The sequence below is a fragment of the Falco rusticolus genome, chromosome 7 (assembly GCF_015220075.1).
Source record: "Falco rusticolus isolate bFalRus1 chromosome 7, bFalRus1.pri, whole genome shotgun sequence".
In the NCBI taxonomy this organism is placed as follows: domain Eukaryota; kingdom Metazoa; phylum Chordata; class Aves; order Falconiformes; family Falconidae; genus Falco; species Falco rusticolus.
This window is the reverse complement of record NC_051193.1, coordinates 65,278,575-65,565,066: the sequence shown is the minus strand read 5'-3', so window position 1 is coordinate 65,565,066 and position 286,492 is coordinate 65,278,575. Positions and strand designations below refer to the sequence as shown.

At 45.5% G+C, this 286,492-nt stretch overlaps 6 protein-coding genes and 1 long non-coding RNA gene across 11 annotated transcripts; 4 read left to right on the top strand and 3 right to left on the bottom strand.

Moving 5' to 3' along the window:
- Window positions 1-34,628: 34,628 nt before the first annotated feature.
- Window positions 34,629-112,886, bottom strand: ADCK1 (aarF domain containing kinase 1). Of its 2 annotated transcripts, XM_037395183.1 has the most exons (11): window positions 112,825-112,886; window positions 109,785-109,922; window positions 105,337-105,420; window positions 81,825-82,028; window positions 59,036-59,194; window positions 55,158-55,316; window positions 51,819-51,935; window positions 41,982-42,131; window positions 41,534-41,731; window positions 37,066-37,259; window positions 34,635-35,660 (listed from the first exon to the last, which is right to left on the bottom strand). In XM_037395183.1, the coding sequence occupies exons 2-11, from the start codon at window positions 109,908-109,910 to the stop codon at window positions 35,489-35,491; spliced, it is 1,563 nt and encodes a 520-aa protein (XP_037251080.1). In that variant the 5' UTR covers window positions 109,911-109,922; window positions 112,825-112,886; the 3' UTR covers window positions 34,635-35,488. The 2 variants fall into 2 exon arrangements, with proteins under 2 accessions (XP_037251078.1, XP_037251080.1); XM_037395181.1 differs by lacking the exon at window positions 81,825-82,028 and having other exon boundaries at window positions 34,629-35,660; window positions 112,825-112,883.
- A 9,360-nt stretch (window positions 112,887-122,246) lies between these two features.
- Window positions 122,247-140,081, top strand: SNW1 (SNW domain containing 1). The gene is made up of 14 exons (XM_037393259.1): window positions 122,247-122,341; window positions 123,325-123,478; window positions 125,911-126,072; window positions 131,315-131,410; window positions 131,502-131,608; window positions 132,456-132,560; window positions 132,653-132,722; window positions 133,394-133,459; window positions 134,702-134,818; window positions 135,170-135,311; window positions 137,041-137,137; window positions 137,946-138,063; window positions 139,068-139,231; window positions 139,310-140,081. Exons 1-14 carry the CDS (start codon window positions 122,328-122,330, stop codon window positions 139,512-139,514), a joined length of 1,617 nt encoding a protein of 538 aa, XP_037249156.1. The 5' UTR covers window positions 122,247-122,327; the 3' UTR covers window positions 139,515-140,081.
- On the bottom strand, window positions 140,014-144,133 carry LOC119150648 (SRA stem-loop interacting RNA binding protein). Its single transcript, XM_037393263.1, has 4 exons — window positions 143,998-144,133; window positions 143,804-143,862; window positions 141,917-142,024; window positions 140,014-140,138 (listed from the first exon to the last, which is right to left on the bottom strand). The coding sequence occupies exons 1-4, from the start codon at window positions 144,086-144,088 to the stop codon at window positions 140,079-140,081; spliced, it is 318 nt and encodes a 105-aa protein (XP_037249160.1). The 5' UTR covers window positions 144,089-144,133; the 3' UTR covers window positions 140,014-140,078.
- Window positions 144,134-144,141: 8 nt separating this feature from the next.
- ALKBH1 (alkB homolog 1, histone H2A dioxygenase) lies at window positions 144,142-157,678 on the top strand. 3 transcript variants are annotated; one of them, XM_037393261.1, is made up of 7 exons: window positions 144,215-144,295; window positions 146,141-146,416; window positions 146,838-146,946; window positions 151,368-151,530; window positions 154,980-155,070; window positions 156,206-156,399; window positions 156,941-157,678. In XM_037393261.1, exons 2-7 carry the CDS (start codon window positions 146,399-146,401, stop codon window positions 157,362-157,364), a joined length of 999 nt encoding a protein of 332 aa, XP_037249158.1. In that variant the 5' UTR covers window positions 144,215-144,295; window positions 146,141-146,398; the 3' UTR covers window positions 157,365-157,678. The 3 variants fall into 3 exon arrangements, with proteins under 3 accessions (XP_037249159.1, XP_037249158.1, XP_037249157.1); XM_037393260.1 differs by lacking the exon at window positions 144,215-144,295 and adding an exon at window positions 145,076-145,868; XM_037393262.1 differs by lacking the exon at window positions 146,141-146,416 and having other exon boundaries at window positions 144,142-144,295.
- LOC119150649 lies at window positions 144,996-175,998 on the bottom strand. Of its 2 annotated transcripts, XR_005105168.1 has the most exons (5): window positions 175,913-175,998; window positions 173,906-173,996; window positions 165,320-165,436; window positions 150,797-150,884; window positions 144,996-145,079 (listed from the first exon to the last, which is right to left on the bottom strand). It is a non-coding gene; the product is annotated as an uncharacterized LOC119150649 (long non-coding RNA). The 2 variants fall into 2 exon arrangements; XR_005105169.1 differs by lacking the exons at window positions 144,996-145,079; window positions 150,797-150,884 and adding an exon at window positions 158,069-160,515.
- A 1,952-nt stretch (window positions 175,999-177,950) lies between these two features.
- SPTLC2 (serine palmitoyltransferase long chain base subunit 2) lies at window positions 177,951-256,770 on the top strand. The gene is made up of 12 exons (XM_037394398.1): window positions 177,951-178,125; window positions 190,177-190,371; window positions 198,522-198,676; window positions 199,720-199,868; window positions 200,205-200,329; window positions 205,078-205,171; window positions 207,863-207,968; window positions 208,807-209,026; window positions 210,839-210,965; window positions 242,821-242,956; window positions 244,877-245,006; window positions 250,573-256,770. The coding sequence occupies exons 1-12, from the start codon at window positions 178,000-178,002 to the stop codon at window positions 250,690-250,692; spliced, it is 1,683 nt and encodes a 560-aa protein (XP_037250295.1). The 5' UTR covers window positions 177,951-177,999; the 3' UTR covers window positions 250,693-256,770.
- Window positions 256,771-258,863: 2,093 nt separating this feature from the next.
- Window positions 258,864-280,823, top strand: ISM2 (isthmin 2). Its single transcript, XM_037396096.1, has 6 exons — window positions 258,864-259,002; window positions 273,330-273,590; window positions 274,077-274,461; window positions 275,309-275,449; window positions 275,889-275,966; window positions 276,578-280,823. The coding sequence occupies exons 1-6, from the start codon at window positions 258,865-258,867 to the stop codon at window positions 277,093-277,095; spliced, it is 1,521 nt and encodes a 506-aa protein (XP_037251993.1). The 5' UTR covers window position 258,864; the 3' UTR covers window positions 277,096-280,823.
- Window positions 280,824-286,492: the final 5,669 nt, after the last annotated feature.

Here is a 286,492-nt window from a genome sequence, read left to right as displayed (position 1 = left end):
AACACCAGGGCATTTCCACATCAGGAAGTCCCCTCTCAAGCTGCTGCTATTTTCAGAGCCTGAGTGGAATACCTTAAAGACTTTGCCTCAGAGATAGGTGTAAGCCCAGGAGAGCTTCCACTGGAAGCAGAGCCTTGCAGAATCGAAGCCTGTTTTCAGAACTTGGGCACATTGGGCTAGTCCACTTCCTTTGTTTTCAATTCCATTGCAACGTCACAAATTCATTTCTGCCACACTGATGATGTAAAATCGTGGTATTAGTAGCACAATGCCAAAACTCTGAGGCCAGACCATTGTAGCATCTCTCAAATCTGTGTGGAAAACCATGTCTTCAAAACTCAACAGTGACCTCATGCCAGCAAGCAGACATCCAGCTGGCCAAGGGCCTGAGGTGACAGCCTCTTCCAGTTCACATTACTGCTTTTCTCACGAGTACTATCCCAACTTTTCAAAGCGCCACGTATTGCAAAAGCCAACATTTGCTCTAAGTGCTGCCTCTGTTTCCCTGGCAGGGACTGGGTGGGAAAGAGCCAACACACTGCTGGTACCTCCAGCTCCACCTGGAAGTGGCAGCACCAGCAGTCCTGCCATGGAGTGTCAGGCTTGGCAGAGAGCAGGAAAGCAGTGTTGGGCTCTAACCACCCATGGCAGGAGACACAGAAGAAGCTAAGCCAGGAAGGCCAGTACTGAAACAGCAGCAGGGGGCTGAAGGAAAGCACCAAAGCCCAGCTTTTTTCCAACATAATGTGCAGCAAGCACTGAAAAAAACAGGACCCAGCTGAACCTGAGCTCTGCCATTCCTCTGCTGGAGAGCCTGTCTGCAGTACAGCTCGCTCCACATACACTGGGAAAGAAAGACAGAAATTGCACATGGTCTCTTGTGTGAGGTTTAGAGATCTTTTGTCTCATCACTTGTCACGTGATGTATCCCCATACATGGAGATGCAAAGTCACTTGCTAAAAAAGGAATTCTTAACTCCACAACTTCCCCAAGCTTCATCTACGTCTGGCAGCAGGGAGGGGAAGGAGGCAGGCATGCCAGTTCATGTTTTGATCAAAGATTTGAATTTGTTATTGCTTCATCCAAGCCCATTTACGTCCTCCTACCCCTGAACTCTTCCCAGCATCACTGACTGTCTCCAGTAGTTAAAACATCAAGCTAAAGAAATTCCTCCTCAAAACTCTGTGCTGTGAGAAAGCAAAAGCAATGTATCACTCTGAGAAGCTCCATCTTTTCCATCACACACTGGCCTTCTGCCTTCAGGCTCAGCTTGCAGCAGAGAACAACTTTGTCATCACTTGTAAACGAAGTGCTTTAATGTAGATATCACCGAGGGAGAATAAACACAAACCACAGTGCTGTTTCACAGTTACATCTCTGATGTTCCCAACAGAATGTAGCACTTACGTGGTGCTTTGTCTCCTAAGATCTCAAGGCAGCAGACTTGCTGTCAACTTGATGGTAAAAAGGGCTTCTCCCCACACCTCAGTCCCAGAATGAGATTAACAGCTTAGAATGGGCTTCGGAAAAGAGCAATCAGTGATGATGGGACTAAAGCAGCTGATTTCTAAGTTGAAATAAAATGAGCTTGAAATAGCTATAAAGCTCATTTGGTGTACCCATGCTACAAGATATTTGTGATAGCAGTTAATAATATTACCATTAGCTAACCATACATTATAACCATATGATAGAAGAATGGAAAGACAATCTTCTTCAAATCTTGGCAGACTCTCTGAAGAGATAAGTTGTTATAAGAGGGTAAATCTAAATGGAAAATAACAAAAAGGTCATAAAATAAACCTAGGATGAATATTACCATATATTTATTAGAAATTAATCTAGTCCAGTAATCAGAACTGGAGCACTTATTTCCTTTATCTGCTACAAATTCTTGTAGTTTCTGAAGCTAAATCCAGAGGAAGATGCCCATGGTGAAACAACTGCCCATGCTGGAGGGGACTGTATGCTTCACCTATTAATGGGGTGACCAAGCTGCATCGGTCTTCTAGAGAAACCAAGCATAATTCTTCATGGACATTTGGAAGTGATCTCATACTCAATATCACATCAAGTTTAGAGAAAAAAATCCAAATTGATTGCTATTCATATATCAGATGGGCAAACAGACACCAGCTGCAGTGTCGCCCACTTACTCTGAATTAGCAACGACTGTATTGCAATTCAGCCTTTGAGCTTTTCTAAAATATAAGCAGGGAGAGACCATCATAATGTCTGTGATAATGACTGGGTGTGTGGATCATGGAGCTGAAAATTATTTCTCCTAAACTCCTTTCTTAGAAGAGGACATGTGTTCAGATTTGGCTGGTTGGTCTGAAACCGTGCGTGTGTTCATTCATCTCTGCTACATATCCAGTTTGTTCACTGGGACATATCACAATGCTGATTTCAGTTTGACAATATCGCATCAAAGAGATAAAAATCACACCATAACCTTAAACTAACCTTCCACTGCTACATTATTTAATAATTATTATAATCTTGAAGTTACAATTATACCACATAGAAGCCTGGATAAGAATGCCAATATGATTGCACACTCAAAATATCTCCGCTTTTCAGGAACAGAAGTTTCTACTATGGATTAACGTTATAGGCCAGATCCTCACCTAGCATAAACTGGCAGCACCACTGTGCTGCACCAGTTGATATCTGCTGCAGAAGTTGTAGCCCAGTGACTTTAAAATAATCAGATCAGCAATCCCATCCACAGTGCTTAGCAGAACCATACACAGGTATATATTACACATGCCCGCTCACTGTGGGTTATATATTTATAGAGCAAGCTAACTGAAAGGAGTTAAGACTGTGCACTGTGATGCATTCAGCCCTTTGATGTGAGCAACAGGGGTTATGGCATTGTTATATTGGAATTGAATACGAAGGCATGAACACGCAGACGTGGGTAAGCATGACAGCTGTGCTAATACTCTGTGATCTGCGTAGTGCAGGATGTATGAGAATTTGTAGGTTTCTTGCACTGAGAAGACTTTCATCAGTCTCAGCTGAAGGCTATAGGGGTCTGAGGGTAAGGTGGAACATATGCCTGTTCATATAACACCCTTCTTTGCAGACTGCACCTGGATTTAGTATAAAGGCTGGTATGTCCCCTATGGGCCAAAGCAGCAGTTTTAATGGATGCTGAGTCAGATGAAAAGGAGTACCCTGGTCTTCCACATTCAGGATCAACATCCTAGCCTCATGGGAAAAAGCTACAGACACAGCAGGAACTAGATTTTTCCTTGTGCAGTTAAACAAGCTGAACAAGAGAAGACCAAGCCTGCATCAGCAGACCACACATCGGCTCCAGCTCTTAGCCAGCCTCCCACTCTCCCTTCCCATCCCACACAAGCAGTCTAGCACCTACAAATAACTACACGAGGCAAAACCACAGCTTGTAGCATTTGTGCAAGCTGCCCAATCCAGTCAAACACTCAGCTGCTCCAAGAGTATGAGCAGGTACAATCGGGAGCGCTGAGCATTGAGAGTATAGCTTTGCCTTCACATCTGATTAGCAATGCAAAGTTGCACCCACAGCAGAGTCTGCCTAACATACAAAAAAAAAAAAAAAAAAAAGTGGCTTATTTTTTAATGCTCTTATTAGCACTGAATGCCTTCCCTCCCTACCCAGACACATAGCTGGGAGAGCAAAAGACAAGGGCTCTAGCCTTTGTGCATAATCAGGCCGGGCAAGCTATCTGACCCACGTGTGCCTCTGCCTCCCCCCTTCCAGTTAGTGCTTTCGTCATGCTGAGCTCCTGTGCTGTGGTTTCCAGGCGAATTTCTACTCGGTGCTCAGAGAGCTGAAACCTTTAGATTAATCCCAGATCTGTCAGCCTCCATCATTTTCAAGCAGGGCTGTGAGCTCCAGGGCACTCTGTTACTTTCTCTAGCACTGAGGAGCCTTAAGCTTCTTGCTCTCACTCTCCTGGAGAGTGGGCAGCCCCATTCCTCTCCCTCACCAACCTGAGATGACCCTGAGTCTGTGCCCAGTCTGGTTGCAGCAGGATTCTCCGTGAATCAGGTGATTAGTTGGTTTCCTTTCCCTTAATGAATGTCAACTTGATCTGCAAAGTTCAAGCCAAGTAGGAGCCAGATGCTGCCAGCCATCCCCTTTCTCCCTTACACATGGCTGCCCCAGCCCCTGAGCTGCAGCCACTCTGGCTGGTACCGTAATCCTGCTTGTTTGCTGCAGGTGTGGAAATGAGCCCCAGTACCCCACACAGAAACTCTTCAGCCATTTCAGTGACAGCTCAGCACTACTCCTAGGCTAAACTTGAGATTTTGTTCAGCTCTGGCTTTGGTTAGACTGAACCTCTCTGATTTGTCTGCTGGTGATCAACTGCTGGGGAAATTTCTTTCCCCTGCTCTAGCAGACCATCATTGCCAGTTATCTGGCCCCCATCTCTAAAACAGTGTTCCCCAGTCATGCAGGGACTTTGCATCCTTCTCTCCTGCTTACCTGTCTTGTTCATTTTGCTCTGCTGCAGGCAGCAGCAGCGATTGCTGACCTGAGGCTGCAGTGTCCATGACTGATGCCTAAGACCATATAGCATTGTCCTCAAGATCTTTGTGCTCACAAATCATGTATGAACCATGGGGACCATGGAGAACACCTCCACCAAGCTCTTACCCTGCTGGAGATGCTGTATAGTTAATCCAGCACCAGCAGGACCCTTGTTAAGTGGCAGGCATGGCCATCTGGAGCAAGCAGAAAGGAAAGAAGATTTGTAAAATTACTCACTAATAACTACATTCTGGGCTTGTTGCTGTACAAAGCACAGGCCAGGAACTGGTCTTTACCCCACTGACCTATAATCTACCACATTTCTTTTCAGCCTGGCCCAGTCTATGGAAGTGGGCTATGCTTACTCAACCTGCAGCTGGCTCTGCTGGATTTCCTCCCTTACTCTCGAGTGCGGCATGGGGATGGAAACATTCTGCAAGAGGCCGAGCCCTGCAGAAGTCACCACTGGTAGAGTGAAACTGTCCTGGTCCTAGCTGCTAGGTGTTCGCTGTGACCCACCATCATTCTGGGAGCTGGGAGGCCAGTGTGAGGAGCTGACTTGAACCAGAGTACGTGCACCCCCATATGAGCTTCCCAAAAGTGTCTCAGTCCCAAGGGCCAAGGCCTCCCATATCTGTGATACACCTGTGCTTTGACCCTGCAATGATAGGGAAGTGCTGGGCAAAGAGAAGAGCACGATGCTGAAGCCCATTGAGGAGGCAGGAAATGAAGCAGAAATAAAACACAGTGAAGAGCTGAAAAGTCTGTCCCTAAGAAAAATTCTTGCAGATGCTAAGAAAGCATGAGCATAGTGTGAGCAGAGCAGTGCTGGTAGCCACTGCCCAGGACTCCAGGACTTTTAGTGAACTCCTTCCCTCCACACAGGTGCTCTGAGATGGGCTAAGGAAAGCTGGGAGAGGCCCCATGTGCTGGACCAGGCCATGTCCCCGCCATCCAGCACCCCTAGGAAGAAGAGCAATCCCAGCCAAGGGCTTTGACAGGGAATATTTGAAGCTCCAGGTACAATGCAGGAAGCAAAGCCCCATGCATGCTATCTGGATGCTGCCAGTCTGCAGCCCTTACAAGCCAGCCATGGGCAGCTGTGATCCTGCCCTCCGCAGTACTGCCAAGCAGGGACAGGAGAGCTCCTTGAGGTACCAGGCTCACTGCTTAAGCAATTATCCTTCCTGTGAATACCTCTTTGTGTGTGGAAAGGGGAGATACTTGGTGCTGGGTGCTATGAAAAGAGTTTAACTCTTCACCACGTAACAAATAAATCCCATTGTTCCAGCTCCCTGGCTAGCACTCCCTCCAGGCTGTGCTCCCCGAATCCCTTCCAAGAGCAGCTGAATCAATGTTTGACTTGTACAAACAGCCGCCTGCCTGCAATTTGGAAGGGATTCAGATGGGGATTACGGCAAGGCAGTGGATAAAAATCTATTACATGGCAGTATTTATTCTAGATCCCTGTGGCACTCAGTGTGAACTCTGGCAGCATCTCCTGTTCCTTATTCAGTGGCACATGTGCAGGGGATTGAGAAGAACCACTATCAGGAGAGCGTGCTACAGAGCAGTCAGAGGAGAGGACCAGAATCTGGACTGAGTACACATTTTCAAGTCAGACTGACTTGGCTCTGTAGTGCAACCCCCCAGGGGGTGGGAACATCTTTAGTTTTGAGGAGAATTTGATATTGCTGAAATTGTATTGTTTTGATAGCCGTAAGGACCTGCTTCAGCTCCGGTTTACCAAAGACCAATGGTTCTGGCTCAGTGCAGCTGTACCTGAGATCAAAATCCAATCCTGCCTTCTCCCTTTGGGCACAGAAAAGCTCCAAGCCCTGAGCCAGCAGCAGGAGCTCCTTGGGTGCCGGGAGGCTGCCTGATGTCAAACTACAAGAGTGATGTTGCAACAAGCCCCACACTGCTGCTCCCCACTAGTAGGCTAGCAATCAGGGGAGCAGTTCAAGCAAGGGTTGAGGGGGGGCTATAGGTGGCAGTCTCTGAGATGAGGGGACCCAGGAACAGGACTGCAAACAGCCTGCTCATTGCCCCCAGGGCTCACCACCAAACCACTGCTGCTGGCCCAGACTGGCCAAGCTAGACAGGGATAGTCTCCCAGGACGGGCATCTGGCCTGAGTACCCTCAGTCCTTTTCCAGCACACACACACACATATTCCGCCGGCATGAGGGAGCACGAGGAGCACCAGGGCATTACTGCGAGATGCTGCTGACTTAACAGGCTTTGACAGGGCTGTCCAGCAGCAAAGGGAGGCAGAGAAGCCACCACTCTCAAAAAAGAGAGCTAGGGGAAGGGTCCGAAGGGACTGAATTACCCATCCCCAGCTTCGCCTTTTCTTGTGTTGAAAGTACCAAATTTTCATCTGCCGGAAGCACATCACATGTCGAGGGAGACAGACCTCTCTACATCAGCGCAGCAATATTTTCTTTGCCAAGTGATAGCGCTAAGAGCAAAATAAGCGCTGGCCAAGGCCCCCTTGCCTTGCTGCCACCGACAAGACAGTGTGTGCAAGCACCCCACTCCCTGGCAGCAGCGTTTCTGGGCTGAGCAACGCGGAGATGACAGGAACAAATGGACTGGAGAAGGGCTGGAGGAGCCAGAGCCAGTTCGGGCAGCCCCAGCTATGAGGGACCAGCCCTAAGCACAGCCACAGACTTCAAAGCCCAAATTGGCCATGTCCTAAACACTTAACAGCTCCCTCTGGGGACTGCTCACGTGGCTGGATCTGCACTGGAGTCAGCCCCATGCCAGTGAATGAAGCTCTCCCACAAGGTGCTGACACAAATACAAGGTAGGGGCGCTTGCTAGCAGGGAGCACCACGAGCCTCCTCTTCCACAGCTCTTCCCTGGGCTCTGAACAAGTCACTGTCCCTCCTGTACAGCGGTACGGGTGACTACCTCGATGGACAGGCTTCAAGTTAACCAGCATTGCTGTGGCCTGAAATAACGGGTCATTTCCTCAGCTTCGCCATTTGCATTTTTAGTTGAAATTTTGCTATATGTAAACCAGAGATAAGCCTGACCTACAGAGGTGCTGGGAAATTTAATGAATGGAAAGCTTGCAATGTGCTTTAAGATCGCCAGGGAGAAGATACAAGAGACATGCAAAATGTTGCAGTACATGTAACATTTTATCAGATTAGAACAAATTTTAAGGTACTTCATGCACCAATCTCATATGAAGATGTGCTTTATCATACATAACTTCTTACAGGACCCACACTGCATCCAAAAGATCTAAACTTCTGGAGGGAAACTAGGAAGAGGTCATAACTCGCAGATTTCTGTCCCCCTGACTTACCCTGTCCACATGGTCGTCTTTTTCCCCTCACTTCCTCTTTCACTACAATACACACTTTTGTTATCCCCCATTTCACCCTGTCTTCCTCTGTCTGCCGTTGTGAAGTTATTGCTCACTGGGTTTTGTTTTCATGCAGAAGACAAAAAGCATCAGAAGTAACATGGAGCCCCAGAGGCAAACACACCGGGGCCGCAGCATTCACATCTCCTCCTATGGCCGCCCCGCCTGCCCCCAGCAGTTGCACCAGGGCTGTGGATCTGAGACTTTCCCACCTTTGTGTGTTATTTCTGCGGCCACGTAGGTTTTCTGCAGGGACCAGGCTGAAGCCCCCCTCAAGAAGAGCTTCGCTTTCATGCCGCAGGAGAGCCTCCTTCCTCGTGAGTGTAATTTGGTTCATCCCACTCCCCAGAGACCCTGGCTTACCTGAACAAGCCCAGGTCATCTGCCCAAAGGGATACACGCAGGCATTATGTTATATATTACTGTTAATGAAGTTGCTTTGTTTGTTCTGTCGCTTAGGGGAGTAAGTTAATGTCTCAGAATGCCCTTTAACAGTATTTGGCTTTGTTTATCAAATATTTATTTTGCAAGATAAATGTGGATAAGCGGCTCCTATCAGGATTCCTTCTGGGAGGAGAGAGCGTCAAGAGTCTTAGAGGATAAAACGGTTATAAAGAACCAGGTTGGGTTCTTATTCAGAACAGCATACATACAGCACCCACCCTTTCTAACAGTATAGAAGATAAACTGTTTTGTCTTCCGAATTCTCAGAGTTTATCCCCAGCAGCCAAAAGAAAGTGGATCTGACATGCTTAGGGGTCTTGTGCTCTTCTCTGCCTGGGGCCTGACACTCCTTCCCGCCTACGGGTGTAAAATGACTACGCTTCCCAAAACAGTGAGAGGGAATCCTACCGGTTGCCATATAGTTGCTGCTGCTACAGGAAGGGTTTGGCGGGACAGGAGGGGAAAGCAGGTATAGGAAGCCTTCAGCAGCAGTACAGGGAGAAGGGGAGAGGGGAAAATCGCACGGATGGAGCACAGCTAGGATTAGCCTGTTCACTGGTGAGCCTGTGGGCTGCATACACACCTGCTGAGCCTTTCTTTGAGTAAGCAAATGGCAGAGGAAATACAAATAAATGCAACATGTTAAGCAGTTATGACAAGAAGTGAGCACTGTGAGCTATCCTGAAACTTTGCAAGACAGCCTCAAAACTCTTCCCTAGCAATGCCAGCAGAGTTTGGCGGGTCCCTGTAGTCACAGTCTCACAGGATCTGACTGAAAGGGGTTTTAGAAGAGACCTCTCGATGCATCCCAATTCCCCCTTTCTGCCCCTAACACCCAGAGAAGAGTAGGCAGGTGGGAAGTGGTGCTGCTCTCTTGCACAGCCGTGAAGATGCCATCCTCCCTCTGCCCATGCACATGGCTGGCATTTGAATCTGGCCTTTCTGGTCAGATCCCACTGTGGCTGTTTGCAGAGAGATTCACCCCCGTGGCATCCTTCTGCTGGGAGAGTGACTCCCCTGGCTTCTCTCAGCTGGAAAAGAGGAATAGCCATCTCTTCCTGATGTGCACGGGAGTAGGGCTGAGAGGGAATGGTGTGGATTCAGCCTCCAGCCACCTGCTGTACAGAACGGGCAGATCATTACCCAGAGAGCTCTGTAATTTTGCTTTGCAAATGCTTGCCCGCTGGCGCAGAGCCTGAGGAGGCTGCTTGCAGCTCTGCATGCCAAAAAGGCACTTTACCACACATGAGGCCACCAATGCTTCTGCAGCCAGCGACCTTGCAGACTTAACCCTCTCTGCTGCTTCCCAAGCCAGCTTTTTGTGACAGGGGAAGGAGTGGCAAGAGGGGGTAGAGAGGGAAAGGGGCTATTGGAAGGAAAGAAATAAAGAGCAGTGCAGGGAAGGGAAGAAGCCATAATAGCTAGGGAAAGAGGGGTGTGGAGGCCATGGAGGTATGTTGAGACAGGAGTCCCTGTAAGAAGTGACAGCACAAAAGGGAGAAGACTCCATTCCCAAGGTCTCCCAAGCAGGCAAACTGCGAGTACCCTCTGGGAACCAACAGCGAGAGTGAGGAAGAGCCTGCTTGGGACTTTCTGCTAAGCACAGGAAAGCTTTGCAAAGCCTGCTGCCTGGGGAAGCCTGGCTCATGTGCATATACTGCTTGCAACTGCAGCAGCCTGCCATTCCTCCTGCTTCCCCCACCTCCCCACAGCTTTTAAATTTGTGGGCAAATTTCAGCTAAATCTTTGACACGGCTACATCTCCATCTGGTACTGTATTTTCACAAGTTTCATGAAAACAGGCAAATGGATAGCAGAGAGAAGCCAAGTTTCTAGGAAGGGCCATGTGAAATGTGAATTCAACAGTATTATCACTCAGCAGAGAACCAAAACAGGTCAGGGCTTCAATGAGTAAGTATCACAACAAAGTTCAAACTCCAACTCTCTAAGAACTATTTTTCAGCCAGCAACTGTGCAAAACCATCACGATTTGAGTAAGCTGAACGCCCAGGCTCTGTTCCACACTGAAACCTTCTCTTCTGATTTGGCTTGAGCCCATTCCCCAGTGACGTCCCCCCTGACATGCACATCAGAGATGGCAGCAAGCTGAACCCGCTGAGAACAAGCATGAACCCAAGTGCTCAGCGATCACCCCTTTGAAGAAGCTCTCCCTGCTCTGCAACCACTGAGCCCTCCCCCCCCCCAGCCGCCCAGAACCAGAGGATGGCTGCATCCTGTGGAGGATCTCTGCAGAGATCTGTGCGGTTTCCCAGGCAGCAGGGCCTTTACTGCCTTGCATCGCACCAAGGATCTGCTGCAGCTTTGACAGAGGTGCAGCCCAAGAGGTCATGTGCGGTGCTGCACAGACAGGGACTCTACTGCTTCCCACATGCCCCAGTTAATCTTCTGTTTTCTGCTTCTAGGCCTATGCCCAACTGGGAAGAGGGTTTCAGTACAGAAGGGAAATAAGGCTCGATTGCTCACACGCGCATCCAGCTCCCACTTTCCTAGTGATCTGAGAAAGCCTGTCCTGCTAAAGCACCTCTAGATGTTCCTTCTACGTTCAGGTAGGTCCAAAAAGGGCAACCTTTGTGCTTTTCAAATGCCATTCCCCAGCCTTGCCTTAAAGGCTCTGCTAAACTAAGCAATGCACCAACATCAGAAACATCTAAGAAAAAAATTGTACGTCACAAACAAGCAGGCATTTGGAATCCATGGCCAGATGCTCTCCTTTTTATAGCAGAACACCTGTTCTCTACTTCAGAAATACTCTCATTTTCTAATAATACAAGCCACAAGAAAACTAGACCCGCTATGCCCACCTGATCTATTGTAGCAGCAAACACAAATCCCAGTTCTGCCGGCACTATTACATGCTCCAGTAGCACCCATGGCTTGCAGGATATTTACTTGGCTTAAAGTTACTTTAAGAAACAATAGGATAACATTTTTAATGTAATTTCATGACATTTTGATGACTCACACCATTTTATGACAACTTTGCATCAGCCCTTATTTTTCTAATTATTCCTAAAAGTGTGCTAGGAATTTTTCAAGCATCTAATTAGGGAATCATTGCCCTGAAAAGCTCCAATCTGACCCCTTGATCCTACACGTATACATGGAGGTTTGCCTTCAGCATCAGGGCTTCAGATGTGAAAATGGACAAGGGACAGGCAGGAAGAGGAAAAAAAGTGAGGATGACTAAAAGAGCATTCTACATGTTGGTCATTCTGATTTTTCTCTTTTCCTCCCTTTCTCCTGATTTTCCAGCCAGCTCTCACCCACTTTCAACATGGTGCAGTGACAGATGAGTCTTTTCTTGGCAGAACTGAGAAACTAAAAACCTGAACTTTAGAAAGAGTCCCTTCAGTCACACTAATGCTATCCTGTATGATGCTGGAATACAGCTGGGAATTAATGGGTCAGAACAAAAAATTTTCCCCAAACTGGACAAAATTATATATTGCTGTTGATTGCTTCATTTCTTTCCTAAGTACATGAGGCAGAGTTCTCGTCAATAAGATTTCAAGAAAAGAAAAGGATAAGAAAAACCCTGAGACTTTCTATATTTAGTAGCTTCTGCATTTTGGCAGATTTGCTTGCTAAAAATACTTAAATGCATTTATTGGTGGGGTGGGGGAATCAGTACTTTCTGCCTTTTACCATCCAATTATCCCAGCAACAAGAGAGGTAGACAACTGCAATTTGAGATTTCCTAACAGCTGCCTGCTGAATGTATAGCACTTAAATGCCCGCGTTTGCAGAAGACAGCGAGGAACCCAATCAAGCAGGCTGCCATTGGGGTTAGCATGTAGCTGAAGCGCTCAGCAGCACACCCAGGTGTGCCGATGCCCAGCCCAGAGAGCCAGCACTCTGGAAATAAGTACCACTCCTCACCTGAGGGAGAGGGATGGTGCCCACATCCCCCTCGGGCAAGGCAGAGTGGATGGGGCCATAGGCCACCAAAGCCAGCAGCAGGGATGCACAGGGCAGGAGGGCATGGCTGGAGCAATGTGCCTGCCCAAACCTCGGCCCAGGACACCCCTGAGCAACCAGGATGTACAACCTGATCCTCATTCCTGGATTAGGATGTAAGTTAATTCTTTGGGGAATGTGGGGCTATGCTTACTCTGTTTCTTTTAAGCACTGCCCCTACATGGTGTCTGTTTGGTAGCCCAGGGTCCGGCACAGTTGGCTGAAGAGCCGAGAACCCAAGCCGTGAGCCTTTTCAGCCTGAGGAGGTTTGGTTGTCACAACCAGACCCATTTGGTGGCTGCATGTCTGAAGAAAGCTACTGATGCTGCCGACATGCATTAGGGCTTGTAACCTGTCTCACTCAAGCTAGTTACATTTTTGAACCAGGACCTAAAGACAAGTTTCCTTAGGTCTGTTCTTAGGTTTTACCTTCTTTGTGTGTGACTGATCAGCAGGGTTTCCTTGGACTCAGTCTTCCCTTCAGTATAAATAAAATTATTAGTAAGTAACTACTTCCAAGCATGAAGTGGATTTTATGAGCAAACATGAAGCTGCTGAAAGCTATTGGTTTGAAGTCTTTTCAATGGGAGAGCCCTGAATCTAAAGTAGAAAATATTCTTAAAGAAAAACATAACAAACAATATGGATTTGCAGCTCTAGTCACAGTGATCTAGTTTCCTTTTCCAACAATTACTCCAACAGAGTAACAGGTCTTGGGAGGCAGCAGGTGCCATGTCTCGACTCTAGTGAAGCTTTTGACACTTTGACATGTGACTCACGATATTCAAGGAAAGATTGTCTAGGTGAACCTACTGTGGGATAATAATATTTGGTTAGAAAAACATTTCTTGAAAATAGTTATTATTATTTCATTGCCAGATGAAAGATGTATTGAGTGGTGTTCATTGGAGGGTCCAGCACTAGTCAATGTTTCCATTAATGATTTGGATAATGGAATAAAGAATATACTTATTAAATCTGCAGATGACATCAAGCTGGGAGGGACTGAATATGCTGGAGGACAGAAATAGAATACAAGACAATCAGAGCAAATTGGACAAATGATCTGAGAACACAAGGTGAAATTCAACCAGGACATATTCGTGTAATTAGACTTAAGCAGGAATAATCAACTTCATAAATACAGAAAAAGGAACAGCTGTCTAGGTGGCAATTCTACAAAAAGGACTCTGGAAGTTACTGTATAGCACAAGCTGAAAACCAGTAAAAACCACCACAGAACAAGCAACTATCAGACTGGGACACTGAGGTTAGTCTGAGAGACCTGTGATGGAGGTTTTTCCCTAGAAGATTGTGTCCAGTGTTGTGTCCCCCACTCTGAGACAGAGACCCATTGGGGAGAGCTGAGGAGACAAGAAGGGGAAGAGTCAAAGGTTTAGGATCCACGGCCCACAAGAGCAGACAGAACACACAGAGGATGTCTAGATAAAGAGAAGATGACTGGGGTAGGACACAGTAACAGTTTTCAAATATCTGAGCAGCTGCTACAAGGAAAAGAATAATCTGTTTTCCATGCCCATGGTGAATAAGAGGCAATAAATTCAACTTCAGCATGGAAGATTTGGGTTAATCTCTTAAGAATAGGGAAGCACTGGAAAAGATTGCCCACAACTCAGTCAAAATATTGTCAAGGGTAAGGGAGGTGCAGCTGAATATGCCTGGGGCAAGGCGATGGACTAGATGATTTCTCAAAGACCTTCCAATCCTATTTCCTATAGCTTTTTTGATCAGTAGTAGCAAGTTTAAACAGAAACTGTTCACAGAACTCTGCATTCCCCCTCCTTCTTATCAAAATATATTCCACAATGAAAGGGGAGAATTTTGAAGCTTTTACAGTACAGCAAAACACACCCACCCCAGTCCCCACCCGGCTTCAGCAAATCTATTTCCTAAATACGCCAGGCACATATTTAGGTGTTCTCAACCCTATGTGGAACAGAGCTTGACACATTAATCTTTCAGCAACAAAACCACAGTCCTTTTCTAACAAGCCTGTGTAACTATTCCTAGGGGTGACTACAGAACCTCAGAACCCTGCGGCTCACTGCACACGCCTTCGTCATCAGTAGCCACAGCTAAGAAAAGTGTTTACATCCCAGGCTTACTGGTCTGTGCAGTCACAAAAATAAAGGGTTTTCGGGATTTATTTTGATTTTTTAATATTTTCCTGTGGAAACTTCTCAGATGTTAAATCTTATGCACCCACTCAACAAACTGAGGTCAAGTCTAAAAAAGATTAGAAAACCCTAAAACCAGTGTCAGTCTCAGACTCTGAGCACAAGACCGATGGCAACTAATGTTTGCAGGACCTGTATTTGAAATCAGCCACCCTTCTCTTTACGGTAAGAGGAGAAGCCCTTCTGCCAAGAGCTAGAGCTGTTGCGGACCCGTTGCGCAGGCAGCTGCCGCACTGTTGTGCTGAGGGCAGATGCAAATGGTCAGGGAGCGTGTGCAGGGAACGCTGCGTCCTGCGGCGCTCCTGCATGAACATGATGCGGGCTACAGACGTGTGTATTACCCAGAGGAGGAAAAGTGACCACAGGACTGTAACTAGCAGAATGAAGGCAGAAAAAGATGTATCGATTCCATCTTAAGTGATCGTAAAACTTTTCTGGTATGAAGACGACCGGGAGTGCATGAAACACTCCCTCACAACCCATAGATGTGCGTCTGTATGGACCCATGGCAACTCCAAATCGAGGTGGTCATGCTCCCTATTCAGTCTGCCAGCGATGAGGATAATTAATACCATTTCTCAGATCAACCATAAAGTTGCAGACCAGCAGCTAGCAAAGTCAACGAGTGACGTATTTTGACACTAAAGAGCTTCTGAGAGAAGCTGTTGGCTGGCCCCAGTTGTCCCAGCTCCTCCTGCGAGGCCTCAGCTGCTGCAGGGTTTCCCCCCCTGCACTGGCACTCTGACTGCCCAGCAAGGGGCTAGTGCTGCCACATGTCAGGTGCCCCCCACTCCCAGGGATTTACGGGAAACGAGAGCTTGGGGAGACCCCTTAGGGGCTGCCCAAACACAGCGTGGAGTAATTTTGATGCGAGACAAAACTCCTGCTGCACCTCATGTGGGGAGATGCTTTCCTTGTCGATGCACTCAGGCAGGGAACAGGGACCCGTGGGGCCGAGGATGATCTCCCAGGCTGGCCATCCTTCCTCTCCCATCTCTCGCCCCCAGCATCTCTGAGCGATGCTCCCAAGGCTGGCTGTGCCCCTGCTGCTCGAGTTAATTACAGTAATTATACCTGCACTCCTCAGCTCCAGCTCCCTTTTGTTGTCACTTGCCTGCCCATTCATTTGCAAATCTAATGGCTCAGTGGGGTTTTTTAAAGAAAAAAGGGATAGGGAGGGCAAAGATACAAATGAAGAAAGAAAGTATGATTCCTGCAACAACAACACGAGGGGGAACTGAGGACCCATTGAGCAGCACCAGGTGTTTTATGTAGTGCCCCTGCAAGGGTTGCGTGATGCTCCCGGCTGACAGGCCAGCCTTGCCTTGGCTACAGCACTAAACCAGAGTGAGGAAAAAAGAAAGCATTGCATCAGCCTCCCCCACTGCCTGCCAAATTACCTCAATCAAGGTTCATAGCAGAGCTCAAGATGCTGCCCGGTGGGTCAGAGCTCGCTGGCCCAAGGGCAGGAGAGCTTCCTGGGCACCCAGCATTCCCAGCACGGCACGATGCCCACGCTGCCACCGTCAACCTCCAGCAACTGCTCTTCTCAGCGCTTGGTCCTACCCATTTCTCCAGCAGGTTTCCCGTGGGCAAGGGGTGCTGCAGCATCAGCTGTGGAAATCCAAGTCTCTTTTCATGCCTGGGAGCAGGGGCTCTCCAGCGGTGACCCCACAAGAGCCATTGCGAGAGGTGAGTGCGCAGTTCAGGTCACCAGTCTGGTAAGGATAGATTTGAGGTGAATCCTTAGAACAACGAGGGGAAAACAGCATAACCAGGAAAAAAATGGGCAGAACTGGCTTCCTAACTGTTTTCAGGTGCTCTGAAGAGGAAGCCTGTGATGTCCTCTGCCAGCTAACACTGGGACCGGTGTTATATCACTGCCGCAGCAGCAAAGTAGAGCAGTGGGTTTTGTTCACCCAGTACTGTATACAGTTTCCAAGAGAAAAGTACAAAACTGGTTGGGTTTTTTTTTGTCTTTTACTGCCAGTAAGATAGAGGCAGTGAAAGAGAGCAAGGGGCAAAGAGATAGCCTGGTTCCTTTGCACTAAACGCAGCAGTTTAATTACACTGAACTGAAACACTTCCACACCAGCCATTAGACCAGTTCATCAGTGTAGCCACACACTTTTGAGCTCATTCCCAGTATCATCCCAGACACCAGGATTTCCCACTGTGTGATGTTGCACCACTTCAGCGCTAAGGCCGATTTCTCTCATTGCCCATGCTGGAAAGGCAGCCCAGCTGGCTGCAGAAGTCCAGGAGTCTGAGAAGGTGAGGGTTAAACTAACTCCTCTGATAAAGTATTAGAAGAACAGACTTTTTTTTTTTTTTTTGTAAGGCAGCTGAAAATAAGTGATGTTTCTCATAATCGAAGTAGATGTTTCTTGCCATCGTATGCACTGTACAGAAAACATTTATAGTCTTGCATATCTGCATAGGCAAAAAAACCACTTCTAGAGAGCGGACAGGAGCAGGAGGTAGAGAGCCTTCTGAATCATGGGCAGGCAGAGAGGTAGTCAGGGAAACAGGTCAGAACTGCACAGCATTTGTATTTGCAGGTAATATCCAACTGGAAATTTTTAACTGAAGTGAAAGCAACAAATTCATTTTAGTATAACGGGAAAAAATGCAGACCCACTAAAGTAACGCCCTGTTTCCAGGCAAGAAAAATGAAACACAAGCACTGCACAGATCTGAGCAACATGTAACCGCAGCATGGCAAACCAGAGAGTCTCCAAGTCCTGCGGATGACATGCTCAAAAGGGTTTTCCATCTCCCAGGAGGCTGATTGCTGGGGGAGGAGAGAAAGGACCTGCAATTAGGTTGATTAAAATAGTGGTCCCAGTATGGTCTTTTCTTCACCGTTGCCAGGAGACTAGAAGGCTGGGATGAACTGTTCAAACTTTTTGTAACAAAAATAGGTGTTTACTTCCCCACCGTATGATCTTGGCCCTCTCCAAGGCTGCGCATTCTCCATTAGTTCTCCAGAAAAAAATCCCAACCCAACCTCACTTTCGTAGACTTGAGTTAAGATGGATTTACCACATCCAGACCCACATGGATTCTTCTCTGCCTCTGTCTTCCCGACCCAGTGCCCAACTCCAGGCTCTCTGCCAACCATTTGGTGGGTTTCTTTCACATTTTATAATACTAATCCTGTCTTTCCTTCTTGATCCAGAGCCTAGGCCCACACAGGCAGGTCAATGCCAGGTTACTCGCCCCCATCACAGGATATACATCTGGAGCAAAGGCTGCCTGCGTAGCTCAGCTGGCAGGAGAGGACACCAAGATGAGCAGACACTCACAGGTTATTAAGTGGACACGCACTACCCGCAGTCAGTAACCTACAGAGGATCTTGATACAGAAACCAAGCCAGGCTATCTTAACAACTCACTCCATTTTTTCCCCTCCCTCTTCCCAGCTGATATGGAAGTAAATGATGGTTATAGTCCAAAGTGAAACCCTACTTTTTCCTTCCAGTCCCTTTTGGGGACCATCAAAAGCATACTGAAAAACAAACCAAACCTAAAGTCAGCAGAAGTAGCTATTCTAAAGTTAAAAGCCTGAAGATCTCCATGCATTTGAAGTGCCTCTATAGCCTGATTTAGGCCATTTGCTTCAAGATAAGTTTCATCTTTCCTAAAGCCAAGTGTATTAATGAAACTGAGCCAATGTGCCTTTTCTGTGACTTTCTCTTGTATCTGCTGCTACAAAGACTGTGCGTGCCAAGCAGCGTGCTTTTTTTTTAATGCCCCAATGCCAACATCCTGAGCCGGAGACAAGGGGCTGCAATAGATGGATGGATAGCAGGCACGTTTTGGAAACGAAGGATAGAGATGACAGTGAAGATAGAAGATTGCAAAAATTGCAGCAAAATTAGCTCAAAGCTTAAGTCTCTGCTACAAATCTGGTAGCATGCATGTGGGGGAAGGGCGCTTGAATTCCAAGAGAGAGGATCCTTGCTCCTGTTAACACAGCAGTAATCAGGCAATAGCTGGAAAGAGCCATTTAAACCTCCCTGTGTCGCTGTGTTGTAACACACCACACAATTACTCATCACGCTCCTTTCCACAGCCTGCGCAGGCTGCCTGCTGGAAAAGCCATACTGTGCATCCATCTCAGCACGGCTCGGCCGCATGACTCCTTGGGTACCCTCCGGATTAGGCAGAGGGGAATTCACATGAGTACCTGAAAGTTTCCCAGCTAAATCCCATAACATGCACGAGGCTTCCATAGTCACCACACCCAGCTCTCTGCCTCCTCGCATCTGGGTGGAGAAATGGCACCGTTCACGTGGAGAGGTACCTTGACCATAAGGGCAAAGCACAGGAGCGCTACCAGAAAGCCTGGTTCTGTCCTTAAGTCTTCAGAAACTTCCCCAGACTCAGGCTGGACACCAGCCCTGTTAGTAGTGGCCCTTCCCTGCGTTTGCTCCAGCGCACGCATTGCTAACAAGGGTCTCTGAAGAGGGCAGCAGGCGCATCCAGAGATGGGGAACAGGCTCGGGTGGGAGCATGAAGGCACAGCTACATTAGCGGAGGATACAGGGAGCCTCAGGTTTCTCACCGGCATTTTAATAGAAGCGTTTCTGCTTCAAAACCACCTTGACTGGATGTCAAGGACACATTATAAAGGCAGGTCAATCTAGGTGTGAAGCAATGTAGCATAGCCATAGCAGCTGGAAGACTGCCAGAAGCAAAAAAATTTAAGAACGCACCCAAGAAGCCTAAACCCAGCAAGCTCACTGTGTAATTACTAAATGAATTGCTTCCTGCAACCTCAGATGCTAATTACTTGTGTGTTTTAATTTTTGTACTTAACATTCTTCTGTCCAAATTGAAGTAAATCTAATTTAATGCCCCAACACAAGCAGACTCCAAGTGTCTTTTCCCTTGAAGGCTTTTGCTGCTAGCCGGTACCTAGACACCATATCAGGAATAGCATTATTTTAACTTCTAAGTGGCTTTTGTCTTGGGTGTTGTGAACTGGGAAGACAGAAAAATTGTGCAAGAGGTAGAGAAGGTGCCTTCACTCCTGTCTGTCTACTAGCTGTAGCTATCCAGCCTTCAACAAAGGCTACTGGGAGGGTAACACAGCCCAGAGAGACACACAGCTGTATGTTCACAGCATCCAACAGACGCTTCCCAGGTTCATTTCCTGGTTCTGCTGGAAGGGAGAGCCAGCCACAGAGCCCAAGGCTGCTTTCCTAGCCTATCTTCCACAATTCCTTTCTATTTACAATCCTTCTTGGATAGCAGTCTCCTAGCCTTGCTTAAACTCCTTCCGTCTTGGATATCACCCCTCTGACATTGTTCGCTCCTCAAGCTTCTAGAGAGGGTCCTTGCCGCTAAGAGAAACACCCATCCCCTTTGTTGCAGCATCCCCAGCCCCAGCAGCCACACCAGCCGCACGGCGTCAGGCACGGAGGAACCCAGGGAGGGTGCAGAATGGGTTTTCTACAGAACCTGAAAAAAGTCAGAGACTGCTTTGAAAGGTCTGCACAAGCAAAAGCTGTTACTTAGCTTCTTGACAGCAAAGCAGGTGGTGAATTTACAGAACGCCATCTCCCTCCCAAACAGTTTTGCCACAAATTTCTGGCACTTCACGAAAGCTCTTCCCTTCCAACTTGATGATGACCTTTGCCGCTGATGGTAGGAGAGGAACCTGTTTGTCTCAGCAGAGAGCTGGCTTTGCAGCCCCAGAGGAATCAGTGAGGCTAGTGAGTAGCTGATGAGGTGGAGGGCGGATAGCTTAACAAGAGCATGGGTTATCTTCATAAAAAATACAGCCTGCCACAGATCTCCATATTTAAGAACATCCTCTCAGAGTCATTAGGCCTGGTAGCTTTGGTCACAACCTAGTATTAGCCCCAACAAAAGTGTCAATTCCTGCTTAATAAAACACGGTTTGTGTTTTGAGTCTCCCAGAGACTTTTCTACCTCAAGCTTCTCCGCACATGGCCAAAGCCTTTCAAAGCCCAGGGAGCAAAACAGAGGTGCTGGTGAGCCAACGGGCAGCAACGTTTTGAGCTTGTGTGTGCCACATGTTGGTGCACAAAGTCAAAATTCCCCTCAGTGACATGGGTTGAGGAGGAAAACAGGCAGATAGGGGCCTCCACAGAACACAGCAGCCCCCAAAAGCCTCAGCACTGCTTTTCTTTTCTCATACCTTCTCCCACCTGTCCTCAGCTGCCATCACACACCGTCCCAGGCCCACAACCTACATAAAAGACATGATGAAAGAGGACCTCTTACGTACTCATTGTCAGGCTTCCAAAGAAGTCCGAGGAGATAGACACTGTCATGCATTCAAAAGACACCACCATCTCCAGGAATGGGACTTTCCCCAGCCACCCTTCCCTCAACTTTTTCCGCAGACAGAGAAGCAGGGAAATACTTGCCTTCTCCAGATCACCAGGCAAAACAACCCTGCTCCCTGGGACAGCCTCACTGCTCCTGGCTCTGTCCCCTTCTCCCCTTCCTTCTCCACATCACCCACACGTCACACCCAATGAGCTACCAAAGCCTTCAGCAGGTGCACTCGTTACCTCCAGCAAGAGAAAAAAGTAGCCATGACCCAGAGTTGCAACCTCGTTAGAGTTTGTAATGAGCTAACGGGAAAACATTTCTCCCTGATTAGAATCCTTAACAAGCTCCTGATTATTATGAGTGGAAGTTGGCTGGCTTCCTGCTTTGTCCCATCTGTAATGGCAGGATGGCTTCTAGCATCCCCCATGGATGTCTTCCCCTCAGCCCAGCAGGAAGAAATACAGTCACTCTTTACCGATCTGTACCACACCCTGACAACAGCAAAAGAGAAATACTGCCAGTACTAACATGTCAGCCCTTGCTGTAAAACAAGGGTTAAGCTTTCTGCTGCTTGGGAAAAACCTTTAGTCACCAGTGATGTCACCGAAGAAGCCAGCCAAAGGCACTGAGTCATGTTGCACCCCAGAGAGTGCTGTGGTTGGGGGCTCTAAGACCCTTTAACAAGTGCTTGGAACCAGGATGCTCTTTATCCATTGCATTTTATCTATTTAAAAAATTTCCACACACACCCCCCCTCGAGCAATGAGTACTGCCAGGTGATCTGCTAGTGGCAGGAAAACTGCAAAAGATGTATTTCCAAAAGAGGATGCGGTCAGTACTGCACAGTGAGCGCAGGGCTGGGGTCTCCCAAGGCAGACGCGTACAGCAGGTGCTGCCACGCTTCCTCCAGACCTCCTCCCTGCTGGCAGCCTCGGGATGCCAGGACAGGGAATGTCCTGTCGGCCCAGGGGGATCCCTGCAGGGTGGGCTTGTGGTGCATCTGCAAGGCTGCTCTCTGAATCACATTGAGAGTTTTCTTGTCTTCTTTCTGCTTGGGACCATGGACATCCCCAGGAGACCCTGCCCCCTGGCAGCCTCCACGTTACCCCAGCCCTGCAGGCCCACCAGGCAGTGGTGATCAATACAAGGAGCCAGCTCCTCTCCACCCCACATACAAAGCCTGGTACATGATACTATGGGAAGATCCTCCACCTTCATATCCCATCCATTTGTCTCTGTCTCATGGCCCTCCCTGCTTGCCTCCTCCAAATTCTTCTGCCAAAACCCCTGCAGCCCTCATTCTTGACTCCTTCTCCAAAAGCCACGGCAGCCAGCAGGTCCATCAAGCTACTCCTTTTTCCACAGTGACAGCAATGTCCTTTCTGTAGCTTCCCAACAGTCCTTTCTGCAGCCCAAAAAGCAGGCCAACAAGTAGTAGGGGACAGGAGAGGTGCTCCAAGCCCAGCTTACCTTATAACACAACCGATACAATGGTCACAGGCAGCATCAGTTTGAGTGGAAGAAAACAAACCCAAACACTAATTGTTCTGATTAAATACAAAAGATGGAGTCTTTACTGTATTTTTTTAAGACTGTCTTTGGAGTTTACTGGAGCAACAGAACTGGGATGCCTCATGTGTTCTTGGTGATTCAACTCCAGCCCACATAAGTACCCAGGATGATCTGGTGATGTGGTGGAGCCAGGGGATCCACGTGACTGGGAGGGCTTGCAGAGGACACTCCGGTGACCACTGTGACTCAGTCTTTGCCACTTGTGTCACAAAGAATGGTTGGGCTCAGATAGACATAGCCAACTGGCCAGCCACCGTGCCTTGCACTGGTTACAAAGGTTTCAAGGTACTAATTACTGGAAACAGGCACAGCTGCATTATATGTAAATACATACATACATGTTTATAAATGTTAGGAGGTATAAACTTCCTTGTTAGAAGTTTAGACCTGCTATAAACAGAAGTACGGAGTAGGAAGAAACTTTTCCAGTTGGCAAGTCTTAAGTGTTGTCCCTTTGTGTGGCTTTTCCACCCCCCTCTGGGCCAGCCAGGATGAACTGCTCTTGGAGGCTGCAGACTGGGCTAGATGGAGCATTGGTCTAACGCGGCCTTTAAGGTTCCAGTTTCATGTTGGAAATGGTGGCTTTTAATTGTGACTAGTGTTAATATTTTAATGACTTCTTTCTATTCAGACATCACCGTTGCCCTTCAGCCTGTACAATGCTAGATGTTCGGATCTTTTTCCCTGATTCTCCTCCCCATCACACTGGGAGCAGGGGAGGAAGAGTGAGCGAGCGGTTGCGTGGTAATTAGTCGCTGGTTGGGGTTAAACCGTGACATGGGGCATGTGGTTTGCCCTTCCAGCAAAGCAGAACTAGAAGATTTGTGCCTGGGAATGTTCTACGTGTTTTCTTTCTACACGCAGCCCTAGAACAGAGATGGTGAAGAGCCTGCAAGGGCTCTCTTGGGGACCTCAGCCCAGGACTGGCATGGGTTTCCCCTTGAGCTGACATTAATAAAAGACCAAAGCAGAGGAGTGGTGCTTACAAGGCTCTCTCTTTAGGGCCCCTGGCTCTGCCCCAAACCTTGCAAAACCCCTGTGCCATACCACATCCAATTCCATGGCCAAGCATAAGAAAAACAACTTGGAAGACTGTGTGTGGTGGGAGCATCCATTGGCACATGCCTTAACGATATAAACATATCGTGTCTCCTGACACTGGTTATACATTTTTTAACTGGGGCATTAACACTCAGCACTTGTAACACTTTTAATCCATACATATCAAAGCCCTTCTGTGGCAAGAGAGATGCTGCACAGGCTGTTGGGAGCCTAGAGATAACCCATTAAGATTTGGTAATAGTGGCTAATATACTCATTGACCCAGTTGAAGATGTACAGAAAAGTAACAAAACCCTCCGCCCAACATGCAGCTGGTTTGGTGTGAAGCCCAGAATGGCTTCCCTGGAGTAATATAGTGCGGAGTTCAAAAACATCTTTATGTGAATCCTGTAGTAACACAGAGCTGCCTTTTTAAGCTAAATTCTCCCACTTCAAAGTATGGTCTCAAGCAGAATCTGTTGGTCGAATCCATAAGGCATAGAATACCTTGCCTGGGCACTTCCTATCCCCGGCCCAATACAGGCAATGGAGACAGAGATTAAAGGGCGCTCTCTCTGCTCTCCCCACTTCTCCCATTTGTAACCACGTGGCATGTGTTTCTGGGCAGAGCCTGCAGTGTCCCACTGTGGAGAGATCCTGGGCAGCTGTTTTCCATCAAACACATGAGAAACCAATGACAAAATGAGGGTGCTGCTGGAGGCTGAGTCCCACCCTGCTGCAACACAACTCAGTCCTCTTCTGTCCCTCCCAGCCAGGCGAGAGCCCTTGACTTTTTGCTCTATGCTGTTATTTTCCCTTTTGCTTCTTCTTCCCCTCCAAACCACGCTGTTTGCTCTTAGAGTTGCCCACCCTCTCCCTCTCCAACCACTGCCCATGCTCAAAGCAATTAACTCTGCCACTTTCTCTGCGTCTGCTCCTCTGAAGTTTACTGTCTCATGTTCGGAGGGGATAATCCATCGGCCACATGGCCAGGGGTCTGACGCAGTCCTTTGGCACTCGTGCTGGGAGGTCTCTCCGGATGTATGGTTGTGGAGCATGGAGACGGCGGTGCGCTGGGAGCAAAACCAGCATGGCCTGGAGTTTAGTGTTCCAGCCAGCATGTGCACACATAAGCATAACCACATGTAAGCACGCTCATATGAGCAGCTCCACAGCCTGAAATCTCAGGAAACAGCTGGAAAAAGAGCCTGAGAATCTATTAGCTGTCAGGAGACAACTCGCCTGCTCTCACACTGCAGAGGCCTCCCTTTAAATCAGAAAGGAGAACCCTCCTTGCCAAGAGCTGCGAAGGGTTTCCAGATGACTTATGGAACCTGCGTAGCGTTATTATCTGAAGGAAACGTGAACGTGAACAGGAGCTGAACACCGTGCCCGTGCTGAGCCCACAGCCGGTGAGCACACAGGGTGCCTTGGGCCCAGGCTGAGCTGAGGTCTGAGTTACACCACTAGGACCAAACCGCTGATCTTTGGAGCGATCTAAAACACACCCAACTTCCCCGCACAACAAGGGCCATTGATAAGCAACATCAGCATCTTCACAATATGGCCTACACCACAGCCAGGCCTCCTTCAGCCTGCCAAGACACCCTGGAGAGGCAAACCAAGAGTGAGAGAAACATCACTGCGGAGGGGGCTCAGAAGGCAGGGTCCAGCCAGCAAAGCGAGAGGAAAATGCCTCGGCACACGGGTGCACCACGCCGTCTGCTCTGGGCAGCTGGGCACGGCCCCAACAGCTTCATGCAGCTGAGATGGGGCAGCATCTGCCTTGCGGCTAAAGCACAGACCCCCAGGAAGCTGCGTGCCCCGTGCCAGCCGGCGGTCCCCCCCTGCGCCCCCTTCGCCGTGCCTGCAGCAGCAGCCAGCCGTGCTGCCGGGTGATGGCACGTGGGCTGTCAGCGCCGCAGAAACTGGGGAGGCACCAGGCTGAGAAAACCGGTCGCAAGTGGGACAAATACGCGAGAAGAGAGGCTGAACAGCTAGATGGAAGCTCCTTGCTGGGAGCGGGGCTAAGCTGGCCAGGCTGCTGGCAGAGTGAACGGACAGCTGGCTGGTGTGACAAGCCATTTAGGAAGTCCCGTTTCCTCTGCTTTTCACTATCTTTTCTTCCCCCTCTTTCCTTTATGTTTCTGATGTTGGTCATTTTTTTAAGGGCAGACGGCTCATCCCATCAAGCTGCCCTGAGAGGAGGGACCAGGCTGTCCGACCCTCTACCAGTTCCCTGCTGATCAAGCATTTATTCAAATCCTTCTCCAGTTCCAACCAAGAGAGAGGCACAGTGATCCCACAGATAATGAAAGTCTCTTAGATCTAATGAAAATAGGTAGGCGGATAGAGGAAAGAGGACTGCCTGACTGTCCCCGCTGTGGCAGAGATTGCAGTATGAGCTAAAATACCAAGCACCAGGAAACCTTCATGGGAGAAACCATGCAAATATCCCAGGCTGCACGAAACACATTTAATCCGCCTCTGTGCTCAGAAGGGCACTTGCAGCTGGGCACGGCGCAGGGAGTCAGCAGGCGATGGAGGCAGGCACAGCCTGTCACGGCTGGATCAGCAGCAGGTCTCCGTTCCGTGGCCTCTGCGCAGAGGGCACGGCTGTCTGGGAGCAGATGCATCCATGGCACCCCGTCTGCTATCGTGCGGGGTGTGGGTTCCCCTCCCAGCACCATTGGCCAGTGCTATGCATTAATGTCCGAGACTACCAAGAGTGTTTAAAAGTCCTCTCCATCTCTCACAAAGGGATGAGCATCCTTATCCCTCTTTACACCGGTCCCAAGGAGACTGTATCCTCTATGCTAACAACGCTGGGCCAGCTCTTTAATGAAGCCACATTGTGCCGCTAATGCTCCTGCATCCTCTAGGCAGAGCGAGGCCAACGAGCCTGCTCTCCGTGCAAGTCTTCCCACACCCTCTCCGCAAATAAGTTCATGCCAGGTCATAGCCTGACTCCACCGCTGACTCGGCTGGCATGTGAGTGCCCGCCAGTTCCTTCAGAAGCTGCTGAACAATGTGAACCAGGCTTAATGATGGATGTGACTCTTGCCTGCTCCCTGCAGATTTTCTGTACTCTGCTTGGGAGCTCCCATTTCCCCGCTGAAGGCACAAGGCAGCAAATGGAAGGGCATTATCCCTCCTATTTGCACTGAAACATTGGTGGTGCCAGCACATAAAAAGTGGAAGGAACCACACACCTTCCCCTTTCAAAAACCAAAGGGCCAGGATGCTTTCCAAGCCTAGAAACGAACTTAAGGCCAAGGCTGACATTTCAGGGATCATTGCCGATTAACTTAATGAATAAAATTCTCCTCTTCAGCCATGCTTTGTGCATGCAGGAGAGGAGCTGGATTGTTTTCCTGCCCCAGTTCTGGATAATAATTTTCGCTGCATTCACTCGGAGACATCTGTCTGTTTTCATGCCTGCAGTGTAAGCTGGTGTTGAAGTTGCATCTGCTAAGGAGCCTCTCTGCTCCCTATCCTGGGGGCTATTTCAGGGCAAAAATATCCATTAACCGCTCAGACTGAAGCACACACTCAACAAAAGCATGAGCAAATAACATAATGATGCATCAAGCTCCGTACATAACCCATCAGCTGTGGCCGTGCCTGGAGAGATGAGGGAGCGGTGGCCCCGAGCAGGGTGGCTGCCCAGGCCCCCCGGCACTCGCCGGAACCCAGCCCGGCTGCCACGGCTCGCTCCCGGGGCATCGTGGTGCGACTGAAGCCCCCAGCAGCTGCCGGGGTGGCTGGGCTGGCGAGGTGGCTCTCCCCGCCTGGGCCGGCGGCGGGCAGGGGGACACGCACCACTGCCAGCCCCGTGGTCCCACTCCTTCCCAGCGGACCCGAAGCCACGTCACCTCCACGCTCCTCCCGCCACCGCCGAGGCCCTTCCCAGCCTCGCAAGCGGCTCCTTCACCCACCGCAGCTCAGAGACGCTGGGCAAACCAGCGGCGGCTTCCCAAACCCACCATGAAAAGCGAAAAGGAGCTAGACACGCGGCCGGGTGCGGTGTGTGTTTCAGGGTGTACGAGTGACTGGAAACCAACCCCAAATCCCTGAAAACTCAAGAGAAAACAGGAACAAAAGGTGGGAGAAAACCACACAAGCAAGGGGGAGGCGGTGAGGAGAGGGGTATTGATGTTTGAAACGGGCTCTTTAAAATGGGAGATAATGACACTGAAAATTATTCTGAGCTTTTCAAAGGCATAAATGACCAAACTGCCTCCTGACTCCTGACTTACATTATCCAGAAAGAACTTAATAGCATGTTATTATCGCTTCTCCTCGCTGACAGGATTTCGGCACTGAAAAGACAAACAAGCAGCGCATTCATAATTGCAGCCACGTTCACCCCTGCGATGCGCTGGCCGCAGCTCATTTCAGGTAAGTGTCTCAGCGGCCGGCCAGGGGAGCCTGGCGGGGCTCCGTCACCTCTGTCACTGCCCGAGGGGGACCGGCTGGGTGTCCCCAGGGATGGCCAGTGCCCAAAAGCTGCTGTCTAGGGGAGAAAGGCATGGCCTGAGCTGGCTGGTGGCAGCTGATGGGGACTGAACCCAGTGGGTCACGGTGCCCCCCTGTCCCCACAGGTGCCTGCGAGGGGTGGGGGGCTGTGCGGTGGGTCCCCATGTCTGCTGCCACCACGGCTCTGCGGGCCGGCTGGGGGCTTACAGGAATGGGAGCAAGACAGGAGGACACAGGGATGCACACAAGACAGGAGGACATGTGCGAGGGCTGGGGAGTGTGAGCAAACAACCCAGCCCGAGGTGTGCAGTGACAGCCCCAGCCTTTGGCAGTTGCCACGTACGATGACTTTTTGTGACCGGCAGCCCCAGAAGTAGCAGTGCCGCTGATCCCCACAGCTGGGCGGCCTGGCAAGCCCCTTCCCACTGCCCCTGCCACCCCGTCGCCACGTCCTGGTTCGGGGGTTGGAAGGCAGCTCAGCCACACTGTGCTCCTGCCCGAGCCCTGGCCATGCCCTGGGACAGGCACCGTCTCAGCGTAAGCTGGGCACAACCCTGGCGTCACGCAGCACCACTGTGCCACCGCGCCACCACCTGAGGGGCACCACAACGCAGCAGCTGGCTTTGCACCCATTCCTGAGGCACCTTTCTTTACATTTCCCTTGTGTTGTATCAACATGTGCCACTGCTGTCAAAACACCTCTCTCACAGCAGGTGCCCCATCTCCTCCTGAACCCCCCAGCGCTCCGAGACGGGGCCAGCTGCAGCCCCAGCAGGGTGGCACAGGAGCTCAGCCTGGAGGGAAAGGGACGGGGAAGGGAAAGATGCAGAGAGCCGTTTCGTGGGCTCTGCTTGGCTGCCACTGCCTCGGGATGCATCTGCACAGGCCCACCCGGGATGCAGAGCGTGACCCAGCCCCACGGGCTCCCCGGGCAGAAGACCATCACTACTACCATGCCGGCGTGATGAGGCTGAGCTAAACCCCAGGGGCAGCCTCGGCACAGCGCTCTGTGGCCTGCCCATGATTTACGACCCAGGTTTAACAACATTTCGTTTTAGCAGCCATGCGCTGATGTCCAACGTGTAGTCGTGATTTTTTTCCCCCAGTAGCACAATATGGCAAATAAATAATCCTTCTCCACTCCACTACAGAGGACAGGCTGTAGAGAGAGCTTAGGCAGCGTGCCCAGAGCCATCCACATCACCAGGGTGGGACCCCCCAGCCTCAGCCTGAGTGGGAGGCTCTGGGAGAGGGGCCATAGAGGAGCACCCACTCCCTTAGGAAAACTCAGGTGCTGCCAGGGAAGGGCACATGGCACAGGAGCACCCAAGCAGCTTTGCTGCCCTGTATCCTCCTGCAGAGGCTCCTCCAAGGTCTGTCTCTTGCCTGGACACTGCTTGGCAGAAAGCGCAAATGCAGCAACCAAAGAAAACCATGGGGAGAAGACCTGGGACAAAACTCCCGAGAGTGAGGTAAGACCATGGAGCAGTTTCCAAAATAAAGGAGTTGCAAGAACCGCGTAACCTGGGCAGGGTGAGGACTGAGGGACAGACTGCTGGGAACAGCCCCTTGGCCAGCGAGGGCTGCGAGGACAACCTTGCACAGCCTGCACAGCTCTCCGTCCTGCTCCCTGGCTTCAGTCTCCCATTCTCGGGGTGCACAATTGAACAGGCAAGTATAATCGCTCCAGGCCGAGACTCTTCTCCCATAAAACTGACTGCTCGGCCTGCCCTGCAAAGTCAGCAGCGGTACCACGATTTTAGCCGCCGGCCCACACCCCATCAATCTGCATTCTTCCCTCTGACATCCTCTGGGGCTCTGTCCAGCTCACGCCAACGGGATTTAGGTGCGCTGATACCCTAAAGTAAATCCCCAGCCCACATCACCTCATTGCTCAGGTCTCCACGCTGGCTGTTGCAGAACAGCTGTTTCCTCGCTGACCTCCCGCTCCCGGTGGCTACGCTGGTGGGGTCACCCTGCTCCGGTTTATCCGATAGTCCCACGACGCAGAGGAGCAGCCGCAGTCCCAGCGCAGACTGGGCGCAGCACAGGCGGCCGAGGGACTGGCTGCCCTGTGATATATGCATCTTATATTGCCGAGTTTTCCTTTCAGCCTTATCAGCATGATGGATAGTTTAGCCATGGTGAAGTACAAGACAGTAATAACAACGGCCACGATTACTATTTTTCACGGGTTTTTTTAAGAGCGATATGATATTCCCAGGTTTTGTGCATGTCTCTGTTTATTAGCTACCATTTGGTTATCTCTTCCATCTAAATCTTTGCTTTATTGAAGTTAGAGGCACCGTTGGGCTGAGGGGAGAGCAGGGGCTCCCGGGGCAGCCACCCTGGGGGGACGCTCGCTGACATCCCCACTGAGCCCAGAGCTGCAGCCTGCAAGCCACCAGCAGCCAACGGGCATTTCACATGCAGACACATCCTGCTGGGTCAGACCGAAGTCTTGTTCCTTTCTTTGCAGCGCTCCAGTTATAGGAAGAGGCTTTATGGGTGTTATTTATGCTTATACATATCAGAGCAAGGAAAAGTAGCCTCAGCAAAAAGAATCCGAATCAAATGAAAATAACAATGAAGTAAAATAAAATATAGTAGACTACCAGAGCTCCTCTCTACTCCACACTGCTTGTGTGGTCTGGGCAAGCAGTTTTTACCAGACCACAAGAAATCAAAGCACCTGGGCTGCAGCGAGCAGCTCACGAGAAGCTGTGCAAGGTGCAGCCAGTGAGCAGAGCCTGTGGCCCACCTGGACTGCCGCGGAGGATGGCAAGCACAGCGGTGCTCTCTGGGTCACACAAGCCATCCCAGAAAGGCCGTTACCCTTTGACAAGGTCACCCTGAGCTGCACAGGCTCTGCGGGATGCAGGCGGGTAAGTGTGTGAGGAGAGCAGGATTCTCAGGGGCAGCAGGTCTCCTGCAGCAATGGAACCTTCAGAGCTGGAACGGAAGCTGCAGAGATGGCTGCTGGATGCGGAGCAGAGCACAGCCCTTCTGCTGCTGTGCTGCTGACATTAAGAAGGTGAAGAGCAAACTCAGGCTCCGGTTGCTCCTTCCCTACACCCCCTGCTCCACCTTAGGCACCTCTATTCGAGTGGTCAGAGGATCAGCAGCCTCAAGCAGACCCAGATCTGCCCTGAGGGCTGGCATTCCGCCTCCCAGCACAGGGCAGGGCACCAGCCTGCACCCCCTTATCTCGGTGCCGCTGTTTGCTCCATGCCATTTGAAAGCCGTCATGCAGACTTGTCACCATCGCCCAAGACAAGCACGTCCCCTGGCTGAGATGGGGATGGCCAGAGCTTGGGCTGCAGGGGCAGGAGCCAGCCACAGCCTCCTGCTTCTAGAGAGGAGCCAAGGAGGAAGAAATGTCTGTTCCCTGCTTCCTAGCCATCCAGGTGTCGCGGGATGAAGGGGGAAGGCACTGGCTACCCTGAGGGCTGCACCCCTCCAGGCACCCCCCTCTCTGCTCCTGCCTGCATCCCGGGTGTCCTGGCACAGCCCGCCGCGTGTGACAGCTCCTTGCACGCTCCAGGACCCCGCAGCCTGCCCACACGCCTTTGGACTCAGGGTACAGGGTGGGAGAACGGTGCCGGGGGCACAGAGATACACAGGGGTGGGGGTGGGGGGAAGAGCCGGGCCAAGTGATGCATTGGAACGTAGCCCCAGTGACCCACCGGGAGTCGTTTGTGAGGGGAATGACTTTGGCGCTGGCCAGGCTGCGTGCCGGTCACGGTTCATTTGCTCTGGGAAGCAGGGAGTGATTCATTTGGAAAGCTTCTTTGCCGTGACTGCACGAGGTTCATCCGCCCCTGCGAGATGGCAGAGGGCACCATGCAGCCTTGATCTGCAAATCTATATGCCACCCACTTATCATCGTTAAAGTTCACTGGATGTGCTACGTAAAGGCTGTGATGTTTAGCCTGGACTCACGCTCTCTCTGGCTCTTTCTTCAGCTGGATGTAAATAAGCCTGTTTACTTCATACCCTGAATTCTCGCAGTTTTGCATGGCAACATCATTTACCCCAACTGCCCCATTTTCTACCTCCAGCCAACCTAAAGATGGCACATTTAGATGCTAGATGAGATGACTGCTGGCTCCCCAACACTTCCAAGAGCACTGAGAACCTTTAGGATGGGAGATGCTCCGAGGCCGCAATGTATTCATATTACAGGAGCTGAAAGTTGCCTACCGGTTTTGCACCCCTGGCCCCAGCTCTTATCCCCTACTTGTCAGCCCTGAGAAAGTCGGGGGGTTCAGCAGCCTGCTGGGCGGCCAGCGTTTACTGCCTGCGCCAAACTTCGGTTCACTCACAGCCAAAGCTGGGCAGACAGCAGCCCCGGTGCTGCCGGCAAGGAGAGCAGCAGAGGCTGTGTTTGCTGGTGATGAAAATACCAATAAATGCAGGTTGGAAGGAGAGGCCAAGTGCACAGAGCTGATCCAGGTTACCCATGTTTGACAACCACAAATTGGGATGAGAAAGTGTCTTTTCAAAACCCTTTTAACACATTCACCTTCGAGAGCTTTCAGCAAAAAGACAAGGCAGGAATGTTAAAGGGTCAAACTCCGGGTGTTTGCTCGTTCTTTCCTCAGGCAAACCCTCATCGATTGGCTGTGGGAAGGGTGAAAGCTGAGCACAGCTGACGGAGGAGTCCCACTGCTTTACACCGAAGCACGCAGCCTGCCAGCAGAGACTAATGACAACAGACAAAGCTCTTCTAAATACACCTCACTCTCTGCCTGCTGCACGCCGCCAAAAAATGACAGTCTGAGAGGCTGCTGGTTCCCTACCACTTCTGGAGCCAGAACCTTCCCCAGGCAGCGGGACTAGCAGTCACAGGGGGGGATTTTGGAGGGTGAAAGACCAGGCAAGGCTGAGAGTGGGCTGGGGGCTCACCAGTCAATGCAAACACCTGCTGCAGGGAGCCTCTCTGTAAGACAGAAGCCTCTGGAAATAAGGGATAGGTCCAGCGTCTCACTGCGGGATGAGCTTTCATGCACAGATGTTCGTGAGACCCAGGCAGTGCTCTGGCCAGTATATCCAGACATGAATGGGCAAAGGCATTTGCAGGGGCAGCTACAAGATGAGGGATGTGCAGCCAGGGACCATTACTAGAGGGTCTCCTGGACTTTACTGGGTACACCAGGCCAATTCCGTGAGTGAAGCTCTACTTGTGAGGCAACCAAGAGAAGCCCACCCACACTGGCCAGCCTACGAGCCGTGTCTCAAGACAGGCACTGATTCAGCCAGACTGCTCACGTGAGCAACGATTACTCATGCAGAGGCTGCAGGACAATACTCCAGGGCCCCTACAATTCCTTGCCAGCTCAGGAGTCTCGTCACTGCAATTACCATTATTCTGTTCTCTGACGCCACCACACAACCCAGAAGTCAGAGGAATCTCTCTGACGTGTCATTGCACAGGTTGGGGACAAGCTTTGCAAGGACAGTCAGTCTTACTGGGGTTGTTTTTTTTTTTTGCTCTTAGCAAGTATGGGAGACCACAGGACTCCTGCGCTGCTGCCCCCATAGCAGGAAGGGCTCAGAGATCGAACACCAGGGTCAGGCGATTGACTGCACCAGAGACCAAACCCCACATTCAGTAACTCCCCACCTACAACTCTGTCGCTCACCACTTCTTGACAGCCCTGAGCCAGCCAGCCGTGCCTACACTCTTGCACGTGTACGCAGTCGCTGTTAAAAGCCACGCATCCGCAGTCACCAACCCATCACGCTCAAGCACACCTGCACTCCGGTACCTTTTCTGGATTACATCCCTTCCCTCTCCCACACAGCCAGCAGGAGGATCAGTTCCTCAGGGACTCACACACACTCACACTCTGCTCCCTGCTTCCCTTGCCATGCAAAGGGACTCACTGCGAGGTGGAGTCTCGCACTCGTACAAGCTGGGAAACTGCACACAAACTGAGAGAGCACACGGTCTTCTTCTGGCTTACTCTCAGGCACAGGCTGGTGCCCGAGTAACGACCCTCAGCTTAGCAAGCTTGCTGGCAGTAGAGGGATGTTCCCATCCTGTCCTTCGTGTTCCCTTTCACCAAGACCGTTTATGAGAAAGCTGAAATGATCTTAGCAGTCACCTCCATCCATCCACCCTTCCCAGCTGCAGGAATCCTCACAAGCAAGCAGGGATGTCTCCCAGGATCCCAAAGACGTCTCACATAAAGGAGGCCTCTGGGTGAGGCTTCCTGGTAACTATCCCACAGCTGCAGAATCAGAGCCATCAGACCTGTCACTTGCAGCACCGAGCAAGTGGCAGGTTTTCGTCTGAGGCAAGAGCAGCAAAACCCCACAGGCAGTGACAAGGTGAAACGCTCAGTGTGTGGCACGGGGATGGTGACATCTCACAGATGAGCTGCAGCGCGCAGCCACTGGCAGGGAGGAGGCAGGCTCAGCATGGATCTGGGTGGCAAGGAGTGGTGCGTCCTCCGAGCAGAACGACGCCCACTCCTCCATCCCACCCCAACACGCATCTGATGCAGCAGCACCAGAGGACTCAGATGTGGAACAAACCTCCTGGGAAGAGGAAAGACCAAACGGCCATTTCATTTGGCTTGCAAGGAGTTAACAGTGCTGCCTGGCATCACTCCGTGGAGAAACGGAAACAGGACTGAGGTTAGAGGCCCCAGCATCACCCTGAGCAACGCAGCCAGGCATCCCTCCCCTGAAGGTCTTTGATACAACACATTTATTTTGCTGTGTGGCAGTACTGTACAGTATACATACATTACCAGCAGTTTCAGAGCCCTGAGTTGTCATTCCGCCTGCCTTCCCTGAATTTCAGAAAAGAGACAGGACCATTGTCCCTTTCCCCTATTTCACTTGCAAGGGAACAGGCCAGGAAAAGTCCAAAAACAGAGGCACTTGCTGACAGGACTGGAGACAAACCTCAGAAAGCCACACTCCCAGTCCACCACTCTCACCGTTACGGTCCCCTCTCTGCACCAGGTGCCAGCTAGTTTATGAGCCAGCCCTAGTGCCAGCTCTCCACGAGATCCCACTCCTCTGAGAAACTCTCTACACAGCTGAACAGAAATCAGACTAAGGAGACTGCAAAAACTAACATAAACCTCATTGGATTTTAAAGGGACTTTACCACCTCCCTCTGAGGGTCTGAGAAACGTTTTGGGCAGGGTTGGGATTCTCTTAAATTCTCTATGATTGTTTAAGAAAAAGCCAAGGAGAGGCTTTTGCTTCCAGTGCAGTCCCACTGGAATTTGAGTGGAATTTCCTCTGCTCAGATGGGGAAAGAAAGTACCCTGCCCTTCCAGACGCACGGTATCCCACACCTCCTTTTCCTCACCCCTGAAACGGCAGAGCTCCCGTGCAGACTCCACCTCTCCGTGCCACAGAGAAAGCTAATGCTGTAACAGGCAAGGACAGTGCAGCACGTAACGTGGAACAAGACCCAAAAATAGCCCACAGAATAGACAGAAATAGTCAGAAAGGCAAATGTGCCATGGAGAGTGGAAGGGAGGGAGCGACGGAGGGAGGGAGCACCCGGGCCTCTCCCACTAGTTCATGTCAGTACGTGGAATGGTGCGTCCGGCTCAGGAGAGCAATGACCCAGCTCCCCAGCTGCGACCCCTTCAGCCACAGGAAGAGTTCATACAAGTTGATCTGCCACAGGCTCAGGGCTTCTGTGAATGAGATCTGGACTTTCCTGTAAAACGAGTGACTCTTGCTCCTCTGGTACCTAGAATGAGAGAAACAGCTGCATTAGATCCAGCAGGATGCAGCCTGGTGGGAAGGAGCTCTGTCCTATGTCTTCAGTACAAGTGACCCTCCCCAGCAGAGGGGAACATCCCACATGTGGATAAACACCAGCAGTGCAGACCCCTGGGAGCAAAGTTCCTGAGGAGCTGGGAACTGCCTTCCTCGCATGAATCCAGACAGCCTGCTCCCCTGTGAGCCCTGTTCTCTCCCCACTGCATGTAGTAACCCTGGGCCACGGCATCCTCTGCTTCTATGCCCAGCTTCCCTTCAGCTAACAGGGACAGATGAATACCCCTATAGCCTTTCCTGGTAGCCCATTCGTAAGAGTCTAGCAATCCTGACGCACTGATTCCAGGAAAAGTAATTCTCTACCTTTCTTTAGAAGCAAAGGTTAACTGCGCTTCATAGGTCCCTCATCAGCCAGAGAAATAACTGTTATTTCTTCTGCAAGGAGAAGGAAAAGGAGTGCAGAAGAATGCAGACGTACATTGACTCATAAGACTCACAGATGGAAATCACTTGCGTGACTCCTGTTCCTGGCTTTTAAACATCAGCCCGATCTTCACAGTCAGCCCTAACCCCTCTATCAGGCTACAGAAACTGGCAACAGTGAACTTTCAGATCTTTCCTACCCACAAATACTTCCTAGAGGTGATGCCTATAATGGGCAGGAAGCCCCTTGCCCTCCTCTGGAGGGGCCAGACCCTAAACCCTTACCCTAAGGCTTCCAACTCCATCCCTGTCCCCACCCCCAGGGTGACAGACCTGTCCTCTGAAGAGGCTGATGGGCATGAGAACAGGACAGACAGTGGCTTAGACATGTAACTGAGCAGGGGTAGGACCACAGCAGATGTGCTAATCAGGGGGAGAGGTCCACAGCTAAGAGTAAGAGGTCAAGCTATGCCTTGTCAGGGCCCTGAGTGGGGGGCTCTAATAAGCTTTAATGGCCCTGACTAACCTGGGACTTCCCCCAGTGCTCTGCTCATAGGCCCAGGAGCTCTGGTTAATCTTAGGCCTGCACTTTGAGTCCCTGCCTGAGCTACGCTGGAGGAGTAATGGTCCCCAGCTCATGTCCTGCTGTGAAAGCCCTTGACCTGGACCTCAACTCATGTACTGACCTCTTGGCTTGACCTCAGCCCTGTCTTGTCACCATGGACCTGCTGACAACCACTGGACCTGATCTACAGATTGACTTTCTGGTTTGACCTTGGACCTGCCCTGCCACCACGATGTTACGTTATGATACAGACTTTTGACTGGGTCTGTCCTGCCCGCCTTGCTTAGCTACTGTGGGACTGGGTCCTGGCTGGCCAGTTGGCCCTGGGATTCCCACCTGCCCCTCTGCTGCTCCATGCCTGCCTCTGGTGCGTGGAGAAGAGACTCACGTGGAAACAGCTCTGATGCAGCAGCGAGACATGTTGAGAAAGGAGCTGGCACTGGCCCGTGTGTGCAGGGCTGACTCAATCCCCCTTAACAGGTCATTGGTCTTCAGCAGCAGCAGCATCTGGCGGGGGACATTGTTGAGGAGCTGGGTGATCTGGGGTAGGTAAGCAGCAGCGTTGGACCGGATCTCCACGTCCTGCGGCCAGCCGGGTCATGTCAGGGAGAAAAGAGAGAGAAGATGAGGGTGTGTGGGAAACCCAGGTGCAGATGCCGTTGAGCTTTGGCAGGAGGAGACAGTTCTTCCAGATCGTGACTCTAGCCCAGAAGCTAAAGAGCTCTTTGTCCTGCTTTCCTGAAGACCCCTGGCTGCCCCAAGCCCTCACAACCCAGTCACAGATCACTCTTGCCATATCCCACCTGCCCCTCCGTGGGATAAGGCCCTGTCCGCTCACTGGCAGGACCAGCAGCCTCTCAGGAGCGCAGGGCACCCGCTGCTATCTCAGTTCTTGGCCCCAGGCAGCCCACAGCAATCATGTCTCATTACTGCCCCTGCAGCCTTCCGAGCCTCACCTCAGCACCCCCAAGGCTGGCAGAGCTGCAGGGAGCACAGGGCTGCTCAGAAGGTGGAGGCATGCCGCAGGGACAACCGGGCTGCTCCTTGGTTTGCTGTCCCGTGCAACTGCTGGCTTTATGTTACACCGAAGAAGCTGTTTTCAAGGCCTGGTTTAGTCCTCTGTTCTCAACACAACCCAGCAGCGGAGGGAAAGCATTATGCAGTGAAGCATCATGATAACCCAAAAGATCAAAAACTGTCATCTGCCAGATTAAGGGACTGTTTAGACCCATATCCCGTCTGGCAACCGCCAGTAGCAAACACTTGAGGAACGAGTATAAGACCAAGGCAGGCTGTCGTGGTTTAACCCCAGCCGGTGGCCAAGCACCACGCAGCCGCTTGCTCACTGCCCCCAACCCAGAGGGGTAGGGAGGAGAATTGGAAAGGAATGTAAAACCCAAGGGCTGCGATAAGAATAATTTAATAATTTAAATAGAATTAAAAAAGATAAGAACAACAACAATAATAATAGTAATAATAATAGCAGTTACAATGAAAAGGTGGGGGAAAGGATAAAATCCAAAGGAAAATGGAGAAAGGAAACCAAGTGATGCACAGTACAACTGCTCACCACCCGCTGACCGATGCCCAGCCAGTCCCCGAGCAGTGATCCCACCCCGCCAGCTAACCCTCCAAGTTTATACACCAAGCATATCGTCCCGTGGTATGGAATACCTCTTTGGCTGGTTGAGGTCACCTGTCCTGGCTGTGTCCCTTCCCAGCCCCTTGTGCCCCTCCAGCATTCTGGCTGGCAAGGCCCAAGAAACCAAAAAATCCTTGACTTAGCATAAATATTACCCAGCAACAACTAAAACCATCGGTGCGTTATCAATGTTGTTCTCACATCAGAGCCAAAACACAGCACTGTACTAGCTACTTTCTTCAAGTTAACTCCATCCCAGCCAAAACCAGGACACAGGCACAGGGTGATCCTTCATGTTCCTTGGTTCCCCAGCTTCCAACAAATACACAGGCCATGGTAAGATCCCAGTGGCAACTGATGGGCTACAGCCTGAGCCACTTCAGATGGGCTCCCCTACAACATGAGCACCATGCAAGACAGCCAGCTCCCACTCTTCTGCCTCTTCTTAGACCTGAGTGTGGTGTGGAGCCGATTCCACACGCATACCGTGTCCCTACCTCTTCCTGCAGAGGACATGACACGAATCAGCCCCTGGAACATTTGAAATCTCCAGAATCCAGCGGAACAGATGCGGAGGGCAGCAAATGACTCCTGACAGGAAGGAGGCTCCTCTGTGGGAAAGGACAGTTCTAAAACCTCTCCTCTGGAATGAGGGCTGGCTGGCCTGTATTTCATGATCTCACACTCACTGTGAATTTCAGTCTTATTATAAAGGAACAGACCTGCACAAATCAAGTGTGCAGGCCATGATGGTCAGAGATGTAGACAGCTCACCCACCACCATGGTTGCTTTGCTGCTGACAAATAAATCTTTGTGTCCTGCCTCTGTCACTGACAAAATACACAAAGCTTCAGCAAGAAGACGCTTAGCTCTCCTAAATGTTAAATGTTTTGTTCCATTATTTGGTGGCAGAAAATTCCTCCCTGATTATCTCTTATCGCAGGCAGCATCACTGCACAGCCTACTTTATTTTCCACACATAGGTTTTCTTTTCTATTTCTTTTCTTTTTATTTTTAGCTCCAGCTGCTTGTCCACATCACAAAACAACCACATGATCTGTCATCAGAACTGTCATTTTCTGTCAAGGGCAAAGCCTGTGTGCAGGGAAAGAAATGAGCTATGCCACAGGACCTGAGAAAAGCCCCTTGGCTGCCGCTGCTGAGGCTGCTGCAGGATGCAGCAAAACACAGTCATAAAATCAGATGAGATGAGGCTAGCAGCCGCCCTAAGCGGTCAGCTGCCTGGCCCTTGGCTTAAGGCAGGAACAACTACACCTATGGCAATCCTCAAAATTTGCATAGCCTGCTCCTAAAACTCTACAGTGATGTGACTCAAAGTTTCCCCAGACCATCCACACCAGCATTTTACTGGTCTTACCATTAGATCTGGCTTTCCTTATGTTTAAGCCCAATCTCCTTAGCTGAATTTAAACCCGGTTACTTCTTGTCCTGTTGGCAGCACTTTAACAGATTCGAAAATCACTACCGTAAGACTTCTTGACCTGTGCTTTATTCTGGACTTTTTCTGCCCTAACTTGCTCAGACTTACCTCATGGGCTGCATCTGCTTGACCGCTAGTCCTTGTAGCTTCCTACTGGACTTGCCCCATCAAACCCCAGTCTTGAGATGCAGTGCCCCAGGCTGGACACAGCACTACAGGTAAGATTTTGGTCCAGGAGCGTGCTGCCTTGTCTCACAAGCCACCCTCACGTCAATACATCCTCAAGCACACTCTCTGGAGCTCTGTGCTGATGGTACCTGCCTACACAGCGCTTGGCTCTTGCTGCTGATACAATCTTTCAAATTCACCTCTAAACAAGGGCAGGCAGCAGCTCATTTCCTAATGCCATAGCAAATCTGCTCAGCTCCCCATTATCTGCAGCAGGATTATCCAGTTTCAGCATTAATTGTGTCATGTAGGCAAAGACAACAGAGCTAGTTCCACACACGCAATTCAACCCAATGACAAAGTTCATTAGCCCACACAAGGCACCATGCGGCTGCAGCTACACCTCTGGCATAACCTTTGCAAGCCAGCTGAGGATGAGCAGTGCTTATTAGCTCAGATTCAACACTGGTCTTGTAGTATTGGAGCCAGCTCTGTGTCGATTTGTCTCGGTGCCTCTGAATTCTTTTATGGAGCTATGAGCTCCAGAACTCACCAGATCAAGCCTCTCTCTGCTAGACAGCCACTATATGTTATTTCCAATATGCAGAAAATTAACTGACATAGGAAGCAATCAAATTACTGGGCAATGGGATCTGTTACCCAAGGTATCTGACCTGCTCATTGCCATGGGTGATGGCAATCCAGTGCAGCAAATTCTGCCACTTCCATCAAAATGAAACACCAACCCAAAAGAATTTCCAGAAGAGAATTTCACAGGACAATGCCATAACACTACCTAAATGAGTTTCATCCTCTCTACTACAAATGCGTGCAGAAAAAAACAAACCATAGGATACCACACGTTCCTACCTACAGGCACTAGTCCGTTGGCTGAAATCACATCACTATATGCTCACCTCTACAAACACGACAGTTGTAGGGGCTGCTGCTATTCTCAAGGTGGTGTGTGCACGTCAGGAGTGCAAGGAGGCACAAGAAGGATCCCAGCATGTGTGGACAGGAAAGGGTGGAAAACGTAAGTGACAATTTCCTAGATTTGCAGTGATTGAGTTGACAGGATCTGCAGTTAAGCAACCTTGACTCCAAGTTAATAGGGTTTCTGATTGGGAGGTAATTTCCAAGGGTTTTTAGGAGTTTGTATCAGTGCTGATAGTCATTTACATGCATAGTGATAATGCATTATCCTTCTCGTGTCTTCCCACCAAGCCTTTATGTCTCCTCTACCTTAACCTATCCTCCTTGATGGTTCCCTGCACAGCTGCATTCAACACTTTTTTAAGAAAAGGCTGATCTACAAATGTTTCCCCTGCCAGAACTGGTGAACACTTAGCCATTAAAATATTATACAAAATTTAAGCAGCCCATGACAAGTGAAACTGGGAAATTAAGTTCAGCCACTATAAAACGCGTTGCAGAAGGAGTCCTGGCTTTTTCTAGCTCAGCTGTTAATGCAGAATTTGCTACAGAGCTGCTAGGGGTTGCCCAGCATTGTTGCAGTATCAGTGGTGCAAGTGATTACGAAAAAAGAGAGGTGCCCCAGGAGAAGGAAGGGCCTGTGATAGGGAAGGGCACGCAGGACCTACCTCGCTGGCTGAGACTGGCGACCGGTCAATGCCCCTGTTGACAGACTCCCAGGATCTGGCCGTCAGCATGCAGGCAAAGAGGGGGTACAAATTCCCTGCCCCAAGCCGCTGGCTGTACTTCTGCACCCTTTTCATATCGGCCTTGATGAGGGCCTGCCAAAGGCGGCAGTAGTCCATGCGGAATGACTCGCTCAGCACCTGGGGAGGGAGACATGGTCCTCAGAAGTCCACAGAAGACAGGGAACCGGGGGAAAAGCTTTGTGCCCCCAAGCTGTGCCCTATCCCCCATTTCAGAGCCAGGAAACATCCTTGGAGAGTTATGGGAGTAATAGGAAAAATGTATCCATATGGGTTTAGGAGGGTGAAAGGCTGCAGCTGGCTGTACTCCTTCAGCCTGACGCCCACAGGCAGCCTCACAAGGCCCTGGAAGCCCCCCATAGCTACGTACCTGGTAGAGCCCGTGGTCCAGGAGGATAATGTGGGCCTTGCCAGAGGCTGGGCACTTCTTCACGAGCACGTTGCCCGGGTGCGGGTCACAGTGCACAAAGCCGTTCACAAAGATCATTTCGCTGTAGAGCTTCCCCAGGTTGCGAGAGATCTGTGAGAAGACAGGAGACAGTCACACACTGTGACCCACAGCAGGGCGCCTGCCAGGGAGGGGACACAGCCCCCGCACACCAGCACTGCAGGGAGCAAGGGCCTGGCACGTGCCCATGTCCCCGTGCAGAGCTCTTGCAGCTCCCCGCACTAACAAACGCACAGCGTGGCTGCTGGCATCTGCCATGGGGTGATCCGGGGCATTCCGGGAAGGATCCATACAGGAGGCACTATGAAGCTGTTTGAGGAGTCAGGGGTTATTTAATGACACTTCCCTGGCACAAAAAAGAGAAAAGACCTGTGGGTAGGAATGGGGTTTCTGGTAATGAGGATGAAAGCAAGGCAGCAGATAGGGGCAGGCAGGCATTCACAGGGAAGGCACGGGAAGAGCTGCTGGGGTGGGTGAGGGGCTGCTCAGAGGAAGACTCGGGTATTTCCATTCGTGGATGGCAGCAGAACCCAGTGAAGGAGGGGGGGAGGTGACTGAGCCTGTCCATCTGCTTACCAGAATGAACACGGGTTCCCTCTCCTCTCCAACACATTGTCCCCCACTCTCCCTCTTTCTTCCTTCAGACCCACTCTAATCTGATCTGTGATGTCTATGAAGATGAAGCAGAACAGAAAGGCTCTTTAAATCATCCCGTCACTGCTGTGTCCCTCCATGCCGCTGCTCCTTATCATCAAGAGATGTTATTAAAGTTAAAAACCTCCTAGGAGCAAGCACACATCTGCAGGGCCCGGGATCAATCCCTTGCCATGCACTAACACCGCACCCTCGCCCTGACATCCCACCGCCAGCCCTCCCCACCATCCGAGAGCAGCATGGTGCTCCACAGTTGACTGCTGAATAAGCAACTCCAAGACAACAGTTATGCATGATTCCAAGCATGTCCCCAGGACAGAGTGTAAGCAGCAAACAGGCAGCTGTTCCCATAAGCAGAGGTGGCAGAAGAGGTAACAGGAATACCAACAACAGCTCATCCTGCAGAAAACCCAACAGCCAGGGAAGGGTTTGCCTTACCCCCCTCTGAAATGCAGCCACCTCTGAGAACAGTCTTCATTACAAAAAGTGCCCAAGTAACTACAAATAAGGAGTTAGGATGGGAACTCTGCAGCACACCAACAGGCACAGCTTTAGGACCAGGTGGGACAACCCTCCATCCCTCAAGTGGGACTTGGAGCCACTCCTGAATCACAGAAAATGCTGCCCCCATGCCAAACCACCCACACAGGTGGCACAGCCCAGCCCTGTGGTCTCCTGTAGTGCAGTTCCCCTAATGCTACACTGATGCTACTGGAAGTACTGGCCGAGAGGAATGATGTTTCCCTTCTGAATCACCAGCAGACATCCCTGGAGCAATGAAGTGACTCTTACAGGTCTCCTAGATTAACAAGCTCTAGAATTGAATAGGACCAAAGTACCAGGTGCGGTGACCTAGAACAGCTGAGCAGCACTTGCTGACAGTCCAAGGACGTGCCAGCTAGTCCCTCATTCACACAGCCTTCCACGCACCTGCACACCAGGGGGAATGGACTTGGACATCATGACTGACCACAGCATCAACCACAACACCCATGCACACACACTGAGCGAACTGCATTTTGCCCTCTCTGCCCCTGCTGTTTGTCCTCCAGGGACCTGGAAGAGCACAGAATTGAAGGTGAGGACTTGGGGACAACCTGGGGTGGCAATATAATGCTTCACACCCGTTAAACACAAGTCCAGACAAAGAGCTGGCAGTTCTGTGAACCTGTTGGTTGGTCGTGGCTAAAGCCTGGAAAGCTGTTCATTTGGGGCACGGGAGTATGGGCTGCTTCAAAGAGCCCGGATTCTCCTTCTGTGCTACGGTAATAGCACAGGCTAGGAAAATCAGGCAGTGGAGCAAGTTGCCCAGAGAGGTTGTGCAACCTCCATCCTTGGAAGTTTTAAAGACCTGACTGGGTAACACCCTGAGTAAACTGGTCTGACCTCACAGCTGGCCCTGCCTTAGCAGGAGGTTTGATAGCAGACCTCCTAAAGCCCCTTCCGATTTCAATATATCCTAGGATCCTACAAAAACACCTCTCACCAAGTTATCCATGCCACCCTCATTACAGGTTCTTATGGTATGGCTGTAGGCTCCTCCAGGTATGGGGAAGGTCTCCCCTCTTGAGTCACCATCAGCAGACAGGTCACTGAACAGATCTGTGGTCATAGCCTTTCGCAGCCCACAATGCAACACAAAAAAACCAGCTCAGGATTCATCTTCCCATGAAAACAGAGGGCTTCACAGCCCTGTTCGGACCCACAGGCTGGGCCATGGGTATAAGATAATCCTCACTGCAAGATCCCCATCCTCTCTCCCTTCCCTGCTGTACTTACATTTACCTCTTCCTCAGAAGAAGAACCTTCACTCCTTAATTCACCGAGACTAGACTTTATCGCTTTTTTAAGAAAGAGGAACACATTCTGTATAATTTAGTTAGCATACAGAAGACATGTTACAGGGATTTATGATATAAGCATATAAACAGTCTTTACTTTTGGGAAAAAAAATTACCCAGTGTTAAGAGATGGAGCTGTGCTGCACATTAAAGTAGTTTCGCATATTTTTGTCTGTTGACATGCCTCTAAAATAGGGTAAAAAGCACCAATATTGTTGAATTCTAAACAAAAAAGGAAGGTTATGTTTCTAGGGCTTGGAGTGTAATATGTGAATAGTGACCTAGCATTATAATTTAGACAAAAGGAGTTCATGTTTCTAGAGAAAAAGTTTAGGAAAAAACCATGAAACCTTTATATACATTAACTGTCCGGTACTGTGCCCCATCACTATGGTCCTTTATTCCACCCTTATTGAGAAGGCCACTGGATAAATAACATATACAGAAATCACTTTGGAAGAATGCAGTTAGGTGAAACGAGAAAACAAATGCGTGAAAACCTCCACCCAGGAGAAGGGAGGAATTCAGCGTGCATTTCAGCTGTGGAAGACCTCGGGGTGAAGGTGCACCACAAATTAGACAAAAGGTTGCAATTGTTTACGGAAGCAAAGACAAAAGTAAACACACAGGCATTTTGTCATGACACGGAGAGGTCATCATTCCTTTCCCTGTTTATCATCCAACACAACAAAGCCCTTATCATTACCAGGGTTCCCCAGCATCGTTCTGCGGCACACCATAAAAAAATAATAATCACCCTTGGAATCCTGCACTCACTTCCAGACATCTCATTAACCGACAGTAGCAGACTACACAGAGTGAGTCCAGAGAAAGCAAATAAATGAGCAGGATGCAGGAGGAATTTACTTGGGAAAAAGATAAAAAGAGCTGAAGATTCCAAAGTTGACTAGGGAATGGCAGAGGAGAGGCAGTCTGCCAATGTTAGGAGGTTTGAATATCAAGAATGCAGAAGCACCTTCTGCATTTCTGTCACATAATTCAGAGGATCCCAAGCTGCAGTATAGGTAGCACCAGTGATATTTTTCTTCTTGTATAAGTACACAGCTGCAAACTGTTGCTGCCATCAATTTTGAAAGCCTGGACAACCTGTTACCCTCGTATGATCTACTAGGAGCTACTTTTGATGAACCCGTATTATACCCCCTTGTACACAGTACCACAGCTGCAAACTCCTGGGCACACACCAGCCCTAGTACACAACTCTCCTCTTAACAAATCAGCACACCCAGCTGACAGAGCAACCCGACTGGGAAGTCCATCACAAATGAGTATCTTTACAAACACCAATACACAACAGTTAGCAAGAATCCTCTCAGAAAGGAAAGAATGCATGTAAATTTGAGCCTATGAATACTGCCACAGTAAAAGATGGCACGTATGTTCATGAATAGCTGCACTGTAACAAACCAGCCTGGGTTATCCAGGGAAAGTCCCTGATACTTTCCTGGCCTTGTGAGCAAGCTGGAGTAGTCCTGGCTCCGTGCCTCCAACTGCCATGAAGAAAAAAGGCAAAGAAAAAAAATCCTGTGACACGGTCCTGCAGAGCTGATCTCACAGCCTGCCCCTGATAAGTCCCAGATGAAACTGCCTGATAGGGCATCATCCCTTCCTGTCCCACCTCCATCTGTGACTGTCTCTTTAGATCAGGAGCAGATACGAGTCTCTGGCCTTAATTTGGCTGTAATATTTGCCAATTATTTTAAGAGATGGCGACACTAACTTCTATTGATCTTATTAAAAGTAAAGGTCGTTGTGCAGCTCATTTCTCAGGACTCAATATTACCTCCTCAGGCCAAAATAATAGCATTGATTTTGGAATCTTAATCGAAGGTTAATTGGATTGAAGAGTGCATTGGGTTTTTGCTTTCTTTCGTCGTTGTTATTACAGCCACCATCTAAGGGTTTGCTTAATCCTGCTAGGGCAATCCTGCCCAATTAAACTGGTGTCAAATTAGCAAAAGGTGCAGATGGAGAATAGCCACAATTTGGAGCCTGCTCTGTCTGTGCTCTGAAATGGCTCTTCTTCATAGCAGATTAGGATGGTCACGCCCAAGAGATGGGATTTCACGCTCTGTCCTCTGTGATACAGTTGTGAGGATCAAAACACAGAGCTCTGTAAAGCTGTACTATCACTATGCACTGATCTAGCATCACAGCAAGGTGATGTCTGGACACACATGGTGTCATTAAGATACAGGAATAGTTTTTAGGACTCCTGGAGTGTAGTCCTAGCATGCCCCATACTCTCTGTTGGGGACTGAGGAAATTATTTTCCTGCTCAATGCCCCATCTTCCACAGCATTTAAGTGGGGAGAAATATTCTGACTCATCCACCCAGGGAACTTGAGGGACTAACTTGATAAGTTTCTACAGATTCTCAAAAGGACACAGGTAGAGAATACCAGCCATTGTTTATTTAATTGTTTCTTGCATCTCTGTCAGACCCAAAATGGCCATGGGGATCATTTTCCCTCGGCTTTAAATGTAGTCATATTTCCTTGGATTTAATGTAAAGCATCTTGATGAGACTTAAGCAATTGATTGACACCGATGTTTAAGACTGACTTTCAGTAAGAAAGGGGTTAGTGTGTAATTTAACTCTTTTACCTGGTGTCTTTGCACAGTTCAGAAGCTGGAAATGCTGGAGGTCACTATTCTTGCTTACCAGTGCCTTGTGAATTTTCATCAAGCTTCAGACAAGAGGAAATGTATGGGAATCTGCAAGGAAACCTCTCCCCGGACCAAACTGGCAGGTGCAAAGAGCAAGAATAGCCTTTTTCCTCAGAAAGAGTGTTCTTCTCCATGCTCAATTTCATCGAGCACTTGAGTGTTATAAGCACAAATACTTGAGACGTGAAAGGTTTCCACACTTGTGCTGACAAAGGGATCCCATCCTGGGAAATCCCACTTAAATTTTAGCAGTTACAAGGCAGCAGCTACCAACCCTTGGCAGAAGGGTAAATCCCATACTGAAAGCATATTTCAAGTTGCAAAGCTGTCAACCATGAGAAGGTAGCCAGGTTCTTTATTGAGCTAAGAGATACCATTCCAGTGCAGAACCCATTTAGTAACAGAAGGAAGCAAAAAGCCACAGTAGGCTGGAGTGACAGATGGCAATAATTGCGCACAGTAGCTCATCTTAAGTACCTTAGCAGTTTGCTTTCACTTCTCAGCTGGACAAAACACTTTCCTGACTTCTGAATCATCCATGGCTCATGACCAGCCTTTTAGTGAGCTGAAGTACACGGCATCATTTTCTTTCCCTGACTCAAGTCCAAGTCAGGGCGATCATGGGGGACTCTCCACTTGGCTACCCGAGCTGGCTGGTTAGCTGGAGGTGATACAGCAAATGCCACAAGTGCATCTGTAAACTCCACAGCTCCCACAGCCTGCTGATCCAGCAGCCTCTGTGGAGACAGGCAGAGCATCCACAAGGAGGGACAGGGAGGACCCATGCAGCAGATCAGAGATAATGTTAGGATTTGTATACAGACACGGTCTCTCTAAATGAAACAGGTAAAATCAGGATGGGCGCAAAAGGAACATTTGTGCCATTTGAGATCTTCTTTTAAAAGTCCATGCTCTAGGTAGCCTTCCTATCCTTTCTTCCCTCCTGCATACAAACGTCTTGAGAACTCCTCAGTCTGTTTTTCCTCCCTTCCCTGCTCTACCCACCTCTTCCAAATGTATCTTCCCAATCAAGCTCTTGTGTCTGGAAACAGGCACAGCCCAGTTTCCAGGTGCTCCCCCCTTCTTAACCCTGCCATGGCCTGGTCTTCCCTCAGAATTCACGCCAGCTCATTTCTCGGTAACTCCCCTCTCCAGGCTTCCCTCCCACCATCAATATCCTAGCTGCATGCTCATCCTCAGCTACACTTGCACATGAATAAGTAACTGTTCCACAGCCAGATATTTCAGCGTTTGCACTTGTCTTTAGAAATCAAAGCCTTCTCTGATTAAATGCCATTACAATCCAGCACTTGGACGGATCCAGAGAGATTAATGTGCTTTTGGGCAGCTTTAATGATAATCCTGCTACAGACGGTATTAAGTAAATGTCAGTAACCTGGTTTGAAGGGAGCTTTCACCTCAGGGATCCTCTCCATTTAGAGAGGAGAGGCTCAGCTTGCTTTTCAAGGCTGCATTGTCACACAAGAGAAATCCTGCTTAGTGAAGACTCCTCTTCCTCCACCCAGTAAAACAAACTGGAATAAGATGATAGAGGGGTTGATAGATAAATAGATTGGGACGACTTATAGGGAGCTAATGCATCTCTTGAAAGCCAGAACTGGTGTATATAATAAGTCATGCCATGGCTTTGAAACCTGGCTGGCCACCCCCTCCTCGTGCTCCTTTCAGTATCCGCTGCCTTTTGCTCACCTCACCATCACAATACGCAGCTCTTTACCCAGGGCAGCAGCAGCAGCAGCTAATAAGGGACCTTGGTCATATCTGTCCCCATCTGCTGCACCTTGCCAGGGAGAAGTCTGCTCCTACCTCATCTTACTGTGGCCATAGTAACAGTCCTTATTCCCCATCACATGATTCTGACAGGCTCAGTATTCCTTCCGTTCTGTTGTTGCTTTATGGGCAACAAGTAAAAGTTAATAATTTCAGAAGGTGGGGAGAGAAAAGGAAGAAAGAATAGCTTATCACAGGCACTGAGAGAGTTTGCAGAAATTCAGTCCTACTATGGAGCTGACAGATTGCCAGAACCCTCTGAGACTTATATACAACTTTTTTAAAACTACGTCTTCGCCATCATTCAGAGACCAGCTCAGAATCAGCAAAATGCATGGTCGCATTGCTGCGTGGAACCTATTTTGCCAAGACGTCACAAAATGACCTTCCCAAAGGCATGCATGATCAAAAAAAGTGAGCTAAATTTTCATCCTAAATCTCTCCTATCACAAGCAAAAGCCTTTGCAAGTTAGGAAAATGGAAATTAGCTGCTTCTGTACTTTATTTTGGCACACACTGGCAGCAAAATATCCCACTGAAAGGCTAAAGTCATTGAATTTTCCACTCTGGAAAATTGCAAACAGTGTTTTTGCCTGGGCTTCTCCAGACAACTTTGCTATGTCCAGCCGTTTGAGAAAATTCAAAGCAGCAACCAAAGTCCCGGGTGAACTACACTATGCTAGCTACCTCAATCTCGGAATGGATCTGTTTTCCAAGAACTGCGAGGAAGCCCTGCTCCGCATCTGAATGTACATATTGCTCAAGAGTCCTCCTGCTAATGCATCCAAACAAGCCTTTCTGACTATTTCAAGACTTGAGGAATATTTACCGTTGTATCTGAGCACTGTGGGCTAGACTTGAACTTTGCCTTTATAGCAGAAAAGAAGGATAGAATAAACTCACTCAAAGAAACTACTCTTGCTTTTGACCAGCTGATTTGTCCAGGTGAATGGAGCTGTGTGTTCTGCCACAGACAAGGCTTTTAAAATCTCTCTTGATAGCAAAGTCCATGAGCTACCATGTTCTCAAGAGTCACACTGTGGTGCTCTTTGCAGACCAGATGCATCATTGAGGCACTTACCTTGGTAAACACAAAGAAAGATCATTGGCATAAAATAAACACAGAGAAGGAATTGTGTCTACCTCTGACAATGACCTCTGTGATGCCCTGATGAGAGGGAGGAGGAGGAGAAGTAGTATTCCCAAATGCTCCAAATTCTTCCTGATAGGAGACATGAAAGCAGAGAGTCTGCACTATCTGTGGGTGAGGTTGTATTCATTTAAGAAGTCACTTGAATGAAAATGGACCAGGCATCTTGCAGGGAAGAGAGAGCATTGTTCGCTGTTACCAATTGACTTTGGCTTGTTTGTCACAATTACAATAGAAAGACAGTCTCAAAATCTACTTCAACCTTAGACCTTCCTTTCCTGTATTTCAGTGGAGAAACATGAAAAGGTGCCCACCTTTCTGCCTGCAGGGGTTACTAGAAAATATCTCGTTGACTTCTGTGGGGTGCAAGAGCAGAGGAAGGGGCAAAGAGAAACAGGCGGAGAAACAGACAGGTTACTCAGTCCTCCTGTAATTTGGCTGAGCTCTTTAGGCAGAGCTGCATGCTGACGTAGGGAGGCAGCTGAGAAGATACACTTAACGTTCTCTCCTTGTGTGGCATACCAAACTCACATTTCCCCTCCCTTGAGAGGTCTTTGACATGTCTCTAATTGATGCCACACGAACTTTGCCATGGATAGAAAGGGAGCAGAGAGGAGGAAGAGCAGAGAGAGGACACGTTCAGATTTCAAAGGTAAGTGGATGGACAGATTAAGTACAATGGATTTTATGCCATAGCTCTCTGATAGCCAGTCAACCAAATGCAGCTTCCAGGCCCATCAACAGGGCATAAGGCGAAAGGCAAGCAGAGGTACCTCAGTCAGCACTCACTGTCTGGGAGGGCTAGCTTGACACACTGTCCAATGGCTCAAAACCCTTTCCCCAGCATCTTCTCAGCCCTTCCGGGAAGTAATACCTTCTTTCCCTCAAGAATCTCTTGGCCACCGAGAATCCAAATCTCCCAACTTCATGCCACGTATACAAACTGCTTCGCTCCTCAGGGAAATGTAGCCTCTCCGTAGGGATGAAATCTGGCAGCCGTTTAATGAAGGACTGCAAAACTACACAGTAATGTAGGGCCAGGAAGCAAAGAAGAAAACTGTTGCATCCAGAAGAAAAAGGGAGATTTTGGAAAGCAGAAGAAAACAACCCATGTCAGAATATTACACAGAGCACCATGGCTGAGGCTCCAGCACTCTAGTAACTGTGATCATATAAGATCTATGATTTATATCTCCTGGGTAAGGTGGTAGCTGTTGGGATATAAAAGCTACATCCAATGCATTTATCCAGGAGAAAGTCAATGCGGGAGAAAAAGAGGGAAAGAACAGAAACAGAAAGAGTCAGAAGCTGAAGTTGTTCATTTAGGGTAACAGGATTGCCTTCTTGGCACAAACCACGGGTGTATGTAATATAAAAGCATGGTCATCTTTCACTACCTGTCTGCGTGAAGATCCCTCCAGCTGTGCAGCCTACAGGAGTGTTCCTCACAAGGTGTTATGTACTTTTCCCAGAAGCACAAGAACTGAGATCTCTCAGACTGATTGCTCTGTTCACACCTGCATGTACTCCCTTTTCTGCCGCATCCTGTCCGTTTTGCATCAACATCAGTTGATGTCAACATCAGTTTTGCATTGCCCACCATGCCCAATTCAGAGACGACTGAGAAACTACCTCATTGACATTGATGCCATTCCTCTCCATGTAGGCCCTGTCGTTCACCTGTCCCCCTTCCATAAACTCCATGAGAAGGACACGCCTTGTTGAGAGCTCCCAGTAGATCCTGGGGACCTGAAACAGGAACAGATGGGTAGGGTCAAACAACAGGCTGGGAAAGCAAGGAGAATATATCACACACAACCCAGAAAAGGAGCAAAAATGGAAGAGGCTGAAGCAAGGGCTTGTTTTTTTCTGGAGCACAAGGGAGGCAAATCCATCTACCAGCCTCTTCCGCAGGACAGCAGTGATGTGTGCAAGGACAACACACCAATTCAACGGCAGCAGGATCTGTACTCATGCGGCATTTCTGGCCATGTTCTACACGACTTTGACCATCCCACTCCCACTGATGTCTGAGAGCTTTCTTATCTGCTCTGCAGCTCCTGTAGCTGGACTGTTTAACTAGCACCTATTGCAAGTTTCTGAATCACCTACTAAGCTCCTTTAGACAGGAACAGCACCTCGTTCGCTACGCACAGGGCCCACTTATGCAGCTCTAAAAATGATAAGCCATCATCATAAATTGTTTCTCCGCAGCACCCCTTGGAACACAAACACCTTTAGGCTGACAAAACCTGCGTACTTAGGCCATCTGCAATTGAACTGGGAGAAAAATCAAGTGTCACAAATAAGGGGCTTGTCACAGAAACTGTGGGAGACCCTAACTATCTTGTTTTCAATGTGACACAGTAACAAGCGTAAAATGTCAAAGCACTTTTCATTCAATCTGCAGTAAATCAAGCTGAGTGAGGTACCAGTAAGAGACCCTGTGTCACCCGGGGAGGCAGTGACGCAGGCATTGCTCAGGCTGGCTCCCGCTTTCCAGCCTCTCTCTCCAGCCAAATTCTTTTCATGATGAAGTCCCTACTGTCAAGAATCCTTTTGAAGTTCCCTTTGGATATTCCTCACATCACTGTGCTGACCAATCTCCCAAGCTGTCCAGATTTGCCTTTGCGCATGGGTGCAGCCACACAGGTACATTTTACCAAAGATACAAGGGAGCTCCACCATTCCCATTACTACGCCCCAGTACAGAGACACACATTTTGGACCCTGTAAAGAGAAAGCCGGTTGTGCAGCCTCCTCTCCTCACCTGCCTGACTCAGCTGCGGACTGCAAGGTTCCAGGACCTCGGGGCAGGCAGGAAGAGGTGGGAGGTGAAGTCCATCTAGTGCCACCAAAGCCAGGGGAAGCAGTCAGGACACCATAGCTCACCTGAACCACTGAACAAGCAGCATTTGTTTCATACTTTGCTTGTAACTACTGACAGTGTCTCAGTTCCACGCAAACTATCTGCTCCCCCCCACTCCTGTCCTAGAGAGACCATTTTCCCAATGTCACCCACTTCTACCTTACCGTGTGTGTGACTCCTTCGCTGAGCAATTCCAATGTCCCTCAGCCCCACCGTTCAACACTCCTGCCATACTTTGCATGTTAACCTTGCCCAGGCTTTGACACCGGAGACCCACTGTGGGCACAGGGGATTCAGTTACTCGCAGCCTTCCCTGCTTACCTGGACGTCCATTCTTTGCAGTTAGATTGGTGAGAAAGCCAACCACCTCCAAAACTACGGTTCCCCAGCTCAATTAGCTCACCGATCCCTGCTGCCTTAGATCATTTCAGATGACACTCACTCTTGTCTCAATATTTACAGAGGTAAGTCAGTGGGCTTTAAAGCACTATCCGTGTTGTCAGAGATGCCCCTCTCACTCACAGCCAAATTCTTCAGTGATTTTTTTTAAATACTCACAGATATTAGGCTGCAATGCTACTGCATGGAAACAATTTATCTCCGGCTTTAAAAGCTCAAACAAGTTCGCAGCACAAAATCTACTTCTCAGCTTTCTAGCTTGTTTAGGAAAATTAATGATACAGGAGCCCAATTCTTCCGTTGCCTCTGGGTGATGAACGTGTCTCTGAATTGGCAGGTCAGACAAGAGGATCCATTATTTAGCCATCTCAAGCCATTTGTTATTGTTACACATATTGATATCATGATAGCTCCTTAACCCAGCCAGGAGGTGATTGGCCGTCTCCATGGGGATTTACTTCACAGTATCCTAGTTACAGCTGCAACGGATACAGCTCTCCAAGGTGCATCACTTCTGATAAGCGCCCACTCAGCAAAATCATTGGCCTTTGGCCTTCTGTAGCCCTGGTTGCTTTTAGCTATCTGTGTCTGAGGAAAGGCCACTGCTGCCACGGGGCTCCAAAAGGACTTCCTCAAACCTGGAGTCGGGTGACAAGGAATTATAGCCCTTGCATGGAGGAAGCAAGGAAAAAATGGATGCATCAGCCTGTAAAGCCTAACAAAACTCACCTCGTTTCAGACATCTGTCACTTTCATCTTGGGACTTCTGCATAAACGGGAAGTGAAAACCTCATTTTGATGTGTGTATGCAGGAGGGTTCAAAGGGTGCATTTTTTGCTGCCTTTGTGTACGTGCAAATGCAGTTATGTCAGTGACTGCGTCACAGCACCATGTGTGCTTGACCATGCTTGTGTATTTCCAGAACGCACACAGTGGAGGCTTGCACCTCTTGTATGTCAGCAAAAGATTTGTGGGTGTGCGAGTCTGAAGATGTGAGCTTATGTCTTTCCAAGAATGCGATGTGTACATGTCTGATCGTACTTAAGACATTTGTCAGTGACCTTAGTTGGTTTGTAGCAGTGGAGGTGGGGTAGGAGTGCTGGTGAGGAACAGCACAATATGGGTGCAGTTGAGCTTGTGTATGATGGTAACACAAATGCACTAGCCATGGATATGTATGAAGGATGTGTGCTCAACTCCAGAGTGAGAATGTGCTTTTTTGCAGGAGGAAGGATTCATACAAACATGCTTCCTCCTGAGATACAGTGTCCCCAGTCTACTTGACATCATCAGCTTCAGTCTAGCTTCTCTGGTTTATGTCCATTTCTTGGCCTCAGTTGTGAAAAAGCCCAGGAAAAGGTACCATCAGATGGCTCAGCAAAGAGTGGCAAATTCACAGGTCTCTGGACAAGTTCAGAAACAGTGTTCAGGAAAATGAGTAACAGGCTCCAGAGACTGCTGGCCCCAAGCCACCACTCCTCATCCACTATATGATGCCTACAGTAGGAAACGGACAAGGAGGAAGCATGTCTCAAAGCAGTTTCTGGTCCATATCATTAGAGCAGTCTATGATGAACAACACGGAGGGACCGAACTTCATTCTCCCTCTGTACGGGTTCCTCCAGGTGGTGAATGAGGTGCACAAAACACATAAAGTGAGACTATCGATGCACATACATACACAGAAACATGTGTTCCCTCACCTTCAGGAAGTCAAAGTTCTTGAGCATATGAGCAACCTTCTCAGCATTCCTGCCTTCATTGAGGAAATCCAGCTCCAAGGGCAGATTCTTCTTAGCTTCTTCCACCAGCCACATGAACTCAAAATCTGGAAAGATCTGCTTCACAACCAAGAGGAGGACCTGAGAACAAAGAATCAAAGAATCAGCTGTACCCTGGCTCCAAAGCCACACAGCTACACACAGTGCTGTATTGATAGGATTGTTCCAAGTAACTTACAGATAAAAAACCCCAACCTGCATCCCAAGCGCTCAAAGGGTTCCTGCAGTATCATAACACAACACATGGTGTTATGTCTTGGTTCTGCAACACAACTTTTGGCTTGCCCTTCCACACAAGCACATCTAGGAGTTACATGATGGCACAGAAACCAAAGGGAGACTATCTGCCTGCTGCCTAGAAGTAAGAGAACAAAGCCCTGGAAAAAGAGACCACATGGCCAGATCTCACCAAGGGCATGGCCCAGGACTCTCTTCTGAGTCCTATAATTGTACAAGTCACTGTTCGGCTTCACTCGAACAGCCCTCAGATAATGCAGAAGAAAAAGATCTAAAGACTTGTCACCTCTATGTTACTTCTTCCACTGCTGAGCAAGAATTTTGCTAGCACAGAAAATGGACTGAGCAGTTCAAAGAAGACAGTGGATTTTGGATACAGCGAGTAGGCTAGAGATCTTTAAAGGACACTTCTGGTGGGGCTCAGAGGACAAGGTGCTCCCCAATGTCAGTCACAGCTTCCTCGCCAATGCTGAGGTGGTGTTTTCTAAATATCATCTATCCACCACCTGGCATCCCCTTCTTCTTAAAGGGATTACGTATTCAGCTGCACAGGGCCTTGCAAAGGCCAACCGAAAAGTTCCTGGAAATGTTCGCTTGAAGCAACATTAAAGGGGCAAGAGACGGGCAGTCATTCCTGAAGAAAATCAAGATTATGTGATTGGATAGTATAATCAAAACTGCACAGTAGCCAAGCATGCCTTCTGTTCAAATGAAAGGCCAGTTTCTCAACCAATGCCACAAATTTACACAAGCTGACAATCTGGACCACATCTTAAGGAAAATAATTCGTTTGGCTTTTTTTAACTACTTGAGTCACAGAACAAAAATAAAGCATAAAAATGCAATCCACTTTGCTGTCTTTATCCGATGATGTTCTGTACATCCATCTGAAAATGAAAACAGACTTGTCAGTGTGTGTTCCTGGACAGTTTCCCTTTCTAGATCTCCACCACTTAGGTGGGAATTCCTGCACTGCAGGAGGAACATTTAAAGCACACACCAGAAAGCTGCTATCACTGAAATGTATGACAAAAAAATAAGTTTATGAACCATCACTACTCCTGTTCAGCTGTGTAAAAACGTTTCTTCTCCACCCCTGTCTCTACTTCTCTTATCTACGTGTCAGTTCCAAACTCAATGTTCCTTTAAAAATGTAATCACCAGGTTCCAGACACTATTGAATGATTTTTCTACTGTTATATCTAAAGGCATAAATCCTTTCAAATTTATGTCACCCAAATGAAATGTAACCAGCGATCTTCCTGAATGTGTACATAAACTTTATAGGGGCTGCAGGATTACTTCGTTGGTGCCTGATGTGAGAAAATTCATGCATTGTTTTTTCCTTGCTTTAAATACTCTTTTGAATCAATTTGCCAACTTGACGATCAGCAGGGACATACTTAACAAGTATTTGGCCTGTCCCTTTTCTGACATCTGTCTAACATATTGTCTGGAAATAAGTATTGATAAGAGAAGAGCAGTGAGGTATCTCTCTCTGGATTTATCAGATGCTGTACTGATTTTTAAAGAGTCAGCACTGATGCTATGAAACCTCAAGTGAATTTAGGAATTTTCCATCTAGCTTTTCCCATTCAGATTCCTTCCCATCAGTCTCTAAATAAGCCATCAATATTTAAATCAACCTCCTATTTAGCTGCAACGCCTGTCTGATTCTTAAAGGACCAGAACTTCAGTGCACATAGACCAGCCTTCAGTGCAGCTTACACAAAATCAGTCCCACACAAGGATGTGATGATGCATGTAAGACAGCACTCCGCAAGAGACCCTTGAAAACCAAGACGGCATGTGTCCTGTTGTGAGCTGCTTTCCCCTGGCTGTGTGTACACAACAGATCTCGGGGATGCAAACTAGACTGTCTGTAGAAGATGGACAATACTAAATTGCCAAAAGGAAAAGCACTGGTTTAGTTTCAAGTTTCCCAGGAAAGTTAGTCTAAAAACTGAAGACAGTGATCATTCTAAAATTGTCTTTTACCAGTATAACCAGCAATCATGCCAACACAGTATGAGGGGAGATATTTTTGGCAACAGCCACTGTTAAAAGGGAAAATGTCCCAAGGTGGATCTAACCTTGTTCATACACCATCCTCTTATGGCCCTGGTCTCACCGCCTTTCATTACCTGCTCAGACTTCTTCCTTGATTACTTAGTTTCTGCCATCCTGCCCTGGGCAGGAGTGAAGGATGCCATAAGCCCCCTAAGAACTGCTGTGCATGTGATGACTCGCAAAAGCAAACTCATCAAGCAGACCACTGCAGGCAGTCCTGGAGAGGACCCAAACCAAATCCAAATCTACAGATGGACCCAAAGCCAATTCAAACAGTTCTGTGTTCTCAAACCAGCACTGAACCAGACATATCCCATCTTCCTGGGATATCTTTATTGAACCCAAAAATTTCTTTCACTACGAGTTCAAAATAAATATTCAGCTGCAAGCTAATGTGCTTCAGCTAGAACCAGCTGTGCTTCTTTGCAGACTAGCCAGGATTGCTCAAAGCAGGGTGTTTTAGCTGCCTAAAGGAGCTTTAGTTATGTGCTTCTCTGAGAGGGTGCTGGCAGGATCTTTGATTCCTGATCTCCTTTAATGGCTAACTGTGTGTCATTGCATCAGCAGCACCCTCTAAACACTTATCAAACCTCCTCAGCTTAATCTCCCCCTCTTTAGTCCCATGGACATGCCTGTCTGCCAATGGATGTGCACATTACTGTACTGTACATAGATATATGCTTATTAGAAGAGCTAAAAGCTTTACTGCTACCATTTACAGACCTAATCCTTCCCCTCTCCTCCACCTCAGCCCTGTCTCCATCTCCTGTTCCCCACTACACCACTGGCACCTTTGACTATTGCAACGCAGTGCAGTGCCACAGCTTTTCTCCCTTCAATGGGCTAGACTGAACTTTGGGAGATGTTACAGCATTGCACTGGGAACACAAGTGGTACCCACCATTCAGGAGAGGAACAGGAGACAGGCACTGAAACTTTTTTCCTAACTGAATCCCTCATTTGTGCAACTGCCCCTGTTAGGTGACCCTCTCCATATTTCACTGTTTTTGTTTCCAGCATGAATCAGTTCAGTATTAAGGAACTGATCAAGAAACACAACTGAATTACAGCAACCTCAGCCACTGTTGAATCCACATTGGAATTTAACTGAAAAAACACACACTTATGATGGAGAATGATTTTTTTTCTTGGTTACACAGACCTGACTGCCAGGTGAACTGAGAACAGTTTAATCAACCAGTTAATGGGCACACAAGTTGAAGAGAGACATCAGGACTCTACTTCTTAAATCTCACGTGGACTTACTCTGATGTCATTTACATTTACTTGTCTTCTCCTTCTGCCCTCCTTCACTGCTACCCTCTTTTCAGTCTCTCTGTTCACACAATCACCCGCACTGCAACCTTCACCAACCCTGTATTATTCCTGGTTTCAAAGCTACAGGATGGTGGTGTTATACCTGCTTACACCATGGGTCCCCACTCATTTCAATGGCAATCACTCTGTAAGTCAAAGTCAACGAGTATTTTTACCTCCATAAGCAAAATATCCTTGGAGCTCTGAGCTTGAACCTTTGGGTGCTGGACTTTCACTGCCACTGTTCTTCCATCCTGCAGCACTGCCTTGTGCACCTGGGCTAGCGATGCTGCTCCCAAGGGAGTGTCCTCAAAACTCAGGAAGAGCTCTTTTATCTGCCGGGAGAAGAGAAAGAGGTATCAGCTTGGGATGCCAGAAACTATCCCACAGGCCAGAGATAGCATATGCCAAAGATGGACAGCCTTTCATCCTTCCTCTGTCGCTTGCCTGAGCCTTTTCACTGCTTGGCCTCCCAGTGAAGGAGAATATCAGCACAGTTAATTAGCTCAGAGCCAGTGCCAACATGGTTATGTGGCTTCAGGCACAGAGCTAGTTCATGTAATGCTAGCAGAGGGGGTTTGTCCTGCTCTGTAGAGTAAGGTGCAGACAAGCTCTGAGGTATCCAGAAGTCAGCAAAGGGAACCTGTCCCACTCCTCCCGCAGGCTGAGCTGATTTCGGGTGAACAGTTGAGAAGCCGTTAATTTATGCAGTAACAAAAAAGAAAGAATGTCACTGCATTTTTATAACCTGCTTTTTAAAAAGTAATTAAAGATGGGAGCTGCAGTGAGCTAGTAATTAAATATGAATAAAGACCTTCTAAGCAAAGTCTTCATGCAAAGTGTTAAACGAATATTCTTTTTGCTGACAAGGAAGAAAAATACTACACAAGGAGCAGCCTGTTCCCTCCTGCAGCTGCCAGGGAATGAGCCCCCTCCCACACCACCCTACCCTTTCTCTCTCAGCCCCTTCCACGGAAAACTATTGCTAGCAACAAACCCGAGCATTTGCTGCAATTAGATCCAACAGAGACTCAGCTGCCTCCAGTAATTCACAAGGAACGTGCATTTTATTTATTTAATTAATTCCCTTTGGTCCTAGCAGCAAAATCAATTAAGTAGAACAACTGCATTTAAAAACAAGTAGTTATGTGTTTTTTAATTACAGCAAGTCCATAATTCAAACCTATTGACATTCACGTCTCAAGAGAAAAAAAGTTTTTTCCCCTCTTTCCCCTCCATCCTTTCTTTTCTCTCTCACTTTTAGATTTTGAGATTCTCATTTCAGATTAATATATAGACAAAAGCACCTACAGGATGACAGATGGCTCAGGGGACATGCATTCAAGACACAGACTTCTATCTATATGTGAAGTTTGTCTATCAGCTGAAGAGAAGACCTGTTAAAGGGAAGACACTTCAGCCGGCCAGGAGCATGCTGGGCTACGAGACCCCATAAGGAAGGAAAAAATGCAAACAGAGAATTTGCCACATGAAGTTGAGCTGCGGCTTTCTTCAACTCTCTGACTACCCTATACACATCCTCATATTAAAAGGATGTACCCTTTACAGAGCAGCAGCCGATATTACTAGTCTAACTCTCATAAAGGTGGTAACATCCTCCAAAAGTTAAAGCACGGGAGTTCACTGGCCTGAATCCAGTAAGGTACATTTATAGTAAGACCATATATAAAATGAAATTCCATCTGCTTCGGATTTCTAAAGCTCTTAATTGCCTACACTGTCAATCCAACTATTTTCACTGGTATTGAATGCATGCAGGGGAAAAAAAAAGCTGCACACATTGCCTGTGGCAGGAATAATATATACAATATCCTTGTGTGACTAAGTTTTCTACAGCAACACCATTTGAAGAAAGCTGTGTCTAGGAGTTCTTTTGGGCAGAAGGATTTCATTAAAAAAACCTGTTACTTAGAACATGAAAGCCAGGTTAGCGGTCATGTCCATAAGAGCCAGCCGAGTGGCCCTGCTGCAATTCAAGGGGGAATTTGTGTGCACCCACAGGCTGCAGGCAAGGGCAGCAAGGTGAGGGACTGCAACGGGGCCAGAGAATTGATGGCTTCTCCCGGAGCAGAAGGGGAGAGCATGCACATGGGGGAGGGAGCATATCACAGCCAGGCCATTACATGAGCAGGTGTGAGGCTGAGATAAAGAAGTAGCAGCACAATTACAGCTGGGCTCCAGGACCCCCCACTTAACAAATCACCCTCATTCATTATGAAATTGTCCTTTCGCAGCTTGATGGAGGCAGCTAGCACCTCTGATGCAGGCTGTGTGTCCCAGGCAGGCAATAGCAAGAGAGAGGCTGCATGACATGAAAGCAGAGAAGAGGTGAGCCAGGGAGCGGGGTACTTCCCAAGGGAAGGTGGCTGCACCCATTTCCTGCAGGCAGGGAGCTCTTGGAGCAGGCTGCAGGCTCTTATTGTTCACAAGCACCCAGCTAATAAGTACCCTTAACAAAACCCCTAACCATCATTTCCAGGATGGATAATTAGCAAGCAAAGGTCTAGTACAGTCTTAGAGCCCACCTGACATGGTATTTAAGGAACCTTCAAGCTTCTTTCAGGCCACAGCTAGCCTCAAAGGGCCTTCTCAAGCTGGCTGTTGCCATCCATAATCCTGGCATGAGATGAAACATACATAGTTTCCAGACAGGTTTAATAAAGGTTTAAAAGAGAGAAAAGGAACTTTAGGGCTGCTCTTTCAAAGGACAGCCAGCTGCAGGTTTACAGCTGTACAGGTGAGCGGTGTCCCTGCAGGCAGCAGTTTGCCTCACTAGCCTTCCGCACACCCATCGGGCATGTGCTCAACAGCAAATGAACTTATGGATCACTGTACTTCACCTGCTGGAAACACAGTCCTGACTGTTTAATTCTAAAGAATGAAGCTCATTTGATTTTAAATATGCACAATCTTTTCATGACTGTTGTTATTAGTATTCACACCTCAGGGAGCCGATATAAAAGCTTTTACAGGATCTACCTACTTAGACACTTCTTATGTATTTGTGCTGAGGTTGCACCTAGAGACCACCATTAAGCCCAGAGTGCCACCGCACAAGGTGCACAGCCACTCTGGGCCCTGCACAAACTCCTGCTTTCCAGGAGTCCCCAGTTGTCACCTACGCGACTCCTCATGCTGAAGCGCCCTCCCAAAGCACATACAGCTCTGCCAGAGGTGCATGGCACACGCCGCGATGCTGAGCATCAGCATGCCTCAGTACTTGCTGTGAATCCTGTCCTTAAACACTTAGGAAGTTACTGGAAGTCAATTGGATTTAAGGTCCCAAATCCTGAGTCCTTTCTGAAAGTATTACCTTACACGACCTACCCAGCATGTTCTGAGAAGTCTTTGACAGAGCTGGGATTTAACCCAGACATCCCAAGTTCCAGCCTGATGTCTTAATCTCCAAACCATAAACGTTTAACATGCATGTCTCGCTAGCTAATTTCTTTTGAAATATACTGCCTCTTAATCCCAACCTTTTTATATCCATGTGCTGCATAAAATGATCAAATATTACCGCCTGGTTTCAATCTGCCCTCTCCACAGAGAGGTATGTTCCCTTCCCTCTCCGGAAAAGCCGCTAACAAGGTGCCCTTGGAGCAGGAGGCCAAGTCAGGGAGCCCCTTCCTGGCCCAGCACTACATAACATCATCCCGAGTGGGATGTGGTGGCTCTGCTCTGTCACAGTGACCAAGCAGATCAATGGTGGCCATGTGTCAGCAGTGTGCTCAGGACAAAATTAGAGTGTAGTGGGATGCAGGATCACTAATGGAAAGTGTCTCAACAGCCCAGCCCTGTACAGCTGGCAGGCTGAACCCCTTTCAGCATGGTGCTCCAGTGTGTGTGGTGTGGCCAGAATGGGGCCACTATGGGGGTCTCAGTAAGAATATTTCGCATTACAAGTCCTATCCAGGCACTTTCCAGCAGAGTCCAGGACAGTTTGGAAAATTCTGGTTTTCCACAACCACTTACAAAGAACTTTTTCTCAACTCTGCCCGAGCTGCACCAGTCCAGTACAGGTGTCAGTGAGGAGACTTTCAAATGCTCAGCATTTCCCAGGGGAAGAGTCCTTCACCAAAGCATTTCAAAACTGCCTTCAAAAATTTCCCAAGACTTCAAAGGACTCTTCAGCCTGGAAAGAGAGACAATGGGGAGGGAATGTCACAGAACTCTATAAAATCACTTTTGTCACAGAGAACAGGATTGGGAATGCTCGTCTCGTTCACTCCACAGAAGAACTCAAGAGCAGCAAATTGTGGATTAGCACACAAGATTACCAGACAGCAGGATTAAAACAAGCAAAAAGAAATATTTTTTCCCCACACCAATTAAGCTGCGGAACTCATGGCCACAGGACATTATGAATATCAGAAGTCCAGGTGGGTAGATAGATCGATGAAGAAAATCCATCACCAGGTGGTGTTATTAAACACCAAGATCCAATCTCTGGCCCAGGAAACCTCCAATATTCAGATTATTGGAATTGGGAAGATCATAGAAAGTAAAGCTTAACTGTACGCCTGCCACGCCTTCATAGCCTTTGCCTCTCAGCCAACATTGGCTACAGCTGGAGGCAGAGTGGCGGGCTTCAGCTTTTGGTCTGATCTGTGCAGTCACCCCCTATGTTCTTCAGAAGCTCTTCCTACCAGGCTGAGCGGTCTCAATGCCAGCAGGATGGACAATGCAGGAATTGTTTCACCTGCTGCCAGCCTGGGACTCGGTCGCTGTTTCACAGCCTAGAAAGTTACTGATAGACCCTGTAAGTTTCTGAGTGCAAAAGGTATGGGGGAACCGCAGCTGGAAGTGACCCCGTCTCCAGGGTAAGCCCTGAGCTCTGGTAACAATGCATCTTCATGAAATGTCTGTCATGTAACATTCAGACAATACAGTTGTTTCTGTTACCAAAAGTATGGTAAATATGCCAGAACCAAGTGTAAATATGTCCACGTCAAGAGACTCTGGCACATCTGGGGAACATGCAGCAGGAGCTAAGACCACCTCAGACAGAGGCCATCTCCAGACATTTCACTGTGCTTTGATTTGACAATCACAGCCTCTCAAAAATTATTCACAAAAAGGGGCCCAACAAGTATGATGCTATTCTATTACCACCAAAAAAGCAATGCAAACTGAAAGATTCAAAACCTCAACCACAATTTCACAGCAGATCTCCTCTTCTGATCACAGTATCCTATAATTGTTCCTGAGTCTTGTATTTTGTATTTGGAGATAGCAATCTATGAGGTGACCTGCTATTTCGGAAGGGGCTGACTAGGCAACACAGGTTTAACTTGAACTTCTTGCCTCCAAGATCCTCATCACAGGCCATGATACAACCAAGCTCCATTAACAACAGTATTGTGCCGCGATGGCTGGGAGCAGCTTGCAGTCTCCTAGCATTTTGATGCCATGCAGCAGCACAGGAAGATGCACATGGGGAAGCTGGAATCAATCCATTCAAGACAAAGCAAATCGCTCAGTTGGGAGACACATCCATGGAGGAAGCCGACAGCCAGAAAGTGATTAAGGGAGGTAAATTTTGCACATCTCCTTGTGCTATGATTCTCCAAGCCGGAATTCCCTTGACAAGGTGACTCAATTCATCTGTTTTTTCCATTCCTGATAGAGACAGCACCAAACAGCCCCTTCTTAATCATGGCTCTATGGATGGCAATTTGCTAAGGTGAGCTCCGTCTGCAGGAGCTTTCAGAGATTTACACAGGGATCATGCTGTCTGGAGCCTCCCAGCCAAGACTGCGTGACACTGTGATAATGGGATTTGTGAGTGTGCTGGAAAACAGACCAACACAACACCACTCTGGAAAGAGAGCAGGTTTCCCAGGGAAGTTTTGGGGGCTGCAGTGGCCATCTTAACACTGCCAAGTACAATGTCCCCTCTATTTCATGTGGCAGAATGGCTGAAGAGTTACACAGTTCTATGTCTGATACAGCATTTCTAAGGCTTGTGGCTCACAGAACTTCTAGAATTCACTTTATTGACACTAGGACCATATTGCTCTCAATTCTGAATGCCTTTCCTGGACTAGGTTTAAGGGATGTGAACCTCATCCTAGGCTGGTTATCTTTTCAAGAACATACACATAACTGTCCGTGGCACCAAGGACTCACTGATCCCCGCAAGTCTGCAAGACCAGAGTTCTAGGTGTGAGAAAATATTACCTCGGAGTAGAGCGACCTACTTCCCAGACAGCAAATGGAGGGTTTTTTCCATTGTCTCAGCCCTTCTATCCCCTCTACGAAAACAAAATGTCACAGTGTTGCTCCAAGAATTATTAAGACAGCAAAAACTGAAAGATTAGATTTATCGCAGCAGACAGTGGATTATGAAGAATAATTCATCAAACGTCAGAACAAACAGCCTACAATTTATAGGCGGCTTTGTTGAGTCAGTGAAATCTGATTGGACTTCTCCCCACCTAATGAATGCCAAGCCTAATTGATGGTTCCTAAATGTATCTGTCAAGAACATGTATTTATTAACTCAATATTTTTAATAATATTGTAGATATACACAGAATAGTGGTTTTCTTCTAAAAGGATTCCGTGGTGTTCATATTACATATACATGTAAGTGTGCATGTACACAGAGGTATCTACGGCATCCAAATTAATACAGGTAAAAGGTACGTGTGTATTCTGATGCACTGAAACAATTACGTATGGCTTATTGCACAAAATCCCTGCATCTTTCAGTGCACAGGATGGCAAAGCAATGAGGTCCATTTCAAGGGGAGATGTGTGCTAAGATGCCTGCCGAGAAATTGGAAGAGCTGAGCTCTAACATTGTCTCTACCTGATATCCCATGCAATGTTGGGCCACACCATGTCACAGCTCATGCATGGAGGAGCAGAATTAGGACTGTCCAGTCAGCTATAAACCCGCCCCTATTTCATTTTTCAGGACCAAATATGTAACTTTAATATCTTTTGAAAAATCTATCTGTATAATACATACAGAGCAGTTATTACATCCACAGCCACACAACTTCATCTGCCAATGGTACCCATTTGCTTGGGGCATGCAAATCACTGCTAACTTGGTTAATCACTGCTAACATTGCACCGCAATAGCGCAAACCAGAGCTGTCCATCAACCACCAGCCTTTCTTCTGGGAAAAGGCTGTGAGCCAGCTGGGGTATGAAGGCTATCTTTTCCTGTTATTTCTACCTGGTATCACCTTGGTACTCTGCAGCCCACTACCAGCTTCTCTGGGATCCTTCCAACAGCATTTCCCAGTCACAAAGCTATGAATGTTACAGAAAATGAACTCTGCTAAAGGAAAAGTCTTTGATACCATCATCTGGGCACCAAAGCTGGCTCCCTCATTCACTGTCTGATACCTAGGGTCCTGGCTATTCCCTGTTCTGCTCACTTACCAACTTCTGTAGTCTCTTCTGACTAGAAAAGCAGTGGGAAAGCCTACATGAAGCCACCATTGCTGTCATCTCATCCATCCAATAAGCAGTACAACAACTGTATCAGGCTACTTGATATAGTACCTTTAATTGTTACAGAGCCATACTTTTGAGAAAAGGTGCCTTTTGTTCCATCCCTGATGACTCCTGCTTAATAGTCTGCGCTCAGACACACATGGTAGCTTCATTTATTTTCCTGAGTAAAGTCAGATCCTTAAGACAAGGCAAAACTATCTGAGAATATCACTCATCCTGGATCGAAACCAATCTCAATGGTGACAGCTACAACAAGCATTAACAGCAAGGAGCAGACAGAGCTGACGTACATCTCCTGAGACCCTACCTGTGAGGCAGATCTCATCTCCCACCTCTCCAAAAGGTGTGCCACTTACCTATGGCTCCCACAAACAAACAATATTCAGTCCAATAAAAGCGAGGATTGTTGTGGACAGACGGGAGCCTAACTGGCTCAGGAACATCCTCCTGATTGGCACAAGGAGATAAATGTTTTTCATCAATTAAGTTATTGGGTGTCCTACTACCTTTCCAGAGGCACAGGGTGCCAAGATTAACAGACTGGCTCAGTACCCCAAGACTCAATGCTTTCAACAGTTAAGAGTTCTGCAAGTTTTCATCATCACAGCCTCTTCCATGCTTAGCTTCATTCAGCTGTTTCTCTGTCCAGGTGCTGGCTTCACTAAGCACTCTGAAAGCAGACAGACTGCACATCAGGCTTCTGACATAAGGCAGGTATCAAGCTGGATAGTAGGAAAGCAGAGTGCAGTCATTACCTGCAGGGCTAGCACAACGCCTTCGGTATACTGCAAGCACACAGGACAAACCAAAGAGAGGAAACAGCAAAGCTGGGATCTCTCAAAATGAACCTCTAACCCATCCATTCAGTGTACTGAATGTACAGTGTACACTCGTATCAAGTGCTCCAGACAACGCAGATAGCTTTTCCCCCTTGCCTGTAATCCCATGCTCAGAATTAAATTCCAGGCTATTTCCTTCCAAATTGTCCATTACCAAAGGAAAGATTTTGCTGTTCAAAGCTACATGCCCAGTTCACTTCCCTGTAGAGAAGCTGGAAGGTGGAAGAATGTTGCACCACTGAAATCGATGATTTCCTCAGGATCTCCCTGAGTGATAACAAAGTACCAGTCCCTCTAACCCTGATGTGACCATTGGGAAAATGCTCATTTCCTGTTTCCAGATGCAGTTAATCAGCACAGTGACTTGGCTTGTTCAGTATCCCATTTCTTTCTACCTCAGAATAAACATCTTGTACAGATCACCGCCTTCCCACAGTCCCGAACCACTTCCACAGCCCAGTCTGTCTGTGACTGGCCTCCAACAGCAGCCAGTCACAGACTGATCCAGAGAGTCAAGCCAGAGTCCGCACCAGCAATGGTGCTTGTGTGGAGATAAATGTCTCAAAGCACACACTAAACAGTGTCACTGTGCACTCTATTTTGCATGATATAAACATCTTATAGTCTATGCAAAATGCACAGACCAAAACAATAAAGCTGAGGCATGTATATACATATATATTCCTGTTCCCTTCTTCCCATTCCATCATGCTGAAAAAGAAAGTAGTGACTTATTCCCCCCAGTAGTGCAGGCTATGGAGGAGATGCTCCAACCTGCCACATGTTCCCTTGCCCTCCCCTTGCACATACCAATGTTTCCCTTTATTTGCTCTTTCACCTTGAGCTGTCCCCCACTTGAAAAATGCTCATTAAATTCACTCTTTTCTCTCTGTCTTTTTAGAGAGATATTACTTCACCTGCATCTCTCTTGTCTGTGAGGATGGAGCCACACTTGTCAGTCGTTCAGACTGGAATCACAGTCCTTCAAGACCACACAACTTCTCCACTCCCAGCCATTTTTTGTGTTTTAATTGAAAGCACACTTTCTCTTTCTTTCTTCCCCTGCTAATAAACAAGGCTTTCACTTGTTTCACAGTGTGCAGCGAGAGCAGCGCAGAAGACAACTCTTTGCTGTCAGTAAAATTCTTTCTACACCCCGTCTGTCCAAAGGGACTCCTATTCCATTGTTCAGTAGGAGCAGTGGCTGCTTCTACTGAGATCTTTGAAACTTACCGTGCTCTCTGCAGCTCTTCAGCTCCCAAGCAATAGAGCTGAAAATGCTAACATAGCAGGAACACCCCTGTAGTTCCTAGGGAAGGGAGCCATTTCCTCAGCCTTCTGCTCTTCTAATGGTTCTGTTAGCATGTCTGAGCAGCTTCCTTACCCCATTCCCAGCTTTCTGAAGATGTTCCACAAAGCTCTGCTCACAGCCCCTACCCCCACCACTGCACTTGGATAATTGCTCACATAAAATTTCCACCCTCTTTCTGGTGGCTCCTAGTTCTACCTCTCTACTCTAGTTCAGCCTGCCTCTAGCCAAACTAAAATTTCAGCCTGTCTTTCAGGTAGTCACCTCTCTGTTCACATTCAACAAATCTAAAGCATGGTTTCTAGTCTTCTCACTCAAACCATCCCTCCTGTCTCCTTTCTCCTCACAACTGACAATGTCACCACCCTTCTGTCACACGTGCCTGCAGCCTTGGCTGCCTCATCAACATTGACCTCCTCGAGATATCATTTCCAGGCCAGGTCTGAATCTAGTAGTAGACATGGAGTACTAATGCTCACAAGTGACAGGTGACAAAAAGCCAGCTGTTGTCGTCGTCCCCCCCCCCAGGTTCTCATTTCTCTTGAGCTACACACAAACTAAGACACATGGGAGTCCCTGAACATACTCAGAACCCCTGGGTCAATTCCTGCAGGCATATTCCTAAATAACATATCACGCCTACAGATGCCAGCAGCCTGCTGCAAAGACAGCACACTTGGAAAGAATCACCAAATCATACAACAGCTCAGACTGAAGAGACCTCAAACGATAATCTGGTCCAACTTTTCATGGGAAAGGGAACCTAGATGAGATTATCATGTCCTGAAAACCTACAGAGGTGAGGACTCTACCACATCCCTGAGGAAAGTTGTTCCCATTATTGACAGTTATCTACATAAAAAATTTCATTCTTATATCAAGATAAAACCTATCCCAAAATGCCACAGAGACTGGGCCAGTTGGCACATTTAGGAAGAAGGTAAGACTTAAGGAAGTACCCCACGCAAATGAATTTTCAAGACAATTTTGGCTTCAGGCATAAACACATCCCTGCCACGCACTGGCTGAAACCCAAGTAGGAAAGGGTCAACAAACCCACAACAAACAGGCTCCACATTAGTCACAGCCAGGCAGAGGGAGGCTCTGTTGAGGACTGCAGAGATGCCCCAAGGGCCCTGTCAGCAGCAAGCCTGCACAACAGCAGCAGCCCTGTGAGAAATAACCAGCTACCAGAGCCTGAGGATATATAGGGACCTTCGGGAACACACATCACCTGTGCCTCATCTCAAATGCTTCTGATTCAGCTTTGAAAAGTGTATGAGAGAAGGGGTAGTGGTGGAGAAATGTCTATGGGCAGGTTTATGTGACTATATGGAGTGTAGTGGGGAGATGTCTGGGGGTATGTGTTTAGAAGAGGTGGGCTACAAGCATCTGCTTGACAAGCAAAGCTGTGCTAGGGCTTGCACAGTAAGTTATGGAGGGGGAACGGGGCTGTGCATTTGTGTGTACAGCTTGTGTGGAGAATGATAGGCAAAATCCTCCATCCACAGAGAGGCAGGAGAAGAACAGGGTCAGGACAGGTGTTTGCATGTGAGTGTAGAGGCAGCATGTAGATATATATCGAGCAGGACAGCACTGCATACACATAAGTATATGCTACATTGACAGACCCTTCTACTTCAGCTCCTAAAATGGAGAGAGAGGCATACTCCCATGAGTATTATGTGGAATGCTTTGATGTGTCTCCTCTGAAAGGGATCAGGACCTAGGACAAAGAACAGGAACAATCTAGCAGTCTGTCACCAAGGTGGACAGAGGCACAGTACAATGAAAACATGCAGAGGGCAAACCCCAGTCCCAGACAGATTCTGCCCAGTTACGTTCCTTCCTCAGGCTTCAGTCATAATTACATTGATGTAAGCGTGATAAAGTTCTATTGAAGCATAGCATTGTCCCAGGGAAGCAGGAGTGAGGATCTGAGGTAGACATGGAAGTACATGTAGCCTAGCAGATGTGGGCAGCTCTGCCTGAATTGAATTCGTATCAAGAAAGGGATATAATGAAGTCACTACATTAGAAGAAAGATGCTAAAAAGGTAGGAAAAGCCCTGCTGAAGATGTAAAGCTCATAAGCCAGTTACTGGTGATGACTGTACCATGATGAGATCTTGAAACATCAGCACACCTAGCAGGCCAGTCGATGCAAAGAGGTGCAGCTGTACAGCAGTCCACACCACAGAGAACAAGATGCAGGGACTGAAGAGAAGTCAAGGGAGAATAACTTACAAAAACATCTGGACGGGACCCTGGAGTTCCCACTGTTTGCAGCCTGCTCTCAGAAAAAATGTGTAGAGATCCAGAGAAGTCATTTGAGGGAGACAACTGCATGGCAAATTAAATCCACAACCAACTGCCAACAGCATCATTGGCACCATGCTGGGGAAGGGGTTCTGTATACTCCCTAACAACCAGTCCTATAAGCCCTGGAGCCCAGAGCTCTCTGCATCAATCCAGAGAGGAAAGTCCCGTGCTAGGCCAGCCACATCATTACCTGCTTCTTTCTTGTTAATCTCTCCTCTGAGTATCAACCTCTCCTTTCTCCTCCTGCCCATATTTCCTTTATTTTTCATGTCTCTGTTCTGATCCATCTGCTCCTTCTATGGTTTATTATTTATTTATTTTTAATTATTATTATGGTTATTTATTATCTGTCTCTTCGTCCTCTGCCTCCCATGTTTTTTTTTTCCTTGCCCCCAGATCTTCTTGGTGGGCTGCCAGGTCCCTGGTTCAGTGGTGTAACTCAGCTGATTTACTCTCCTTAGAGCAGTATCTGCTCTCATGTAAATCACACTCCAAATCCAGCCTGTGAAATGGGCTTGTTCACTAAACTCTATGAATAGGAAAGTAGGCACAGCTGGCCTATTCATAATCAACATAAAAAATAGATTAGCACTTTACAGATTAAACATTATCGTTTCAACAGTTAACATAAATCAACTACACTTACAGGCCCAGCGTTGCTGCTGCCACTGCAGGGTGACAAGCGTTGCAAAAGGAAGGGCTGCCAGTCCGAGCTGCAGTGGGAAACAGCTTGTTTGAACGTAAGTTACCCTCTGGCACCCCCAGGGTGTGCCGCTAGAGGTTGTTACAAGGAGAAAAGTGAGCTAAGGAAACAAAGGTAGGGGGTTAATTTTGATTAATTCACATGCATTTCCATGCAATACAGCAACCTACTATTCTAAAGCCAGAATCCAATTGCCCTGCTTCCCTCCCTATGGCTGATGCAGCTCAAAAACAGATGGAGCAACAGAGTCAGTCTCTGGAATAGGAACAGGACAGGGAGCCTCTAAACACTCACTGGTATTTAGCTCTGTCTCCTACAGTTTAAAATCACTGGGCTCCTGTGGATGAGGTAAAGCAGTTTGGTGGATTCTATCAAATGTAAGCAGGGGCACCTATCCCAAAAAGCATCTCATCATAATCCAGGGAGCCACCTTACCAAAGAAGGGCTGAGGACTGGGATCCACTCCAGACATACCCCACAGAGAGCAAAGTCAGGAGAGAGTAGCCCAGAGCCTGCTACTGGTCAGCCTGCACCTCCTTTTTCATTGGGTACAGGACACTAAGACACCGCAGAAGCTCAACCCAACACACTGTCATCAGTGTGCTACAGTTGTGTAGTCAACAGAGAGGTAAGACCCACAGAACCAGCACAGTCCATACCCTTCCCTTCCTTCCTGCTCACTCACTGAGAACCATCCAGTGTCTCAAATGTTTAGCTTGGAGCAGCCGATTTATAATTCCTGAGCTGGTCCTTATAACTGCAAGGGAATGGCAAAGGCCTTTGACAGGATATCCCATTAAAAACCAGCCTCACAGCTCTTTCAAACAAAAAGAAGAAAAAAAAAAAAAAAAGAGGAAGAGGCTAGGTTACAGTCCAAAGGACAAAAGACAGCCTGGGACAGGAGGAGTGGGTTTAGGGGTTTTCTTGGCAGCCAGGGCAAAGATACTAGCAGTTGACAAAGGAAAAGGCAACAGAAGTTACATGAAGAGACTTCTTTAGTATAACCCCTCTTAACAAGCCCTGGTAATTTTAATTGCTCTAGCCTCCTTCTAGCCTTTCTTGATAAATGGGAATAAAAGTCAATAGACCTGAACCAATAAGTTACATCCAATAAGGTGTTTGGCAAAATTAGCTTTGCTCCCCGCTCACAACTGATACCACCTCAGTTTCATTCATTATCTCAGATGAGCCAACTAATGTATATATTCTACTAATCATTTGAAGTTTGGAAGGGTTGGTGCTGAACAGACTCTTCCAAGAACTTGCCAATTTCAGATGGAGTGGTTATGGGAGCTTTGTAAGGGAGAAACTCACGGGTTTGCTTCAGCTGAGCTCTCCTGGCACAAGCAATATATCACGTGAGTTTATTGCTTCAGTTGTCACAGACAGCTTCACAGGTTTGGCTCTGAACCATGCATCCTGTAAAACCAAAGCACTGCAAAGCTTACAGAAGATAAGTGCAAAATGCGCTTAATGTTCACAAACATAACTTGATTTCCAAAGGGAACATGAGAAAACTTCCTCTCTCTCAGACTGGCCTGCCTACTAGGGACTGATGCCCTTTCTTTACTAATGGTGGAAAGACCTTTGAGACCTCTTAGGTCCCAATTTTTGCTTCAGTTCTCAAAACATAAAAGCATGTTGAGTGTGAGGCTTCCCATGAGGAGAATTTCCAATGTTCTCACCCACAGCAGCTTTTTCACAGGGAAGAAAGCCTAGATTTTTTCCTCTAGGAAACCTAGGCAGGGTTGAAGTGCTTTCTATGGTTCAGCAACCGTACATGGAACCAGGAGTTGTCTCAGACAGATCCCAGAAGTGCCATAAAGCAGAGCTTATTAGATCACTGTATATCTTAAAAATCCATAAAAACACTGTGTCTATTCTGCATGTTAGGAAAATGCAGATATATCAAGGTCAGACCCTATAACTCATTTCACCTTATGTCATCTGTTTCATCTACAAATAACATTCTGCCATGCCGAAAGTCGCCAGACTCACTGCATCATGTGTTCATGTTCCTGATGGGTCAAGAGCCAACTGGGTAGATGTAAAATTCTGAAAGCAAACAGGAGATGCTAACCAGGCAGGATCAAGTAGGATATTAAAAGATCAGTGAGCAAGCAGATGACAGGATTCCCTGCTCTCTCAGAGAAAAATCGGGCATACTAAACTCAGCCTGAGTCTAGATCAGAGCATCAAGTGAGAGTATTCCTGAGTGTATCAGCAGCAGGCTTTGAAACAGAAGCCAGTCCCGCTACATGGCAGCTCAGTGTTTCTGCCCCTGCCCAGATCCTGCTGTGTCATAAACACACAGACACTGCTGAACAAACGAGACACACACTATGTTTGAAAAAAAAAAAGTCTCCATATGCAAGAAGGCTACATAAGGACTATTAATCCCAGTTACAGATAGTGATTTCCAGTGATTTGTTTGGAACTGGAAGGGTTACCCATGCGCTGAGAGGTGGTTCCTGCCGATGGCTAGAGCACTGTTACGCAGCACATCCACCACCTCTGCAAAACGTGGACACTGAACACAGCCTGACACAGCTGAGGTGTGCATTGCCAGCCAAGATTTATTTGCATCAGAGCAACACTTCAGGTGTCATCAAAACTCTGAGATAAACCATACCGAAGAGAGCGTACCATCTGCACACAAGACCCTGTGAGCCAACGAATTCCATGCAGGTATGTCATACACTAACCCTCAGGCACCTAAAGAATTTGTAAATTAAAGAAAAAAATGTCACTAAGCATGCAGATGGGAACTACTCACTAGGCCATTCCCCATCGCATCTTCTGATCTCAAATCTTCCACTTCCTTGCAGAAGGCCCTCCAAGAAATCCTTCAGAAAATCCACCATCCAACCTCCTGTATCGTAAATCTTATTAACTTGAAGGAAGCCAAAGGAGATTATCCCCTAATCTAGCCACAAAACCTTCCCTCTCTTAGGCAACGGGGCTTTGAGCACCCAGGAAGAGGCTGCCATGAGCAGGGCTCAGCCAGATTCTCTCCCAGCAGCTGTGAGCGCAGAGAAAACACATGGAACGAGGGAACAGCCTGTCCCAAAGCTCCCGGGGCAATAAAGACACCAGCTTGTCCTTGGCATGACTCTAAGGGTCAGTAACACCAGAGCTTGCAAATGGAGCGAGCAAGAGGACACAAGGAACCAAGCAAGGTGGACCACCCAAGCCACACAAAGCTCCCCACTTTCCCCACCTGCCCTTGACAGTGGAGCAGCGGTGCTGGGCAGCTACTGCCCGCACACGGGCTGGGTGTGGGGGCAGCCACGCTGTGGTCTGTCAGCAGCTGGGGCCTTTCACCCGAGGCAGGGTAAGGCAGAGCACGGCGGAGGCTGTAGCAGCAGCGGGACCCGCACAGGCAGCTGCTCTTGCCTTTCAGTTGAGTAATGCAGGCCCATTTGTTCTGGGTGACATTAATGCTATTCACCATCCATCTCAGACTCTTTAAATTACCTTTTTATGGCCAAAATCCTTTTCGTAATTGATAAAAATCTCTTTTTTATATCCCGAGTTATTGAAAAAAAATGTGAACTTTTTTTATTCCTCATTATAGTTTTAATACAAATGTGTTTTTTATTGACGGCTGCTTGGAAGCCCTGACGGGCCTACTGAGAGAGGCTTAGGGGGCGGGAGAAGGGCCAAATCCTGCTGTCCCACTTCCCAGCCCCTCACACTGTCAGACTAACGGCCACCATAGCCCAGCCTCCCCTCTGGTGGGTAATGTCATGCAGGAAGAGATTTCCTGTGATGGCCATACCACCCACAGCAGGCAGAAGAAGCTCTTGCTGACCTAAATCTACTTTCCCCATGTCTGTTAACGATGTATGAGAGATCCAACTTCACAGAGCACCCCAGCACAGCATTGCTGGAGTGGACAAGCTACATGAGACCCTCGTGTTCAGCAGAGCCATGTAGCATCAGTCCCACAGCCCCCCAAGCAACCACGAGAGCAGCCGTGCACTGACTGTGCCACACATCAGTGCTTTTGGGAAGAACACTTGACCACAAGTTTGTGCAACACTGGAGGGAGTAGGCACATGTCCTGGCATCCTGCATGGGTTAAGACAACACTGCCAGCTTGGGAAGAGGCCTTCTGGGGCCATAACAGGATCTGCAGCATCGTGACCTGAAGACCTTGTGATCTAGCCGGGTAAATGAATCTTCTATAGGGCAACATATGGAGCCAGCTACAGAAAGTGGCTCCTACTCCCTTGGGAACAACTTGGATGCTGTAGGACATGCACTGTAATACCCAACAGCCTACTGAAGGCCTAGCTGCTTTCCCACAGGGCTCAGCGCTGCTTCAATAGTTCTGCAAATCAGAAGTAAGCATATGTCTTGCCAGAGCTTAAAATGCTAATTAACAGTTCCAGAAGGAAAGAAATCAGTCCGTCCTTCTCCCGTCTCTGACACAGCAGAGGCTGCCATGCTGTACCAAGAATGCATACAGAAATAGGAGTAAAAAGGGGAGCCTTTTCTATTCCGTCTGTCTTTTCCCATACTCCAACAGTTCCAGGGCAGGGAAGTCTCTTGCTGTGGGGATTAGCACCTTGCTGCGGTCTCATTCTAAATCTTTCCCATGGCAGGTTCACATGGGCATGTGATTTTTGTCCCTCCCTGTCAAACGACCGCATGGCATTGCTGCACATCACTGCAGTGACCATGCTCCCAGGTGTACCATCAACAGTGGATGAATAATGTGTACCCGACCTAGAAGACACTTTGGGAAACTTGGGAGCAATTTAAAATAGAGGGACAAAGGGCAGTAACCTTATTAGCCACAGTTTTGCTGCAGGGACAATGGCTTCTCAGACAAGGAGTATCTGTTTCTTACTGCATAGCACTGGTGCCATGCCAGGTACAATGGTAGGAATCCAAGGAGAGCAAAGCCCTTTAACCTAAGGCTGAGTCCTCCAAACATCTCTGTGAAAATGCATCTTGCCTCACAAACCTCAGCACAGGAGGTTCCTCTACCACACGTGCTTTGCTTACAAATCACAGTCAAACCGTTGACATACCCTGCCCTGCTCAATCAGCAAGCTCCATTACTGTATGGCTGCAGGAGGTTTCTTGCAAATGGCAAAATAGTCCTTGAAAAACAGGTAAAAGCTGCAATTAAATGTGGATGAAAAGGATGGTCTCCTTGGAGGTGCTGGCTAATAAAGCAATTAGACACTACTTCCCATTACCTGCACTCCCACAAAGCAGAGCTAGACTGACATCCTTCCAAATGACTGTCTTTCCAACTATTTAAGCCCTTTATACAATTTGGCTTCAGCAAAGACAAGCCTTGACCTCTGGGGTCTCCCCAGCCCTTTCTCCCAGCTTTGAACACAGCAAGCACTGGAACCAACACACTCAATCACTGCTGGATTCTCCCTACGGGACCCTGTTTTGCCTCTCAGCCTTCCTGAAGCACAGCAGACTGGTGGTATAAGTATGTATGCAGATGTGGATACCTGAGGTCAGCATTTCTTGGGGTCCCTCAACAGCATCTGAGACTACTCAGCTTCAGCAGTTTCCATTCATCTCTGTGACAGCTTCAACAACTGTTAGCAAGAGGCCAGAGATGTGAGGATAAATCAAGGGGCAAGGAGGAAGGAGAGACCCTCACTCCCATGGCAGGCGAGACAGGCCCAATGCCCTGTACCAGCCCCTCGCCCCCCAGGCAAAGACACAACCTGGACACAGAGCACCTGGGCAGCCGTGCCACACAGGTGCCCTACCAGCATGGGAAAGACCCTACCTGGGACCACACTGGCCTCAAGGAGATGCTAATTTTATCCTGGTCCTAATCCCCAGCTGCACAACCTCAGACCAGACACAGGAGCAGAAACCCAAGAACCAGCCTGATGGGAACCAGCCAGAAAGGAGCACAGGTGGGGGAACTGAGGTATTTCTAAAAGGACAGTGCTGAGAGATGTGTAGGGAAGGAGTGTCTCCCCTCAGGAAAAATTACCTTCAACGTGAGTTAAAGCCTGGGTAGAGTATGGAGTACACAAACACACCAAGAGGGACAATAAGGAGTCTTGGGGGGGAAAAGTCATAAAGTTGATTACAAGATGCCAATGTGTGAGGATGGGCTGGAAGGTGATGAGCAATGGGCTCTGGAAAATGATGTCTTGCTGTATACAACAGAGGGATTACAGTGGTGATGAGGGGGTAGAGCTATGCTGTAGCCTACTGGGATGTGCAATATGACTGCAAACAAGGAGGTATTTTAGGACTAGAAAGAGGTAAAAGAGCATGTTGGCATAGATAGGAGTATACAATGAAGTGAGGAGATGTCACAGTATCTAAACTCATTATCATTGCATAGCAGCAGAGAAGCAAGACCCACAGAGCCATATGAGGGACTGCACTGGACAGTACCAGAGCCAGACAACAGAAAGGCACCAACAATATTTAGAAAACCAGGGCTGTAAAAGCTGCCAAGTCATTCTGCAGCTATTCAGTCCTATGAGGAGGGATGCTCTGGAATAGCCTTGATCAGAGCAGAGAGAAGCAGATTTACTTTTGAAAGGGGAGAGTTTCACAACAGTCTGACCAGTCTTTAGCAATGAGCAATTAGCTCCTCTGGGCACCCTGTCCATGGAAATTACATACAGAAAGACCTACAGGAAGCCTTTCTGACAGACACCAAAGGGCTGTCAGCTGGAACTGGCTTGGCCAAACTCAGAGATGCCCTGGGTTCTGCATCTCTGCTCTGGGACTGAACTGGCATCGCCTCCCCAGTATCCCTGTATCCCATAGCCACAAACCAGTCCCTTCCAACAGACCTGCCAGAGGGAGGAAATGCCCTTAATCCCAGTGCTGGTAAAACATTACTTCCATCATTTCTAGTTTCTAAACACAATGATTTTGTGCTTGTAAGGTGCAGCCACTCTGAAAGATTTATCTTCCAGAGCCCCTCATCAGTCTTTCTCCCTGAATGTCTGGTGTCCACATTTCACCAGAAGTTGCCTGGCTCTGCTCGCAATGCACTTTGTTGAGTTAGAGAGCTCAGCTGAGCCAGCCATCTTTATCTGTGTCATTAATAGCTCTGCAGAGAAAAATACAGTTGTGGGGTAGGGAACATACACATTTCACTTTCATTTTCCACACTTGACACCTTTTCATTTTCAGAACCTTGTTCAAGCAAGGAAGATGAAAATAGAGTAGGAAAGACTCTTTTATTCATATCTCATCACCCATTTTATGCACCCATATGCTTTTCCCAATTGCTTCAAGGAATCCAGAACGAGCCCAACCTGCGGTATCTCCACTGTCTCCCCAGAAGATTCTTACTCTATGATCTTGCTAGTGATCCAGAAGTCATTGTAAAAATTTCTTTCTGCAGCCTCTCCCACTGCTGCTACTCATGTTGCCCTCAGAATCCCACCCTCCATCTCAACCTCTTGCATACAACACTCAAGAGAATGATCACTGCCCATCACCACTTAGCCAAACCACTGTGGCCAAGATCAGAAAGACAGCATCTGCTCACTACTGATTATTTTTATCCCAATGATCCCTGATAGCTACACGGATTCCCCCTAGACTTAAAACAGGGTTTGACAGGTTGCCCTAGTCAGCATATATGATGCACCTTCTACGTCAGATCAGCACACCTGCCATTTGCCTTTAAATCAGTCCATTAGCTCATATGGCAGAGCTCCACACTGCAGCTCCCAGTCTCCAGCCATGATGCTGGCCAAGAATGGGAGATCCACGATCACTAGGGTGTCACGCAAGTCTGTAGGGTGACAACAACTGCATTGAACTGCTGTAAATCTACCTCACAAGCCCTCTGTCTTTGCTCAAAGATCAGTCCCATTGGCATGATCTCCAGTTATGCCAGTTTTCCCACAAAACCGCTTCATTTGTCAAATATCCAAGCCTCTGATAAGATTCTCCGGCATAGGTCACATCAGAAGACAGACTGCTCCTAATTGACTGAAGACACAATGCTTCTACACATAAAATTGGCTTTTTTTGATCTTCAAGCCCTTTTGGAAGCTCTTGCCTAATTTGTCGGCTTGTCACATTCCTCCCTAGGTATCTCTGTATTTCCAGTTGCAATTTCTTCCATTTGTTCTGCATGGATCCAAACCGTATGTAATTACTTCTTGCCTACACTTGAGATTCATGTGAGGAGCCAGCTCTTGCACCTGATGGGGGAACTGGAAGTCTTACCACTGAATTTGAGAGCAGCAGGGTTAGGCCTAAGTGCCCTGGGAAGCTTCCCTCACTGTTATTTTCTCTTCTATTTTAATTCATCTGCAAGCTCCCAGGTGAGATGCTGGCCCCAAGGGGGAAGATTTCAGGATCCATCTTTCCACTCTCCTCTACCCTGACACTCCACCTTGCCCTTCTGCCATTTATATTTCAGCTAAGTACATCATATTTAAAATGTACTGAGGATGTAGCTACGTGGGAATTAAATTTGTTCCTGAAGTCACCCTATTAAATCCTCTGGGCTCCAGCAAAGACAACTTTGGTGCATTAGGTTCCCCCAATCCTTTTTGTTTTTTAAATACCTTGCAACTGATGAACATGGGCATTTACCTCAGCTTTTAATACTGCCCAGTTTCAACAGCTCCTTTATGTCTATACATGTCATTCTCTTCATTTGTGTCTTTTATCATCACTCTCTCTCTCTCATTAGCGTTTCCCCTCTATCTCCTTCTTCCCATTTCTACCTTTTTTTCTCCCCCTCTTTGTCTCTTCAAAATTAAATATTGCCCAGCACTGCCCATGTGGGTGAAATGAATGCTAAGAGGGAAGGCTGCTGTGGAGACTGATTTCGAGCTGCCTCGCTGGGAATCAATGAGGCATGGAGGGTTCATCTAGCTCCCAAAAAGCTGAAAGAAACCAGGGCGTATCAGTGGCAGCTGAACACGCACTTCAGAGAAAAGAAAAGGGCCCGTCTCCGAGCACCTGCCTCAGCCTCTGAGAGATGCCACACAAACTGAGCCATAGGTGGCTGCTCTGGTAATTTAATGGGGTCTAATCCTGGGGTGGCTTTCCACAGCTCCTGCAGAGGAGAGGCTGCCGGATGGAGGCTCACAGAGCAGCAGGGAGCCTGCAGGGAGCAGCTAGCCTGCCCTGCTCCATCTATCCACTGAGCTATGAAACACAGCTGGTACCGGCCAGGCTACAAGGCTGCAGTGCAGAGGGAGGGAGCATCTTGCAGGTCAGGGGCTGACATTAACCCTGCCGTTAAACTTCAGGGGAATATTAATTGTCATTGCTGACTGGACAATACCTAGACCCTTAAACTACACATGGGCAGACCCACCCCATCCAAATCTGCCCATAATATACCCACTAGGTGCAAATACTTCAGTTACCCCCTCACATTCCCCACATACCTCCTTACCACACAGTCAGACAGACCAGAACAACCCAAAACAGCCCCACAAACCTCTACATATGAGCAATAACAGATGTACACACTGCTTGCCTTCTTCAGCCCCCTGTCTTCCTCCCACTCACACGCACCTTCTCTACCATTGCCTTCACACACTGTTGCCTCCTGCCTCTCTCTTACCATGTCAGTTGTGATCCTTGAAATATCTCTCCTCAACATGGGCTGGAGTGAGGGGATATCTTCTTGTAAAGGGCAAGATGCAAAATATCGGAACATCCTCTCTACTGCAGTTACTTCCCTTACATCTAATGAACACAGGCACCTACATCTGATATCAGTGCTATGGGTTGCTGAGGGTTAATGGTGACATAGACTTCTGGGCTACTGTGTTACCTGACTGTAAGCACCAAAAGTGATTTATGCTATTATTTTCTTTGGGGGTTAATTAGGGGCTTGAGAAAGTAAAGGGCTGTCACTGTTAGATGGAATTGGTCCAGTGCAGCCAGAGGAGAGCAGTCCCTCACAGAGCTCTGCTAACATATCTTCGCCCTGAACACGAATACCTCCAGCTCCCACCCCTCAGTGTGGCAGATGGCCCTCCACCCTGAACTCCAGCAGCCCTGTGAGTCTCGGCATAACCTCGGGGTACGCTGCTCTGCTGAGTCCCGCCATTTCCACCTGCAGCTTTCACATCCTTAATCCACTCTTACCTTCTCCTTTCCTAAACTTGCTAATAATGCCCAGCAATGGACAAGGAAAATTCACATGGCCTTCTCCCAGGGGCAAGGAAGAGATACCTCCTGCTTGGTACCTCTTGCCACTGAGAACTACCAGGGACTTCCTTGCTCCTGTTTTCCTTCCTCTAGCTGCCCAGGGCTCGCTGAGGCCTGAGAGCCAACACAGGCTGTGGCTGCCCCTACCTCTTTGCCCAGATCCTCACGAATAACTTGCTCAATCTCCTGCCTGGTGCTCTGCGGGGCCTGGCTGTGCAGCACTTTGAGGGTGCGAGTGTACTCCTCAGGTAGCAGGTAATCAAGTGCTCCCAGGTGCTGTCCCACTTTGATGAAGGTGCCTCTGTTGGTGCAGCACAGGTCCCGGAGGCGCTCAGCAGAGCGCAGATGCACCTGCGGAGAGACCAGAACATCAGCTAAGCCCTTTTACTGTCTGTTACATGCACACATCCATATATATATACCTTTATATGTCCAGTATTCACACAGCCCAGGAATTTCCTTTCTTGATTTTGGGCATCATCATCTAATGTGTCAGCTAAATATTAGGACTCTGGCTTGATTTAGAGGGGCTGAACCAGACCAGGACAAGATGCTCCAGAGTATAAGGGGCTTCAACACTTGTTTGCACAGGCACCACGATCAGTGACAGCACATTACTTTCTGGCTCTGTCCACACTACCTCCTTACACAGAATAAGATGTCTAACCATGGGACAGCATTGGTTTGTCACTGTGCTCCACCGCTATGATGCACAGATTGGGAACCCTTGTCAACAGGCAAAAGTCAGGACCAAAACCATGTATGTTAGACTCTTAGTATGAGTGCCGTGAATTAAAGCAAGAAAATGAGATACCACTCCAGAAACTTCCAGGAACTTGGAAGCAGAATCTGTTAAAAATCAAAACTACAGGTGTCTATTTGGCAGTGAGGACGACAGCACGCAGGCAGTCCTTCATCCTTCTCAGCTCACTGACACACCACAAGGGGAAATCACATCCCTTCAGTCCACCCAGGTCTTGGTCTTACTGTTTACATTGCCAGCAAAGTCTGCAGTGACAGTGGTTTTAGAAACTAAGAATTAGAAGACTTCCCAGCTTTGCTCACATTGGCCAAAATGCAGCCATCAAATTACAAAACCTATCACCAACCATTTGCCTGGCCTGGATTTCAGCTCCTGAGGTTCATTCCGCCTTTCAAGAACAGGCCAGCCACCACATCCTTCAGTGACAATGATTTATTCTGCCTTTATTACTCTCACTAGACAAACCTCCTGCCAAGGACACAGCTACACTCAATATTCTTTAATAAACTTCAGATAAGTTTACTCTGATACATTAATAAAATCTAAGCACATCAATGATGAAAAATAACTCCGCACCCATCTCCCATTAATGCCTGACACCTATCTGCATGGAGGCTCCTAAGTCCTCTCGCTTCTGTGTCAGAAGTCATTGAAGGTCAAATCCTGTATCTGCAGACCTCATCTGCCCAAGACCCTGTGGTGTGGGACTCCACCAAAAGCCTCAAAATATACGGCAGAAAGGAACACCACCACAAAGGTGGGAACACCACACACACCCCATTCCGTGGCTATCTTTGACTTCTGTGCAAAGCAGTGCTGTGTCACATCATGGACAGGGCGAGTGTCTTGCACTGGGGAACATATCAGGGGAAAGACTGGGTGCTGAGCTGCAAGTGCATGAAACACAGGCCTAGGGGAGTGTGAGGAGAAAGCCTAATGTGCAAGTCTCACACTTAGCATGTGAGACTTGACAGCTTGATGCACACATACGCACGCGTGCACACACACTTTCCTAGGTGGGCACGCACGGGCAAGCATAACTTGTGCTAGGTGCGTGAGTTTCCCCCAGTGTATTGCCTGCTCAAAAGCACTCACGAATACATAGGCAGAAAATAACATCCACGAGCATACCTGAAGTCTCCCACATTATTGTGCTGCATTTTACACACCAACTCTAAAGCTCCTGCTGTAACAAGCAAGCCTCTGACCCGGCTGTTTCCCTGCTCCCCTCCCCTGTTGTGTGGCAGAGGCAAAAGCAGGCCAGAAGGGGACATGGAAAGGAAGCTGTGAAAGAGGATGAGAGAGCAACAAAAGCAGGGAGGGAGTATTGGGATGAAAGAGAAAGGCAGCAGGAAGGAGGGAGCCAGAGCAGCTGGGTATTTTGTCACAGCATCAGGAGTGCAGCCCATTACAGGGAAACAGCTTTTATGCAGCTTCAGTACTCACACTCTGCCCGCTGCCTCCAGCCATGGGGGAACTCCTCCAGCAGCAGCAATGGGGAAGGGGAGCAGTGGCCGGCCGCGCTCCCCCAGGATAGCCCGGGATACTGGCAGGACACAGTGGCAAGGCTCCTTGCAGATTCGTTCCAAAAACCCCAGCACTGAGCATGAGCCAGCACAGCACCCTGCAATCTCCTGCAGGCACAGCAGGAGCCCCTCAAATGACTCCAGGCTGCAGCACGGCCCAGGGCAGAGCGACAGCAACCCTGAGGCTGCAGCGCAGTGCTGGGCATGAGGCTGGGCAGCCAGCTCGGCATAGAGGTGCTGCCTCCAATGTACCTACCCATCCCACACAGATTGCCAAGGGAGATGGAAGAAACAGGATGGAAAACTCATAGCTGACAATGCAACTGGTTGTAGACACACTTGGATGCAGGGTACATCTCCATGTCGGTCACTGCTGAGAAGGAGGGAGAAATAGTCTCTCCTCTAGCACCAAGCGAGAGGAAATTTTGGCTCTTCCAAACATATCTACCCTGCAGAGAACCTGGTTGGCCTCATAGACACAGCAGTCCCAGCCAGGAGAGACAAGAGCATCCTTACAGAGAGTTCCAGGAACAAAACAGGACAAAACTCCCATGCACAGCATAGGGGGTCTCATGTTCTCACAACTGGCTTGGCTAAAACTCCCAAGAGACAGCTGCCCTGGCTGGCTGTCCAGACCAGGGAATGCCAGCTCCTGCCCCTGCTAGACAGACAGAAGATGACCAGACAACTTGTCTCAGAAGAAGGAAATCTGTCTGTAGCCCTACATTTTACAAAACTCCAGTCCACGTTAGAGGCAGAAGTACAGTGAGAATGAGGCAGGACTGTGAATGCAGCTACCAAGGTCTCTTTTCTTACCAACCAGGTCAGGATTTTTAGCAGAAACATCTATAATTAATATCTATTAATTGCCTGGATCTCCCCAAGCTAGGTCATGGTCCAGATGCAGCACTTGTTTCTCTGATAGATGACCTCTCCTAATCATAGGCAAAGCAAGAGTGTCACTTTCCTACAACTGTGTCCAATACTGCTGACAGGTTTCTGTCCTACCTTGGAGAAACTGCAGGGTAAATGGAAACCCATAGAATGGCTCAGAGCTTTTCTCTGAGGAATCTCACAAGATATTGCTCTTCGTTGCACAAGCAATACCTTGAAGACTCTTCTTATCAGGAAAAAGAGCTGGGAACAACAGCTGGTTAGACATGGACCTGCTTGTATCCATCATGCCTAGAAGCACACTGCAGAGAAAGGAAGCATTTCACGTACCAAGGATTACCAAGAATAAGCCTCCCTTGGGAAACACTTCAGATCACAAATGCTGTCTGAGTGTGTATATGGTTCTTCCCTCAGTCCACCTGGGCATCTCCTTCTGTCTCAAATCCCCTCCCCAAATTTCAGCAGGACAAATTCTCCGTTGTCCCACAGGATGGCCAACAGACTCCTGTAGTCTACCTAAGCCCTGCGTAGACTGGGATTAACATAGATTATTAAAATTGTTCCATACGGGCCACAGTGAAAGTTTAACAACTGTCAGGTATGGAGAGGAGGCACCTCTGGAATGAAGCACACACTCAGCAAGCAGAGCTTTAATTTTTCCTTGATGTACAAGCAGAGCTGGCTTCTCAAGACATATTGATGCTTTTGAAGGAGCCTTTATTCACAAAGACCTTGGCAAAGAACTGCTCTTCAGAGCACCAGACATGCAGGTGTCACAAATTGGCAGATACTAATCTCGTCTTAAAAACAAAGGAATTAATTTAGAAGAAAATAAATACCAAAGTTAAAATAGTCTCGTGAAAGCTTGAGTATCTGCTGTCTGGTGACAGACCTGGTGACAAAAGGGCTCAGAAGAAAGGCCACTAAAGACAGTAAGGTATGTGGTGGAAGCCACTCGTATCAAAAATCCTTCAGAAAAGTCATTCCAGCCCTGAAGGGCATACTCATAGCTGGCAAAATGTGAAATGAGGATTAGGAATGCAGAGAGAAAATTTGAAATTCAATTAGTCAAAGACATAACAAACAAGTCACCACAAATTCCTGGTGATGAGTGCTGCCTCCAGGAACACTGCAAACATAGACATCTCACAAAGGACATCAGGCTGGATTTCACCCAGAGGACAGGGCTAGAAGGGCTGCTCCTCTTCCCACCTCCATACTGGACAGCACTCTTGTACAGGGGAGCAGGAACAGCTCCACACCACGTGGTGCCTGCTCGCATCCCACCTACTTCCAAACTGAGCAAGGGAAAGGAGGCGCATTCTCCTTCTGCAAGCAATTCCCTGAACAGAGCAGGATGCTGAAAAGAAGCCTGGCCATCACTGCTTACAATGGAGTTACACTCTCCTAGACAGTATTTCAAGGAAGATGTCTTCAGAAAATACCTTGAAAACTTCAATCATATAACAATTACAGATTAATTCAAAAAGTAGCTGAGATGCTAATAATCATAATAAAATGGTCGCACATTAAAACCATTAGCTTCCAGAGGACTGAAGGGGAACAAAAGTTACCCTGTTTTTAAGAAAAATCCAGAGTAATCTGGGGAATTATAGTCCTGCAAGCTTTTATTCTGTATCAATTAAATTAGTTGAGATAATAATTATAGAGTCCTAAAAATCATCTAGCGAAATGTGATATGACTGAAAACAGCCAACAGGAATTTTAAGAGGAAAAAAATCATTCTTCACCAGTCCGCTAAAATACTCTAAGCATGTTAATGCAATGGTCAATAGAAGAGAAAAGGGGGATATCTACTGGGACTTTCAAGTGGCTTTCAACAAACTCCCACACAAAGAGTGGAAAGAAAACTGAGTAATTATCAGAGAAGATGTGACATCGCTTGCTCATTTTATCCCATTCCCAGCTCAGCATTCCCTCTCTGCAACACCAAGCCCAGCTCTACAGACGTCAGCAGTGGGGGACTCTAGTTAGGACAAGGCTGCAACATTTAGTGATGTTTTTACCACAGCTTGATTTCAACCTGCTCTGAGCTCTTTTAGACAAGGTGATACTGTGGAAGCCTTGCCTACCTTAGCACTTGCAATGTTGTTACATCCAGTGAGGCTGAACCAGCACTGGAAACACTGAGAAATGTGATGGAAAGGCAAACAGGTCTGGGTAGCACCCACAAGGCAGAAGGGTGCTAAATGAGGTGATACTGCAGAAGCCCTGTCCATGTTAGCACCTGCAATGTTGTTACTTCCAGGGAGGCTGGACTAGCGCTGGAAATACTGAGAAATGCGATGAGAAGGCAAACAGGTCCAGGTAGCACCCACAAGGCAGCAGGGGCTCTCTACTACAAATAGACTGACCCACATCACTGTCAAGAATAAAGAGCAGTGTCCCATTAAAACCTTTCTTACACCAAGATTTAATTTCCCTGCTAGTGATCTGGCAAAGGAGACAGTGGTGCAGTGACAAAAATTCCATGAGATGCAACAGAAATTATTCACCGCTATGGAAAAATAAGCCCTGCCAAGTCCCTACCAAAGATAAGTGAACAATCAATAGACTGGCAGCTCACCCTCAGCATAGATGGCTGCAAGGTTACACATATTGGAAGGTGCGATTTATCCTCCCTGCACACACTGATGGGCGCTCTAAATTAACTGTAGCCACCCAACACTTGCATCACATTGTTGTGGATGGCTCAGTGAAGGTACATGCTCAATGCACAGTGGGGGTCAGGAAAACCACGACAAGCTGTTTGACTGTGTAAAGAAAGGAAAAGAGAAAAACATTAAAAATATTAAAATGTCATTATTTAAACTGAAAGCACAACCTCACCTTGGATTCTGGACATCCCATCACAAAAAGAGGTACAGAAGAAAAAGAAGAGGGCAGAGAAGAACAAGGAAAAAATTAGCATGAACTTGAAAAGAGTCTATGAAAAAAAGAGATCTGAAATGCTAGAGGACTGTTTAGATTAAAGGGAGCTGATGCATAGGAAAGAAGAGTTCTATGAAATAATAAAATATCCCATTCCTATTTCCAGCTCTCACAAAATGGCCAATAGTCGGGCATTCCACAAAGCAACAACCTTTTCAAAGTTTTTTTTACATGCCATTTTACACAGTACAGCATTAACCAGTGGCACTCACTGTCAGAGGACAAAGAAGCCAAGAGCTTAATGGACTTCAGAAAGACTTTAGACATTTATGATAAAACAACCATACCTGACTTTATATGGAGCGCTTTTCATCTCTACAAGTGCTTTTACAAAGCTCTTTACAAAACTCAGGATTGCTATCCCCCATTTTACAGACCCGTAAGAACATTACATGTAATAAAATGTCTAAAGGGCTTTAAACACTCTTGCTCAAGGCATCAAGAAAAAAAATTACCCTATTGATTGGCCACAGCGAGAGGCAGAATGCAAACAGGGTGCACCATCAAAATCTTTAAAGAACTTATTTGGTGTATCCAGCTCCTACATTGCAGTTAAATTGGCCACCCCTGCTGCTGCAGTTCAACCTGCTTCCAGGGGTCTTCTGTATTTACTGAATTACCTGCCATTGCAAGGACTTGGGACATTGGTGATGGACTCTTGCCTTCTTTCCATGGCACTGCAGAACTGCTGCTTATGGTCTTTCATATTAAGCCTTTGCGATGCTGGGAAGTATCTTGTGGCACACAGTCTGTGAGAGCGTCCCAGGCCTATATGCTGTCAGCCATCCTGGATGAGACAGCTCTTCCAGGAATACCTGCAGCCACAAGAGACTGGACTGGAAAAGCATGGCTGTCCCTCGGACTCCATACAGAAGGAAGAGAGGATGTCATTATACCTCTGTAGCGGGTATCCCCAAAACACAGTAAGTCAGGGAGGGAGAAAAGACATGTCAGAGAAGATAGGAAAGGAATCTGGTCCTTTTCCATCCCAAATCATGACAGGGCCATATGCACACGACTGGTAAAACTACAGAACAGTTTTAGATGACCCAGGACAGCACAAACCAGAGAGGAACAAAAGGATGCCCATCTCATTTTAACACAGTGAGAGCCTGAAATCGAGTGTCAAGCCAAAAAATCTGTGAAGATGTTTAGGGAGGATGCAGGCTGGTGAAGTGACTAGGGTACTCGGGTGCTTTAAGAACAGCAATAGAAAACCTAGAACCTGTTACAATGACAGTGTACTTGTGTCTAAGGGGCCGTTATCTCCTCTTTCAACAAATTTGAATAAGCATACAGTTAATATAAACTACTATAGCCTTCATTACCACTATCAGCCTGGTAATCAAACTGACTGACAGCAGGGATGCTGCAGGGAGACACACAAATCTATGGAATTGTTATTGCCTCCTTTTTGTATTATCCTTCCTGCCTACCTTTTACAACAGCTCGTTCCTAGGCACACCAGGTATTTCCCATTCAAATGCTTCCTTATACCAATACCATGGGATCATACTGCCGATCATGGACAGATCCCTGTCTTTGGAACTGGGATAACTCCTGGTGCAATGTACCCCACTAGGTAATAATTAATTATTTGTGTAAGTTATATATAACATTCCTAAAGATCTTCCTACGGGTCTCTGCCTGCCCACATGAGAGTAGGGCATTCCATATGTTCCCACATTATCTTTTCAGATCTTTTTAGTTAGTTCCCCTTGGTGTAAATGCTGTCAAAAAGGCATCTCCCTAATTCTGTTGACTTCCGTAGCTCAAAATAGTCCAAGCAGAGATTGATATTCTTCAGAAATTCTGGCACAACAGTTGGTTGCCAGTGGGACAGGCAGACGTGAGAAAAACAGCTTTACAGCTTGCAAAGGATAAAAGACAGAGATGATCCCCTAGACTAAAGCAATGTTTCTTAGCTTCAAAGTTTCACAAACATGGCAACAAGGAGTCACACAACTAGCAAGATAGCCAGTGAACCCTGGATAAATGGAAGGATATACATAAGGACCCTGCATAAGGCAGCTGAAATCTGGTGTTGGTGCTGTGGCATTGTATCACCAGTGCTAAAGGCAGCTGAAATTAAAGCAAACACATTTCACGATTTGTGCAAAATTTCCCTGGAGATCACAAGGGACTTTTCCAAACCTAGGTCAGCCCATTTCACACCAAACAGACACACAAGCTTCCACCCTCCAAGCCATCAGGACTCTGAATTTCAACACACAAGCACACACAGATATTGACCTCCCCCCCATGATCTTCCCACTAATACCCTGATTCACAACATGGTTCCTCACAATCCGTACAGGTGACTAAGGGGTAGCCTAGCAACAAACCCTTAGCTTGAGATGTCACTTGGTTCAGGAAATATTTACGCTGGGCTGAGGTCCATCTCTTCAGCCAGTCACTTCCCAAGCTGCTCTGAAAAGCAGGGAGCAGCATTGCTCAACCACAGCACAGAGCACCAGCAGTCACCTTGCTGAACCCTGCACTTGCTGGCTGGTGTATGCACAACCAGCACCGATTGCCTGCTCCGTGTTCCATCTTCATTTTGCTCCAAGCTCGGTCATTTGTGCTCTGATTATCTCTCATTACTGACGACCTTGCTGTAATGAGTTTTAATCTGCCTCGTATTAATTAGAAACATTTTCATTAGCCAGCTCAATTTTAGGTAAATAGCTAATAGAACCAACTGAGCTGCAATTAGTTATCTGTGGGGCAGTTCAGGAGAAAAATCAGAAGGGAGCAGCTGTTTCCCCTCTAGACACCTCTGTGATATAATGCACTATTCTGTCTAAGTCTCCTGAGTACAGAGACGAAGGAGCACAGCGAAGGGATGGTCGGAGACAAGGGGAAAATAACATGCTAAAATAACTGGGGTGTAGCACTTCTATAGCTACAGCATTACCTGTCTATTCTCCCCATTAACAGTTCCACATCCAACTGTTGAATATAGGAATTTGAGAGTCAAGCTGAGAGCTTTACACTTACAGACAGCACCTCCAGTGAACAAGGTTCTGCTCTTGAAGCTGCTTTGCCCTGTTACTCTACAACAGGTCCTTGACAGGCTCTAATTTGGGGTGTGTACACTTACATGAATGGTACTTACACGTGAGGATAAGATCAGACCAGAATCAGACCAGATTTGCATGAGAAGGAAGGACCAGACCTATGTATACACAGATGTATAACACCTGCAAAGTCAGCAGGTTCTCAAAAGTGCCCTCAGTGTCTTGTTGTCCTGATAGGGCTACTATACAAAGAGATCTGTCCTGCGCTTCATTGCAGAGCACCCACAGAGGACAGGATTCAACAGCATGGCTGCAGAAGGCACAGGGTTACAGAAGCTGCAGTGAAATTAGGCACGTGTCTCGATCCATTGATCACAGTGCCTGCAGCTCCTGTTCAGAGGCAGGTGAAATGATAATAAATTTGACACGACATCTCTCAAAATCTTGCTAACAAAATTAATTCAGCTCAGCTTGGATCAGACTATGTGGGATGACAATGAAAAAAAAACCTGAGGGCTGAAAGACACCATCTTATATGGCCTTGTCTTTAGCTGTAGTGGGGGACTCCCAACCATCAGTCCTATTAAGCCCTATTTTATTTGCTATTTCCAGTAGCTATAAAGAATAAGATCACCCAAGATGTGTGTTACATTCAGCAGCGTTCCCTAAACAGAAGCTGCTGACAGACCCTACAGAAACTGCACAGGCGATGATGCTGTGCAGTAAAAATGACCTTAAGGGAGAACACCCCCCCAGACAGCTATGTCTAGGTAAGGAGAGCCTGGGAAGACAGTAGCATGTGAGGGAATAGCATCAGTAGGAAATGAGGGCTGGTCCTGGGCCATGAGGAGGGTGGGGGGAAGAGCTCAAACAAGGCCACATTAGGAATTAGCTCTCACTGAAGCTCATGCAGTTATGGCTATGCATAGGGAGGCTTCACACTAGGGAGAGAGGTGTAGGGATGACCTCTTCACTTAAAGAAAGGTCTGAAGTTCCAGATAGAGAAAGCAAAACAAACAAGGAAGAGTACATCAGGAGCCACTGCAAGACAGATGAACTGGTATGGTATGAAAGAGAAAAATTTTTGTGGTGTGTCCTCAATAATAAAATGTGATTCTGCCAAGAAGGCTGACCTGGTAACATTTTCTAATTAAACAAGAGGTCAGACACTGTAAACAGGAAAGGAAACATACAGGGTGTTACTAGGGTTAGTGAAGAGGTGGAAGACGAGATGAAACGAGTACCAAAGGAATCTGTTCAATACTGAATATTCTTGGACTTCAAAGCAAAGTGAAGGATCCTAGCAGCACAGGTGAGGATGGACATCTGACAGCCTGATCCCTTAGTCCCCACACCCCACCCTGCAATAAAATGGAGCTGGAAAAGTCACGGACCCCACAGGAAACACCGACAGACAGAAGATACACTGAAAGACATACTGAAAGATGAAGTTTATCAGGATCGATGGCCCAAGAACTGAAGGAAAGATGGAGAAAGCTCAGCTAAGTCTCATCTACTTCAACAGCTGAGGGTCAAGACAGGGTAGCTTCACACAGTCTGTTCTCCTAGTGTGGGTGTGCAGGGAAGAAGGAAGCACAAAGGCAGCCGTTGCAGCTGGAGGGGAGAAATCATCACATCCACTTTGTCAACGCCGAAGAATTTGGGCTGACATTTTTCTCTTCCCCAACAGTCAAATCCCACCCTACCAGCTGCACGTCACAGCTGACCTCCAGTCAGGACCTATCTGAGTCAACGTCAGACTATTAAACCATGCAACAGCAGCTTCTCCCTCCTTGTACATATGCAACTTCTCCCCTGGCAGGTTACTCCAATGGCCAGGGAAGCAGAGTAAGTGGGCTCCCTCTCTTACAGCCACACAGACAAGCACCAGCATTGAGCTTGGTTACAGAATCCAGAAGGAAGGGTTTCCATTGCAATCTCTCTAGAGATCTCAATACAGCCCCTTACCAAACTGAGAGGCAGATTCCTTTCCCCTTCTTTAATCTGAGAAGCTCTGACCTTTAAAGAACTGACCCTTCCCACAGGGACAGGATGCCTGAAGAGGAGAGACACAGTAACACATGAAATACCTAGAAGTGATTAAATTAGATCGACAAAGAAGTCAGGAAAGATAACAACCATGGATTATGCTGTCAATTCCAAAAACCTGCAGTGACTGTCATAGCCCCATATCCAACAGATAGAGAGAGGCTGTGGTGCCAGTAAGTCACCATCAATGGCAAAGTGCAGTTCTACTTCTAAAAGTGCCTATGTTGAAAAAGAACCCAAAACTCAAGAAATGTCCCCTTGTCACTCAGCAGGTCTGTTCCCTTCTAAGTACCAGAGTTGCTGACCTCAGTGAAAAAAATATATATATAAATTACTGCAGCTTTTTCATCCAGTTAACATCACACAGCTCCACACCAAGAAAGGCAGCCAGTGTCTATTAGCATCCCAGCAATGTCACCACTGTGGGAGAGTGAGCTGGTGTCTCTTTTGATTCATACACAATCAATAGACTTGTTAAACTGCAATTAGAAGGTCAGATCCTTCCTTGCAGCCACTCTTGTGCTTCCTCATTGAAAACAGTAGTTTTATGCAGGTGCCAATGGAAGCATAAGCAATGGGCTTATGGGGGTGTCCGTGAAGGTAGCATTTGGCCTACTGAATCCTTACAGGTGCTAGGAACACAAGCAACAGATATAACCTATATTAGCTTTGGGTGTGTCACTTTAAAATAGCATGAGATAGCAGTTTAATAAAGAAAAACGTGAATATTTGACATGGCACTAAACTGAGATGAACAAAAGGAGAGCCCAGGTGAAGCCATGTGTTGGTTATTCATTATCCAGAGTAGATTACTTTTGTTCCCACAATAAGCAGAAAGAATTACCCCCAGCAGTACCAGAGGCAATTTTCATTATTGCAGCTGGTATCACAATGAACAATATTGTATATGTCTCTCCTGCACTTGGCTGTGGCTCACCAAGGTTGTGAAGGGAATAAAACTGAGATCATCTTTATATACAATTACGTGTTCAACATTTTGCCCTTTCCATTGCCAGTTGTTGAGTCTTCCCTCTCATCTAAGAGATGAATGAGCATCCACGAGGCAGGGGTGCTGCATTTGTAAATGTCAAACATATTGTAAGAACCTAGAGTAAAACAGTCAGTTAAGCTGTTGGATGTCTGGTCTCATTCTAATTTTAAGAAAACGGAGTGTCCCTCCACCTACAGACTCACTGTCAGCCATTACTTTATTTACGAAGAAGTGGGTGCAACAGGAAACATTATCAATGTATGGAGAGCTGGGCACACAGCCAAGAAGAAAAGGAGCAGAAAGCCTCCACCGCCAGGTTACCTGTTCCATCCAGGATCAACGTAGCTAGTCAATATTTAAGAGTGGTTCAGCCTAGGACATTATAAAATAGATTTCTGTACAATTGCCTGTGAAGGAATATCCCTACCCTTATCCCCCATCCTTCCAAAGAAGCAATTACAAATAGCAGGAAATGGGCTTTATCAAGCAGAAATCTGGGGTGGATTTTATCTTCATTTAAAAGACACTGATTACCATAAATCACCTATGCACATATCTCAAGGGGCAGGGTAAGGGAAGCCTGGTCCATCATTACCCAGTTACAACCTCCCTGTGGAGAAAACTGCAAATCAGGCAGCACTTGCCACAATTTGAAAAAGAATGTACCATATAGGAGGCCAGGTTTCAGTCTGAAACTCTCATAAACAAAAGTCCAGGCTCCTTTGTCAAAAGGGGAAGAATCTGGTATAAGAGGCTAACATGGGACAAGAAAAAACGAAGATGACGCTGCACTGGAGATAATAGGCAAGAGGCAATCTCCATCAACAGGCTAGTCAAAGATAAATGATTTCTAACCTTGGCTAGAAGGTAAATAGTAAACTCAAGACAAAAGGCTTATCACAAAGGCAATCAGCACAAAACCTGACAGAAAAAATCATACTGACAAAGATCCTCCAAACAATCAGACCTTGCTGGCAAAATACAGTCACTGCGGATAGTCCCAAAGACAAAATTTGCATGCCAAAAAGGCCCATAGAGAATCAACACTACACAAGATGGACATGAAGCAAAGCAATGAAATCAGATGCTATTAATTCAAAAGTAATGCTATCTGTGACTTCTAGCCTCAAATATTTAATATTAAAGCACTTACACACTCCATACAGAGATACAGAGATCCCATGAAGAAGGATGAAGTCACAGTGAAACTGGGAGTTGACATTAGCAGGCAGGAGAAGATGGAAAATGGGATAAATGTGGTCTTGATTCAGTTTCGCTTCACTGTTCTCCCATTATGGAGATCAAGGCACGAAGCGGGGTTGTGCGTTGATCACCACTGAAGATTTGTTCCTTTCCTGGGCAGGGACAGAGTGCTGCATGTACAAGCACTTGGCTGGAGGTGGTAAGACGGGACTCCAGTCCCAACTAAACAGATCCTTTACCAAGACTCTACTGCCTGACGACTTGAGTGAGACAGCAAAGAAGGCAAAGCAGAGAATGTGAACAGGTCTCCTCCAGGAGCTTCTTTAAATCTAGGCCTTCTCCAGGAATTTCTTTAAATCTGTATTATGCCTATTCTGAAGACTAAAATAGGCTCCTTTTTAACCATGTGCTCATCAGCACCTGGGATGCATAGCATCCAATAGTAGCCAGTCAACTATGAGATAGACATCTAACTGCCTCTTTAGGAGCACAATTGCCAAGACTACATGAATTGCTGTCCTGACAACACATAAATTGGGTGAGCTTCTAAACACAGCCATAAGTAATCCAGATATTTCAAACTCCTCCTCCCCTGGACTTTGACAGAACACTTCAGGCACAGGGAGGCAGGGTGCCTTAATCACCTCCACAACAGGAAGGCAGTCATCTATGGGCCAAATCACAACAGTCCCCAGAGAGCACTCCACAAGAATAATTTTGGGCAGGTAGTCTGCAAATTCCAGGGGGACAGAGAGAGAGAGAACATCATTGGCCACTTAAAACTCCACCAGCACATCAGATCTGACCTCCCTGACACAGGGAATCCTTAGTGGCAATAAAGTAGTCCAGATAATGATTTTGTGTCTTGTTCTAAAATCCATCAAAGCCACAAGTCCAGCATTCCTCACTTCCAAGCCTTCATGATGCTGCTCAACCATGACACAAACAGAAGACATTGGTCCAACACCAACCATGAAGACCTCCCCTCCATATGGCAATGCCCAGATTCAAGCTCATTTTGGCATATGGTACTGGGAAACCAAAAGCTCAGGAAAAGCAAGCTTGGAAACCCACTCTATACTCTAGTTCTGGTTTTGCAAATCCCCCATCTCCAACTAAATATGTGTTGGCTTACAGAGAAGCACATGTTTCTAGCAGTTATACGGAGCTGTTAGATTTTACTATTCAGTTGCCTGGAAGAAGAAAAAGAAATCTCCTCTGTTGCCCTATTAATCTGTCATAACAGGATTCTTCATAATTAATTTGTCCCTAACAGTTGCTTTGTAATGGTAGCGAGAGAATATTTCAGGAATGGCAATTACCTCTGGTGTCAAAATGATGAGGAAAACAAATGTTCAACCATCAACAAAATGCAGTGCCTTTTCCACTCCCACCCGATGGTGGGTGACAGCACTGCACATCAGAATTACAGTGCAGTTAATTACTAGGCATGTTGCAATTGAGAATTCATTTCCCCTCTTGAGATTAAATTTGTTGAGCAACGCAGGTGGAAGGAGAGGCACCTGCCATTGGGACAGGGGTTGTGTGGGGAAGTGGTCTTACCTACACATTGCTGCTGCTTTAATTTACTACACTTATCTCCAAAAATTATAAGCAATGAACACTGTTTAAAGGAACTTTTCTTCATTAGCTACACACACATCCCACCATTTCAAAGACGTTGCAAAGGGACAGAGCTTGACTTCTTTGTTGTTGCTTTATTTAAATTTAGTATCCTTCAAATAAAAATCACATTTTTCAATACTAATATGAAATATAATGGGCTTCTAGGCTGTTTGTAAATGGAAGAGTTCCCTGGGCTGTGAGCTCATTTGATTTCAGCCTGCTACAGAATCTAACATCTCACTGTTTCTGGAGTGAGATTTCCAGGAATGAAGCTAAGATACACACAGCGTGGAGCTCATCTTTCCAGATGAGGACCAAGCTCTGCCAAAGCTGGGAATCATACTCCAGAAAGGAACTGGGAAGGGCAAACCTGCTGGCTTGGCTGCTATCAACACAGGTGTGCAAAGCCGCAGGCTGGGAGAGCTGTCCTGTCTGGGGCTGGCAATGAATCCACCCAGCACTTGCTACCCTAGAATCAAAACCATGGTTTAAAAGAATCAAACATCACCCTCACTCCTGGTACAAACTCGGCCCCTAACCTGTGGCTTTTGGGGCCAGTGGAGGTTGAGGAAAGTTGCGGTGGGTCTATCCCTGCTGGTCAGGGAGGCAGGAGGTGGTATAGCTCTTGGCAACCCTTCACATGCATCAGGTTGCAGAAACCCCTTGTCTTCAAGCACACAACCTAGTACAAGCACCAGCTCAGAGTGAGGAAAGCACAGTTCCAGCTAACAGCCTTGCTGTTTCTCACCTTCCATCACTCAGGAGCCATCATTTCATTATAAAAATGTTCCCCAGTCAAGGATCACCATCCCATATATTGGCAGCAAGTAACTCCCAATTCAGACTGCCACACCAAAACCTCAGCTTACTGCAAAAAATAGAAGCAGGGAAGCTGTCCAGGAGAGAAAGAGGAGAGACAGAACAGGTGATACCAGGGCATTGCAGACATCAAACATCTCCTGCTGGGCTCTGGAAATGCCCAACTGTGCTGCCTGACTATGAATACAAAGGAAAGGGCCCAAGAAAGGAAAGGGTATCTTCCCTACTTCTCTTCACACAACAGTTCTACGATAACCAAATGGAAGCGCAAAGCCTGCTGCCCTTCAGCAACCCTACAAAAACCAACTTGTGTTCAGAGTAACCCTACAATAACAAACAGGCTGTACCATTACAGAGTTCACAGGCAACTGAAAACAAGTACATTTTCAAACAGAGACTGCAGGGGCAGTAAAGACATTTTAGGAGCTAGCTGTTTTCAAAAAGCAACTCTGCTAGTGACCTTTTCAGTGAATTTACCTCTAAACTCAGCAAAACTGGCAAGACAGTAAAGGGATCCAGGCTTAGCAAGAGGCATTTCACAAAGCACTGTGCATGTGTGTATATGTGCAGGCTCACACGCAAATTCATCATTAAAGTGGAGCTAGGAACAGAATGGAGGCTGTATAAAGATGACCCTTGTCACTATGTTTATCTGCTCCCTGTGGGCCCCTTCCAAGTCACATCAGCTCAGTACACTGACAAAAACAAGTTGTTACTGGTGTCAGACCTGCCAAGATGATGCTGCTGCAGAGAAAGGAACAGCAAGCTGCTCTGAATGGTGCACCATCAGCAGAATTTGCAGCTACTGACACGGGACTCTCAAGTCAAAAAAGAAACAAGAAAAAAAAAAAGGAGGGGAAAAAAAAAAAGCAATCCCAAACCAGTTCTATGGGACCAAAAGCAGGCTTAACTAGGTTAGCAGTGAATGGGATTACCATCTTGGATTCACTCCTCCAAAGCCATCTTTGAACTTCTGACTCTGTCTTGGAAGTGGTTACTTCAACAGAAGCACTCATATCTGAACACACAGGCACAGGTCTGCAGGCAGACAGATGTGCCTGTCCAGATGTGCAAAAATGCAGAATATGCTCACATCAGCAGATTCCTAGTCAGGGCACCTGAACACCCTAGTACATAAAGGGGTAGCTTCCAAACTTGGCATTGAACTTCACATTTTGTTTTGTTCCTAGACTAAATCAGCAACTGCTCCAACTGAAGAGAAACAGCTTCCTTTCTTCCTAATTCCCAGGGCTTCCTCAGCCTGGCTGAGTCCTGCCTTATCCTGGGGCACCAGATGGAGCAAGACAGACACCTTTCCCTCAAGTATGCAAACGACCCCCCCCCACATAAGTAAAAGGGTTTGCCTGGAACCCACTAAGATGCCTTCAACATTGCCAAGAATTCCAGAAAAGGGTTTGCAAGACACCACTCACCACAGCAATTCCCTCAACGCTGCCTTAACAGACTAAATGAAGACACTGGCTTGACAGGTAAGATAATTGTGTGCTACCCTCCAGCACATTCTTTTATCAGTTACACTTTGGGGAGAATGTGATAAGGTCACTGGTTTAGCAGAGCAAATCTACAGTATTCAGTCCTACTCTGAAATTCCAGCTCGGCCTGATACATGAAATACTCTCTGCACGCCATGCTAGTCTTCTCACTCCTGTTTTTACATCTCTGTACTCCTAATTTGGGGTCCTTCACTTTTGTGTTTTGGTGTTTCACTGCAAGCTGACTATAACAAACTTAGGAAGGGGAACAGAATCCACACTATGGGTCTTGTTAAGGACTCAAAGGACAAACAAAACATTTGAGCAGCCCAGTTTGCCATAACAAGTACTGATATGTCCCTATCCCCAAATGAATATTATTTTCCTAGTGTCAGATAAGATTATTTCAATTCTCAAGCCAGTTGTCTTCCTATTCTTAAAACAGGGAAAGCATCAGCTACCTGTCAGCTCTATTGATTTTACAGGTGGCCTCCAACAACCAAGCCATATAAACTGGCCAGTAGTTCAAGGCTACATAGTCCTTCATTAAGAAAATATCCTTGATTAGAGCCTGATCCAAAGTCAATTGGACCAGGCTTAAGTTACTTACAGAGGTATCATAAGCAATTCCCACTTTTTGTTTCCCCTTCTCTCTTTACAGAGACATTCAACCCTCTAAGAAATCCTACGTTCGTATCTATTTCCACCGCTCGCATCCAGGGTGAAAATTCAGGCAAATAAATAAATCTCAACCATGAGCTCTGCAGAGAAGATACCATCTCTTGCCATATGTCTTGACTTTGCACTGCTGAGTGTTCATTTCACACTGAGACTCAAGGCGTAGTCCAAACACTAAATAAAAGATTATTTCTTCACTTTCCATTTGCTCTTTTTATAGTGCTCCTCATGGTGCAGGCTCCTTGTAGCCTACATCCTTCAAGGGCTTCCTAATGGTTTCCTCACTGTACCGGTTGAGATGTTCTTCAGATACTCCTCTGGCTATTATACCTCCTCCGCAGCTCTAAAGAAGCAAAGTAATGAGGTCTTCAGGGATTCAAATTAAAAGGGATAGCCCCACCTGGAGGAGAGAAGGCTGAACGTTCCCAAGGCACACGGTTTCACTTCTGCTGGAGAGGTGCAAGAAAGATGCAGCACTCCATCAGAGTGCTGTGCCTGGCACCTCACGCCCTTGCTCCTGGAGTGAAGCACTTCAGGGACAAAGGTGCACAGTCAGGGAAGAAGGCGCAATAAATGAGACGCTGCCTCTCTCCCCTCACTTCTCTCCTTCTTCCTCTTCAAAAAATGCCACAGTGAGATGGCTTGTTTCTCTGAATATATCACTGCAGAGGACTGAAGAACATCTTGTTTTATAGGCACACATTCCCAAAAAAATGGACCTTCCTGATGCTCCAAAATTAAAACCTAGAGATGCTATGGCCACAACGTTCAGCTGACACCACTCTAGAAAGCAGGAGGAAAAGGAAGTGTCTTATAATTATAAGATTTATTTTACAGCTTGTTACGTGTTTTCAGTGCAAAGCTTTCATGCTTTATGTGTTGGCAGGAAGTTTGCTAGACAGCAGCGCTCAAATGTAGAGTCATCAAGCCACCAGCTGGCCCTGCTAGTAGCTTTTTTAGACTGCATTAGTGTCGACCATGCCTTTTAGATGAAGAGATATCCTGGGGAGTACATAATAGGGCAACCAAACATGATCAGCTCAGGGACTGTAGATGGGCTGTGAAGCTCTTCACCTCTGTATTACTGGTTCCCATTTAGCTTGGTGACAGAAAGTCACTGCCACCTAATGGCTATTCCATGTCTCATAGACAAGTTAATTTGCTTCTCTAGTTCACCACAGGCTGAAGCACAAGCAAAAAGAGCCACCACCACACGCACTGGCTGTGGTGCAGAACAGCCTACCATTCCCCATATACAGGTACCTTTTTGAAGGAACTCAATGGAGAGCCCCTAGGGATTTCTCTCTGCAGCTGCAGTCCATTTCCATCATGAAAAAGCTGGTTTAGGACATCACTTCCTATTATTTAAGGCACATAGTGTTACTGAATCATGAGAAAAGTCCAAAGACATGGGCTATTTCGTTGGTCTGAACTATCCAGAAACTGTGGGTTATTTTTTAAAAACACACGTACACATACACCCGCTCATTTTCTTTCCAGGATCCTTCAGCTGGGCAACTTCACTGTGAGATGCAGCTCATTTTGAAAACACCCACCCCACCATGAGAAGCAAACACAACAACCGCCAGGAAAAGCCTCCAAGGACCAAGAAACCATATCTGTGTAATGATGGCACAAGGTTACACCTTCCAAATATTTGCCCAGATACTGACAGCCCAATAACCAGGAGTTTGAATGAGGAGAACATCCTCATTCTGCTCTCAAAAGGAGGAAAGTTAATTAACCTCCCCAAATGGCTTCTCCCTGACAAAGCAATTCTGTAGCCAACAAAGTTAATTCAAGAATGGATTCCCACTGTCTCCGGAGACACCTTGAGCACAGATCCCTTCTCTCCTTGCTGTCTCCTATCCATTAAAAAACCAAACCTGTATCCACATTCACAGCAGTAACCTTTTGTCTTACAGAGGAAAATGACAAAAAAATGCCCTGCTCAGGATTTTCAAGAGTGGCCACTTGTGTGGAAATCTGCAAGATGACCAACCCATTGCAATCTTCTTACTACACTGACAACAACTCAGAAACCCATTGATGCCAGCCCTTAAACAAATTGCATGTTGTGCAATACCTCCTGACTGACAGCAGGATCAACAGAATGCCAGCAATAAGGAAGTGTCAACCAAAACATCCAGGTGCTACCATGAGAGGCACACGGGAAATGTCACAGGGTAGGCTGACTGGAGACTGAGCAGACAAATACTCAAGGAGGCAGAAGAATGTCAGAGAAATGCAACTCTCTACAGAATAAAATGGTTTGCTGAGAAAGCAATAGATAAGGAAATGGCACTGAGCAGGCTGCCTGCCTTCCTCCTCTGACCCAGTACAAGCAGGGGCAGAAATGGGAAGAAATACCCAAGTTTACATGTGCAAAGATGGCCAGAATAATCGAATGCAACAGACGTGAAATGAAGAAAGCTATCTCCCCTAACGTGCCTGACACCAGCCCTACAGACATCTGATGTCTTGGGGCTAACCATGACTACCACTAGCCTTGACATCAGTACACTGGCATTATCATCACAGGCAGAAAAAGGGCAGACATCCCAGGAAAGGGTCCTTCACTCAGGAGAAAGATCAAGTTACCCACCTGGTCCAGCCACCAGTGGTGAGATGAAGCAACCACTGGGATGGACATAAAGCCTGACCATAAGCAGTTTTATCCCCGTTACAGGCAGGGGCAGGAATGGAAAACTTAAGACATTTCTTTCTCGTGCCTGTTGCTGAGGAAGTTGTGTGTTGCTGTGAGTGCCATCAGGAAGGTGGGATTTTCATATCTCCTGGCTGAGGCGAGAATCAGAGAGAAGCAAACCGAATTCCCAGCTACTGCTTCCGGCCTCATGGGAAGTAGTAAAACACCCCCAATCTTCTGGCCATAAAAAGGTGCTGAGAAGTGAGGGACTGAGAGCATTAGCATCAAAAGTGGTCCATGAGGGACAGAAAAACAGAGTAAGATTGAAGAGAATTCCTTGGAGCTAAGCAGGAACCTGGCTAAAAGCCCCTGGGAACCCATTTCCTTCTCAATCTGCTTTGCATTTAATTGTTTCCTAATGACTATGTTCCTGTTTGGCCCCAACAGGCTCAGTGACTGGCGCTGCCACTGAGACTTCCCATCTCTCATCTGAGGCCATGAGTAATTTAGAGGCTCCAGTTTAATGGCTAATTGTGACTCCATGGAGAGCGAGTTAAGCATTATTTGCACTGGAGTAGCACCCACCAGTATGCTGAGTACAAGGAGGAGATGAACAGAAAAAGTGTTTTTCCACTCCCAGCTGCAAGTCTGTCCCAGACACACATGCAGTTACACCTCCCCACCAGGGACAGAGGCACAGCAGCTGCACCCAGACCCGCTGGCACTGACTGCAGTCCCAGGGTCACCAAATCCCTGCCTCACAAAATCTCTCCTCTAGGCACAGTACCAAAAGTGAGGCTGGAAATCAGTAACAAACTCATATACATGCTTAAAAGAAAATTCCAGACTCTCAGCATACAAAGAGGAGGTTAAGCTGGCCTCACTAGAAGGACAGAAAGCAAAGAAAGCACAATGCATGGCTAAGAGCACCAGAGATCTCTCCAGGACCGAGGCTAGCAGAAGCAACATCTGGTTAAGTATCCTTCACACACAACACTTACTTGGAAGGAGCATTCACATCCTCTTGGCCCCATCCAGTGACTAATCTTTAGTAACAACTCCAATGGGGCAACTTTTTACAGGTCATTCTGAGTTAGTTCAAGACCAGCAAAATGAGCTCCCACAGTGTTAAAAGACCTGCAAGATGGTAAAGACTTGGTTGCCATCCACTTAGAGCTGCACCAAGATAAAGAGTATATGGCATCTAACTGCCCAGGCCCAAAAAATTGCCCCATGCCAAACTGACGCTTTGCTAGCACAAGCTCCACAGGGATATTGCTGAGGAAGCCACAAGTGCTGTCCCAGGCTCACTGGTGGCCCTCCATAACACCTTCCAACAGCAGGACTGGTCTCCAGAGGCCAACAAGTTTTACAGACTCATGCTATACCCATACCTACTTCCTCCTGTCTCCCAGTCTCCCAGTTCATTCCCCTTCATACAGCCAAAGGCTTGTGCTGGCCATGCCACAGAGTCCTTGTGTCACGCTGACATGCTGTGCTTGCCACTGGCTCTGCCATGCGCAGAGGCTGACTCAGCTAGTCTTAGACGCCAAGCAGGGAGACCACAGCTCTGTGCAGCGCCAGCAAACAGGGCCCTTTCTGGCTGCTTGGGGCATGAATTGACAAACCATCAAAACCTACATGACAGAGGTTAATGAAGCCACAAAAAGACATGGCAAAAGGTCAAGAATTTGCAAGGGCTGCTGCAAACTGCTGCCAAATGACAAGCTGTCCACAGCACTGATAACTCCATAACTTGGGTGTCGCTCAAGAAAGCTACAAGCAGCCCTTCTGCAAACGAGGTCTCAAAGGCATGTGGCAGAGACATGGGCAGATGGAAGGTGAAGCTCCAGACTCCGACACATCTATCTCCATTTATGCCAGGGCATCAGTGCCCCTCACCTGGGATGAGATGTTACAGCATAACAGCTTGGCATCTTTAGACAGGAAAGGACGAGAACAAGCCCAAGGAAGCCACTCTGCAAACTATGCCAAGTACTCTAAGACTGTACTGATGATGTGGATTTTCTGCCAGGGCAATACTAAAGCATGCTGGAGTCCAATGCCACCGATTTCTACCTGGCTCACCACTGTTTCCAGCTTTAAAGACCCTCCAGTTTGAGAGTTCCTTGAGAGTACCACCCCATGCATTACAATCATATCAGTGGCCTAAATCCTACATGCACTAAGAAGAAAATTTAGGTTAAAGACCTTACTTCAAACATACTATGCAGACTGGCCTAATTTGGCACAAGCCGTTACTTCCCACTCCAAAGAGGCCTTCAGCTGGAATAGCTGGAGAGACCCTGCCTACATACACCACACACACACTAAAACTCAAGGTATTGCACCCACAGCTCAAAGTATTGTAGGGCTGTAGGCTAGAAAGGTGCACCACAAGACTGAGAGGAGCAATAGGGGTGCCTTAGCTTCCTTCTCACTATAAATGCTTTTTCTATTAATGTTCATTACTGATATCAAAACACAACAATGTGTTTTGCAATGAGATGTATATTTCTTTGCCCAATTCTTACTTCTTGAGAGATCTACAAGCTTGATTCATCCCTATCACTTCCCCTCCAACACACTTCTTTTACTTAAATCCATCAGCCTTCATGTCATGGCCATTACCAACCAATAAGCAGGGTAAAAAAACACTGCCAGGCCCCTCTCAGCAGCTGACCTCCACACAACCAGTCTGGACAGCACAGAACCAGTGACAGAGCCCAAATGCATCTTATCCCATACACCAAGCCCTTGAATCTCTAATGGACACACATGAGTACTGGTTGCATGTAGCTGCTCTTGACAAGGGACCTTCTCCACTGGGCCACACATGTCCTGCAAGAATCTTATCTAACATGCAGCACAGTTTGCTGTTAATGAATTGGTAGAAGGCATATTGAATTATTAATGGTTTGCTTTACAGCAATGGCTTTTTCAACACACCTGTGCCTTGCAGAGTTTCAAAGGAACACAGTCCAGTGCTATCACCTACCTGTGATTTGAGGAAGTCATACTCCTCTGATCCATATGGGACACTCCGAAGAGAGGTGAGGTAGTCATAAGTGATAACTGCCGTCTGCAAATGAAACCAGAAACATTTAGCAAGCTCTACAGTTATCAAAACAACAAAACTTCTGTTAAGGAGAACGTGTTAGCTTAGGCTCCAAAGTTTAGGCTCCACAGTGAAGTTAATGGTAACAGACTCATACGAAATTAAATGAAAAGTTTTTAATTTCAATGAACATTTATAGAAAGCAGTGCAGGGACCTCATTGACACGGAGCTATTAAAAATAAGCAACACTTGGCACCACTCCTATACTACCTTCTATTTGAGAAGCTCAAAGCATTTTCATCATCTCTGTACAGCGCCTTGCACAGCAGATTCCCATTCTCAGTCAGCCATCTGGGGCTTCCACAATAAGGGCTGCTGCTAGTAACAGCGATCGTGCAGACCCTGTTTGTGCCCCGAGAGTCATCCCACACTTCATCTTCACACCTCCAACCTGCCTAACCACATCAGTGCACACTGAGCTCAGTCTGGGTAGATGGCTCAGCAGGGAGCAGAGTGACTGAAGGCAAGCTCACCAATTAGCACAAGCAGCAGTATTTTTGGGGATATTCAACTGCACAAAGGACTAGAGGGCCAAAGGGTCAGATAGCCAATTTCAAAACAACAATATGGGTTATCCAGCTAAAGCTTGTTAGCTAGACATAGCCACAAACAATAGCTAAGTGCCTTAATGATTTCTGAAAATGGATCTAGGGTACTTTACAATTTTATCCTGTGACTGAAGTTCCTCTCTTTCCACAGTCAGAACACCAGCAAATGGAACAGAAACATACAGGTCATGTTTATTAATTTTACTTGGAAGGAGAGAAGGGAACATACATCTAAATGAGCCTGTTCACTAACTTGCTGTTTGAATTTCAACTGATAATTCGGATCTGAAGTCAGATTTCCTAAAATCCCTCTACTGAAGGGGTAGCATCCCATGCTGGGACAGGATACTAGCCCCACCTTTCACCGCAAGCATGCCTAGGAAGGGCATAAAGCAGAGCTGATGTATCGCGAAAGCCAGGGAGGCAAGGGGATCAAATCTGGTTTGAGACAAGGTCACTGGAACTGACAACAGGGAAAAAATCAAACGCTCAGAGTTGCATCCAAGAGGGAACCAAGCTGGGAATCAGTTACAGATACAGTCCTTCTTTGTGGAGGTTATGTTTCTCATGTTTCCCATCTTGCACATCAAATTTTTTTTCTCGCTTTTCAGGCTCTCTTGCCCCTGGTGAACTCAGGAACTGCACAGCTACACAGAGACCCATTCAGAAGAAAAATTTTTCAAAGCATCTTCACAACCTCAAAGAACAACTTTGAAATGGAGGGAGGTTTGAATCGGCCTTGCATGAAGGCTTGAGCTGGTTCTTATTTTATCTCTGGTCCATGAGGGTAATTATCACCTCCAACTTGAAAAGAAGCAGCTAACAGATTGGCCTGTATTACAGAGGAAGAGGGAATTAATTAAGCGGTTGCTAATTACATCGTAATCTTAAACACTAAATTAGTGTTATGATGATCCTGATAGGCAACTCTGACATTGCCAAATCCCTGCTAGTGTCTGAGATGTATTGTAGCTACTGCACAGAATGTTCCTTCCACATACCCAAAACAACTGGGATACCCTCAAAGAAACACAGCAAACGCACAACTGCTCTGCCAGGTTCCTAATTCTACCAGAACACAGAAACTGTCTGAAACATGATGCTGTCCATGCCACTGGCTTTGTTCTCATCCAAGACTAGTGCTGTCATTCACATTACAGTGTGAGACTGAATCTTGGAGACATAAAAAGACCTACAAGATTAACTAGTCCCCTCCCTTACAAATGCCAGATTACTTCTTTCACAGATCTTGTGCCAGTCCAGTGTTAAATGTCCCGAAGACTTGAGCTACACTTCGTATCAATGAATTCTCAATATTTTACACTCTTCCACCACTCCTAAAACTATCCTTAGATCTTACCAAGTCATGGAACAATGCTCCCTCTGAATACTTGTCTACCCACACATAAGCGAGAGACAGTTCCCTAAACTGAGGCTCAAGAAGAAATCTTCTGCTGGTGCACGTCAAAGTCTGCAAAGGACTACCAAACCAGTATGCTTAAAATACAAGCAGACTCAAATCCTTCTAATCAAACTCAGATGAAATCTGTCCAGAGCCATGTAGTTCTTGACCTCCATGTGTTCTTTTCTCTGGGCTTTTGTTTTGTTTTGCTCGCTACACCATAAGTTGTCTTAATTTCTTGTGTGTGCTGCTGCTGAACTTAGCTTTTAAGAATTACAGCCTCTTCATTACAGCATGCTCTTTCCTGGCTATGGTCCAATGATTGAATCAAGCATCCAGGTAAAAAGCCTGGGCAAGGCTAGATTGAAGGACAGACACTTTAGGTCCACCTAGATGCCACCAATATCCAAAGTTGCTTGTTTGCCACAGCATCAGCTTTCATTTACAAAAACAGCAAGTCTGAGAAGCTCAGCTTCTTAGAAATGAACATGTCTAATTGCTCTATTGGCTTCATCTGGTTCATAGCTAAGGAATAAGAGCAGTCTGGGCTGCCAGTGCTCAGATGAGAGCTGGCCTCTGACCTTCCAACAAGGAGCAGACCCCAAGCTGGGAAGGCAGAGGTCACTGCTGCAGCAGGACTAAAGAATCTCTCAGAAGCAACCTAACCATACACAGTCCTATGTATTAGAGGGAACACAGAATTCAAAAAGAGACAGAAAATTCTTGTTTGAAAAGTACACAGACACACAGAGATAAACAAGTGCTGCCATCACCTACAGGAGACCAAGCATTGGTAGCTTGGTTTTGGAGGTCACTGCTTGCAACTATGGGTGCAGAACCCTCTAATGCATTTAAGAGCAGGGCTAGTGAAGTGCTTTACAGCCCACAACTTGTGACTTCCCTGAAGGCAGAGGATGCGAAAGTCAAGCATGTCTTCAGATTTGCCAGCATCTAGAGCAAGGAAAATCTCCTTTCCCCTACTTCCTATTCATGAGGAAAGTAATCTCTCACTGTCACTCAAAGCACAGCTTTGTCACTGCACTTCTCACTTATTGTCTTAAAACAGAAGATAGCCACAAAAACACTGGCTTCAAGAAAGACTGAGAAACACTGGTCAAGCAGGCAGAACTCAAGGGCAGACTGGAGAGCCCAAACACCCCGAATAGCAGATTCCCCTCCAGCCACAATAAGCTGTGCTCCCTCTCCATGCTTCAGTTTCCTGTGCAGCAAGAGGGAAACAGCTGCTCCCTGCCACCAGGCAGCACTGCCTTATGGTCAGTGACAGAGCTCGAAGCTTAGCACTTACTAGGTAAGAAAGAAAGACTAGAGTTTGTATTTCTGCCCTTACCCTTTCAAAATGAACACTCATTTTTCACAATAGTTCATGGTGTAGCTTGCACATATAAACAGCACGGCACCTGAGCCAGCCCACAGAGCTTGTTTCTTATTGCATCTGCCCTCAGGAGCTGACTCCCTGTAAAACCCATTAATGAAGTGCTTAGAAGTCATAGAATATGCAGACAGACAGCTGCTTACCACTGGGGGTCTGTAAATGATGGAGACTGTGGCCTGAAGTGACAGATGTATAATGCAAGTGAGGTATAGAGAGACTGATACCCCCTCCAGAGCCTCTGTCCTCCTTGTTCCTGGCTGTTTATGGATTCATCAGTGAATATCCTCAAGGATAAGGCAGAAACCTGTTTGGCTGGCAGTCTCGATTCTCAGGTTTTCTGGAGCAGTGATCAACGCAAGGGTGAATGATGCTAGGCAGATGAAGCATTTATTTTACGATTCTGGAAACTAATCCAATCTCAGAAGTACATCATCTCCCATCCTCACTTTATTCTTGCTTTGAGAATGGTCCTCAAAACACCTTCCCTCCTCCTCCCAAATCTCACATACTAAGGGTTACAGGGCAATGGCTACTGTAGCATATCAATACAACAACCATGATCCTTAAAACAAAATGTTCCAATGTAAAAAACGGTATATGTAGACAAGACAATTTGAACTAGGTCACTGTTAAAGGCAGCAGGACAGTGTACCTGGGTGACTGGTGGCTGATGATGTGGGCCCAGAGTGAGCCCTTGCTCTTAAAGGTCCTACCCTATTCAGGGAAGCAGTGACAGTTATCTGCAGCCCAGTATTTCTGGGTCTTTCCAAAATGTGCAAACGACAGCTCTGTTCCTTATATGCTTTCACCTCTTTTCTCCCCACTGTCAGAAACTTGAAGAGCTCCCTATTGACCTTCTGACTTCCAGAGCCAGCTGCCAACTGGAAATGCTGAGAGGGAATGCAAGAAATCCAAAGTTCTGGTGAAGTCCGGTTCCCTTACCCACCTAGAAATCTTCCTGCACATTACTAGGGTGACACTTACTGTGGCAATGGCTCGGCCCACACGAACAACTCCAAAATCATTGGGATCCACGAACTTGTTTCCATACAGATAGATGCCAGAAGCAGCTGCTGCCAATGAGGCCAGTTTCAAGGCCCTCCGTGCCATGGCTGATGAACCCTGCCGAGACACAAAACAGCAACTGTAACATCTGAGAAGGACGTAGTGATCTGATGCCTACAGCCCCAAGGGACCTGACAATCCAAGTTTTAATTGCTCCTTTGCTAATGATGTATCACTAGCACTGCCCCCAGCCAAGAGCTCAAGCAATCACACAGCAAACAAACATAAGCTGTTCTGCTGTGGTTCCATTGCTGTTCCTAATTCAACAGTGTCTATGGGTCACAAACCCAATAGTAACTCACCACTAGACCTTGTGCCCCCACAATATTTGTTTGTGGTCCCAAAGGCTTTACAAGGAAGTACAGGTGGACAGAAAGAAGGGAGTACAAGCTCACCAAAAGTCAATTCTGATCAGAGCAATAGGCCACCCCTTCAATGCAAATGTTTTGAAGACATCACAGGATAGGCAGATTGCAGGGGGATAACAGAAGATATAAAAAAGCAGGGTTTACAAAGAGCTCCTGCAACATCAAGAGCACCCAAAACTTGTTGGAAACTCTGCCAGACTAGTGAAAGTGTCTCACTGCTGATGAGTGGTAGGAGAAAAGGGGATGCATCCCTGGAGGCTGCATGCGACACCAGCATCTGGTGGCAGACAGCCACACACAGTGCAGGGGATGGGGGACCAGATCAGAGTGACCAAGCAAGGCTTGTTTTCTCATCATCACCATCCTGTCCAAGGGCCAAGCAGGGATTGCACTGGTAGAATGGACATCTGCAGGAATCAGCCGCCTAATCCTGGCTCTGTCACAGGACAAGCACAGGCCTGGGGTGAGACACTTCTCAGTTTTTCTCTGGGAGACAAGAGTGGGGAACAAATGCATTTCCCACACTAAGCACTCTGAGGCACTGCATTCCTTGCTTACCGTACATATAGTGTAAACATATAATTCAATACATGTGACATATATATATTACAATTCTTTATGTCACTTCAGAGGATTCAGACCTGAAAAAAAATACAATTTAGGTATATTTTTCTTTCCTTTCCCTTTGGCTGGTATTGTATAGAAAATATGATTGACCTTTTTTTCTGCTTACACCACAAATCAAGAGGCATGGTTCACCTACTCTGCAAGGTCTCAAAACCACCCTTGACAGTGTGGGCTTTTACCCCATCAAGATGGAGTCCACTAATCCTCCCACTCTTAGACATGATTGAGAAACTTTCCTACTTCTCACTGTGAAGCTTTAGCAGGGTCAGCCTTTTCTCTCGGAAGCCTTGTAACCAAAAAACACATGGAGTGACACAGGTCAAGCCTTTCCAAGTAGTTCACAAGAACACAATCGGCAAAATAGGCTAATATAACACAAGAGACCTCTGCACACGAACCTTAGCAAAACTTTATTATTTCCTTTTATTCCCTTATAAGCCCTTGGTAATTCTGAGGCAGAAAAGCTGAGACATTCAGTCAGCACCTGTCAGAGCTGCCTGCAGCATCCCAGCTCCTTCCCCTGTTGGAAGGGGTAGCTGACTGATCAGGACTCCTCTGAATCTGATATGATCAAACACAAGAGAAAATAAACCTGGCCCCCTGACTGCAGCCATATGAGCACACATTTCCCCAAAGCAAAGCTGCCCTCCTCCCCCTGCCTCAATGAAATTCTAGAAATTTGGGGGCTTCTTTCTGGAAGACTGATGTCTTTTGTACAGAAAACTCTTGTATCCTCTCTCACCTTCAAAAGACATTTTCTGCAACGCGTTTTAATTAAACCATTCCTGCTCCTTGTACATTTCTGTAAAATTTCATTTATTCGAAAGCGAAAGGTGCAGGCAGTGACTTTTTTTTAACACAGAAAATATGCCTCTCTCTTTCATTATTTTTTCCTTCACTTTCTTTATTACTAAAAGAACATTTGCTTGAAAGCAGGATGCAAGTCCATCTGTTCTTGCATCTTATTCCTACCTGCAGCTATAATCTGCAGTTCGTGACATCACATCTATTGCCATACCCGCCAGCTGTACGTCACGAACAGAAGATGGGAACTTTAGGTAGCAAATAACCAGGCAGAGCAGTTGAGCTCTTTTAGCAACAAAGTTTTTTCACGCTTAATGTGTTGTACCAATAAAAAGGGGAAAATTAAAACCCCTTCAATATAAGGTGCAGAAATGGAATTGTCAGAAATCAATTGTATTACGAAGTTTTGCATAAGGTGTCAAGGAGCCTTTTCCATGTAAATGAGCCACCCTAGGGGTATCTTAAAGACCCTGTCAGCTGTGACACACAGCTCAGGATGTCACCGCCTCTCCTTAAGGCCTGCGTTGATGAATCACCTCCAGCTCTTCTTTGGCCGAGCTGAGCCGGCTGTTTCGCCTTTCACACGGCTTCGCACACGCAGGGCTCCCTCTCCTCCCGCCGGGCTGCTCCCACTCCTGCTCGGGGGAGCCGGGCCGGGCGCTCACCGACTCCTCCCGGCGCCCAGGTGTGACAGCCTGGGGACCCAGGGCCGTCCCCGCAGCGAGCGCTGCCCACCCCCGCGGGCGGCGGGGACGACGCGGCCGGGGCCGCCACCAAGCCCCAGCTGGGCCGATCCGCCCCTCAGCGCCGCGGCCCGAGGGCTCCCCGTCAAGGACGCGAGAGGCCGGCTCCGGCTGCCTGCGATTCCCCCTCAGCCGTGCCGTAACGTGCCGTGCCCCCCGGCACAGCGCCCGCCCCCCCGGCTGCAGAGACACCCCCGAGCCCGCCGAGCCCTACGGCAACCAAGTCCCCGAGCCCGCGGCCTGCAACAGCTGCCTGGGCCCTGACCCCTCTGCCCGGCGGCGCCGAGGGGCCGCACCGGGCCGCGGCGCCCGAGGCCGCGGCGAGGGGTGAGAGGGCAGCGAGGGGCCGGGTCCCCGCCCGCCGGACCCTGCGGCACCACGCCGAGCCCGCAGCCGGCGCATGGAGCCGGCACTTACCGCCTCGCCGGCGCGGCGGCGCTTCAACTCCCGCGCCCCAGCCGCCTCCCCCCGCTTCGCCGCGCACGTGGTACTGCCCTGCCCGCGTGGCGTGCTGGGACATGGAGTTTCCGGCCGCGGGCGCTGGGAGCGGCGGGGGCGCGGCGGGACTGCAAGGGGCGGCCCTTGGGCGAGCCCACCGGGGAGCGGCGGGGGGGCTGTCACCCCGCGCTGCCCTCACGCCCCGGCGCCTGCCGCAGGGGTGCGCCCAGCTGCGAGGGAGGGGGTGCATGGGCAGCACCCCCCGGCCCGGGGTGCAACGGGGTCACACAATCTCCGCTTTAGCAGCGGGGCTTCCGACCTGGCCCCGGCTGCTGAGAAAAGCCGTCTCCTGCACTCTTAAAAAAATCTCCAAAAAATACTTCAGTAGGCTTTTGGTGTTTTGTCACTGGAAGTCCTGCAGCTGGGAGAAGGGATGTATATATGTATCCGTATATACATAGATATGTACCAAAAACCATGGGAGAAGGTAGAAACACCACACGCGGATGCCAGGGTGCTCCTTTCCTACATCTATGCAGGTGCTGGACGGGCACTGATGCGCTTTCATTGACTAAAAATCAGAACCGCTCCTTAGCGAAGGGTGCGGATTTGCCCAGGGTGCTGTGCGAGTCTGGCTGTCGTGACACATCAGGGTCAGGTGTGAGCACCGGCACCTACAGCTGTAGCACGTGGGCTGGCAACGCCGTGTCTGCTCTCACCGCTTGTCCTGCTGCTGTTAAACACAAAACAATGTCGTCCATCGAGCGGTCAGATCCTTAAGCAGCATAAATTGATAGCGTAAACTATGCAGCTATACTTAGCTTTTGTCATTCAGGGAAATGCACACATGGCTGCCTAACATCAGCTTACATTTAAGGGTATAATTCCAAAGGCCAAAGAGATGTGCATCATAAATATCTCAGAAACTGCTGTTCTCTGTCCAAGAGAGTGAACCAGCAAAACAACTGTGTTCATCAAGAATAAAAGAGCTGTTGGCGACAAGAAAAATAATTGCAGAATGAAACAAAAAAACACCTTCTCTGCAGCTAACCTTTAGCTCCTTACTATAAGAAATGAAAACGGTAATAAATTTTATTGTATTCAAGGTTCAATGCAAAACCAATCTTTTCACCAAAGTCTTCTGACAATAAAGATTACAATAAGAGAGAAAGAACCAAGCAGAGAATGAAAAACTATTGCTGAATTGTCATAAATAGTGTAAGAGAGACATATTCCCTGAGGCAAATACCTAGGTTGATAGTCACCCACTTAAAACCCAGCATTCCTGATTGAACTTTTCTCCCATTGTGAAAAGAAAGCAGCTCAACATTGTTTCCTGTCAATATCTTTCTGATAAAGAAAACATGCAATTCAATAACACCTAGGAACCTATCATGGAAAACTGGAAGTACTTGGGACAGAATTAAGGACACAGCCACCACAGTTAATCCTGAATACTATAAAAGGATGCCAGAGACCAAAACCAGAATGAGACCAAAAGGAACTTAGTAATTCTTTGAGAGTTACTGTTTCCAGCAGGATGCTGGAAAGACTGAAACAAATCCAGGAAAACATCACCACAAGAAATATCCATTCACATTTGCAGGGATACAGTTGCACGGAAAAAGGTAGAGATGGGGGGAAAAAGGGATCTAGAAACACTTGAAGCAAAAGGTCTCAGCTGCTAGAAGTAATAAACCAGGACATGGGGCTCAGGGAAAGGTCCTGATGACCAGACTGTCTTCCAGGATGAACAGGTTTTTCATCCAAACTCCTGTGGAAAATGTTGGACAGGTAACCTGTCCACCTTCTCCCCAACTGTGGGACAATAGTATATTAAAGATTTTCCTAAAAGATCAACATAATATTGGGAAACTTTGCTGGGTACCCCTTTTGTTTCCATCTGGCTTTGCTTCACTTTTGTTTTCCTCCCTTGTCCCCTGCAGCAGATATTAACATAAATACCTGCATAATGTGGGCTTCCTGCTAAATATTATCTCCAAGAAACAAAGCAGCTACAAATTACAAAGGGCAGAGTTAAGGGCGATTACCCTGCCAGCACACTGAGGGTACAGGGCTCACATGGCCAGTTGCTGCATCAGCCATATGATGGCAAAACTGCCTACAATCCCATAAGTTTCTTTCTCTTCTTGGACAGATGGGAGCTTTTGAACTGATGGGGGGCAGTGAAGCATCCCAGCTCAGTCCTGGACCATTACCAGTTGTGTAGGAAAGACTATTTTTGGAAGGAAGCTTTACAGTTTAGAGGGTGATGTTAAAAGAGGAAGAAAATAAAAACTCAGGGAGATGTGCACATGAAGTACTACTGAGAAAATGAGAGAGAAATGCGTGCAGTTTGCGTGAACGTGAAGTAACCGCTCTGAACCACAGAATAAATAAGAAATACAGGAAAAAGATCTACTACTCCTGTATTTACTACAGACTGTGGAAGTTTTGCTGTAGATTTTTGTGTTTGCAAATTCATGACCTCCACAGCTCAGGCTGATACTGAGCATAATAGCAGGGCATCCATTTAAAGCTACTGTGCTACTGCATATAATAATCCAAAATAGAGAATGTAACCTCAGCACAGCCACTGATTCCTGATCACAGCTCGCTGCTTCTACCCGGGATACTTAAGACTGCGGCCCAGGCTATCAATCCCCTGCTTTAATCTCTAGACAGCACATGTTGGCAAAGCTCCCAGCAAAGGGAGCAGGTCAGTATCTGATTTTTGCTGGCCTCTCCTGGAAAAGCTATGGGAGGTTGCATCACATTAATTCTGTTCCTCGCAGCTCTAAGTTAAACAGGCTGATGCTGGGTCTGCTGCGGAAGGGGGGGGAAGGAGGGGGGGAAAGAGGCTTTTGTAGTATAACAATGCCGTGTGCCTATGTGCAGTGGGCAATTATGTAACCAACGCTAGATCTTTCTATAATTGGAACAAGCACCTAGTTAGAGTGATCAGAGCTCTTTTGTGTGAGGCTGCACCGGGGTAGGCAAGAAAAAACTTGGCTCAAAAGAAAGATGCTGGCTTGATTTCCCTTTCCCTTTCAACTGGTGAATAAATTCAATCTCAGATTGCCCCAAATTGCTGTGAAAGACGAAAATCGGAAAGTGTTTCCTTTTCATTCTTGTTGAAGACATTTGCATCCCAGGTGTGAATCTCACGAAATGCAGAAACAAACCCAAAGACTCAGGCCTCTCTGGCCCAAGCACCAGCGCGGGAAGAGCAGCCTGACTGCCTGAACAGAGGACAGAAGGTCAGTATCAGCCCTCCCCAATGAGAATCAAACTCTTTTAGGTTCACTTAGAAGAACATGGCAAGATATCTGGTGGGTCTCACTTATACTGGATATTCCTCATGTATGGGAGGAGACATGGGAAAAAGAGATCAAAACAGTCCCAGAAAGCAGGTCATCCTATGATTTTGTGGACTCAGGGAACCCAGTTTAACAAGGAAATATGAAAATATATAGGGAGAAAATGCTACCAGTGCAGCAGGAAGAACAGCTTGACCCAGCAGGTCCTTCACTTTTCTGTTCTGTCCAGCCATTCTGTGGATGGTCGGCAACACAAATATTGAAGCAGATCCATCTTCTGCAGCTATAAACTAGTTCAACTATAAAAGTCACTGTAGCAATGCCAGTTCATACAAGTTGAAGGTCTGGCGGGTGGGATCTCTGCTGCTAGAGGTCTGTACTTCTGAAATTACTTCTGGTTAGTTCAGGTCACCAGAAGAAATATTACAAATACCTGTGTATAAGGATTGACAGTTGTGCAAATCAACATGGAAGACAGGAGGCAAAACAACCTACTTGGAGCTAATTCCAGAAGATAGCTTAACATCCTCCCACAGGTCTTCTGCTAGGCCAAACCCACCCAAGTTCTTGGTCCAACTTCAAACGGAGATTGGCAGGTTTTGCCTCTCAGCAATGGAAAGCTCAGAGTTGACTCTGGGAGCCATCAAATTTTAGAATAAGATCTTCTGACCAATCCTACTGTACAGAGCCAATATTTGGATAAGACATCTCTTGAAAGGAACATGCCCATTGCCCCAGGTCATTCAGTCTCTTCCAGTCAGTAGTGACCAATGTTTGAATGTGACAACAAAAAGTGATGTGCTGCTTGGAAAGCTGTGCTTTAGGTGAGCTGCAAAGTCCATTTCTACTAGTATTTTGTTCCTTTAAGGCCTCTGCTCAACCTTGTTGCCCAATATCAGTTTGGACAAATGCACACTGCCTCCATAGTGCTCTCTTGTAATTTCTGTTGGCAAAAAAATTCCCCTTTGCTAAAGCTGTTGGTGACTACAGGATACTCCACTTCTTCTTGCAGGTCACGGAGAAGTGTCAGTAGGCCACCACATCCTGCGTGAAAATAAGTTTATCAAGCAGGAGTGGAATGTATCTAAAACCATGGCAAAACACCCTGGAATATGGAAAGTGTTACAGAAGTACAAAAGACCATTTTTGCCTATCTGAGAAAGTTGACTTCTCTACAAAGTACAACAAATAATAGAAATTAAACCAGCCTCCCTTTCAGTCTTTCCAGAGAATACAGATAGGGCTTGAAAAATTTAAAGATTTTTACAAAAGCATTAATAGACTTCCTGATCTTTTTTCCCCCAGCTATAATTATTCCTCCTTAATGTCGCCTGTAACCCGTAAGAGAATATGAAGTGCAGGGGTTGCTGATGTGGCTGAACCTTTCCATCAAGGTAAATCTCTTCTTTTTCACTGTTTAGCATCTTACCTGTGGCATAATTTATCCCCTGAGTTGAGAAGTATCATTTATTTTGAACATTTTTTATTCCGCAATGTGCAGTGACTGTTAGGCATGCAGATATCTGATATTAACAATAGCTTATTCCATTACTTTATATTGTCATCTTCATTTCTTACAAGATATTTCATGAACCATTTAATTCTGCCTTTGCAAATGTGAAAAGTGCTGAAGCAGATTAAAAAGGTGCAGAGGATTTAACAGCCTAAATCTACCCCAAAAGACTCCTTGGAATGCATCAGAAATATGCTCTCAAAACCAGCTGTGGTATCCGCATCAAACTAAAAATGTCCCTGCTGGCAGCCATGCCAAGGATTAAGTCCTCCACAGAGCCTGAACTCCTTACCCACCATACAGAGGACCATTTTGGCGTGATCATTTTGTGAAAAAGAGATGTATGTGGAAACCTGATAGCATTATTGTCCAGAAATGTTCAGAAAAAAATATTATGGTAAGAACAAAAAGGAATTCATCCTTCTTTCTTTGAGACAGATTTCTTTTGGGGGAAAATGTGTTTAAGGATCTCAAAACCATTCCTTGCCTAATGTTTCTTTTTATCAAGGCTCTGCCAGAGCTGGCATCTTTGAAACATTACCAGGTCTGTTCAGAAAAAGTCCCAAACTGGGAGAAACATGAAGATGCACAAAGGTATAAATTCAGAAGAGAATATTATCTTTTCTTGTCTGATGCTGTATATACTGTGGGTCATTAAGTTTCAACTGGCTATGGGCCCTGTTTGTTTGGGCTTGCCCAAAGCAGATCTTCAATAATGAAACCATTTCTTCCTGAGACTTCAGCTTTGATTAGAAGATAACAAGGGATTGACAAGTGAGCACCTCCCACGGTGTCCACAGGTTAATCACTCTCATTGTTAAATATTTCTGCCTAATTTCTCATTTGAATTTCCCTAATTTCTACTTCCAGTCACTGGTTCTTGTTTTATCTTCCTCTAAGAGACTAAAGCATACTTCCAGATTTCGCATTTTTAACTTGTACCAGTACACATACAGGATGGTCAAATTCTTCTTAATCTTTTGGTAATGAGAAAAATATACTAAATGTTTTACTTTGCTCGCTCAGATCATTTATATTTGTAATGCAATTGACAATAAGGATAGATAAATAGAGTTCACCTCATTCTAATCTAGCGATGTAACATTTACCTCTTAACATTTCACCACAAAACAAGTTTTCTTATTTTATTTCCCCTATACTTGCAATTAACACTAGCCTTATATTATCTTTGTAGTCTTCTAACTCTATCTTCCAGTATTGTTTTAGAAACCTGAACACCAGGACAACACAGGGTCCCTCTGGAGTTCACCATATCCCTACTTCTACATCCATAGGCTGCATGAGAATTTTTGTTACTTCACAGCACAAGAAACTCATGTTAGGCTGCTTCTTTCTCATAAACCTCCTGGATCCTTTTCAGAGTCACTGTTGGCCAGGACAGTCTGTACTTAACCCCCCCACTTCTTACTTCCAGATATAGAAGTTTGCACAATGTGATATTAGAACACGTCTCATTTAAATGGGCTCTACTTACCAAGTAATCTAGCTCACTCTGGATGACTTTCCTCTCAGTATTACTGAACATTTTGCCATTCATTTTTAAATCTATGAATTTTATGAATAGCAATTTCATATTGATTGGGAACTGATGAAAATGGTGACTAGTATAAGTGTCCCTTCCTCTGTAACTTCGTCAGAAATACCTTTATGTAGCACTGATCCACCACTGGTGATTGCTTTTTGAGATGCCAGCCAGTTCTCCATCCAGGTAGCATAAGTCTTCAGGTGTTGCATAGTGCTAATTTGTTAAGCAAAACAACATGAGAAGTAGAAGCAGAAGTAATGGGTGGTGTACCAGGTCAGGTTTGAGGACAACTATGTGAATAAATTATTTCTTTGGCCTGGTGGCTAACCTAACATAAAAAATAAATTGTTTTCTCACTTCAAGAAGAAAATGGAAAAAAAACAAACAAAAAAAAACCAACAACCCCAAACCAAAAAATGGTTCTATGTTGGGGAAAAAAATTATTAGCTCAGAAATTAAACACGTTCTGGTTTTAAAAATTTTACCACTTTCAAAAAAAGTAAGCTCATTTGGACTATACTTGGCCAACAAACATTGCTTTCTACTAAAGCTCGAGTAGTTCACTTTGCAAATGTTTAAAAAGGTTTAAACTTTCTAAACTCCCCAGTTTTTGAGTTCAGAACTTCTCAAAAAAACCACCCTTTTTTTACGCCAGCAAATATTTTTGACCAGTTAAACCATACATGTAAACATTTTCTACATTTGATACATGATAGGTAATGCAGAGCAGGGACAAGAAGTTATTCACAGCTGGATTAGCAGCATGTGCATAAAATAAAAGCTGCGATATGTTTCCAGAGCCATATGGTATTGAATAAGCTTGTACAGTCCCTTTGTACCATATGGTCCACTGTACCCATATTCACAAACTCAAGATTAGCCACCTCAGACATAAAAATTAAACCACAAAAAGAAAGACGTTCAAGAGAAAGAAAAAAGTATTAAAAAGAACCAGTTTTTCTTATAGCCAGGCAGCCATAAACATCTGCAATCACGAACAGCTTACTGTCTGCAAAGAGGAAGCAACTGCACAGTTCTCAGAACAAGCCATGAGACTGAGGAAACCAAAGGAGTATCTCCCTAGTGCAGGAGCTGAAGGAGATTGTTTACCTACAACTTTACCTGCTTATCAAGAATTTTGTATCATGGCTGTCATATGAACTGTGTTGCAAAATAGTTCACAAAGTTGTATATTTGCCATACAGCATTAAATATTGCATCACAGCAAAGGAAGAAGGAGAAATGTCAAGGTAGGAGGGAGAAAAGATAATTTTTCAGCTGAGACCAGTATAAAAGCTGGAGATAAGTGACCCTGGCAACTTCTGATGGTGAGAGGAGGCTCCTGAATCAGGAGGCAATATTGCCAGACGTGACAACAGCAATTCTGTTGCTAAATGACTGACAGAAATGGGTAGGAGAGATGACTGATGAGTTTTGCTTAGGAAAATTATTGATAAATGATATATGTCAAAGTCTTATATCTTTAGCTTTGTCTAAAGTGCTCATAAGAGGCCAGCTGTCTTGGAGAGAAGGGGAAGTATCTGTCATTCATAGAGCTGATGACAGAGCTGCTGTCACCTCAATGCAAAGCCAAAGTCTGATTCACACTGCAGATTACAAGAGTTTTGGCATAGAAAGACTGCACCAAGACTGTCCGTATCTTCCACGAAACCTCCACCATCCTAGAAATTGTAGCAGACTAATTCAGTCTGCAGCGTTACTCTACCTTGCAGATTAGATGACAAGACAGACAAAATGACTAGAAGACTGCAAGACAGACATTTAGTCTGCCTTACAGTCTTCCTGCCTCTTACAGTAATTTTTTCCCTTTCTAATAGACCGTGTTTGTTTCTTAATCATTCTACCCTTTTCTCCTCTGGGCAGCTTCTGTTTCTTTTCTAGATGAACCATGCCTAGCACAATGGGAGTCTTCTCCCTTTGATTCACTAGATGCAAATGTAACAGTGGCAGTTACTAATTAATAACTAAATTTCTTTCTTTATATATGATACCATATACTGTCACTTCAACATAAATAGCAACTTAGTCATTTAAAGCTCCAGCTAGTTCCCATCTACTACAACTTCCTGAGAAGTGTTTTTCCCTATTTCACACGTTAACTGTAGAGTACATCTTTGCTTGATTGTAAAAAAATTTCTATGTAACATTATGGATGCCCATTAAACATAGACAGTACAATTCCTGGCATTTAATGCAGTTAAATCTATTAATTTTTATATCACTTTCAATTTTTTTCCTTCTTTCTCATGTGCCAATTTTTAAAATGGCACCTAAGTAGCAAATATCAGAATAAGAAATTTTGTTTCAGTGAATCTGCGCTGTATGTTCTGCTTTTGACTTGGGATAACTTCAGCTGGATGCATGCAGTTACTGAACTCACTGGAACTTACCTGAATGTCTGAGGGGAAAAAAATAAAAGAATACTGTACTGAGCTCCTTTTTCTTCCAACCGTGCCTAAGGGATTTGTATGGCTCTTGCTTTCCTGGCACAGCCTTGTTGGGATTGGCACCATTGCCACTGGGTCCACCTCCTCTGCCCAAGTCTGCTGAGGCCAGCGATGGCTGGGGAGCTATCCAAGTGGGACAGACACACGGTACAGAAGTCACCGTGTGCGTCGCTTGCAGGAGTTCATTAGACTGTGGCTGTCCGGGTTTGGCAGTAGATAGGGGACTGGGGCCACGGGCAGTGGGCAGCTCAGCTGACGGTGTGCCCACGGGTGGCTGCGGCCTGCCCCAACCCATCCATTGCAGCGGCCAGGAGGCCAGCCCGCCCGGACAGAGCCGTCCTCCTGCGCGCCCTAGCTCGGCTCTGAAGGAGACAAACGGCCCATAGGTCCCTCCGAAAGGCCGTGCAGCCCGAGGGCGCAGCCGCTCCCTCGACGCTGCGCCCCTGAGCGCCGCCTGGGCGGGAAAACGACATCTCCCATGATGGCTAGCGGCCCGCCCGGCCGCAGCGCGCCCGCGGTGACGTCATCCCGACTACAACTCCCAGAGACGCGCGGCGGGGCGTGGCGCATGCGCGCGGCTGCCACCCCTCCGGCCCCCGCGGCCCCGCTGCCGAGAAGACGACGAAGGCGGCAAGATGGCGCTCACCAGGTGGGTCGGGTAGGCCCCGTCCGGCTGGCCGCGCTCCCCCGGCCTCCCTGCGGTTTCCCGGCCGCTTGCGAGAGGCTCCGACCGGCGAAGGAGGCCGTGCTGCAGGGCCGCGGCTTCTCCCGGGCAGCGGGCCCGCCGGGCAGGCAGGAGGCCCGGCCGCGGCTGGAGGGAGGGCGGTGAGGGCCGGGGCGGGGGGGCGGGGGGCTGCCCTGCCCTGCCCTGCCCTGCCCTGCCCTGGCGGGAGGGGGGGTTGGTTCAGGGTGCTGTTAGTTGAGGGCTCTGCCTCCTAAGCGTGTTTTCTGTGGGAGGAAGGAGCTGCCCCTGCTCGGCTGGACGTGATCGGTTCCAGGGGGGTTTTGTCAGGGTTTCCTTAACCGTGAGTGAGGGCGAGAGGTCTTTGTTGTGAGTTACCGGGCCTCTCGCAGGGATCAGGAGTGCAGCTCTGGAATGCCAACTTTCTCGGAGGTGGACACTTGCTTAATAAAAGTGTAAAAGAGCTCCACAGTCTAGACGAGCTAGAAAAGGGGAAGTCACGAAATTGGGGTTCGACTTCTGGGCTTTGGCTGGGAGGTATGTGACGTTAGGGGGGAGGTCGGACAAGTGGAGTATTTTCTGTTTCTACTCTGTAGTGGTGGAAAGAATACACAGTGGGATGTGACCCTCCTGTTGGAGAATGGGCATTGTCACTGTCCTGTTCAAACATGATGTGAATGTGGATGAATTTACCGTCAGTTTTCATAGGAAACTTCCAAAATGCTGAGAAAACACACATTGCTTTTCCCTCTATAACTTCAGAAGTTATTGCCCTCAGGTTTATGAATGTAGTACTCGCGTTTCATAAATTTCTTTCTTAATCTGTATGAAGTGTAAAGAAAGTAATAATATAGTCATGGACTCAAGCATAGTTGAGTGTCGCTGAGTGAAATGATCAGAACTAACCTTTTATGTCTTTCTGGTTTTGGTGGCTGTCTGTGGACATGCAGCTTTCTACCAGCTCCAACCCAGCTGTCTCAAGATCAGCTAGAACTAGAAGAAAGAGCAAGAGCTCAAAGATCTAGGCAGACTGCTCTGGTCTCATCACGAAGGGAACCTCCCCCATATGGTTACCGAAAAGGATGGATACCACGGGCACTAGAGGTAGGTATTTAAATTCACACTTTAGTAGTGTGTCTGCTGATGGGAAAAAGAAGTCTGTTTTCTGAAGCAGAAATAAACTCCGAGCATCTTGAGTGTAGCTCAGAATTGTGCAAAGCCTTACCACATGCACCATTTCCATCCAGACAGCTCAGTATATTCTTGGGTTGAGGGAAGATGTTGTAATTCACCAAACTGCTTCAAACGTTTGATGGTAAACAGGATAAGGATTCTTCCATTCAGAGGTTGTTGTGTTGTAACATGGAAATGGTCTTTTCAGTTTACAGTCTGCGAATGCAGGGTTTCTCTGAGAGAGACATCTATATTATTTCTCAGTCGTTACTTGTTAAATGAACATTCCGGATTATAACTTGAAGAAGTGAACATGTGTATGTCAGAGAAGAGAGTGCTCAGGTGTATTCTGTTCTTAGCATAATAAATAGCTGCTATTGGGGGAGGTTGTTAGGCTTGGAAGGAAACTTAATTTGTTAGATACTCATTGATAAGTGTGTTACTGGCAGAAGGGTTTTGGACAGTGCTGTGTGTATTTAGCCGTAATCCTTGACACTTTAATTTTAATTGGCAATGATAAAAGGTAGAAGGGTAAATACAGATCTGTAGCTCTGATTACAAACCTGTTTTAGTACAGCTTCTCACTGTGAGCCACAAAAGCTTGCAGATTTTGAAATGGCACTTAACATCTGAGACTTTCTTTGAGTCATGAGCCAGTGCTCTTGGGACAAAGTGTGCTGTTGAGGTTTTGATACAGTATTTCATGTGTGATCCTGCCTTGTTCCAAATACCATAATTTCATGAACTAGTAACAGCCTTGCCCTCATTTATGTTTAAGTCCCATTTATGTAAAGATGGATCCAACACTACCCTGGTGATTCTTTAGTGCTAGGTAAGGTGACTTCAAATAGCAGTTCCAGTGGTTCTCTAGAAGAAAACGTTTTTGTATGGGTTCAGTATTAATAAAGTTTATGATGTTAAAAATTATACCTTTGTTATATCCAGTATAGGGTTTCCTCCCTACACTGTTGATGACTAAGTTAGTATTCTAGTGCTTATTCTTTCTGAGCGTTAGTAAAAGAACTTCTTAACAGGTGATGGAAGGTTTTCAAAGTTTCCAGCATCACTGAGCCATAAAGTGATGCACATTTCCAAAAGACTGATAAGGACTCCTTTCTGCCTCAAACAAATGCAAATTCTTCAAGAGCAGTAAATTCTTCCAAAGCATAACTGTTGTCCAGTGATTCTGGAATTCCATTGTTAGAAGAACCAAGATTGTTCTTAATAGATCACTTCATAGTTATGCAAAAAATTTTGAGGAATGACTGACTTTTGTTCTGGCTAATACTTCAGCATGATTCTGTAACTAATTGTTGAATGCAGGTCATGCAGTGGAAGACTTTAAATAATGGAAGCAGTATTTCAGTGAGCGCTTAAAGATGGTGTAAGCATGTTCTTTTTTAGAAGGAAGTGTTCTGCTCGTTCATGCCAGCCTCACTCCACGCCCTCTTTGCAGTGGTGTTAACTATTTGGTCATGTGGTGAGCGTGGAGGGAGATCAGTCTACCCAGGACACCCATTATTCTTCTTTGATCTGGTTCATTATCAGACCCCATGTAAGCAGTGCCATTGCAACAGGGGGAGGGGGAGATGCTTATGCTGCTTTAAGCAACTGCTTTCTCTGAAGAGTTGCATTTGAAACTGTAGCCTGATGCTGGTTTATCAATCATACAGATTCTGTGTGCATCTTCGGTGTTACTGAGACTAGTTACTGGTCTGCTTTAAGAGGGCTTTTCGTTATCTGCTCATTAAATGCTTTTACAGCAACATGTTGAATGAGAGAGGAAGTACCTCTGTTGGGTGTTGGCCCAGTTTTCAGTATATTCACGTGTTGAAGTAAGGAAACAGGATAGCTTGCTATCTGTACCATTGTAAACCTATGAGCTACAGTTTTTGAAAGGAATTGAAAGCTTTTTCTTCATTATGGTATGAAAAGCAACGAATAACGAGTAGAAATTTTCATCAAAAAATGCTGCGCTTGTAATTTTAGTTTTTCCACAGTTGCTTTATTGCAGAAGGTAAATTTTGGGGGTTCTAATTAATAATTTGCATGTGAATTAAATACTTAATCATGTATTGTCTGTAGCATAGTAGTGCTTGCACATTCGTCGGTGATAAGGGCTCTTGCTCTGTGCAGGGAGTAAGTGCTGCAAGATGTCTATGCACTTCAGTGTCTTTTAATAAGTGTAAGTTCTATAGCCCATTGCTGTCTTACCCAGCTAAAACAATAAAGTTACTGGAGCATTCTGGCCATGTTTGATTTGGTTAAAATCAATCCACTCTTCTCATTCCATTTCCCACCCTTGCAAATGTTTATACCATGTTTTTGTCTTTCAGTCATTCACTACTTTTTCTTTTGTGCAGGATTTTGGAGATGGAGGTGCTTTCCCAGAAATTCATGTGGCCCAATATCCATTGGATATGGGCCGAAAGAAGAAAATGTCCAATGCTTTGGCTGTTCAGGTGGATGCAGAAGGAAAAATAAAATACGATGCAATTGCTCGACAAGGACAATCAAAGGACAAGGTAATATTTCTTCAAATATGTAGACTGGCATGTACACCTGGAAAAGTAAGTATATGCAGTGTGTACATACAAAACTCACTGGTCTGGCATTAGCCAAATGGATTGTGTCCTGTTTCCTTAAAGTTTAAGAACTGAAAGTGTCAGACAAACATGAACATTTTGACTGGGATCACTGTGTGATCTTCTCTGTTATGTAATTAAAAGCTGAGGCAAAAATAGTGAGTCTACACAAAACTTACTTGATAGCTTAGCAGCTTTTGTTAGAGAGCTTTCCGGTGAAGGCAAGAAACTGAAAACAGGCCTGATTACAGGCAGCCTTATTTCAGTGTGTAGAAAGAGGGAGCAAAAAAAAAAAAGTCAAAACACAGTTCAGCTTTCAGAATACTACACCTTGAGCCTTACTAAGTTAACATTTGACTCTCTTGGCTGTTTTCAATATTGTTGGGTGCTTTTTTTTCTCTCTTCAGTTGCCCCAGAAAGTATTGCCAGTGCTTATACTCCAAAATTTTTGTGCTGAGTTCAGTGATGGCAAGATTCTCACTGAATTTAATGGGAACCAACTTCAGTTTCCTGTGTACAGCAGCCTAAAACCAGATGACACCTTATGTTGACATCCTAACTAGTATTGAGGAGATCAGATACTTGGGTCTCCTAAGTCCACATTGAGGAGTATTTGCATGTGCTTTTTCAAAAGTAACAAAATGGACTACATGGAAACCTTAATTCACTTAAGCAAGTTTTGGAGACTGGAAAACTGCTGAGGCATGACCAAATGTATGACCAGCTGCTTGTTACAGCAAGCATCTCCTGTAAAGGATAGGGTAATCCGAAGAATATCTTAGAAAAGGGTTAACTACATGGGGTGTTTTACCTAATAGTTATGAGTAGTTGTTTTCAAAATAATTTGACTTCTCCTGCTGTAATGTAGTGTCATGGTTTAACCCCAGCTGGCAATGAAGCACCACACAGCTGCTTGCTCACTCACCCCTGCAGTGGGATGGGGGAGAGGATCATGAAGACTAGAAGTGGGAAAACTTGTGGGCTGACATGAAGACAGTTTAATGGGTAAAGCAAAAGCTGTGCACGCAAGCAGGGCGAAACAAAGAATTGATTCACCACTTCCCATTGGCAGGCAGGTGTCCAGCCATCTCCAGGAAAGCAGGACTCCATCATGTTACTCGGGAAGACAAACTCCGTAACTCTGAACATGCCCTCTTCCTTCTTATTCCCCCAGTTTACATACTAAGCATGATGTTCTATGGTATGGAATATCCCTTTGGCCACTTCGGGTCAGCTGTCCTGGCTCTGTCCCCTCCCAGTTTCTTGTGCACCTGCCCAGTTGGCAGAGCGTGGGGAACTGAGAAGTCCTTCACTTAGGGTAAGCACTGCTTAGCAACAACTAGAACGTCAGTGTGTTACCAACATTATTTTCATACTAAATCCAAAACACAACACTGTACTAGCTACTAGGAAGAAAATTAATTCTGTGCCAGCCAAACCCAGGATATTTAGAATGCCTTAAAGCTTATGGATGTGTAATATGCCCAATGTCAGAAAGGTGGTATATCCTCATCCTGTGCATCGTGTTACTGCAGTACTTCTGGAAAAAAAAAGTTACTTCAGTAGAGACTCTGTTGTCATGTGGTAGAATGTAGTCAGACTCAACAGAAACCACAACAGTAGCAATATTTTCATTGAGAAGACTATCAGTGGGCTTCCATTAGACTTTATGTAGTGTCTTGAATTATTTGTCAAGAAGAAGGTACTGAAATATTAATTACACTTAAAAGAATTCTGTGACAAAATATTTAGTACTGATACTAAATGCTTGATACAAAATAGAAATTTGTCTTACCCCAAAGCATAAAAAATAATTTGGAGCAGATCAGTAGACAAGAAGTAGACATACTGATTTTGGAGAAGCTGTAGGACAAATAAGAAACAAAAAAAAAATTTAAATGAGAGTTTAACTACACTAATTTACAACTTGCCAGGTATGTCTTTACTTACTGTGGGATCAGATTTAGCTTTCTTATAATAGAACGTTCAGATAGGCATCTAAGTATATTTGGAGAAGAACTAGAAGAGATAGTAGGCTTTAGGCAAGAATTTTCCATATGGCATCTATAAAAAAGTACTAATATTCTCATGTATGCTCATGTGTGGCTCCTTCATAAGCCATACGTACATGATGGAAGAGATGTGTGGTTTTTCCAAAACTGAGGTCTGTAGAACTGGAATTAGGGTTTCATAACGCTAAGCTCTGCCTTATGGGTCAGCTTGAATCTGAGTGCATCCAGCTGGCTTTAAATGCTGAGATTAAAGATTGAGTATGTGATTCAAGGGGGAGTAAAAGTGGGGGAAAGTTAGGTACTGGAAAAAAATTCCGCTGGAAGTAGCAGAACTACTTTTTCTTGATTTGTATTGCAGGAGATGTATTGGCACAGATGTCATAGGGAGTAGCTCTTCAGTGATCTGTGTTGAGTTGAATAATGTGGAATATTTTCTGTAAGAGAATTTCTGATAGTACAGTGTCAGTAGGATTACATACAGAAATTTCATTATCCTGAGAGCTGCAGTCATAATTCAAATACTTCTCCAATCTTAATACTTAAGAGAAACAGATACTTAGCAGCCTGCCAGAAATGAGATGGAGTTTCTGATCCTATTCTATGAACTTTGGTTTGGTCTAGGTTAAGAAGCAAATTTTGCTTTTGTTACAGCTTATGGATTTTTTGGAAGTTGAATTTAGTATTCCGCCACCTTGTAGAGGCAGCACTCCCATCACCTAGACCCTGTCTCTGGATGGCTTGTCAGCAGTTTCTACTATTGCAGTGGTTCATCTCTCTTGCATCTGTTCCCTTACATAGTTGCTTCAGAGAATTTTCCTTGAAAAATGCAGACATAAATGAGAGAGTCTGACAAGCCTCCTGTCTGGGGCTGGCAGAAAGTCTCCTAGACGTGAAATGCTGGATAACGTTGATGAACCTGGACGCGTGACCTTATAGATCCAAGGGTAGAGTTCCGTCTGGTTGTCCAGATGAAGGATTTCCAGCATTAGCTGTGTGGTTAGCTCTTGTGCTGCTATAGATTCTTCCCGTACTTTCTCTACTCACATTACTAAAAGCCAGGCTACAATAATGCATCAATATTGATATATTTTGGTGAGACTGATGCTCTGTCTCCTTATTAGGAAAATAAGGACATATAATTGTTTCCTGAGTTTTTATTAAGACAGAAGAGAGCGAAATCAAGGAGGGGAACTATTATGTCCATTACTTTTTTTCTGGCAAGTGCAGGGGTCGGATTTCTTGGTGACCCAAGGCTGTGGCTTAGAAGTTAAAGGAGGAAAAAAAGAACCACAAATCTTTCCTACAGTTGTTTTCTCAAGAATTTTGGTTATTTATTTGCCTTTGTGGTAGAATTTGGTTTGATGACTTATTGTCAGGTTTTTTTTTCTCTGGTGTATGTGCCAGGCTTACAACCACATAATTTGTAGAAACCATTCTTTGATGAGGAAGGAATTCATCCTGCAATGCTCGATGGTAGCTTCTTGATTTACATGCTGCTCTGGATATACAGAATAAAATATGTTGAGGGGAGGGATTTATATGTTACAAACTAAGAAATTTCTGTCAAGACATCTGCGGCTGTTGGGTGTCTTGTGAAACTCTGAATGTGATTGATGTCTAAATTCTACCATGAGCTACAGTATATTATAAAAGTACTTAAGTAAAAATGTTTTTTCTGATGACAGTGGCACACAGACTTCTAATTGCTGCCTGTTAAGGCTGCCCCAGCCAGAAAGGGAATCATGTAGCTGTCCCAAAAATTGAGCATTTTGTTTCTGCCTGGGAGATTCTGCTTTTCAGTAGCAATCAAAATGAAATATCTGAAACACAGGCTGATGCTTCCTCTTAAATTTTGTAGATGAAAAATGTTAGTGGGTGGGCATACTACAATATCGAACAATCTGAGTCTCTGCTTTAATCTTGGATTAATAAAATGTCTCAGTATTACTGTTAAAATAAGGTAAATATGTAGAAAAACAACACAGTGCAACATCTTTATCTGCCTATCTCCTCTAAAAAGGACTCCAGTTAGAACATGCAACTCTATCAAGTTTTTGATGGAGACAAATTTTTTTGTATTTTCAGGCTAGTTTAATCTATATATTAGCTTGCCATTTGCATGCAATACTTTAGGGTTTAAATAGTTCATGTAGTTCATTTGTATCTTGGTGTACTGTAGTTCTTAGAGCACCTCTTAGACTCTTTTTTTATTTTCTTTTTTTTGTCTTCTGAGATACTCGCAGCTCTTTTGGCGTACTTTGTTCTTCATGCAGCAAGACAGTTGTCCTTGGTTAATTACCTTAGAGGAACACTGCTCTTCAGATGTCCTTCATTCAGCATCTGAGAAGCTAGGATATTTTTTATACTAATTCAGAGGTTTAAAATTTTAGGAGTGAAGGCTGAGAAGCGGTAAATGGCTCTTGTGTGACAAATTAATGCTGAGGGTAATAGGTCAGTTTCGTAGTTGGACATGCACTTTATAATGAACTTGAAATAATAGCTGTAATGACTTTTAACCCTTTGAACTAAGACTTTCTGATGTTATTTTGTTGAACAATTGTGAAGCATTAATGCAATACAATAAATTTTTCCCTGTAGTCATCTAATGGTGTTCTTTGCCTATATTTAAAATCGGAGCTTAAAGTTACTGACAGCTAGCTGCATGTTGTATGAAGACTGAAGTACATACGTAACAGAAAGCATCAAGAACAGATTTCTGAAACATTTACTTTTTTCAAGAAAACCGCAAGCATAATGAAATGAAAAAAATCTAGATGTTGAAAAAGACTTGTATCAATTTCTTAAGTAATCCATGAAAACAAAAGTACAAATGTAGATATTTTTTTTGTTGGTCTGTCTTGGGGACCCTGAAAAAGGAAAAGAATATGAAAGGGAAGTAGGAAACTAGCATCTAATCCCAACTCTGAGAGTGATTAACATCATATTTTATCAAATTGCTTCTTTTCTTCAATTACTCCATCTGTAAATTGGGGTCCCAGGTATATCCTTGTTCTGTGGGAGTCATTGAAGAATATGTAATTGTAATGCATTTAGAATTGTATACAAGTTTTAATTAGTACCTGAAGTGTAATCTAAGCCTGAAATGTTTCCTTTGATATATGTACAGTTATTCCTGTTTGCCAGCACTAATAAAATAAAATGTTTTCCAGGTTATTTACAGCAAATACACAGATCTTGTGCCAAAAGAGGTCATGAATGTGGATGATCCTGAACTGCAAAGACCAGACGAGGAGGCAATCAGAGAGGTATTTTATGCACTGATGTGCATAGCTATTGGTGGCATATTGTATGGTTTGCGTATATGATGAATGCACACTGTGGTATTTTTGTCTTCAGATAACAGAGAAAACAAGAGCAGCCTTGGAGAAATCAGTTTCCCAAAAAGTTGCAGCAGCAATGCCAGTTCGAGCAGCTGACAAACTGGCTCCTGCACAGTACATTCGGTATGTAGCACTGTGTGTGTGTACATGTAAGATGTGGTTACATATAAAATTGATTAAAATTGGGATATTCCTTGAATTTCTGAGAACAGAAATTGCTCTTGAATTCTGTTTTCCTGGAAGTAATATGAAACTGGCTTGCGTATTTTGAATTTATCCACTGATGACAAGCTAATTTGAAGTGGGTTGAAATACGCCTTAACATGTCATGAGTTGTGGCATTTTGTGGAGGGGTTATTGTTCTAGCAACAAAATACAGATTTGTCAGGGGCCACTAGTAATAATGCTGCCCTAAAAATAGTCTTTACTGGGAGTTTCAAGCCAAGGCAAGGCATGTAACAAAGTTCTTCCCTTATAAAAAATGAGCAGCTAGAAAGAATTGGGATTACTAGGAGGCTGAACCCCATTTTATGATGATTTTCTGCTGTAAATGCAGAAAAATTCCATGGCAGGGTTAGACTTGGCCTGAGGTGAATTCTGAAAAAAGTATGTGAAGAGGTTCTTAATAACCAGTAAGTAGTCACCAGGGATTCACAGACATAGGTAAAGAGTATTGGGACATGCTTAGTGTACTCTATTAGTTTGTTTCTTCTACTTCAGAATCTAGGTTAAAATAGGAGAATGTCGCCCTGGGAAGATATATTCTGTCTGGTGTCATTGAGTCTCTACATTCAGTAGAGTATCTTCTGTGCAGTTACCTGCTCATGGTGTTCACAGTGGAAAAGTCTTAAACTGGCGTAGATAAAATGAAAATGCAGCTGGAGCAGTGCACTGAGTAAAAATGGAGCTGGGCAAGGAATATCTAGCAGTTTGCAGAGAGAGAACTGAGCAATCTGATTGTTTTATTCAGGTACACACCCTCTCAGCAAGGTGTTGCCTTCAACTCTGGAGCAAAACAGAGAGTTATTCGGATGGTGGAAATGCAGAAGGACCCTATGGAGCCTCCAAGATTCAAGTAATTTCAAAACTTTTTCATGGCAAATACAAGATTCTGAGGTGTATTTCCATAAAATGTGCTGATTAGTAATTGTTTTCTTAATTGTTCAGAATTAACAAGAAGATTCCACGTGGGCCACCTTCTCCTCCAGCACCTGTAATGCACTCTCCTAGCAGAAAGGTATGAAATGCCATAGCTGTTCAGAGTTTTGAATTCTAGATGTATTCACAAGTTCTAATTTGATCTCGTTCATTTCTGTGCACCTTCCACTTACTGCTCTTTTGATGTGATGTTAAGTTATAAACTTGGTGCCCAGTGCAGTCTTTTTGGCTTTTTCCTATGTACCTTGTCAAAAGTTGAATAGATTTCTCATTTTATGCAGGGCTGTGTTGTTGGATTTATTCATGGCATGGATGAGTTGACTGAGGCTTTAGCCTTGGTACGCTGGTGCTGCTTTTAGACAACAACTATTAAGCTAATCCATAATGATGCTAATTTGTGTTACTAAGCATTAGCTCCTTCTGAGAGATGAGTGGAGGGGTGGTTCATCAGTTTCCTACAACTTGAACTGCTATTAAATGTGCAAAAATTAACAAGCCGGCTGTGAGTTCCGGTCTGTGTGAAAGAAGTTTTAAGAGGATGGCTGAAAAGCTGTTGTGACTTCATTCAATGTCGGCAAAGGTGCAGTGCGGAAATTAACATCTTATTGCTGCTGAGAAGAGTCGAGGGTTTTTTTGTAGTGGTGGCCTGAACTTTGAACTTTTAATTTATTTCAGAAGTTTCAGAGAAAGAAAACAGTATTTCCTTTTGCTGTAACTCTAAAGATTACTTTGCTTCTTTTCTTAAATCAGATGACTGTGAAAGAGCAGCAAGAGTGGAAAATTCCTCCGTGCATTTCAAACTGGAAAAATGCAAAGGTAATTAGGTTGTCATAAATTCATCTTTCTAATGTTGCACCCTGCTGGGAGACTTCTGTAAATGATTTAAGCTTGAATAGTACTGGTTTTAAACCTCTATAGGTTTAGGTAAACTGGTTGCTTCCAGCGTGGAGAACACATGATTTTACAACTTGTTTTTTCTGTTTGGCATATAAAGGGTTGTCAAACTGACAGGACTATAAAACTGAGAAAGAATGTGTTACTTCATGGCAGAGATTATGCATTCAGAGAGGAAAAGATGGCATTAGTTAAAATCTCCATAATAGTGCAGTGTGTGAAGTCTGAAACCAAAGTCTCTGGAGCTTGCAAAGTGAAGTCATCTAAACTGAAAAAGGAAAGGGTAATTCACAGAGAACCGAGCGTGTTTCTTTTTAATACTGCAGTCCAGATTTCTGGAAAGTTCTCCTTGTTGCATTCTTTCACTAGTTAGTTTTCATCACTGGTTAGCTATTTTTACTCCTTGTTTGCATAGGTATGTCCTGTCCCTTTGATTTTTATCAGCCAGTAAGTTTATGTTCAGAGAGAAAGGAGTATTTATAATTTGCTGCAGTAATTGGTCTAAGAGGCAGCCTCTTCAAATGGAGGAAGGAAAAGCTGCATGTTTGGATGGGTTTTTTTCTACCCCAACACAGCTGTATAACTGGGACTGATGCTAATCAGTAGATCAAATTTTAGGTTACAGATGCTAAAACCAAAGCAAAAATTTTGTAGAGTTCACTAAAGAATCTTAAAATATCATCTATAAATAATGATAGGTTTCAGCTTTTGAAAGCAAAATCGGCGTTCAGTGTCTCTTACTTTTGCTGGTGGCCTTGCCCCTTACTTTCTCATTTTGAATCGGCTAACCTCTTAACAGGTATGAAAACAGTTTAGGGAAAACAGTTTTTAGGCACAAGTGGTAAAACAGACTGGGAAAGCTATTATCTGTAGTTCTTAATACAAAGCAGAGTGGTCCTCATCAATCAAAAACTGTCATTCGTAGTAAGATGTAACTTGAAGGGAAATTGTGACACAGATTTGGGGAGAGTGTGGAATTGGAGCAAAGCTTATTACTACCTGCCATAAATTTGAAGTACATATAAAGGAGGGCCATCGGGGTGTATTAATGATGGGCTGTAAGTTCTGTGTGTGTTCTTGTTTTCTTACGCAATAAATGTAGCAATGTTCATTATTACAAACAATGTTAGTTTCTGTGGTTAACTGCCTTCGTTTTCTCTGTAGGGTTACACCATTCCATTAGATAAGCGCCTGGCTGCAGATGGCAGAGGATTGCAGACTGTTCATATTAATGAAAATTTTGCCAAGCTTGCTGAGGCTCTCTATATAGCTGACAGAAAGGTCAGGTGGTTGTCTAAACTATTTTGTTTCATGTGGTTTTACCTTCTTTTGCTTATTTCCTTGGGAAAATCAACAATGAATAGGGTATAGCTTTTTGATTTGTCTTGCTTCTTGACTAACATAAGACGTAAGGTCTTACTCCCACTATCTTCGAATCCGTGGCTCAGTGTGGGCTAAATTATTGGCGGTGATGGGTCTCGTTTCTCTCAGCTCTACATGCTGTGGTTGTCTGGCTTTGAACTTTCTTTTTGTGGCTTGATTCCTGCCCTGTTTACTGAGTAACTCCAGGACAGAAGATCTGCTTGTATCCCAGGTGCTAGCTTTCTTTTTAACTGTGTTTTATGTGTGCAGGCTCGTGAGGCAGTAGAGATGCGTGCCCAGGTGGAGAGGAAGATGGCTCAGAAAGAAAAGGAGAAACATGAGGAAAAGCTCCGAGAAATGGCTCAGAAAGCCAGAGAGAGAAGAGCTGGGATCAAAACCCATGTTGAAAAAGGTACGTTTCTTTGTTTTTAAGATGCTATGGGGTTTTTTTAGCACTCTCTGAAGTATGGGTTTGGAGAAATAACCTGAGAACTTAAAATACCTAAATATCAACTGTAATTTCTAAGCATGACGTCTGTTCTTCATGTCTTTACTTGATCAGCTAGTGAATTAGTTTAATTCACTGGCTGGTTTGATGGGATCTGGATTTGAACCTCACAGTAGTTTGTGTATGCAGATTTAGGACGCTGTTGAGAATTTCAGAGTTGTTAATAATCAGTGAAAGGAATGGCTTTCGTGGACTGTTATAAATGAATTAATATATTATGTTTTTATAATAGGCTTGTTGCAGATGAAGAGTGACTTTGTTTACAAGAATTAAATCATCTTGTTAAGTTTTCAGAGATGGTAAATGCAATATTCTGTCTCTTGTACTGTTATAACTGGTCTTGCAGAACTGTAGTTCTGTTGGCCTCAAGGCCCAAGACCTGCTAACTTAACTAAATCATACCATTGTGATAAGTGTTATATTTTGAACTAAATGACACTTCAGAGATCAAGACGCTGAACTTACAGAGCAGTTACCATCTCTCTAAAAGCTGGAGGGATATGGTCATACGGTGCCAAATGCTGTAGCTGGGATGGCCTAACCTGTTGCCAGCAGGCTGGGGACTGGCTGGCTGGAGAGCCACTCTGTTGAAAAGGACCTGGGAGCCCTGGTGGACAATCCACTAAACACAAGCCGGCAGTGTGCCCTGGCAGCAATAATGCCAAGGGCATACTAAGCTGCATCTGCAGGTGTAACCAGTAGGTCAAGGGAAGTAATCAGTTCCTTTTACTGGTGACCAGTTAAGACTGTGTCTGGAATACTGTGTCCGGTTATGGACCCCCAGGTACAAGACTGATAGTGGTAAAAAACTGGAGAGGGTTCAGTGGAGGGCCATCAAAATGGTTCAAGGGGCCAGAGTATCTGCCTCATCAGGAGATGCCGAGGAAGGAAGCTTGTTCTGCCAGGAGATGTGGCTTTAGGGGACACTTTAGGGACTCGGGAGCTTTCCTGACTCTACAAGGGGATCGTTAGAGCTCTTCACTAAGCTGTACAGTGGGAGAATGAGACAGTGGTCAAAAATTAAACCAGGAGGTTCCAATTACGTGTGTGGAGAAAAATGTTCACCATGAGGACGAGCAGCAGTGAAAAGGCTGCCCAGGGAGGGTGGAGATCTCTGTCCATGGAGGTTTTCCCCACCTGAGTGGACAAAGCCCTGAACAACCTGGTTTGAATTCAGCATTGATCCTGCTTTCAGCAGGAGGTTGAACTAGAGACTCTCTTCCAACCTGAGTGATTCTCTGATACTGAGTGTTCTTCAAAGCACTTAGATGCCTGTGTGTTTGAACAGTATTTTTACACTTCAGAGATAGAAGTATGATAATGATGATCTGTAGGTGTTTTAGGATGTTAACTTCTAGATGGACAAGTATTCTAAGCTCTTGAAAGTTGAGACAATGTAGTTACTGGCTGTGTCTGCTTTATCTGTCTTGTCAAGGACAGTTAATCGCTTGTGGCACAAGAAGGCTGTGGTTTTCCATGTGTTCTGTTTGTTTAAAGTGTAACATTTTAAACAGTGCTAAGGGTCACATCTCTTCTGTAAAACACTGAATTGAATCACTGTGCCACTGTCTGTGGCATAGTTAATTCAAACTTCAACTATTTGTCTATAATGAGCAATCTTGCATTTGTTCAGAGGATGGAGAAGCTAGAGAAAGAGATGAAATTAGACATGACCGACGCAAAGAGAGACAGCATGACAGAAATCTTTCCAGGGCAGCCCCTGACAAAAGGTGAGTCACAAAGGAAAGCTGCTTTATTCCTCCACTGGCGCCGGCTTGCCCACCAGGGAAGCTGTTACACGGAGCTTCCTCTTGCTTGATACGAGTGCCTGAACGTTACTTTGGGGAGATACTGGTATGAAGCACTGTTCATTCATTGCATGCAATGGTGTTACTGTGCTAGCGTGTTGCTGTACTTGTCTACATTTAGAATTTTCCAGATGAAAGGAGGAGGGGGCACTGCTGGCTTCGGGTAGGTTTTCCTGTAGCAGAACTTCAGTATATTGAGATTTAATTAATATGTTGACCGCAAAGGTTGAAACCTGGATCCTGTAACTTCAGTGAGACCAGAGTATCATTAGTGGCTTTGTTTCTTGAAGCTGTTCATTTGAAGGAAGCTTGGATTTGTGAGTGTAGGCTGAAGTATCTTGTTTGCCCAAGCTAGTGAGATTTCTGAGCACAAGTGGTTTCTGGAGGCTTAAAATCTCTAATATCTTAAAATTAGATTGCTTTGCCTTCCCAGAATATAATTACACTGGTTCTTGCAAAAAATAAATATGACATTTTAGACTAAGTCAGCTTGATATAAATTGCAGATAGTGGAAAGCAAATTTAAATGTCATGCCCAGCTGAACATAACTTTCCCAAATGTTTCCTTTGCCAGGAGACAAATTTTAAATGTTACCTAGTAAGGAAGGGCAACAGTCAAAATCTGGCTCCTGAGGCAAAGATTTAGCAACTAATACAGGATCAGGTTGCAGCTGAGCATGTCAACAAATACGGTTTACTGACCTAATAAAACTTAACATTTTTAATTCAGGTCAAAGCTGCAGAGAAATGAGAACAGAGATATCAGTGAAGTTATTGCCCTGGGGGTGCCCAACCCCAGGCCATCCAATGAAATCCAGTATGACCAGAGGCTGTTCAACCAGAGCAAGGTAAAAATACCTTTTCACATCTGTGTAGCTTTCTGTGAGAGCATGCTCATCCTTCCTTAGTGTGTATGGCTAGAATACTGAAGGGACCCTGTTTGCGTGGTTGGTGTGGATATACTTTGAAAGAAGTCTCTACACAACTGGTCAGAAAACTATTGATCTCCTTTATCCATAGCTGATGCAAAAAAAATGGAATATTCTGAATGTGTAAGTGGATTAAAGTGTTTTTGTTGTGGTTTTCCTCATTGGGGTGCGGGGAGAAAAAAGCTATTTTGCCTTCAAGCTGCAGTGACCTCCTTTTCTTCTTGTGTATGAATGTACTGACTGAATAAGGGAAATCTGCTCAGAGAGAGAAGCAAGTAAATACTTTCTATTCCCATTATTGCTTATGTTAAAAATCCTTCTGAAGATATAAATAGTTAACAGCAACATTTATATTCCCTGAGCTTCATACTGTTCAGAGATGAAAAAGTAGATTAGGCTTCAGAAAGTCCCTGAATAGATCTGCAGTTCGTCAGTCGTTCTTTTTCACATATCCAGTGAAAGACTTGCAGGCAGAAGGGAAAGCTGATGAACCAAAAGTGAACGAGCAGGCGCTTCTACTTTCAGAGTTTACATAAGCCTCTATGTGATTTGGATCAATCAGCTTAAATCATGTTTTCCAGAAATTCTGAGTAATACACATTTTTGTAGGGTTGTACTTGGCTATTATAGACAGCTGCACTTGCAGGGCAGACTGAAATGATCCGTTATTCTGAAACATTAGTGGCCTGTAATCCTTCCTCTTGCTCTCTGGGAGAGCAGAAGTGGCCCTGACTGAGGCTTGCAGTGATTGTGTCACATCCTCCGGACTTGACCCCAGATCCAGAACCGCTTATATCCTAATGAAGTGCTTAAATGACACAATACCGTCTTTTGTGTATCTGTGACACCATCAGTGTATCCTGATGTTAAAACAAATGAGCTGAAATTGTGCAGACTCACTGCTGTTCTTTTCTTCTTTACAGGGTATGGACAGTGGCTTTGCTGGAGGAGAGGATGAAATTTATAATGTTTATGACCAGCCCTGGAGAAGTGGCAAGGATATGGCCCAAAACATCTACAGGCCAAGTAAAAATGTGGATAAGGACATGTACGGTGATGATTTAGAGGCTCGAATAAAGACCAACAGGTAAGAAAATAAAGTTAAGAAACGGTCTTAATTTGTAACCAGAGTACTATCAACTGAGTATCACCTCTTCTTCTGCAGGTTTGTTCCTGACAAGGAATTTTCTAATTCGGATCGTAACACAAGAGGGAGGGGCAGAGATGGACCAGTCCAATTTGAGGAGGATCCATTTGGTTTGGACAAGTTTCTGGAAGAAGCTAAGCAACATGGTGGTTCTAAACGGCCATCAGACAGCAGCCGCCCTAAAGAACATGAGCATGAGAGCAAAAAGAGGAGGAAGGACTGAATGCCTCTGCTCGTGAGAGGTAAAGAAATGGACTAGACGCTTGGACTTCATGCAGAAGGCGTTTTTAGTATCAGAGGTGTATAGGGGGATGGCACTGTAATGCAGCAGTTCATGACTCTTGTCACAGCTCTGGTGTGGATATATACACACACTAATTCTTCTACATAGGACAGCTACCCCTGGAGAGTGGAGAAATGGTGACCACTTTGAAGCATTTCACAAGGGAATTATTCTTTAGCAGGTGTTCTGACTGTTGATTCCCTGTTGCCCAGCATCTCAGGGTAAGAATGTAGCCTCTCCCTTCAGCTTTTAGGTTTTGTAGGTAGCTAAAGCTTTTACTTCATCTGTTTGAAGCTTTCCTGCTGTATATAATTACTGTTCTATGCTGTCATGAATGCTAGGGAGTTTACGACTCAATGCTTCTTTAGTGCGTCTATACAGTTTATTTGAACAAGGAGGGGAACCAGCTTGATTCTGTTTAAAAACAAATACTCACTCATAGTTTCTCCGTAACCTTTATTTTAGTTCCTTTACATTTGGTGAAATAAAGCCTCCTTCCACCGCTCATTCACTTTGGTTCTTTCTTTGACTGCGTCTTCTATAGGGCAGCTGTTTGAGAGTAAGCTGAAAACAATGGAAATTATTTAAATTAGCTAGGAAAAAAGGTTTGATATTTTTCATTTCTGATCTTCTAAAACATTCGTATGGAAAGTGGAAGATGGGTTTATAACCGGTTCAGTTTCATGCGCCATAACCCCAAAAGCTAAGCTCCTGTTGGGAGAGCTGAATATAATTTGCACAGCAATTGCTAGTTGCATCAGCAAAACGCATCTTGAAAGCTTGGGCTTTCAAGTGGAACTAATAGAAGGTAACTGTCTAAACCTAGCCTGGAACAAAGTGGGGAAAGTGCTCCTGTATTTTGGTTCTAGAGAAGCTTGCATTTTTGAAGAAATTAAGCAAGCTAACTACTACCTACCTTCTGCTTTTTATTTTGCTATAAAGAAGTCTCTTAGCTCTTGCACCTTTTGTGTGGGTATACTCTTCAAACCCTAGGCACTTCAGTGAATGTGGCTATCGTACAGCTTCAGGAATAAGAAGCGGCAAAGTAATTTCCAAGAAATTGACACTAAATACTTATCTGTGCTGTTCCCATACTTAATTTGATAACTGCATACAGGTAAGTTTTTTTAGTTGCAGCCCAGTTCAGGAGGGATCAGCCCATTGCCTGGCTTGTCACAGTTTACAACTGAAGTTGGCAAATGACTCCTTCATTTCCCCTTCCATTTTGTAACTCTGAGGTCAGTTCTTCTTAGGAATAGGTACCAAAGTAACCACAACCAATGATGTACGAACATGTCAAGCAAAATACTTTTTATCACAGACAACATCCTGAATCCCTGAAGTCTCTTGCCAATTCATTTTACTCTTAGTACTTCCTAGCAGTGGAAGCCTCAAAATGAGAAAAGAGTTGTCAGAAAGATACTGAAGAATTCTTAGTAATTACTCAAAGATGAGAGTTGATAGTGTCTGTCATAACAGCCTCCTTGTTGCTTATGGTTTCACTCTGTACTACTGAGTGAGTAGCTAGGTCAGCCGAAGCACATGTAAGTCTACAAGAAAATCCCCTTAGTAATTTGCCTCTATTTAGCGAGCATTTTAGATGCAAGTTTCTAATGGCTTTGCGCAGCCATTGACTCACTGTCCTTTCTCCCTTACCTGTCAACACCACTGCATATTAAAGGTTTGGAAAGTGGTGGGATGGTCATTTCCATGCTCTTGTTTTGCTGCAGTGAAGCTAGATGATACAGCTGTCTGGCTCTAACTGACCAGTCAATGACAGACACCTTTGTATAGGTACTAGACCAAATGTTTAACTGATGGAGATGGCAAGTTAAAAAAAAAGCTGCACTGAAGCTAATTTAAAGTTACCTTGAACACATGAAAGTGGGCAGCTGATTTTTTCCAGTACAAAATGATGGCTGAAGAACTTTCACTAAAGCTCAAAGCTTAGCTTTACATTGTTTGTCATCTTCCCCATGCCACTCAGCATCCAAATTAGATGCTGGAATCCACCTGCACAGAAATCTCTATTACAAATAACAGCTAGTTGTATGGCAGTTCCTGAACAGTTTTACTGCATTCATATTCCTTTAGCTTAGCATAGGAAGAGGTTTTGATTTCTGGTATGTGATCTCTCTGATACCTGTATGATCTCAGACCCTAATGAATTGAAGGATGAATAAGCAAAAATATTGATTATTTAAAAAGCATACTAAGTGACAAAATGCTTAATCACACTTGGAATGAATATGGCAATATTTTGATGTTACTATGTCCAACCAAAGGCAGAATTAAAGAGCTCAAATCATTACATTACTTCAATAAAGGAATTGGCACATTACCCTGGCACCTTCAAGTATGTGGGAGTCCTGCTGAAATACATTCTGAAGGTCGCTGGGAGTTGAGAATTTAATCCAGCAATAACGTCTGTGAAAGCCTGTATCTTTATCCTAGTCAGCAGTGTAAAAAAATAAAATCCAGTTACTATAGAAAACACTCACATAGGCTATTAAAAACTTTCCATGGGTATTCAATTTGACAATTCGGAAGTTATCAGAGAAATCAGTACACCTACTATTTCAGAAGCCTTTTTCACACTTTAAGACATGTACTCTCATTGGCAGCATGCAGGGGCCTAGCAGAGGCTGTTCTGCATCCCCTTCTCTCCATTTGAGTCCAGCAATCATAAAAAAATTAAACTATAACTTAAAGACTAGAATAATGCATAGCTGGTTGCTTTAAACTGCGGTAGTTACCTACTATTAGGGCAGTCACAACAGAACTGACATTTAAATGGCTGCCTGATTTGAAAATAAGCCTGCCACAGTACTTGAAAAGCACTGAAGAAGATAAAGCAGCTGCTTAAGATACTAAGAAAAGAGGCTGCAATTCAAGATGACAAGCACTAACTGCGCTGAAAAGAAAAAAAAAGTTTAACTTTTAAGAATAATTTGGCAGTGGGAAAAGACAGTTGTCAATAGAGAGAAGATAATGCTGAAAAGCCAGATGTACCAGAGTGGCTTTTATCCCAGCTCTGATCCCCAGAGTTCACAACAGCTCTGCCGCTCTGATCATCAGGCATGACTGGCTGCGCTTCCAAACACCGGTGAAGTTTTCACACACAAGGCACTGTAGTCACACTGCCCTGTTTCAGTATCCCAGTAATGTCTTAATTAGGGTTTCTTACGCTGCTGGCAGATTTTTGTACCTCTGGCAGTTTTAAGCATTAACAAACACTCCTAAAGTAATCACTGAATCAAAACAAATAGACATGCACCAGTTAGGCTTTAATCAGTGATGGAGGCAGGTTTTCGGTAAGCTGCCAGCCTTGGCAATGAAGCAATGCATTCCGTCCTGCGCCTGAGGAATAGAGCATGGCAGGCACACACCAACGCTTGAGCATTCAGACCGTTTCAAACTATCTTTCTCCACTTCCAAACTAGTCCTCAGCTGGCAGGGAAACCATCAGCTTGCTAACTGAAGTTCAGTACACACTAATCATTGCTCCACATGGAGAAACAGGAGCAGGCAGAACCTCTACTCCTTAGCAATGACCTGCAACTTACCCGTAACAGTGGGAAAGGAACGCTTTTTTTTCTCCTTTACTTTTCTAAGAAGCTGCACTAGATAATATTATCCCTAACCTACATGCTCAGAAGATAAATAACCTAAACAGCAGAGGCATGAACAGCTGACAGCTTGGGAGCATCCTGAAATGGTAGGCTTTGTGTTAGTCCCGCGCTCCGGATGGGGTATGAACGCACAGCAGGAAAAGACTGCAGGTTCATACCCACACCTTTGCATTTGTTAGGCCAGCGAGACCAGGCACACGAACACTTTCTTGTCTGTCAAAATAAAGACAACGTGACAGAGAAGTTCAAATCACTTTTAGGTTATTTTTCCAGAAACAGCAGCACCAACAGGATCCGAGGGATGCGCTTTTCTGAAGCTCTTTCAAAGCCAGTGGCAAGCAGGAGGCCTCAGCGAGGCCTGCAGGAGGCCCGCAGCTCACGGACAGGGGAGGCACCCGCCGGGGTGAGGAGCCACCAGGGGGCGCTCCCAGCGCCCGCTCCGAGCGCCGGGTGGGCTGCAGGCCGCGGCGCGGCCGGAGCAGCGGAGCCGCCTCCGGGGCCGGGCCCACCCTGCGGGACGGGAACCCGCCGGCCGCTCTTCCTCGCTTTACCGAGAAGCCACGAACAGCAGCCCGGAGAGAACGCCTGGGTACTCACAAACGGCAGCTGGCACCTCTGCACCGACCCGAACTGGGAGAAGTACTCCTTCAGCTCCTCTGTGGGGGAAACGCGCGCTGGGTTACACGGGCCCGGCACCCCCGCGGCCCCACGGCCTGTGCCGGCACACGCGGCGGGGCCGCCTCCCTGCCTCCCTCCCACCGGCGGGGGCGAGGCGGGTGGCGCTGACTCACTGTGCGACACCGTCCAGGGAACATCAGTCACGAAGAGATCGAACAGCCTCCGGGAGCGGCGCACCACCCCCACGGCGCTGGCCGCCGCCATCTTGGGAGCCGCAGCGGAAGGGGGCGCCCGGCCCGGCCCGCCCCGGCAGTGAGTGGCGCCGCCCGTCGCGGCCTGGCCAAAATGGCGGCAGCGGCCCTGACGCGGGAGGGCGGGGAGGACGCCTTCCGCCGGCTTTTTCGCTTTTATCGGCAACGCGACGCGTCGGATCTGCGGGGCGTGGTAGACTTCTCGGTGCCGGGGGGCCAGGTAACGCTGGGCGGCTGCTGTCCTTGCGGGCCGGCGCGGCGCGCTGCGGCCCTGCGAGCGCTGTGGTGGCGGTGCTGCCGCCCGTGCTCCGCGCCGGCCGCTTCCCCTCCTGCTCGGCGCCGTCTCTCCTGCCGCGCCCTTAGCGGCTGGAAGGCGCTGCCGTGCGGCGCGGAGCCTCCTCGCGGGCCGCTGCAGCGTTTAGAAACGAGCTGGGTGGCCGCAGAGGAGCCCGCCAGGCCCCTGGGGCCCGCCGCCCTCGGCCAGCGCGCCGCCTAGCCACGCATTTACTGCTTTTCTTTATGTTTATTTACTCCCGTAGTGTTTAATTGTCACTCTACGCAGCAGTAAGGTGTCCCCAGAGCCTCTGTTGAAGCCACGTGTTACTGAAGGGACGTGCAGGTACACGTGGGTGGCAAAAAGCAAATGTCGCTCTTGGAGCTGATGCTGTTTCCGGGCCTCCTGGCCTTTGTCTTGGCCATGAAATAGCTGGGTGAGCCGGGATCAGCCTCTCCCCGCCGTGCAGTGGGTGCCCAGAGTCCTTGTTGTCTTCCCCTTGGGGAATTTTCTTCGCTTTTCTTGCTCCCATATAATACCCACTTGGCTTGGCCCTCAGGCCCAGCTGTTGCAGCGGCTGTGCAGTCAGGAGCACATCTGAAAGCGGCAGCCATCGTGGTTAGTAGTTTACTGTGTCTTGAGTGATGGAGAAGTGACCTTTAAACTCATCTTCTGTTTTGTCACATCACAAAATGAACTATTGTTAACCAGGAATTTTCTGCGTATGAGCCTGTATGAGAAAAAAAAAGGAGTAGGGAACATAGTTAAAATGAAACTTTGCCTAATTTTTCATAGTTCAATGCTTAGTGTTTTCCTTTTACTCTTCTATTAGAATATATATTTTTCTATCTTTTCAGACAGTAATTTTGATACTGTTAATGGGACAGAAAACCAGACCCATCTGAAATCGTTCAAGGCATTAGCATTAAACAAGGGAGTTGTTAACACTTCAGCCTTTCTTGATCTTGCAGCAATCCTTTATCAAATAGGATTCCAACATCACTGCCCTTGTGAGAAATTCAAAGTACTTGAAAGCATCACAAGTATCTGTCCCCTCTCCATATCATTCTTTTTGTGGCTGTTACCTTCTAAGATCAGTTGATAGCTTACTAGTGAAAGCACCTTTTTATTCCTCTTTCCCTCAGGTTAAAAACATTTGGCTTTTCCCTTTAGGAAGGCGTACAGGCCAGGCAGATTGGCCCAGATACTTCTGTTCCTTTTCTCTCAGAAAACTTTCAAGTGATTGAGTTCTTCAGTGAAGTGTGACACACCGCAGCTGCCCTGCTACCAGGCTAATTTAACTGATTCAGCTCGTGTAATTTTTTAGCACAGAAACAGCTCCCGCTTTCCACAAGCCCTGGCAGCAGCTGATGTGTAAGCAGTTTGAGAAGGCAAAGAGGTGGCAGAGTCTTAGTGAAAGGCAGAGCCTTCCTGGGGATGTTCTGCAGACAGGACTATGGACTAAGCTCTTCAAGGCTGGCAGTCACTAAACTGCTTTTGGCAGAGAGCTGAACAATTGGTAAAACTGAGCACATTGCCAGAGGCTGCTGCCCAACGCTAGTTTAGAGCTTTCTTACAAATTCTGTGTACATATTTTAGACACATTGCTCAGGAGGTGTTAACCGGAGCTGTCAGCCTGCGGAAAGACTGATTTTTACGCATTTGCCACTGCAGAGTCTGTGTGCAAAGGCCTTAATTTAATATACGCTTTATCATAAACAAAGCCTTGCCTGTCTCTGCCTGCTTATGACCAGCTCTTTCCTTATACGAGCCTGTACTTACTATGCACAGCCCACATGGAGAGCTGGACTGGGGAACCAAGCCAGAACAAAATCAACCTGCCTCTACCCTGCCGTCCCTAAGACAGTTCCCAATCCTCAGGGAAGAAGGGAGCGAGAACACAGTGGATGAGTTTGGTTCTTTGCAGCAGGAGTTGGCTTATTGCAGCTTAAATGCAAGCGTTACTGCGACCCAAGAGAGTTCCTCAAGGAAACGTATCTTGCTAAGCCTTGAGCTGTTGACCCTGCTGTTGGAAACAGAAGTGGCAACATGGTGTTCAGTTTGAAGGTATAAAATGTTACAGGTATATTGCTGTCTAATGGAGATGATAATTACCAGAATATTTTACAATGATGAGGCTGCACTGTAGAAATGGACAAATAGTGCAATTTTTTTTCTCATTGGTATAAATTGATGGGGTTTTTTATGAATGGAGGACATCTGTCCTGATCCGTAAGTATTGTATAAACCGCAGGTACCTTTTGATTGTTGTATTGCATACATACTAGCTCTGTTAGCAGCATGCCCTGTTCTGGTCACAGTTGCTTAGACAGTAGTTCTGTGTTACAACTGGCATTTTCACAAAACTTACCTTGGAATATGGTAACACCTTTTCTTATAGGTGGTATATTTGGATGAGTTCTTCATGTCTTCCTTTTTTTCTCCTTTTTTTTTTTTTTTTTAAACCAGATTTGTTTTCTTTTGCCAGGTGTTCAGATCACAGCTCAGTATTTCTTCTGTCAGTGATCAAGATGCCTACAGAGCAGGATTGCAGCCAGTTAGCCAGTGGAAAGCCTATGGCCTCAATGGGTATCCAGGTAGGTACCTCTGATTTAAAGAAAAAAATAAACACAACCTTGTTGCTTGGGATTTGAGCATCTTCCATCTTAGCCTCCTTGCCTTGCCTGGAAAAGCTATTTTGGTTTACCTAAGTGTAGTTTAGTATTATTTTAAGGGCAGGAGAACAAAAGAGTCAGCTAAAGAGTAGGATATATATATATGAAGGTGAGTACAGAAGGGCCAGTTGTTTCACTGTCTCTGATCAACCAGACCATCCCTCATAAGAATGGATTTGCCTTTGATAGAGATTTTGCATTTCTGTAGCATCTGTTTTTCCTCAGCATATATCATGAAAATTAGATAAGTGACTGAAATACAGTGATTTCAGGGCTGAAGTGTGGCATCTACTTGCTAGTGTAGAACACTGAGTACAATAAGTGAATAAGAACCTGTTGTCCTGTTCAAGGTACAGAATAATTTCATTAGGCAGGTTATTTCAAAAGCTGAAATGGATCTTAGGCGTGCAGGTCACCTGGTAGAACCACAGAAAGATGTTAGGTTGGAAGGGACCTCTAGAGTCCTGGTCCAACTCCCTGCTTAAAGCGAGGACAAGCTGAAAGTTAGATCATATTGCTCAGAACTTTGTACAGGGGAGTTCTGGAAATCTCCAAGGATAAGAAATTACATACCCTTTCTGGGCGCCTCCAGTGTCTGGCCACTTTTGTGATTTTTTTTCACCTTGTATCTAACCAAAATTTGCCTTGCTGTAATTTGTGACTTACCTCTCATAATCTTGCTATGCATCTCTGAGAAGAATCTGGTTCCACCTTCTGCATAGTGCCCCTTTTACTAATATAGAGCAGCGTGTAACCAGCCTTTATTGCCGCAAGCGTGCACTACTGACTCGTGCTTAATTTGTCCTCCAAGACCCCGTGGTCCTTTGATTCAGAGCTGCTCCCTGGTCCTCAGGCTGTATGGTGCATGGGGTTATTCTGCCCCAGGTGCAGCATTACCACTGTTGAACTTCCTGAGGTTCTTGTTGGCCCATTCCTTCGGTTTGTCAAAGTCCCTTTCAGTGGCAACAGTAGCCTCCAGCATATCCACTGCTGCTCCAATTTAGTGTGATCTGTGTGATGATGATGGACATCCTGTTGTCCCGTTGTTGATGTAGATGTAGTTATCAGTCTTGGCCCTGGTATCAGCCCGAGGAACACAGCCCGTAACAGCCACTGGTTAGACTCTGAACCATCAAATCACTGTTCTTTAAGCCTGGTGGCCCAGCCAGCTTTTGCTCACCCTTTTAGTTTACCTGTAAAATCCATAAGCCCCCAGTTTGGCTGCGATAATGCTGCAGGAGACTTGACTGGAAAACTCACATTTAGCAGGCAGGAGGGCTGATGAGACAAAATTTACTTTCGGTAAGTCCATGCTGGCTGTTTCCAACCACCTTGTGTCTGGAAATGGCTGTTATGAAGGCTTGCTCCATAATCTTACCAGGGATTTTGGTAAGGCTGATGAGTTTGTAGTTCCCCATATCCTCCTTATTTCAGGGGAGTTTTTTTGTTCTGTTTTGGTTTTTCTCATGTTTCTTTTGGTTCATTGGAACTGCAGTCAGTGTCTGTGTGGGTTGCTATGAAGCCAGCCTACCACTTCTGAAACTAAGGCAGCCACGCTAGCCATCTGGCACAGTCAATACACAGGGAATAACTGTAGGAGAAAGGCTTCCACCTCTTCTTGCCTCTCTCAATTTTTTTGTTCCACTTAACCTGTCATATTATAGCTGCCCTTCCTTGGTTTCAAGCATTTTATGTCTGTGTAAATGTCCTTCCTAGCAATTACATGGGGAGGGATCACAAGTGTTCCACTCAACTGCGTTTTTCTTCTGCTTTGACAAAGAAAACCTTTCACTAAAATAAAATGCAAATACATCAAGAAATTCCCGTTCCTGTTTAGCATCAAGTCATGTGTGGACAAGAATAATATTTTAACCTTTTCCAGCTACCTATATCTGGACACCCTAAAGCACTATAAGATATTTAACTGCCCTAATAGCCCTCTAAAGTAAGTTAGAATTTCTTCAGTTTGTCTATGGGCAAATGAAAGGGAAGTAATCTGGTTTTGTCCCCACAGTGAGCAATGAAATACAAGACTAAGGAAGCTGGGTGAATTTCTGTTGCAGTGTCCCGAGTTCTGTGAGATGTGGGTGATGCTGTCTTTGGATCTTTGTAACTGACACAAATTGGGTTTACGATGGGTTGTTCTTGTTGCTAGACATCTGTATGTCTTACGCTTCCTTTGACTGAGGCTGGAGACCACTTCCACCAGGTGTAAATTAATTCCTAGTGTGCCGTAACATCTTGCTGCAACAAGAGAACAAGCTTCTGCTTCCTCAAGGCAAATTCCTTTAGTATACAGATCCCCAAAGAATTCATCATTTGCCTGTTCCACTCAGACCAGCTCTTTCAAGGCCAAGAGGTTCAATTGTGTTGACTTCAAAGCTTGTCTGTGGTGTTCTTTAGTCAGCTCAGAAAGACTGCTACAGAAATAAATCTTGTTCTTTTCCCTCACATGTCTGGCAAGTCACTGATTTCTAGCACTGCTGGCGCTCCCAGGAACTATTAGTCTTGACTCTTAGCGTAGAATTTTACAGTAAAACTCTGCAACTGTTAGAAATTACAAGTTTTCTGCCTTTCTTGACATCAGCAGCATAGCAGCAACCCACTTTTTAGTTGTTTTCACTTCTGTAAATCTAGACTAACCCAGTGTCTTAAGAGTAAGCAATGAAAGGTTTGGAGAGACGTGAGCATGTTCTAAGCTTCTGTTACAAGTAGGGTCATAAAATTTGGATTCTTGTTCTCAGCTCTGTGTGAAACTAGCCCTCCAGGCTTTTAATTCCTTCATTAATACCTAGAGATTATACATACATAGTAGAGTGTAATTCCATGAATGTAGTAAAGCGCTTTGAGGACCCCACATCAAAAGGTGTAGACGGGAAGGACAATATTATTATTCTGTTCTATGCAGAGGCCAACAAAAAATAAATTTAATGCTTCTGGCAAAGTAACTTCTTGTAACCAGACCTGTCTGAAGGTGCAGGGAATGGAGTGAAATGAATGACAGTATATTATTAATACACTGAAGGCTCTTTTTCTAACCAGTTAATTTAATCTTGTGAGGTCTGTGAGATACGCTGGCAGGAAGCTTTTCTTGTGATTTTATTACCACTTTCATAAGGCCACAAGGCAAGTTTGTATCCTACTGAGACTCCTAGCCTTGTTTCTTCCTTTTCTTCTATTTTTGTCTGTTTAACTTGATTTGACTGAGAAGTTCAAAAAGACACAGTAGGGCAAAACCTTGAAACCTCCTTTTCCTTTGTTCCTCCTATACCCTTATCTCTCTTTGTATGTGTATTTTGTGTTGGCGAGTCTCACTGAATTGACAGCCTTTGAGGGAGCGCCTTGATTCTCAGAGTAGGTACAATACAGATTAATAGCATCTTCCCGTCAGACACTCATTCATCAGTGCCATTGACCCTGGCCTGCAAGGAGACACCCCTGGGGTGCTGGGGAGAAAATTCCAGTGAAGAATCTTGTTAGCACTCCTGCTGATGGCAGATCTTCTGTCAAGGACTTTTGTCTGTTAAGATATAGACCAAATCAATCTGTTACATCTCGGCTAACCCTCTTATTTGAGCTGCTGCTTGAACTCCGCCTGAGGTGCACGGCTAAATGAGTGTGCAGACTAGTTACACATTTATGTTGTTTTGCCAATTAAAAATGACTGCACAGTATTTGCGGTCATCAACAAGAAGTTTGGGATATAATTTGGCTTTCATGCCCTTTGAGTATTACCATACCAAAATGCAGGGATGGATACAACCAGACTTACCTGGAAATAAGCATGAAGCAAAAGAGAGGACAGTTTACGTTGCTAGAGACTTGCTCAGCCCATGGACTGATCTCTGCATTTCATGATACTGAAGTAACAAGAAGATAGTATGAGTTCAGAGACAGCAACGAAGTTAGTTTGAAATCTAGAAAAACTGGGCCAGAATTACTTCAGCTTTGCAGGGTTCAAGAGAAAAGTCTCGCTGAATCATTTAAAAATCGGATATACTCCAAAGCAATTGGCTTTGCAAGTTCTTACTCCTTTATCTGCTTGTAGTCAATATGCCTTACACAGGCATGTCCTTCATGATCATTTTTTACTTTGACCAGAGTTGGCTGCCCTGTCTGCCGTGTACTTTATGGCCACCATTTGTAGTGAAAAAAACCAATAGATTTTAACAGTTCAGACCTGGCAATAGATCCAACAGCTTACATGCAAAGTCAGTGGTTGTATGTCTAAGGTGTTTTTTCAGTACTTCTGACCCCTGTCCTTTGCTCTAGTTTTAGAAAAAAACAGGAAAATGCCTAATCATACTTTTCTTCCCACCCTCTCCCTTTTTCTCTGTGATCAGGGTTTATTTTCATACCAAACCCTTTCCTCCCGGGCTGCCAGCGTCACTGGGTGAAACAGTGTCTCAAGCTATACCCCCAGAAACCCAATGTCTGCAACCTGGACCTGCACATGGCTCCTGAGAAGACTATTGACCTGTGGGGACAAAGCAAGGAGCAATTGAAGTAAGTCCACAATAACCTTTGGTGGTCAAAACTAACGGAGCCAGAAGTTGTTCTTAGCCCTGAGAAAGTCTTAAGAAAAATGAGCAGGGAAGGGAAGCTGAAAAAGACTGTGTATATGTTGGCAGTATACAGATGGTGTCAGACATGCCAAGTTAAAGATGGATTTTTCATGGCTTGATGTGGATCCTGATGAATGCCCTGCTTTCACACTCAAAATGGGATTTTCTAGTAGCAAATGATTCCAAAGTGATCAGTCAAATGTAAAATAGTGACCCTGGCTGATATCATGGTGCTTGGAAGCTTGCTAAGCTCAGCTGCGAGGGGAACCATGAGGTCCTTCTAGGCTTCAGTTTTCCTGAGGAAAAAGGGATCCTTTCCAAACATCCTGCTCATGCTAGCTCTTCTTCCCAGTCAGCTGTCAGACCTAGCATACTGTAATTAAAAGGCTGCTGTCTGCACTTTTATTTTTTTAACTTCTCAAGTTGGCTAGTTTCTGTGGGTTTATTTTCCAATGTATTTCTTTGGTTTGGTTTTTTTTTTATTCAGTCTGAGGTGGCAATTAAATGTACGGTTTTAATGGCAATCCTGTCTGCTCTGTAAGATTGCCACAGGTTCAGAGTTCTGTGGCTGATGCAGCTGCCTTTCCTCTACTTGATTTGAAAGTTATTGGAGGATTTACTCAAGTTTTGAAGTCAAGCAGAAAGTTTTAAAGTCCAAGTTTTAAAGACTTTTTTGTTGTTGTTAATTAGTCACCTGTAAAAATACATACAGGATAGATGCTTGTTTACAGTACACAGTGTTTTAGTTATTTGGGTATTCATCATTACCTTGTCGATTTGACTGATGAAATCAGTGATTGAGTGACCAAAGTTCCCTACAACTCTCATCTTGCACCACAGTAAAATTGACATGTTGAGATTTTTCTTTGGAAATGCTCTTAACATCTACAAGATATGGAAAGGCAAGAGCAAGGTTTGGACTTCTAAGTATTTGAACCTAGGAGAGAAGTTATGCCTCCACTTGTGTTTTCCAGGCTCAGTCAGAATTATTTACAGAAATTCAGACACCTTTTTTGTGTTCCATCAAGGATGAAAAATTGTTCTATAAAAGTATTGTGAACTGTGCCCTACAGCTGAAAAAAGTGGGGTACTGTTCCAGCTTGACAGGCCTTTCCCAGCAGCACCTCCTGCACACAGAGAGAACGATCAGAACAGAGGTTAATTTGCAGCTGAATCCAGTTCACTTGAAAACAGTGTTTGGAAGAGTGATGGCTGGCAGAAACACGGGCACTTGTCTGAGTCTTCAAGTGAGCAAACTGGTGTATTTGTGCTTTTACCTAGGCAGATCAAACTAGCCAACTTGTCTAGGAGTGAGAACCTTTCAGGGAGGGGAGAAATAGGGTGCTTAACTAAAAAGAGGTGTACTTCCAAGATTGGACACGACTTTAATGCTATTTAAAGCCATCAGGAATATGCATAAATGTGCTTATCTGCTCTTTTCAGCATGCAGGAATCACAAGGTAGGGAGAGTCCACACAATTGCTAGAAATGTATGCTATGCTTTCCCCACAAAGTGAGGAAAAAGTAATTTCTTTAGTGCTGGGGACAATTAAAAGCATAAAAGGGGGTAAAGCATCCCTACAAGGGAGATACATATGTACTCTTGTGTGTAAGGAAAAGGGCGGGGGCAGTTATAGAATGCGATCTAGTGAATCTAGACCAGTGAATACAGAAAAAAGGGAGCTTCACACCAAAGCTCCCCTGTTGTTCAGTCTTGTTATTTTTAACCTAGTTATACCAGAATTTCTCTGTGCTTTCTTGTAGGAGCATCTGTTGCTACAGCTCTAAGAACTCATTGATTTCAGATATGTAACAATCAGACTTTGCTCTCCTTAGCAATCACATGTGAAATCACATGCAAAATACTAAGTTGTGGAAATAAGGACCTACTGAGCCTATTGGGGTTCCTGCTGTTGTGCAAGCACCCTAGCGCTGTAGCAAATGAATGGCCCTTTCAAAAAGCATGTGCTAAAAATGTTTAATTATGAACATCAGATCTACGAGTTGAAAGATTTAGAGGAACGAGTTGTGGGCTCTCCCTCTTCTAGATGCTGTTACCTGCTTGTAGGCTCCATAAATTGTTCCAAGCAGCATGTATTTGGCAGTTACTGTGTTACTGCATTATGGTAATAGCAGTTGCTATTGCCTTATGACAAAGATGGAAACTGGAAAGATGACTCGATAATCAGTGAGCTATGAAAAATTATTAAAGGTAAAGAAACTGGCCTTTAACTCCTGTGCCTGGTTTAGCTTAGGAGCTATCAGTACAGTATAGGTGAAGGGCAGAAACAAGGCGTGTGTCTGGGTAGAAATGCATATTAAATGCAGATGCTTGGCTGAGATTTGACCATGGCAGCACAAATATAAATCCTGTTTTGTAAAAGAGAGCATGTCTTACAAAACTAACGAGGCTATAAATCAGAACCAACAATCTGGTGATACTGTTTATTGTGGTGTTCTGAATGCGTTTCCCTTTTCTTTCTTTATTTACCATAACACATGATTTAGCTTGAGAAAAGAAGCTGAAGTTGCTGGAGTAAGTGGACTAGAAGATATATGTGTGCCTTTCTATATTTGTCACTAGCATGTTTCTGTCTGATTTACTATAGTAATACTCTTGGTAACTTTTAAAGGACTTTTCCATAGCCATAGTAAAAGCCCATCCCTAAGGTCTCTTACTGCCATCGCCACCTTCAAGTAAGAATGGTAAATTGGTGTGTGGCGTCAGACCACTGAGTCCCTTTGCATTAGGGTTGTCACTTGAGAATAGTTTTTTGTCCTGCAGAGCAGTCTGGATAGGAGACATCTGCAGTCTAGACTTTTTGACATTACAAGAAACATATGGTCATAGCTAGAGCAGTCTTGCTTCTTACTGAACAAAGGACTCCTTGTAAAAGTACCAGGTAGTAGAATTGACAGTCCTTTGCAGTATTGTGCAGCTTGATACACTTCACTGTCAGGTGAAGCATTTTCCGGCTCTTGTCATTTTCCATTAAGTGCCTAGAATGTTTTTTTCCTTCTGTTTGCGGCTTTTAGATCTTCATAGATTCTGTTCTTTCACTTTCGGTGCTTAAATAGTACATGCTTAATTTTGAGTTCTAAATCCGCACCAGTTAATTGTGTTGTCTCCATCTGATAACCCATTATGTACCCCGTTGAAAATACAAGCTGACAGCAGTTGGCAGTAGACCCTATAGCTTGCACAAATTGCATGAAGTAAATTTCCAAGGTCTTTGGAGGAAAAAGATAATGACACTGAAAGAAGTTTAGCATTGATGGTTTTAATAGGCTGTCGTGTGGGTAAGTGAATCTCATTACTGTATGCTGCACTACCAGAGGACCCCTCAGAAACTAACACATATCTGATTTCTTTCCATTTTGTCTTTGCAGAAGGAAAGGTTCCGGTAAAGGGGAGCCTAGAAGCTTATTGGAGAAGCTGCGCTGGGTGACTCTTGGTTACCATTATAACTGGGATACTAAGGTACTGAAACAAAATTCTTCATTTTTCTTAGCTGTAAGCAGTCAGAATGGCAGGCAGAGGAGGGTATCATGGAATAAAATGCTTATGATCCTATGAGACAGCCTTGAGGAAAGGCTGTAACAAACCATGCTTGTAAGAATGTTTTAATCTCCATTAGCTTACTGTGAAACATTTAACAGCAAAAGTCCATTGCTGCATTCTTTCCTTTGAAAGGTAATGTGGTAGCATATACTTAGCTCTAGACCTGTGACTGTTTCGGAGTAAGACCATTTTTACCCTACCAAAAGGCATGGTCACAAAAGGGTGTTAACTGCCTAAGATGAGAATGACCTTGAATGCTTGAAGACAGCTGCTTCTCAGAAACTAGTCCTCTTTGGAGGGGTGAGCGAGAGCAGGAAGAGACTGCTGCTGGTGTGCCTTTGAACGTAAGAGTCTGAACCAGTATAGTACACTCTCACCAACTAACAGCTATTTTGGGGCTCCTGACCAAAATAAACTTTTTCATAAGACTGAATCAGATGGAGGCTGAGAAAAGATGACAGTGAATATGCGGTATATTGCAGATACTTAACCAAATCTGCTTGCAGCCTTATATTTACCAGGTCAGCCTATTATTGGGTAGCCTTAATAAAAACTTGGTTATTGCTTTCCAGTCCTCTCAGAATCACTCATGGGAGAGAGAAAAAGTAGGTTTGCAATTGATTCCTGTTCCTTACTTTCCAAAGAAGGAACAAAGATGCTTGTTTCAGAGCCTTGTTGAGATACAGAACTGTCTTTCCTTTGGCAGCTTTACACAGTGACCAAGTAGATCCTCAGGATGTTGGTACTAACCTTAGGCATTAATCTTACAGACTTCGAGTTTGCCATCCAGATATGATGATGAACTCCATGATTAATTGAATCTCTGGCAGTCTCAGCATAGGCACAGAATTAAATGATAGGAGGTAAATGCACTGTGGGTCCACCTATGTCGTAGTCATTTTTCCAGATGAATATGATGCCCTTCTCCCTGACTATCAGCCAAACTTCTGAGTTCTCTTTCAATGTTTGTTTCCAGTTGTATTTGCTGCTCTGATGTTCTGGGTGTGGTTTGTTTTGTTTTGTGTTTTTTTTTTTCCCGCTCTCCTTCCTCCAGAAGTACTCAGCAAATCACCACACTCCTTTCCCCTCAGACCTTGCATTCCTGTCAGAACAAGTGGCTGCAGCCTGCGGGTTCCGGGGTTTCCAAGCCCAAGCAGGCATCTTGAACTATTATCATTTTGACTCTTCACTGGGAATTCATGTAGATGAGTCTGAACTGGACCATTCTCGGCCCCTTTTATCATTCAGGTGAGTTGAGGAAAGCACTTGAGTGTTGTGGAGGGGTTGATGGCTTTATTATATGGTTGCATACGGTTATAGGAAGTCAGTATTATGTAGTTTGCTAATTGAGTATATAATCCTCAATCTCTGAAGGCATGAACAGTAGGAAGGTGTAGTTCAAGGGCATAGGTTTTTCTTTGAAGACTGCTTGAATAGTATGGATGCAGTGCCTGGAGTGGAAGAGCTCTTAGCACAGAATGCAGTTCTGTTCTAAAGCAGCAGAGTGTCAGCTGGGTACTAGCAGGCAAGGATGAAATACCTCAGCAGAGTTTCAAGCCTGGCAGGACAGCTGCTCACACTGTGCCTACCTTGAACCAGAACCAGGTATCTTAGTCTGTTCTCCATGTTCTCATTGTGAAGTTGTTACTAGGAGTCCATCTGGTTTTCTTGTTTGGGTTTGTTTTTTTTTATAAAGGGATTTAGCTGCTAATATTTTCTTACTGCACATGTAATTGTTCTCTACCTGAATTTTCTTTCTCTTCTCTCTCCATCCTCTTACCATCTCTAGTTTTGGGCAATCCTCGATATTTTTGCTTGGGGGCCTGAGGCGGGAGGAGGCCCCAACAGCCATGTTCATGCACAGTGGAGATATCATGGTGATGTCTGGCTTCAGCCGTCTGCTCTACCATGCTGTGCCCCGCGTCCTCCCCAACCCTGAAGGGACAGCTTTGCCTTCGTGTCTGGACCAGGCACTTGCTTCAGACCTTCCTGTTGGCTCAGTCGTTGAGCACAGCTCTGATGAGGATTGGCAGGTGTGTGCCAAGTACTTGGAGTCTTCCCGCATCAATATGACTATTCGGCAGGTGTTGGCTGAGGGTCAGAAATTTCCTGAGGAATCTGGGACAAACAGAAAGGGCCAAGCACCCTCTGAAGAGAGTCACCGTAAGGAGAACAGTAGAACCAAGAGGCATAAACCGAATACAGATAGCTGAGACCAGTAGATCATGCTGACATGGACTGGACAGGCAGTCTCCACATGGAATCATATTAAAGTCACTTGTCTGTATTGGGATTAATAAACTTCTACAGAATAACTGTAGTCCTTCTCACTGTAAGAAACAGGTTGGGGGAGAAAAATGATTTAGAGGTAAGAGAAGGATAAGTTCAGGACTGAGACTCAGGAGATGAATTCTATTGCCACTTTGTTGCAGACATTTACGGTACTCCGTTCCCTTTAAAATACCTGTATATGTCAGAGAATTTCAAGCTTGGTTCAGTGATGCTCATAAAGTATTTTGAAATCATTGGGCAGAAAGTGCTGTGTATCTTTATACATAATTACTGTGTGTTAAAGAATCCTATTGGGCTTGTAAAGCTCAGCTGAAGTGTAGTAACAAGTACGAATGAGAATAGGCTGCTGTGGGTGTGAGACCTACCTGCAGCATTTCCAAGAGAATTACTTCTACAGCAAAAACTGGTTCAGTGATCAGAAACTAGCAGCTCTCTCAAGCAACACCTGCTGCAGTCTTGTGCTCTCCTTTTGCCTGCTTGCACCCACTCAGCTGCAGCAGAAACTGCTCTTCTGAGTGGAATAGGACTTCTTTTTGCATACCTCAAATTTTGGAGAGAAACAAATGGGAACAATATGTACTTGGAATATCTAGTAGCTCCCAGCAGGGTCTCCTGCCCACAGTAAGTACGTGACAGACCTCTATCCCCATTCTTTCAAAACTGCCTCCTCTTAAGTGCCTGCAGATTATGGTCCTCCAGTCCCAAGCTAGCGTCTTTAAGGAACAGAATGACTTGCAAGTAGAAGCAATGAAGTTGTAAATCAAGTACCTGAAAAAAAAATGAATTGGTGACTATCTCTGTCACCCAAAGATAAATATATTGAAACAAACAACAAAAAAAAGCACTAGCTTTTGTGCCAGTTTTCTTTAAGACTCAGACCTTCTTATCTGCTTTTTAATGCAATTTTAATTGTTGGAGTGGAATGCACTGTCCCTGGGGTATTTTGTTGCACTTTCCCAATGAATAAACTGACTTGGTTTTTAAATTAAAGATCTCTATCAGGTTTGGGCTGGCTCTTTTCTTTTTCTCCTTCTTAGTTATTTCTGCATATTGTTAATGCTGCCGCATTCCCTGTACTGTCCCTTCTAGGCTTCTTTTGGATCTCCTGCCTGTGCCAGCTCAGGTGGAGGAGACCTGCATATGTCCGCAGGGCTGCTTTGCTTATGGGTGGTTCAGGGTTTGTTGGGCAGTTCCAGAGAGGTGTTGCCTGCAGTATGAAAGTACGTATGTGGCAGCTTTTCCTCATGGGGAAAGTATGCCTTGTCTACTTATTTCATAGCAGGTAGATCTGTGTATGTGCACAATTAATTCCTTATACAACACTGCAAAGAGCTCCAGTAATTTAATCTCTAAAATAATCAGTTGTGGGTTTTAATATCTTATTCTATGCCAGAAATGTGTCCTTTCTGTACCCTAGGCCTGGTGTATTTACAGCAGAGCCCTGGGGGAGTGAATACTATAATGCAGGGAGGTTACAACATGAGCAGAAAGGCAAGTTGACTGAGTAAGTCTCAGAAAACAGCAAAGCTCCCTTAGTAGCACCTGTAGGTGGGGAAGGGGAGAGCAATATTTCTTCTCCTGACAGTGAGAAGGCAGACTGTTCTTCGCTCTCAAGAGGGAAGCAAAAATCTGCCAGCTCACTCAGCACTGAAGATGAGAGAAGAGTCATGGATCTAGACGGTCACAAACTAGAGCTGGTTTCCTCATGTTGCAGGCTGAGATTTAAGTCCATCAGTTCCCTACAAATACATAACAAATGACCGCTTGTCATTTATTCCACGATTCAGTTGTTCCTGTGAAGAAGGACAAGAAACCATACTATTTATCCTTTGCAGTTTAAAATTGCAGCAAATGCTGCAAACTACTAACAGCAATTGGTCATGGGAAGTATCCAGTCCATTGGAGCTTTCTGTTTAGATGCAGCTGAGTTGACAATTTGCTGAGTTACTGACTTGCAGTCAAGCTTGTTCTGTAACACCATTGTGAGTGAGACAGCGCTGATCTAGTTCTGTATCAGGCACCCAGAAAATAAAAATTCTATGACCCAGAAATGGGCATATGGGAAATGACCCAGGAAAAAAAAGCGTCATCCATGTACAAAGAGAAACCACTATAAGAAGGGAGAATTTCCTGAAGTGCCAGCCTGGCAGGAGCATTGTTCTGTGACTGCAGAAGAGCAGAGTGCAAATGAGCAAACCACAGAACTTCAGTGGGCTCTGCAAATGGTGCTTCCGGACCATGATTTTGAAGAGGCAGCAACAGCTGCGGGAAGAGGTTGTGAAGGGGGCCGCATCCAGTGATAACGCTCCCTACACTCTTGCTGATGTTCCTCCTAGGACAGAAGGATAGGGAACCATTTACCTACTCTATATAGCACTCAGGCTGTGACGTTGCACCTCACTTGTTTAGGTTTGTGATGATGCAACAGGATTTTTCATAGTATTGATCAAATTTTTGTATCTATAGGTACCACAAATATTTGCTTGTGTTCATATAGGTACGTGCTGAGATAATCTCTGTATGTAGCTTTTAATTCCTCCAGAGGAAAAACACTGTCCAAGGGCCACAAGCACAAAATTGCATCAATGGCACAGGCCGCAGTCTTTTAGGATGTCCTGCTGTGCACAGCTGAGGGGAGGGAAAGAAGAGGTCTCTGGACCAATTCTGCAAGAAAATTAATGTAATGAGTTGATTACAGGAAGATTTAATTCAAAGCCACCTGGAAATGAAGCATGTTGTTTACTACATGTACTCTGTTCATTATGTGATCTATAGATAAAGCTAACTGTCCAACAGAGTTGAAACAATTACTGGGTTTTTTTTATAATCAATAGTAAAGTGAAAATGAAATACCTAGCTAAATCAGAATCAAAGCACAGTGGGATGAATACTGGGTGCAGAAGAGGAAACTACCTGTACAAACAAAAGGGAATACCCAGACAGCAGCACAGTATCTCACTGCCATGGCTGCAGGTCCAGGTTGAAGCTGGCTTGCATTTTGTGGAGTACAGACAAGAGCTTGGATCTGTGTTCATCTATTCGTGTAAGTCATTGTCATTCTTTGCATCACACCTGAAGCAGGGTAGATTTAACATGGAAAAGAGACCTGTCAGTGACAGGATTGTCTTCTGCTTAATTAGGATGCAAAATTAATTGAGCTATAATCCAGTGTACTCTAAGCATACTTAAGTTCTGATGAAATCATAAAACTTGCCTGGATCTGAACACATTACCTCAAAAAGTTAACAGAAGTACATGGACTGCAGACTTCAATGATTCAGAAAAATAAGTTGCTGAAGGCCTCAGAAGACCCATATATAAAAGGTCTTTTTTTGGATACTCTGTGCGAAAAGAGACTTTTGAGAGAAAGCCATGCGAGTCATCTGCAGTCTGCTGATGCCTCTGTAAATCCTAATAACCAAAGCTGGTTGAAAACAATCTGTAGCATAACACTATAGATCTGGCACAAGATGTGGCTGACACAAGTTTAGCACAGTACAAAATAAGTTCTGCTATTTATACTTAGCAAATGGTAATCACAAATATCTTAATAAAACCATTTTTCTATACAAAGAATGCAACATTGACTAAGAATATCTTCACATACGCTCTGGTAAAGTTGCAGTGAGATGAAAGTCACCACTGTGCAAGTTACAGCTTAGCTCATACAGCTCTTTCCTTGCATCATCTTCTGATATCTGTAGTCACAGGCCCACAAAAATAGTGGTTGAAGGGACCTCTGGAGTGGCCAGTCCACCCTCCCCCTAGGAACAGTGCTGTTGCCACAAGGCTACACACGCAAGACAGAAACCTTCCCCGATGGGTGTAGAGGAATGAAGCTGGGTTAATTAGCATTGATGATTTACAGCTGTGGGCTGGCTTCAGGGGTGGTGGGTTGGTCAATGTAGATAAGGTGCAGCTGTGGCTGGCCAAGTTAAGTGGTTGAGAGGCAGTGAAGAGGGAGCAGCCGAGGAAGGAGCAAGAGGAGAGGGCACACATGCCCTGGATGAGGTGAGACGAGGAGAAGGCAGCAGAGGGACTGTATGAAGAGTGTGCTGGTATGAGATGGTAGAAGACCTTGTTGCAGCTTGGTAGTTTGGAGAGTGCTGTGACAGATGGAGACTCTACCATTTCACTTGGTAACCTGCGCCAGCACTCCTCTGCTTGCATCATGCAGAAATTTTGCCTTATGTCCTGCCCGAGTTTCCCAAAATACAGCTTGTAACCATTCCCTCTGCCTCCTTTTTACCATCTGTTACTAGCAAGAGTTTGGTTCCATTGTCTTTGTAACTCTCCTTCAAATAATTGAAGTCTACAGTTAGACCCACTCCCCCTTTGTCTCCTCTGTGCCACATGAAAGGACCCCAGGAACCACATTTCCCCACAGATCACGTGCCCTGGGCCCCTGACATTGCTCTCTAGCCCTCTTCAGCACCTTTTCCTATTTCAGGTGGTACACTGCTCTCTCTGCTAGTGCTGGTTTCTGTTACAAACAGGATGCCAACAACAAATGGACTACTGAATCCTTGTTCCTAAACCCACTAGACCCACCAGATTCGCTTAAAACCACTGGATCTTAGGCTATGGGGTTATTTTTACGGTTTTTCCTAAATTAAATAACTTTTTCCTTCCCATCTACATCACAATAAAAACAAAAGCAGTAGTTTTGTGAGGTGCAGAGTGAATGTACCATGGCTCCCTATGGATTTATGTTCCTGAAAAATCGTGAGCTCTCACTGAAGCTTTTCTTCCAGCTGAGCATCTATAAGTGATTTTTTCCATGTGATCTCTCCAGTGTTTAATACATGCACGGTGCACCCTTTTCCTGAACTATAGGGTCCCTCTCCACCTACTGACTACCTACTAAGCTTGCAGAAACTTAATTAGCTGTGAAATTTATGCCATCTATCAAATCTAACTGAAATAAACCGACAGGTTTCAAAGTTGCCAGACAGAAATGTGAAGACAGAGAGTTTAACACATGCACAAACCATGAGAAAATAAACCTTACTCCCTTAGGAAGCCAGGCTCAAAAGTCTACTTTCATGCTCTTAACGCAGACTTGTCTGGACTTTTATAGCAGGTCTTGCTCTGAGGGGTTTTGCTCTTGGGGTCCCAGTCAAGAGAAGAACAAACCAGAATACCAGAATAATTTTAGCCCAGTGAGCACCATCCCCATCCAGTTTCTGCTATTTTAAGAGTATGACACCTCTTAGGAGGAGCCAGCTACGCACAGAAACTCCAAACAGGTTAATCAGCTAAATGCTTCTCTCTCCAAGACAGTAAATAAGTGTCTGGAGTACAACAGGAAGCCAGATCTGATTTTTGTTTGCAGCTAGGGCTTGTATTCAGATAGGCATCACAGAAGGCATCCACCACTTCTCTATACCAGGGGAGGGGGGAGAAGGAAGGAGGGGATAAAATCTGGACAAGCCTGCAGTAGCTCTTCCTCTCTGCAGAATACAGGAGATGTTTATTTCTCTGAACAGGGAAAGCTTTAACCTTGCGGAGGCACTTCCCATCTCGTTTTTCCCAAGTCAGTAGAAGTATTCCGTCTCTGACCTTCTCCTATGGTGCTGTTGATGCCCTCTTCAACAAAACACCCACACGTAGGGGACTCTCCCCTGAGCTTCTCTTTCTGTGTCTGCACTCACACATCTTAGCACTGAGGTTGTGCCCTCCTTCACCATCACTCAATGCTCATTTCCTTAACTTGGGTGCTCAGTGCTGCTGGCTGGGCTGAAGGAGGCCACCTGCCCACAATACAGCTTTTCTGTCAAATGTTTCATGAAACAGATGTTTCATGATCTCAAAGCAATTCCAAAAGGTAGGTCAAGATCCTTACCCCCTGAAAGGTCAGAGGCAAGGCCAGTTTACACCAAAATATGGGGAAACAAATAGAAGTAAGGTGAGGTGGCGCTCACACTTACATATTAGGTTTACAGTTGGACTCAATGATCTTAAAGGTCTTTTCCAACCTAAATGATTCTATGAGGTACAACAAAACATTCTCCAGATATTCTTGTTGAGACTATGTATAGACAGCAAAAAGCGAATCAGCCTAGAAGACACACTGCCTCTTTCCTGTCTGATGTTGGGAAGTCAGCACTTTACATTAGCTTTTAGCTTCCTTCCAGGTGAATTTAAAACTCATTCTTATTTACTGAGAAAGGCCAGAAGAATCAATAAAGGCCTTGGCTTTCTAGAGGTGATCATCTCACCAATCATTTCTTCTCTGTTCTGCACTAAGGGCTTAGATAAGGAGAAAGAAAACAAAAACAAAACCTTCTTAACAGAAAGGTTTCTTAATTAGGACGGGGGAAAAATGACTGCAATTTTGCTGTGGCAAATTAAAACCAAAATGAGGTAGCAAAGAGCAGGGTCTGGAAGGGAGGGGGGCAATCAGAGACAGCTATTGATTTTGAAATGATGGAGGAGCCAAAGGAGAGCGCACAGCCTGGGAAGGAGACTCATCTTTCAAAGCACTGTTCTTGCTTAAAAACAATCAGTCCAGGCAGAGGTGTTGGTTGTTGCTGAAGCTTCAGAGTTAGCTTTGTTTTCAGACAGAATTTAAATTTTGGAAAGACTCACTGGTTCATAAGGGGATGGCTCCTGAGGCAAATCTTGAGATTGTGGAGCTAGGAATCATGGGATGGAGCTGAACAAAGCAAACCTGACTGAAGTATCAGGAAATTCTTAGCAGTAGTGGTAACAGAAAGAGTGTTCAGAAATAGTTTCTTCCAAGGACAAAGAAAAATGTCACTGCTCACAGCCAACGCAGGCAGAGAAAAAAAGGAACAAACCCACACTGAATATGGGGCAAGCACCAAGATCTAACACCCTTCTCATTCCCAGTTGTTGCATAGCATGTCTCATCTTTTCTAGAACAGAGAGAACTGATCTGGCATTGCCTTACCTTGTCCCAGTGGCTGAGATCAAGCTTAGGTACGGCTTTCTGCCACTCCAGGCAGCACACTTTCATATACACTGGCCTTTTCCCCCTTGGCTTTTCAGACGGCACTCCTCTAAGATTAAAGTCAGATGTCAGTCTGACCTTTTGTCAAATACAGCCAGCACCTGAAAAGACTGTCAGAGAACAGCACCAATCTCGTAATGACTGGTTTGAGTTTGTCAGCTTGTTGTCATTGCTGTGATGAAACCTGACTTTCCAAAAGTGCTGGCAGGTGTCTATGATGGGGGGCAGGAAGATTGTAGCTGCAGTACTGCAAATAATCTGCAGCCATTCTAAACCCAGCTGAATGCTGTGTGCAGGTAAGCTCCTTTTCAGCCCAGACAGCAGAAAACATGCCACAGGCCCTTTTAAAGCAAGGGGTTTGTTCCACCACATAGGAGACCTATCTTCTGTTCTTCACACTGGCATTACTCCATCAGATCCTCATCACGATGCTGGTGACAAAGTGGCATCTCTTTTGCTCCCCATAGGACTAGCAGTTTGTTGGAGATAGCATATCCTTGTCCACAATCCATTTCCCCCCCTCTTCCTCTTGCCTCCAAGCAGTGCTAGAACAAGTGCAACAGAAATCTGTCCTTTCCCTGTCACCTCCTCTGTCTTTGTAGCTCAGATGCTGGCATGTCACCTGTTCCCTGCCTGAATCTCAACCGTAGGCAACACATGTAATTAGCTGGCAGAGAGACCTCTTCATCCCCTCCTAATGCCCGATCCGCACGTGTCAACAGCGGGAGCGCACCTCTCCAACAACTGTTTCTGCGGCTGCTCCTGCCATTGACAGCTGCTGCTGGATGTCAAACATGAGTGTAGGGATATGATCTCCTCCAAGCCCTTCCTGAACCACTTCTGTGATTGTGCTCCAGGAGGGATTAGTCTGGCATGCTGGTTTGCTGCTTCAGCACTTACCTGGGCTGAAAGTGGAACCAGCCTGCAGACATCTCCTGGCTTGTACTGGGGTCTTATATAGCAAGGCGTAGTCTTATTACTATCCTTGTCTAATCCACCAGCGCTTCTTCCCTTCTCCTAGGGCAAAATGATAAGGGAGAAATTAAAGGAAAGAAGGATCCCAGGTCAGCAAGCATAAAGAAGTGATGATACGGCATGGTCTTTCTGATCCCCCAGGACCCTCCCCTGTAGCTGCAAGCATCACTGCACACAGTTCTGGAACAGCAGAGGCTGCTCAATTCTGAAGGCTGCAATCCCTGGCTCTACAGATCTTTGATAATTCCTTTCCCTGGAATTCACACAAGGAATGCTGTCTTTTCAGGTGATATGGAACCTACTGAGAAACCATGGGTCCCATCCGGAGAGTAAGTGTGCAGGTACTCAGTGTTTGATTTGTTTAATATTATTTTCTGCAGCAGAAAAGCGGGAGAGCGAGAAACATTAGTCACATACTTGCTTAATTGAGATCTGATAGCCAAGGTCAGCGCTCAGCCAAGAATAGATAGCAGAAGCCTCCCATGATGTATTTTTTCAATGAGCTGTTCATAGCACACAGACTGATCTATTGTCAGTTTTCACTATGAAAAATTTAACTATCTCCTGGAATATGCTCAAATCCATTTTGCATCATTTCCTTGCTTTTTCATTTAAAAATATCTTTCCAATAAGACCTCATGACCGTGCAAATTAGCAGATCTCTGCTGTGTGGAGAGATTGCTTCACCTCCACTGAAGTGCAGCTATTTGTTCTTTTGCCAGCCCTCTGCAAGATGACGATACCTGTTTGTCAGTGTCTCACATGCTTTTCTGTGCTTTAAACAAAAAACTCTTAAAGGGAAAAGATGAGTACTCAAGGGAAGATGCTGCAATGGGCACATCAGTAAGGAGGAACACCGGACCTTTGCCTCGAGCTGTATTCTGCATGTCTGCAATGTTCCAGTGCAGCACAGGTAGGTACCTGCTGGTCTACAGCACCTCTCTGGTCTCCTGTGGCACTTCAACCTACAGGACCCAGCACGACCATCTACTTGGTTCATTCCTTCTAGCTTTTGCGTATGGGTCTGTGCAATGTTCCTCCCCAAACCAAGCATTTCCAAACATTTTAGGCCAGAAAACCTCTCCTCCTCCAAGTTTTCCCCATAGACCACAAAGCAAGCATCTCTCCAAAGCCTTAACTGAGAGCACAGAAGAGATAAAATTTATATGGCCTCACAGATCACTGATCACTAAACCTAGAGAGCTGATGGAAGAAATAAGGCCTCTGAAAATGAAAGGAATAAGGTCTCTGAAGAAGAAGAGAATATGGTCCCCGAGGAACACACCTTAACTCCTGTGGTACCCAAAGGATGCGGCTGTACTTGCTTTGCCAGGGGCCAACGCACAGGACATGATCTGATCCAACTAAGAACAGAAAACATACTCTGTGTGGGCACCAACAGCAAGTGTGAATACACTAGCTGCAAGGGGGCTTTCTGTTCTGGTGCATATCTGCCTTCTGTCTATCTTTGGAGTCTCGCAGTACGTATTACTGGTGAGCTCCAAGCCCCTCGTGGTGCGAGTGTCGAAGTTGTTCACTGTGATGCTCCCCAGACCACCTCTCTTGCAGCATGGGTGCAAGGTCCTCCTACAGACAGCTCCCTGCACATGCACGGTAGAGTACCTAAGAACTGGCAGCTGACTCAGAGTTCTCTGCTCCTGAGGGCACTGTGTGGATATACAGTGCAAGAACCATATAGTAATTCAAACCACAGTCCCTCTGTCTTTGCACTGCAGCAGCCACCAGCACAGGACGTGCCCAGACAGTGGCCCCCTTCTGCTGAAAGATGGAATGTGCGGAAGCCACCACCATATCCCAGTGTATACCACTCTCCCAGTCTGGAGAGAGGACAGCATGGTCCTCACCCATTCTCAAAACAGGGAGGGTGAGTTAGGGGCTTTTAGAACAACTCTCAAACATTACTGCCAGGCATCTGGCCGGGAGAGGAGAGTGTGGTCGCCATGGTAATTCTTCACCTCATTTAACTGCGAAGTAACCTCTTGCATCTTTACATGCAGCCGTTCCCAGCACATCTGCCCTGCACACAGCACAGGCAGCACGCTGCCCAGGGTATCCACATGCAGAGCAACCCCCTGCCTGGAGCCCACACACACACACATCCCCTGCAGTGCAACACTCTTGCCCATATATGATACATAACATGTATGTGCTGAGCAATACACATTCCCCCAGCTCTCTCCACTTGTATCACCTATGCCTGTAGATAACCAGGCAGGCTTACAGCCCTTGCTTCTACAGCTATAGGTCCCTCTGCTGCACAGGCATAAGATGCTTTAGAAGCACAAGATCAACACATGCTCAGCCAGCCATCAAAACACTTACCTGTCCTGTCTCCCCAGCCTTGCCACAACACCTGCCTACAGCTCTTGTACAGTTTATTCTTGGATGCATTTTGGTTTTATGCTGTGGCATGAGCAAGGAATAAATTCAGTTCTGTCCCACTCATTTTCCTCTTTCTGCCTCCGAGGATAAAAAGTCCCCAAGAAGCACATCTATATGACTGTGTGCCTCTCTGCAGAGCCACTCATGGGAAGCTGGTGGTCACATCATTGGGTGCTCCTGACAGGACCCTGCTGTTCACATTTCTGGCAGGTAACTATAGGAAATCAATCTCGGTTTCATTTCTCCTCAAAGCACTCTGTGGGTCCCTGCAGGAGGGCTCTGTTCCCTGCTGATAGCAGGGGAACGGAATTCCAGAACATCAGTGACTGATTTTATAGCATAGCAGGAGCATGGTAGATAGGAGCCGTGAGCTGAGTCCCTGACTCCCCTGCTACACAACAGCCAGGTATCACTTCATATCAAAAGACAAAACTCAGCTCCCACTTACACCACCAGACACGGCCTGGGGACCTCTCTCACTGTCACATCAGGTTCCCTCAGCTCTTCCAGAAGGTGCTGGTGTGAGACCTTAGGTAGTGTTACTAGGATGGGCACAGACCTGCCCTCAGCCAGGCCAGGTGACAAATAGAAACCCCTCAGCCACACGTATGTGACAGCTCCAGCTAACAGGGCCCACAAAAGCCAGCAGGCATAGACTCAGTGGAGCCTCAAGTTCCCATATCTGGTGCAAGTGTCCTTTTCTGCCTTGTGCTGTAGTGAATTTTAACTAGCATGTAGCAAAAGCAGACGGTCAGGGATGGCCCATATTGTGAGGGTGACAGTCACCTGAGTCTGATGGTGTTGCTAACAACCACATCCCACTTGTTACTGCTATATAGCTTGCATGCTCTATACACGTGGCCTAACAAATGCTCTGAGAAGTGCTAGAGGCAAAACATCTTTAGAGAGCTGGCAGCAATGCCTGCCCATATCCTTTTGGGCTCATCCTCCTCTTTGTAAACCTTCCAAGCTCACCTTGAAGACCTCAGCTCTCTCTTGAGGACCCCTACCCCTCCTAAAATCACCTCAACATCACCATCCTCAAGCCTGAATGCCCTAATCAGAGTATGATTCAGCTAATACAACCAGTGATCTGATGTACGTGGGCGAGGATACAGCTGAAATGAGATTTGCCCAACTGGCTGCCCAGCATCTCTGGACAAGACAGTCCCTGTTCACCCAGGACTGGTCAGGGTCCCACATCTCATCCTCCCCCATCTCCAGGAAGCAAAAAGCACACACACATGGCAATTCACCTTCCCATCCCCATCATCGCTACCTGCACGCCTGGCTGTGGCTGAGCCCAGGTGCCTTCAGAGACACAGGCCCGGCTTGAAGCCCTGCACAGGAGGTGACCCAGGCAGAGCTGCGTGCAGAGAGCACAACCAACACAGCTGGGCTTGCTCCAGCACGGAGAAACACCTAACGCCTGAGCACACACTTACCTCTTGTGGCCATGCTCGATACAGCAGCCACTCAGGCCGGCAGCATCTTCACTGGAAATGCGATTTTTCTGTGAGTTCTGCCATTTCCCGTAGCTGCCGCTTATGCTTGTCGGGCAGAGACGTCTCTCCCCTGCACTTGGGGGGGTGAGCACAGAGCCAGCTTTGCCGCCCCGTTTGCCTGATGCTGATCAACACACACACACTTGGGAGTGGGAAAGACAACTTGAGTGCTCGGCACGTGTCCTGCCCAGGCGTCTTGGATGGAAGGCCAAGTATCCATCTCTGTTCCTGGGGCAGATTTCCCCTATGGTAGGGCACAGCCTCTAACATCTTTCCTTTCCTCAAGTTAAGCATGGCTTTCACTTCCTTGGATTTTGAAGGGAAAGTTTTTATCTACCTAATTAGGGGTAGTTCAGGATTCTGTTCAATTTCTCCCTCAATCCATTGCCCTGTATGGCAAAGCCTCTCCCTCCTCTATCCGAATAATAACATCCTTGCCAAAAGCAGAGGCAGCACGTAGAAGAATGGCTGCAGAAGCGTGGCCTTAGAATCTCTGAAGATCTGCACAATCCAGGCCTGGTATTAGAATAGGCCTGTAATCAGAATTGTGCTGAAGTTGCTGTGCTGAAGTTAACAAGAAAGGTAGCCTTGAGCTATTCGTGAATCCTGAGACCAAGTAATTATGTTGTGCCAACAGGCCGTGGCTGTAACAAGCTACAGCTCCTGGGAAAGCAGGTGCAGGGCCGAGAAAGATAGGGACCGGTATGGGAATATAGGGAGTAACAAACTACAAGGCTGAAGCACAGCAACACAATTAGCTACATGGATAGAATGCTTATTTTAGTCATGATAATTAGGGGTGTGAGAACCGTGCGTGTTTAGAGACTACTAACCAATTATATTTCTGCTTTACGAATATGCATGTGTATCAGTTCTATACAAGTAGTGTTAGAAACTAATAAAGTTGAGCAAGATGCATAACTCATATTGAGCGTCTTCTTGACTCCGGCAAACCCTTCTTCCAACAGCAGCAGCCTTCCATTTTCCTGTACTGACCCTTTTCTCTGGACTGAACTTCAGGTAGCTGATTCTTTCTGTGCTCCCATCACCCCTAATACTAGATCTGTAATTCAAGAGCAGCTACTGCACAGAACAGGTTGTTTCCCCTTACATCTAATCTATGACCACCTTCCCTCAGCCACCAAGTCAGTTCAGTTCACCAGTCCGAAGGAAATCTGGTCAATTTTCCACAGGATAATTTTCTGTTGGATCAGCAAGCTGAACTGACTCACTCTGCAGGTAGAAAGCCGAGCATTAAAAAAAAAAAAGCCCCTTTAGCAACATCTTCTGTCAATTTGTCTATCCCCCTTCATCCAGTTTTTCTAAAGAGGAGAGGCACGAGAATGAGAATCTGTAAAACTGTGCTTAGTACCTGAATGGTAACAAACTGCTCCTTCCTCCCTTCTCCAGGCTAAGGTCTGGTCATTGCTCAGGTGCTAGAGTGCTGTCCTCACCATCTCTCCTCTTCTCTACAGCACGCTGCCTTCTCATGTGCCACCTTTGTAACAGCATCAGTAAGGGATGAAATTAAAAGTATCAACAAAGACACACTTTCAAGGGAATGCTGATTTTAGTTCTGTTTTTCACAAAGGACCAAATGAATAAGAAGGAACCTGTCCAGTCTCCGCAGTACCAACAATGTTGTCAGAAACAGCAGCAGCAGTTGTGGTCCTCCCTGGAGTTAGCCATAGCAGCCTGATCACACTCTGCTGGGCTCAGTGCCCTTTACCAGAGCTTCTCAGAGCGCTCTGTGGCAGCTGATAAAGTAAGACCACCCCTGCTTGCCAGGGTACTGGTGGGAGGAGGATTTGGGGTCACTTCCATAGTGCCAAAAGTCATAGGCCCAGATGCTCAAAGGTATTTAAGCACCTAAAAAGAAGTTAGGAATTAAAATATCATGGGGCTCTGGATCCTAATGAGGATGCAGTTATATTGGCATTCAATGTTTCTGCTGATACAGCTGATAGTGCTTGGAAAAGTTCTGCTCAAAAAAGAGCGCTATTCTGCTGACATAAGCTGCCTGCACACAAGGAGGGCTTCACTGGTACAACTCTGCTGCTACAGCGATATCACACGCATTTACATGTAAATTAGGGTTTTGTTTATACCGCACAGATGCAGCCTTTCACTTCATCCTGGATGGGGAGGGGAGAGGGAGGGTAACAGTCTCACTACTCTCATTTTATGGACTAAGAAAGCAAGGCACAAATGAAATTATCTTACTGGCTCAATATCACCCAACATGGGTGACAGAAAAGGCAGAGACCCTGGTCATAGGTTACAGCCACAGGACTTTCTTCGCTGCTAGAGATAGGGAAACAAATGAGCGAGTCATTAAATAGGAGCCTTATCACATCAACCATGCAAGGGCAAATCCCTGATTTGTTTGAGATGGAGGGGCTAGTAATGAATCCACTAGGGAGCCCTGAACCTGGGGGACCGAGGCCTGTTTAGGTCCATGAAGCACTGTTAGAAAGCAACGGAACTTGAGACCTAAAGAAACTACTACACTACTTCACCACTCGCCAACCTGAGCAGCAATAGGCATGACTGCCAACAAATGTCCATGGAGGATGGACGTGAAACCAACAACATATCACAGGAACCAAGCAGGGGATCAGAAGTTACTGAGATTACCTTGCTTCCAACCACTGTTGCCCAAGTAAATACGCACTAAATGTACTTCCATTCTGCCAATACTCCTGTATCTTGACCACAGACTCTACCAGGCCATACTTCCACTTACAAAAGCCAACATAAGCCAAGAATGATAAAATAACTGGGTCTACCTCAGCTATTCATTCTCAGACCTGCCTCTCCTGCTCTACTAAACCACATATCTGACACGGATACAGGGTGAATTGCACAGGAGGACCAAACTCATCATTTTTGCTAGGAAAGTTTTAACCCATATCACCTTCTCACAGTAGCAAATACAGAGGTTCCTGGAGCTACAGCCTTTGTTTGTCCCACAGTGCCAGTAAGTGACCTGAAAAGACACATCACCACACAGTTCCACTGTGATGGTATAAAGATACATCCAAAACTCAGGCTCCAGATAAAGCAGGTGTGGCCATGGGTTGCGTGAAACATAGTCAAAGCGAGTGGATGTTACTGCTGGCCTTAAGTTAGCTATAAGATACAGTCTAGCTCCATTGCAGAGAAACAGCAGCCTCCATTCCAAAACACTGCCCAAGTCACTGCCCAGAGGAGAGGCAAACATCCAGAAATTTGAAGTGGAGGGTGGGAGGTGGGAATGGTGTGACAAACAGAAACATGACTTTCTGAGTAGTGTTTTGCACAGGAGTCTTGAGGACAGGGAACATGAGGAAAAGCAGACAAAGCATAGAGAAGGCGGCTTCAAACAAACCTAGGGCGATCTTGGGAGTCAGCCCTGACTGAAACATAGACAAAACCAGCTCTTCAGTACTAGCTGAAAGGTGGCTAGAGCCACAAGCAAGGAAATAGCATCCTGCTGCTCAATTCCCTCATACCATTGAAAACATAACCTTATATTTTGGAACTTTAAGAAAAAAGGTAAATACAGTTATCTACCTCTCTCCTAAATGAAGGATTAAATTTTTGGCCAGCTGTATGTATCAAAAGGAGCAACAACTGCAGGAGGTTAAGTCAGTCTGTTATTAATTCCCTGTTCTGCTGGCCAACACCCTGATTCTAGACATATCATCCCACCCTCTCTCACATATCTGTTTTCTTGTGGCTCATCAGACATATTCACACACATCTTTCAGTCCCTGGTATATATATCTCCAGTTACAAACCTTCTGTCCTGACTCTTCTCATCACAAAAAAGTTATGCAAGCCTGGCTGGTTTCTCCAGGCAAACACACCGAACAGCAAACAATTCATCAAGTTTACAAACTGTGGTTCAAATCAGTGCCCAGAGATTGGTTCAGTCAAGGCTTCATTGCAAAAAAAAAAAAAAAAAAAAAAAAAAGAGAGAAAAATAGTCTGAATGGAGTCTTTTCAGCACTGTACAACTTCAGAGGTTATTTCCAAAATAACGTCCTCCAAGCCAGGAAACAGAAGCTGTGGCAAGCCTAGAGCTGTAGCATTCACAGCAGAAAGTGTTAATGTCAGGGAGGGTCTCTCCTGGAGCAGAAACACAATTCTCAACTTAGCTAAACTTAAACCAACCAACTCCGTTCTTTAGAAAGATAAACCTGCCTCCCCTTGCTTCCACCAGAAGGAAGCAATCTGCTGTGGGTGTTCACAGGTTATCAAGATACGCTGAGAACAAATGATGGTCATTTCTACACCAGACTAGCCAACCTTCCAAGCATCACTCTCTTAAGAATTATGCTAAGGCCTCACCAGCTTTCCACAAAATTTAGCTAGGGATTTGATAAATTCTCCTGAGGCACCCTTATAGCTATCTGCTTTCTTCAAAGGCTAAGAAGTTGCCAAAGAGTTTTCCACACTTCTGCTGATTCTTCTCCTATGCTTCAGAAAGGCATTCTGCCATCAGGCCCAAGCTAAAAACCAAGATTCGCTGCTCCCCCGAGTAATTTCCCAGCACGGTCCCTGCAGTTTACATACTAGGTTGCTATAACTGTGAAAGGGAAACAGAAACAACACTCACCTCACAGCACTGCATTGGTCTGCCCAAACTGCAGCCTTTTCAATTAAACCTTCAGCACTCATTTTGTGCTTACTTCAGCCTGCGCCTGAGACTGAAAATGAAGAGGAAAGGCACATGAAGAATGTAGACTTTTCCCTCTCGGAGCAGCCTGCCTGCTATTAACTGCCTTGAATACAATGGCTGAGCCACTGCTCATTCTGTCTCTGCACTGCAAATATGAAAGTCAAAGGCTTAAGTTTATTTCTGCCTACAGCTGCCTTGAGACCTTCCATCAAGACTCTCTGCATAGCCGGCATCATTCATGTACCCAAGTTTGTCTCAGTTATCAACTCTCACCTTTCTTGAAGGAAATTCTTCCCCTCAGTCACATCTCAGCGACGACTTCTGATTATCTCCTAAAAGTGCAGAAGGCTCTTGTTCTCTCAGCTCTGCTATGCTTCTCTGTCCCAGTGGTTATCCAATTGTTCCTTCCTGAATTTGCCCTTTTTGCTGTCTCCAAACTTCACAACTCTACTCTGTGATCCCCAAACCTACAGACAGTTAGAAACAGTATCCATTGACTCACATCAGTGATGTAAGCTCTCTGGTGAGATGAGCCTGCTGTGCAGCAATTCCTGCCTGTCTGACTTGTTACTTGTGGTTCACTCTTCCTTTTGAGTCATTAAATTTAGTTTTTCATACAGTTCCTTTGCTTCACTGAGTTAGCTAAGTAAGGATGTTCGCTCTGCCAGCTCATAGGAATAGTATTCTTGAGATCTAAAAGGAAACTAAGAACTGGAATTTGCTGTTCTGAGTTTGTTTGGCTCCTCTGTTTTGCAACTTAGTCCAGAGACACAAGCTGCAGCTGCCAGTGTACACAGGTGTCTTGTGTGTTACACAGAGCCGTATCAGAGCTGTCTGCAAATGTGACTCCAGGAGCTCTGGGGAGTGTGCTTGGTGCTGCCCATGGCAGCCGCTGCACCCTGGGATGGCACCCTCATGCTGGGCCTTGTCTCCACAGACACCCTGGATTCTTCCGTCACTGCAGCTCCAGGGTTAGTGTGGCCTTCCCTGCCCCCTGTGCTGTGCCAGAATTGGCCAGGTGCCCCTCAAACACCAGGTTGTGCTGGCCCCACACCGAGGGCAGGGCAGGTCCTGGCAACACAAGGAGGTCCCATGTGCAGGGGAAGCACTGCAGCCACTGTGTGAGATCTCTGTCCTGCACAAGTTAACCGGTGGGTACCTTGATGTTTTTTCTTCCTGTGTTTCCTAAACCAAAATGGAAACCATTGCATTGTAAGGGTTTGTGCTAGTTGAGTTTAAGGACAGATGAGGTAGCCAGTTTGCAGGTACCTACACGTGGAAGGGGTTTGGGTTCTAATTGAGCAGATAACATGGCAGTGAGATCCCGTGCCTGGCAGGTGAAGCAGCTTATCCTCTCTAGAAGTAAGGCATTAGTAGATGAAACTCCTCCATATGCAGGTGTGCAGGGAATGGAAGGTGTTGCCCTACACACACCCTGTGAGCATAGGCTGGTGGACCATCTGCACCCCATGGCACAAACTGGTCAGGGAGAGGAGACAGGAGGAAAAGGCCAACAGCCAACTATGGCAGCAGGGGAAAAAATCCCACAAAAAAAGTTCTACGTGATGTGGTCCCCTAGTACTTTTCTTTCTTATTTTCTTTTTTCATTATAGTATTTGTTCATTTCCTCATAGATCTCTTCAACAGCCTTCCCCTCCTTATCCAGAAAAAGCTCAGCAGCAAGAGGGGTCCCTGTGCCTCTTCTCCACCAGCATTCCTAATGGCAGCCACACTGAAGCAAGTCCACTTGCACAAGCACTCAAATGCTGAACAGGAGTGTTTGCTGCTTTGATCGTTAGGTCCTTCCTAGCAACACTAGTCTCCCCCATGCTCCGTTCCCGTGACATGAGAGGGGGCACAGCCCATCCTATCTTAGCTGATAGCTCTGTCTCACTGCATACCGAAACCAGATGAAGAAAGAACGCTTCCCAGGCAAGTCCATACCTGCTTCAGTGGCAGTCACGATATGGGAGCGCCCGCAGACAGCATGAAAAGGAACAAGGCCTCACACCCAGCCCATGCTTGTTACCCCTGAGCCTGTGTTTGTATACCTCATTACAACAAGCTCTCTTGTTCAAAGGTCACCCAGAGATATGAAGTGTACTGGATGCATACTGCTGCCTACAAATAGGCTGGAACCAGGCTGTGAAGCTCTCCCAGGTTTTCTTGAGGGGAGAACAATGACTATCTTTCAAAGACACTAATTCACTTTTGTTAGGAACTCTATGATCATATCGAATTTGCAATGAGATTCATGACAGAGGCTCCAAGATGTGACTGTAATACAGAAAAAAAACCTGTCAAGAGTAGCAAATCACAAAGGAAAGGATAAGACCATTCTCTCAAATTCAACTGCTTAAACTTGTTAACTTTCCATTAACTGAGATTTGTTCTCATTGTTTCAAGTTAGATTCTAAGAAACACCGCAGCCCACCCTTATCAATTACGCTGGAGAAATCAAAGGTCATACTCTGCCATCTCTTCAGTATGTAATTAAGCATGTTAGGCTGTTTCCTTTCCACCAGTTAACACTTCTGCAATTCAGAAACCTCTGGATGCCTTCCCCTTCCCAATCCCTCACCAAGATGTATACAAAGTTGTGTAATAGTGCACAAATACAGATGCTTTGTGGTTTGCGGAGCACCTTTCCTCTGGTGTTGCCTGTGCGTTTGGTAACCCAAATGTTGCTAAGGTTGTTAATACCTATCCCTGAACTAAACAGTCTTTATTTTACAGGTCTTTGGATGAAACATGTTATTTCCAAGGCCTGTCAGAAAACACTTAAATTCATAGCCAAATATATGATGATTTTTAAACACTGCCGCAGGCAGAGTTAACAGACTGACAACTTCAGCTGTTAGGGATACTAGCTCAGCAAGGCAGCCATGCATATACCTATCTTTAAGCCCAAATTTAAAACCTGTTGGCTCAAGCTCTGCCTGGAGCTTGTCTGCAGGGTTTCCCATCGGGTCCTTCATTACCCAGGTGGACCTGAGCCAAGATACACCTCTCCCAGGTTGATCCTAGGCAGGAAAGGGCATTACTGTAATTAGCCCTGACCTCGCAAAAAGCCGTTCAGTTTCACCCAGGGGTTCTCCCAGCAGCCTGCGGGGGTTGCTTTGATCTCTCTCGCACAGCCCACCAGGCCACAGCCCCAGGCCTGCGCGGCCCCGGGCACCCCCCCGGGGCCTGAGGGAACCGCTCCACCCGTCAGCTCCCTCATCTCAGAGCAGCAAGGGCAGGCGAGGGGCTCCCCGGCTGCCTCACCCCACCCTGGCCCTCCCAACGCTCCAGCGACTGGGGTGCCGACTGGGGTGCCCGCGGGGAAGAAGGGCCGCCGGCGGTAACAGGAACAGTGCCAGCCCGTACCCCGCCGCGCTGCCCCCTGCGCGTCAGGGATAGCGTTTGCGGATGCAGGGTGTCCCCGCCGGCAGGGCAGGGCAGGGCAGGGCAGGGCCGGGCAGCCTCACACGGCCAGAGCCCGACCGGGCGCAGCGCACACCCCGCCACCGCCTCACGGCCGCCACCTCACACCCTACCCCACCAGCCCGCCCCGCCACCCAGCCCATTGGCTGCCGCCTCAGCCACCGCCCTGCTCCTCCCTCCTGTCATTGGACAAACCCTGCCATTCACTCGCTCCCCTTCCCTCCACCTCGCTCTGTGATTGGCTAGCTCATCTCGTTCTCCTCGTTCCCGGTTCCATCCCTTTCAAGCGATTGGATAACTTTTACCGTCTGTCTCCACCTCCCTCCGAATTTTACACTTTGCGATTGGGTAAGCCACTTCCTCCATCTCGCTCCCCGCCCATCTGATTGGCATGCGGGACTCTCATTGGGCCTCTGTCTCTCAGCCCCGCCCCCTCTTCCCGGCCTGCGCCGCCATCCTCTCACGCGCGCTGATGCGTCACTGCTGAGCCCGTCCCTGAACGTGACGTCTCCGCCGGCGATTGGGGGAGGCGGCGGCTCGCGCTTCCGGTGCGGTGCGGCCGGGCGGGGGCGGCGGAGCGGGTGCAGCGCAGCGGAGCCGGCGGGATGGAGCGGCCCGAGCGGGCTGCGGCGGCGCTGGGAGCTCAGCCCCGTGCCAACGGCTGCAGCGGCGCGGCCCACGGTGGCCTCCGCAACGGCTACGTGCGCGGCCTGCCCGCGCCCGACACCCAGGTGTGAACGGCGGGCGCCCTCCGCCGCGCGAGCGGGGCTGGCAACGGCGGTGGGGGGGAGGGGCAGTAGTTGCTTGTCTCGGGGGCTCCGGTGGCGGGCCAGGGCGTGTGGGGCCGGCCGGCCCCGGTGCTCTCTTCCAGGCGGGCGCCGCCTCGGTGCTTCCGCCCCGCTGCCTCGTCCCTCCGTGCGAGCCCCGGCTGGGCTGCGGAGCCGGGGCAGCCTGCAGCCGCCCCTCAGCCACACGGCTGGGCGGTGGGGGGCTGCGGCCGACGTTCGTGGGCTGGCGCGGGTCGGGTTTGGGTGCCGGCCCCAGTCCCGGCCCTCAGCCGCGCGGGCAGGGCAGCGCCCGGGTGGTGGGCCTGGCCCGGGGGGGGCTGTTAGTGCCCGGGGAGGGGTGCCTGGCCCGGGGGGGGTGGGGTGTCAGCGCCCGGCTGGCGGGCCTGGCCCGTGGTCGCTTGCCAGGCTGGTAACTCCGTGTGAGCCGGCTGGCCCTTGAGTCATTGCTGTAGCTTTACTGCGAGGCTTTTACTAGCAGCACAGCTTTTAAACTTAAACCTCGATATAATACGATAGGTCTGTACGTTAGAAGAAAAGACTTTGGCAGTTTCTCACCGTTGTTTTGTTGTTACAGGCGATGGGGCTATGGGTACAGGTAGCCTTGAGTAGGGAGTTCCCTCTACAGAAGAGTTAAAGGTTGATGCAGCACTTCCCATCTGGCTGCATTAACACCCTGTGATACCAGTGTGTATTTGTGCTTTCAGACTTCCAGTTGTTTCTCTGCAAAACACTAAACTTTTCTGTTACGGTGTAAGGTTCTTAATGGTTCTCGTGAAGGCAGGCCCAGTGGTATGGAGCAGGTTGCGTTTCCTTGGACAGCCAAAGCTGCTTGAGAAGAGACTTCTTCCTCCAATGTCACTCCTCCTGTTGCTCCTTGTTTTCACTCCTGTGCTGCCCATTCTGGGTTTTTTTCAGCGTAGGCATGTGCAGTCACTGCGTGAACCAGAATGAGAACTGATGCAGGGTAAAAGTAAACTTCCCCTTTCTCACCCCCACTCCCGAGTTAACTTTGACCCAGGGTACTTACTGTATTTCTTTCACTAGACGGACACTTACAGTCTTCCTGTGGCACTGGGGAGGTGATAACACAGTTTTGGGAGTGAACAAATGGAGGAAGACAGCGTAATACCTTCGTTTGGCAGCAGTGACAGCTTGTACTGGTTTGGGGACCTATGGCACTGGTAGTTGTGCCTTGCAAACACCAAGCACTGCTGACTATAAAACCATAGGTGTAAATCTTTGCATTAAGACTGAACATGCGTGTTCTATGAGTGTTTCCCCCTCCCCGTGCTTTTTAAAGAAGGTGATCTGAATACAGTTACATTCTTCTTCTGCTCCAGAGGAACAGGAAAGTGTGGTAAAGAAGCTTTTTCCTCAAGGATTTTGTTCAGCTGTGTATATGGAAAACATGGGAGATGCAGCCCGTCAACATCAGGCTCGAGCAGCTTAAAAACCTTGCTGGTTTATGAGATGTTCTATTCAGTTAGTACCTTGCATGTGATACTGTGCTCAAATGTGTCTTGGAAGCCTGAGGCATTTGAGGTAACTATTTCTAAAGGGTGAGGAAGGCTTATTGGGGAAGTGGTCATGTGAAATCTTAGCAAAAAGCCCAAATGTGGCATTGTCAGAGGATGTGAGAAAAGTATAAGGAAGTTTTATATTGTTCTGGCAGCTGCTTGCTGGTCAAGCAGAGATTTATAATTAGAAGTCTTGCATTCTTTTCAGGATAATTTCATGTGGGCCAGATTGCTGACTTTCAAAATGAGAGTCTAAACGTTGGAGCCTGACTGGAAGAAGTGAGTATTTAGGAATACTGGCCTTGTAGAGCTTCCTCATCATCAGTGATCGGAGCTTAGAGCTGCCAAAGATATACTTGCTCATGTGTCACAGGTTTGGCTATTTGATTGGCCTTTTGGTTTTTTGAATTTTGGTTGTTGGGCCTTTACACAGAAGAAGGGAAACATGTTAATGCTTACCACGTGTTGAGTGTCTGTCTGTACTATGTATATACCCATACAGTGCTTGAGAGTGCAGGCGGAGAGGTCTGTGGAATGCAAAGTAAACAAGTACCAAAAAGGAGGCAGCTTACATGTAAGAGTGCAATTCCTACTTAATAGAAAAAAAAACCAGAAAAGTAAGGATGAGTGGAAAAAAAGATGCTATTGCAAGAAGGCCTATGATGAGGTCCTTGAAGAGGCGAGAAGACATCTAGATAAAATGAATACATCAATGGGAAGTGAAGGGGGAAGGAAAGCCATTGGTATAAAGAAGTGTTGTGATCACTGGCAACTTATCTGGAAAAGCCTGGAGCTTTTGAGAGGAGGGCTTAGAGATAGGGTAGTACATCACTGTGCCCTCCTGCAGGGCTTGATAATACAGGAAAGCCTAACCCATTTTTAACAATGTGTAAAAAGGAGTCTGCCCCTACCTAGAACATCTGCTGTGGCAACCTGAGTAAGTTTTGGGGTTTTTTTTGTTTTGTTTTGAGGAGCGAGTGGGCTGGGTTACCCCACAAAGGTAAAAAAAGATTTGTATATTAAAGGGTATTATCCTTATGGCACAGAATTCAGGCTTTCCTTACAACTCCCTCCACAGAAAGAGACTGGTATTTGATATAGCACAGGCTCTTTACTGTTATTCCAGCATGAGCAGAAGAGGGTGAAATTGTTCACCTTAATTTTTAAATAGTTTGTATTAATTTGTCTCTTGCTGGGATCTGAACTGCTAATCTTTCCCCTTGATGAGAAGAGAGAGGAACTTGGCTGCCTATTAAGACTGTGCAGTAACTGACTTTGGCTGCCTTGGAAATCAATGGGATATTATCAGTGGCTAGGAAAGTAATAATTTAAAGTTAGGGTTTCAGCATATTAAAAAGGCATTCTGTGGAAATACTAAGGTAAACAACAGCTCTTTTTGTTGCTTTCCTGGGAAATCCTGTGTTAAAATTACTTTGATTCCTAATCTGTTTAGAGATTAAAATTCAGTGAATGCAACAATCTCGCTATAAGCACCTTAAGACAAAGGTGGAAGAACCATCTAGCAATTAAAAACTGTGGGATATTGCAGAAGAATAAGTAACATTTCTGACTTAAGCTAAGGGAGTGTGTGGTTAGAAACTATAGTGATCTATGGATGGATTCAAAACTGATTTAATGCTTCAGTGTAATACTGTGCTATGTAAGATGAAAGCCTGACATCTCAAAGGGTATTGTTATGATGTGAGGAAATGAACACAGCCAGCAGAAAGAAAGCAAATCTCAATAAAAGAACAGAGAAGTTACCTTATCAAGTTGTGCACGATTCTACTTTTTATGTCATTCTGGTCTGCTGGAGAGAGTCTAAAGTGAGTTCATAGAAAAAACAGTACTGAGGATCTGTCAGGACACTTGTGGGAATAATAAAGAGTGCAGGGAAAATTGCTTTTTCTTTCTGCAGTGCAGTTTTAAACTGGAATGTATTTCGCCATTGGAGTGTTTTGCTTTGAAGCAAATGGGTAATAGTTTTCTAATACTGCATCTGAAAACTTTTTACTTCCTTAGAAGAGGGAGATTGGGACATATTTAATGTGACAAGATGCCCTTTTTTCCCATGATAACTTATTGGAATCTAGCTATTATTGTAAACAGATTTTTAGTAATGTATTTTTTTGGACTCCTTAATTGAGCTTCTCACCTTAGAATGGTTTGTTGTGCTTCTAGAAGTTGAAGATGAAATAATCTCAAACAAAAAAAAAAAATATTGGAATGTAGGTTTTAGTTACCAGGTTCTCAATTTCTGTTGTGTGCAGTATCTCTGAGTCAGTCAGACAGGAGCTGGAATGATACAAGCAAATTTTAATTTCCCTGATGTTTCTAGAAGGTCTTCAAATGACGTACTATGGTAATCTGCAGATAGCTTATTGTTTACATGCTTTTGTAAACAAGGTTTCATCCTATTTCCTCAGGAAGACAAGGAATAGTTTGGTTGAAGAAAGTGGGAGGACTACAGGATTTGCAGTCCCTTAAAATGTCACAAGTCCTGAATGCTTGCAGCTATTAAAATGGACAGCATAGATATTTTTTCCTGAAAGCTTTTGTGTGTACGTGCTAAAAACTGCTTGTGTGGTCCTGTGATTTGTGTTTGGTTTTCTGAGAGAGCGCAGTCATACTGCTTGTAGGCTCATCTCAGGGGTTCATCTTGACTTTATAGATGCTTTTGTTGGAATTCAGGTTAATGTAACTTCTTTGGGAGAGCACGCTTACAAAGATGAGTGCAACAAATACTGAAAGTTTCTGTTGTTACAGGGAGTTGGTGGTAGCAGTGATGTGAATAAGCCCTTGTTTCAGATGAAGGTTAGGATAAGACAAAGATGTTAAGTAGCTGCCCTATCTACTGGTATAAAAAGGAATTTGAATACAGAATTGTGAGGTGGGGTGGTTTTTTTTCCACATCTGCCTGCTTATTTAAAATGCAAATATTTCTGATAAAAAATTGACCCTAAAGAACTAATTCTTGTGAACTTATTCAGCAAGAAGTGATTGTTGACCCTTACTCAGCATTTGTGAGACTGCATCTTGAGCACTGTGTCCTTTTGGGCTCCCCAGAAAGATGCTGACATAGCCATGGGAATCTGTGAATCCAGTGGAGGGCACCCAAGGAGCAGAAGAGGCTGGAGCACACGAGGTATAAGGAGAGACGGAGAGCTGGGTTTGCTCAGCCTTAGGAGGAGAAGTCTCAACTAGCTGACTGGAGGATGTAGAGAAATGGAGCCAGATTCTTGGACGTGTGTGGCAGTAGCCTGAGACGCAACAGATATAATTTGGAAGAATGGGAAATTTTGATTACATACAAGGAAAATAATTTTTCTGTGAGGGTGGTAAAAATACTGGAGGAAGTTGCCCAGAGAGTTTGGGGAATCTCTATCCTTGGAGGAGTTCAAGATTAGATTGGACATGGCCCTCAGCAACCTGCTTTGAGGTGGGGGGTTGGACACAACGACCACTGAGGGTCCCTTCCAACCTTGGTTATTCCATGATTACAGGAAAAAAAAAGTCAAAAATTGTGGGAAAGTTTGCTCAGGATTAGACATTAGCGTTCAGTCCTTGAACCCCTGTAAAAATACACGCCTTAGGCCTTCTAGCATGTACTCTGAGGCTTGTATCGGGCCTGGGGAAAGAAATTATTACTTTTGCCTCTTGCTTGGCTTTTTGATTGAGTGCATTTATTGTGTCAGTAACATAAAACTAAATTGAGTAGAAACCTGGCTGACCTAGAAAAGACTGCAGTCTCCTTCAGGTGTTTTCATTGACAAAACTCTTTATTTCTGAAAAAGCATACCTGTGCATGAGGGTACTTTTCTAATACTAAATTCAATTATAAAAGACTGTAAGCCTTTGTGGAAGGAATAGCTACGCCACATTTGATCTGGCTAAATGAATATTTGAGACCACCATACTAAATTAGTAGATGTAGAACCAATGTTGTACTCGTTGAGAATTTGTATATTTGTACCGGTTTGAAAACAAATGCAAAACCAGATACCCATGGTAGTGGTTGGTGTGACTGGCTTCTCTTAGATTTGAGTATGTGGTACTGAGAAGTCAGTTTGGATAAAGTGTTAAAATCTTTCAATTATATTTGGACTGCCATTTTAAACTTAGCTGGTGATAAGCCTTAAAGGCTATAATTTAAAAGTTCATTTTACTTTATTGTAACTACTTGAGTGATATGTCATGTTGTATTTTTCTGTCTTAACTGTAAAGCAGCATTGTTTTTTTCCTAAATGTGATGCTTTCAATTTGTTGGAAGAAAAGCTTTATCTTAATTATTTATTGACTTCAGTTTCTCTAGGAGGAATATAAAACATGGGCCCAGCTTCAAGAAGGTTTCCAGGTGGTTTTTTTTGCCTTCATTAAGAAATCACTCCTAGAAAAAGAACCATTTATAATTGAAGGGTATAGTCTTGAAGAATACTTGGAGTTGAGAAGGCAGGAAGTAAAAAGTTTAGGAAGTAAAAGGTTTTAAATGTCTGTAAAAATAAGTGAGAGCAATTCTAAAGTATGTTGGGAACTCTTTGAGAGGTATCTTAAAGCCTAGAGATTGACTTGTTGGTAAACCACTGCAGACTTGTGCTGTCTTTGGAAATCTTTATTTTAAAACACATTTAGTAATCAAGCGTGCAGGTAAGGAATTTTCTGTCACAACGCTGTACTAGATAAAGGAACATACTAGTTTTAGAGGTAGTTTAAGGTCAGGAAAAGTATATTCTCAGTAGGATTTAAATTGTTAGACATATGTAGTAAGCAAAAATACCCCAAACGTAATTGCATCATTCACTTGTTTAGGCTGGTTTTTTTCCTTTTAGCAACACTTAAACGTTGTGAAGATTTATACTGTAGGTGTGGCAAGTGCATCTTAACAAAGGAATGCCACATTTCTTGGCATTTGGAAATAAAAATATTTGATAATACCGGCCAACAAGAAGAGTAATTTGGAATACACTCGAGTGTTAAAGTTTGTCTTGTAAAACAAATTTCCCTCCTGTGTGTGTTTTTTTTTTAAAGCTTAAAATGCAATTCAAATAGTTTCATTTTAATTTTGATAGTAAGTATTTCGTCTTTTTACCCATGCAATAGTCTGAGATTTGAAGCCTAAGAACAAAGCAGCACAAGAAAAAGGGCAAACAGTAAAATTACCACAGAATACCATAAGAGCTTAGAGCAGCTGCCTGTGTGGAGTTCTCAGTGCTGTAGTTTCTGTAGTGTTGACTCCCCATATCCTTTATTATAAATATGACTGCTTTTGAGAGTTGAGGCACATCCTAGAGTGGATGGGCATCGCGTATCTTGCCATTTTATTCTCTATAATTGGCAGGAATCTTTGACAAAAAAGTAGCTAACTCGTGGAAGCAGCCTTCCACATTAAGTTTCTGAAAAATAATAATAAAAAAAAGCTGCAAAGCTGCTAGTAAAATTTCTGCAGTGTGTGTGGTATGTGGCAATGAGAAGCTACTAAATTTTAATAAGACTTAGTGAAGTTGTGCTCCAGCTTAAATAATCCTTTTAAGCTGTTTGCATGAAGTCTGCCAGGTTCATCTGACTTTGTTCTTCCTGGCAGCATAAAATGAAGAAGCCTCTTAATACAGAGTATTAGGGGGTTTCTGGGGTAGCAGCATCACCAGTTATTGTGTACTTCTTTCTTACTGTGTGCTCTGTGTGTTGCATTTGGAGCATCTTCTGTCCCTAAAGTATATGCCTGCCATGCAAGATATGTATTCAGATCCCTCTGATAAATCCTGTGTGTTGTCTAACAGTAGTGTCTGCATATGATTCTGTGTTTAAGTATGGCTTTTGTCTTCTCACAAAACTTTGACGACTTAATGCTTTTGAAAGTTAAGCATGGTACCCTTCAGTCTGAGAGTGTTTGGCTTCTTGTGTGCTCCTTTGCATCTGCTGATTTCTGTCATGAGATCTTATCCAAGTTGTTTGCTAACACAGGTATAGCAAATATACAGAAACACCTTTTCCTGTTGTTTTTGAGAAGTTTTTGATGAGAAGAAAGTCAGGTTCAGATTAATGCCAGTCTCATACATGACCTGTTTTGAATGCCAGCAGCAAACACGTAATTACCACTGAAATCTGTATCTGCTGGTTTCATTTTAACCTTCATTGTAAATCCATGACAGGGTGAGGTATGGTGGTCCTTCTCTCTGTCCAAATTTAAAAATGGAAAACAGCGAAGGGTACTGGTAAAAGCTGGTTTACTGCGGTTTATGGATTGCAATTTTTTAACGCTCTGATAAAGGAGTTAGATTCACATCTAGTAGGAGAGTCAAGGTTGTAATCAAAGCATGCAATTGGATACATTCTAGTGTGAATTTGTGCTCAGTGGGGTGACCTAAATAACTATCTTTGCGCAGATGACACTGTTCTGTCCCTAATCATGCTAAGGTAACTGCAGCAGGGGTATTACGTGAGGGGTTTTCCATATATGTCATTAAAGAGTTTGAATAACTCAGGATAGACAGAAATATCTTTTCTGTCTGTGAAGCTGGAGTCTCATTCGGATGGTACCTGACCTTAAAGCACTGCAAGACTGGATGCTGTCTGGAGGCTGTTGTGGTCTTTAAAGCATAACTTTGTGCAGTAGCTGGGTAAGAACATCAGGTTGGGTGTGCTTTGCTGTACAAGTGTACATCCACAATCCCATCTTCTGCCTATACTAGATATGCTATCGTGCTACTTATAATGCTTCTAATTTGCAGGATGAACTAAATCTGAAGTCTGTTTCCTACTGTAACATCTTATGAATTGGAGCTGTTGGCAGGTTGGGGAGATGTTTATAATCAGACCCCTTGATGTGTTTTGCTTAGACCAGTGCAGTCCTTTCTAGCTGTAGCTATATGCTGCTGCTGCTCAGTAACAAGTTACAATGCTGTTTTATGTGATTTCTTTCCCCAAGAGCTTGGCCCGACACAGGCGTTACCTGTGGCTGACTCGGAATGCCATCTCTTTGGTGCCTTCCATAACCAGCTGGCTGGTGCACTCTGGTTTTCTCCTGCAGTTGAGTTCCTTGATGTGACGGTGCTCTTCTGTGTACATGCAGTCTGGGCAGTACAGCAGAGAGATGTAGGTGAGCACACACCTGCTTTTTTGAACCATATACTTAGGTGAACTTTGACTTTTCTTTGTGGTCTCCACTTAGATATGCAGTGTATTCTAGTTCAAAGGTCACAGCAGACTTCGTTATGGTAGGACTTGAATTACTAAGGTGTAGCCACCTTCTCTCTTGGTCTCTGGAACTGAACTTGCTGCCCTTTGGCAGCAGGGTTGGAGCTCGCAGCATGTAAGCCTTCATTTGAAGGCTAATGTGCAGATTTATAAGGCATTCTTGGAAAACTGAATAGGCTTGTATCTAAAATGTGGCTACGAATGCCTCTTCTGTAGGCCACTTTAGTGTGTATTTATAGTCATTGTATGCTTCATGAAAAGTCCATGGAATTGCTTTCAGAGTATTTAGTGTTTAATTCAGATAGGATAGTGTAGAAGCTTCTCAGCTTACATGGTAGCTGACATGAGAGTATAAGGGTGTATATGCATATATAACAATGCTTATGCACATTGGTGGAAGAACACTGGGAGGTGAAATTGATTAGAGTATGTGTTGAATCAATACAGGTATTCCCAAAAGAGCCTTTCTCAGTGAAATGTTGCGTTTTGACCGTGTGGAATAACTAGTTTAGTTTTAGCATTTGTCACAAGCAGAGACACCTCTAAAGACCTGGAGAAAATTGGTATGCTTTTATTCCGATTAAAATTGTGTGTAGGTTTTGGTTTGTTGTTGGCATTTTTTCAGTTGCTATTTTCTGTTATTAGGTAGTCTCAGATCTATATCCTTAGGATGTAGCCTTTCACCTCTTCCAGATGAACATCCAGTTACTGGAAAAGACGTGAAAACTTTGATGTGATATCTATTTATTAGATGCTAGATAGTTTGCGAAGTAGTCACTACCACTTTTCTGTCTGCTTATCCAGAAATGTGCTACTAGTAGACAGCCCCAGGTAGCAGGTAGGTGGTATGCCTGCTCCTCAGTAGCTGCTGTTCACAACCTGGTCTGTCACCATGGGGACACAAAATTCAACTTCAGTTCATCAAGCCATGAAATTGGAGTAGTTGGAGCTTTGGTGCATGATCTTTCTGAGATCTGGATGCAATAAAATTCTATGGTTTCATGAACTGGCGTCATAGTGATACAGTTAAGGAATCCCGAGAGGAACAGAGAAGAGAAAGCTTTCATGGTTTTTCCTCTGCAGTGTGGGCTCATCAAGCCTGCTGATTGTCGTGGTGCTGGTGCCCCTCCTTTCTCCCCAACAACTGGGGGTTCTTGTTTGCTGAGATCTGTCGAATGAGTTTGTGCGTGGAGCAGTGCTGTAAAGACTATTAGGGTCTAATAAATAACCTTCTGCAAACCATTTTGTATTCAACCTGGATCAGTTCAGTGTCAGGAGGGATGCTGTGCTGAAAATCGGATTAGCCTTAGTTGTGCAAGCCAGAGGGCGACACAGGTGGCACAAAGTGGGAGTGAGTGGGGCAGGGGCAGTTGCTTCGGCTGGCACAGTTCCTGAAGAAAACAGTGTATGAACCTGTGGCCTCCACTAAAGCTTTAAATTGCCATAATCTGAGCTGCAATGTGGTAAGCAGGTGTTCCTACACCTGTTCCAAAGCATGGTCATTTTCTAGCTTAAGCCACTACTGTGTACAGTATGTTTTTAAAACTACTTCATTATTAAACCTGGCCTCAAAATGCTCTGGGTTAGTTATCTGCATCTGGGTAAGTGCTGCTGCCAGAAGAGAAATTCCTCCTGTATCTTTGCTGTTTTTTCCGCACTGGCACCAATTCTAAAGTCCTCGCAACTAGCGTGACCAGAGGATTTGCTCTACTTAAAACTTTGTTCTGGATGTCTGTGTCAGTAGAAGGGGAGAGGTAGAAATGAGTATTAGGAGGAAGGTGCTGGTGCAGTCTCTATGCTCAGTAACTGCATAGCTATAGCATAATTGTATCCTCAGAGCACACCCTTGTTGTCTGAAAAATTACTTTCAAGATATTAATGCCAGGCTTGAAATGCAGACTTGCTTCAGCACCTGAGACGAGCAGATGTCACTTTCCAAATAGTGCAGTGTCTGCTGAGGCCGGCAAGTATGTCTGCCTTTATTGATTCATTAGCTGTTAGAGGCTGGTACAACTCTGGGTCTTTCTTTCCCATATGATACTAGGAGTGCCATAGGTAAATAACTGGGTTTTTTCTGTCTGCTGGCCCCCACCCTTCAGTAATTATTGGCTGTTGTCCTTTTTTGATGTATTTAGGATCAACCTCTTTCCTAGGTGTTGATGTTTCTTTTATTAGAATATTTTTAAAAATACATTTCTTATTATATGTATATATTTAATGCTATAGATAGGGGATTTATGTCTTGGAGAGTGTTCTTTCACATGTAGCAATTCTATTATAGGGTAGCTGTTCTGTAACTTTTAGGAATATAGATAGCAATTTCTATGTTTTGATACATTGACTTTTGAGATCTGGTCTTTAACTTAGTTCTTTGAACAAGTAATCTAGTTAAAACCATGGTGGCTTTCCCTGCAGTGTTATGTTGAGTGAGCCCTTGCCTTGTAGCTGTGAAGTTTTTCTTTAATACTCACAAATACTGTGTTTTGTAGTGGTAGTACTTGAGATGGACATGCACATGTATTAAACAACCAGTCAGGTTCTTACCTTCAGGAGATGGTATGCAAGTGGCAGGATGACTTTTAGTGTGGATTTTATGCAGAAAGCCTTGCTTTGTTCTGTGTGCTGACATATATGCGATGTTGAAACTGTGTATACAATGACTTTTTTGTCTGTGGTGTCATGTCCGCCTCGTGAATGAGTATAGCATTTACGTCAGCATCTTTAGGCTGACAGCTACGGAGAGACTAGCTTATGCTTGTTTTTTTTAGAGTAATACAGGCTTCCAAAGTTGAGTCTATTTTGATATTTTCCAGGGTTTTTTTTCCAATTCTCATAATTCTAAGAATACATTGTTTAGATTAATAAAACTATCATTTCTGTTTTGTTTTTACTTGTGGCAAGCCTGGGAAGCCTTACTGTACTGTTATTTGTGCCTACCCAGTTCTTGGTGAAGGGGGAAGGCAATTTTTTCATTTTGGTTGGCCTTGATATAAGCGATGCTCTCCTATGTAGCTTCACAACCTAAAAGAACTTTAATGAGATGTTAGATTAAACTGCGCTAAATCAGTAACTGTGACTTTGGTTACATTAACAACTTGGCAACCTCATCTATGGAAACAGATGGTATTTATCAGTAATGGCTGGATCTAGCTGGACGTACTTTGAGCTGGGCTGGGGGGGATGCAGTGCTTATAGCTGGTTGGAGGGGCAGGGACTACTCTGAAATGCCTATATCGTTTCTTGAATGAGTATCTCACAACTGCTTCTCTTTAAATATTTACTATAGATAAATCATATTGTGCACAATGGAGGATTATACAAAAGGCCTTTCAATGAAGCTTTCGAAGAAACACCAATGCTGGTTGCTGTGCTGACCTACGTAGGCTATGGTGTTCTCACTCTCTTTGGATATCTGCGAGATTTCATGCGGCAGTGGAAGATTGAGAAGTGTCAAAATGCAACAGAAAGAGAAGAACAAAAGGTAACCGCTGGGAAATAATGGTAGGTGGGAAATGATGTGGTCAAGCTAGATCGTGAGCATTTCTTTCGGGAGCAGTGTTGGTCAGTTTTCTGCTGTTTTTCTAGTCTTCTGGATGCCCCAAATATTATGCTAGTACTGCTGTGTCATTAAACTAAATAGCGTTTCAATGCTGCATCAACAGTTTGTCATGTTTTAACCACCATGCAGCTGCTCGCTCACTGAGGTTATATCAACTTGCTGAGGGATGCCCTGCCTGCAGAAACAAGGGTTTGGGAGAGAGGGACTGCATATGCCAGCATCAGCAGCTAAATAAATGCTTACCAGAGGATCTGGTCTGAGTTTGACAGCAGTAGGAGGCTTTCTGATGCTGCTCCTGTGGCTGGGTTTTGATTTGGAAGCATGGTATTAATTCTCTTAGGCCTAAGTGGCTGCAAAGAAAAACTTGTGGATGAGAACCAGAGCACAAGCTGGATGACTTTAAATTCATCTGGAGTCAAAGCTCTAGCAGGTTAGCTGGTGAGTAATCTGAGGTACTGACTCCTGGCTCACTGGTAGTAATCAAAAGTAAGTAATTCCTGATAAAACCTATTCACAAAAGCTTCTGTTACCAGGTGAAAAATCTTGCCTGCTTCAGCAGTTAATCTAGAATTAGAGAATCCTAATTTTGAGTAGATGTAAAATACGTCTAGAGGCTTTTATTCCCCACAGGAATTAATTGCTGTTACGAAAGCTACTGTTTAAACTTGCAGTTTGCAGCCTATTTCCTGCTAAGGCTTAGAGTGAGCTCTCTCAGCACAGTATAGAATACCAGTGAGCTTTGCTCCAAAGGTAGAGTGAATTAGCTTATTACTCTTGTTGATCAGGATTCTGTTTTTCTCAACTGCTTTGGGGAGCCAGCCTGGCTTAGAAAATATTAAGGGCGTTTGTTTCCCAGCTTCTGGTTCTGTGTGCAGCCAGAAAAGCAGTTGGCTAGTGGAAGACAGAGTGGGTGGGAAGGACATCTCACTAATGCAAACAAATAATCAAGGGGAAGAAAAAAAAAAAGGAAGGCTTTTTTGGAGGCAGTGCTGGAGTAAAGGGCATATCATATTACGGTAGATCAGCTAAGATGCAGTAAACTAACCAATGCCTAGAGTTACTTTACAGTAGCTTCTTTTTGTGAGCATCATGAGGTAGAATTAAACTGATTAATAATAAGGCGCTTATTTCCAAAATAGAAACATTCTCATAGGACTTAAATGCATAATAGGTATTTCATATTGGTTTAAAAGTACAGGAGCTTAAATTTACACTATTTCCAGAACTGACTTCTGGAATCTGGAAGTAAAAATCTTAGACCCCTTTTAACAGTTACAATATCCAAATAAGGATGGCTGGCTTGAAACTTGACGTGTTCATTAATGTAATTTGTGCTGTGGTGGTTTGTGTCACTTGGGAACGTGACACCCTTGTATTTTTGTGTGTATATACTAGAAGCTGATACAGAAGAGGAAAATCAAACAGTTGCAGAAATCTACCAAGACATTAGAATAAAGGTTTAAATATTGGTCTGTACTGATGGTACTTGAGGATTATAAAGGAGTAAGTGCAGTGTTGGTGCAGTTACTCTGTACTGTAGTGGTTAATTTCTGTTGCACAGTTTTTGAAATACTTGTTACCATTATGTAAGGTGCAGGACTGCTTACGGTAGCCCTTTTCTGTGGGAGCAGTCATGACTTCACATGAGCGTACAAAAGGAGGACCTTGGGCACTAGGTCTAGTTAGGGAATACATTATTGATATTAGGCTCTTGCTAAAGATTGTCACGGGGCACATTGAAGCACAGAGTTTATTAGCAACTGATTATCCTAGTTCTGAAAGAAATTTACCCTGAAATGTTTTTATAAATTAACTTTGCATTGCATCTTACCCTGAAAGGCATTTGCTTAACAAGTACACCTCCCAGACAGATGAATTGAAACCCTTTGAGTCTGCGTGTTGGTCATGGCTTGCAGGGAAGAGATGCATGTATTTGGTTTGTTTCGTACGTAAGATATCTGTGGATGGAGCTAGTAAGAAGTGCCAGTGAATATTGTGTAAGAATGAAAAATAGGAAATCCTGTTTAAAAAAAAGTTTTGCCGTTGAAGAAATCTCAGCCTGGTGTTCTTCCCCAGATCACATTTCTAGTGCTTTGGTTGGAATAGCTGTTTCCTATATAGGACAAAGAGAAAAGTGATCATGTGAGGTCTAGAACATACAGTACTTACCCTCACACTTTGCTGCTTTAAGCTTTGTTTGCCTGCGAATGAATTGGTGAGAGCACATTGTAGTGAGTCTGGTGTGGGAGCTAGGTTGTATTTTGGTGCCACAGGGGGCTGGTGGGTGCTCAATGACTTGTTTTCAATCAGTTTCTCATGATTTTCAAATATTTGAAAATCTCAAGCTGCTGGCTGACAGCCCACTCATCTTCTGGTAAGTGAGTGCAGATATAAGTGCACAGGAAAAAGTTTGAAACTCATGCTTTTTGTTTTTCTTTCTTTTTTTAATTAATGCATGCAAATTGGAGGAGCCTTGTGGTTGCTCTGGCAGATTTGTGACCTCTGTGTGAACAGTAACATTTTTCTTATTTAAATTCTAAAGAGCCAACTAAATGATTATGATTTTCTTAAGTATCAAGCAAAAGGGTTAGCTTTAATAGTTCATAATTGCTTAGGTGAAAAGCTCAAAGCAAAGGCAGTGGGAGTAGCTGTGTAGCTGAACAGTGTGTGACGACCTGCTTTATCAGCAAAACAGAATTACACAGTGCGAGGAAGCATTTCATAAAGGGCTGAATGAACTTGTCCTGAAAGCCATTGAACTGAAGTATGTGGATTTTCTGTTGTGAGTTTCTGAAGGTGATCACAGTTAAAAGCATAATGTAAAGTTAGATCCAAAATGTAGTCTAAAAAAACCCAAACAAACAAAAGAAATCCCCAAAAGTCACCTTCAGTTTTTGTGTGATTTAGAGGGCAATATATTTCAGTAGAGCAAATCCTTCCTTGACTTGTCACTTAATATTGTAATCTTAGTCTGTGTGTCAGAACTAGAAACCGCAAGTGACTAATTTAAAGGCTTTCCAATAGGTCTATATTGGGACAGAGTCTGACAGTGAGTAAATTCCTTGGAATTTTAGAGCCTTGCATTAAAATTAATGAGTCCAGGAAAGCCTAATATTGACTCAATGTTGGAACACAAAAGGGTGAAGAGGGACAGACTTTGCTAGTACTGATTTCCAGGAAATAGTCTGATGGCTTTTGGCTTTGTTTAAAAATATATCTAGCTGGGCTTTTCCTGGAAACGAGTGTTTTGTATGTAGCACATCCTTTCTGAAGCGTTATCAGCCTTATTTAGGCATGGGTAAGTGGCAAAATTAACATGACCGTTCATAGTTACGCTAGAATCTATTTATGCATACCCAATTTAATGTAATGTCGTATAATGTAGTTAAATCTGCAAATGCTTGTAGGATTGTGTAGGCAGGATGAAAATCACTTTTACGTTTATTCTAGTCTGATTTGCCTGTTGATCACCTTGTATGCTTTGTATAGGGCAGCAACTGGGCAAATGGGGCCAGTAGCTCTCGAATATACCTCTTCATGCTCAGTAGCTGGCTCAGTTAAAACATGTTTCTAGCACCTGGGGTTTTCAAACACTTGTTCACAGGAATCCCATCTGTAGGAGTGTTTCAGTGGCAGTAAACTGGAGCCCTTTGCTCAGTGTTGTCCTAGCACCTGTATAGCTCATCAGAGGCCTCCTGATGGTATAAAGGTTACCTGCAGCCATTGCTCCATTTTTTCTTGACTCCTGTAGTGGTGAGATGGAACTAGTCCTTTTGCTTCCTTTTAGAAGCCTGAAATTTGTTGCAATTGTCTGCTTGATTTCCATTCAGAGTCAGTTTTGTATTAGCAGGGAACGCATTATGTGAATTGCAGATAAGCCCAGCTGGTGCTCATGGCACCATTTGTTAGCTTAGGTGCAATGCTGTGAAAACTTGGCTCTAAAAGCAGCATAATAACTACACTTGCATGTCACCGTGCCCCAAGCTAATGGTTACAAAGCTCTCATTATGACCTTCACTTGTAGTATTAATTTACAGTATGATGAAAACTTGGATTCCCATATCGCTTATGCTGAGGTGCTGCACCCCAAGGGAGAATTTTATTCTTCACTTATTTCACCCTTTCTTGAAATCACTATGCCTTTCAGGCTTCTGGGAGACCACTAGGGTTTCTTCATCAGGCATCACCTTACTAACAGGATATATGTTCTAGGCTGAAATCAACAGGGATGGAGCTGTTCAGGATTTCTTAGCTTAGTTCATAGGAATTTGAATGAAAGAACACACTGCTTTTGCTCCCTTGTTTGGAAACAGTGTAACCTTCACTTTTGTGAAGTTGTTTGGGTGTCCTTACTCTGAAGATTGCTCAAAGATACCACTCACTCCTAGGCTATTTTTTCCTCCAAATGAAGCTGTTCTGTCTCAGGCTGATACTCTTATGCTCTGTTATGGCTAGAAAGAGTGTCTGATCTGATCTGATAGGATGAGAACTTGATGGAAAAATAATAATAAGCTCTGAAGTCCGTTTAAAGGTAACAGTGATTGTTTCCAGTGGTAGGACACTGTTGCAGCAGAGCACTGCGGCTGCACGTGCTAAAAATTTGATTTAGTATGGATTGATAGATTTCATCCCCCCTTCCTCCCCAAATGTTTGTTTTTCTTGATTCAAGGATTGAAAGAGTTTGATTTGCATGAGGAATTCAAGTGGTCTTTTTGGTGTACTGTCCTCTCTACTCTCTATCTGAAATGCCACACTGTAGAAAGGTGGAGCAGAACAAACATAAAAAACAACCCCTAAAGTAGCAGGCAGACCATATGGTCCTGCATGCCAGCTCCAAAAGAGGGCCTTCAAGCTGCTAAGGTCTGTACTAGTTTATAAAGGCACGATATCGCTACCATTTCTGGTTTTGGTGTTCTGAGATGCCTGGGTCATGAGGACCTCTTGGTAGGGTTAGGATTACTGAGGAAATAGACAGTCCAATTTTGATGTTTGCCAAAATAACACTCCCTGCCTGTCCTATTCCCAGGGACTTTCTCATAAGAGCTAGCGGAAGGTGGTTTATTGGGGGGCAGGACAGACCACAAAGGGGCTGGCATTAAGCTGATGCCTCACTTAGAGCCCTTTGCTATAATGGTACAGCTTGGTACCCCCAAAAAACTAAGGCCAGTGTTCCGTATTAGACCTTAATTCCCTCAGCCATCGTTTGTTCCTTGAATTCTTGTTGACTTTTAAGACTCCTTTTTTCCATATAATAATCCATTAGGTTCAGAGAACTTCTTTATTTCACAGTTAAATCACTCTAAACTTAGTGATCCTGTTGGCTTGTAAGACCATACTTGCATTGTATACTTTGGGGGTGTCAGCCTGTTGTGGGTGGTTGTCTTTATCTCACCAGTTGAGCTTGTTACTCTTCCTGCTTTGCCAGCTTGGGTTTCGAAAGAAAACATGGTCTATCTGATCAGTAACCTGAGGTAAGAGTGGACTGTATCAGCCCAGGCGTACCTGATTCAGTTGGTGTGATGATTCACTTCCAGCCTCTGGTCCTAGCCAAGAACGTTGGCTAAAATCTCAGTTGTTTCCTGGGTCACATAGTGTGCTTGAGTAACTGTTGGGAAGCTGAATTCTCATGCAAAGGTGGTTAAGAGGAGTTGAAAATGCTTGAAAAGATCTCGGTAGATTATAATTAGACATAAGTCCAAGTCCCACAGGTATTGATCTTCTAATGTGCCACAGTTTCTTGTTGATTTTTCTCTTTCCCCACACCTCTACAAACTATGTAACAGAGGGTTTCAGTAACTTGTAGATAATTATTTCGGATTAGTGTCATGAATTGAGATGTTAGTATATTGCTACAAGTATTCTCATGCATATCACCACTTTGTAATAGACTGCAGTAGCTATGTAACTTCAGGTATGACTGGAGTTCCTGAATGCGTTTGTCAATACCAAGATGTTTTTCTCCTTTGTGAAAGTTACCAGTTTGTTAGTGATTCAGCCTTGAAAACCAACATTCTGCCTAGAACAATGTGAGATGCTGAAGTCAAGGAAGGCTAGAGCTGTGCAGCTACTTTAGAAAACTAATGATTTTCTAGGGGATTACAGCTTTGTATTAGCTGACCTACAATCTCTCTTGACAAAGTGCTTTTCTAAAAGACCTGACATGTGAAATAATGCAAAACTATACTTAAGGAGAGGAAGGTGGAAGAAATAATTGCCCTTCCATGCATCTTGGCTTACAGAAATGCGGTTTCCGCAGCCTTTGCTGAGAAAGGACACACTTGTGATTCCCTGGCTATTCATTGTGTATTTCCCAGTGATCACTGGCTAAATTTGATTGTTTTTCCATAGTTGAAATGATGAAAAATCGTGTCTTTGTGCCTTTTTGGCACGTCGTTATGCTTAGGTGCAACTACATCTGCTTAGAAATCGGCACTTTCGGACTGTCTTTCCTGTGCAGGTGCTGGTAGGGGGATGCAAAGGGGTGGACCTAGATGGTTCTTTTACTCCAAACTGAAAGGACAAAGTTGTTAAATCATTAAAATAGGAAGGTCTTGCTGCAGTCGAGCATTGTTACGTAAAAGCTGGTCAGTGCCCATTTGTTTGAGTTGTTAAGCTGACATAAATGCTCCTGGTTTTGTTTCAGTGGTACAAATGTCAGGCACCATAATATTTGTTTGGACAGATACTCTGTGTTGCTTATCCTGTCACCAAAAATAAAACGCCCCTCACCAAGTTTACATTTATTTCTCTTAAGAAAAACAGGAAGTGCTATGCTGGCTCTTACCTTTATCTTAAATTCTACAATTCTACTTTTTCCTTTTGTAGATTATTAAAAAGGCTTCCCCCCCCCCCCCCCCCCCCAGCAGTAGCAAATGAATTATGCATTCTTATCACTACTGAATGTCAAACTTCCTTTTTATTTGAATAGTAATAAGGAAATCTCATGACTTTGGAGCATTTTAAATAGGCCAGAAAAAATGTTCTTGGGTGCTCAGATGTCCTTGCTATCACAGTTAGTTTGACATTCTTGTGTGTTATCCATTCAAGACAGTCACTTTTCCTGAAAAACGTTGGAAGGGAAGCTAGAATTCAGGAAAAGCTCATACAAAGAAATCCTGTGGGACTTAAATGCCGATAAGCTGTGCAGAAGAGAGATGCCATAATGTATCTTATTAGCTTGGATGCAGAACAAAAAATTGTAGGAAGTTCTAACAGTAATCTCTATAATAATGCTAGTGCTGCTGTATCCAATTTGTTTCTTATGTACAGAGTAAAATACAGCAGAATACTTCAGTTTTCAAATTCTTTGTGCATGCAGCAGAGCAATGCATACTGTTTGGTACCAAAAAGCAATTGCATATTCCTTTGCTTTGTTTAACTCTGAAGGCTGAATCCAAATCTCTTGCAGAGATGTGCCCATGCATTTCACCATGTGGGTTTATTGTGTGTTTTGAGAGAGGTGCTCTCCTCAACTACCCAGCAAGAGCTGGAAAGAGAGCCAAGGTATTTCAAGTCCCATTTGAGTTCAGAGAACAAAACCTTGATGTGTCATTAGGAGCTCCCAATTCAGTTTCTGTGATGCTGTAAGTTAGAATTCTTTGAGGATTTCTAACTTGAAGCGTGACCTAATGCCATGATTGGTTTTTCTGGTTGTGATTGATGGCTTTGAGATTCTATGAGCTACTTAAGTTATATACAAATAAGGACCTACTGTTGAGGAAGTCTTAGGCATGGTATGTTTGCAGGTTGAAGAAGTTTGGAAATCACGTCTAGCTGGATGAATTTGGCACTAGTAGATTAATCTCTTCAGCTTTGCTGCAGCCCCACCTTCAAATAATTTTGCACTGGCATGGATTTCTAGAATTAAAACCAATTTGGGTGAATTTGATTTCAGGGCTTGTGATGAACTATTTAACTTTTTCTGGGGTCCCCCCCCCCCCCCCCCTTGGATTTTTCTGGATTTTATTTATTTATAAATTACATCCAAATGACAGAAACAACTTACTCCTCTTATTTCTAGTTTGCTGTAATATATATTTTCCTTTGTTACTTTCAGTGCTTTTGCATTTCAGGACTTTGTCCCATTGTACCAGGACTTTGAAAACTTCTACAACAGAAACCTCTACATGCGGATTCGGGACAGCTGGAACCGTCCAATCTGCAGTGTGCCAGGGGCCAAAGTGGACATGATGGAGAGAGTTTCTCATGACTATAACTGGACATTCACGTGAGTCACAAATGAAGAAAAGGTTTCCAACGACTGTCTTGAAGCGGGTCTATAAGAGCAAGTTGGAAGCTGTGAGGTTAAACAACCAGTGATTCGTGTTTGTTTTGGGCTTTCCAGTGGTTCAATCAATTTAGTCAAAGTATTTTGCTCTTTTGAAACACATCTGGCTACTGAGGTGATTTGTGTATAATTTTTTGGCTGTTTGCTAAGGTTCCTAGCTGTGTTAAGATTTCACGGGTGTATGCCTGTAATAAAATCAATACTTTTGTGTGCGATGAGCAGAACCTGGAGTAGATAATTTGTATTGCACTGCTACTTGTGACTTTGTGTTGATTTAGAATCAGTCCTGACACTTGAAGTAAATTCAGTTTCAGGTAGCAGCATTTAACGTGATTGTTTTGAGTCAGAACAGAAGTAGTCGGTAGAAACAAAATCAGAAATGCAAGGACAATGATTTTTACAAATTGCAAACATGCATCACAAGTTTGATGTGAAGAGGTTTGCAGCACAGAACTTGGTGAAACTAGTCATGTCTCTCCTTGGCTTTCAAGGACAGAATAATTAAAACTCTTTTTTTCTGCTGAACTTCTTCCTTAATCTTGTCGTGTATTGTTAACATAGCAGTGCCAGATGTGTTTCCTTTCTGTGGTTAGAGGATATCCTGCTTGAGGGGGGGCTGCCAAGTTAATTGATCTGGAGATCTTATTTTGTAATTGAGAAGAAAGTTGTACATTTCTGGGATGGAGGGTAGACACGTCAGAAGAACAAACGGTTTGAGAAACATCAAGCAATTTTAGATACGATAGCAAAATCACCTTTTAATCTAAACCCTTCTGGGAGCTAGTTTGAGTCTGTAAAGCAGGGAAAGCATCTCTTTGATTGTTTTGGTTTGATGAGGGGCAGTACTGAAATACTTAATGGTTGATTCTGTTGATTTTTTTAACATTTCGGTGTATATTCTAAGAAACTAAAATAAGAATCTTCTGGTGTATTTAATTTTTTTAATTGTGGGTGTCCTAATTTGTGGTGTTTTTAAAACACAGGTACACGGGGAGAGTGATAAAGGGCATTATTAATATGGGTTCCTACAACTACCTTGGATTTGCACAGAAGGCTGGGACTTGCCAAGAAGCAGCATCTAAAGTTCTGTCCCAGTATGGAGCTGGAGTGTGCAGCACTAGGCAGGAGATGGGTAAGTTGGAGCAAGGTAGGATGTTCCCCTGATAGATGTTTCAAAGTCTGTAGTCCGATCACAGGTCTTTGAAACTTTACTTGTTCTACACTTTACATTAATCAAAAAAGAAGCTTTTACTTCAGGGGAGACAAATTGACTTGCTGGGTCTAGTTTGCATGGCACAGCAGTTGGCGCTCTTATTTTCATATATATATATATATATTATTTTTTCCCAGTGTTCCCTTATGGGCCTTTAAATAAAGAGCAGCCTGATTGGTGGAAGTTCTTCTCATAGTATATAGCAATAGTGAAAGCTTCTTCTCACTCTGAATTTCTCACCTGTTTTATGTGCAGGAAACTTGGACAAACATGAGGAGCTGGAAAAGCTAGTTGCCAGGTTTCTAGGTGTGGAATCTGCAATGGCGTATGGAATGGGGTTTGCAACCAACTCTATGAACATTCCTGCTTTAGTTGGCAAGGTATGGCTTCAGTCACTGGCTAAAGCTCATCTAACAGATTCTGCTGGTTGGGTTTTCTAGAAGCCACTTGTTTGGTATTAGTTTTCTTCGGTGGCAAGCCCTGCAGATACTCTCTGTGGAAACTCTCACAGTATGCATTTCTAACCTCAGGAAAAATCTTTTTGGGGAAACAGCATCCATGGGACCAATACCAGTCCAGATCTTGCCCTCTTTCTGGGGGAGAGCCTAGCATGAGAAGGATCGCTTCCTCAGGCTACTCAGTGTATGAAATGGTGGCTGATTAACAGGCTGATTGGCTGATGGTATTTTGATGTTCTTGAGATGCTATGAAGTGATTGTGTCAGTGAGACACACAGATAAGCTGCATTGCATGTTGGTACATACTGAATTTATTATCTCTGAGCGACAGCTGAAAAATCGTTCCATTGAAGGAGCAAAATCCTAGTAGAAAAGCTATTTGAGAGAAACAAGGTCAAATGCAAAGACTGATGATGTCTGCTGTGTGCCCCATAAAACAGTACACAATGCAGCCTGGGTGTCCTGCGTGGGTTTTTTAGTTATTGGAAAATGAAATTAAGAAATCTCTTTGTATCTTCTGATGCAATGTATATGTTCCCTTAGCTCCTACTTAGAGTAAAACAGTGCAAGTACTGGAACTGGTTTCTCTTCTTGAAAATGGTTTGCTGTTAGCCTGATACTACTAGCCTGTTGGAATTCTTTGATCCTCTGTAGCGAATTATTTCCCTCTATTCCATTTATTTATTTTTCCACTTCCTGAGATCACTTTGTAAATTCTTCCATTTACGGTATCTACAGACTATAAAATTGCTGCCTTGTTTTTCCTGGCAAATCTCTTCTTGACTAGTTGTAGTGTCGTCCTGCATGCATCCTGCATATTATTTGTAATAATGAAGCAGCACTGTTTACATAATATCTCTTTTCTTTTGGTCTTTTAAGTTCTAAGTATCAGATGCTTTCCATAATGAAAGGCATTTTTGAGTCCCATGCGAGAGAGAAATTCAGTGCTTCAAATCCTGTCTTTCTGAAGTCAAGTACTTCAGCAGTACTATGATTTTGAACCATGTGTGTTACTCCTGACGTATCTTTTACTTGCATTTCTCTATTCTTTATCTTCCCACATTTTCTCTTCAACAGAAAAATAATTCTTGATTTCTGTGAGACCTTTTGAATTCAGAACACACGTGGTCAGATACGTTTAAGTAGACTTCTGTCTGTTGTAAGTCAGTACAAATTGGCCATTACTGCAAAGTGACTGAACTTTTTTTCTGGGGATATGAATCCCACTGTATATCTTTAATATCTTATGAGAATAGCCTTGAGATAACTTACTCAGCTCCTTAGTTTTCACATTTGAACTATAACAGGTTTTGTAACCATTGAGAGAATCCGAATGGTGAATTTTAAGGCATGTATCATACCTGTTTTCACGCACATAACTTGGATGTTTACTAAACCAGCTTTTTTTATAAATGGATACAGCAGTCTGTACTGTGTTAGTAATGAGCATGCTTAGATTTTGTGCACTTTAAATCAAATAGTAAGAAGCCCCTGCCTCGTGACACTAGAAGTGCCCTTATACTCAGGTGAATACTCCAAAAAGAAAATGCTTTCCTCTGAAGAAAAGAGTTCTTGTCAAATGAACCATTTCACAGCTCAGAACATTCACTAAATACCTTTTTTTGCCTGCCTGAAGCAGCTTCCCATTGCACTTTTCTTCATTGTCTGCAAATACAGACTCGCATAAATCCTGAATTCTGGCACCACCCAGTACACAATGGGCTGTGTGTGCACAGCCTGTTTGGCAGTGCTTTGGTAGACTCTTCAGTAATGCCAGAAACTCTCGTGCTTGATTAAACTCTTGGGCTCTCATATTTGTGCTACTGTTTGTGTCTCTCTGCATGTCCTGTGTACATTTTCAGGTGCAAAGCTGCTTGGAACACAAATTTTTGGATGTTTGGCAAATATAATCAGTAATGGCTTCTGCATTTGGCTAGAAGCAGTTTCTTCGACAGTCAGGAGTATGATTTGAAGCAAGTAGTTATTAACATTGTATCTGGGCACCTATATTGCAACTTAATTAGCTTGTAACACAAACTACTGCAATAAAGTTACTCACGTATATGTAATACTGGACCAGCTGTTCTCTTTTTGCTCTGTGGAATCCTGAGGCGCTTGGTTTATGTTGCTACTAGATCCTCTTTTCATAGCAACAAATATGACTTGACTATCCGAGGAGGATCTGTCTCTACCCCATAATCTGGTGGTTCAGCATTGGTCAGCAAAAGGAATTCAAAAGCTTCATTAGCGTTACCTGGTTGATCTTTATTCACTATGCCTTGTTAACAGCAGCTTCTACTAAGCAGGTGCTGAAAACAGGTATAGTTTGTGTACACTAAAAGTTGTGTTTCAGCACTGTTAAAGCATCAGTAAAAACAGGTCTTTCTGCACCTGGCAGTTTGCAGCAGGAGAGACCCACAGCTGACAGCCAAGTTTTTGGCTGCCTGGTACAGTCACTGCCAAGTATGCTGAGTCTAGAGCACAAATAATGTGAGATTTGAGGATTGCATAGTCAGAAGTTGTTAGACCATTTGGAGGCTAAGCTAGGACTTAAAAGTTGCCTGTTTTGGAGTAAGTGTCATTAATGTTACTGTAACTAGCTAATAACAGCATTCTGTACTGGCTGTAGCATAGAGCTTTTCATCATAGATCTGGACTGACAGAGGCGAGATAATGGAATTAGAGCAACGGTGCTTGAAGGATTTGGTTTTGGTTGTAAGAAAACTGATTTCCCATGTATTGTTAGTTTGTGAAACTAAGTGCTCAGGGTTGAATTACACAATTTGTGAGCAGTGCTTTTTGACAAGATGTGGTGTTCACATCAGTTTCCATGTCTGCTTTGTAGGATGCATTGGGAAGTCTGATCTTCACTGGCATATATTTTTCTGGATACCAGTAGACTGATCTCCAATTAGCGTTAGTCTTCTGGATGCTCTCTTAATTATTAGTTTGTTGCTAAATGCAACTGAAGTCTTACTGTTGTAGTAGCAGGACTCAGTTTTACATACGATCATCAGTGATTGCTGTGCTGTACCAGTGTGCTTTGATACTTTGCCCTCTCTCTAGTGGCAGACAATACTAGACTTTACTTCCTCTTCAGTTTTAAATTTTTTTTTTTTTTGGTCTAACTGAATGTCCTCTTCTGTTACACAGGGGTGAAGGGAGCCTGCTCTTCAATTTGTTAAATCTACTTTCTCTGCCAAAAGCCTTGTATTTGTTTTTTTTTATGGAGAAGCTCCTTTGGGACTATTAATCTCTTCTCTTTTTTTAAACTATCATTTTTCCTGGTTCTGACCATTTAAGAAGGATACTAGTACTGGATTATTATATTCAGTTTTTGGTAAAGTAGTGTTTAACAGCAATGCCCTCTGACATGGTATACATACTCGGTCTGGTATAGTAGTTCCACAGAGCAAACACTAGCTGGAGATTTCCATGCTTCTTATGCCAGTCGCTGAAATGTGCAGTGTTAATCCTTGTAACAACAGTTTGAACACTTGAGATTTAGTGTAGTTTCTGAGGAAAATCAGTCTCGAGCTTTCCCAGGCTGTAGAGTATTTCTAGGTACGTTACAATTCTAGTGCAAAATTTTCTTTATTGTGGAGAAAATACTCTGATTGTTTGTGACACCTCCTTGTGTAACTGTAGGCAATGCTTTTTCACAGTCCGTTCTAGTAACTCATTGCAGGGAAGAAATGTTCTTGACTCTTCCCTCCACCAGTTGTTAATAGAGAAACACAGAACAAACACGTGTTTACTATCAGATCTTCAGCATCTTGACACGCCTTTTGGATTTTTAACTTAACAGTTTATGGAGTTGTGGAAGATTTGCATAGTAATTGGAGTGGGCCAAGGTTATTTAGAAATATTATTGCTCTTGTACAAACTAATCCCCCAGTATGCGTTCCAGTAGTCCATAGTGATAACACTGTGACTAAATGTTCAGCCTAGTAGTACATTACTGACCTGTAATGCTTGCTGCTCTCAAAACAGATGTATTCTGATTTGATATTTGAAGAACGTATCTTCCCTTGTTTGAAAAAACAAGCAAGTTCAATGTAAAGTTTAATGGCTTCAGAAAACTCAATTTCACTCTGCGGTTTTGGTTTCCACTTCCTGTTTCTTGTATGTTACCTCCATCTAGAAAGTTCTTAATAGTTCTGTTCATCAAAGAAAATTAGTCCCTTTGGTACCACTGAGGACACATGGGGTTTAGTCAGTGCTTACCTCCTAATGTATGAAATAGTGAAACTTTGGTAAGGGCTTTAATCCAGGGCTTTGGTGGGCTGTGTCTTAGCACCAGTGTGGACTTGCTGAGTGAATGGCGGCCAGCTGCTCTGCTCTGTTCTACCTGGCTGCAGAGGAGGATGAATATCACAATTGAGAGATTCATGTGAGATATTCAGGCAGATTCGGCTGGAGGACTTCTGGGAAAAGTGAAACTTAAGTGGTTCTTTCTGTTAACAGCAGCTGTGTATTTTTATTTGCCGTACTAAGGCTGCAGATTGTTCCTTAGCAAGTCTTGCCTCGACTAGCTGCATTTATGTTGGAAGTGTGTTTGTTTTTTTTTTCCTAAATGATCTCTAAGCAGTTCAGAGCTGAAAGGTGTTATATGTTTGGCTGTGAAACATAACCTTTTTAATATCTTCCTCTTTCCTCTTCTAATTCAGGGCTGTTTGATTTTGAGTGATGAACTGAATCATGCATCACTAGTGCTTGGAGCAAGACTGTCAGGAGCAACTATTCGAATCTTTAAGCACAACAGTAAGTACCAGATGGTGGACTCTACCTTTCTGCAGACGTTGTAGATCAGATACACTCTAATCTATCTTCTGATAGTTGGAAATTCAATTTCATGCAAGGCAATCAATTGCTGGTTACCTGAAAGGTCAGAAGATGGCTGCAACTGAGAATTTAATCATCCTGAATTGGATATCTTTTGATATCTTCATTCTCAACTAATAACACTTTTATCCTGAAGCTCTTCTGGCTCACATCCTCTAACACTTTTATCCTGAAGCTCTTCTGGCTCACATCCTCTGCATATGAAGAGGAACATTTGCTGCCCTTTGGCAAGTCTGGAGGCACTAGTGTCTTAACATGGCTTCTTGTTACTTGGGTAGCTCAGCATGGTTAGTCTATTCTAACGGTCCATGTCACATAGTAATGCAATTTTGTAGTGCTCTAGGTTATAGCCTGGGAGATCAAGTTTAATTTTAGGGCCAGATGTCAACATGATCCTACAGTAACAAAAGCTTATGAATGCACATGTCCTAGCTAAACTAGACAGCCATGCATTGGTACAGTATAGTACAAAAGGAATTTGGGGGGCGTGACACACAGATTAATTTCACTGACTTGCTTTAAGCATTTGTTTCCAAAATGTACAGAATTTTCACCTTGCTAGTTTCAGCTTCCTCCAAAGGGAGGTATTTAGAATGACTTTAAAATTAAAAATACGTAGGAATTCCTTCTTTTTTTCTTAATGAAATAGGTGCCTGGTTGTTTTGGTTAGTAAAGCTGCTACCTTCATTCTTTAGCAACTCCTAATATGTTTTATACTATCAATCTCTGAGATGATGATGATGACTTGCTCTCTGAAGTGTGTGGTGCTGACAGCAAAGCTTGGGTGGCTGCAATTATTTTCCTTTCTTCGTCCTACTTGACAGTGGATCCTCTGATGTGCTTATGGCTTCTTTTGTGTTCTCTTGTCCTCTATCATTTGAATAATTTTCTTTACAGAAGTGTAGAGCTTACTGTTACATTCAGTGATTCATTTAGTTATTTATTTAGTTTGCTCCCTTCATAACTCTTGATTGCTGAGCAAGATCACAAAAGCTTTATATTAGGCTTCTGCGTTTGTATAGATGGACATTGCATCCCAGTTCCAGAATTTCAGAGAACACTGGTGACAAACACAGTTTGGGTTATGAGGAGAAGGACTTAAAAGCTCTGCTGTGATGAGAAAAAATAGATGATCTGTGGGAACGGGGTACAAACTGTGAGCAGTGGTGAGACTGGGGGATGTTCTAGAAACCTTATAGATGGTGGGGATCTGTGAAAGAATGGAGTGGCAGATTAGAATCAGAAGGCACAATGCAAGCAATGATCTTGGCTTGCCAAGATGATGATCATTTCATAGTTATGTATACGTTCTGTATGCTACTCTTGTTACACCCTATGCTGCCTTAGTTAACTTAATTTTCCTGAGATATAAATGGCTTCATTCATTTCTGCTTTTTTAGAAATTATGGAGAAAGAAAAAAAAAAAAATCATCCCCCTTAAAATCCTTGCCAATGTTTTCATTTTTCTTTTATCTCGTTCTGCACTTTGTCTTTTTTGTTAAGGTCAGACCTAGTTCCCAGCCTTTCCCTCTTCCCTGAGAGATCAGAGCAGAAGTTCATATACCATTGTTCTCTCTAACTGTACTAAAATTGTCCTTTCTTCATTGAGAGATCTGTTGGAGGTGGGGACTCACCGATTTCTTAATCTTTGTCTTTTTCTGAACGTTAGCTGTCTTTTAACAGTCTATTAACTGAATTACTTTGCTGGCTAATTTCTGGTCTAATTTCTAGTTCACAAGCTCCTCTTGGTGCTACAGCTGCCCTAGTCTATCAGTCCTCTTTTCATGGTTGTGCTGTTTTTTCATGCCCTAGTGTTTTTATCTGTCTCTTGCACAGCAGTTTAGCTTTTATGGTTTTATTACTCTCATCTCCATTCCTTTCCTCAGTGGTTTTTTTTCGGGACTAATTTCGCATGTATTTATTTTCTCACGTTAGCCAAGTCTCCTAGGATCATGTCAAGTGTTCGCAGCCAAGGCTAGTAAGGTTTCACAATACATTGGTACTAACAACTTCATCTGTCTAGTTTCTGATATGCTGAGCACTGTCCTCTTTCTTACACTGGTGGTTCTTTCTTCTTTCTTTTCTGTTTTTGGTTTAGTAGCTTCCTTTTCCACACCTCCAGTCCCTTCAATTTCAAACAAAGTAATAAAAAAAGTACATTTGCTCCCCTTTCTTGTTCTGCACTTTGGTCTGCCTTCTACTTATCTTTTGTTGATTGTCCTTGAGCTTGCTTGTTCTTTTTTTGAGTTATTTCTATCCACAAGGACACACTTACTACCTAAATTGCTTTCTCTTTTCCTCACAATGAGATACCTTCTTTTTTTTCATATTTTTTTTTCCTTCCTTGTTTGCTGTTTATGCCTGATGCTCTAACTCGTGCTTTTAGCTTAGGATGATGAAATTCTTCCTCAGAATTCATAGTGTCACACGTTCCCTTTAATCTTATCTGTGGGCCCACAGCTAGACAAAGCCCATGCTTATTGACTTATGTATGGTCTGTCCTCCACACTGGAGCAGTTTGTGCATTTCTGGAGTATTGCTGTCTTTAGTCATGTCAAAGCTCAAGCTAGTAGCTGTTTTGGTACCATTTAACAGTAATTTCTGGTGCAGATATGCAAAGCCTGGAGAAGCTGCTCAAAGATGCTATTGTGCATGGGCAACCTCGTACACGGAGGCCCTGGAAAAAAATTCTTATCTTGGTGGAAGGAATATACAGGTACAAACTATTCTTTATATTCCTAAGACTCTCCACATGAGATCTAGCTGCTTAGTATTTGGGTTCTTTTGCCAAATCAACTATGAATATTGTCACTTCATAGTTCTTTCATTAATCTCATCTGCAAATTAAATTGAGTTATGTATGTCTCACATCCTAGACTTTCTGTTGCTAGTACTGTAGCTGCACCTGGTGTTATCACAATGCTTCTCACATCCTGATTAGACTATAGAAATTAATTAATCTAAACTGATTATTTACATCACAGCTGAGGTCTTAAATTGCTTGTCCATTCCATTCTTTCTGTGCTCACTAGATGATGCTAGTGTGAATGGAATTGTGTAAATTGAATGTTTTTGCTGAGAGTGATTAGGAGCATGTAGTAGGCTTAGCAGTGTTAGGCATTTAAATCATAGTGACTTTCAGCACAAAAAGGGGGCATTTTGGAGTGCTACTAATGAGAGCCTAGTCAGTGCTTAAACTTGAAAACAAAAGGTAAGTAGATGTCAAATCGGAATACTGACATTAAGGTGGAAGTAGAAATGGGGTAACTTACATAATTGTCACTGAACACGTTCCTTTGCCTTAACTTACTGTTGCTGCTACTATCTAGTCTGTCAGCATCCTAGAGATGTTAAACAGGTAGAAAGTAGAGATCTGGGCCCCAGGTGCAAGGAGGAGTTATTATTCATCCCTCTGCAGAACACGATATGTCTAGCAAGTTGTATGTGTTCATAAATACTGAAAGAGTGAAGAAGAAAAAGCTTAGTGGCTTTAGGCTCCGTAAGGAGGCCGCAATCATTAAATCAACTTACACTGATTTTCTGTTTCTCAACAGTATGGAGGGATCCATAGTCCGTTTGCCTGAAGTGATTGCCCTTAAGAAGAAATACAAGTCCTATCTGTACCTTGATGAGGCTCATAGTATAGGTGCCCTGGGTCCCAGTGGCCGGGGTGTGGTGGAGTACTTTGGACTCAGTCCTGAAGATGTAGATGTTATGATGGGAACATTCACCAAAAGCTTTGGAGCTGCTGGAGGATACATTGGGGGCAAGAAGGTAAAAAACTGGGAACCATGTGTCTGTTTTAAGGCTGGGGTGGTAGAGTCCTTCACTAAGCATTTAAAATTTGATCTATTTTAAGTACCCTGACTGTCCTTTGTTTCATAATTTTATATACTGCCCACTGCAGTGAAAGTCTGTGCAATGCAGAAGAGTCTAGTCTAGTAACGTACCTCATAACTGTATACTTCTCACCTTGTCAGCGCTCATCTCAGTTTGCAGAATGTACAGCAGTGGTGTGGTATCTTTTTAGAAACTGCTAGGAGCAAAGAAAGCAGGGATTTCTTAATGTTACTTTTAATGAGACTTGCAGGAAAAACATCAAAAGCTGAAGTTTTTCCATCCTGTTTCGAAGGAGAATTCCTTTCGTGGGTTAGTCTGGCAGAATTGATTCCCTGTGGACTCCAACAGTTTGCTTTCTAAAAAGACAGTTCCCTTCTTGGGTGGCTTTTTGGCTACTGACTCTTTTATTGAAATGTCTTCTAGGAAGCGATGCCCTTGCTGAACTCCTCCTGTTGGGAGGGATGGTGTAGACAACGGTGTGTGTCCCCTTTCTTGTATCTTCAAATGTATCTCACAGATCAGGCTTCTAAGCTTTACTTGAGAGCAAAATTCTACGATTTTCCTACCAGGACAGTAATTTTTTAGATACTGATGGTGACAGTTAGTTCAGCCCATCTAAGTGGAGATGGAACTTGCCGATGTTCCTCTTTGGGAGTTGACTGCAGTTGGATTAAAATTACCGACGTCTTCCCCAGAAGAAAGCACCATATTAATCTTTTTGGAGTGGTAGTGAGCTAGTGGGATTAATTCCCTTGGTGTAAGGTGAAGCAGCTGAGAGTCCTTCACAGCTGTCGTTTAGCTACTGTTTGAGGGATTGCTCCAGGGGTAAGAGGCCTTAAATCTTCTTACCTAGTTTATTTCGAAGTCCCTTTACAACTTCCTTTAATTTAACAGACTCCAGGCACACAGCAACATGAAATTGAACACTTCCACATATTTCTGTAATACATTCTCAGCTTGTGCAATCTGCAGGGCCATCATTATTAATTCTATGGTAGCACAAGATGGACTCTGTCCTGGCATTCTTACTGGTGGTGTTAATACTCTGCTGGAGTGGACTGGGTATTTTAGAGTGGTTTTGTTACAGTTAACAACAAGCAGACTAGATCTGTGGTGTGTTGGTCCTTTATTCCTACGTGACCTGGTTTTCCCCTTTAACAACTGTAGCAGGTGTGTTTAACTGGGAAATGCAGGAGGGGTAGGCTGAGGTGTTTGCACTCCTAAATTGCACTTGCCACTGTATTTATATTGTGCTGATAAATGGGAGAAAGTATGTTGTGACCTATTCCCGTTTGGTGACTTTTGTGGGGAAACAATTATATTGAACATGATACATAAGCACCTACAGATCCTGCTCCCCACTGTTTCATTTGTTTTATACTCCCACTCTTATAATAAACACTTTTGAAACATAGCCTGCGCACAACCTGAGTAATGCAAGCACCTTTTTGCAATCCAGTACTGGTGGTATTAGCTAAACAAGTCTGTCACTGGCATTTGTCTGTGATCAACACATGTTCTTGCCCTGTGATATAATTATGGGTTGTCATGTCTCTGCTGTTTGCTTTTCAACTGTTGATTACTTGTGTCATAAATTCAATCGTTGAGATACCTGTTCTCTTCCAGCACATTCTGAAAGAGGTTTCTTGTGGTGGCCCATTTTATTGTGTGATTAAGACATGACAGTAAAAGCATTTCTGTTCAGTGCTGGGAAGGCGATCTATGATGCCTCTTGTGTTTTGCTAGGAACTGATTGATTACCTCAGGACATATTCTCACAGTGCTGCGTATGCATCATCAATGTCACCTCCCGTCGTGGAGCAAATCATCACCTCTGTGAAATGCATTATGGGTGAAGATGGTACGACTGTTGGTGAGTCCTTCTAACAATAAGCATGTGGAAGGGGGAAGCCAAACAGACTTGTTATCACTTTGGCAGATAACTCATTCAGTGGACACATTCATAATTATCTGTTGGTACATGTAGACTTGAAATTTCTCTATCAGTCAACCAGTTTACTGTCCTACTTAGCAGATCAGCCTGGTAACAGCACAAGGAGTTTCCAGCTAGAGGTAAGTCATCTTAGCCTTATCTAAGACACAATATTGTCTTGTATTCATTTTTGTTCCATGTAGCTTTTCTAGCCTCCTTCTTTCTCTTCGCCATTGTTTCTTTATTTGCCCCAATTTTTAGATTGCTTTCAGAGTATTTTGCTGTCTTTTACAGTCAAGACCAGCAGTCTTGTGTGCTGGTTACTGCAGGGGCAATGCTTTTGATTTTCATCTGTAGTATAACTTGATGTTTGCACCTCAGTTAAAGTAAATCCAGGAATGTTTCTGAAACCTCTTTTTACCTGGGGACCTAGAGGCAGTTTTCAAAATCTGTAGACTTGATGCACCAGGAGAAGAAATTCAGTGTATTTGTCTTTATTATCTTTAGGGTTTTTTTCGTTATGAAAGTTAGAAAGGGGAAATCTGTACTAGTCTCAATGCATTCAAAATCAAAACCAGAAATTCTTGTGTTTTATTTGCCTAGTGGGTAGCAGCTTCCTTCAGTTCTAGCATAAAGTAAATAGCTTGCACATGTGATGTGTAAGATACCTTGGAACTGAAACGGTACAACACCTTCTGTGTGGGATATGTTTCCTTCTTCACACGTAATGAAAAAGTTGTGAGCAGCTCACACAGGATGACAGTGTGTGTAGTCTGAGGATCTGTCAGTGCTGTTCCGAGAATCTTAGAATTCAAACTGCAGATTATATTCAGTTATGGGAGTTTCAGGCATCTGGCCACGAGGTGGTGGTGTATACTGAAGAACTGTACTTGCCTTTGCACATGGGTCATCTGCCCATCTAACCTGACAGATAACCCCTACAATGAGAAGGCTTGCTGGAAAAATGAGTTAAGAATGTTTTTGCTATAACAGATTTCATTCACTTTGCTTACATTGTCTGAGAACAGAGAGTTAAGTGCCAGCAATTGGTATTGGCAGTTGCTCAATAGAGGAGTCGTTACTGAAGCAAGTACAGCCAGACAGCAGCCTGTACCTGTGCTAGCACTGAGTGCTTCCCAGTGGTTCATGTGAGATACCTGTACCATCCAAGAGTTGTCCTCAGTGCTGCTCTCAAGAACAGATGTTAACCAAGCTGCAAACTATGTGAAAAGTTGTGCAAAAGGGCTGGTCTTGTTGTCATCTTAGAAGCAACTGAGCTCTTTCTAGCTGATGATTTGCCAACAGTCTGTGGTTTGCTTGGCGTTGCTTGTTTTGGGTTTCTTCCAGCATCTGTTTTCCTTAATGAAGCAGGAAGCAAGGAATGTGTAACTGATTTCTGTTTGCAGTATTCAGACTCAGGCATTTTTGCCCTTTTCTGAGGCTACAGTGTGATGTTTATTCAAGCCAGGAGAATGGAAGCAACTTCCACTCCAGACTGTTCTCCTGCCATTATGCCAGCAAGATCCCTCAGGCCTGAAAGGTGAACCAGATCAGGAAACAATTTGGCAAAAAAATAAACACAAAAACTCAAAAGGCCTTTTTTTGTTGTCATGTTGCTTAAAATGCATGTCAGGCTACATCCTGCTAATTTGAAACTCAAGAGTAGTACCAGAATTCCTAGCCATTCTTTCTATTGAGAAAAGAATTGGTTTTGGTGTTTGAAAGCTGTGTCATTTCAAAGAAGCCTCTGCATGTCTGATTTCTGTATAAGCTGTAGCACTTTGCGGAAGTGCTGGATGCAACAGCTGGATAGCCAAAGTCCTGTCTGCTCATACTCAAAGGATTTCTCAGCTGCAGGTCTCATGAAAGTGTTACTGGCTTTCCAAGCATGTAAGTCAGCCTTAAGCACCTCATAGGATGATCTCTGCATGGAAGTGCTTCTCTGTTCATGTTCTGCGCAGTGCTGCTTCCCTGTCATGCATTTTTTTAGATGCCTTAAGGCTCTAGAGATAATATTACTTTGTAGGCATTTTCTGTGGATGAAGTTGGCAAAAGCTCAGTTGGGTGAATTGAGCAGCTGCTTAGCGATAGCATGACAAAGGTGTTTTGTTTTTTTTTTTTTTGTTTAAGGGCTTTGGCTGAAAAACTTCTGTTTGGATTCTGTGGAATTATGGGTGGGGCTCTGGAGGGCCACTGCCTGCAGTTGGTTTGACTAGTGAGTAAATGTGGAGTAGAGTGGTGCTGGTAAGAGTTGTTGGCTGTGGAAGACAAGTAGAGGAATAGTGTTAAACAGGGCCACTGGTAAGCACCTCTGAATCAACTGGGTATTACAGAAATTTCACTGCTTTTAAATTAGTTAAGGTGAACTAATGGATGAAGGAAAACTGAGATAGGGCAATGATTTTACAAGGGCACAGGAGCTGGAATCAGAACAGTAGATGGCTAGCTCCCAAGCCTGACTTTTGGGCCACAGCTAAATCCTTTAATGGCTTCAAGAATGCTTTTTTGAAAAGAACCTGTGCAGCTTCTTTGTCTGCCTGCTTCTGTTTACCACACACAGTTTGTAAAAGCTGCTGTCCTCCATGGCATCAAACCTTTGTGGAAATTGAGATGGTCTGTAGCTGATGAGGCAGTAGTAGTAAGCAATTAGTTTTTGAGGATGAAAGGGTTTTTGTGTATTATTTTGCTAGAATAAGTTGATTCTCTCGTCTTGCACTTCAGGTTATTTCTAAATCTAATGAAACATCTGGAGGCTCTAAACTTACAATACAAGGCGTTGTAGTTAGTAAAACTTTACATAACTAAAAAAAGCAAATAGCTCCTTTCAGATCTTTCCAGCAAGCCGCCAGTGACTAAGTAGGATATTAGTAGGAGGCAGCACGGACAAAACGCAGATGCTATGAGAAGCTGAATGGCTGCTTACAAAGAACGTAAGATGGATGGTGTGCAAGTGTGCTGCCTGAATTGGGACAGTAGTTTCTTGTGTTGATTTCTGTTCGAACTATTCTGTTCTCTGTAGTGTTTATGCATGTAAGTGACTAGCAAGCCTCAGACTTTCTGAAGGCAGTTATGGGAATATAATTATAGATAAATACAAGTATATTACTTGCTTCTTCATCCAGACTGTAAAAAACAATCCACAGCCAAAGCAATGGCAAGAGCTATGTTAATGGGTTCTTGGTAATGGTGCTTCTGAAACTCCTCTACATTGTTATCAATGCTGTATGTATGTCTGTCCTATTTTGCTTTGCTTTACTTGTTTTGCATATAATTGGCTAGAAGACCATCACGTGGTCTTAAACAAAACATACTTGTTTTGTGATCACTTTGAGAAGTTCTGCAAAGGAGCAGTTGTCCTCAAGTGGTGAACATCTTGAGCTTATAGAATGTCTTCAGAGAACTCCAGTGACAATATAGGTGGGTATCTCACGTATCACATTTGGCTTTGTATAGTGGAGTGAGGTGAGTAGGAGAGATGGAGAAAGCTTCTTTCTGCAAAAGCAAACTCTTTGGTGCTGGTTTTCTAATTCAGAGTCACTATGGTTGAAATTGTTAATGAGCAAGTGTTGCAGATGCTTGTCAGCAGTTCAGTGGTTGCTGTTCTTTCTGTTCAGCCCCAAAGATGAATGAACTTCAGATAGTTTTGTAGATAAAGGGGCTTTTTTAAACAATAATAATAGACAGACATAATAAGCAGACTTTTTGGGGTTATAGTATACACAAAGATGACAGATGGATTCCTGGAATGGAGTTCTGGAAATGTAGTGTAGAGCCACTTGATTCTTGCTGTTCATGTGCTGTCTGTGTTATTTAAATTGACTGTAGGGAAAATGAGACAGCTTGGTGCTTGTCCTGGTAAATGAGATATGGTTGGAATTTATGATACTAAGTACTTGGTGAATTTTTCAGTGTCAGTGGTTCAGTTTGAGTTGAAAGGTGGAGGGATTTGACATTACAGTCTCACTAGGACTGGAAATCCAGTGGGCTCCTTTCTGCCATTTATGTAAGAGCCAGTGGTACAACCTGTGCAACTGGAGCTCTGTTAGCAGTGCTGTGTTCAGGACCCAGCAGCCTGTTCTGTGCCCTGATAACATCATGGAGGGAAAGCTGAAGAAAATCGTAAAGTAACGCAACTGAGACGTTGGCAAATCAAAGCATGCAAGGTGAAACAAGTCTAGGGACTGGTTAACCTCCTTCAGAGGTGAAACTTAGTTTGCTTTCCTGTATATTAAAAGTTGAAGGTGAGCCTTAAATCCAGGAGTGTTTTAAGTACCAACTTCAGTTCAAACTGTTAATGGCTTGTAAAAGAGGTGAACTACTTCCTTCCATGGACATTAACTCAACAGTAGTAATTATACCTGTTGATGTTTATGACAAGTTTACTGTCTTCCATCTCAGTTTCAGGAGGCAAATACCCCACACCAAATCACAGCACCATAACCATACATAGCATGTAGAGAATAAGTTGTGGACAGCCCTTGCTCCAGATGGCACTTAAATTCTGAATGAACGTTGTCTTGAGCACTGTATAGAAACCAAGGTTTATTATCTTACATAGCTGTCATGTCACAAGCAATGGAGGCAGCAGTTGCATGAGCCATCCCAGCTGCTAAACTATCGGAAATTAGTAACTAACCTTAGAGGGCTAGTCAGTTGTACATAGTTTGATTGGTATTTGTCCCATCAGAGCATCTCAGTTGTGAAGAGCTAGTAGTTGATTACATCTAGTCAGAGGAAACCTTAAAAAAAAATAAATGGATTTCTAGTCTTGCCATTGCTGTGTGCAACAAACTTGAGTGAGTTACATCAGAAAAGGTAGTTAAAACAATTATAGCCAAAAAGAATAAGAACGTACAGCTGTGTTGGCAGAGAACTGAGCCTGATTGAGCTGTTGAGTACATGGGACCATTGCTATATTGTCATTCACAGGGAGAAGCATGCTGGAAAGAAAGCTAAGCCTTACCTGCTTAAATTCTAGGGCACAGAAGATTGCAATTAGTATTTTAACCTCCATGTGGTTAATCAGGCCCTCAAGTGAAGATACGACCTCAGTAGTTCAATCAGCTGCCTAATCAGTAGGTTTCTTCAAGTTGGACATTTTGTATAATTCCCCTTGACTTTCGAAAGACAAGCCAGAACTATATGCAAGTATAAAGTGTAAGCGGTAATGAAGGAATAGCCCATGTTACATCACTTGGAATTTAATTTTAGGTAACTTGTAGTGTCTTTATAAATGAAGTTTGTACCTTGCCATTGTTAGCAGTAGATCCACAAATGGAAGCGGTGGCTGCTGTTGTACTCCAAAGGGGAAATAAATACTCCTTGCACAGGCTGAGGTTGAAAACTTTCAATTAGCATTAAAATCGGTTCATTTGAATTTCCTCCAATAATGCACTTGTTAATGAGGTGTTAAATTATCACCTTGGGAACCCAGGGACCAGTCAAAACTAATTTGAGCAAAGTGAAAACATTTTTTGTTGCTGCCCTTGAGAATCTCAAGCTGAGCTGGGAAACTGTTGGAAAAACAAATACTCTGGGGGTCATAAAGAGAGTTTCCTGCTTCTCCCCAGGGGACTAACAGTTTTAAACATCACTCTCCGTATTTGTGCTTCCAGCTGGGGATCTTTTAAATCCAGCTTGTTGCTGCACCTCTACCTCCCTCCCACAGAGCATGGCAAGCCTCCAGAAAAATTGCTTTAACCTGGGCTGGGCAGGAGAAATCTTTCAGCCTTTGGTGCTTTGAAGAGTGTTTACAGATGTTAGCAGAGCTGTACCATTTGTGTTGTGCATTGGAATGTGAGAATTCTTCAGTGCCTCTTCTTTTGGACTTTAATCAACATTGTGGTGTTTGTGCAGGAGCTTATAAACCTTTATAACTGTACACCTGCTTTGTTCTTATAACATTCTGGTTCTTGCTATTTCTGTTCAGGTGTGAGCTGTCATCCTGTATGGTCATAGCCTAAACACCGATCTGTTACAGCACAAATACAACTAGGAATGTGGCTTTGATTAAGTAATTTCATTTTTCTTTGTTTCTTACACAACATTTGGTTTAAAATGTGTGGCTTGCTTTTTACTCGCAATAGCACTTGAGGTGCCCCATTTCTACAGAACGCTGCTGTGCTGCTCATACAGGGGAAAAAAGAAAATACTGGGTAGCAGCTCACTAATATATACAGTTAGCAATCCTGTGACTAAAATGCTTTAAGTCAATATGAAATTTAAGGTAAAACATTTGAATGGAAGTAATCACAAATGAGGTGATGTACACTCTGACTTTGGGCTAGTGTGAAATAAGAGTTCACGGTTCCTGGTATGATACATGATTTACTAGAGCAGAGTTTTTTGAAAATACCTGAATGACCCACATAAGCACCACTTCCTATCATCAACCCTGGCAACTGCAGCAATTTTCTACATAGAAACATTAATACTAGTATTGCTATAGTGTCTGCGGCGTACAGACACATGGCAAACTTTCATTCTATGAAGTGCATATAATGTAAATGTTTCTAGCTTCTTCGGAAACAAGCAACAGTCTGTAACTGAAGCCCTTTTTCTGGACTATGTGCAGGTGTATTAGGCTATGTGGGACTCGCAGACCAGTTGAACCTGCTGTCCTTGGGTACTTCAGCAGGTTCTGATATAAAATGTGGCTGGCACCAGGTCAACTCATGCCATTTCACATCAAACACAGACAATCTTGACAGTCATCTACAATGTATGCTTTAGTCCTACTGGTGTGCAGATGTTTGCTAATGTATCAGAATTATTAAACTTCCTTAGAGAGCACAGACTTAATCTTTGAAGAAAGAAGCTGTCTGAAAAACATGCATGCCGGTTACGCTTTGAGAGCATATGGCCAGTGGAGGGACTGGAGACAACTTTAAATGAGATTGTGGAGGTTCTGTTGCAGTCTAGCTTTAACAGTGGGGTTTAGCTCATGACAAATTAGCTTGTCAAGAACAGGATAAATCAACCTGCGAAGTTTCTTGCTGCCATGGCTGAGCTTCTGTTAATGCTCAGGTTATTGCCTAATTGTTGTGTAGTGGAAAAGTTGTGGTTACGGTGGTGTCTGCCTGGAGGGAGATGTATTACAGAGCATGCATACTTCTGAAGTTCATGTTGGCTGGCAGCTCCTAAGATTTCTGAACTGTTTGAGTATGGACACTGGGATTTGGGGGGGCGGGGAAGGGAGCGGGGGCTGGGAAAGCCAGTAAAATACTTCTGAAGCTTCTTAAGACTTTCAAGGTTCCCTTCTGACTGGCCGGCTTAATATTCTATTGCATAAGTGTGTTGCCGAACACATTTGCCCTGCAACTAGCATCTCTAGAACAAAATACTCTGTGCAAATAGATTCGGTACTCGTATAGAGTAACTGTCTATAACAAGAGCTGGAAGCAGAATGTTTAGTACTTCCAGTCTTTCCTGAAAATAGCTTGTCTTTTCTAGGGTTATTGCTATGTTCCTGACAAGTAACTTTTTCTTGAGGACCTGGCATTGTAGAGGCAGCTGTGGATTTTATATGCACAGCTTTGCTCTTTCCAGGATCCTTGGAAAATAGAGCCGTGCAGGAAAAACAAGTCTGTAAAAGTCACAGCAGAGGCAAGACCGATGGGGTTTGGGACTTTTCAGGCACAAAGCAGACTCTTCCACTTCACTGCAGTTCCAGGTGGCAGGCCACCAGAGCCACTTGCCAAATACAACTTACTAACATGGGAAAGCTTGGCACCCTTCCTGTTGAAATTATTGCAGTTCAGGGTAAATCTGAGAGCACAGTGGAGAAGGACAAGGATGTAACAGATGTAGCAGCTGATGTGGGCAGCTCTGACATGGTGGCAAATTCACAGGCTGTAGCGTTTATCATGAGATGAACCTCTTAGCTGTTAAGTGTCTTTGATGTCAAAGGAGAAACTTGAGCACTTATGGGAATGGATCAGGGTCTTCACAAAAAGGTGTGACAACTGTGTTGTGTGAAAGATTCAAGTGCTATCTTCTCAGTGACTTAGAAAAGCAAACAAACAAAACCAAACCAGCTCCTCCATAGTGGAATTCCTTAATTTTGGGACACATTAGTAAGGAGCACATACACCCTTGCAGCATCCTGTCTCTCCTATTGCTCCTTGGATTAGGTATGTGAAAAAGAAAAGAAAACTTGGTGGGTATATCAAGGTCATGTTGAGGGACAAAAAGACCTTTGGAGGCAACTGTCCTCCACTCCATAAGATCCTATTTAGTACCACTGAGAAAAAGTAGATATTTAGCACCATTCTATTCACTCATCCCTTAAGGGATCCTCCTACCAAGAAACGGTTAGTAGAAGGTAGTCTGCCCGGGTTTTTTCTGAATTTTCAGAGTAAGTGCTAACACCAAGAAATGCTTCTCATAGTACCTTACAGTATCTGCTACTGGTCAAAGTTTACTTATGTGTAGGATCTCATTATTATCTCAAGCTTATGGAGCCTGTTTCATAGTGTTTGGTCCTGGCATCGTTTCTTTATGGAGCTGATTTCTGTTCAGTTTGGCCAGAAAATTATACTGCAGTGCTTATGGCTGCCATCTCCCAAGGAAGTTTGCCAAAGAGTAAGCTAGTCAAACACATCCCATCCTTCAGCCTTGCTCGCTATCCAGGTGGGAGAATGGATGCCCTAGCTCTGTCTCTTTTTAGACTAAGCTGATTACTGGTTATTTCTAAGCCAAGGTGGACACTTTATAGCTGGCCGGTATATCTCTTCCGCTGAATATCAAGCCTTGCTGTGCTAGAACTTGAGCATTAGTCTTAACTGCTTCAGGAGCAATGCTGTTAGAAATTTTTAAGGCGTTGACAAGGAGCCTCTCCAATCAACTGACTTTAGCTGAGTACTGTTTCTTGCATTTATACGCTTCCCACCTGACTGTATAGTCAAGAGCAGCACTTTAGTGGCTGAGCAGCTGTATGGAATTGAGGGAGAAGACTGTTGCTAATCATCTGCAGCTAACCTGCACTGTTTCTTATGTCTGCCTCATTGCCTGTGATTTCCATGACATACAAATCCCTTTGTCTGGCTGAACTGGCTTTGATTTGCAGAAGAATAAATCAAGGCCTGTGGATCTTGTATAACCTTGTGCTTCTATACTGGTTTGATGTGAAATTTGAAAAAAAGTGCAGTCAAAATAAACCTCTAATTGTTATGACCAGCGAACAAGGGATCCTTAGAGAAGCTAGTATCTCAAAGACCAGTTAGCAGTTACTGAGTAACTGCTCCAAAGTTGAGTACGTGGATATCTTGTCCAGTCTGTGAATCGCAGCATATGATCTTAAGAGTTGTTCATGGTGAGCAGGATAAATATACTGACAGACTAAATGTTAATATTGTTGATAAATAATAGACTTTTTGTAAAACTGCATAAACTATACTCCACTACAAGTATTTCCCTAAAGACTGTTCTTGTATTTGAGAATTTAAGATAGGAAAAATTGCTTCCCTTTTTTTCTGAACACAGCAGAGCCTAATCTTTCGTTTCCAAGTTGATTTTGTGAAGTGCTTCCTAGAGTTGTCAGAGGTAGCTCTTGCACAGCTACAAATGTCTTGGATTTATAAAGATTTCCACTCTGATGCGTGTGTAGCTAGAGATATTTCCACAGATAGGATTGTTATGAAGGAGGGCTTTTTTTAAGTCAAAACTGTGATCAGGATTGTATGTTTGTTGTTGTTAAATCTTGGCAAAGAAAACAGTCCTTGGTGGCTGCTTGGTGTAGGGAATGCTTACTGTGTGCTTTTGCTCCTACAGTGGTACACAAAACAAAAAGTCTTTGAGTAATTCCTTTGTTAATCTTGCATTGTTGCTGCATCTCTTCTTGTTTTTTCAATTTCTCAAGTATTACAAAGTCTTAGCTCAGCAGAACTACCTGAGGTGCCCCTAGTATCAGCAGTGGTCATGCTGCTTAGAGAAGGGAAAAAAGTATGTTTGAAAGATGGGAGGTACTGAAATTATTTGCAGAGGAACCGTTTGGGTTGAACTTTTAACTAGGTAGATGGATGAGCCGCTTCAGTTACCTGTGTAAGTCCTTCCTAGTGTAAAGTTGTAATTATCTTCTAGAAGCTTCACACAGGTGTGTCTGGAATAGGGAGTTGAATGGTGGCCAGCTCTTTCAGATGAAGCAACACTTGCAGTTTCTGGTCTTGAGAAGGTCAGAAGTTGATGAACTGATTTCTGTCCCAGCATCAACAGAGGCACTGAGGAATGGGCCTAAGAGAGGAAACAGATCAGCAGCTGCTGAGAGGTAGGAGATTAGAGGGGAGAAATGTATAGATAAAAAAAATATGTTTTTTTCATATGTAAATCAACATGCAGAGGAAACTGCAGACCTTGCAAATCATAATCACTCTTACTTCCACATAAATATAAATTCTCCAGTGCATTTCCAAACAAATTTCAGACTTCTTTTTTACAGAGGGTAATTGAATTATTCATTTTAAACAAAACAAACAAAAAACCCCAACCACCACAAAAAAAACCGAACAAGAAACACAAACCAAACTGCAAGTGAAGACTAGCGTATTTAAAGTTTAGAAATCGGTTTTGAGTGCCTTTGCAGTGAATATACTTCAGTGCAATTAAAAATGATCTGTAAGCTTTAGTTATTAGTTATCCTTGCCTTAGTTATGACTTCTTTTTGTAACAGGTTTTGTGCAATTCAGGCATGGAAAACTGGTTAAAAATGCTAAATAATACACCTGTAGTTGTGCTATTCTAAGTTTAGGTATGTACATTCCCTACGGAAAATTTTACTTTTTCATACCTTTACTAACTTGGACTTGGACAGACTTAATATTCAATATCACAGTCCTGAGGTTACTGGAATACCTGGTATTAACATTTCATGATTTATTTTTTTTTAATTAAAACCATAGGAGTGGGGGTTTTCCAGAGTACTGCATCTAGTATGAAAAAGATATTAAAAACAGGTGAAAATTTTAAGTTGTACCTGTCAGTTAAAACTACAACAATGAAAAAAAAAAACCCCAAAAAACAAACAAAAAACCCCAAACCAACTTGGAAACTATTTATCACTGATCTGTTAATACAGGTATGGCTGTCAGATTTGTCATCCATCCTAATCCTGATGTTTTGCTATAGCCTTCTTCGTATACACTAATTTTTATTGGATTTTAATCCTTTTAGTTTTTCTAGTACCTCATACTTTTAGCTGCGTTCTTCACCATGTTTTGAGAGAAAGTAGCCCAGGTTGGAGTAGAGGAAGGCTACATAGCCTTTGTTTTGTTTTGTTACAGGATTTTCTCCATCGGGAAGGAGGTAGTAGTAGTCTGTAGCCTGTTGATTGTGGAGATTGTGCCCTAATAGCTTGGCTGAGTTCATGGATTTTGTTATATACTTAACTTAGAAATTTTAGTACGGAGGGGAACCTTTGGAAGGTGCTATGTAGACAGAGAAGTATTCCCCTACAGCAGTTTGCCCTGCCTTCAGGATTAATTCTTCTGACAATTCATCGTGAAGTGAATGATTTGCATAACGGTTGTCTTTGTGGAAGCTCTGTAGATACCTGGTAAACTGGGGGAATTACACTGTGTTCTGGGAATCGTGTGTATAGGATCCAGGGATTTTGATAGTTCTGTTGTAATGGTATTTATTGGAGGGGTGGGAGAAACCACTGCTGCTCCAGCACAGTCTTAGATGTATGTAGTGGTGTCCATAAGATTCCTTAAATGTTGGTTTTGATGTATTCAGTGAGGTGGGAGAGTGGTTTGAATGCTTCTATGGGGGAAGATTTTTTTTTTTCATAGCAAGATTTTTCTAATACAGGTGGTAAATGTTCAGTGACTTCCTTTTAGATGTGAGGGTGGAGTGACCTGTGGCCATGAGGGCTGTGCAATCCATACACATTTGTTTTTCTATAGTACTAGCATCTTGTGAAGTGCTTCTAGTGCCTTTTTCTTTACGAGTTTTATCTGTGTACATCAGACCTATTAAAATTGAGCATTGTGTTTTTTCTTGGAAAAGCTGATGTGCACTACAGCTTTTTTGTATTCCAGGAGAAACGTAGTTTACAGAGCTGTTTCTATTTGTCTGTATATGTAGAGAATATCTATGCCATAGGGTGAACTCCAGCCTAACAGCAGCTGTATGGCAGAACTTGTGCAAATGATACATAGCGGTACAATAGAGGTTAATTGTTATTTGTTTTATCTCTTCTGAGGTAGACAGCTTCGGGAGAGATTTTATGCTGCCACTGTAAATAATGTTGGAGATGCAAGGAGCTCTTACAGTGCTTCTCATGCGTGAGCTAAAGCTGAATTTGTGTTTTATACTGACCATATCCTTCCTTTTTGGCCGTAGCTGTCTTAAAATGTGGAAGTGGACTGATTTGCTGTTCTTACGGCACATGTTCAGCTGGAGGTGATAATCTATCTGATTCTGTAAGGTATTTTATATCTGTGTGATATTTTACAATTGATAAAGGTAGTTAGTAATGCTAGCTGAAACTGGGCGACTACTAAGTTATTTGTAACGCTTCTTGGTTGAAACATAGGACGAGGCCATATCCTCGATCATCTTCCCTTGCACTACAAAGGCAAAGAACATTTCTGTACCCTCTTGTGTTGCTGTTTAAAATCCCAAAGAACAGTCAGCTTTGATACTGGCTTCCATTGTAGAAAAACGGTCTGCAGAAAACAGATGGAAAACATAGTTCACACTTCGTTGCTTCGTTGTAAAGCTACTGAACTGTCTCCATGGAAGTAGATTATAAACATCCTTTATATAATAAGCTTTGTCAAAGCTTGCACATTCCTTCTCTTGTTAAAAAAAAAAAAAAGAGGTGTTTGTATGTGTTCCTGATGTTTTTTCTCTCTGTGGCTTCAGTCTGACAGGAATGCCTGCCAACCGATTTGCATTGTAAAAAAGGTTTATTTCCTTCTGTCTCTTCTTCACTGATGCTTTGCCTTACTCTTGAGTTTTTAAAAGCAAAGATGTGCATTTTAAGTTCCAATGTCTAAGGTAGCGTAATAAAAAGAAAATAGAAGTTTTCAAATGCTTGCTTTTTTCTAAAATGCCATAAACTTGGCAAGTTAAGTTTTACTGAAACTGTATAAAGGTTTTTTTTGTTTTTTGACTTCCTCATGGTGGAGGCACCATAACTAGTTCAGAAGAATAGTCTTACCAGCACACTTTTTTCCCCCTCTCGTCTCAGCAAGGCACAAGAATAGCTGTCAAACAGGGTATGTACAGCTGTCTTTGCAGTGATTATGGATGTTGTTATTATGACTGTGCATTTGTGATAATACACAATTTGTATGAGCTAATGTGTAAGTAAATACTAACTCCACAAATCCTCCCAGTAATTAATATGCAGAGTTAGGTAATATGTGTACTTAATTTCTTAGTTCTGGAGGGGTGGCCCAGTCTCATTCTTGAAGATCATTGGTTCATCTGAACCAATGCTTTTTATGTTCAAGATAAAGATCCCTGTAAGCTGTAATTGTTAGGATGCCATGAATTTCAGCCGTGTGACAGCAGTGTAACCAGATACAGTGAACAAGGTATAAACAAACATGAACAGCTAAACATAAAAACTAAACAACCATTAAAAAGTATTGCTTTTGTGAATTATAGTTCAGAAACTGCTTTCTGGATTCCCCTGGGTGGTGGGGATTACTTGTTGTAGGCAACACTGTTCCTCAGCAGATCAAGTTGAGCTGGTAGTGTGGGTTTTGTTCTCACTTGCTCTCACAGGACAGTTACTTGGTCCTATCTGTATAGTTATTCTATCAAGCTATGATACTTTAGGGAGAACTGAAGTTGCTTTCAGTAGAAATTCAGCCTCTGGAAAAGTTCTGTGTGGAAAAATACTGTGGTGGCTTGTGGGGCTGGAGTTAGGGTGTCCTTCTGGCTGTCTTCTCTGACTGCAGCGTTGTTATACAGGGCTTTGAACTTAGCAGAGGCGGTAAGTGTAATGTGACCATGAAATGGAGTTCTGGTTCCTATGCAATCCTTCACATATGAAATAATTTTGTGTTTAGTCAGTCTTTCTGATTTTTTTAGGTACACAGACACCTGCTCTCACTTTCTTGTTCTTTATTAATAGTAAAATAGCGTTCATGGATAATTTTTTATCAGCTCTACCACCAGGCCTTTATCTTGAATTCTACTTTAAGTGCAAAGGGCTTGTGTGTTTCTGACAGCCATTCGCAGGAGAGAGTGTGTTGGTTTGGTTTTGTTGGTTAGTGATTGGTGGGGTGGTTTTGCTTTGGACAAGACTGATTCTTCACCAAAGACATCGAATCCTCCTGCTTCTGTATAGCTGGATTTCCTATGAAGAGTAACACAGATTACAAATGGCGAGCATAGCTCTTTTGTTATCCATTGTGTGAACTTTAAAGTGGAGACAGTTGCTGTTTCTGCAGGGTCTGACTTGGGTGTGGTCATTGTAGTTAATACTGGAAAAATAATTTAAAAGCTTACTACCAGCTAAATGTAATTTTACTAATCATTAAGGAATCTGATGGTACCAGCAGCCATCAGACTTTAAAACTGCTTAGGACTTCCTGAGTCTTAAAAAAGCAGGTTGCTCTACTGCACAGTGCATTTTGAGTATGCAGAGAAGTGGCAATAGACTGTATTACGCTTTCCCATCTCTGGAAACGGAGTTCTTGGAATAAATTACAAGTTGGCATTACGTTTGAGGATGTGGTTCTCTTTTACATGGTTAATAACGATTATTTATGCAATGTGGATCTACTCTTTGGTAATTCCTTTATCTTTAAAATCAGAGGGCCGCTGACAAACAATGTGAGCAATTCATTTTAGCTTGCATGCTCTCTTACATAAGATAAAAGCCTGTGTAAATGGTAAATGTGGATGGGAATGTGGTTAGTGTTCTAAATAGAGCTATATAGGCTTTGGGGTTGGTTTGTTTTGTATTCTTTTCTTTTTTTCCCCAAAGGCTAACAGATTTCTGCAAAGCAATGCTTGCCTCATGACAGTTTTTGTACATAGGTTTAAATAAAACACTGATATGCGAAGTTTGTTTCACAACAGTCCTTGAACGTTGTCTGTAATCAAGTTTTTTGGCAGCCCAGGCATTTCCAGCTTTTGAGAGAAGAATCTGTCCAGAGCTTTTTGCAGAGGCTGGCCTAAGGGGCTCTATGTCCTGCTGAATAATCCTTCCCTCTTTTCTACGGACTGCTGGTGCAAACTTCAAAGACTGCTTGATGTCAGCAAATAATTTCCTCTAATTATCACGCAGGGAGTCTGAGATGCTGATGGCTCTGTATCCCTGTTGTGTATCACTTTCTTATTTATACAGAGGAAAAGGGCAGCTTTTAAAATAAGAGGGGGAAAAAACACTGCATCTCATGTTATAAACCATATGAAGGTTATTGATAGAAACCCAGTGGTTCTCAAGGTCTCTTTTAAAGGCTGACAAGTGTAAACACATACATTTTACTGAATTAGGCTGTTGGTGTCCCTTTAACTGAGAACTGTATAGTGCCTTATAGAACAAAGAAATGATCGGATGATAAAGCTCTAGGTTCAGAGGGCCAATAACCTCTTCAGCAACCTGAGAGCGAATGTGTGGGAGGGGGTACTGTCATGGGTAATGCATCAGCTGATGGACTGCACAGAGTGGCACAAAAATGCACACACTTCAGTGACAAATATGTGGCATGTCTCAAATGCCAGGCTTGCACAGGAATTATCCTGGTATTAAGACAGCTGAAATGTTTCCGTATTAAATTACAAATAATCCTGTCTTTTCAATGTACCGAAAAGAGTTGCGTGTTGTTCCTATTGTGGAGTAATATTTTAAATGAGAGAGATTTGGAAAAATACATTGATTGTTTCCATGGATGAGCTATTGGCTGTATTTTTACCACAGTGCTGAAAATGCCTGGTATTTTTAAAAATGCTACTTAGTGTATCTGTGATGTTGCATACCAGTGAAGCCTTTAAAAAAATCTGTGTTCCTCGGAACTGTACTAAAGTTTTACAAAGCTCCGAAAAATTGGCTGTTGGTGCCTGCTGTGGTTTTTTTAGGGGTGGGGGGCTTTTCCCCCCTTTTTTCATTAATTAAATCTCCATGTAGATACCATCCGTGTGACAAGAGAGACTAAGGTGTTTCAGTCAATAAGTTAATTCATTTGCTGTCTTTAGAAAATACAGATTGATTAGGAAATGTAAAATGCAAACTAGAAAGAAGAGTCATAGTAGAACCTACAGCAAAACTCTTCAGATGTGTTTGTCCTTAGAGCTGTATTGCATTATTCGATGTGGTGTTAATTAGAAACTGGTTCCACTTCTTCAGCCACTTAATGGAGAAGGAGGCTGGTCAAGAGGATGGTTCTGAACCTGCTGTAGTCTGGATCTGCCCTGGTGTAAGCACTGACGTAAGCAGCAGCTGATCATCTGTGCTCTGTTTCGCTTCATTTTTGCAAGCAATGTGCATCAGTTAATATTGGTAGTTCTGAATTTTTTTTTTCTTTGTGTAAGGACAAATGGCTTCAGTTGTCTTTAGCTTGATTGATTGGATTGACTGCTTTCTGACAATGCAATGAGTACTCAGTTTGCACTACTTTCTCATGGTACCTTTAATAGCAGTGGCAACTGCTTTTAGCTTTATAGCTGTTGGGGATCTCAAAGATGATCTTGTAGTATATTCTGTGTAATAGAGCAGAATTGGAGTGAATAATACTGTACAAAACTAAGAACTAGAAATGGTTCATTATAAAGATGAGACTAATTGGCATGTGTTGGAAAATGAGCAAAGGCTGTACCTTGTAAGGGATGTTGAGCTTTCTCTTGTGTGCACTTCTGACACTCAAGAGTGAGTTGCCACACACCTGTGTCTGTGGGTTTTGGAAAAGCCTGCAAAATCTCCACTGAGGGCTTTGGCATAGGTGCAAGAAATGCTTACATTCTTAAAAGAGTTTTAAGTGTTAGTAAAAATAGATTTGTATCTCTGTCTCTGTGAAGGTTTGTTGTTTGTCTCCATTGTTTTGTCTCCACTGCATGTACTTATTAAGAAAGAACAACAAAAAGATTTTTCAGTGATGTTTATTAAGTTCTGGTGGGGGTAGACCCCACGATCCAGAAGTAAGAAATCGTGCTTGCTTGTCCATATGGAGGAGACAACTTATTCTTTCTCTGTGAAGCTTTTTGTTCATGTATGTAACTGTGCTTCTTACAAGGACTGAGAGATCTAGTGCTTTATCTTTTATGCTTTCTGTATTAGTTGTGGTCTTCTGGGTGGTAAGCCATCAGCTACTGGCTGCAGCTCCTGGAGGCGATGAGCAGAAATGTGCATCAGTTGAGATTTGTGCAAAATCTTAAATGCTATTCAATTGTTGTAGGATTTTTTTTTCTCTTTCATCATACTTTGCCTGAATGTCTTTTTCTTCTAAGGCTGTAAATTACATACAAAATGTAATAGAATCTGAGTAGCATCCTTTAGGCAACTGCTGCATGAAGAAAAGAACGATTTGATCTTAGTTAGAGGGTCAGTCAAAAGTAAAGTGAGCTAAGCCAACTTTTAATAACATTTGTTACCATCCTGGAACTAAAACTACATGAACATTTCCATTCTGTTCTGTTCTATGTAATTCCTGGAAGTGCTCACACTTGGGCTTGCAGCTCACCTTTTAATTTCCCCGGCTTGATAGTTATTCTAGCTTTTCAAGATGAACAAAATGTTCTGCTGTTGTAAAAAGAGGATGTATTTCTTAACCGCTTCATCAAATATGTACTGTTGACAGAAGGGGAAGCTGAAAAGTCAAAATTTGGCTTGGAAACAGGCTCAATAAATGCTTTGAATGTTCAAATAATTACTGCTTTTTATGTGGCAGAGTTTGAAGCTCTAGGGGAAATTTAGTATGTGGTGAAATTCATCCAGTCTCTTGCGTTGCTCAAAATGAAGGTGCTATTTGGTTGTACTGTAACTTGTTTAATTACACTGCAAGGTCCAGTTCTCTGAATTACTCCAGTATAATTGGGATGTATTTCCAGATGTCAGAAGAATGTCAGCCTAGTGGTGTTTTGGTCTGGAAGAGACAGCTTTCAGTTTTTAGTTAGCTTCATTTTCTAGCCAACCTCTAATTGTCTGTGCTTCACAACCCTTACCTATTAGTCTTTTTCCCAGAAGCAATGTTGCTGCTCCTCCTTCTGAGATGCAGAAATGCAGAGCCAGAAGAGGGGCGTACCAGAGCATTGAAGATCTACCATAGTTTGCTTAAAAAGCCTAGGAAGTAGGTTGTGTTTTAAAGCAGTACAGCTACTTTCCCTGTAAAACTTGTGATGGAAAAAGTCTATGCAGAAGATCCAAAATGCCTCTTCTTCTTTTTAAACTGTATATCATCAATGAGAGACTTGTGCTATGTTTTTAACAAATGCTCTCCTTCACTTCTGTGAGTCTAATGAATCCTGGAGCTGCACAGTGGGAGTCTGACAGACTGGAAGTTGCATTAAACAGCTTTGGGTTTTTATTGAAAACATTGTCCTTGGTTCAAAGAGAAGGTAATTATTCTGCCCTGGAATGATAGCAGCCCCTCCTTTATTGACAGCACACCATCTGGTTGTGATAAATTACATGGCCCTGGCAAGGCTGCAGCTTTTTGGTAGCAGTGGATGACTTGAAGGCTTCATGTCCAGATTGGTAGAAAATAAGAAAAATATATATTGTTTATGGAAATTACATACTTTCCTTGTCATTGGTCACATAGCTTTAGTTTCTCTTTATGTCTGATAGATGTACCTCTAAAGGAAAATTTCAGAAGGTAAGATAGTTCATGGGATTTTTCAGGAGCCAATTGTTGCTGCAAATTAAATTGCATTAATCTGTTTAGGGAGAGCTTGAAAAAGTGCTGATAGAAATCTTGAGTATTTCAGGTGTAACTGGTGCGATTTGTTGTACTTTACTACCCATAGACTGTTACTGTAGTTCTTGCCTAGCAGTAAGAACAGTGCAGATGATTAAAGGGGTTTTCTCAGGGAGTGGTTGTACTTAAACTTGGCTGCTGTAGCTTCAGGGAGGTACGTTCCTTTTCTGAAAACTTGCCGCAAGTAGTCAGTTTGCATCCTATAAGTAAAAGTTCAGAGTGGTGTTAGTAGTTTGCTAGCTAATTGGTCCTCCTGGCAACTGGTTCTTTTTCATGCTGTCCCAGCTGAAGTATTATTACTTTTTCTAACCTGCCTAATTATATGATACATTCTGTGCTCTGACAAAAAAAACCAAAACCAAAACACACACATCTGAGGCAACAATGATTGTTAAACAGAAACATCCGCAAGAGTCTTGGGAGGGGAGAGGTAGTTTTGGTTCTCATTATACCTAAATTATAACTCCACCTTAAGGCAAGTTTAAATGTTTGTGAGTAGAACATACTGAAGGTGATTTACTTAAAAAGTGTCTGATTTGTTGAGAATGGCTGGTCTCTGCTTCCAGATTTTCTTTTATTTTGGAACACGATTCAAAATTCTTTTGCCACACATTACTGCTTTTGCTTTAGAAATTTCCTCAATTTGTTGGGTTTTTTCGCTGTTAAAAAAAAATAATCGCAGCAACACTATGATGAAGCTTATTCTTGCTGAGTTCTTTCGTTACCTTTTGTGAGGCTAATTGCTGCAGAGGGGAGTGTCATCAATAACTCTGCAAAGTTTTAGTCTTACTTGGACAGAGGTAGCAGGAATACCACTCATTACTGGTTCTTACTTTCCTACCACTTCTATTTTTAGAGCTGGAGTCCTTGCAGTTATATTTGCACAGTGTGGCATGAATAACATTTATCTTAGATTTAGATGTGAAGAGAAAACACTTTGAACCTGGCTTTGCTATGCTTGTTATTTCTGTGGCTAGGCAGTTTGGACATTCATGTGGGGCTTGGCCACAGGTTAAAATAACTCTGAAGCCATGTTGAGTTGTTCCTAAAATTCAGAAAATTCAATCAAACATTTTATGTATAATGAGCAAAGTGCCCTGGCAAGTTTGACTCACTCTTTGGCTGCCAGGGTACATAAGAAGCGGATGTGTGTTATTCTGGGGTTTGGCAGCCTGGGCTTTCCCCTTTTGCAAGCAGAATACCTCAGCAGCTTCAAGCCATTTAGCCCAGATGCCTCATATTTATTAATTGCAGCATGTTGATGAGCAAAGGTAGCAGAGTGGTGGTGGTTGTTAGTGTCTCAAACTGATAGACGTGAGGTTTCGTCCTCTATTGTGGGAGGCACCTAAAAGTATGAGGTAGAACTGAATTAATGGGGATAATTTTAGCTATTTTCTGCATCTAGTAAATGATAATTTTTGATAATTTGGGGGTTTATCAAAGAGGGAAGGAGCTTTTGAAAACTGAAACTGTGCAGGTGGTCAGATGTTGGAACAGGCTGCCCGTAGAGGTGGTGGAGTCTCCGTCTGTGGACACAGCTCTGGGCAGCCTGCCCTCGCTGACCCTGAGGTCAGGATACCTCTTCCAACTTGTTCATTTGTACAAAAATGGCACTGAGCATAGGCAAAATGACATTTTTGATCTTACTTTAATGACTAACGATTAATAATTTCTAAGTTTTCACATTTATAAACAGCTCTAATGGAATTTACTTGTTTTATGTATTTGCAACTATTACTAAACGTTGGGTTTACGCTCGTTTTAGGAGCCAACATTGGCCAGAGTTGAGGCAGGGTGGTCCCTTAACCAACCCATCTTTCTTTTTTCTGTGGCTGTGGTGTCAGTAGCATTGTATTGGTTTAATCTCTGTCTCTTTAAATCTTGAGTTTTCAGGATCTTATGAAAGGCATTTTGGCTGTGAGAAGCTGTCTCCTGTAGCTTGATAAACATTGGCTCGGTATAAATCAATTGGGTTTAATACTGCTTTTACTAAGTCCTTAAAGTGTTTGTTCATGCTGGTCTCCTTTACACACATATCTCATTTCAAAGTCTCTCTGCTCCCATAATGAATCCTGCTGCTTGAGATAAAAGATGACTAATCAAATAATTATCATACTGTCATGGCTGTGCGCGGATGAGTGGCCGTTTTAGCTGATTTTGTTACCATGTCATTTTGTAACATCTTTGTGTTAGCATATCACAGGAAACCTTTGACACCAGCTAAGGCTGTTGTGCTCACTGCTGTACAGAGATTGTGACTGCTCTAGAGAACTTACAGTTGCAATGATACACAGATCAGTGTAGGATGACGAATTCAGATATCCCCTGTTAATACAGGTGCTAGTTTGTTGGCTACAACAAGGTTTTGAGCCAGCACTGTGGTGTTGGAAGTGTATGTGCAGCCTGATCAGTCAGGTCCTTCTGTGGTCACCCACACAGAGTTTCTATTGATAGAATAATAAACTGTGGAACGTGTGTTATTTTGAACAGTTAGTAAGATCTTCTGGGAAAGTGCCTCCATTGTGGGCTTTCAGTACTGAGAGGGGGCTTATAAGAAAGATGGGGACAAACTTTGTGGTAGGGCCTGTTGCGATAGGACGAGGGGGGATGGTTTTAAACTGAAGGAGAGTAGACTTAAACTAGGTATAAGGAAGTCGTTTTTTACAGTGAGGGTGGTGGAACGCTGGCACAGGTTGCCCAGAGAAGGTGGCAGATGCCCCATCCCTGGCCACATCCAAGGTCAGGCTGGACGGGACTCTGAGCAACCTGATCCAGTTGAAGATGTCCCTGCTCATGCCAGCGGGGCTGGATTAGCTGACCTTTAAAGGCCTCTTCCAACCCAAACTGTTCTGTGACACTCTGATTACATACTTGACCAAAGCTCTTCTAAAACCTCTTTAAATAGCAGTTCTTCAACAGATCATATCTTTCTAGTCATATGAAGAGACACAATCTCTTCATGGTTAAGAGCGGCATCTCTTTGTGATGAAGTTCATGTTGCTGCCTTGGAGTTCTCTAAATGCAGCTGGGAGTTGCAAACAAAATCAGAAAGTGCAAATATAAAAATACTCCTGGGTTTTGGAATATGCCAAAGGCCTCAATCTCTACCAGTATGTATAAACTAAAGGAGTACACAATACATACCCCCAGCTGGTTTTTGGCATGCCTTTAGACTCCACTGGAACTGTTTAGCTTGATAGCAAATGCAATGACAGATACTTAATATTAGCATATAATTTTGTTTCTCGGAGACCTTTCAATGCCAAGAACATCAGCCGTAATTTTTTTCTCCTTTTTCCATTTCAGAATCTCCTTGACTTTACCATTGCCAATTTTTAAAATCAAGTTTAACTGTTTTCCCCTCTCCTCTAAAGCACTGGGGATTTTTACCATCACCTCTGCAGTGGCTCCATACTTGGTACCTATGTGATCCGGGCAAATCCCTCTGCGTAGAGTCTTGTTAAAAAGCCATAGGCGTGGAGTTAACTCTGAATGGTCACGAGCCAAGCCCTTCACCACTTCTAAAATAAATCGTTGCTAATGCTGCTGCCATATGGCCAACGAACATGAGCTCTCAGCGGTCTTTTGATTTCCTCGTTCACGCTTTCAAGTGAGCTGGCTCTTAAACTGGGCTTCTCCTCCCATGTTATTTGTAGTTTATCTCCCGAGCAGCAAACTTGGGAGGCACGCAAGTGTGTCACAAGAATAAATAACTGGATTCAGCTGTCCAGTTAGCGGTTCCTTAGCATCTCCATGATTTAAGCGTGGCTTTGCCACGATGTGGTATAGGCTTTTTCAGGGGTGAGCGCATCCCGACAGCAGGTCGCGGGCGCGGATGGGGGAGTGCGCAGCCAGGCGCGGGTACCGCAGAGGGCAGCTGCAGGCTCCCGCTGTGCAGCAGTGGCCTCTAGTGGAAGATGCTCGGTCTATCTAGTGACCCCGGAGCAGCCGTAAAGCCTGAACACTCTCCTCATTAATGACTCTTCCCATTTCCAAGCTTCTTTAAAACCTGGCTCCGCCCCCCACCCCCCCCACCCCCCACCCCCCCCCCCCAGCAGCACTGCAGAAAAACCCAACGAGCCATTTCTGTCTTCTGACTGCTTTGGCAAATACTAGAGTTTGACTATTACATGGTAATGTAACAGCACTGACTTAAATTATTCTAATTACTTTTTTAAGTTTATCCTTGTTTTGGCAGGTTCTCTTGGCGTTTGCCAGTGTGAGCTGGTGCTTTATAATGTAAAACTGGGGGAATATATTATCCTGACCCTTACATTTTAATATGCCTCTATGCAATCTCAGGTTACATAGTATAATTGTGTATAATACTTTTCTGAAGACCTGCAGTGAAAATCTGCAGATGGCATCTGAAGGGAAGGATGTAAAACTCTTACTGCAAGTATTGGCAGCGATGCAGTACTCACACGTGCAAGCTTAGAGGAAGTAGATTGGTATGTGTGGAGCCACCTTGTCCCTGGCACTTAAACAACAAGATAGGAAAAGTATTCTGAAAGATAAGAGTTCCGTATGTAATGCGTGATAAAATTTTCCTTATTAGCTTTTATAATATGATCACTCAGGATAAACCAGTGAAAACTTTACTTTAAATTTCCCTCTTTGAGCTGTTGTAAATCACTTTTTTTCTTTTTTAGAGGCTGAAAGAATAGGTTGCTGTAGGAGGTGACCTTTTCATTATTGTGTAGGTGAGTGCTGCCTTTGGCAGGATAGTGCATGTTAATCTGTCTCAATCCCCCTTTCTACCCTGGGATGTGAGTTCATGTTATGAGTGTTCTTTCTGACAGATGATGCTAGAAGCCTCTTAAAATCAACTCTGGCAGATATTACTATCCCAGGTCCTTAAAACGTCTGTTACAGCATTTTTAACAACATCATGCTCTCCCTGTTTCTCCTAGTGCAACTTTTCCTTAAAAGGTAAAACTGTTGGCATTTAATCAATGTTGAACTGGGATTTTGTTTAGTGTTCCAGTGTGGTTTAGTTTAAAAATCTATCTCTCTCTCTACTTTCTGTAGTTTTCAGTGTACTTACTATAGCCCTCAAACAGATACTACTTTGTTTTGAATCTGACCTTTGCTTCCAGTCAAATATTCTTAAGTCATTCTTGTCCTTCCTGCTACTTAGGAAATCTGAAAACTTTTTGCTGGGGTTTTTTTCATTGTGCAAATGTTGTTAGAAATCATGCTTGACTTGTGCTTTTCAGGAGAAGCCTTAAAGAGAGGAAATTTCTATATCTTATATGAAAAGCATGTTCATGGCAGTAAAAGAGTAGTAGTGGTTTTATGCCTTCTCCAAAAAAGGAATTGGTTGTTGTGTTTTTTTAATGATGAGGGTATTTACAAGTATAGTGTCCAGAAAACAACTGGACTTATTATGTTAACATTGCAAAAGCTCTTCATAAGCCCTTGGGAGGCAACTTAGCTTCTGAAAGCTTAGTGGAGAATCTGTTAAATCAGCAGAAGAATACTGAATTCCTGGTTGAGATTTGAAAAATGCTTGTTTCCAAAACAGAGTATGCTGAATTATGTCTTCCACTGAAACAGCCAACCAAAAGACAGAAAAGTAGGAATAATAAACAGAGTGGAAGTATAAGCCTTTGCAAAAACAACAGAGTTTTAATGTGGAAAAATTTACAAGCTTGAATATATTATAGCATCACTCTGACTTGAAGAAACAAACTTCTAGAGAATGATATATGTAACCAAGTTTTCATCACCAGTTTACTTTGATTTAAACACTTCCAAATGTCTGAAAATACAGGCTTTTTGAAGTAGAAATTACCACTTGTTTTCTTCTCTTCGGCCCATTGATAGCAAGGTATATGGAGAAAAAGCTCTATCCGTGCCAATGAAATGGTGCTGTATCTTCACCGCCACTGATGCTGGTGCTTTCAGAAAAGCCACCATGAAACGTTGCAGCCTGGTCCATATGTTTTCTGTGTAGGATGTATTTAGCCACCTTATCTTCTGTTTGGGGAGCAGGACACGACGGCATCAGTTTGTTCTCTGTGCCTTCATAATGGATTGTGATTTCTTTGTCTTTTTTTTTCCTGTTTTTAGTGATGGTTGGCTTGTAATTGCATACGTGTCTGGTAAAAATCTTGGTAAACTTGCGTGGTCAGGGATTTCCATAAAATTGAGTTGTAGGTTGGTCACATCGTTTGGCAACAATGGTGGATGCTACAGAACATACCCTTTCCACAAGGTCTTTTTATTCCACAGAAGAATATGGAGGCTTGGTTGTTACTTAAGTAACTAGTAGTAAACATTACTGCTCAGATTTATAAAATGCCTTTCAGCACTGTTTCCTGAAAAAGTAGATTGAGATCTGTTGCTTTGATGTCCTTTCACACATACACGTGCATGTATAAACACACAGAGAGCTACCATAATTTGCACGAGTATTTAGCTGACCACGTACCTTCTTTCAGTTTGCTTTTTTTTTTTTCCCCCTTCAAAGAAAGACCAAAAAATTAACTTGTTTAATCTTGGGAAAGCATTTGTACAAGGGAGGGAATATTAGACTCCCTAGATTGTGGCTGTCAGAAGGGGAGAGGACAAGGAACCTGCCCAGGTAAGCAGTCCCTCAAAATTGGTAGCCCTCCTAGTAAAGTATTCCTGCTGAGGTCATGCTGCCATCAGTGAAATGGTGGTATTTGTCAGAGTAAACTTATTGCCAGATAAATTCCTTCCTTGACTGAAATAAGCTCTACCAAGAGAAATGATTCTGCCACAAATTTAAGGATGGCACATCTGTCAGCGGGTGATACAGTGCTTCTCACCTCCAGCACCTCTGCACTGGCAAAAGATTGTAACTTGGGACAGGTTTGCAAAACAGTGCGAGACTAGTTATGTTAGAGACTGAAAGTAACTCTTGTGTGAAGAAATAATGGAGTGTTTTCATCTCAAAGGTGCCTTACGGATCTGATACTAAAATTAACTTGCCTGAATCTTCTTTTCTTCTTGTGGTGATTTTAAAAGATGTCTTTAATATGTTCCAGCCAATCTTCTTAGCAAAAGCTGCTTCTTGTTAGATACACAGTGAGCCTTATCAGAGGCAGTGTGTGACTATCAGAGTACATCTTTCTAAATTCTCACAGGTTTCTTATAAATCTCTACTAGTAAATGTTTTAATTTCATTGTCTGCATAATGAAAACTGGAACTGAGGGCATTTCATTATGTTACAGTGTGAGCTGTTACTAAGAAACTGAGTAATTGGGGCAATAAATATGTATCACAAGTGGAGCAATTCTGCATGTACTGAATAGCAATCTATTCTTTTGAAGAGGTTGGGTTCTTAAATTCTTCATTTAATCATTAAAACTAAAGATGCTAGCCTTCAGCTGGTATGTGAGATAAAGGCATGAAATTGCTCTGTCTAGCTTCACTGTGTTGGCAACAAAAAAAAAGGTTAAATTAAAATAGCAAGATTAAAATTCTGTGTCAGACAGCTACAAGATTAGTTAATGAAAGACTGTATAACCTCATCATAGCTATCTAATGTGAACTGGTATTTTTTGACCAACGAGCTGTACTACAGCTTGTGCATACAGTCAACAGTTTCACTGCTTAGGAGTCAGTTTTAAAGATGTGCCCTGCTGTGTTTCTTTGAAGTCTTTATGTGTTTACATTTTTAATTAATTCTTATAGCTTTCTTTTGTGTTACGTCAAGTATCTTTGTTCTAGATCCAGGTGACAGTGATTCCTAGTGTGACAAGCAGATAAAATCCTGCTTGTGTTTTTTTTGTGCATCTGAAGTTGGTTTACCCCTCCAGAGTTCAGTGTCAGTCAGTAGTCTGTTTGTGTACAATTCAACATGCCTTTTATTTCTCAAGAAGCCTTGCTGATGAAGTGTTGCATTGTTTAGAAGGACAGATTTGTGATTGCTCTCCAATTACTGCCTGGAGATCACAAGAGGGGGGAAAAACCAATACATCCTGGTTGAACTAAGTATTCTTTTGAGTTCAGCACCATCTCTAGTAGTCTATTCATCAACCTTAATAGATGACAGGAATATTACAAATATTACATCTTTGTGGCAGAGAAACTTCTTAACTGCAAGAAATGACCGGGGTTCCCCCCGGCTTCCCCCCCACCCCCCCCAAGACTGAGTTCATCGTGGTCTTAATTGCTGAGCAATTGCTCTTTATTTATTAAACTGCCTTTTGCAAATAAGGGCTGTCTGAGAATCCTTGCAGTATTTGGACTGTTAGTTTCACATGAACTTCTGTGGTAAAAAGAGCAGCGAGGCTATATACAGGTGAGTTGCTCTGTCACTTGAATGTCACATTCATCGATAAGCCCATTGCAAGAGGAGTTTAGCTTTGGTGTGGTAAAATGTGCAGCCCCCTTTTTATCCTGCAAGTAACTACGGTAAGTATCAACTCAGTTTTTGCTTTGAGAAGAAAATTGCTTAAGTATTTCCTAGATAATGTTTTTGCTGTAATTTCTATTTTTCTGAGGCATACAACCTCTAAAGCAGAGGCCTTCACAGGTGATGAAGTACCATACTTTTAATCTGTGGGTATCTGTCCTGGCAGAGATACTAATTTACTCTCCACTAGGGTTGTGAGCAGTATGCATCTTATGCTTTTAGATTCATAATGGAACGTTTTCTCTAGGGTGTTGGAATATTTTAGGTTTTTTTCAGGGAGATGCTAGCTGCATGTTTTTCTAAGAATATTGCTTGCCTTATGTATTTGTAAGACTCAAGCTGCCATTTGGTAAACTGTGAGAAAAGAGACATTCTCTCCCTCAGCACAAATCTAGAAGCACCATCTTTTAAGGCTTGTTTAAAAGTGGGCAGAAGTTTGCTGTTCATCTTGGAAGGTATGTGCTAAGTATTGGATGAATGGTAAAAATATGACAATCAGGCATTACTTAATGTATCAGTTCAGCTGATACCCTTCTGCTGCAGAAACTCTAAAGCCTGACTTGTCTGTTCTCTTAAGTCTACAGTTGAGTTGCTTAGTGTTTATAAATGCAAAAGCATATATCTAGCATTCTTGGCCATGTAGAGAACAACCGTGATGTTATGGGCAATGCCTTAGAGCAAAGGTTTGAGGAGCTCTGAGTGATTTCCTCAGCAAAGCTGATGCTGAGCTGGGAGTTCACGCTTGGCACCTGGGGTAGGAGGGCTGCAGCTCTGCACCACGTATTCTGCATTTAAGGTGTACAGTAAAACAGATGTCAGTATGAAAATAAGCAATGCCACTTTAGAGTGACTGCCTGTTATCTCAAACTGGTATAAAGTTATGTGAAGTAAAAGCACATTCCTCTTCTCTAACTGTAAATACAGTCAGTGATAGATATTCAGCCCATTTTCGCTATCCAAGCAGAGGTGATTGTTGCATTTCTTCTCTCTGTTCTTTTTAATTTCTCTGCTGAGTCCGCGCAGCTATAGCTGAGTTGAGGGTGCTAAAGGGAGAGTGTTTCTCCTCTTTAGGTGGCGTGTGACCTCCACGTCTGATACAATGGCAGCATGTTCTGCAGCAGATACATGGTAGGCTTTAGACTAAAGGATGCCCGGGCTGCTACAAGGAAGCATTTTACTTAATTGCAAAAGAAATCTTGTTATGACTGCAGTAAATTTGCAAAAGGGTATAAAAGGGTATAAAGGAGAAGTTACTAGTTAATCCTCTAATTCCATTGTAGGTCTGTCAGTAGCTGGTTTAAGCCATTTACAGGACCTATAAGGGACTTCAGATCAGTTGCTCTGATAAGGGGGTCTAGTTTTCTAGCCTTTTGAAGAACTCTGTTCCAGTAATCCTCCTTTTCTTCCCCCTTCCCTTCCCTCCCCAAAGGTCATCACATTCCAGTTTTCTAGATCAAAGTATGTTACCAGAATTGTTGCACAACTCCTGTGCGAGAACAATTGGCAGGGTGGTGTCTGAAGCGGCCTTTTTTGCGTGGTCTTAAGAATGAAGCTGCATACTGCCAAGAAAGCCAGCTGCGGGAGGATTGCTGTAGTCCTGGCAGCCTTCCTTGCCCTGCAGTTGAGCAGATGTGGACCGAGCACTGAGCTTCAGAAGATGCCTGGGCTGGGAAGGGATTGTGAAGTCTGTCTGAATGCTCCAGCACTCTTTGGGTGCAAGTGGGGTTAGCACTGTCACCCAGGCACCGCTTGGTTTGGCTTTGTGGTCCCAGAAAACATAGTAAAACTGTAGTAGTGGTTAACAGCCTGCTCCACTAGTGTGTACCAGTGGGGCTGAAATGGCAAATGTTAACAGAGCCGAACACTGGGTGTATACTTGTTGCGTAATATTGCAAACCCCATTCAATTAGCATGTAGCATCACTCTTTAAGTACAGGATTTTATAGTGGAATAGGAGATTAAATACGTTGAAGTGCAGAGGAGTGTGGTTGCACAGGATGCAGAGAGAAAGGAAAGTGGAGGACAAGGAACCTGCACCCGGTTCTTGTTTGATTTCTGGTGCTTTGCTTTACCATGATCACAGTTCTCTTCAGATGGTAATGACACGTGGTGGGTAGTGAAAAGACACCACTGAATATGTTTTCAAGTTCTTGGTAATATTGTTGTAGCCATAGTGACAAGTTCTTACAGTGGTAGTAATTCATTAAATTGACTGATGGTTCCGGAGCAAAGCAAAAGCTGACAGAGGGCAAGTATCTTCCAAATCTGTCCATTGTTGTAAAAGGCGATTACTGAAAGACTTGTTCATGAAAGTTGTTTACATCGCAAAGCACTCTTCAATCTATAAGGACAAATCTAGAATCATAAACTCTTTTTGCGGGAAAGAGTTTAAGGAAGACTGTGAAGCGGTTGCCAACTACAAATTAAGGTCGCTCTTTAATCTTTATGCCAAAAGACTCCCAGCAACTTGGAAAAAGGTATGAATGTGTAGAGGGAAAAACTATGCAGGTGCTGAAGTTACTTCTGCTTGAAGCACTGTGAACCCCATGCTTTATGGGACCATGGAGAGAATGTACGTATCGGAGAAGCTGCATTCCTGGTCATGGGAGAGGGGCTGATCACAACAGTTGTATCCAGCTGTGTATGTTATCGTACTACTCTCATAGTGGTGAAGTCTCATGTGTATTTTAATGGGGTTGTACATCACTGACTTGAAATGTTGTCAGAAGTTGTGCATTTCTGTGTAGGAGACATGGATGCAGCTTTCTCGCTGGGTACCGTAGTAGCTTTTTTCTGCATGTAGATTGCTCTGGACACTTGTGGTTTTTATCGGTTGTCTCAATGTTAGGGATGCAAGTAGTGGCTTTTGGCCCGCTATCCATAGTATCTTGCAGTAGGCCTGTTTATTTTGTTGGGGTTTTTATTTTTTCAGCTTCACTTTGCAGTCTAGGGTATTTAAAATAACCAAATAATTGGTCTGAAAACATAAGGGAAAACTGAGTCTCCACTAGAGGATCTGATCTGATGTGAGTTGGTTAAAAAATTAGTTCCATAAGCACAAGATGCCTTTGTGTTTTACTGAAACCTTCCTGCTTTTGGGGGAAGAGGAATTAAGCTTCTGCAGAAACTCTGGGGGAGAAAAGATTAAGAAATAATGCTGTTAATGGAGATGTCTTAAATGGCGGGGAGAGCTGTAAAAAATACCAGCTCCTACCCACTAATGATAGGCCAAGTTTTGCGAACTTAACAGGTTTCATCCTTTTTTCCTCATGCTTTGCCTTTGATGGGATTTTGCCTTTGATTACATGCTTGTGGGTGGAATGTCTGAGACTCTTGGCTACAAAAACTATATAGGTTCTTAAAATTACATTTGTTCTGGCCTGGAGCAGAGCTATGTGGGTGTTTGAATGTTTCTTTGAGACCTGGTGTTCCTTTTGGTTAATCACCTTATGTTATCTACAACTTTAAAGGAAGATGATTAATATCTAGCAGCTGACTGCACGATGTGGCATAGGCATGGATCTGCACTGCTGTAGATTTAATGCTTCGGTACATGAATCATCCGTTGGTGAAGGCAGTGTTTGGATAATCAGTTATCCAGAAATACACTCAGTGGACCAGAGACAAGAAATTCTAAATGTACTTACTATAGTCTCATCAGTGGCATAACGCTTCGTCTCTTAAACACATTAGATCAGAAATACATTATCGTCTGCTTAGGTGAGATGATGTGGATCTTTTTCTGGGCAGTACAGAAACAGAGCACGCTATGCTAGGCTAGAATTTAATGAACTGATAAATAGCTTGTTGCATATGTATCTGAATAGCTAGAATATTTGAATTATACTAGCTGTCTGATGTCCTGTGTACTAATTTTGACAAATGTGGCGAGGGGGGGAAATCCTTACAGAATCAGCTGGATATGTGATAAATTGGCTACTGTTGCTTAGGCAGAGTGAGTTGGATTTTCAGAAGTAATCGGTTTAATTTAAACCCAGCTCATTTTAACTGAAAAAGGTTAGGGAGCAGCCACATGATCAGTTCAGCAAGCGGATCTAAAGAGGAAAGTAGTAATTTCCATTAATACCGACAAGCAGAATAAAACATGGCGAACAGCCCCAGCTGACACAGTAGGTTTCTGTTAATTACTCAAAGTGTAAGCAAACTCTTCAAGATGCAGTTACCAGTGAATTTTGAGGAAATTTTGCATCTTGTTTAAAAGCAGGTAACTGCTTTGTTTTGCCAGGTACCTCTTCATGAAAAAACTGATATGGAAAGACTAGGGAGTGCTTGGACTTGATGGTTGTGCCTGTCTTAGTCCATTCAGCTACAGCCTTGTCAGAAAATGGGTGATTAATCTTGATTACATGAGGGAGAAGAAACTCTGAATTCTAGTTTGCATTTAATTTTAACACTTTCATAAGCACAAGCGGTACATTCATAGTTTGTACTTTAGCTAGAGGTCTTGCATTGCAATTGTGTGTGTGACTTATGACTGTTGCGTTCACAGTCTTGTCTTAATTTATTTTGTAGGGAGAGCTCGTGTGCAGCAGCTAGCAGAGAACACGAGATACTTCAGGAGACGACTGAAAGAGATGGGCTTTATTATCTACGGAAATGAAGATTCTCCTGTCGTGCCTCTGATGCTGTACATGCCAGCAAAAATTGGGTATGTTTAACAGGATAACTTCTCATCCATCTTCTTTAAAGCTAGATTAGTATGAGAATATTAAGACTTTTCTAAGTATAAGAAAAGACTGGTTTGATTTTTTGCTTTTATGATCATTACTGAGTCTTACGAAACATGGAAGCTTCCCATAAGCGATCTTGAGAAAATCAAGGCTTTTAGCTTGGGTCAGCAAAAAAGCACTTCAGGGAAGCAATTTTAAGACTACCCATTATGTTTTAAAAGTTGGGTGTGGGGTTTACCTGTGAAGTGTATGTATGTGCTAAAGAGAAGCTGAAATTGAATGGAAACTGACATTAAAAGTCACTGGAGGAATGTTTCAACCAGTTTCTGGGTCAGAAGCAGCCAACATTCCCATAGATGAACTCTGAAAATTATTTTTAAAAAAAAGCAGGGGGGCAAGACATGATGGGACACAACAACCTGTTTTTGATGAATCCCACGTTTTTTTAAGAGGTCTGTACTTAATAGCTCAGATATTGTTATTGTAAATACTAATAGAACAACTTGGCTTTGATAATTGCTTTTCAGTGCAGTGCTCAACCAACACTTGCAAATTTGGAGCACGTAGCTTCATTTTAAGCCATACCAAGCATCTCTAGGGCTATTATAGCTCAGTTAGGCTTCAGCCTAGCTAAGCACTGTGTTTCTGCGAGGGAACAAATATCACCTAACTCTCTGCATGAAGCCAGATAGTCTTCCTCCACCCTTCTCAGTATAACCAAATTTATTTAAAAGCCTGGAACCTTCATGGGTGCTGTAGAGTCTGCAGTGTGCGCCATCACACACACAGAGACATACTGTTTCTACCACCCACCTTCTCTACCAGTCAGTAAATTCTGTTCCCTGAAAACATTCATGGAAATGTTTATTAGCTGAGCAGTTGGGCCAGTAACTTACTTAAAAACGAGCAAGAACACAGAACTCTGAGAGTTGGCCTTTAGGATCTACATCTGGTCTACTTCATCCTTTCTTTGTCTCTTGAAGTCTGTTTCTAAAATAATTTGAGAATACTAAATAGATACAAAATGAAGTGTTTCAGGATGCACCTATTTGTAAGGAGCCATAGGTGTAGCAGAAGTCAAAGGCAGAAAACTCTAAAACCTAATAAAAGGATGTTATTTTTACACATCCTTATCCTTGCTAATTCTCAAGATAATGTCAGCTCAGAAAGGATTAGCCATGGCCTGTGGCCTGTAGAAACACCCGCAGCTGCACTACCATCCTGGAAAGGATCTAGATCTTTGTGCTTCATTGCATAAGTCACAGCCACTAATTTCTTTACTCCCCATGAAAATTTGTTTTCTTGAAGATACTGTGTGACAATCGTATGAGCTTTTTGCACCTTCCTTAAAAATATCTGGTATCGGATTAAATGCTTTCAGTTTGTGGCAATTCAGTGGTTCCCATGATAGGCATTTTAAAAGTGTGACATTCTGTGACCCCATCGTGTACTTTAATTGAATTAAATTGGTGAAAACAAACCATCCTGAAACTGCAGAAGCATCTGCTTGGGGGGATTGCAGCATGGAGGGTTCCTTTATACTCAAACTTCTGAGCCAAAATCCCCGTTTCCTATTGGAAAGATTTCCAGGCTTAGGTTACAAATCCATTTAGGTACAGCCTGCTAAAAGACCGGCCTCTGCCACATAATTCTTCAGGTTTGTTAGAACTTAATACAGTGAAGTCTTTTGAGAAGGACCACCTTGGGACTGAATTTAAAAAAGGCTTTTGTGAACAGGTGTTCTGCTTCTAAAAGAAAGCACTGGAAGCTCCAAACTGTGGTCTTACAGGCTTGCTTTAAACAAATGCCTGTATGGTTAACACGCGGAGGCCTTCATGCTGCTGCTGCTTTGCTGCCACTAGTATCGTGCTGACAGTCTTTCTTGGTCTCTCTGGCAGTGCGTTTGGGCGTGAGATGCTGAAGCGGAACATCGGTGTTGTGGTTGTGGGTTTCCCTGCCACCCCCATCATCGAGTCCAGAGCCAGGTTCTGTTTGTCTGCAGCTCATACCAAAGAGATGCTTGATACAGTAAGTGTCTCATCTTGTCTTCCTTTTGCTCATGCCTTTTGTCAACAGATAAAACAATTGTCTATTTTTTTTGTAGACTGGTTCAATGTTTGGTACACAAACTGGTTGAACCTAACGTTCAAAGCCTTGTGTAGTAGAGCTGGCAACGACTCCATCTCTCTTTCCTTGCTTCAACAATGCGGAACGGCTGCCTACAGTAAATCCCAGGGACTTTCTTTTCCTGTTTTAAGTTACGCGAGGGAGACGGTCTCATTCCTTTGAGACAGTGCTTTTTCCCCCCCCCTCTCTTAAGAAGCTCTACCTTCCACTGAGTCTTTTAGAAGGCAAAAATTCTGCTACTTCTGACCCTAGATGCAAAAGGTTGAGGGGCGGGGGAAGCCTGGGAACCTCCAACGCATCTATATTCTTCTCAAAAGCAAGTGCAAACCTCGGCACGTGATTACCAGTGAGAATTTTTGTTCCGAAGATTACTTTTCCAGTTCTTGTTTACAGCTTCAGAGCTCTTTATCTTAAATGAGCCTGTCCCAAACAAGTCTGTGGCACCTGCAGTGCCTTTGAGTCCTGCCTGCATTAAGCATGTTCCAGCGGGAATGGAGGTCCCCGCTAAGGAGGCCTGCATCACAATTAGGAGATGCTGCCTTAAAAATTAAGGATGGAAGTTCGTCTGTGACTTACATGGTTATATGAATAAGCCTGACTATCCTTGGTACATCTTAGTGTAGTAACAACATTAATTTTTGAGTCTTCTGAATAGTCTGCTTAGAAATGTACCTGGGCTGGCTTAGGCTCTGTCAAATTTCTCCGTTGTATTTTTTCCTCACTTTGCTGTTCTGTAACTCAGAACCTGAGCTAGGTTGAGTCATGCCCTTGGACTTCAGGAGAGTAGATTCTGTCCTGTTCAGAGAGCTGCCTGAAAGAATCCCATAGGATACAGTCCCAAAGAGAGGTCGTGTCCAGGACAGCTGGTTGATTTTCCCCCTACCATGAAAAATGGTTCATCCTGACTCACAGGAAAGAAAATGTAGTGGGAAGCCTGCGCAGATGAACAAACCAACAAAACCATAAAATGGAAGCATATAAGAGGTGCAAGCAGAGATGGGTGACTATGGGAAAATCACATTGCCGGGGGGAATTAGAGAAAACTGGGATCTAACAGAAGCGTAGTATTACAGAAAACTTTCTAGGGTAAAATACAGTTATTGCTTTCAGGATGGCTGGCACGCACGAAATCTACTTTACCACAGCTCCCTAGGCAGAACACCCTGCCATCTCAGCACCTGCTGACAGGAGTAACAGAGGGCAGAGCAGAGTGGAGACCCTGCAGCCGGGCTCTGCTCTGCTCCCTGCAGGAATGGGAACTTGATGGTACCACGCAGCTGATAAGCTGCTTAGCGGTTGTCACACGAAGAATCTGAGATGTCTGCTGCTGAACCAACTACTGTGGCAAAATTACCTTCCTCGGATGATAGAATCTCATTGTAATACCAACACACACCTCCATCCCAAAGTTACCTGCCTCCAAGGTACTACGACCCCTTGCTGGGCACGGGATACCAGTCAGTAACAGCAATGTATATGCCTAGAGCCACTCAAGCTCTGCCTAAATGTAAAGAAGATAAATCTGAAGGGGGGCATCTGTGCACAGTTAGGTCAAGCTGACCCACTCTTTAAAGTTGTTATAAATGAAGGGACTTCTAATCAAGGGAGTCAGCCTTGGGGAGGATGAGAAACAAAGAACAGATCGTGAAAAGAACGCCATTATCTAAGTTACACAGAAAGAAGCCTTCAAGTGAAGAAAGTTCTGGCTATGAGAGGAGACAGGCTGATAAAGTGTTGCAATCCACTGACATCAACAGAAAATTAGTTGAAAATAAGACAGATAATTGCGGTAGTGGGAGATGGCGACCTGCAACTCAAATAGCCCCCTCAAAAGAGGGCAGACCCTGCTTGAGGAGCATGCGTAGTTAGTAGAGAGCTTCAGCAGTGCTGAGGATGCGTACTGATTCGCACTAGAAGCGAGAAACTTGTAACCAGTCCTGGGTATGATAAATGAATATGCAATGTAATGTACTATGAAGTATAAAAAGTGGACGGATGAGGGGAGAAGTTAGGGAAGACTCCATCATAACTTCTGGGGTCAGTCGACAGGCTGAACCTGTCTTCTCCCCCATAGGGGCGCCTGTTGGGTAAGATGTTTATTCTATGACTAACTCACGCTGTCTGCTAATAGGTATATTGTTTTAAGCTTGCTTGCAGTCAGTGTATTATCACCGGCAATCATCAAACCTTATTCCATCACAAACTTGCATTTTATGATAAAAATCTTCAGCTGCAGTTGTAAGTCTCCAGAGACTGGAGTAGTTGTATCAAATATAAAGGGTTTGAGGAACCCTCCCCTTCTTAATGTGACAGCAGCGGTGCGTGCAGTTTGGTGGTGTGTATATTTAGCGTCATTCTGTATCAGTTAAACACCCTGCCATGTATCTGTGGTGCTGTATTTGCTGCTTCTGAGTTTTCTGCCTTGTAAGACCTGAGAGAGTCTGCCCTGACACTCCAACAGCATGCTTACGGAGTTCCTTCCCAGCTACTTGTCCTGCTACTCTTCCTATAATTATCCTGATTCCATTTTTTATGTACCAATTAAAAATTCTGAACGAGCATGTCTAGAGAAGGCCCTCCTCTTCCTTTTGCTCCGTGTGAAATCAGTGGTGTCACAGTCTTGGCTCAGAGCGTGGTAATAGAACTGAGTGCATTGACACAAATGAGGGAGCAGTAACTTCTGGCCAGGTGGACATGAGGGGATGAATGGGAAGGAGGTGGGAGGAAGGAAAAGAAAGAAAACTGAAGTCTCTGAAATATATTATTGCAAACTGAGCTATAACTGAAACCATGCAAATTTGATGTGCTGACACTACCTAAGTAATCATCCAGTCTTGCTGTTGGTTAGATTCTTGGTCTTCGCTCTCAGTGACTAGCCAGCGACTTTACCATAACAAGCTGCTTTTGCAGGTTCTATATAAGTGCTATACTTGCTCTCTTCCAAAACCAATCTGTAACTTTTATTACTCAGCTTAAAAAAGCTCTTTTCCTGTCAATTCACTTACAAGTCTTTCTGCTTTCCAGAAAAAGTTTCAAGTGTCGTGCATTTAACTCTAAAGACTCGTTTCTAGTGTACCTCTGTAGGTGCTAAATGCTCTGAATTGAGGAAATGCTTGTTTAATAGACTAGGGCTTCTCTGCTGCCTAAGAAAATTAATCCAGGACAAAACGAGGTGTGAATTTTGAAGTGAATGAAGGACTCCTGATTTAGCTCAGTATGTGGAGGCTTTGTTCCAAGTTAGTGTAATCCACTTTAAGGTTCAAAAGGTTCAAAACAGCTGCATGCTCTGAACCCGGGACATTGGCAAGAGGAGTTAATAAGGAGCAAGTCTTTGTGTCAGTGACTTTGTGTCGTGTTTTCTTGTGATGCAGTGAAAGGGGATTGATTTCAGGCAGCTAATCGTTAAGGCAGCCCTCGGATCTGAGCCCTCTGCTGAACTGTGGCAACATTATCCTGGAGGAAAAAGAACTGAAATGAATAGGCATGGTGAGAACTGGCAGAGAGCTTCTTCAAGTCTGTGACAGAGAATAGAGCTTGGTAGCCCATCTGTGTGTGCATGGATGCTAACTAGGGCTGTTACGGCATTTTTTCCTCAACAAAATTTATCCAGGTTTGGAGCAAGGGGAAGAGAAGCTTGTCTTGTAAATGCTGATATTAGTAATGCTTCCTTGTTCTTATTAAATAAACCCACATGATGGGGAGCAGTTCTCAGTTACAATTTTAACCGTTTTATGTAAATAAAACTTCCTTGCCTGAAAATATTTGGCTCAGGATCAGAGTGAAGTCCCTCATAACCTGCATCCCTGTGGGCTGATGCTTTCTTTTCAGTGATGAAAAATATATTACACTCTCCTGAAGTCAGAGTTCACCAGTGCCGTTTCCTTTGTAGTCTTTGCTGGTCACATGGTACTTTTTGTTTTAAATTAATAAAATCCTAAATCTGCATTCAAGAATAACAGTTAACAGACTCTTTCAACAGAAATTCAACCTTAAATTGTTTCCATATGGGATCTGTACTTAAAGCTCTGGCAATCTGTGCCCATGCTTTTGTTTTGTTTTGTTTTTACCAAGGTCCAACTTCTGGGTTTGTCGTTCCCCCAGGTTTTAGAGTGGAGAGGTTTTTGCTGCCAGATATAACAAGCATTGAGGGGCCATTGTTTAAAGAACAAAAACTTGAAGTATCTATCCAGGAAGGAAAAGCATGTAAGGATATTAACCCCCGTCTGCCAGCTATTCTCAAGAGACAGGCATTTGACCCAGAACATATTAAAAATGGAACACTAATGTTGAATTAGCGGCGTTCTGAAGGAATGCTGAATGCACCTATCTGAATAAATCTACAATTCAAGGGAGTGCAGAATGCCAACCGTGGAGTTCAAAAACCACATGAGACTTGGAAGTCGTCTTCTGAACTCATTTCTTTGTCACTTGCCAGTATAAGATAATTACCATCACGTACTGTTGCAGACTTGTCTGCAGCAACTGATTTATTTTGTACCTTGCTTCAGGAGTCATCTGTAGAGAAATGAATTGAAGTTTAGGGTTTGGCTTTTAACAAACCCTGTTGTGAACCAGTGACTTATCAAAGAGATTGCAACATGAAATATGATTAACTGAGCCAGGACTTTCCTCGTTTCTTGTGCTAGCAGATGTTTGATCTCTGGTATACTTCATAACATTTGCACTCAGGCCAGAACGGTGAAAGGTTTTATTAGCTCCCTAGCCATGTTCTGGGCCATCAGTTGCCTGAGAGTTGCCTTTGTGGCAACCTGAGTCAGTGGGACTTGCTTTCTAGGGAGAAAATGCTGGGGATCCTACCCAGAGTAACTTTTTTTTCATTCCTTGGATCGGCTGGCAACAATCTCCCATGCAGTATTGTTTACGATACAGAGCTTGCATCTCTCATTGTATATGGACGATGCAAATTAACCAAATATAGATACAATAAATGCATCAATAGAACTTATTAGCACAACGTTGCAGTTTGCCTTTTGCTGCCTTTCAATTTAAAAAATAGAGTAGATCAGAGATGGTACACTAACATGCATGTTTTCATACTGAATGATACATCAAGAGGAGTCAAACCTCCATGTACTACTTTATTTTTTTCTGCTTCAGCTTTATTACCACCAGGAAGTGAAGAACATTGTTCTCAGGTTTTTATGTCTGTGAATAGTTGTGGCTTTTTTGGGGATGACTGTGAAATTTGAGTTAGTATTGCTGGATATTATGATCCTGCCTTGGAAGTGGAGTAGTCAAGTGGGTGCGGAGGCACTCTCTGTTAAGTGACCAGTGCTGCTCACTTGGTCCTGAGACTTCCGAGTGGTAAAATCAAAACCAAATCCTATGTACCTCTGAAACTACTTGAGTAAAATGGCTGTCAGAGTAGTCTGCAGGCATGCAAAAAGGAAGATGTGCTGCTAACTTGCATCTCTCTCCTGCTGATCTATTGTGGTCTCTTTCTCAGGCTTTAAAAGAAATTGATGAAGTTGGGGACCTTTTGCAACTGAAGTATTCCCGTCACCGTTTGGTACCTCTCTTGGACCGGCCGTTTGACGAGACAACATATGAAGAAACAGAAGACTGAACTCCCTCTGTGTGCCTTGGTGGGAGGGACACACCCCATGGGACACTCCGTGGCATGCAGGCCACAGCATCCGTGAACAACACACTTACGACTGCTTAGCATAAAAGACATTTTCTCACAATACTGAGGTGGTCACATCAGCTCTAAATGGCATTTTGTAAATAGGGAGAGGAGGTAAAAAAAGCTTTGATTCCTGTGTCTTTAGGGTCTGGCCCTAGAGGTGCTTGGCTTTATTTTTTTTCTTGTTGCCTTTTTTTATTTATTTGTCTCAATTTGTTCACAGCAACCCAAGTTGGCTGTGGCTGATCGGCTCAGACTTTGTATGCACCATCAGGCTCCCCAAATGCTGGCTGAGATGTTGTGAGCATGTGTGATGCTGGCATGGCAGCACTTCCAGTGTCACTGCTAGGTGTCTGACCTTCCCAATAAGGAATGAGCTGACCTGGCTATTCTTGGAGACTTCCTAGAGAAACTGTTGATTGCTAACTTTGACATATTTAACAAAATGGATAATCAACCAAAGTTGTTTGTTTTTTCCTTTTTTTTTTCTTTTGCAGTTACTTGTGTTTAAAACTTGAATTTAGCCTTTTTAAAATAAATGTGTTGTTGACATGTCACTGACAGGACCATTGTTCCCAAACATTATTTAGTTTTGTAAGCCATGGGCAGAAGGACTTCTGGCACTCTAGCCTCTTTTCCTTCCCAGTATGGATACCAGATTGTCTCCTGGCTTTGACACTAATTGTTCTTGATATAGGGTAAGTGATGGAGAGGGGTTTTGTTGTTTTTTTGGTTTTTTTTAATGGGTAGTGGTTTTGTCTTCCTTTTGACGTACTTCTTTCCCTCCCCCCCCCCCTTTTTTTTTAAACAGAACAAGGTGGTTTTAGTGTGTGTTGCTTTCTCATCTTCAGGTTAATTTCTCTTGGTTTAGAATTACCATAAAACCGTGAACAAGTCACTGCTAGGTTCTAGAAGGGTGCTCTTGCTATTAAGTAAACTATAGTAAGCCTTGTGCTTTTTGTTAAGACCAGAACTCCTAGTAGGCCTATACGATGGATGACTGTTAGGAGAACCACTTATTTCATGCAGATCTGTGAAAGACTGATTGCTACCCTCCGCCACGCTGATTCACTGTTTCTTGGCATAATATGAGGTGTTCTTCATTGGCTTTGTTGCGCAAGGCTTTTATGCAAAGATTATAGACAGCTTGGGTCTTTTATCGTACGTTACATTCGGCTAGCCAGCAAAGTCTGTTAGCTGTGTGTCTGTATAGGCCTTCCCTGAAGAGAGAATGTCCTCACAATTGCATTTACTTTGTCATCTTATTTCTTTTGCATTTCTGTTACTGTGAGATCAAATTAATGTTCACTGAGCCATTTGCTGTTTGGAACCTTTATTTGCAAGTTCCACGCTGTCTTACTCTAATCAAAGTTTAAAATAGACACCTTTGCTCTAGCACACCTTAGAGGTGGTCTGCTACTTAGTCATTGCATCTAGAATTCTTTCAGTGAACAGAATGGATCATTGAAGAGGTACCAACAATTTTTTAACAGGAGTCAGTTACAGTATAGCTTGTTTCTGTATTTTACACCTTCGACACGTAGTATTTTTGCAAAGAGAGTAGAGCTTTAACATCGTGTCACTTGGGTTGGTCCACCTCTTCCGTTTGAGTTAGCATGATGCTTTTTGCAGGTGAGTGGAGTTTTTAAAGAACTTCATCGTAACACCAAAGCAGAGTGCATCTCAAAGCTATTTGCCTGGTGCTGCAAAAAAATTAATTTTAAATTGTTATGTTTGCTCTGCAGCTAACCGGGAAGGAGCACTTTGCTCGCTAGAACCAAGCAATTCTGCAAATACATCTGGTGACTTAAAGCAGAACTGGCCCCTATTTTATAGTATATCTATCTTTATGCATTTATAGATCTTGTTCCATTTTAATGTAATGGAACTTCAAAACACTGATTCAGTGTTTTACCATTGCATTTCAGAAGTTTAATTAGATGAGAAGAACTAAAACTGACTGTTTGAAAATAGATCCAGATAATTGTTTCTGTCTTAGTCCACTAATGTCAATTTGCTTGCCTTCTGGAGCAAAGTGTGTGGACAGTCCAAGAAGTCTGTAACTTGTATGTGCAACTCTGATGGCTATGGAGTAGTCTCATTTGTTCAGCCACAGAGCGAGTAAACTGCAATTGCACCAACTTACTTTCTCGCCTGTGTTCTGCCCAGGACTAGCTCTGCCATTGCAGAAGATGACCTGCTTTCTGACTTCAAGAAGCTTTACCTCAAAGAATTTCTGCTTCCTTTTTTTTTTTTTTTTTTTTTTTCCCTTTCTGGATTGTAGTAAGGAACAAGAAGTGGTTAGTGCAGAAGCCCTGACTCCAGCCCAGGTCCTGTTGATTTGATCACAAGACAAAACCAACCAGCTTCAAGGCATAGGCATGGGTCAGTAGGGAGCTGTTCTGAGCATTTCCAGGTGTAGATGTACAGTGTGCTTGTGTCTGTTGTATACTCAAGTCAGTTTGAAAACTGTGATGTATTAAGTTAGGAGTGGGTTGTCATAGATTCTACAAGTCTTGAGTCTTAATCTTGCCTCTGGGATTGGGTTTTAGGGCATCTTGTCTTTAACAGGGAGAAGAACATCTGGATAAATCTCAGTAATTCAGATAACTCCTGTATAACACTTCTGAAATTGTCAGTGTTTTAAGATTACTGGTCCCTATTGGGATTCCAGTTGCACTTGTTGAGGAAACTGTGTTCGTGCTATACTTCTGCCGTTTAGTGTCTTTCTGCTGTCACGATGTCTGCATATGACTTTTGAATTCTGAGTTGTAAAGACATTTCAGAGATCTTTCAGGCAGTTAGTAGCATTTGCAAACTGCTTGGTTGCATTTCAGCCATATTCTTTTTCAGAAGCAACTTCTTCCCTTCTTTTATTCAGGGGAACCTGATTTGCCAAAGTCTGGTACCTGATGAAAACTGCTTCTGAAAAAGTAAGAAGCTACAAGTCCAAGATTTCGCGCTTTTAAGTCACTAATTCACCGAGCATGAAAGCCAGGAAAATCTTGCATCTACTAAAAAACGTTGCTCCCGCAACCAAAGGAGCAGCCCACTGTTGGTTTGTACTAGGCAAACCTACAGCATGTATGCTGTCCTGCTATGTGTAGAATGTACTGCTGCTTTGATATTCATGTATTGACCAGAAATCTGTCTCCTTTTTTTATCCTGGCAGTAGAAGTGAACGAAAGAACCAATCTTGAGAGATCACAAAGGAAGAAAGACTGCTTAAGAAACAGACTTCAGTCCCTGCCAACTTTTCTGAGACGTTCTAATTGAAAATGACTCCTGGTATTTCTTAGGAGATGCAAAATTCAAAAGAAAATGAAGGCTGCTTTTGAACAAAGGATTTTGCTCTGTACTGTACGTTGGCTAAACTTAGTCATAAATATACAACAGTTACCTTCCCAGTACCTCTCTGAAGAACTTAGCAAGCAAGATTTTGCATCTGCTGAGCAAAGAGTTTAGAATCATTACAGTTTTTAAGGCTGATGGCCATGTTCTTTTACTCTTCAGAACATTGAGGGGCTCCTATTACCGAGCATCAGCAGAGAGTGAGAGATCTGCTTCTTGTTAGAAACTGGCCTTCCCAAGTAGACCTTTGTTTTAAGGAGCCTGATTCATAATTCTTTAGTTCTGTGGTAGAGAAGAAACCAAGGGGGTTTTGTGTCAAAATATTCAGGGCTTGCTTTTTTTTTATTACACAAGACACGGACTCCTGTACAGTGTCTGTGTGTGTGTGTATATATATCTATATGGTATATTTAACTCTTTAATTTCTATAATTTTTTTCCCTTTTAAGTAGCATACTTAAAGAGCTGTTCTGGTTCTTGGGTTACTGGTGTAGCACACTTCTGCTTTAGGCAAAGACTCAGGAGTGAATTGACCGAACATCTTACTGTGATGAAGTCATTCAGTGAAGGAATTGCATTATCTGTCTTCCTCATGCTCTTTCCTCTAAGAGTGGAGAAGTGGTACCCTCTGTCAGAGCTGCACATTCACACAGAGCAGGAAAGGGAATTGTGCCTGTGAAATCAGTGACCCGGCTCTGTGCTGTGTGGATGAAGGACCAATACAACAGAGGTGGAGGAAAGGGGCAGGCAGTCATCACTTATTCTCAGCTATATGGGGATCTCTCATGTGTACTTCCTTGAACAAGCATCCGTAAGACAGAAACTTAACTTCCAGTGCCCAAAGGGACACTCTAAAACTTTTCCACACCAAGTAAATACTTCCTCTCCTGTGCAAATTTTAATTTCTTACTGAAAGGAAACCTCTGCAAAGTACTTGGCTTACAGCTGTTTGCTGGTCCAGAATCCATTCAGGCAGATCATAGGAAAGGTTGGAGGAAAGCTGTGAGCATGAGCGCAGTTTCATTTAAGAGAACACCTTGCAGCATCGGATCTGGAGTGCTATGCATGAGCTGCATCAGAGGGAAGGAAAATTGTGGAGATTTATTCCAACATACAATGATCAGTCAAAATTTATACAGTTTATATGTACAGTTTATATATTTTTTTACAGTTTATACTCAACCTGTGAAAGTGTCAAGCATGCTGGGATCTGTGTGGGTGTCACCTTCTGCACAGGGATCTGAGGTACCCGCAGTCTGTTCTGGTTTAACACAGGTGAAGCACTGTGCTGTCTAGGAATGCCTAATGTGACCCCTGGGCAGGTGGCTTCAGTACTGGACCTGGTACCCAAGTGGCATTGGACCACTGTTAGGGAAAAGCACCAGTCATTTGACCTGTATAACTTGCACATAGTTTTAAAAGAAATTTAAAAATATTTTATTAAAAAACAAACAAACAAACACACACCCACAACTCGGATGCCATCGTGATGGCTTGTATTCCTGTAAACATCCCCAGCCTTGCAAGTCGTTCACCTCTTCAAGGATTTGGACATGAAGCTAGAGCACAGCCGTGAAGTGTTTGTGTGAAGTCTTGTGCTTTATCTTTCACTAAAAAGAGAAGTGTTGGCTGCAGACATTGGAGCTGTTGTGTTGACATCCCCAAAAGGGGCTGGGTGAAGGAAGGAGATGATGACTGGTGTGTGTTGAAGGCCTTAAAACTGTGGCTCTTGGTATGAAGAATGGAAATGAAAATTGACCTTGAAGAATGCGATGGATGAAATAATACTCTGTGCTCTTAGTTAAGCAACATGTACTGCTGTTTTCTTGGGGGGGGGGGAGACGTTCAGCTCGTTTTGTGTTTGACCCTGGCTAGCAGCTATTTAAGGAGCAGAAGAGGTGTCTGCATGTGAAGGCCAAAAATAGTGCCCCATGTTTCTATGTAGCAAGCATCGTAACTTGTTCCTGGGCCACTGAAAGCCAGAGAATTATTGGGAGGGTCAGGGACTTCAGAAGCAGTGGCAGCTAGCAAATCCATTTCCTAAACAGTAGGTGAACAGGTCTCACTTGAATATGCCATGGGTTGGTGCCATTCCAAAAATACCTATGGCAAAAGGAAACGTGCACCACACCATCTGACTGCTGTAAAGTGCTGCTTTTTCTTTTTCTTTCCAAATCTTTCCAAATCTCATCCTGTTCAGACAGTATTTCTGCTACCCCCTAATGGTATATTAAGCAAAATGCGTCTCCGCCCTTCCAATATTATTAACTTTAAGACCAGTTTGAGAGAGATCAGAGGAATGCTGGAGCCTGAGGCTTTAGGCTAGCAGCCACAAAGCCAATGGTGGCCCATATTTCCACAGGCCCTGGGCAGAATTGCCATGTCACACCACTTCATCTTAAATTGCACTGTATTCTTATGCCTCTGTGTTGCTATAATATGTACATATATATTGGATTTTTTTGTAGATAAGACATTTTAGATAAAATTTTTAAATGGGCTTCCCCCAAAATATTTTATGCCAGATGTCTAATTTTTTTTACACTTGGGATTAACATGAAGTTGGATGCTCTGTGGGCAGGGAAAAGATAAATGGATGATACATTGGCTTTAAAAAGGTAACAATGCACGTTTAAAAAAAAAACAAGAAAGAAAAACCAAAACAAAACCAAACACTGGAGAAAAAACTGCTTGGGAAAAAAAATTCCATTCAAATATATTCTATGTTCTGCATAATAAAGACTTTAAAAAAATGGGATAGTGTTGGGTGTTTTGCTTAATGTTAATGAGGCTTTTCCCCTGTTAGGGAGACCAAACCTTCTTCCCCTTTCCTTCCCCATCTCTCTTCCACTCCCTAAAAAGAAGGAAGGGAAAGAAAAGAAATTAAAAAAAAAAAACCCACCAAAACACCACAAGTTTCATACTAGAATGGCTAGGTGAAACTGTAACTTGTTTGCAAGCTTAGGAAATGTCCCCCTCTACCTTTGGACTCCAGCGCCAGCAAACTTGCCTGTGAGATGGATGCCGAGATGGATGCTTAGCTGTTTCTTACCAGTCTCGGGTCCAGTGTACAGCAACAGCCCAGTCTAGAAAAGCTTCTGTGCTGGCGAGCCAGGTCTGCAGGGGCTACTGCCGTGCCTGGCCTGTAGCCCTCCTGTGGGTGCCTGCCCTGGCTCCGCAGTAGCCACGCAGAGCTGGCTTGGCTCCGCAGCCGCCTCCTCCCCTTGGGTGCTGTGAAGAGTGTCAGGCCGCTATCAGCTGTCATGCTGCTAATGAGATGTTTGAAAGGGCTTTTTAATCCTCCTCGCATGGGATTCTTGACCTCACATCTGTCTTGGAGCCTGTGCCTTGCTTGAAACATTTCCTTCCATTCATCCCAGCCCTAGGTTTGTGTAAACCAGATGTCTGGGCTTGGAAAGGAGGTGCCGCTCCCGTGCTCAGCCCTGGGGGCACAGATGGGCTCAGGTGACTCTCAGGATTGTGCTGAGGCTGCTGTGGGCACGTCGGGCTGGGGTTGTCCCTGCTAGGTGTCCCTGTCCCTGCTAGGTGTCCCTTGCTGGGGTCTCTGCTAGCACTGGCACCTTTTTAAAGTGGGCTGCCAGACCGCCTTTCAGTGTGTTTCCCTAATCGTCACCTCCGCAGGCTGCTGGATGCCTGGAAGGAAATCCTGGGAAATGATGCTCTCCGGCTCCCGAGGGACCAGCCGCACCGTGCTGCCGGCGGGCTGGGGGCCGGCAAAGATGCTGCCGGCGCGAGAGGGGGCACCCGGGGGGGAGGCAGCCTTACGGCGAGCGGGGCCGCTGCCCCCCGCTCCTGCCGTGCGCTCGGGGCGGCCTCCTCAGCTGGGACCCGGCTCCGCGCACCGGGGCTCTGACCCCCCGTCCCTCCGTCCTCCCCGCTCAGTCGGCCGGACCGGAGCCGCCGGGGCCCGCGGCCGCCCCGCCCCGCCCGGGAGGGCTCTGCCCCGGCGGGAAGCGCCCGGTGCCGCCCCGGCCGAGCCGCCGCCCGGTAGCGGAACAAAGAGCGGCGGCCCGGCCCCGCCGCGGCGGAGGGGCAGCGCCGGGCGGAGGCGGGGGGTGTCGCGGCCGCCCGGGCCATGCAGCTGCCGGCAGGGGAGGGGAGGGGCGGCCGGCGGCGCCCCGGAGGGGGCAGCGCTCGGGGGGAGCGGGGGGGCGGCCCGGCAGCGCCGGCAGCCCCCGAGCGGGGCAGGGGCCGGCGGCCGCGCCGCTCGCCCGGGAGGGGCTTGACCGGTGCGAGGAGCCCGGCCTCGGCCCGCCCGCCCTCCGGTGCCCGGCGCTGCCTGGGGAGCCGCGGGCAGCACCGGGGAGTGCCTCGGCGGGGGAGGAGGAGGGAAAGAAATCAGATTGCCGAAAGGATTAGGAAGGGGGGTGGGGAGGCGAAGCCCTCTCTCCCCCCCCCCACCCCCCACCCCCCGCACACACTTGTGAAGCTTTTCAGAGTCACCCTTCAGCATCAGTGGCACCGGCGGGCGAGCCCGGGGGAGCGGCGGCACCGGAACGTGCTCGGCAAACCGCAACAGCGATCAGAGGGTCCCGGGCCGCCGGCCCCTGCCCGGCCCCCGCCGCACTCGCGGGGCACCGCGCTTCCCGGCTGCGATATTTTCTATATTATCCTTCTTTTTCTTTAAAAAAAATATTTTTTTTTCGCCGTGCTCCTTTTGCTTTCCGAGGAAGGACGGGGCAGTGTGGCACGGCGCGGCCGCCTGCCCCGGGCGTGCGAGGCGGGGCGGGAGGGGGGAGCGATGCCTGTGATGAGGGGGAAGGTCCTGCTCCTCCTGGGCTTCCTCCTCCTGGCCGCCGTGCTGGCGGCGGTGCGGGGGCTGCCCCTCGGCAGGCAGCGCGGCGGCAGCCCGAGGGAGCGGAGCGCCAAGCTGGCGGAGGTAAGGCAGCCGTCGGGGCAGGACGGAGCCGGGCGGGTGCTGGGGCCGGCCCTCCGCACCCTCCCCCGTGCTGGGGGGGGGGGGGCTGAGCGGGGCAGCCCGGCCGCTCGGGGGGTGCCCGGGGCCGGGGGGACACCCCGGGCGGGAGCAGCGCCCCGGACGGGGAGCGCACGGCGGGGGGAGCGGGGCTGCGCCCCCTCTCCTGGGCCGCTCCTTCGCTTGCGGCGGGGCAGAGCCCCTTCCCCGCCCCCGGGGTTTTGGGGTGGCCCCAGGTCTCTGCATCGCGCAGCGGCTGCGGGAAAAGGGCTGGTTTAGGTGCTTTAGCCCCAGTGCCCGGGAAGGTGCCGACCTCCCCGGGGGCAACACTCCTCGTAGGAGAAGCGGGGGGGCCTGGCCGCTGCCAGTAAAATGAGCAAGGTTGGTGGCTTGCCAGGAACTCCAGAACTCCGCTACTACAAAAATAAGATGTGAGGGACTGAGGGATTTCAGCCACCGGCTCTCCTTCCCGCTGGGATGACCCTGGGGCAGATTCCAGAGTGGTCATGGTCCCCCCTCATCCCGGCGGCCTGGGGACCCCCAGCCTGGGTCCCTCCAGAGCCCGAGTCTGGCCAGTCCCGGCTTCAGGATCCTGGAAGCAGAAACTTCAGCAGGAGGTGAGGGACTGGTCAGACTGGAAACCAACTGGTGAGACCTGATGGGGATGCCAGGCAGGGAATGGGGAAGAAACAAACTGCCAGGAAGGCAGGGAGAAGGGTTTGAATTAGAAAGACGGACAACTGAACGGATGCAGCAAGCTGTTAACGTCCTGAAACTGTTCTCTGGAGAAGAAGAGGTTCAGGCAGCAGAGCTGTATTTGAAAAAATACCTTTGAAGAATGCTGCTGCTAAAGGTGGGTGAAAGACGTGGGAGAAACAGTGGGAGGAGGAGGTTGAGTAGGACGGGGTATGAGCAGCTCAGCCCATGCTGGCGATCCACAGCAGCCCGGGAAGCAGCACGTTGGATCTGCAGAGTCAGCCGGACTGGCAGAGGAGGTGCCGAGCAATGGGAATGTGCCTTACTGCTGGTTCTTGCCAAAACACGCGGCTGATCTGTGGAGGAGTCATGCCACCAGCTCCTGTCGGATGCACAGAACTCTGCTCCAGCAGGAAATCCAGTGAATAAGTGCGAAGAAGGAATCTGCCACACGGAAAGCCTGGCCAGTGGGCAAGAGGGAGCACGGGCCGTGTCCAGCCAAGTACCACCAGTCGAGCCTGGTAATGGTTTTGTCTGGAGGGTGGACCGAGCAGATTCTAGCAGGACTGCTGGGGATGCTCTGTGCTGTAGCACTGGTAGTACCGTGTTGGTATTGGACATAGATGCCGGTTCACTTGGCAGACGGATGCCAGGCAGTGTGCTTGGGACCCGGCTGCAGAGGGAGCAGGATTGAAATCCCTTGAAACGCTTGAAATCCGGGAAAGTCTTGCAGCCCTGTGGCAGGGGGCATAGGATAGGGACAAACTGCACGTTAGGAAGCTGAGCAGGTCCCCACCGCGGGATGCGATCTCAGTGGCTCCTTTTTATCCGATGTCTAAAATACATCAGGAAGCGGGGCAACCCGCTGTCGGTCCCAGTTTGTGAATGGTTGTGAATGGGGAGCGTTGTGCAGCCGGCCAAAGATCACATACGGCACTTACACAGCGCACCCTCTGTCCCCGGGATCTTTGCTTCTCACAGGAATACAAACATACAAGATGTTTACAGGCAAAGGTTGGCGGGTGGAGGTTAGGAGCGAGGAGGAAGATGAAGAATGGATTCCTCTGGGGGTCTGTTGGTGCTCCCGTGCATGCCCTGTGTCCCTCGGGGTGCTGGCTGCACAGTTCACATGGTAGGGAGAAAGCAGTAGGTGTTGCCTTGTGTCTTCTGGCTGCATTTCTGGGAGAAAATCCTCTGTTTCTGGTGCATGCCAGAGAGATTTTGGGGTAGTCGTGCCCGGCTGTTAGAACTAAAGCGGAGAGCACAAGCGCAGCAGTGTGGTGGTTAAAAAAAAAAAAAAAAGCCAGAGTGATTTTGGGTCATATGCACAGATGGTTCCTGTTGCAGTGCTGATACGTCCTGTCTCTATGGCAGCAGGGCAGCCACAGCTGGAGTATTGGTTACACTATGGGTAATGCCCTACAGATGTGGGTAGAATGAAGGGGGCCGGGAAGAGAAAAATAGAAATGACAGAGCAGAGCAGATAGACAATCAAAACCATTAAACTAATATATAACTTAGACTAATTTAACATCTTTATTTAAAGAAAAGATTTTTCCTAGGTTTGGAATTGAATGGGAGATTTTATAATCTGTGCTGAGCCTCAGAGTTGCACTTCTATACTAAAATAACTTAGGAAAATTAAAACCACTAAGGTTTTCAGTAAATTTTTTAATTAGAAAATCTTCTAATTGCAGGAAGGATGGAGGGAACACGTGCTTTATCTTTGGGCAATAGCTTTATCAGTATATCCCAAAATCCTGTACCTCAGTCAGGATCCATTACTTCCAGCTGTTCCCAAAGGAGCAAGCGCTTGCATTTACATTTTCTCAGCTGTGATACTGCACGGAAAAGCTTTGCCTGAGTTACATTGAGCCCAGCACAAGCAACAGATGCAGCAGGATATTTTCTGTTTCTTCATTCTATTTGACTGGAAGTTGAAAAGGCAGAATACTGTCCAAACTGTGACTTAAATCTAATGAGAGAGGATACCTGCTTATCTGGAGGCTTTTTGGTGATGTTTGGGAAGGCAGGTGGGCTCTGAAGCAGCAGGCAGGTGTACAGCAGGGTTTTTAGAAGCACTTTTGCATGCATCACACGCTCTGACATGGGCAAAAAATGTGACAGGTCCGAGTGCTGACCCATGCCAGCAGCTCTTCAGATTTGTGTAACTGAACACTTGGAAAATCTTATGTCTCTTGTGGAGACAAGAGACAGCTTATCACGTTGCTTAATGGTTTGTTTATTTATGAAGTCAGAGGAGTCAAATGCAAAATATGTTTTGATAAACTCACTGGATTTCAAAATATTGGCTTTGAGCATTGTTAATAAGATGTTTGGGTTCTTTCCAACTGACACCGATCGGTTCCAGTGCTCTTCTAGTAAATAGAAAATAGCTAGGGCTCTAACACACTAGAAAGGTGGATGCTAGAGGTGATTAGGTCTGTGTGAACCAACACAACTGCTTCAATAACTGCGCGTAGAAGCAACAGTGCCAGCGGTAAGGGTGATGGGGGTGCTGGCAGCGAGCATCCTGGTGGCGAGGGGTGTGGCTGAGCAAGCCAGCAGTGGGTTATGGAGGGTCCAACCTGCCCGGCCCAGCTCTGGTGGGCTTGGTGGACCCTCCTTTGCAGGAGGGAGCCACTCTAAGAGAGGGGGCCAAGAGCACTGGCAAGTGGGCTCCCCGAGGTTCAGGCTGGAGCTTGCTGTTGGGAGTTCCCCTGGTCTGAGGCTGCGAGCAATCTGGTGTCTGCTATAAGACACAACAGAGGGAAACAAAAGAAATACCAAGCGCAGCATAAGGGCTGTAGCTGGCAGCAAATCAGTGGGTTTGTCAGCACCTGGTGTGAGTGGCTCCTGGCCCCTGAGAAATAAGGAAACGAGTAACAACAGTTCGTGTTATTTACTGGTTCCATCATGCAGAGGTAGGGATGGGAAACTGCGTTTAAAACTGGAGGTCTACACCAAGATGTTTTGCTTGCTGATTAAAAATCATGATCTTGATTTAAATTGATCTGCCCTGTGCATAGGGAGTCTGAGTGCAGAGGAGTGCTTAAGAAATAAATGTGTAGCAGAGATGCGCGCTTGGCCAGATAGCCAGAAGCAGAGAGTAAAGGAGCTCCACAGCAATGTGATGTGGCAGTACTAGGTAAAAAGTGTTAAAGGGAAATGCCAGCTGGGCTTGAGTGAAGTTTGTCAGGAGGCTGTAGAGCCAGGGTAGCCCTGACATTTGGGAGCCATAATATAGCCTGGAAACGCTGCCTGTGGACCCGCTGGGGTGGTGGGCTGCCAGGAGGTCTGTGGGAGCCTCCTGTGTGCCTCCCCCGAGCTCTTGGTCCCTCCTGGCCTCCCCAGGGCTGTCAGGCTGAGAAGAGGGTCTCGCTTTCCCCAGTGCCATTTCGCCCCACCGCGGACCTCCAGCCTGTGTTGTCACCCACACCTGCCCTGAGTGGGGGCACCCCAGCCAGGGCACAGCCAGATCCCTGCGGCCACTGCAGGCTGTGTCAGTAGCAGAGTCATTTTGCCTGCGGATGTGCTTTTTACCTTTTCATTTCATCAGCAATTAAGCGTTCTTGTCCCTGGCTTTGTCCTTGGCGGAGGTCGGATTTGTGGGTACAAAACGTGCACTGAAGCATCCTTCCGCTCTGAAAGGGGCTCTTTGTGTGCAGGGAGGTACTTCACCCTTTGTAGCAAATTTCCTTTTGAGAAGTGCCAAATTATCTTAGTCAACACAGTTGAAAACCCTCCCGCCCTGGGGCTGAGGCAGGAGCAGAAACAAAGGGGAGCCGGGTGTAGGGAAGCTGCCCGACAAGGGGGCTTCTTCCCTTTTCACTGCACGAATAGGTCTGCTGCCTTCCCATTGTTACAATCAAAGGGGTTCCTGTAAAAGGCACATGTAAGGGGAAGAGATTAGGCATAAATCGCTCCACAGGGCATTGCCCAGCCCTCTCTCTGGGTTCCCAAAAGTGTCCTGCTCTTGCAGACCTTCTCCTTACAGACAGGCAGGCTGAGGGACTCATCCTGCCTCCAGCTGTGGTGCCTCCAAGCCCAGCGAGGTGATGGTGGGAGTGTGCTGGGGACTAATTCCTGCTTTCCTCTTGTCAGTGTCTTGGGGGTAGGGAGTGCAAACCAGGGATCGCCTGTTTTCCAGAGTTCCAAAATACATTCTTCCACTCGGAATAATCCCCCAAACAAGATGTCTGGACACTTCCCATAGGGAAGCCTGAGGACATTCTGAGCTACAGTCATGACAGCAAGGTGATACGTGCTGTCCGGCTCCTCCAAAGCAAATGTTGCCAGCCAGAGGTTTGATTTTCCTATAAAATACCAGAGCTTATAGCCAAGAAGCAGGGAAGAGATTGCAGCCATGTACTGCTGTGAAAATTGTTTCTGTTTCAGACAGAAGCTTGCAAAAGTGCAAGACTTTTTTTTCTTTTTTTTTTTTTTTTTTGTGGACCATTTTTCAGGGAACCTTCATTGGGCTTGTCAGATGCTTTTACCTGGTCAGCTGTGAAAGTCAGCCCGCATGGTATTGCTTCCAAGCAGTTCAGTTTCTGCATGTTCCCTGTGTGTAGGGACTCTTGGGGCTTGTCTGAGAAGCTGTTATGAGATACACTTCGTCTCAGTACTTATGAGATGAAGACACCAAAAAGACGGTGACCTACCTGCCTCTGATTCCCCTGTGGCTCTTGGCATGAAGGGCACTGATGCCTCCTTGGCTGCAGGTTGGTTTAGTCTCCAGTAAATTCCTGCCGCCTTCTGGTCCCCAGCACTGCTGGATGGGTGCAAGATGGGTACGTGGTTAGAGGTGCCTGGGGGGTGTCCATGCATGTGGTGAAGGGGTGGTGAGTCGTGGGTTTATCTTTGATTAGAAGCTGTTGGTTGGCCCAGTCTGCCAGCGCTTTATGTATCCCACGGAACTTGGGGTGCGAGGCAGGGCTGGGAGCATGTCCCGAGCCAGGGGAACCTCTGTCACGTAGGGTGCAGCGGGAGGCTGGCGTGGCACGGGTATGGTGCCCTTCAGGTCAGCTCTCCTGCATCCCAGCCCCGGCAGCCTGAGCCTGGGCGTGAGCAAGCCAGCCCTGGTTCTTCTCTGGCAGCCGAGCCCCGAAGCAGTTGCTGGGTGAGGGGATATTTTTCGTGGGATGGCCAGAGGGTGCTGCAGGAGGTGCCACCCCAGTGGAGGGCCGGCATCTTTTCACCTCCCTGGGATGTCCTCTCTTCCCTACCGCTCCTGCTGCCCTCCCTGCCCTCCCCTTCGCCTGCAGCTGCTCCCACCGCAGCCAAAATCCCAGGGGAGGCCAGCTGTGCCATGCCATGCAGCACCTCCAGCAAGAGAAGATGGTGTACGGATGTCTTCATGTCTGCTCTTCCCCCCCTGCCTTCCCCTCTGGGGACACTATGGTTGTGTTACATGGTTAAGCTGGTTGCTCCTTAAAATCAAAGATCCTCCTTAGGAGAGCATCTAGTTCTCTCCTGGGGCATATCTGCGGGGTGGTCCCCCTCATGCCTCCGTGGAGGAGATGTGGGGCTGCCCAGAAGTGCTGTGGGTGTCTCTGGGTGCACCTGGGCTTCCCCTGTACCTGGGATTACAGCTCAGCTATTGCATGTCTGTGCCTACCCTGGGGACCGGTCCTGGGGTTACGGGTGAGATCCCACTGGGAAGTGAATGGCCAAAGGGAAGACAAGAGGTCAGCTGGGAGCTAAGATGCTGGGCAAATGGGGCTCCCCATTTGGATGTGCCCTAGCTTTCCTCTGACTTTGGAATTGTCTCTGCAGCCCCGCAAGCCTCAGGCTCCCATCTGGTGGGGAAAGAAAAAGTAATTATTTTTTGGTGAGGCACTTTGAAGTAGCAGGGACTGTCCTGGAAAAGCTTATGAACAATATAAACTGGAGCTAGAGAGGAAAGTTTCCCTACCCTGAGACCCTTTCTCCACCCCATGCTGATGTGTGGGAGTCATTAAATCCTGCCACTGGGCTGGGGAGGGGAGCCAAGCTCACCCCCAGGCTGGGGAGCTACAGTCAAGCACCTGGGCTGCTGGCAAAGTCACCCTGGCTTTGCCTCTTTGGGAAGCTGAGATGCAGCATCCCTGCCTGGATCCCTTTCCGTGCAAGGCATGGACATGCTCTGAGTCCAGCTCAGATGCCCATTTTGTCTTTTGAAGGGATCCCTGATGGATTTGCATCTGTTTAGTCGGTTGCCTTCCTTGCCCTGCTGCCTGGGGGGGTGGGGGGGGGTGGGGTGGGGGGCAGCCTGTGCACCCTGCGTGGGACAAGGGCAGCGGGTGCCCCCTGTGCTCCTGCTTGCCCCAAGTGCCCCCCCCAACTGCAACTTCTAGCAGGCTGGGGGGGGGGGGGCAGGGGGAGGCCAGCGTTACTCTGGTCCCTCTGGTTTCTGCGCTTGCTTTGGTGTATTTGGGGATTTATTCCTGTTGTGGTTTTGCCTGGGCTGCGGCGGGGAAGGAAGCAGCAGCTGGAGCAGTCAGAGGGTTACGGTGTGCAGGCTAGCAAATGTGCATCATTAGCTGGAACAAGTTAATGGTTACTGAAGCACAGGGGGTTTAGAGTTGGAGTAAGTTAATGGCAACTCAGTCCAATGCATTAAGAGCTTACGCGTATTACAGCTCAAGTATGTTAACGGAAAACATGTGCCCTAGCAGGAGCATTTGCTGGAGAGGACCAGAGGGTATGGACGTGTGTCTGTTCACCTCACCAGGGACGTCTCCATGCAGTCCCAGTGGGGGCCCTGCTCTATCTATAACTCTGCTGCTGCGCTCTATCTGAGCAGCTTCCAGCTGGCCCAGCTGCCGCGGAGGTCTCCAGGTACCCCCTCCCCAGGGAAGGCTGCCTTGCCGCTGCTGGGCTCCTCGCAGCAGGCACCACCTGTCAAAGGTTGGCCCTTGGACCTGTGCATTTGGGCAGAGTCTCTGGTGTGAGGGCAGCCCCGGCTGCTGGGCTGGGACGTGCCAGTGGTGCTAACCAGGTGCCCCAGTTTCTCCACTGCAAGGCCAGTGTGGTTCATCCATGTGGGAGGCAGGGCAGTCCCTCCTGGGGGGCCGGTGGGGAGGAGAAACTGAGCTGTGGTGGACCTTTCTGAAAGCCTTCTCCAAGTATGACATGGGAGACCTGCATCTATTCCTGGCCTTGCCACAGCCTAGCAGAGAGACCTTGGGGAGGTCATTTGCCTCGTCTGCAAAATGTGGGGTTTACGGTATTTGTCTCAGTATTAAAGAGGGAGAAGGTATTTACGGTAAAGAAACACCTGCAGGTGACACTGAGGAGGACAGAGCCAGGCATGGTGAGAGGTGAAAAGCCACCAGGCTCCTACTTGTCCTTGTGTCATGAGTGACCTGGGGAGCTGGCCGAGGATGCCACGGGCAAGTTACTCACCGGCGTGCCCGCAGAAGAGCTGGCCGCAGTGGGAGCCCCGGGCTGTGCCGGCGGGGATGCGCGGTGACAGCGCCGACAGCAGCCTGGCCCACTGCCCCCCTGTCGGTCTTGCACCAAGTCGGCTCTGCTGTGTCCCTGCTCCTGGCAGCGCTGCGTGCTGCTGCTTCTCCGTGCTGTGGTGTCTTCTGCTCCTGGGCTGGCTCTGCCTCAGGGGCAGCTGAGTCGCTTCGCTGACCTTGGAAAGAGATTTGAGATTACAGTTGTCGCGACTGTGAGACATGAAAATAAATGTGAGACTTGAAAATAAATGTGACATGAAGCCTTCGATGCTGCCTCCCGCAGGCCCCTACTCAAGACAGTTGGGATGAAGGTAGTTAGAAAAGAGTGATTCCATATGATCTAAAGTATTTTGATAACCGCACAGAAAATTATAATCGTGAGGGCATAATAATTATCTGTACAGCCCACAGTTTGGTGCTGGCTCCTGCTGGTCTGTCATAAACAAGATCTGCCCACACAAGCGTGATAACCGAGTGCCTTGTCTGATCCACAAGCACTTGCAGAGCTCTCCCAAAACCTAAAGGGAGGTGTGTATGCCTTTATTTTAAAAATACCAAAAACAGCATTCGAGTGCAAGCTGATCTTGAGGTGGACCAGTGAGTAGAGCAGTTGGAAGGCTGGGGTCCTGCTCTTTACTTGTGCCACAGCCCCTTTGCAGGCAGGCATATAACCCAGGGCAGAAGAAGAAGGAGGCAGCTGGAAGTGTCCACTGCCTTAAATTACCTCTGGCAGAACTTCCAGAGCTCGCCTGTCAAAACTCTTGAGTGATGGCAGCTGCTGAACTACCTGCCTATAGGTCTAAAGGTGTTCTGTCTGATCATTGGGATTGTGGCTTGGGAAGTCTTACAGACAGTAACAGGGACTAGGTGGCATCTTTGCCTGCCCCATAGGTACCCACCCAGCTGTTGACACCTCTGGAAGCACGCTGTGCTTTGGCACAGTTCGTGGAAATCCGTCAAGCAGGTGATGAGCGGATGGGTAGCACGAGTCACTTGTCTGATGTGCATCCAGCGGATTTTCCATCTGTCTGAAAGACTGTGCCAGTAGATGGGTTATGTGCTGGTGGGTGGGTTGTGAGCCAGGAGGATCAAACTAGGGCTGTGGGGAGGCTAAGGTGGTCTCAGCTGGCTGGGCTAAAAAAGCCTTTTCTTTGCACAGCGTCTGTGATGGGGTCATCGAGGAGAGAGCATGTCCAGCACTATGGCAGGCAGCATGGCATCTGCATTTGTTCCTGTTGATTAGCCGGCTGTTCAACCTTGCTTTATTTTAGAGAGACAACAGTATTACTTGGAAAAAGTAATTTGGAAAAAAACACTGGGAAAACCTCCCCTTTCTCCCACTCCCACCAGCAAAAACTGTCCTGAGCCTTTCTGCAAACTACAGCCCCAGAGCTGCCCCCAGACGGGCTGGGCTTACCTCTGGAGCAAGCAAGCAGCATCCCTCTGCTTCCACAGAACCTTTGTAATGAAACACTGCTCTGGAATTGTTCCTGCCCAGTTTCAGTCCAAAGATTTTTTTTTTTTTCTTTAAAACTTTCTCCAGACCTTTGCAGTTCATTCGGGTGAATATGGAAGGAAAAGTTTTATGGTAAAAAAAAAAAAGGAAAAGAAAAAAATATGTTCTGATTTCTATTTTGCACTTGGCTAATTCATAAGTGGGCAAGTTTGGAACAAACTGCAGGACAGATTTTAAAATAATGTCGGAGAGAGCTTGGGGGAAGGAGTAAGAAGATGCTTGTGTAGACTCGGCTCTATTCAGGGAACAATCAAGAGTTCTCCTGGTGGCTTCTTGTTCCAGTACAGCGAGGTAAAACTGTTCAAAGGAAACCTGGCACAAGCAGTAATGATTAAGCAACAAAACCCCCATTCCTTATAATTATAGCCCAGTGCAAGGCCGGGCTTTAGCAAATATGTAATTTTCTTCACTGCGGTGTTAACAAGCCCAAAGCACTGCCGGAACATTGCCTCTGCTCTGACTCCCATGTGCCCGGGTTTTTCTAGTGGAGACGGAACGTGTTCATGCACTCGCTGCTTGGCTGGGGATGGGTGTGGGTGGCCGCTGCATCCCCAGAGCTCATCCTAGGGTCCCTGTGCGAGGGACTCACTCACTGGCTCCACACCACTGATGCACAGGTTCCAGCAGTGCTTTGCTCCCCGGGACTTATCTCCAGCATACTTGGCTTGGGTTTAACCCCGTGATGAAGAGCAGCTCTGCTCAGCAAGGTGTGTAGTTACAAAAAGCGCTGCCGGTGGGTTCATTGGCAGCTTGCGGTGCCTGCGGAGATGCTGAGGAACGAGCTGGAGGGATGAGTACCTGTGGTTGTGGTGGCAGCTTAGTGCTGTCCCTGCTTGCCAAAGGGCAGCACGGGGACTGCTCGAAGTTTTCACGTTTTAAGCTCCTGTAGGACCTGAGATGTCACATCTCTAATCACTTTTGCATAAGAGCTGTAGCACATGGACGTCGGTCATATGCTTTCTTAACCCAGGTTTAGTTCAGAGTCTTGGAGAAGTTTATAACAAAATCACAGATTTTAAGACCAGAAGAAATCATTAGATCCTTGAGTATATTCCCTAGCACAGACGTGGTGCATGTGTGTTGAGCCCAGTGACGTGGGTTTGACTGTCTCCACAAGAGATGTTGCCACTTTCCTTGTTAGCTTGTTCCTGTGGTTAATCACCTATGGCGTTAAAAGCATGTTCTTGCTCCTCGTTTGAATTTGTCTGGCTTTGACTCGGACATGTTGGTTCCTATTATGTGTTTCTGTTCTGGATTAGAGCGTCTCTGGTGCCTGATGGATTATTGCCTTAAAGAACTGGGAGATCAAGTCATTGCTTTCTCTTCTTAACAAGACAAACGAATTGTATTTCACTGGACAAGTCTTTCCATCCCTTGAAATGGTTTCGTGGCTGCTCTATTCTCCTTCTTCAGATTTCCAAGCCATTTTAATAGAGGTGTATGGACCAGAAATGAGAAAATACCAGCCTCTAGTCTTTAGAGAAATGATGTCATGCCTTTCCCTACACCTTTTCCATACACCCTGTCACCCATGTTACGTATAAATTAGGCATGACACTGGGGAGAATTGCTGATGAGTTCCTTCCCCTTCCTAATATATGTGCTGAGCTTGTGCCCCAAGGGTTTAGGTGGTCAGCCCCACACACGGGAGAGCCTGAACTATGTGGGAAGGGCTCCTGGGCTGGTGGGGAGGTGTGTGTGATCCTGCTTACAGCCTTCAGCCTAAAGATGGTCTTCACAAATGGAAAGTGCATACTCTTTCCCAAGTGCTGCCCCAGAGTTTCTCTCAGGTTCATGCCCTGGAAACCTTTATTCCCAGCCACGCAGGATATCCCAAGTGTCTGCAGAAGGAACTGCGGCAGCTCCCGTTTTGTCTTTTCCTTTTGGTGCTGGCTGGTCCCAGAAGGCTGGGGCTCAGCTGCGAGAGATTGATGGCTTCCCAGCACTGCACCCTCTGCTTCTGTGCTGTGGTGGCAAGTGTCCTTCCCCGGTGGCAGGAGTGGGGAGCTGGCTTAGCTCCAGGCTTGACAGCTTTATCCAGCTGTTCCATAGGCAAGGTGGAGGAGAGGGTGGGTGTCATGCAGCAAGGGTGACCCTGGAGGGCTGCTGCCTGCGTGGCTGGCAGGAGCCCCTTGGTGACATGGAGAAGACACATCTGCCTCTCAGGATCGTGGTGCCATGGATGCTGTGACTCAGAGGGAGCACTGGGCCTCATAGGACCTCACTAAAATCCATGGCTTGGTCGACTGGGGCAGGGCACTGGGCAGGACCTTGCTCAGGTGGGATGTCTTCTGATGCAGGGATAAATTTTAACCTGATGCAGCTTCAGAGCAATGTAGACAGTTGCAGAAGGGAAGGGTTGGGGGCTGCAGTGCCGTGACCATCGCTGAAGGACTCTGGGCCACCCAGGGCAGACACCCCTGGGGTCTTTGTGCCTCTGGAGGATTTGGGAGCTGAGGGAGCTCTGTTCGCCTTGCAACACTCTCGGAGCCAGCTCCCCTGGGGCAGTCTTACGTATCCCCTGTGGGAACAGTACTCTGAATTTCTTGAGCTTGTTTGGGCGTAAAATCTGAATTAGGCACTGAGTGTAAGTTTGGAGACTTGGAGTCTGTTCCTGGCTGGCTTGCTCTGATGTCCTTGGGTGAGCTTGGGTCTTGTTGCTAGAGGAGACCTCACTTTCATGTGTATTAAATTTGGGTTGTCTGCGAAACGAGCTTACCCAGCCCCAATAAGCTCACTGCCAACTAGGCAGGAGCACCAGCCCGGCAGGGCTGTTGGCTGCCCCTGGTGCAGGGGTTGCGCTGGGCACACGCAGCTGGCAGCAAACCCAGCACCGGCTGGTGTGCAGTGTGCCAGCAGTGGGACACGGCCAGGTTTGGCTCTTTGCACCCCCCCGCCCCTTGTTTCTGCTCCGCCTGGGCTCCTCCTTGCTCCCTGCCAGGGAGTCCCTGGGCACAAGAGACCTGGCGAGGGGGTGAGACAGGCTGGGGCAGAGCCAGGCATCCTTACCGTGGGTCCTTCCCAAAACAGTTGCGGGTTTTGGACAGGGGCAAAGGGAGCTGGGTGGGAAAAGTGGGGGCAGTGGGTCCATCTGTGGCCACGCTTGCTGCCAGCGGTGCCCCAGGAGCCCTCCCAGCCAGAGAGAGGGGTGAGCCCCAAACGCCTCCCCGCAGCCCTGTCTCCTCCGGACCCATCTGGTGAAGTCTGTCACCGGCCCTTCCCCGAGTCCAGCGCGCTCTGGGCAGCAGCCAAGGGACCAGCAGCGTCCCTGCTGCTCTTTTCCCTCCCCCTGGGACGGGGGAGTCGTGGGCTTTGATGTGCGGGCACAGGGCTGGGGACAGGCTGTGTGCGCTCATGAGAGCCTGGCCAGGCTCCAGCTGCCTTTGAAGTGCTCCAGTGATCAGGATGAAAGGGAGGAGAGTCCTTCCCCAAACCATCTGGCTCTAATTGCAGGTAGAAATGCCTCTCTGCGTGTCCCCCCCGTGGGGAGGGGGCACGCCGCTCTCTTCGTTAATCCCATGGCTCTCGGCTGGGCTGGCGTGAAGGGCAAGAGCTTGGGAACAGAAGGGGGTTTCAGCTGGGCAGCCAGAAATAGGCAGCTGCTGGCAGAGATGCTGGGGGGTTCGGGCACCTCTGCTCCCAGCCTTCAGCTGCAGGGCCCCGCAGACCTTCCCAGAGGTGGCCCATGCCAAGGGGGGGCTTGGCCAGTTGTTCCCATCTCCGGTTTCTCGGGTGCACTGGAGCGGGCTGGCCCTTTGACTCGCCCGCTTCCATGCCAGCGCGTGCCGAGCGCTGGGACAAGGAACGTGGGAACTCGGCGTGAGCCCGGCCGTTTGGCAGGCTTCGCTGGCTGCTTCCCTCTGCTCCTGGCTGGCTGGTGGGGCTCCCTGCCCGCTCCCCCTGTGCCACCTGGGCAGGGCTGGCTGGAAAACACTGCGTGCCACAGCAGCAACAGTGGTTAAAGCCATTGGCAGTACTGGCAAGTCAGTTTTGTGGTCCTGTTCAGCTGGGCATCTTGCCTTTCCCAAAGGGATAAAGGTGCTTGGGTTCTATCTACCAGCAGTTTCTTTCCCTCCCTGTGGTAGCCTTTGGGCAGCGTCTGAAATCTCAATCAAACCTGTGTTGCTTGACATTGTCTACCCTAACATTACAGAACAATTTATTTAGGTGAGGTTTTTCTCCCTTGTCGTAAGGCCCTTGTTATAAACTTTTTATATAAACATATAAAATTATTAAATGTGAGCTCTGATAACTCTGCGACCTGAAGAATTCTTGCCATTACCCGTCTCTAGGGACCAAGCGATGGCCAAAAGGGAAGAGCAAGAGGCGGAAAGCCAGGCGGGATGGGCAGGGGGACAGCAGAGGGGTGCAGAGAAGGTGGTCGTGGGGATGGGAAGCACCAGCCTGAGCAGACCCGTACATTGTTCAGGTGCAGTGGGGCTGAGCCCTGGCACAGCACAGGCCACTGGCTATTAACTTTAATTAACATGTAAGTTCCTGCCTTGACGCTACAATAAGATGGGACAGAGGAGCCATTTGGTGCAGGAGACCAGAACCCTTTTGCTGGGCAGCACTTTGCTCCCTGCACAGCCACCCTCGGGAGATGTCCTCACCACCTCTTCCCCCTCCAGGTCTCTGCTTCGTCCGACCCCCGCTCGGCAGGGGATGATGAGCTGCCACCACCGGGGAAGGCGCGGGGGCTGAGGCGGAGTGGGCAGGCTGGCCTGCGGCGGCACAGGCGCCGGGGGATGGCTCAGCAGGCTGCCAGGAGCCCGGCGATGCCCCAGCCCGGCAGCGCTGGCCGGGAGGAGAGCCTGCCCTTCGTGCTGGACCTGCAGAGCTTGCCAGGGCTGGCCAACGTGGACCTGAGCGCCCAGAACCCCAACATCCAGGTGGGGAGCAGGTCTGGGCGGGATGGGGGGGATGCGGGCGAATTCTGCGTGTGTTCCCCAGCCTCGTTTTGTTCCCTAAGAGGAAAGATCTTGTGAGTGGGGTCCATGTGGCTGCTGCCATCTGTCTTCTTGGTAACTACCAGATGCAAATAGCTGGCAGAGGCAAACTCCTTGCTAGAGGAATTTGCTCACAGCCTTTTCCCTGCCCCCCCTCCCCAGCCCCTCTCTGTAGAGCAGGAGCAAACACTCCTACAGGAGTGACCTCTCAGTTTCTGAGGGTGGTGTTGGTGCCTGTGGGTGATCACCAGCTCCTGCACCTCCTGTTCTGCCCCTGCTCAGTCCCTCCCCATGAGGCGAGACCTCTTGCACTCTTCACTGGTCCTGTAGCCCAAACCATCTCTGGCCTCAGAACCAGTGCAGGGCTTGGCAGGTCTGTCCCAGGGACCGTGCCTCGGCTCACTGCCCTGCCTCATATCTGGCCTCCAGGTGACCATCGAAGTGGTAGATGATCCTCAGGCTGAGATGGAGATGGACTTGTTGAAGGAGACAAGCAATGACTGGTCCTTGACGTCCTCTGAATGGCTGTCCCACAAAGACCTCTTCTGGCCCCTCTTCTGGGAATACACCGACCCTGCTGAGGAAGAGGAGGAGGAAGAGGAAGAGGAGGAGGAGGAGGAAGAGGAGGAGGAGGAAGAGGAGGAAGAGGATGACAACCTGGATGTAGGGGACAGGGAGGAGGAGGAAGAGGACAATGAGGAAGATTACACAGCAGAGTATGAGGAGGAGTCCATGCTCAGTGGAGTGGGAGGTGACTGGGACCAGCGGTGGCCTGGGCAGAAGAACTGGATCTTTAAGGAAAAATATAATTATGGTGAGTCCTCCTGGGTACGTGCAGCTGCCCTGCAGACCAGCACTGCCCTCCCCTGCCCTGCCTGACCCTCAGCCCTGTCTCGCTGCAGGGGGAGCAGCCCTGCACCCAAGATCACAGCGCACTGATGCTCAGCTCCTACTTAAAAAATTAGCAAGTATGCCAAAGAGCAAGGCCAGCACCCAGAGGGGGCTTCCAGCAGTCAGACGTGCCAGCATCCCAGTGGGAATTGTCCTTGTGTGTAATCAGACTGGAGCATGAACTCCAGCGAAGGCATGCTCGGATGAGAAATACAATGTAAATGTGAATGGCAAGTGCTGCTGCCATCAGCTCAGGTCCCTGCGATGACGGCAGTGCCAGAAGCCTTAGCCACAGACCTGGCAGCCCCCAGGAGAGGAGCTGCAGAGGGCTAGGTGGCAGGTGCTGTTGGGTGGACAGGCCAGGGCACCACAGCAGCTCCCTCCTGCAGCTTCCCAGCCACGAGCCCAAAATCAGGCAACCTTTGCTAACATGAGATGCTTCAGCATCATGGCCAGTGCATCGGGTGGGTTCGGTGAGGATGGGGGTGGGCAGCAGTGCCTGTGTGGGTCAATATGACCGTGAACAAAGCTGAATGAGAGCCTTTGCCGGGGGCTGCCTCCCTGGGGTTGCCAGCGAGGACAGGGTTGGCCCTTGGCATCACATGGCTGGGCACCTCCATGTGCCCTGGGCAGTGGTGGCCCTGCATGCCTGCAAAAGACATCCCAGGGACAGGGAAGAGCTGAGGGAGGTGCTGGGTGGCTGCTGGCTCCCCTCCCACTGAGGCTTTCCTGGGGTACACCGCTCTCTGCCTCTTCCCTGCCGTGCACAGACTATGAAGACGAGGAGGAGTGGAGCCCATGGTCCCCCTGCAGCATCACCTGTGGCAGTGGCAACCAGAAGAGGACCCGATCCTGTGGCTATGCCTGCACAGCAACGGAGTCGAGGACCTGCGACCTGCCGCGCTGTCCTGGTGAGCCCTTGGCCATACACAGCTTCAAGAACTAGTTGTGTTTAATGTGATCTGGGCTAATGACCACAGGGGTTTGTCTCCACGGAGAGGTTGTGATGGGGCTTCGTGGCTCCCCAGTGGAGAGCGACCGGGTGGTAGAGCTGGCATCCAGCTGGGTGTGCCACTCCTGGCACCGCTCTCACCGGGAGCTTGAAATCCTCTCGTGAGGCATATGAGAGCCGGGTCCCTGCACTGGGATTTGCATAACCCACAGCCTTGGGTGGGTCTGTCCTGCATGTCTCGCTGCCAGCCCTTCCTTCCAGGCGCAGGGCTGTGTAACCAAAACAGTGGTGGGAGAGAGGGTGGAAGATGGACAGTGTCTGGTGCCCTCACAGAAAAAAAAATCCCACCACTCCTCCTGGTGCTCAGCTAGCTCTTTGGGTTTTTTTCCCCTCTCAAGGAGCAGAGGGGGAAATGGTCTTGCCCACAGAGGAGATGCCTTTCAAAAACGACAACACCACAGAGCTGTTCAACTCAGGTCAGCCTCTGCCTCTGCTTTGCACCGGGGGCTTCGGTGCCAGACCCCACGGGGTGGGTGGCTGGCTGGTGCGGGGGGCTCTGCCAGGGGCTCCTGCATCTGGTGTCCAGACCTAAGTCACCCACACCGCTGCCGCAAGCAGGCATGGGCAGCCATGCTGGGAAACCCCGCTCCTCCCACAGCCCTGGTACAACATGGTCCTGCTTTACAGCGCGGTGGCTGCGGCCAGCCTGCCGCTTGCCCTCTGCCCTGGGGGGATGCTGCCAGCCCAGCCCCTGTAGCAATGGGTGCCCCGTGTAGAGCCCCTGCTCGGGGCAGCTCTGCCCCAGCGTGAGACCCCTTCCCTCTGTCACCGCCTCGGGGATGGAGCCTGGCTCTAGCTCATCCCAGGAGCCCCAGCTCTGCCCCAGCGTGAGACCCCTTCCCTCTGTCACCGCCTCGGGGATGGAGCCTGGCTCTAGCTCATCCCAGGAGCCCGGCTACTCCTGCCTGGCTGTTGCAGGCTCCGCTGGTTCTGCTGGTGAGGCTGCCAGCAAAGGGCAGCTGGGTAAAGCGGGGTGCGGGCTGCACGTGCCCTCACCCTTTTGGTGCCTTCCCCCCCCCCCCCCCAGAGGTGGACAGCTGCGAGAAGTGGCTGAACTGCAAGAGCGACTTCCTCACCAAGTACCTCAGCAAGGTGCTGACGGACCTGCCCAGCTGTCCCTGCTCCTACCCTCTGGAAGCTGTCTACAGTGCTGTCAACCTGCGCGATGAGCAGCAAGGCAAGAGCTTCCGATGGCGGGACGCCAGTGGCCCCAAGGAGCGCCTGGACATCTACAAGCCAACAGCACGCTTCTGCCTGCGCTCCATGCTCTCCCTCGACAGCACCACCCTGGCTGCCCAGCACTGCTGCTATGACGAGCACACTCGCCTCATCACCCGCGGCAAGGGGGCTGGTGTCCCCAACCTCATCAGCACCGAGTTCTCCCCGGAGCTGCACTACAAGGTGGACATGCTGCCCTGGATCCTCTGCAAGGGTGACTGGAGCCGCTACCACGCCGTCCGGCCCCCCAACAACGGGCAACGGTGTGCTGACAACCCCACCGAGGAGGAGTATCTCTCCCAGCTGCAGGAGGCCAAGGAGTACTAGCCACAGCCACGCTCAGAGGAGCCGCGGCCGCTGCCGGCTCCCACCCCAGCCCAGCCTGGCAAAGCCCTGGCCCTGCTCTTGGGCTCCTTGCTGGCACCGAGCATGCGGCGAGGATGTGCCGTCTGTCTGTCTCCTCAGTGGGACGCCTTGGCCCCCCCTTGGATTCCTGAGGGTGCCAGAGGTTATTGTGGCTGATCCCTGCTGTGCCACCTGGGGTGGTCCTGCACCCCAGGGCGCCTGGGCTGGCACGCGGGGAGCCACAGGGGATGGGAGGCGTGAAGGGAACGCGGGGCTGCTCCCGTCTGCTTTTGTTCTCTACGGTCTTTCAATGCAACCTGAAAGCTGAGCGTCTGCAGGGTGAGGTGGGTCTGCAGGGTGAGGAGGCCTCAGCTCCTGCTGGCTTCACGCTGCGTCTGAGGAGCTGGCCTGCTGCAGGCAGAGCTGCCTGCTCTTGCCTGGACACCTGCTGGCCCACTTCTGAACCTGGTGGTGGGTTCCTCCTAGGGAGGGGGAGGGCTGTCCCAGCCGTGCACATGGAGCGGGGACCCTTCCTTGGGTTCTTCCATGCGCAGTTGGGAAGGAGCAGGGAGAGGCTTAGCAGGGTTTCATGGGCCCGGGGGGTACATGGGGCAGGAGGGAACTGGCCACCTGGGCTCCCTTGCCACCCTGGGTTTGGCTGCAAAAGGAAACACGGGGTGTCAAAGCCAGACGTGAGTGGAGGTCAGCACAGGGGACACGCCAGCTGTATGCATTTCAGCCCCGCTGCCTCAGTGCCTGGGGGAGTGGGGTGGCAGCACCCATGCAAGTCCCACTGCCAGCCCACCTCCACACCTCAGCTCCCTGGCAGCCCCTGACACATTTTAGTGCTCGGGAGCACCCGTGATATGACCCAGCAGAAAGTCCTGAGTTTCTCACCCACAGCCCTGCCGGGCAGGAGGCAGCTCAGCCACCACTCATGCCATGGAGAGGAGCAAAAAGCACTGAGCTGAGTTCTCCACGGGGGTGGGAACAAGTCAGGCACTGCTGGGAGCACCCAACATTGCCACTCTGGTCTGCTGCTGCTGGCCTGGGGCTCTGCTCCATGCTGTGTCTGCCCAGGTCCCCAGCGAGGGGCAGCCCGGAGAAAGCAAGTTGTGGGTGCACCCTGCGCTCCCCAGGCTCCCTGCCTGGCCGGGCAAGCCAGTGCGGCTCCGAAGGGGGAAGACACACATGTGTGAATGTCAATAACTGGTGTCTGCAGGTCATGGATCACGATGCTCCCTGTTGGCACTTTGGTATTGCCTGGGTTTTATTCAGCGTCAGGTTCATGGCAGTTTCTCCCAACATATTTTGGGAGCTCCCAAGTTTCCTGCAGAGAAACCAGGCTGAGCAACTTTATCACTGGACATTCAGTTGCTGAGCCTGGCAGAAACTTCTAACCTTTATTTAGCAAAGTTTACGCATCAGAGGAAATAAATGAGCAAGTGAAGCACATGTAAAGAAGAATGGAGTGATTTCTAGACTAGAGGTTTCACCCAAGGCTTTTGGCTACTCTGTTTTTCTGCAGGACACTGTTGGACAAAACCCCACCTGTCTGGGTGCAGAGGTCCTTGGTTGGCTGTCCTGTGCTAGGTCTGTCCTTGCAGGAGCTTTCTCTAGGGCCAGTGAATATCCATAGTCTGATAGCTCTTTGGGGAGTCTTTCTGGGAGCGTCTTGTATCTGTTGAGTGTATGTTGATCATTTTGCCTTGGTTACTGATAGAATGTTACATCCTTGGTCATTCAGTACTTCATGGCTGGCAAAACAAAAGTATTAATGAAGTTACCAGTGAATTATTCTTATTTAACTGTTATTCCACACTCATATCCCCAGACTTCAGTTACGGGTGCTATCAAAACATAGGCAAACACGATCCATTTCCCAACAGGCGGGCAGTCTGAGATGACCAGTGTTATGCAAAGGGTGAGAAGGACAACGCAACCAAATAAGCATTGATGGAGACCCAGGCTCTGGTAAATTTTCATGACCATTACATGTTCCCTAGCCCAAATGGTCATCTGCTCACTAGTTTCTGGTAAAGAGGTAGGTCATCAAGAGGTGGTTGAGAGGGGGGTGCAGTAATCTGGTGGCTTGGTTCTGGGGGCCTGGGATGTGTGTGGGGAGGCTCAGCAACAGGCATGGAGGTGTTTGTGTGGGAAGCCAGTTGAGTGGCCGAGGCCATGGTAGGATGAGCTTGTTACCTTCTGCCATTTAGCAGAGCATCTTCCCATTTTGTCTCCCTTATCCTGTCATCATTAACATCAGCAGACTCTCAGAGGAGCTTATTTACCAATAGCGCAGAAACTTCTTTAAAACAACCTCCCGTTAAATGTGCCTAGTGTCCAGCATTGGACGCACATGTGGAAGCAGGATGTCTGCAAACAGCCTTTCTTGGGGGAGACTTTCCATAGCTCAGCCAATTTGTTTGTTAGACTGGCTGCTCTCTGATCAAGTGCTCTTATAGTGAGGACTGCTATTCAGGATTTGCATCCTCCTCCTCTTTATACTGGGTGTGTCAACCAGTCTAACCCCCAAAAAAGAAACTATAATTTTTGTAGTAAATGGAATTCTTGTCCAAGGGCGAGTAGAAAAAATTCTTGCATTGAGCTCCCCCTGCCCCCAAAAGCTGGCTGAAAGCTGGGAGGCTGTTCTGCCTCGCTGCCTCTGTGGTTTGGATGATACAGGCATGAACTGGAGCATGAGAAATGAGAAGCAGCCTTGTTCCTCACACAAGCACCTTAGACACCAGGAGGCTTTGCGGGGCACCATGAGAAAAGTAGACATTAAGCAAGCACAAAATTTTACTGGCTTCTATATCCCATCAAAGGTTCTGTCCAGCCCACTGCTATTTAAGTGATGAATCTCATAAGCTTCCACTCCTGAAGTTTATTTTGGTTTTATATATAATATATGTCTTTTATTCCGACAAAATTTGATAGAGAAGAATTCTTTATTCTGATACTGCAATAAAGCACTTTATATATGTACGTGTTGCTGATGTTGTTCAGTCGGGACTGAAGCGTATGTTGCAATTTGTTTTGGTTGAGAGGGATGCCACTGTGCTGAATGTCTTGGGTCCGCAGCCCCAGCTGTACTGCAAAGACCCTGGTGGCTTCTCTTCCTTCCCTTAGCATTTGCATTTGATGGTGTCTAGCTGCAAAAATTGCAGCTAACAGAGACTGCGCAGAGCCCACCGCCGCAGCCACGGGATATGGGAAGTTCTGTTCGCAGGGAAGGGAGTCTCCTACAAGATGATCAGGGTCAGTGCTGCGAAGCAAATGCATTCCCTGTGCCTTCAGCCCTGATCCCAGGTTTTACTCCATGCTCAGCCTGGCCAGAGCTGGGTGCCAGCCAACCTTACACCAGTATACTGCTTTAAGCAGGTGTTGGGCATGGGAGTGGGTGAAAAAAAGCACCGGCATCATCCCAGCTTGAAAACTGGTTTGGCCCACCGCCTCCAGAGCCAACAGCTAATGATAACAGGGGGATTTGCAAAGCTTTCCAGGGATCACAACTTCCCTTTGCTGTTAATTTGCTGCATAAATCGTGACCACTTCCAAGCTCTTGCTGTTTCCAGCTGTTCTCCCTCCTTTTCTCTTGCTCCTTTTGCCTTGTGCTGGCTGCACATCTGTCAAGGGTTATCTGCTGCTCCAGCATGGGAGGTCGGCTTCACAGCTGCCTGGCGCCGTTGCTGGCCCCTGCCTGGGGGGAGCAGGCGGCTCCTCTGGGTGAAGGATCCTCTGGACTTCCCGCTGGTCTTCTGCAACATCAAAAACATTGTTGCATGGAGCCCAAGCCAGGAGCAGCAGGCTGAGCTCCGCTCTGCAGGAAAAGCAGTGCAGAGAAAAATCACTCTTTCCCTGGAGGGGCAGTCAGCAGTTACTGCAGTGTATTTAATGTGCCTGACATGGCTTTATCCTCTGCCACAAAGTCCTTGCTCTGCTGGATGCTGAGCCCTGTTCCAAAACCGGGCTATAGAAATCCCAGTCAGAGGATGGAAGCAGGAGGAATCGCTGCCCTCATTCTGCAGGTGCTCAAGACCTGGAGATGTTGCCTGAAATCACGGAGTGAGTCTGTGGCAGTATCAAGGTGCACCTTTGCCCGCTGCACGAGACTTCTTGACCAGTTGAGTTGTCTTAGTTTAGCCAGCCCGGACTGGAGCTTCATGCGGTTCAGCTGCACCAGTTCCCTAGCATCCGACTTGCAGCAGCACTAGTCTGTGCACGGACGGAGCTCTGCCCAGGTTTTGCTGGGCACAGCAGTCAGCATCTGCTTGTCCCTGCAGACCTCCCCTCTTGGCCCCAGATGAGTCAGGGGCAAGCTGTGCAAAGAACTGCTGGCTGTGAAGGACACCTGAAGGCATGGGAGCGCGGCACGCAGCCCATCTTGTGGGGTGGAAGGGGGATCTCATAGAAATGTGTTTACAGCAACCCAGACCCCATTAGCTGTCACCTTTCTTTCCAGGGCTTCTGCTCCAAGTCTTTGCTCCTTGGAAAGCACACAAAAAACCCAGCTGGGCCCAGAAAGGAGATGCTTTGGGAGGAGAAGACAGAGGATGATGATGCCAGGAGAGTCTGGCCAAAGCCTGTAGAACAGACCTGAACCTCCAGGTCTGGCCTTAGCCTAGGAAAGAGCGAGGTGTGGTTGTGATGGTCTGTGGACCTTGAGTTAAGCTCTGGAGAGTAATAAAAGACCTTTCAGGCACCCCTGTAAAAAGACGTGCCCCACTGTGCGGCCATGTTAGTCCTCTGGGCTGGCTGTGCTGGTGGCACAGCGTGGCACGCAGCCACCAACTTCTCTGTAGAAGAGAGGAAAAGGAAAAAAAAATCACACTAGCCGCAATTTTTTGGCAGTAGCCCTGCTGACGACAACGTGAACGCTGGGCGAACAGGAGCTTGTGGCAAGAGCTGGTCTCCAGAGCTTTGCCTCCGCCATGAGCGCAGAGTCACCCCAGCAGGTCTCCAGCACCCATCAGAGCCCGTCCCCAGCTCCGCTTTCACCGATGCTGTGCAGAGGGATGCTGACACCACACCAGGTACCCCTGCTCGACATGTTCCCAGGGTGGGATTTACTCCCTCCATCTCCACAGAGGATGGACCCACACGTTTGTGGTCAGGAAAAAATGTCTCCCCCTCCTTCCCTGCCACGGAGCAGCCAGCTGCCCCTTGGAAATGCCGGAGAGGAGCCCAGCTGGCGGGGCCCAGCCCCTGCTTTGTTCCAGGTCCTTGCAAGCACGTCAGCTATTCTTCTCTCGCTGCATGAGAGCCTGGCAGTAGGAATCACAGCCTCGCACAGCTTGACCGTCATGCAGGGGCCAGGGACCACAGCAGAGCCCATCCACAAGCCTGCATCCCCATCACAGCATCCCCCTCCAGCCCCAGCCCCGCTCTTCTGTGCACTGGGAGATGAGCAGCAGCTGGCAACACAGCTGGGAGGGCTCTGAAAAGCCAGGAGCAAGGTTCCTCCAGGCATCACAGCCTTCTCACATGGGGATGTACCACAAAACAAATTTGGATGGGGTCTCGAGAGACTACATAGCCCCACCATAAGGGTAGGGGCTAATAATTTCTCACTGGTGGGTCCTGCTCTCTCCTGGGCTTCAAGCTCTCCAGTGATGGAGATGCCACAGTAACCTTCAGCTTTACTGTTCTTGTAGGGAGAAATACTTTCCTAGCACCCAATCTAAATCCTTTCTGGTTTATTTTAAGCCCACTGCATCTTATCTGCAGTGGTCACAGAGAGCATATTATTGCCTTATTTGCTCCTGCCTTGTGTATTTCAGAATTTTATCGCTGTGTTCCCTCTTTCCCTCCTTCTGCACCATCTTCTTTTCTCTAGACTAAATGCAATTCTTTCAGGCTTTCCTTAGAAGCTGTACTTGTAGACCTCCAGTCAGTCTTGTTGCCCACCATTGGGCTTGCTCCAAGTAATGCACATCTTTCTTGAAGTGCAGAACCCAAATCTGAAGCCACAGGCTCTTGTCTGGGGATTTCTTAATGCTATATGGAAAGATTTCTTCACAAGACCTACAAACCCCAGCCTGCCCAGGCAGCTTTTGTTCTCTTCCATGATGTTCTAAATTTCTGTGCGTTTGAAAATCCACTGTAACCTGCCCAGCTTGAACATCTTTTACAGTGTGCTGCCATGCCTGTTGCTTCCCCCCTTGTACATGTTACTGGTTGTTTCTACCTCAGTGTAAAACTGAATTCAGTGAGGTCAAATACACTTTTCTTTTATCCCCCTTCCTGGATCACTTTTCCTCTTGGTTAAGATCATTTTCAATCCTAAACTTGTCTTCTAAGGGTTTTACAGCAGCAGTGGTGATGTCTATTATTTTGGACTTTTAAGTTATCAATTGTATTATCTTCTATACTGAAACATACTGGATTAATTACAGCTCTGTTAGGCCTTTCCTTATTTACTAATAAAAATATCATATAAAACATTGCCTGAAGTCTTAATAAAGCCCAGATATTCTGCCAAAAAGAAAGGCATTAGGTTGACTTGATAGGAGTTGTGCTTGTTGTAGCCATGATATAGGTGTGCTGGTTGTTACTTTTTAGCTGATTAACCGGGTATTTACAGATTACTGACTGTATTTTTTCATGAATTGACGTTACAGACTGATCTCATTCCTTTGGCACTCACCTCACTCTCTTCCTCCCTCTCCCCAGCCCCATTCCCCATCGAATTCTGAAAGGTTACTCCACTCTCCCAAGTACGTGTTCCAGGGTAAACTGCATCAGACCCTCTCAAGCTGGAAACATCCAACTACTTTTACTTTGGCTTTTAAAAAAAAACCATTTAACCTAAGTTCTTCCCCTTTTGCCATTGAAGTAGGGTTGGGATGACATTTCAAAGCAGCTTTAAGTTACTTAGGCTAGGGGCTTTCAATGGCTTTGATTTGTGGCCTGCTTTTCCCATGGAAGTTTCACATACATAAATGATCAAAACACAGGAGACACGGCCAAGGGAGTCACAACACATGGTCACCTAAACCAGCATCCAGTCTCTGGCAGTGTTCAACAGCAGGTGATTAGGAAGAGTCAAGAAGGACAAGCACGCGTCGCTGTTTCACCAAAGTACTTTCCCTGTTGCCAGCAGCTGGTGACCCAGAGGCTTCTTGAGCCAGGTGTGATGGTTGTTCCGTTTAATAGCCCTTAGCTGGTTTATTCCTCCATGCATTTTTCCACTCCTGTTTTGAAGCCATGTAAACTTTTAGTGGCAGCGTATCAGCAGCTGCAAGAAATTCCAGAATTCACTAAATGTGTTCAGAGACTCCTTCAGTTTATTATGTTGTTTGATGGTTGTTCCTCATTTGTCTTCTCCAAGTCCATAGCCAGTCAGTGTCCATGCTCATTGCTGTGAAAAATTCACTATTTACTTCTGTCTCTATTTTCTGGGGTTTTAACCTTGGTTTTCTTTAATTCACAAGACTTTCCCTCTTATCCTGTCAGTTCAGATTCTTGAAGGGCCTTTGAGCAGAATAATACCGGACCTTTGCTTTTCTTCCTCGTGTTACGTAGCCCTCCCTCCCCCAAATAGCTGAAGGACTGCAAACTGTGTCCGGCTCTCCAGACGCTTCCAAGTAAAGCAAAGGGCTGGGGTTTCTTGTTAGCATCTGTACGGATGCCTGCACCAGCTGTCAGCTGTGGCTGAAGGAGTGGGTCTCCTTGCCCAGAGCAGGCAGAGGCAGCGCGGGGACCATCACTAGCATGCAGTGACTTAAGGCTCAGATTGCCTTTGCCAAGTAAACGGCTGAAGCAGTATAAGGCATTACCACCGCTGTGCCCCGGTAAGGTTAGTACGTACTGACACGCTCCGAGCCTCGGGCTAAGCGCTAGCTCACAGCCTGGCCTTTCAGCACCAGCTTTCCTTCCCTGGTGGGTTAGTGCAAGAGATTCTGTTGTGAACAGCAGCCAGGGCACGGCTGCGTGGCTGCACAGCCTGCTCTGCTGCAGCTGGGATGGCGTTTTCCAGCCCGAGGGGCAGGGAGCCAGCTGGGGCAGCACCAGCATCACTCAGGGCAATCGGTTTTGCTGGCAGAAGAGCCCTCAAACAGCCCCCGAGCAAAACCCGGGGTCCCGAGCCCCCGGAACATGGGCTGCCGGCTGGGGCCAAAGCGCCGCCTATTAGAGTAGCAGCAGGATGCCCAAAGTAAACCCTGCTTGAGATGAAAGGAAGGCAATTAAAATTCCACTTCAGCTGCCTTCCTGTCCCACTTCCTAACCTTCCAGCGGCAGGTGATTAGCGGGATCTGCCTTGTGCTGCCCTGGCCCAGCTGTGCCAGCAGAGCCCCGCTGCAGGTGGGCACAGCTGCCCACACGGTTGCCCGAGCACAGCCAGGACACCGTGATGCTGCTGTCGAGTGTCAGGTTAACTTACGAGCTCATTCATTCCAGTCACTTTGCTCACCTCTTACCAAAGCTCTTGTCTTGGCTGGGAACACACTCGCCAACCCTGCTGTTTAAGGTTTCCCGTGTTTCTGCCCAGCATTCCCCAAGCAGAAAACCAAACACCTACGCTGCACCGTGACGTCAGCGTGCTTACATCACGTTACGCTCCCGCAGCCTACCAGATGTGTACAGTAGTTCATCTGCGCACAAGAACCCTGGCAAAATGCCTGCGGCCCCTTTCCCAGCTGGATGGTGCTTGAAGACACCCCCGCAGGACACAGAGAAGCCCTACCGTATCTACAGGCATCCAGTCTTGGCACAACTTCCTTTGCGGTCACAGGCCAGCACAGGGGTAAGCACACAATATAGAACTTACTTTCATACTGCACTCTTGATGTCCCTACACATTTTAGCATAAATAATCACTTTGGACTAGTGAGTGGAAAAGGCCAGAAATGCTCTCCATAATGTAAAAGGCAACTCAATTACATTTGGCATTTTTTCAATGGAAACTAGTTTTTTTCCTCTCTCTTCTATTGAAGGGGATGGCTACAACACACCATTCAGATTACAAAAAAAAAAAAAATTTAAAAAAATCCCCAAAACAATAAATCTCATCTAGCAACTCTCCTTCTGGCTTACTAGAGGTGCTCTGCAAGAAAAGCGCACGCCTCAAACGGAGCACCTGAGCACTTCAGTTGCTCTTGAGGCTACACAGATTGACACTTCTGACCAGAACTAGATTTCCCCCCCTCATCCTATAGGCGAATTTATTTCTTTAGAAGACATCTCTGGGAACTAACTGTATTAGCAGGAGAGAACAAGCAACACCAGTCAAAGCAACAGCTGAAGTGGGGTCAGCCAAAAGTACTGCACCTTGTTTATTTTACAGGAATAAATCCCACCCCCATTGGGACTCTTCGTGGTTTGCTTTGGCCTGTAGCTCTTGGAAGTAGCTGACCCTGTGCCCCACAACCTCCTA

Excerpts from the sequence above, each read along its gene's own strand:
- ADCK1 (XM_037395183.1), bottom strand. The coding sequence starts at position 109,910 with ATGGCACGGAGGGCCTTGAAACTGGCCTCATTGGCAGCAGCTGCTTCT. Across the intron at positions 51,936-55,157 it reads AGAACTTTGACTTCCTGAAG|GTCCCCAGGATCTACTGGGA; the intron begins GTGAGGGAACAC and ends TTCCTGTTTCAG. Across the intron at positions 37,260-41,533 it reads CGCCAGTCTCAGCCAGCGAG|GACGTGGAGATCCGGTCCAA; the intron begins GTAGGTCCTGCG and ends GGCTGGCCGCAG.
- SNW1 (XM_037393259.1), top strand. Across the intron at positions 131,609-132,455 it reads GCTCCTGCACAGTACATTCG|GTACACACCCTCTCAGCAAG; the intron begins GTATGTAGCACT and ends TGTTTTATTCAG. Across the intron at positions 139,232-139,309 it reads GCTCGAATAAAGACCAACAG|GTTTGTTCCTGACAAGGAAT; the intron begins GTAAGAAAATAA and ends CTTCTTCTGCAG.
- LOC119150648 (XM_037393263.1), bottom strand. The coding sequence starts at position 144,088 with ATGGCGGCGGCCAGCGCCGTGGGGGTGGTGCGCCGCTCCCGGAGGCTG. Across the intron at positions 143,863-143,997 it reads TCCCTGGACGGTGTCGCACA|AGGAGCTGAAGGAGTACTTC; the intron begins GTGAGTCAGCGC and ends TTTCCCCCACAG. Across the intron at positions 142,025-143,803 it reads AGAGGTGCCAGCTGCCGTTT|GATAAAGATACAGGCTTTCA; the intron begins GTGAGTACCCAG and ends ACTGCTGACTAG.
- ALKBH1 (XM_037393262.1), top strand. The coding sequence starts at position 144,170 with ATGGCGGCAGCGGCCCTGACGCGGGAGGGCGGGGAGGACGCCTTCCGC. Across the intron at positions 146,947-151,367 it reads TGGCCTCAATGGGTATCCAG|GGTTTATTTTCATACCAAAC; the intron begins GTAGGTACCTCT and ends CTCTGTGATCAG. Across the intron at positions 151,531-154,979 it reads CAAAGCAAGGAGCAATTGAA|AAGGAAAGGTTCCGGTAAAG; the intron begins GTAAGTCCACAA and ends TTGTCTTTGCAG.
- SPTLC2 (XM_037394398.1), top strand. The coding sequence starts at position 178,000 with ATGGAGCGGCCCGAGCGGGCTGCGGCGGCGCTGGGAGCTCAGCCCCGT. Across the intron at positions 205,172-207,862 it reads TCGAATCTTTAAGCACAACA|ATATGCAAAGCCTGGAGAAG; the intron begins GTAAGTACCAGA and ends TTTCTGGTGCAG. Across the intron at positions 209,027-210,838 it reads GATACATTGGGGGCAAGAAG|GAACTGATTGATTACCTCAG; the intron begins GTAAAAAACTGG and ends GTGTTTTGCTAG.
- ISM2 (XM_037396096.1), top strand. The coding sequence starts at position 258,865 with ATGCCTGTGATGAGGGGGAAGGTCCTGCTCCTCCTGGGCTTCCTCCTC. Across the intron at positions 259,003-273,329 it reads GGAGCGCCAAGCTGGCGGAG|GTCTCTGCTTCGTCCGACCC; the intron begins GTAAGGCAGCCG and ends TTCCCCCTCCAG. Across the intron at positions 274,462-275,308 it reads TAAGGAAAAATATAATTATG|ACTATGAAGACGAGGAGGAG; the intron begins GTGAGTCCTCCT and ends TGCCGTGCACAG.